At 42.2% G+C, this 288,358-nt stretch overlaps 6 protein-coding genes, 1 long non-coding RNA gene and 1 pseudogene across 14 annotated transcripts in view; 3 read left to right on the top strand and 5 right to left on the bottom strand.

Annotated features, from left to right (window-relative positions):
- Window positions 1–6,177, bottom strand: part of LOC117554618 — a 12,485-nt gene extending 6,308 nt beyond the window's left edge. Inside the window, exons 1-5 of the mRNA XM_034229065.1 lie at window positions 5,703–6,177; window positions 5,070–5,203; window positions 4,766–4,913; window positions 4,061–4,309; window positions 3,103–3,344 (exon numbers count right to left, since the gene is read on the bottom strand). Coding sequence (XP_034084956.1) covers window positions 3,103–3,344; window positions 4,061–4,309; window positions 4,766–4,913; window positions 5,070–5,203; window positions 5,703–6,061 — 1,132 coding nt within the window. The 5' untranslated portion in view covers window positions 6,062–6,177. The remainder of the gene's footprint in view (window positions 1–3,102; window positions 3,345–4,060; window positions 4,310–4,765; window positions 4,914–5,069; window positions 5,204–5,702) is intronic.
- A 1,628-nt stretch (window positions 6,178–7,805) lies between these two features.
- On the bottom strand, window positions 7,806–12,461 carry LOC117554629. 3 transcript variants are annotated; one of them, XM_034229080.1, is made up of 11 exons: window positions 12,184–12,461; window positions 11,979–12,059; window positions 11,552–11,755; window positions 11,153–11,391; window positions 10,932–11,044; window positions 9,852–9,958; window positions 9,314–9,564; window positions 8,839–8,967; window positions 8,495–8,635; window positions 8,090–8,201; window positions 7,806–7,901 (listed from the first exon to the last, which is right to left on the bottom strand). In XM_034229080.1, exons 4-11 carry the CDS (start codon window positions 11,351–11,353, stop codon window positions 7,852–7,854), a joined length of 1,104 nt encoding a protein of 367 aa, XP_034084971.1. In that variant the 5' UTR covers window positions 11,354–11,391; window positions 11,552–11,755; window positions 11,979–12,059; window positions 12,184–12,461; the 3' UTR covers window positions 7,806–7,851. The 3 variants fall into 3 exon arrangements, with proteins under 3 accessions (XP_034084971.1, XP_034084974.1, XP_034084972.1); XM_034229083.1 differs by having other exon boundaries at window positions 11,979–12,098; window positions 12,184–12,439; XM_034229081.1 differs by having other exon boundaries at window positions 11,979–12,439.
- A 15,952-nt stretch (window positions 12,462–28,413) lies between these two features.
- On the bottom strand, window positions 28,414–29,660 carry LOC117554617 (pleckstrin homology domain-containing family A member 5-like). Its single transcript, XM_034229064.1, has 3 exons — window positions 29,640–29,660; window positions 28,789–29,139; window positions 28,414–28,572 (listed from the first exon to the last, which is right to left on the bottom strand). Exons 1-3 carry the CDS (start codon window positions 29,658–29,660, stop codon window positions 28,414–28,416), a joined length of 531 nt encoding a protein of 176 aa, XP_034084955.1.
- A 25,037-nt stretch (window positions 29,661–54,697) lies between these two features.
- On the bottom strand, window positions 54,698–63,206 carry LOC117554616 (annotated as a pseudogene).
- A 1,534-nt stretch (window positions 63,207–64,740) lies between these two features.
- Window positions 64,741–68,101, top strand: LOC117554626. Its single transcript, XM_034229076.1, has 6 exons — window positions 64,741–64,935; window positions 65,030–65,210; window positions 65,682–65,936; window positions 66,073–66,244; window positions 67,382–67,530; window positions 67,683–68,101. The coding sequence occupies exons 1-6, from the start codon at window positions 64,891–64,893 to the stop codon at window positions 67,937–67,939; spliced, it is 1,059 nt and encodes a 352-aa protein (XP_034084967.1). The 5' UTR covers window positions 64,741–64,890; the 3' UTR covers window positions 67,940–68,101.
- A 73,221-nt stretch (window positions 68,102–141,322) lies between these two features.
- On the top strand, window positions 141,323–278,953 carry dok4 (docking protein 4). Of its 5 annotated transcripts, none has more exons than XM_034229091.1 (11): window positions 141,323–141,731; window positions 211,355–211,413; window positions 211,859–211,897; window positions 248,413–248,828; window positions 267,455–267,562; window positions 268,495–268,609; window positions 269,550–269,669; window positions 271,160–271,349; window positions 272,094–272,232; window positions 274,766–274,883; window positions 277,192–278,953. In XM_034229091.1, the coding sequence occupies exons 4-11, from the start codon at window positions 248,763–248,765 to the stop codon at window positions 277,335–277,337; spliced, it is 1,002 nt and encodes a 333-aa protein (XP_034084982.1). In that variant the 5' UTR covers window positions 141,323–141,731; window positions 211,355–211,413; window positions 211,859–211,897; window positions 248,413–248,762; the 3' UTR covers window positions 277,338–278,953. The 5 variants fall into 5 exon arrangements, with proteins under 5 accessions (XP_034084982.1, XP_034084979.1, XP_034084980.1 ...); XM_034229089.1 differs by lacking the exons at window positions 141,323–141,731; window positions 211,859–211,897 and adding exons at window positions 205,253–205,552; window positions 206,055–206,147; XM_034229088.1 differs by lacking the exon at window positions 211,859–211,897.
- Window positions 167,538–235,622, bottom strand: LOC117554635. Of its 2 annotated transcripts, XR_004570295.1 has the most exons (4): window positions 235,448–235,622; window positions 168,814–168,903; window positions 168,578–168,733; window positions 167,538–168,498 (listed from the first exon to the last, which is right to left on the bottom strand). It is a non-coding gene; the product is annotated as an uncharacterized LOC117554635 (long non-coding RNA). The 2 variants fall into 2 exon arrangements; XR_004570294.1 differs by having other exon boundaries at window positions 168,578–168,903.
- On the top strand, window positions 197,698–200,168 carry LOC117554633. The gene is made up of 3 exons (XM_034229087.1): window positions 197,698–198,344; window positions 198,955–199,090; window positions 199,299–200,168. Exons 1-3 carry the CDS (start codon window positions 197,752–197,754, stop codon window positions 200,049–200,051), a joined length of 1,482 nt encoding a protein of 493 aa, XP_034084978.1. The 5' UTR covers window positions 197,698–197,751; the 3' UTR covers window positions 200,052–200,168.
- Window positions 278,954–288,358: the final 9,405 nt, after the last annotated feature.

The following is a 288,358-nucleotide window of genomic DNA, read 5'->3' as shown; positions in this document are numbered from 1 at the left end:
CGGGACCAGGTTAGGTTGCAGGCTAAGAGCTCAACTCAGTGAAAGCACTGCCTGCTGACCAATCAGAGCTCAGTGTGCGGAGTTTAAAGCGATCAAGTCATATTACAGGAGAAAGGAAATACAGAAAAGCTGCCGTCGCAGGAAAGACGGCTGGCAAAAATCACCGACTGTGTGAACGTGAACATTAATAGAATATCACCTCCCATCTTCAGAGCAATCTGACTATTATAACATTAGCGTTAAGAAAGCTTACTTAAATATCTGCCACAACATAAGTAACCGGAGTAACATTAAGTACATCGTATCATATTTCTTTATCTGAGTCAGCTGAGCCGTATCTGGCTGTGCAACACTCACAGTGTCACATACTGTATTCAGAAGTATTATTTTAAGCAACACATTAAGTTGGCAAAACACTCGAGACAAATGTAATTAAAGTCAGATCGTGTTTTAGACGGGGCAGTGATATCAACCTGTTAATGTACGCATTCAAACACTTTTTCTTTTACCAGCTGTATTCACCTTGCAGGTACAGACAGCTATGTGGCTTTTATCCTGGATAAAGTGTTTAAGTCATGGATGTTTAAAGTTTTACTTCTTCATATGTCTAATATTAAAGTTGACTTTTCATTCAGGAAGTATGACGCTGCGCTGTCAGTACGCTTCTCCATGTTTGTGATTGGTCGAATGCTCCAAATACCATCCCTTTCATGTGAACGCGCACCTAACTAGATAGGACACGGCTGGCTTGAGCGATCCACTTGATAACCAGCGTCGTAGTACCGTTTAGCGAGAGCGCGTATGTTTTGGATTAGGCTAACCGGCTAACTCAAACATATCCAGGTTAGGTTGAACCAGCTTCGTAGTATAGGCCCCGGGTCGACCAGGCTAAGCTAACGTTGTATATAGGCCTACTCCGTTCACACTCACAACAACGGCCTACAGACATAAATAAACCAGCGACTGTATTCGCCATGACACAGACAGTCTGTGGTTTGTACTTGTTTAACTTTTGTCCAGTTTCTGAACAGATATGAGGAGATGTGAGCTCTGTGTGCTAACTGTTAACAGCTAACGGCTGATGTTTTCTGGTTGAACGTCAGTGGCAGGCTGAGATCCTCACCACTGCTGTGTGTGTGTGTGTGTGTGTGTGTGTGTGTGTGGGGCAGCGCTGTGTGCTTATTCTGATTAGGCTGGGCCTAATCAGAATAATTTCAAGTCCAGATGCAATGTTGTTTGCATAAGTAGGCTATATTTTTGGTTTTGTTTATTTAATAAGTTAATTTCAAGACAACTTTGGGAATTTTGTTTGTTTGTTGTTTAAATAGATTTTGAAAGTGGAGAGAGAGAGAGAGGGGAGAGAGAGAGAGAGAGAGAGAGAGCGAGAGAGAGAGAGAGAGAGAGAGAGAGAGAGAGAGAGAGAGAGAGAGAGAGAGAGAGAGAGAGAGAAGCAGCACTGTCTGCTTAGTTGCAATACTGTAGCTTATGCAATTTAGGCCTATACATTGTTTATGTGCCAGTGTGTCCATGGTTTTGAGTCTGTGTGTGTGTTGAGCGCAGCGACGTCTGCTTTTTGCAGTACAGTAACTAAAGTAGGACTAAGCATACCGGTAGTTTCTGTGGACCTGTCTGCCCGTTTTGTGAATGCACTGCGCGCTTGTGTGGCATTGTTTGGGATGACCTAATTAAAATAGCGTCCCCCCAGTAAAAAAATCCCCACTACACCACTGGTTCTGGATAGGATGGAATGTGCTTCCTAGACATGGCCTGGATGTGACCGTGGTGGAGAGCAACTTCCCCAGCTCTTCCACATGCTTTCACCAGCTGAAACTTCCAGGACATTACAAAGAGTACTGTATGTTTGAAAGGGACATTCTTGCTGCTATTTGGAGCACTGAAACTGGGTTCGGGATGGTCTGAAGAGACGGACACACCTTAGTACTAGATTTGTTGTCTTTTGTTTGGCCGGCCAAAAATGTATGTTTTCAGAGAGGAAAAAAAACTCAGTTAATGCCTATACTCCGGCCAGTTTGTGTAACACTGAAAATATATAAAGATAAACATGCTTTCCTTGTTATTGCACATAACAAAGAAAGCATGTTTATCTTTATATATTTTCAAAGTTTTAAATTGATATTCGTTACAAAATGTTCATTAACTGTAACAAATGTATATTTCTTGATGCATTACAGTAAGTGTTGATTCACAACAAGCATATGGTTCAGTGCAACACATGTTTCAAATGACTACTGAACGTAACTTCATTACCATCTAATTTTTATTGTATTAAAATCGAAATATACTGAATCTTGGTACCAGCGTCTTCATGTAACTCAGTCAAATATTGTCACCTAATCGTCCTAGTCGAAACTTTAAAAGACTACATTTCCCACAGCAACAGACTTTTGATACACACACACATTTGCTGTAGCATTTCAGTCAATAAGCCCACAGTTTGTACATAGACATTCCACACATTGGACAGAGGGCCATCAGGGTCTGGAAGTCTTTCCACTTCCTGGTCAGTCAGTGAACGTTGCAGCTGAACTTCAGAAACCATAACATGAGGCAGGCGATGAGCACATGGTCCAGTCCAGTCAACTCCAAACTCAATGTCAACCTGCAATTGCAAGAGCTAAAGTTAGAGTCAACCAAAATCAAAGTTTTAATATATTTGTCAGTTAATTCATTTTATATAACCTAACGTTTTGTATCATCTCCTGGAATTCCTGATTAATGTCTCATGAACAGCTGACATCAATCAAATCATTAGAGAGCAGAAAGCCCTGATGTATCATTATCTTCCTTAACCGCTTGTTCTGGTTGATCACAGCATTTTAGGAATACCTCATAGAAGTGTTTAAAGTGCCGATGATATGCAGAATAAAATAATTCCATCACATTCAGTTTCCTCGACAACAGGCCACTATTTGTTACATTGTGCAACTATACTCACTTGTATTATTTGTTTTAAACAGTTTGTGTAATGACAGAAAAAGTGGGTATTAGTGTTCACATGGTCGCATGCAGGAAAGTAAAGTCAAAGTCAAAATAAAACTATTGAATACAATCAAACCTGTATAGGTTCCTGCTGGGCCTCACGCTCATGGCGAGTCCACAGTTGCAGTGGGGACCGGTTTCCCTCAGTGCTTAGTCTGTGGCAGTTCCAGCCTTGCTGGAAAAACTGCAGGTGCTTCTGTATGTGGGGCACAAAGCACCAGTGCAGAGCATAGAGATGCACTTCACAGTCAGGATTGAGAAGGCCTTCTCTCTCTAGGTTGAAAAACATTGTGTAGAAGAGATCCAGCACTCCCATATAAACGTCTCTCCAGAGCCTTTCTATCCTTTTGAGGAAAAAGGAAGGAAAATATTTAGTCTGTTAAGTGAACAAAAAAAAATAACTTACAAATATCACCTTTCACCTACCATAAATGGTAAGTACATTTAGAATTGAATTACATTAATTAGAAGCTAAGTATTAACATTTTTGCCGATTTCAATAGGAAAATGTTCCTGATTAAGTGGCAAGTGCACAATAATGCCTCTGGAAAAAAGCTGGAAATTGGATTTAGCAAACAACATTTTGCTTGAGCAAAGTTCATCAAACTTGGGAGAGGTTTTTATACTGTAAGCTTTGTTGAAACTGGATCAGGAAATATATCAGCTGAACATACTATGGATGTATAAAAAAAGACGGACTAATGCCATATTTATGCCACATTAACTGTTGTTGTTCAATATTAATGTAAGGTTCTCTTGACTGGAAAATACATTCAAAATCCAAGTTCCAACAGTAATTTGCCCGGTCATGCAACGTGCTGGGACTTCCACTAAATAGATGTTTGAAAAATATTGTTATCCTTCTTGTCAAATTATACAGTTGGTGTCATAATTATAGTGTTTGTATTATAGAAATATAACTTTTTTTATTTCTATGGTTTTATCTCACAGAGGAAGACGAACACAAATAAAATTTATAATAGCTAAAGACATATAGTTGACATTGCAATCTTTACCAAAGACTTAATTTGATAAAAGTTTGACTTGAAGTTTAAGGTACCTTTGATTATGGACACTCCTGCCAGCAATGTGTGAATTCCTGTTCTCTCCTCGGTTTGCCACCATGTAGCGTGCAACGTCAACATTTTCTCCACCTTTATCTGACCTCACACGTGATGGCACACCGTAGACATTGGCGGCTTCCAAAAAGCTTCTTAAAACTGTTGCTGCCCGATTGTTGGTGGCAGCACTCAAGTACACGATGAGACGACTAAAGCCGTCAATACCACCATGCACAACAAAACGCCACCTAAAGGGATATGTATAGGCACACATTAAGGTCAATCCACTAATGTATGTACAGACATTTACACATTTAAAAAGGTGCCTTATCCTACTAAAAGTTATAATTACAAAACATAAATCATCTTAATTTTGATAGTAAAAGTAATTTGCATGCAGAGGAATTTGGTGCAATTAATCATTTGATACATTTCATTTATATTTCTTCTTGCAGTGTTTTAACTTGTTTTTATGTCTACAGAATATTGTATGTTGCATTGTTAGAGGAGACTGAGACTTCAGATTTTCATAACCAACCAATAAAAAAAGCTATCATGCATATGACAATAAAGCCTTTGAATCTTGAAGTCTGGTTTGCATTGAAGCTGATTGATTATAAGAACACTTTAGATGGGCCCATCTTTTGTAACTGTAGTGAAGTGGATGTTTGAGCAATGCTTGAGTGTTAATGATTATACTATACCTAATCAGTTTGTGATTTCCGTCGATGTGCCATAAACTGTTCGGTGCTGGTACAAAGTACTTCCTACGCCTTCTTGGGTTCAGCTGCAGAGTGCGAATCAAAACTCCACCTGGATCAACACGCCGCATGGATTCCTGGACACGCTGTCCTGTTATATTCGGGGAAATGCAGAGATATGGTGTACTGCAAGTAACATAATGAAAAGTAAAGCATTCCTAAATATGCCAGAATAATGTGATTCATTATCAAGTAGTAAAAAAAAAACACTGCATGGAGGATTATTATAATAATAACAATCCCTTACTTTGTATGCGTGTCCCTCGTGCATTCAGGTACCCCACCATCATTTTGTATCCAGAGTTGGGATGATGCTGTAGAATTTGGGTAACAGTTTCATCCAAACTGTTGCCATCTAACAGAGTTAATAGATCTTGGACCCTGATCATCAAAAATAACGAAACAATAGTAAGTCACAATAAACAATAGTCACCTTTTGCACTGTAGCCTACAATCAAAACACATCAGAATGAGTGTGTTGCTCTGTACTAACCTGCATTGAAAGATTTAGGTGTCATCTGAAACAAATGAGCTGGTCTCTTAAACCTCATTACTATTATTAGGCCTACATCATGTCTGAGGGAATGGTACCTTTGCTTTGTGTACAAAGCATGTGTGTATCTTTGCCCCGACACATGTCTATCTGATGTATTGGTTTCAACATATAAATTGCCTATTACCATTTTAATAAATATGTAAACAATCTATAAACAAGTAGGCTAATTTGGATGGAGAAAATGTAGGCTAATGAAACGTTATCATTACTAAACACAAGTTAATGCGTCTAACAAATGTGTACACTGATATAGCCTACTACGCCAAAACAATAAAAGTAAGGAAATCCAGACAAAAAACGTGAAAGAATGCGGATTAAACCTACCGTATCCCGTTCTGTGTCATCCTCCGACGAATTGTTCTTTCGCACACCCCGAACACCTGCGCGATGTCCCCAGCGGTGTGGCCCCAACGAAGATGTGCTTCAATAACGTTTAGGGGCAACATGTAAGATGGACGCCCAAGGGTCGCCTCCTCTGTTTCCGAGAGGATTTCAAGTTGGCGGGCAACCTCTTGAAGACTCTCAAACACAGCTGGGTTAACATCCACATCCATGTCGAGCTGAGCCAAGTCCTCTATACATCGTTCCACACGAAACTGGACATAGTCTTTTGGTTCTCCGTTCTCTAAATGGTCCGCTAATGATCGTAAATGATCTCCAATGGCTCTTAAATCAATATCCATAAATAAACCTTACAACTGTGGATAAACCATGGATGTATAAAGATAAGGGCTAAACAGTAAAGCTCCTGCATTCGAATCAGCGCGGTTATCCAGGCGTTAGTAGTAGAGCCCTCTGCCAGAAATGATCACACACTCCTGTAACCAATCCTGCTTCAGACTGAGGTTAGGACCGCCCACCTCATTAGCATACGGACACATAAATACATAAATAAATAAATGTATGTCGCGTAAATGTAGAAATAAATGAAAGATATATAATAACGTGTGTTCTGTTTTATTTTCGACTTTTATTTATTTATTTATACATTGATGTATTTATTTCCATATTTATTTATGCATTTATTCTTTTATTTATTTATTTGTGTATTCATTTCAACATTTATTTATTTCTGTATTTATTTCGTCAATTATTTATTCCTGTATTTATTTACGTATTTATTTATTTATTCCTGTATTTCTTCATACATTTATTTATTTATACTTAAGTCATGTTCCGTCCTCCATAGGCCACAGCCACGCCTTACAGAACCAATCAACGCAATCAATAGTATAACACTCATGACTTTTCCCCACACTCGAACACAACTCCTACCGTCTCGTACTCCCTCCACACACACCGGAAAACGCACACACACACACCTGGAAGGGGCGGTCTCTCCCTAACTCCCACCAACAAAATTGCCTAAATAACTTTACAAATGTACTAAAATTGTGCACATCTGATAACTGAAATAACTATACTTGGACACGCTACAATATTATCCTTAATATTTATATTAAAAACATTCCTTTGACACTTATAACATTACTTTGTAAGGTAAGCACAACCAAAATAAGTTTGTAAAAGCAGAATTTGAACACTGTTTCTGTGCTCCTACAATATTTTTACCATTACACCCTGAGGAGCGTACAAGTACACAATAGCGCTCGTTCACCGTTTCAACTGGCATGCTGTGGCATTTAACCTCATCATCATCACACACACACACACACACACACACACACACACACACACACACACACACACACACACACACACACACACACACACACACACACACACACACACACACACACACACACACACACACACACACACACACACACACACACACACACACACACACACACACACACACACACACACACCTTGCGTTTTGAAGACTGATACATCCGAAATGGATGAACACACTTTGCAGCCCAGTTTCCCAGCTTTGCAGTCTATCCACGGGTAGCCTCTTGTTTCCTCCGCCACATCTCCTCCGTCCATACCTCTGGGAAAGCTGAGCTTGAGCTAGTAGCAAGGGCAACGTTGCTAGCATAGCTAACGTTAACGTTAGTGCTAGCATTATCCACGTCTTTAGGCGGCTCTTCTGGTGATGTAGGAGGCTACTAGTAGCAGCTTCACTTGTAGCTTCGGTGCTGCTAGCCTCTTTCTTTTTGTGAATGATATTCTTTTTAGAAAATAAGTCAAGTATAGAATGTTTGCCTGCCATTGTAGAGCTTTCTCGTTGGCGTTCTTGAGGGAAAGAGCTGCCGCCAAATCACTGACACACCCCCAGCTCGCCGCGGGGTCACGACCGTGATGACGAATCATCATTTTTTAAGGAAATCGTTTTTGTTTTTTTATTATAATTACTGTGAAATGTATTATGTTTTTGTCATTATTACAACACATACACACTTGCAACTGATAACACTGGCAATGATTTTATATTTATTAGACTATTAAAAAAAAGATCATGTTCCAAATAAGTGGGGGTACGGCGTACCCCCGCGTCCAACGCCCACTACACCACTGTCCAGAACTGCACAAGTTTCCCAAGGATAACGGGAGATGCTTTATAAAACAGAGAATAAATTCATTTTATTATAATTGCTTTCAGTTAATAGTTAAATAACAATAATGTTACTTAAATTACGCCTTGGATTGTTACTGTAGCTTTAAAGATAAAAACAGAGGAAGCGCAGCTTTCGTTATAATAATTACAAACTTTCAGTAAACAAAGCTTGAAGACGTTGTTTTACCCATCTCAATAAATGTGCGCAGGAATCCTGTGAGCCTACAGGAATCCTCCAAAGAGACTTCACTGTCTTCATCCTCATCCTGTGTGGGCCAGTTTATCTTCTCCAACACCATCTGACAGATTTCGTTTTGAAAGGAGCCCAGTGAAAGCACAATAATAAACAGAACATACAAGAAACTGCAGGTTTTGCTGTGGAGCAGAGTAGTCTAAAGATACAGTTGTTCTATTGGTTTAGCTCCTTTTAAGCAGCAAGTAGCATCATTTCATTTCAAAATATGTTTGCGTAGGTGAATGTTTGTTTTAATAAACTTAAAGCAATGTAGGTCTGAGAGTAGTAAATAAACCCAATTTCTAACTCCTGTGAGTTAGGAGGAAGGATTTGACTGAGCAGCATGAGATCACTTACCCGTGGTGTGCACTGCAAATCAGATGCTCTTGGAAAGAGAAGGGGAATCGTGTCTTTCCTCTCCGTCAGCAGAGGCCAGATCAGTGTCTCTTTTAAACCCCTTCGTAACTGCTTGACTTGTCTGGAGGTTCTTCCAAGGACCTGCACAATATTTGCATCACAGTAGAAAAGCAAAGCAGCCTGATTGATCTAATAGCCCAATAAGCATGTTTTAATACACTATTAACATCCAAATATGTATTTAACAAAAAAGCTCAAATGTGATATGCCAAAATGAGGTCCTACTTCAAAACTTCAACTCTGATTAGTCAGTCTGATTCATATGACCTGTTAAGAATACTCACAGCATGGAGGATCAGTTTATCAAATAGCCATCTCCTGTTGTCACATGTGACTAGAGGCAAATCCCAGGACAGTGCCAACTCATTGATGAGCTTTTTTTCTTCTGATGATAACTCTGCTGTTCCCTCCAGCTAATAATGGCAAGTAGAATGAATTTGATAAGAATCGTTAATTTCTCAATACTTGTATAAACATTCAACTTTGATACAACATAAGAAGTTTAACTTATAATCAGCATGTTAGTAGTTGGTAACCTGTAAAAGCTATGTTTTGTCAAAAAACATCTTATAGGAGGACATCTGTAAGTGTTCTAATAATATTTAATATATCAGTGCATGGTGTTTTATAATGCTTCAGTAACCCCTGCTGGTGCAAAGTGTAGCCACTTGATGTTAACAGTATCTGAAAGTAGATCAGCTAAATAAATAATATCCAAAGGATGAATAATAAAATAGGTTAGAAAAAAATTGAACATACCAACTTGATTGTCTCACGGATATCAAGGTCAACACAGTCCCTAATATCTATTGTGGCTTCTTCCGGGGATCCACCAAAGAGCACATGCAGGACAGCTGGGCTCAGTCCACCTAGGCATGGCCCATCATGGAGGAATGAATGTCCAATCATTCGGCCAGCAACAACAAAGAAGTCACTCTCCAAAAGGAGATGAGAAGTGGAGGGAATCAGATGATCTTGTTCTCCTTCAAAAAGAAGAGTTCCTCCAGGCACTGCAAATATAGGAAAACAGTCAAAGTAAATTGATAGTAAAGTAAAGGACATAGATATTCAACTATCACAAAGCATTAGTAAAGGAATGATCAAACCGCCACTGGATACTGGTTGATCCTGTAGAAACCTACATGTTCACAGCAGCTACAATCACATCAGGTTTTAGGAATACATTTTGTTTTCTGGGGTTAAGGGACAGATCTGTTTTCAGCCTGGAACTGGTACAAAAACACACATAACTTAGTGGCTGAGACCCAGCGATCAGCCATAGTAAATATTTACTTACCAAACTTCATCTCAAAACCAGCCTGAAGTTTTGACATGATGGTTGCAAAGAAATGCCGAGTCACACCATCACCAATGGCTGGATCTCCTTCAAAATGTAAACACACACTACAGACATCAGTTTAACGAAAATATGGTTTGTTCATTTTTTTATCTTGGATTTTGTTTGTAACCGAATTACCCTTAAGTGTGCATGTCAAGGGGCAAGCCCACTCAACATTTGCCTTCTTATAAAAAGTAAGGACTGCTCTTTCCCTTTCCTCTGCACTGTCTCCAAGATCCATAGTAAGACACAAGGATTTTCCAGTTGCATGCTGGCTTAAAATGTCTTCTTTAAACATCTTTGCTGCCTCTGTGGGATCTGGCGCTATTCTCCAATCTAAAAATAGTTTAAAAGGTTTCCAAATTCATATTGGATCAAGTGAAATGTAGAGAGCAACAACTTATTGCAATACATGATGTACTTAATAAAGGATGTTACACACCAGAGAAGCCACTTTCCTCAGTGGGATCGATGTCAACTACCTCAGGAGAAGGCAACATTTCCTGAGGTGGCACCAAGTGTCTTGTGTTCCTGGCCCTTGTTGTCTCATTTCCCTGTGCTCCTGTGAACGTGCTTTCAAATCTAACTTGACTTCCGGAGGCCCTTTCAGTTGTCAACTCAATCTGTACCTCACCGCTGCTCTGTGATGGTCTAGTGTAAAAAGAGGTAATTTCTGTTACTTGGTCTAGTATACTTTACATTACATATCACACTCTAGAAAAAGATGGGCTTATAAATAGAATGACAAGTAAACCAAATGTAACTTTTCCTCAAAACCAACATCCAGAATGTATATCTTTCATATTTAAATGTATTATAGAGGACAGCAGAATATGGCGTAACAGAGGGATTGTTGGAACAAAAAGTACTAATATCTGGCCCCATAATTATAAAACCTCAGATGTGCTGATATGTCAAAAATATTTGACATCCATTTGCAGCATCCCACAGCCTTATGCTTATTGGTTATTGTGTGTCTACACATGCAGTTGCAGTGTGCCTGGCGAATGTGATGTTTAGTTCTGTAGAGAGTAATACCTCGTGCAGTTATTGCTGTGATCCTTGATTCTGGAAAAGGGGAACTCCTCTCCACAGATGACACATTTCTGATTTGGTCCAATTAACACTTTGTCGCCTTCTGATCGACATGCCTGTAAACAAAATAGTTTTAAACTACATCACAAGCGAACAATTATGTTACTGTAAGTCACAGATTCCACTTTAATATTGTGACACCACTATAGAAGTGAGGAACTTACAGGGTCCAAATTCAGGGTTCTTTGCATTGGTCTAATGAAAACCGTAGAATGGCCAATCTGGGTCTGAGGGTCCTTCAAATATCTGACATAGTAACCCTCATTGGGACAGGGGATCACAATCAAGTGGCGACTTCTCGTAGTGCCAGATATTTTTAGCAACTCGAAACCGCCACCGTTCCGCAGTTTTGGATAGGCATCCATCAAGAATTAGAGGAATTCATTTGAATCTGTATGGCTGCCTAGAAATAGATGATACACATAAGAGATCTAACATAAAGATAATGTTATGATTGTAAGGGTAACTCAATATATTTATATATCACAAATGTACATTTACCATAAAAAATAGACAGAAAAGGAAAGAGCGATTGATAATCGTCATTCTAATGACTGACAGACCTTTAAATGTGAGCCGTTTTTCCCCTAAGCCAGCAGCAGCGAGTCTTTCTTTGGCGTATCGGTTGGGGACTAAGGCTGCATTCTTGTCCTCAAGGCAACAGAATAAATGGGTATAAGAATGCAGGTGTGCAGGACCAGAAAGGGTTTGCCGCCCTGCCGTCCTCCTCCCTCCCATGTAGGGGCCAAACAGTCTTGAAACTTCGGCTAGGATCAAGTTAAGAAGATAAGCAATATTGAGTGCAAGGAAATAATGATTCAACGAGAATCCAGGGGGGAAATGTTGGTTAGCGTTAGCATCACACACTATAAATATAATGATCCCTTCAAGCTGGTGGACAGAAACTGAATCAAATAACTTGTCATTGGCGATATAAACTTAGTAAACTGATCGGATTTGCATTAAAAATAGTTTGATGCAAAGACCTACCGTCCACTGGGTGTCTGGGAGTCCCGTTATGTAACGGATGAGGAGGAGGAGACGAAACTGGCGCGTTAGCGGTCCTTGGTGCTGCACAAAACATAACATAGCGCCACATTGGGTACAAAACTGTACATTGGCATTTTAACACACAGATCAGTTTTTTTACATTGTCATATCAGTCTTACACTAGACCAAAACATGAGTCACTTACAGTTTTCAAGCTGGTTAGCCGCATCCCGCAGAAGGTCTGCCAGCGCCCTTCCAGCCGAAGCCATTATTAGCGAGTTGCCGACAATGTACACAGAATGTACAGATGTGACTTGCCACGAATCTATTGCTTCTGCCTGGCTCCAACAATTGGCGAATCCTGCTTCAGACTGAGGTTAGGACCGCCCACCTCATTAGCATACGGACACATAAATACATAAATAAATAAATGTATGTCGCGTAAATGTAGAAATAAATGAAAGATATATAATAACGTGTGTTCTGTTTTATTTTCGACTTTTATTTATTTATTTATACATTGATGTATTTATTTCCATATTTATTTATGCATTTATTTATGCATTTATTCTTTTATTTATTTATTTGTGTATTCATTTCAACATTTATTTATTTCTGTATTTATTTCGTCCTTTATTCCTGTATTTATTCCTGTATTTATTTATTTATTTACGTATTTATTTATTTATTCCTGTATTTCTTCATACATTTATTTATTTATACTTAAGTCATGTTCCGTCCTCCATAGTGGCCGTCAATACCAGAAAATAAAGAGAACGTTTTCGACATTGAAGGCTCGAGTGATGCTATGATCTTGAATAGCGGTGAACGCTACAATATGAACAGGCTTGTGCTTGGCCCACTGGTATTGTTTGTTTATTTATTTAGAAAATTAACTAGCAACGCCGTGCTGTCATATAGCAACTGCAAAGCTACTGCAGCAAAAAAATCCTGGCGCCGCCCATGCAGTGTGCAGATGTGTGTTTTGGCGGGAAAAGCATTGAATGTTAAGCTTGGACCAATGAGAACAGTACCTGTTTAAAGGAGGAACACACTACTTGCTGAAATGATGTGTGTGAGTGTGTGTAAGTGGGGTGTTAAGGGTCACGGAGGACAACAAGAACATATTTATTTACTAAGTGTTTAGCTCTCCCTGTCCCGTTTGCAATGTCAAAATAACTGTGGCCATTGACTGTCCTCTTTTAGTGGCACTGGTGACTTTTTAACCTGCGAGGTGTTGGGCTTATCTTATAAGGTTCGTACAGACAGATGCAGTTCCATTTAACACACAGTTGTGGTGAATGCTGACTGGCATTCATAAATGCACATTTCCCAATTTCAGTTGGTGTTGGTGAATCTTTCTCCAGGGGGGCTCTACCAAAATGTAAGCAAACGTATACACAGACCCAAAACATATGTCATATTACAGCCCAGGGCTAGCTCAAAGACACACAGCACTTGATACAGTCTATTATTTTAGTGCCTGTTTTTGTCAACCTCCTTATTATGCCTACAGATCCTATCCTGTAGCCGTCATTGGACAGCTGTGTTTACTTACCTAAACACGGCTAGTCGCATAGCATCATCCATGTGGACTCTAGTTTGTTCATGTTTTGTTCTGATATGTGCTTTAAGTCACTCGCATCTGTCTGGATCCATGCTGGGTCTGGTCCATAGACTGGTCTGATCCTGACATTTGAAAAAGGAGGCAGGGGAAGCCAAATATAGCACTGGTGTTGCTACAGGTAGTTAGCCTTCTTGCTAAACCAGCTCCTTTGAAAGCGTGTATAGAGGCTTTGCATATGACGTCACGTTACCCGTGAAGTCAGCGCAACGGCCATACTGGAGTACCAAAACAGACACCGTAATACGCCATACCTGTTCAATGTTTGTTTTTTACCGGACATACAATGGTTAACTTCTGTGCCATTGTTGGCTGCGGCAACAGAGGTGATCGAAACAGGGAGCCGAAGTCATTTTACAGGCTGCCGGCGGTTATTATAACACACACTGGGATTAGCACTCATTTATTGACGCTGAATAACGTTTATCAGGGAATGTTTAAATAACCACAGACACCAGAATATACGTAAGTGCTAGTTTTTTTGCGAGTCCAAGTACCGGTTCCCGACGTTCCGGTTTTAACCGGACTTGAACCGAAACTTTTTACAAGTCCAGTACCGGTTCGGCGTACCGGTACGCAGCACTACTTGCCTTACATCAGCATTGACTCTCCCAAAATGTATCATCATGTCATCCACATATAGGTGTCATGTCATGTCATATAGGTCATGGAAATGTAAAAAAAACAAATAAATACAAATAGATGGTCTGCCCTTCATAATAATAATTTTTTGTTCACAGCCAAACATAACAGTATCTTAGGATACTAAGAGAAACACACAAAACAAATACTTATTTCCCACTTGACGGTTAACGGAAAGAAACAAGACAACACCAAAACATCACATGTATAAGGAAAAGAAAAGTGCAACACCCTCATCTGAGTCCTACTGGAGAAGAAGGTGGAAAGCGACACATGATGATAATAACAATAACAACAATAACAATGGCAATGGGACCCGCAAATACAGAGGAGACATCACATCAAAGACATCAAAAACATGAAGGACCAGAGTACATAGACTTATTCACATTCTGCTTCATATAGTCCCATCTTTCTTAATGTATACAACTTCTTTAACTGAAAAATACATATACAATTCTTTAGATCCTTGTGTTGAGAATTCCACAATTGTACACCAACTACCGAAATACACATTTGTTTAAGAGTAGTCCTTGCATATGGATGCTTAAAATGTAATTTCCTTCTGTGGTCTTCCTTGTCTGATCCAAAAACAAACAACTGTTGTAAATATGCTGGTAACATTCTGCTTTGTGCATTACTGATAATGTCTGCAGCTCAGCTGTCTTTGAGTTTCAAGAGTCCTGACTTAAAAAACAGTCTGGTGTGTTCTCTTGAGTCAGCTTTATGAATTATTCTTACTGCCCTTTTCTGTAATATTGACAATGGCTTTATGTTGCTCATATACGTGTTGCCCCACACTTCTATACAATAAATGAAAAATGGCAAAATGAGTGAACAGTACAACATCCTCAATGCCTTGTAATCTAGCAAATACTTTGCCTTGTTTAGAACAGAAATATTCCTAGACACTTTGGTTTTAACATGTGCTATGTGTGATTTCCATGTCAGGTTTTCATCCAGCGTCACACCTAAGAATCGAAATTCAGAAACCCTTTCAATAAAAACTCCATCAATGGACAGTGAAATGTTTTCATCTTTTTTTCTATTAGCAAAAACCATAAACTTCGTTTTATTCAAATTTAGGGTTAACTTATTTTCATCAAACCATCTTTTAAGTTTGACCATTTCATGTCCAATACACTTTGCTAAAATGTTTAAGTCATCTCCTGAACAAAATAAATTTGTGTCGTCTGCAAACAACACAAATTGCAATAATGTTGACGTTTCCCATATGTCATTGATGTTCAAAATAAAAAGTTTAGGCCCTAAAACCGAGCCCTGCGGGACACCACATTCTATGTTCATACACTCCGATGTACTACCAGCAAATTCTACATATTGTTGTCTGTTATCTAAATAACTTTTTAACCAATCTAGAACTACTCCTCTCACTCCGTATCTATGTAAACACACAAGCTGGTTCTCTTTATCCTCTCCACCAGCAGAACAACACGGGGGGGATGCAGACAGGTAGGAGAAAGAGAGGTTACCTAGGAAACATTAACACTCACTGACCATTTGAGGTATGAAGTTTAATACATAACTGTTGCTGTGTATTCAGTGTTAGACCACTACATCCTAACATCTGCTTATGCTATGTGCATTATTAACTGTGCAGTGCTCATGTCACTTAGGATAATTACTGTTTCAAACAATAATCAGATGTTAGTCATACATATCATTATAAACACTACAACACCACTGCTAAACTGTAAAATACACATTCATGCATACAAATATTGTTGTTATTTTGTAGTACAATGTGCACATTTTTGTTAACATTATTTGGTTTATTTAAATATTTTTATCCATACATTATTTTTATTTGTGATTGTTTTTCGACTTTGATTAAAATTGTATTTTATCTTTAAATGTTCTTCTAAAAAGGAGCAATCGTCACAAAACTCAATATCCCCACCAGGATAACTGAAGTAGTCTGATTGTGAAATGTTCAAAGTAGCACTGGTTGACTCAAAATCAATTCTAAAGCGTTAATGTGTTTTACTGTGAACTATTATTGTGGGGAACATGTAATTACTTTATTGCACTTAATTATGACCTAAACCAAACCCTCCAATTTTTACAGCACCATGTAGTATTTGGTCATCCACTGGACTGAGTATAGACATGTCTGACAACACTGCATTAAGTCACCCTAATTAGAGTCTGTTACATCTACTCAAACCGGAATGACTAAGTGTGTGGCACCTTTTCAAGCGTGAAATTACTAGGTGGTGTAATACAGAAATTCAGTTTGAAAAAAGTGATGGACACAGAACATGGGCGAGGACTTACTGTTTTGCCTTGGAGAGACTGGGCAGTAATAGGCTGGACTGGGATCCCTGCAGGCATGGAGAGGTGAAGTCACGCCCATCTACTTCCAGACCATGGGACCCCGGAAGCGAAACATTTACATTGAATTCAATGGAGAGAGAACACGTATCTTTTGATGCCGTTTGAATTGTGCCACGAACTACACATATGATGTTTGTCAATCTTAAACAATCATTTCCATGTCAAAAAAGTCACATTTTGTCGTAAAACTGCTGAAATATAAGACTATGAAAAATACGCTACTACAAAGACTATAAATCCCAAATCCCATTCTGGGTCGCGTAAGTGATGTCACAGGCATGCTCGGTGATTTATAATAAGACTCGTAATTAAAGCGAAGAAGAAGAAGATCTCATAACTGATTTATTCCCTCCAATAAATTATAGATCGCTAAAAATAAATTCACTTTTACAAGATGCCTGTGTGCTTTGTACCAGGTTGTAGTCATAAAAGTGATCATACCACTTGCTCCTTCTATCGATTCCCGTCTGATGAAAGGACCAGGAGTCGCTGGATCAGACATATCAGGTAATATCATAGGTAATATACATGTTGTGCATGTTCATGTGCATAGTCAAGTTAGCTACCTAGCTAGTAGCGACAAGTAGCGAGCACGTTAGTTAGCATTACTTTACTTAGCCTTGTCATATAAACTATTTATATAACCATGTAATACAGTTATGTAGTAGTTCAGTAAAAGTAATTATTTATTTATATGTCTTAAATATCCTTTATTTTAGAGGGGCCTGAGACTTAACATGTTCATTGCCCAAAACTGCACTGTAGTTATTGTGCATGTGACAATAAGGCCTTAATATTAGGGCTGCACGATATCAGGAACACATAACACGATAACACTTGCTATATTTGAACAAAAATGTACACATGCAGCATTATTACTTTTCCAACAACATTGGATTTATTGTTTATTAGTTAAATATCATGTGTGTGTGTGTGTGTGTGTGTGTGTTTATATGTCCTCTCTACTGGCCAACACAGGGAGCATATGCTGAGTGTAGAAGTTTTCCAGGAGGAGGATATTTCCATGCCATGCAGGGTCTTTGGGGATGGGGATGATGATCGCCTCCTTCGTGGTCCACACAACAAAATAGCAGAGACTCCGGTCTGTGATGTGCAGCTGCCCTTGGACCTGGTGCCAGTATGGGTGATTCTCCTTGAGAACATAAGACCCACCCTCCTCACGGAGACAGAAGGATGGTAAGTCATGTGAAATCATCTTTACATACTAGAAAACTGTAGGAGCGGCAACTTGTTTTGAAATTGAATTTTTAATATCCGATAATAAAGTTGATCTGTTTTCTTTATTCTTCTCTCTTCCCAGCTCCATCCATCACCATTCTCTGTTCATCCGCGGAGAGAGGGCTTAGACCAGGGGTAGGCAAGTAAGTTTGGCCGTGGGCCAATTTTTTGCTGAGCCGCAAGATGGCGGGCCAGAACATAATCAAAGCCTAATTCAAGGAATTTATTTTGGTAAGAGGGCGCAGCGCCCCTGTTCCCCGGTTCAGAAAAAACTCTGATATCGCTGATAAGCCTCCCCATCAACACTCTGATGCACAGTCAGATCCGCTGATTGGTTCACTGATGATATAGGCGCCCAATCCAGAGCCTCTGGCTAGACCTGCCCAAAGGGAGGCTCGTCCTCTCTAGCCCCATTTCAGTCCCAAAGCCAGGGCTATTATCTGTATTTTAACAGACTTATCTTTTAAATTGAGGTGTATTTATTGTTCTCTTCAAAGTTTATTTTTCTCTGAAATTGTAGGGAGGATGGTCCTCCCTTTCCTCAATGGACGAGTCTCCACTGAGTAAAGTAACTAGCAGTGTTATTTAACATACTTTTATTCTGATAAGTATTGTCAAGTTCTCTGGGTTTTTGGCATTTATTTGAGTGTTTGCCCACATTTGAGAGGCTTGAGGGACAACTGGAATCCTTTTCCCTTTTCTTTATTTCAACTTTTCAAGGACACACTAGGATTCTTTCAGGTTGAAAACCTTTAAAAAATACCAAAGGACAAAACAAATCAATTACAGCAGTTTTGCTTTGCAATTTCATATATTATAGCCTACATTAATCAATAACCAAGTATTGTACTCAAACTCAATGTATTTAATAGTTAAATAAGTACTTTAATTGACCTGGTTCCCCCCAACCACACATTTGCCATATGTGACCCGCTCTATCGAAATCAGTCGGAAGTCGCAACGGCTCATTTCAAAATAAACGTGGATTTGCGTAAAAAAATAGTTTTTCGGGGTTCGGGTGTTTTGTTTGATTTTAAATAAACAAAGTCTTGGCTTTCAGAATATGACATTTTTATTTCCAAAATCACACGATAAATACATGTTTGAAGCTTGTAAAGGGAAGATGACAGCTCTCCCTCCACTCTGCTCTTCCACAGCGCCGCTTCCCCTCCCTCCGCTGACATTATGAATGTAAGCAGATATGTCGGGACAGAATTTATTTTACCGGACACATTTGAAACTTACCGGTCATGTTTCAATAATAATAATAAGAATTGTGTAGCAGAGTTTCCGTTAGCAGGTAATTACCGGACTAGGACCGGATATGCTGATGTTTAAAACTCAGTTAATGGGGCTCATTTTTATATTGCTTCAGTTTATAATCGTTACAGATCAAAAAGTTCAGATTCATTTTTCAATAAATGATTCCACAAACAACAAACAACATAATTATTACATTCAAACAAACTACTTGTAGTAGATGAAGTACATTATTCAAAAGTTTACAATAACTTTGAATAATAACACGGGAGAAACGGATCCTCTCTTTTCCCCTCTCCCTCTCTCTCCTGACAGCCCGTCAGTTTCTCATGCAGCTCGCTAAACAGTGGGCGGGGCTTCAGGTGATCATGCAGAGCTGCGTGTCTCCATCAGACTCAGCAGCTGATCTGATTTCTCTCTCGGGTCCGGTTACACTTCACTCGCGTTTATGTCCATATCGATCAGATCCAGCTCTCCTGATCGGCCTTTATAGAGAGCACCGATCAAACTATTAAGAGTGAATATCGGCCAATAATGACCGGCGGCCGATCGATCGGCGGCTAACGGAAACCCTGATGTGCGACTGTCGGTCCTATGTTGTAAAAAAAAAAAAAAAAAAAAAATTTTTATTTTTTTTATTTTTGATTCTCAAAATTACGGGCCAAATATTATTGCTGGCGGGCCAACAATGGCCCGCGGGCCGCCTGTTGCCGACCCATGGCTTAGACTGACCTGAGACCAGCACACCCAAACACAACAGCTCTTTTAAGAGCCACCTACATTTTCAAAGAGTTGCATTCCTACGTTATTATAATGATTAAACTGTTTCATGTATCACTTAGTTTACTGAACCGTGATGAATGAAAGAAATTAGTGAGGTAGTGGTTTACCGAAGTTACAAAGACATTAATATATGAGTAACAGGTCAGTGTAAACACAAGCTTCTGTCAATTATGGATCATTCAAACTATTTATATACAAATATGTAATAAAGTTCTAAAACAAGTATTCGGTATATTCCTTGATAGCTTTTGGAGAAGGTTGTTTTTAAGTTTACTAAAATCTATCGTTTCAACTGTTTCACTTTATAAAAAGGGAACAGGTGAGTAGAGCATCATTGAGTTTCTTATTCTGTCAGTAAATTATCCAAATGAATGTTTTTCATTATTTTAGTCAACCCTAAACAAATTGATTGTACCTTTTTAATAATGACCTTACATGGTCGGCAAAGTTAAATTAACTTCAGAAAATCAAATCTGTTCTGAGAAAAAACTAATAAATGTTTAAAGATAGGAAATTGCCATCCCACTGAAAAACAGTCCGTAGAGATTTAAAGGCGTAGTTGTAGTTCAGTCCAACGTTTCATTTGGATTCATTTCTCCAACAGTCAACTATTTTCATAAAGAATATATATATTTTTCAAATTCAACTTTATTGTCAATCTTACTCAGTTTGTGTTTATAGACAGAGAGATCAAAAATACGTTTAAATAAAATTATACAATTTACAGATATGTATACAAACATATATATATATATATATATCCTATATGCACCATCATGTATAATGATGGTGTATGATGTAGAAGGAAGTGTGGTAGATAACAAGTAAATATACATACAGATCCATGTTACAGCAAAAGATGGAATAACTAAGAAGCACACAGTATAATAATAATTACATGAAACAATTAAATAACTGCTCAGCATCTCCACCACAATCCCAATCTGCTGTGTCCTGTTTTCCTCCCCTCTGCATAACACCCCATCACACATATGGGCTCAGATGGCCGCTCTGCATCGCGCCATCGTCTCCCATGCAGATCTGTAAAAATAAAGTAAGTACCATTTGTTAGCATGCTATAATAGATTGAATGAGCAATACAAGGATGGTTAGGATGTGGGGGTAGGAGGGTTTATTTTTCCATATATTTGTCTGATTGTTGTTATTGTTTGATTTTTCTGTATTACCTATGAGGTTGTTGTGTTTAATATTCATGAGAATATTTGTCATTGTTCAAATGATAATAAACATTTGCATAAAGCATATTTGTCCACTCATATGTTGATAAGAGTACTAAAAATGTGACAAATATTCCTCTAAGGTACATTTAGAACAGATACAAAATGTGCGATTAATTTCCGATTAATCGAGATTAACTATGGACAATCATGCGATTAATCGCGATTACATATTTTAATCGACTGACAGCCCTAATTTTTTTAAATGTGTATGAATACATTTTGAAAAACATTTGATCAACAAAAAAAAAGGATTTGATCAGGATCTAGACTCAGTGTGTAGTTTATTGATTAATCAATGCTCTCTACATTAGGAACACACATACCAGTGTACCAGAGGGAGTCACACACAGCTGTGCCTAGATAACCAAACAAATTGACAAGATAACCAAAATCCTTGAATCTACACACAGCAAATAAACTCAAATGACACAAAGGAGATCACACATACAGTATAGTCGATATAAAACTGTCCGCTTCAATCTGAAGAGCAACTAAAACAAAACACGGGAGTGTACCTTGTTCTTGTGAACACTAATGTTATCCACAGCATACACAGAGACCACGAAGTTCTTAAGGAGAAAACTATTTGCTAAAACAAAACACGTTAGTGTACCTTGTTAGCTAATGTTAGCTAGCTGACATTAACGTTACACATTGCACTCATATTACTCACCGAAACCTTGTAAAGCCGGTCCCGCATGCTGGCTCTTACAGAACCGACTAACTCCCCTTTCATATAGGTACAGCTCTCAACGTGCCCAGACTTGTAGTGATTTTCACCTCGTAAAATACTTTTATTCTCATTCTGAAAGAATGTGGTGAAATGTGCTAACGTGACGGCCATCTTTATGTTGGTGACGCGTATTGTGCGAGACGAGAGACCTGTAGTTCACTGAGCGGTTTCACACGAAAAAATGTGTAACTTCACAGTTTTACGACACATTTTTATTTTTTTGACTTGCAAAATGTTCTTTTAAATTGACAAACATCATATGTGTCATTCGTGGCACAATTCAAACGGGATCAAAAGATAACCTTTCTCTCTCCATTGACTTCAATGTATAATTTTCCGCTTCCGGGGTCCCATGGAGGCTTTCGGAAGGGGAGGGACTTCGCCTCTCTATAGACCTCCTATCAGGGGCGTCGGCATACTGCAAGACATAGTACAACAAAACAGTCGTTGTACTGTGTGATACAAAGTACATGCTGTCAGGGCCGGCCCGCTGCACTGGCGTTATACATTTTCGCCTAGGGCGCTGAACTGTAGAGGGAGCGCAGGGGTGCAGTCCAGATTTTTTTTTTTTTTTTTTAATAGGCCTATGTATATTTTTTTATTTTTGTAGGCGCCCCCCAGATTTCTTTTTTTTAGGCGCCGCTCAGATCAGGATTCATTTGTTTTTTTGAGAATACGAAAAATAAAACGTAGGGGCGCCCCAACACTGCACCACCCCTCTCTATGTTTTCTTTGGTTCTGTCCATTTGTGTTTCGCGTGTCGCGCGCGCTCGCGTCTTGAACGAGAATTAGAACTTCACTGTCACAACATGAAGCCCAACAAAACCCCAACAAAAAGCCGTCTGGGGCGCATTGGAAAAGGCGAAGAAAGAGAGAGGAGGAAAAACTCCAGGAAAACAGAGGTATGTCTGATGACTGTTTGTGTTTATTGGCATTTTTCAAGCAACGGTATAAAGCTAGCTAGCTAACGTTAGCTTATGATAGCAGCTGATATATAGTATGATAGAAGCTAACAGATGAGCTGCTTTACCATCTAGCTTGATAGCTCTTTTTACACCAACTGCACTGTGTGGTTTTTCTTGTATTCATTATATATATTTATTATTATTAAAGCTATCTATTTTGTTCCATCTGTAGCTTACAAATGGTAATGGACACAAAATAAGTCTGCTAAATCATTAACTAGCTAGGTTATCACTTAAAACATATATTTTGCATATTTGGGCACAGGAAATTATGTCAGCTAGTCTGAACTGCTCAGTATTATTGCAGATAGATACCTACTACATTATTCTCTGTGTAATTTCCAGGTGCATTGTTAAAATATCTGGGTAATCCCACTCCCACCACTGCACAACCTGAGTCTACTGCATCACTGCCTGTAGCAGGTGAGTTCAGTCAAGTTTTTTGTGATATTGCCTGTTGAGTTTATTAGGGTTGTGGGTAGTTCATACCAGTGTTGTAGTCAAGTCACAAATTCACGAGTCCAAGTCACTCTCGAGTCCCCACTCTTCGAGTCCGAGTCCAAGTCCGAGTCACCTAGGGAGAGTCGTAGTCGAGTCCGAGTCCAAGTCCGAGTCACCCAAGGAGTGTCCGAGTCCGAGTCGAGTCCGAGTCACCATTACCTGTGTTCGAGTCCGAGTCCAAGTCCGAGTCACCCAAGAAGAGTCCAAGTCAAGTCAGAGTCACAAGTCTTCATGTATTAATCTTAGTGGATATATGTGTTGAAATGTAGCTGTAGCTCCTCTACATTGCTTTTAATAATATCACAATATCCAACAACCAATAAGTGAACGTTTAAATGATATCAATAAAGATTAAGCCCCAGAAAGCATATTGCTACTTAGCATGCACAATGATGACATTCTGTATGTTAAGTAGCCATGTGCTTTCATGTTATCGGCTGAATCTTTACTTATTGATTTGATCACATTACTCTGATGATAGTGTTCAATACAGCCTACCTATATATATATGAACTCCATCCTTAGAGTAATGTGTTATGGAGCCTCCGTGACGGAGATCATTTTCAGTCTCTAATTTTCACGTTCATTGTAGGCTAGGGCTAGGCTACTCATCATCTGCAGTATCACCAAGGACATGTATAGCTTTTTAACAGTATCTATCTAGACAATAAAACTGCACTTGGTCCCTAGGATGTGATATCAACCCCTACCTCCATCTAACCCGACATCTTAAAACCTTTGTGGAGTCAATTTAGTGGCTAACGTTAACGTGGGTTAGCAAGCTAACAATAGCATTTCTACTTACTTTTCTGGGTGCCGCCGTGAAAGGTGTCGATTGAAACTCGACGTTGTCCCAGTCTTCTCTTCTATCTTCTGTCCACATAATGTGCATTTTGTGCTGCTCTTTCCCAATATGGAAACTAAATCTTTAAAAGCATACAGCACGATGCGGGGTGTGTCTCTGGACATCTTTAGACTGGTATAGCAGCGGGGGCGCGCCCAGTACGTGAACTCGCCTCGCAGGTGCACACGCCAGGACACAGAGGACATCAGACTCCAGAGAAAACTTGCTCGAGTCCGAGTCCAAGTCCGAGTCATCCAAGGAGTGTCCGAGCCGAGTCCGAGTATGAGTCATCATTACCTGTGTTCGAGTCCGAGTCCAAGTCCAAGTCATCGTGCGTGAGAATTCACGAGTCCGAGTCCGAGTCGCATCAATCAGTGCGCGAGTCCGAGTCAAGTCACGAGTCCCGAAAATCGGCACTCGAGTCCGACTGGAGTCCGAGTCCAGGACTCGAGTACTCCATCTCTGGTTCATACACATGTTCACACCTGGAAGCTTCCCAGCACAGTACCACAGTTTTCTAGTTTATTATTGCACATTACAATAGCACCTATATTACTAATAATGTACATGTTAATGTAAAAAACACACACACACACACACACACACACACACACACACACACACACACACACACACACACACACACACACACACACACACACACACACACACACACACACACACACACACACACACACAGTGGGTGTCTGACTGTATCCATGCATGTTTGACTGTCTGCAGGTGAAAACGTATCACTACTACCTGTCCCAAGTGAACCTGCTGCTACAGAATCTGCAGGAGAGACATTGGTCCCGAGTACCACAACACAGTCTGCAGCATGTGACGCCACAAAGGCAGCAGCTGTTGACCCTGCCGACTGGCCATCCATGTCTGATAAGGTAAGAACAGAGTTTGTGAGCAGAGGACCCTGTCAGGCAAAACCACACTTCATTTTCCCCAAAAAGACAGGATGGGAGAAGCTGCCACCACCAATACTTTTATAGAAAACTGGTAAATGGGGAAAGAATCAAGAGAAGCTGGCTATTGTACTCACAGAAAAACGATAGCCTTTACTGTTTTTGCTGCAAGCTGTTCTCCCAGAAGGAATACAAATTAATCAGTGCAGGACTAAATGACTGGAAAAATTGCCACCAATTACTGAAAACACACGAGAACACTCCAGAACATACTAAACACATGGAATCATGGAAAGAGTTAGAGTTTCGATTACAAAAGGGGCAAACTATTGATAGGACTGAGATGGCGCTTACAGACATAGAAAGGAAGAGATGGCGTGAGGTGGTAACAAGGTTGGTCGCCATCATTCAATCATTAGCTGAGAGAAACATGGGCCTCAGGGGAACATGTGACACACTCAACAAACCCAACAATGGCAACTTCCTTAAAGAAGTGGAGCTGATGGCAATGTTTGACCCTGTAATGAAAGAACACGTTGCTAAAGGGGTGCAAGCCATACCACATATCTCGGAAAAAATATTCAAAATGAACTCATTGAATGTATCGGTGAGAGAATCAGTGCCCACATGATTGAAGAAATTAAGAAGGCTAAATATTATTCCATCATTCTGGACTGCACACCTGACATTAGCCACACAGAGCAGTTATCAGTCATCTTAAGGATTGTTACAATGGAGGAGATGCCACAAGTTAAGGAACAACTGGCGAGAGTTTGTCATCCCTCATCCTGGACAGGCTCCAAGAACTGAACATCCCCTTTGAGGACTGTAGGGGACAGTCTTATGACAATGGTGCCAATATGCGAGGGAAAAACAAAGGAGTTCAGGCCAGGTTACTTGAACTAAACCCGAGGGCACTATTCGTGCCATGTGGCGCACACACTCTCAATCTGGTGTTAGCTGATGCAGCGAAAAGCTCCCTAGATGCCACTGGATACTTTGGCTACCTCCAAAAGCTTTTTACATTGTTTTCAGCATCCACAAAGCGCTGGGACATTTTGAAGAGCCATGTCACCACTACCTTGAAATCATGGTCTGAAACCAGGTGGGAGAGCCGGGTCAACAGTGTGGAAGCTGTGCGATATCAGGCTCAACATGTTCGAGATGCACTTTTGGAGGTGAGGGACAAGGCCACTGACATGATGATCAAAATAGAGGCACAGTCTTTGGCTGAGGAAGTGGGGTCCTACCGCTTCTCCATTTGCACTGTGGTGTGGTACCACATCCTCAGTAAAGTCAAACAGGTCAGTAAGGTCATGCAGTCTGTGTCAATGCAACTTGACATTGCAGTTGACCTCCTGAGAAAGACAAAGGCCACCCTGGAAGACTACAGAGCCACTGGATTTGCCTCTGCTCAGATCAGTGCTAAAGACATGTGTGAGAACATGGATGTGGATGCTGTCCTCAAGGAGAAGAGGCTGAGGTCAACCAAGAGGCAGTTCTCTTATGAAGCACCTGATGAGCCAATGGCCAATGCCCTAAAAAAGATGGAAGTTACATTTTTCAACAGGGTGGTTGATGTTTGCATCACTTCCCTCAATGAGCGTTTTGAACACCTGGAAGAAGTTCAGGCAAAGTTTGGGGTGCTTGTCAACTTCCCCGAACTGCCCAGAAACGAGCTGTCAAACACTGAGCAACACCCTGAGCTCTGGCGGACAGTCAGACATAGATGGAAAAGAGTTGGCACTGGAGCTGATGCACTTTCCAACTTTCTGATGCACTTTCCAACTTTCCCCTCACCCACAATGACCACCCTGGAACTGTTGGTGTTCTTGGAAAGGAAGAACCTGAGGGAGGTTTATCCTAATATGTGGGTGGCCCTCAGGATCGCAGTCACTATGCGAGTGACAGTGGCTTCAGCAGAAAGAAGCTTCTCAAAGCTGAAGTGAATTAAAACCTACAATGGTCTACAATGGTCCAAGAATGCCTGCCATCATCAGCATTAACAGTGATGTTTCTCGTCAGCTGTCATATGAGGATGTTATCGATGACTTTGCAGCAAAGAAGTCAAGACGAGTGCAATTCTGAGTGTTTAAGTCAAACAAGTCAGTAAGATATTTATTTATTATTACAATATGTGTGTTCAAAAACAGAAATGTAATTGTTCTTTTTTTGTATAAATCGTTTTTATGTATTTGTTAATATTTTTTCATTTATTTTATTTTATTTATTTATTATTACAATACGTGTGTTCTTAAGTGTTCTTTAAAATAGTTCTATAACTCCTGTGGAAGCTACTTGTTTATTTAAAATATGTTTGTTGAATTATAACTAAAGCAAGTGTGGTTTTTGTATTTGTGTGTAGGGTGGGGGGGTTGGTGTTTTCAATGTATACTATAGGACAGTAAACCAAAAATATCGTTTAAAAACTGGAGAGATAAAAATATGAATACATAAATGAATGTTAACTAGGTCAAATAAGATATGAATGAACAACAAAAAATAGACTCCATGTTGGAGGTTGAGATAAAGTTGTTAATTGTAACTCAGATTTTTTTTCTTCAAATAGTTTGACTCAATGTCATGTTATAAAATAGAAAATCGGTAAACGTTTTTTATTTGCCTCTTTAAAACTTTGTATCTGCAAATCACCTCTGGTCTAGTCTTCAATAGGGACGCTTCACTCTAAACCCCCCCCAGGACCAATAAGACCTTTGCAGTGACAACAAAGCTCCTCTTCCACAGAGCCAGTGCAGCTGGCATCAAGAGAGCTTCCTGTTCAAACAGTGACAGTGACTACTGGGCTGTAAAACCCAGAGGCATTCAAACAGGCTTGTGACTTTATGGAAACTAAGGATCACTCAGGAGGACATGCATGTCATGTGACGACAAACAGAGACTGTTGAAACGGCGACAGGATGGGGTGAGAGTCAACATGCTTTTCAGAGGAACACTAACGGAGATCAGGACCAAGGACCTCGTTGTTGATTCATCCATGACAACTTTTAACATTCATGAATTGCTCAGAACAGAGGTGTTTCTAAATGGAGTGAGTGGAGTCCTCAGACCCATTCGTTTTTAAAGCCGAGTTGTTTAAAGTCAACGAAGCTTTGGAAAATTGGACTCAGCACATTTATAGTCATTTATAGAATGCACCAAGTTTAGCCAAGTTCCAATCCTAGTTGTCAAAGTAGGACAAGATTGGACTCTTGTGCAGTAACCTAAATCAACTTGTGCTGGCATATGTTCTCCTCTTACAGCACACATATCTGGAGAGGAAATAATGAGCATATGAATGTTTTATTTGACACTGCAAAAGACCACATCATCAAACCAACCTCCTGGTGTCGTCATCCTGGCTGCGTCCTCTCTGTGTGCGGACACACTGCTTGAGTTGCTGCATGGAGCTGGTTCTGTTCAGGGAGGAGCGGTCTGGCTCCTGGGGGGTAAACTCCTGAGGGGGGGTATACTGCTGAGAGGGGGTATACTGCTGAGGGGGGGTATACTGCTGAGGGGGGGTATACTGCTGAGAGGGGGTATACTGCTGAGAGGGGGTATACTGCTGAGAGGGGGTATACTGCTGAGGGGGGGTATACTGCTGAGAGGGGGTATACTGCTGAGAGGGGGTATACTGCTGAGGGGGGGTATACTGCTGAGAGGGGGTATACTGCTGAGAGGGGGTATACTGCTGAGAGGGGGTAAACTGCTGAGGGGGGGTATACTGCTGAGGGGGGGTTCCCGTCTTATCAGCTGGAGAGTGCTCAGCAGATCCGTTGACCTGGGGGCTGCGGTGCAACCCGTCTACTTCTGTGGGAGTCTGCGGCGCGGCAAGGTTAGCTTTGACGGCCGCTGCCTGGGCCGGCTGCAGCTTGATGCTGTTGACCTTTGTGAGGGGGCGCTCCCGCTCTGCCCCGTCCTTCTGGAAGCCGTAGCGCTCTGCGTCGCGCAACTTCCTGTCTTCCTCTGCTGAGGCGGATTGAACCGCTGCAGCCCGCTCACGGTCATCCAAGCGGTTCAGCTCATTGTTCTGGATCTCAGGCTGTGTGAGTGGCGGCTTGTGGTTGGCCACATTGTTGATTTATTGGGGTCCACACTGCTCCACATTTAGCTTGTCCAACCTGATAAGAACAAAGAGGAGGCGTTATAATTATAACGAGAAACATCTATTATTTTATTGGATTAAATAAGAAGATGGGATAGTCATCTGTGTCATTGATCGCCAGCAACATGAGTTTAAGGAGTATTGTTAAAATATACAGTAACTGTATTTGTGAATTGTTGAACTCTGCGAATTGGGGCAGCTCTGAATCTGAAGTGAAATGAAAATAGCCGGAGGTGAACAATGCTTCTTCCAGGTGCCAGAGGAGGCCAGGCATGTAATAAAGTGTGATACTGTGCATATAATACAATACACACTAGATACTGACTGAACTGGGTATCCTTCAGTCTATATAGATGTTACAATTCGGTTCAAATAGATTTCTAACGACATTTGACAGTGCTTTATCGTGGATTTTAGGCACTACTGCTCTGTGTAATTACAAAGCACTTTACCATAACGCTCTGCTCACCCATGTTAAAGGAGCACATTAGAAATGAGGGTTGCCAAATGACATTTAACAAAGGGTAAAAAAAGGGAAGAAAAAAACCCTATCCTGATGAGTCAGTGATCTTCATCAGCCAGCACAGCTTTGCACAGCATCTTCTGAACAACAACAGCAGCATAGATTCACAAGGAATGTGTGTGCTAATGCAAGTGGCATTCATGTGTATTAGGGCTGCACGGTATTGAAAAAAACGGACATCGCGATTTCCCCCCCCCTCTGCGGTATATATCGCGTTTTTTTTAACCTGTTAAACCCCAAAATCCCGGCGGGTACTTTACTTTTTTTTTCACGACAGTGTCTCAGGGGATCGTAATATTTAAGAACCTATTAATGTGTTATACCAGATTAACGGAAATAATCTCAGCTAATTGACGATACAAACCATTTTTACCAAAACAAAACACAAGTCTCATAAGAAGCATCTAAATTACCCCTGAGCGAAAAATGCTAACGCACTTTGGCACAGAACTCAAGATAAAAGTACCCTTATTACTTATCGTAGCTGCACTTACAAAATATCCGATTAAAGCTGAGGTTCCACAGATTATTTAGGTATATAGTATCATCACTGAGTGATCTGAACTCGGACAGGGGAAGCAAACACAGACATCACAACACGTACCTTTACGTAGCTTCTAGGGGAGATGTCTCACCGTAGCTGTCAATCTGATCAAAAGACGTGTTCAATGGCATTAAAACGAGAAAGAAAAAACGCGGCTGAATCGGTTAATCCATAGGTTTTTAAGGTCTCTGTATAAAAAAATGATTTAATTTATAATCCATAATTCCATTTTCTCCGGTATTGTCCTGGAGTGCCTCGCTATTTTTTTACCAGTGTTTTGATGGTCTGCAAACTAGCGGGGCGGGGCCTGCTGTGATCTGATCAAGAATGATTGTGATTGGTGGTTTGCTGTGCATGCAGGGGAAGTTCTACACACACCAACACGTGAACAAATAAGGAGTGAGAGTGACGCGTAGCCAAAACCGAAAGCTGCATACACTCTGGTGACTACCATTAGCAGCTAACTTTTGTGCTCCGATTTTTACATAAAAATGGAATTATGGATTATAAACAATTCAAAGCCACATATACATTATCAACCTATGGATCAACCGATTCAGCCGCGTTTTTTCTTTCTCGTTTTAATGCCATTGAACACGTCTTTTGATCAGATTGACAGCTACGGTGAGACGATCTCCCGTAAAAGCTCCGTAAAAGGTACGTGTTGTGATGTCTGTGTTTGCTTCCCCTGTTGCGAGATCGGATCGCTTAGATACTATACTTAAATAATCTGTGGAGTCTCAGCTTTAATCGGATATATTGTATGTGCAGTTTCGATAAGTAATAAGGGTATCTTTATTTTGAATTCTGTGCTAAAGTGCGTTAGCATTTTTTTAAAAAATGAATAAAACCGCACGTCCCTGCGGTGTGAATACCGCGCATGCGCATACCGCGGTTATCGCCATGACACGGTATATCGTTCAGCCCTAATGTGTATGCTGCTCTGTAATAAACCAACAAACCCTGACTCTGGAAATGTCAAAAATGGTGAGCTTTGTGTGGTGTCTAGACAGTTGTGTTAAGTTAATTTATTTAGTTCAGTCCTTTTGTCTTTTGCCTTGTCTTGTGATTTCCTGTTTTATTTTGTAGTAACCTTTCCCTCTCGTTTCAGAGCATTCCTGCCCTGGTGTGTTTTTCCCACCAGTGTGATTGTCAGCCCCTCCCTTAATTGTTGCCACCTGTGTCCCCTTACCTAGTGTGTATATATAGTCTGCGTCTCCCTTTGTCTTGTGTCAGTTCGTCTTGTCTCGTCAAGCCTGCCAGTCATCCCTTGATCGTGTGAAGTATATTTTTGATAGTCATGTAGATGTTTTTTGGTTTAGAGTTTTTGATCCTCCAAGTGAGCGTTTTGTATTTGACCTTAATTAAAAGACCTTGTTAATTCTAATCTGTTTCTGGTGTTGTGCATTTGGGTCCTGAGCCTCGTGACATTCTTAACAGTACGAACTGACCAAAGAATGGACCCAGCCGACCCAGACAGGTTCAGAGCAGCTCTGCGCTCACAAGGCACGCTTTTGTCTCAGCATGACGATCAGCTGAAATCAATTGACCAGGGAGTGAGAGAATTGAGTGGTCGTCAAGAAAGCTTCCAAACATCTGTGAACAGCCAAGTAAACCACCTGGCAGATCAGCTTGTTCGTGTCCTTGCCCACCTGGAAGCTGGATCTCAAACTGTTTCCGCGGCTGCACCCCTGCCTGAGGCTGTGATCCAAGGACCTACTTCTTCTTCATGCTCTTGTCTCGCATCTCCAGAGAAATTCTCCGGTGACTCAGGTGACTGTCGTCCTTTTTTAGTCCAATGCGACCTGCATTATCAACATCAGCCTTCTGCTTTTCCAACAGACCAGTCTAGAATAGCTTTCATGATAACACACTTGACTGGTAGAGCAGCAGCGTGGGCTACAGCAGAATGGGCTAGAGACTCTCCCCTTTGCAGATCACTCGGACTGTTTACTGATTCCCTTAAAAAGATTTTTGATCGTACAGCGCCAGGGAGAGAAGCGGCTAAAGCTCTAGTTCAACTCAAGCAAAGAAATCAAAGAGTGTCTGATTATGCCATAGAGTTTAGGACAATAGCAGCAGACAGTGGCTGGAATGATCTGGCCTTGCTGGACGCCTTTGTAAATGGACTTTCAGGCCTTGTCAAAGTCCCATTAGATCTTCCAGAAGATTTAGACTCTGTGATTGCTCTGGCTATACGAATAGATAATAGGCTCTGGGATAGACAAAAAGAAAGAGAACATCCTGCAGTTCGTTCACCAAGCTCCAGGGGGCCTCCTCGTGGCATCCGGATGAGGGAGGATTCGTTTCCAGGGGTCTGGATCAAGCCTCCTTTGACAACGCCATCCACCACATCAGAGGAACCCATGCAACTTGGCCGAGCAAGACTTTCACTGGAGGAGCGGGAACGGCGCCTCCGCCAGGGCCTGTGTTTCTACTGCGGGCATCGTGGACACCTGATGGCCGCTTGCTCACTAAAAGACGGGGCTCCCCAGGCAAGAGGAGGGCGCTGGTGAGCCGACTAACTTCTGACTACTCTCCTCGTACGCTGACTCCTATCCAAGTAAAATTAGGTAAGAAAACCTTAACACAGAATGTTCTCATTGATTCAGGAGCAGACGAAAGTTTTATGGACTGGAATTTTGCCAAAAGCTTGAACATTGTCACCATGCCCTTAGCTCAACCTTTAAATGCCAGTGCCCTTGATGGAAGATTATTGTTTCAAGTCACTCACCACACAGAACCCGTCCAGGTTATCATAAATCACAACCACACAGAATTCATGACATTCCATTTATTCGACTCCTCACAACACCCTATGATTTTAGGCTTCCCATGGTTGAAAAGACATAACCCTCACATTGACTGGCGTTCTGGTAGGGTGAAGGGTTGGGGAAGAGAATGTAATCATACATGTTTGGTTTCACCAGGAGAAGTTGAAGGGCTGTCTGTAGGAAGGGTTACTTCAGGTAGTGAGGTGGAGACGAAGGAAGTAACTCATGACCATGCCTCTGACTTACCAGAACTGCCCAATGTTCCCTCCTGTTACCACAACCTGAGGGAGGTTTTCAGTAAGACTCGGGCCTCTACGTTGCCTCCTCATCGACCTTATGACTGTGCAATTGACTTACTACCGGGTGCCCCCATTCCCAAGGGACGTCTATACTCAATTTCTGGTCCTGAAAGACAATCTATGACGGATTACATTGACTCATCTCTGAAGGCGGGCCTCATTCGTCCATCGTCATCTCCTGCTGGCGCCGGATTTTTCTTCGTGGGTAAAAAAGACGGATCCCTCCGACCCTGCATAGACTACTCTCCCCTGAATGATATAACGGTAAAAAACAGGTACCCTCTCCCCCTCATTTCCACTGCTTTTGAACTGTTAAAAGGAGCTAAGATCTTCACTAAACTTGACTTGAGGAATGCCTATCACTTGGTCAGGATAAGGGAGGGAGACGAATGGAAGACTGGATTCAATACCCCCAGTGGCCACTATGAATACTTAGTAATGCCATTTGGGCTAACTAATGCTCCTGCTGTATTTCAGGCTCTTGTGAATGACGTGCTCAGACAATATTTGAATCATTTTGTGTTTGTCTACCTGGATGATATATTGATATTCTCTCCTGATGAAGAGTCCCATGTTCAGCATGTCCGCCAGGTCCTCCAAGGCCTTCTGGAAAACCAACTATTCGTGAAGGCGGAGAAATGTGAATTTCACAAGACCACTGTCTCATTCCTGGGCTTCATCATTGCTCCGGACCAGGTCAAGATGGATCCAAGCAAGGTCAGTGCTGTCGCAAATTGGCCCACACCCACCAACAGGAAGAAGGTACAGCAATTTCTCGGTTTTGCTAACTTCTACAGACGTTTCATAAGACATTTTAGCTCCATAGCTGCACCTCTCCACTCACTCACCTCAACCCATGTTCAGTTTTTGTGGACTCTACAGGCCGACAAAGCTTTCCAGGAATTGAAAAGACGGTTTACCTCTGCTCCTGTTCTCATCACTCCTGATTCACTACGGCAGTTTGTGGTGGAGGTGGATGCTTCCAATGATGGAGTTGGGGCTGTGTTGTCACAACGTTCAGCCAAGGACAGCAAACTTCACCCATGTGCTTTTCTGTCACGTAAGTTAACACCTGCTGAACGCAACTATGATGTAGGCAACAGAGAACTTTTGGCAGTCAAAACAGCGCTTGAGGAATGGAGACACTTTCTGGAGGGGTCAGAGCAACCATTCATAGTCTGGACGGATCATAAAAATCTTGAGTACATCCGAAAAGCTAAGAGACTGAACTCACGTCAGGCAAGATGGGCTTTGTTCTTCACTCGTTTTAACTTTTCCTTGTCATTTAGACCCGGTTCACAAAATGTCAAGCCAGATGCACTCTCTCGTGTTTTTGATCCTGAACCCTCGGCAAAGGAACCAAAGCTCATCCTTCCACTAAACTGTGTGGTTGGAGCGGTAACTTGGCCAATAGAAACAGAGGTGAAACGAGCTAACGGTGAGAGCCCGACACCTAGGGGTTGCCCCCCAAATAGGTTGTTTGTTCCTCAAACTGTGCGTCCTAAGGTCATTCAATGGGCTCACACCTCGCTGCTCACCTGCCATCCTGGGGTAAAAAAAAACATGTACGTCATCAAGCAACGGTTCTGGTGGACATCTATGGAGAAGGATGTCAAGGAGTATGTGGCCGCCTGCACCATCTGCGCCAGGAATAAGACCTCTTCCAGGCCCCAGATGGGTCTGCTCAGGCCGCTGCCTATCCCCAGTCGGCCCTGGTCCGACATCTCAGTGGATTTTGTCACCGGACTGCCAGAATCCAAAGGTAACACCACCGTCCTCACGGTGGTGGATAGATTCTCTAAAATGACACATTTTATTGCTTTGCCTAAACTGCCATCGGCCAAAGAAACGGCTGAAGTGTTGTTGCACCATGTTTGTCGTCTCCACGGTTTTCCCAAGGACATCGTGTCAGACCGGGGTCCTCAGTTTGTCTCCCGTTTCTGGAGGGAGTTTTGCAGCCTCATCGGGGCCTCTGTCAGCCTCTCTTCCGGTTACCATCCCCAATCAAATGGACAAACGGAGAGACTGAATCAAGAACTGGAAACCTGCCTCCGGTGCCTGGTGTCCCAAAACCCAGCTTCTTGGAGTAAACACCTCACGTGGGTAGAATACGCCCACAACTCATTGCCTACCTCTGCCACCGGATTGACCCCGTTCCAGTGCGTCTACGGTTACCAACCTCCCATGTTCTCAGAGACAGAGAAAGAAGTCATGGTTCCCTCGGCACACGCACTGGTCAGGCGCTGTCATGGCATTTGGGCTTCAGCACGTCGGGTCCTCCTTAGGACTTCGGCCCGCATGAAAAAAGCGGCTGATCGGCATCGCCGTCCTGCACCTGTGTACAGACCGGGTCAGAAAGTGTGGCTATCCACCAGAGACTTGCCCCTGAACGTAGTCTCTAGGAAGCTGGCACCAAGATTTGTAGGCCCATTCACTGTGGAAAAGTGTATTAACCCTGTGTCTGTTCGTTTGCGCCTGCCTAGATCACTCAGAGTCCATCCAACATTCCACGTAAGCAAACTCAAGCCGGTCAAGGAAAGCAAAATGGTTCCCGCTTCCAAGCCCCCCCCTCCTCCCAGGCTCATTGATGGAGGTCTGGTCTACACTGTCAAGCGTCTGCTGAAGGTCAGAAAACGAGGAAGGGGTCAGCAGTTTTTAGTGGACTGGGAGGGTTATGGACCGGAAGAGAGGGAATGGATCCCGTCTAGCTTCATCGTGGACCAGAACCTGATAAAGGATTTTTACAAAAGCCATCCTGAACTCGCTGGGCCGTCCGGAGCCGTCCGTAAAGGAGGGGGTACTGTGGTGTCTAGACAGTTGTGTTAAGTTAATTTATTTAGTTCAGTCCTTTTGTCTTTTGCCTTGTCTTGTGATTTCCTGTTTTATTTTGTAGTAACCTTTCCCTCTCGTTTCAGAGCATTCCTGCCCTGGTGTGTTTTTCCCACCAGTGTGATTGTCAGCCCCTCCCTTAATTGTTGCCACCTGTGTCCCCTTACCTAGTGTGTATATATAGTCTGCGTCTCCCTTTGTCTTGTGTCAGTTCGTCTTGTCTCGTCAAGCCTGCCAGTCATCCCTTGATCGTGTGAAGTATATTTTTGATAGTCATGTAGATGTTTTTTGGTTTAGAGTTTTTGATCCTCCAAGTGAGCGTTTTGTATTTGACCTTAATTAAAAGACCTTGTTAATTCTAATCTGTTTCTGGTGTTGTGCATTTGGGTCCTGAGCCTCGTGACATTCTTAACACTTTGCTTAAGAACTTAACAGGCTTGGAAAATGGAATTGAAAGCCCTTTCTTACAGTGAACATGCTATAACAAAAGGAAAATCACCAAGAATATAACCAAGTAAATCATACTTGTTTAAAGAGCTGTCATCGGATGCCCAGGGCCGCCTTAATGCACGGGCTGACCTGGGCTGAAGCCCAGGGGCCTACGGAGATCGGGGGCCTATCATGAGCCAATTAAAAAAAAATATATATATATTCAAATATATGTATTTTTTATTTCGGGTGTTTTTAAAAAAAAAGTTAAATAAACAAAGTCTTGGCTTTCAGAATATGAAACTTGTATTTCCAAAATCACACGATAAATACATTTTTGAAGCTTGTAAAGGGAAGAAGACAGCTCTCCCTCGCCACTCTGCTGTTCCACAGCGCCGCTTCCCCTCCCTCCGCTGAAATTATTAATGTAAGGCGTATAGTAATCATAGATAACACAGCAGGGTCCGTTACAGTTTGTTTTCATCTGATTTCAAATAAACAAAGTCTTGGTTTTCAGAATATTGAACTTGTTTCGGCAAATTCAGATGATAAATACAACTTTGAAGCTTTTAACGGCATAATTACAAGCGGAGAACGGAGTAACTTGAAACAGCCGGTGTTTCTCGTGAGTGTTTTCCCCGGGAAACAAACACAATACAGACAAACGCAAAAATACACAAACACACACACGTATACACACACACACTCGTGAGCTTCCCCCAGACCAGTAATCCAAACGAAAATATCTTCCCTCCATACTATTTTGATCATTTGCTCCGCTAATCAATCAGATCGATGGATTCCAGAGATTTTTCTCAAAAATTATGACTCCGTAACAGTCAGTGGGCACCACTTAACAGCCAATCAGAATGAGAATATGCTTCACATGCGAGTGATTGAGTGACAGATGAAGTTTGAGAGTGGCGCTCGGAAAAGGAAATTGTTGAGGGAAAAGGAGTTTCGAGACAAGCAGCTATTACAAAACATGTCGAAGCTTAGGCTACAGGTTATTTTAAACCTGTAGGCCAGGATGAGGAGGAGGATGGACAGATTAGTTCTGTACCGAGCGGCAGCGGTGCCGGTACCATATGTGTTCGGGGTACCATATAGACCAGGGGTTCTCAAAGTTTTGATGAGTGAGGGCCAATTTAGGTACCCAATATTGGATTGAGGGCCGCCCAAGAAAAAACGGAACACAAAATAATTCCAAAAGAAATCCTTTCTTTATTGTACTAACCAATTACCGCAACTCGCGAGATGCCTAGTTGCCATGCAACCAGTAGTTTAGCAAACTTTCCACAAGCTGTCATTCATATTTTAGGAATGACAACCCAGGGGGCGCAGTTTTACCATTCTTAACCCTCTGGAGTCTAAGGGTATTTTCTCGATTTTTAGACGTTTTCTTAAATCACCTTTTAAATGTATTTCTTCTAACATGGCACCCCATGTGTTCAATATCAAAATGTTCAGGACAATCTCTGGTCTTGCTATATATGCATATTGCTCACCTTAGAGCACTGTTTGATGAGATAAGTAGCTCAAAAGCTTAAAATGTGAAATCCGATTTTTGGAAAATCTTCAAAACTCTTGCGAAAACACAAATGTACTCATGTGGTCGAATTGTTTTGGTGTTTTAGATTTGGTTACCAAAGTCTTAGGATCACAAAAGCAGTGAAATATTTGAATTACACTGTATATAAATGTGTTATTCATGTCTAAAATGAAAAGCATTAAATTCAAATTTTGAGTAAAATAGGTGTTTATCACTCTACTTTCACCACAGCAGGGACTGAGATACATCAGGACTGAATAATGACTTCTTATTACATACCAAGGTTCATGTGATGTGTACAAATACAAATTGAGCATTCAACCTTTTTTTTTTCAACCAACAATTTATTATAAATATGTTTTTTTCAACCAACTATTTATATAAATATAAGAAACTGGAAAATCTCACTATTTACAATATTGAACATCAGAACTTTCAACCAACTATTCATTATAAATGTCAAGACAGTGTCAAGGTCTTTGTCTGTCTTCCAAGACAGCTGCTGTGTAGGTGGGGGTGATGGTGCATGGGCTGCTGTGTAGGTGGGGTGTACAAGTGCTATACGAGACCTCCACGAGACCTCCTTGCTGGCTGGGTTGAAGGTGATGGCTGTGGTGGAGCCTTTGTGCTGAGATGTATCTTGACCTGGTGGCAGCCGCAGATGGAGGTGGAGGTGGAGGCAGCTGTAGTGATGTTGGTCTGCTGGTCCTTGGTGGAGATGGCTCTGGTGAAGGCCCTTGAGCCACGGTAGATCTTGACCTGGGGGCAGGCACAGATGGATGTTCTGGCTGCTGGATAAACGCCGCCACCTGTGGGCCACTAGGCCTCTCACACACACACACACACACACACACACACACACACACACACACACACACACACACACACAGGTATTTCCAGTTACTATACATTCAGTATAAAATCACAGACACACATATACATAGGCTACATCTGATTACAAAGTCTCATCTGTACAGGACGGTAAAATATTAACAGGCACACATATAAATAAATCTATGACAAAGTCTCATCTGTACAGAACAGTATGATAAAATAATCGATGGCAAAAACATGTCACTGTAAATGTCTCCGTTGTGGGACGAATAAATGATTAATTTAATCATCTACACATGTAATCTCACTTTTACACACCAAAATAACGTTAACACAGAGTAAACGTTTGCTAATGGAGAGTCTATTTTGTCCAATAAAAAGTTCATGACTATCGATAAAAAATATATATCAATAAACCTATTGTTCATTTTCGCGGTATTCCCCACACATTACCAGTACACTATTACTGTAATATTCACACTTACCCATGTCCAAATGGATCCTTGTTGTTGTCTTTGTATTCTTCTTCTTCAGAAGAGTCGAAGACTTCAGGTTCTGAGGCTCTATCTTCACTGCTGCTAGCGAAACAAATCTCTAGCGAAGTCGGCAACTGTAAAAAAAATTTTAGCCATTTTATCTGTCTCTCTCTCTCTCTCGTAAACTGATAGGAGACACGTGGTTTATGTTTTTTTTACTTGGTGGGTAGGCCCTTAGTGATTTCTCGATGTCCATTGGACATTTGGATTTCCTTGACGGACACACAAATCCACCAATCCCACACAGTGTAAAGTCAAGCTGCTTTGAGCAGCCATATTGGCCGCTGTGCCTGGTTACAGTCTCACAGGAGATACCGCTGGAAAGCTACTCATTCTAATTCTTACTAGATACAACCATGGAAGATTAAAATATAATGCATGCATTTCAGCGTGTCACATTAACTATCGCGGGCCGCCAGAAACATTTCCGAGGGCCGCCATTGGCCCACGGGCCGCACTTTAAGAACCCCTGATATAGACCATTTTTGTGTTTGTACACAATGATGACGTAGAACGTATGCGCGCGCATGGTGGCTGTAAAGGAATATTTTAGTCTTGTTAAAGTATATAGAGTTTAGTGACTTGTCCTCGGGAATCTGTTTCTGGTTAAAGTGTATTCCTGCCTGTAATGTGATCCATAGCTTCTCAGGAAGACACAGGTCAAGAGGTCATCTGATATCTTGTGGGGGGAGAAGCTTGGCTCATGTGGGTTTGCAATGCAATGAGTCTTTGTCTCGACATCTGGCATGCATTAAAGGAAAACCCGCGTGTTTTAGGGCCCTCCTCTTCTAAATGTATAGATGTGTTCCTGGCTCCTTGGTCTTCAGAGTTGGCTGGTATCTTACATGAGAACTGTAGTATACTGTGATCTCTCCGGCCGTACGAATTCTCAATAAATATCAGTGTATTGACTAAGGCGAATCCAGTTTCCCTCATTTCATGATTGGCTCAACATTGCTGCAAAGAAGTTTTTACTTCACAATTGGCGTCGCGAACAGTTACCAACAGCATCTTCAGAAACTGGTAAGTGCTATTTCAAATCTATTTGAACATGCCTTACCAGGGTCTGTGATTGACGGTATCAAAAATTACCTGTGGAACAGTCAGATGCAATTTTTTTGGTTTCCTCTGTGTGTGTGCACGGCAAATATTCGGAGAGACCTTAAAGAGGGCATCAGTAATGTGGAACTTCTGTTCAAAAGCAATGTAGATTTGTATTGAAACAAATCGCCGAATTCTGGAGACTTCAGCGGTCAAAACTGTTTTAATCAACTCCTGTCTGCTGCTCGGGGGAGAGTGTGTGTGTAGCTTCCCTAACCCCCCTGCGGAGACCAGCAGGAGAGGAGAAATTATAGGTTTATAAGCACAGTGTTATAACATTCTCTTCCTCGCACCATCGTCGTCTTGGAACTAAACAAATCGGCATACATGGGAAGAGCGGTACGCGAGAATGTGACATAGCGCTATATATTTTTATTTATTTTTTTCATCGTTGTAAGAAATTGATGGGTTGCTAAATTCGGCTGGATACAGACAGCCTTTGTTCTCAGGACGGAGGGGACAAACCACTAAATTAGCATAGTGGTTGTTGATTGAGAATAAAGTAGTTATTACTCTTCAGCAGATTCCGTTCTTAGCACTTGTACAAGTATATATGAGTAAGAAGGTACTCATATTAAATATATTTCCCAACCCCCGCTGAAGTCTTTTTATTCGGATTAAATTAAGCTGGATGAGTTTAGCTGTCACCTGATGTTTGTTGCGGGTTCATGTTTGTTTGTATAATTGTTTCGTGTTTGTTTGTCTACCCGCCGTCTTGTGCATGCTTTGTAACAACTAATAATGAATCAGTCCACAGCCAAGGTAAAATGAACTAAACTTTAGTTATCTCACCAAAAGTAAATGACTTGAGAAAAATGAATGATGTAGGGATGTAAAGCAAAATTATACATTATAATATACATTTCTGCAAAAGGAAAAAAAATAGCAAAAGAGTGTCTTTATGTCCTGCGTCTGTCTTACACCCGGGAACCTCAGAGGCATCACTGCGGGTCATAAATACCAAAAAGAGGAAATCAGGGTTAAAAAATAAATAAAAAAACTGTCTGCTCAAATAGGTCAATGTTGTATTATTTGTTTCATTTATTCTTAATCTATGTATCGTATGGTAATAAGAAAAAAAACAAAAAAAAAAACGTAATGTATTGAACACATTCCGAATCAAAGCAGATAAGACAGAACAAGAATCAGACATAATGGTGATTGAACCCTTTTGCACGGTTGCTGCAAAATGAAAACTTTTTCATTATCTGTTACAACTGGCCACTGGAATTGGATAATTGATATAAGTTGAAGTTCAATTACAGTTTTTAAATATAGTTCAACATTCTTTATTAAACTGTTTCAAATTATTTCTAGTCAAAATCTCCTCCTTTCTCTGCTCTGCTTGGTGCTGCAGAAAAAAAAAAACGCAAGACACGGGGTCAGAGACAGGCGTGACCTCTGGAAGGAAAAGATAATCTGAAGCAGACCACAGCACGGTGAGTTGGGGGTTTTATGGCCTGAGCACAAAGGAACATCTAATTGCAGCAGTCAGTTTTTTCGGCAGCACTATTGAGCATTTTGAAAATGTATTTTCATGCCTCTGCAAGGCTTAGTCTTTCTATCTGTATAGCCACTGGTGTTAAGTAACTAAGTTCATAAACTCAACAAGTACTATACTTGGGCACAATTTTGAGATACTGGTACTTTATTTGAGTATTTAAAATGTGTTGCTACTTTATTCTTCTACTCCACTACAGTTCAGTGGTACATGGTGTATTTCTACTCCACTACATGTATTTAATACCTTTTAGTTACTTTCAGATCTGGATGAATGATGTGAAATCTAATCAAGTGTTGAATCAGACTTTAGTTCCACCTGGAGTAAATCCACCAGCTACCCTGCAGTATACAAAGTCATTCAAACTAGCTGCACCTTTACCAGCTTTGAGAACACTGTCAAGGAGAGACTCTGAGGCATGAACTCATTTGCACGACACAGATAGTGTTCTAAAAAAATAAAGACTTTACTGGAATTTAGCACAGTAATCAAAAACAAGGAAAACAAATATACTCTTTCGAGGAAAACTAGCAAGTGATCAATGAGGTAGATCCGTGGGAAGTCAGTGAGGTAATCAGGAACGTGGGTCATAGTAAGACAACGAACTGACAATGAACAGGAGGAAGCTACCACAATATATACACAGGTAAAGGGGACACAGGTGGAAACAATCAGGGCGGGGAAAACAATCAAGGACGCAGGAGACAGAAGGGGGCGGGGAGCGTGGAGGCCTGAAATGAGAGGGATGATTAATTAAGGGAATAAACATAAAGCACAGGGCAAAGGGACATGACAAAACTAACATAAAGAATACACTTTCACTATTAGTTTCCTAGACATGACAAACACTTTCATGATCAATCATTATAAAACACATCATATATAGTATTCTGAAATCAACCAATCTGCACAGTGACTACTTTTACTGTCGCTATTTTCACTATATTTTGATGACAATACTTTCATACTTTTACTTGAGCAACATTTTGAATGCAGTACTTTTACTGTAACTTAGTATTCCTACACTCTGGTACTTCTACTTTTACTCAAGAACAAGATCTGAGTACCTAAGCTAACGTTAGCCAGAAACCTTCCATTTTGACACACAGAACAATGGGGTAATTCAAAGTAATTCACACAGCCTCTTCCCTATGTGAGGAGCAGCAGGTTCAGCTTCATTTAAATATGTCGTGTAGTAATATATGGATTTATTTTTTCCTCTCAAGAGAGAATGTGTATTTTATGTTAGTATTTCAAAAAATCTCCTGGGGGAGAATCCCCCCAGACCCCAAGCAGGGGTTGGGTTTTCAGCATGTCAACTCTTTCACTTGTGAGGAAATGGCAGGATTGCCTCCAGGTCGCCCTTTTTATTTACTACAAGACAAATGTGCCTTTTTATTTCATACAGTTCAATTTGGATTGAGACAGGGAAATAATCTAAACCTCACGCGTGGCGTTTCACTGTCAAGGGGGCAGTGTATGTAATTACATTTCTAATACTGATTTGAGCCCCACCACTGTATGGGTTAGCCCTACCATAGATTACCCAACGCAAATATCGCAAATACTCGGGAGCCGATAAGTCCATTAATTGCTTATCGCGACAGGCACACAATAAAACAGTGGAAACAAACATGTGTTTGACTTTCATTAGTGAATGAAACTGTGTGCCCTTTATAGTCTGTGTCCAATATTGTGTATTTGTATATATATTATATATATATATCCTAAATACATGCTAAGGTCCCGCTACTGACACGATAGCAGTCACTTCGTGCGCATGTGTGTAATTAAACCCATGATATCAACATCTCACTCCAGCCAGGTACCCAAAGTTAGCAACCCTGCCCATACCCCAATAATATTTTATTGCAGATCTACATGAATCACACAAACGACCTATTTTGGATTCAAAACGGCAAATTTCCCCAAAAGATGACAAGTTTGCATCCCTGCTTGTTATCGTTTTCATCACAGAGCTGGGAAAATGGTGTATTGATTACTGATCTGTGCATGTCCAATTTTTAACTGACTTTAGTTCTAATGTTAATGTTAATTTGATTTCAACCCATAAGTAATTATTTAAATTAACTCAACATTCCACATGATGGATTAGTGTTCCACATTTTTCCCACTAATTTGTTTATGATTAGGCCAATGGTAAAGAGAGACATTGATGACCCTGTGTCCTTTTTGTTAGCACGTGGTTCCATTTTGTCTAATGGCTTTGGACAGCTTCACTAAGAACCACCCAGCTCTACCCTGCTACAGTCCGGCTGAGTGCAGTCACAGAGATGCTATGGCTGCTCTACATGACATTAATGGTTTGGTCCGAGAATGGACACCATTTCCTGCTCCCAGAGAGAATGACGGGCCTCAAACTGGACTTTACAGCCGTTGATACTGTCTCACATGGGTCTGCTCCCCCCAACCGAGCCATGAACTGAAAGCTTGACGTCTGCTCTGAACACTTGGAACTGTCACACCAGCACCAACCCTTGGGTCAGTTAGATGAGACTAACGGCTTCACTTAGGGCATATGGGTCAGAAATATGACTCTCGTTACCACGGAGTGGGTTGTTTGTTTTTTAAGGCTATTCATACTGCTATGCAGAGTGAAGAGCCCCTACTATTTTAAAAAATAGGCCTAATGTCAGGGGCCTCTTACTGTCTACTTCTGCATGTATTCACATTATATGGACCATTTTTCCACCTGGTGAAACTAGAGGCTGCACGGAACTCAGGCTACAATACAACCATTTTGTTCTGCTCTAACGATTCAATTTATAGATTCTACATCAAAATAGTTCGTTTTTATTGTTTCCAATGATAACGTCACCTTAAGTGGAGGAATGCAAACCTGTTTTCAAATGTAAGGTTTTGAATTTCTTTGACATTTCTCAGTAATGACACCCTCAGACGCCCACTATCATTTATGCCAGTGGTTCCCAAACTTTTTTGTGCCCAAGGCACACCAAAGGACAAGTAAAAAAAAATAAAAATCTCAAGGCACACCTATTGTGAAAAAATAGCCCTTATAACACGTGTTATCACTCATATCACGTAAAATATCTGTAAATGTGCATAATTATTTCCTAATGCCAAATAAAATGTGACAAAGACAACTATATTACGAAATATTTCCGAAATTAATTTGAAACTTTATCAAATTAGGCTTCATCAAAGCAGCAACACACTCATTTAAACCAGACAGGTCACAAAATAAAAAATGAGGCAAAGGAAACTCAGCAGAAATTCAGCACAGACAACTGTCAATGCAAGGAAGCTGCATTGTCCATGGTCCTGAACTACAAATTATAAATTATAAATGTATTACTTTAAAAAAAGTAATATATTACACTACTTCGTTATTTTCTACATAAAGTAACTCGTTACTTTACTCGTTACTTTCCTCGCCGAGCACGTACAAACTGCGCATGCGTGAGTGGCAATAACTTTCCTTACCAGCAGGCGGCGGTAGTGTGTATTTGTCATTAAAAACAGGCAACAACCGGAAGACAGAGAAGAAGAACAGACTGCGTGATATAAACAAACAACTAGCGGCCCTTCTACACTACAGGCGTCGAAAAAGCTTGAAGCTGGGCGTGTCTGAGTGTCTGAGCGTGTCTGAGCAACGCGACCAACAACCAATCACATGAATCTCCCGCCCCCGACATACAAAGCAATAGCAATGTTAAAACGAAGTAAACTGGATATAAAATCCCCAAACAGGCGAAAACCTACCAGTTTCACCCACTGTCTCTGCCACCTCCCTCCATGCCTCGCTCCTCCAGTTTGTATCCCGGTAGATGAACAGAGACTGATCATACAGCACCGGGTGATTCACTACCGCTATAATGAATTTTCCCTCCATTTTTTTGAATATGAGGAAATGACCTGCGTAGTCTCTCCCAGCATACACGCGGTTTGATTGGCTAGCGCTTGTACTGGCAGATTTGCATAAACGGGATTTCATTGGCTGACGCCAGCTTCGAGCAAGCATCGAGCCTCAAAAGTTGAACATTGTTCAACTTTTGACGCCGATAGACGCTCGCGATGCTTGCAACGCCTTGCCATGCTACCCACAATGCAGTTCGGCGAAGTTTGAAAATATCCTACGTCACCCCATTCAAATGAATGGGCGAAGCGTTGAAAGCATTTTTTGACGCCTGTAGTGTAGACGGGCCGTAATAGCTGTGCGTTAGCTTCACCTTAGCATGTGTTCTTTGCAGGTGTTTGTTGAGGTTTGACGTGGTGTTTACAGCAGTGGATAACAGCTTCTGGCCTGGACACAGTTTGCACCTCACCGTCACATTCCTGTCTATTCTTTGGACGAACTCAAAATAATGGGCATACCTCCACCCCTCGAGAGTTATCACTGACTCAGCCATGTTTATGCAGCACTGCACGTGGAGATGTGGACGCGCAAGTCGCGCAGATTACGTACATATAAACCTACAAAGTACTGATATAGTAAATTAAAAAATAATTATTTTTGTGTAGTTGTATATTGCAATAATAACGTATGGTTGTCACAAAATCCCACGGCACACCAGTGTGCCGCGGCACACCGTTTGGTAACCACTGATTTATGCTATGCCTTCAGTGGTGACTCAGATGCTTACATGGACTTGTATGTTTTTACTTCATATCTAACAGAAGTAAGAGAGAAAGAGATGGGGAAGTGAGTAAAGAGGGAGATGAAGAAGAGAGAGGGATGAGAAAGAGAAAATAGAAAGAGATGGGGAAGTGAGTAAAGAGGGAGATGAGAGGGAGATGTGGAAGAGAGGGATAGGAAGGAGGAGAGATATTTGCGAGTTGCATACTGACTCTGAGTTTTCTCGATCAATAGCTTATATAGACAATACCATGCTTAAATAGACTCCTACGTTATTATTTCATATGTGACAATATGTAAGAAAAGGGAGGGAAGAGTCAATTATATTGAGCAATTGAGCAATTGATTTCATATTGGAACATTCATTTCTCAAACCTATGTTTTATGGAAGAGGAAATGTACTTCTGATAAACTAATCTTTTATCAAACGGTAAATGGTGAATTAATATAACATCTAGAATCATTGAGAAAGGGTTATTCCACAGGGACTAGCTCACATTTAACTTAAAATAACATGTCTCTGCTTTGGACTGATGAGTATATGATTCTTGCATGTTAAATGACTAACACAAACCTTACATTTATAATGTGCATGTGTTAGGAAGGCTCCCAAATCATTCTGAGGGGGCCAATCCTATTTTTGTAATTGAATGATAATGTGCTAATCCATTACCTTGAGTTGTCTGCACTCAGGAAAACATCCCTATCAAGTGTTAAACAGCTCTGAAGGCCAAGGGTCAGAGAGAGAATCACACTCTGCGGCTGCAGAGAGCAACCCATCCACGGGCAAGGAGGTCGTTCGAGATGAGAGGATTCTAATCTTCAACTTTCTGATGAGATGGGATGCTTCTTCATCTTTCTGCTCGGTGGGCTCAGGCAGACAACTCTACAGGACGAGCGATGGTTTCAGAGGCATCTGGATGTGCCATTTGGAATAGGCAGGTGCACTGCTCTCAAGCAGATAGCAGAAGGAATACAGGCAGATGAGCCTCTGTTTCACTGGGAGATCATAAAGCGCTCACTGAATTGAGCCACAAAAGCAGAGCAATTGGGGGGGATTGAGATATGGCGCTCTGATGAAGAAGAGTTTTGAGCCAATCAGCACCTCAGTGCTAATCTACAGATAATTGAGATATGGCGCTCTGATGAAGAAGAGTTTTGAGCCAATCAGCACCTCAGTGCTAATCTACAGTATCAGGATGCCTTTTACACACCAGACATTCTGTGTCATAAAGAGAGGAGGAAAACATGTTCTTCTAGCTCTGATACAAAGATAACATTTGAATTGAATGACCAGATGATTACAGATGTACAATTAATGATTGTTTTTGTATTCCCAATGAACAGATATGTGTTAAATAGTGGTGATAAATATATTTTGTCAGATCAGATTACACTTTCACACTAAACTAATACATTAATTGATATTTTCAGATTTATAAGGTATTGAACAATAAGATATTTCTAATATTATAACAGACAATGTTACTATCCTTAATCATTACCAGGTAAAATGTACAACGAGGAAACCAGATTACAGCGCTCCCAATTCAGCGATTGAAATTGATTACAGTTGATACTCTGAATAAACCATGACCGAAAGAACGAGATCGCGGATACAAGCGGCCGAGATGGGTTTTCTCCGCAGGGTGGCTGGTGTCTCCCTTAGGGATAAGGTGAGAAGTTCGGTCATCAGGGAGGGACTCGGAGTTGAGCCGCTCCTCTATCGCGTCGAAAGGAGCCAGTTGAGGTGGTTCGGGCACCTAGTTAGGATGCCACCTGGGCGCCTCCCTAGGGAGGTGTTCCAGGCACGTCCAGCTGGGAAGAGACCAAGGGGTAGACCTAGGACCAGGTGGAGGGATTATATCTCTTCGCTGGCCTGGGAGCGCCTTGGGATCCCCCAGTCAGAGCTGGTTGATGTCGCCAGGGAAAAGAAAGTTTGGGGCTCTCTGCTGGAACTGCTACCCCCGCGACCCGACCACGGATAAGCGGGAGAAGATGGATGGATGGATGGACTCTGAATAAAGAACAGATGTTTTGATATTGATTACAGTTGACACTCTGAATAAAGAACAGATGTTTTGATTTTGATTACAGTTGACACTCTGAATAAAGAACAGATGTTTTGATTTTTTCCTTTTCAGGTTGTTAAACATTTTGAGAATTGTTTAGTTTTCCCTTCAGATTTTGAAATGACATAATGATTGATAGTTGAAGTAATGTAATTAATTAAATATCATGCCTTACTCTTGAATAAAGCGTAATGAAGTAAACGTAAAGTAATGTTAAAGATTGAGGACACTGTAACTTTACAGATTACAGATTGATCGATTCATCACTGTGAATTGATACCTTAACTAGGAACCTTAGCTGGATCTCTCTGAATTTGAATTTGTGTTTGATGAATGAGATTAATTTAGTGATAAATGATAAAAGGTCTTATTTTTTAAACATATATTCTGCTATTATATTTCATGTGTGTTCATTATTGTGCTTTTGACAAAATGATGCCAAACACTGAAGAAAGATGATTTTTCTATTATAGTTGACTGTGTTCAATCATGGTGATTGAAGTGTTTTCAATCTTGTTCTACTTTTGATGTAATTAATGTGAGTGAGCCCACACAACTCTGAAGACGCTTATTGATTTAAGTATTGACTGAAATATTCTTTAGACTAATGTTAATTGATTATCATACATTGATAAAAGGCTGGATCTGTAAAGGAATATTTTAGTCTTGTTAAAGTATATAGAGTTTAGTGACTTGTCCTCGGGAATCTGTTTCTGGTTAAAGTGTATTCCTGTCTGTAATGTGATCCATAGCTTCTCAGGAAGACACAGGTCAAGAGGTCATCTGATATTCTGTGGGGGAGAAGCTTGGCTCATGTGGGTTTGCAATGCAACGAGTCTTTGTCTCGACATCTGGCATGCATTAAACGAAAACCCGCGTGTTTTAGGGCCCTCCTCTTCTAAATGTATAGATGTGTTCCTGGCTCCTTGGTCTTCAGAGTTGGCTGGTATCTTACATGAGAACTGTAGTATACTGTGATCTCTCCGGCCGTACGAATTCTCAATAAATATCAGTGTATTGACAGGCGAATCCAGTTTCCCTCATTTCATGATTGGCTCAACATTGCTGCAAAGAAGTTTTTACTTCACAGTGGCAACAGAAGGATGGCAGAGATAAACAGCTTGTCAAGCTACGCAAGGGGATTATCAACTAAAGATCGTGAATGTTACCTTAACAAGTTGACTTTGACAAATGGTGTCCGACTTCCAGATCCGTGTTCTATTGATGAGTGGGTTGAAGACGTTAGCAAGTGGCCGAATGTATAGTGGCCAGATATATATACCTATTTAATTGAGAAACCGAGCGTGTACACCAGAGAGAAATTACGAGCCTATAAGTCACTGGATGCTTACGAATACGTTGTCTGTGGTCATGTACAGAACGTCAAATACCATGACATAGACTCAGAGTTTTGTATTTTGAGATCAGAAATTCTCCCTAGTCAAAGACAAGGACACAAGACAACGATGTATGAGGCTTGGGTTATAATCAACCAATGAGAAAACTACGTCCTCACAGCGAATTGCACCTGTATGGTGGGGTAAGTAGCCTATTATTTGGTGTTGTGGGCTTGTAGGTAACAGTTCAGGGGTGTGTTACTGTCCTTTCAGCTGGCTATTACTCTCCTTTCCATATCAAAAATGGTATGCCTTGCCCTGTAACTTTCTCATCATAACCAGGGTTTGAAACTAACATTTTCATGAACAACAACACAGTGACAACAGGGTTCAAAATGTCAGCAGCCAATATCATTCAGTTACATTCAAAACCTGATTAAGCTTAGGATACTTACTCACATGTCCAGTAAGTTAGATGTTTACCTACTTCATAGCCAGAGCCGAGATTTGTCTGAGAGCAAATGTTACTTTCAAGCCCTGTATGTTTATTATGATTTTGTGAAATTAGAATAATTCAGTCATTATTCTTAAAATGTGAACATTATGCAGCACACTAATTGTGTCTTTTTGTTGCTCTATTATCAGTGTTGACAGATGATGACATCCGGGAACTGCGGGATGTGGACCCAGGTGCTGCAGTGCTGACGAGCCTGGAAAACAGTGACACGGACACTGCATCGTCTGACACTGATTCAGAGGAGCATCCAGACTTACCTGAGCCCTTGACTGCTTTATTTGATGCAACACTCCGGGAACTCTCACCACAGGAAATGAAGGTGAAATGTGAGGATACATTTCACAAACTAAAAACTACACTACAACCTCAACAATGTGAGAAACTGGAATTTGTGACACGGAAACAGTCAAGGTCAAATGAGTGGCACACCTATAGGGCTGGTCGGATCACAAGCACCACATTTCACCATGCAGCCACAACTGACAAGATCAGCAAAACATAGGCCTACCTAAATGATATAATGCAGTACAACAAAACAGAGTTAAATGTCCCATCTGTGCTCTGGGGTCAAAACATGGAGGAAACGGCAAGACAAGCCTACACTGCATTTATGTCCCAAAGCCATCCAGATTTCAGCATCAGCTCATGTGGCTTAGTAGTGCAACCTTCTGAGCCACACCTTGGATCATCGCCAGATGGGATAGCAAGATGTACCTGCTATGGCAAAGGGGTGGTAGAGATCAAATGTCCCTACAAATACAGGAATAGCCTTCAAGCATGTACAGAAGACAAGCAGTTTTGTCTGGACAAGTCATTCTCGTTGAAACATTCACACACATACTATCAAACTCAACTTCACATGTTTGTGTGTGGTGTTAGCTATGTGACTTTGTGTTGTGGACTAAGGAGAAGTTCATTGTGCAACGTATCCTAAGAAATGAAGAGTTTCTGCAGGAGGCTTTGCCAAAAGCACATGACTTCTTTAGCTTGAGTGTGTTGCCTGAATTACTGACAAGAAGACATGATCCTGTCTTGGTGTCACAGAGAGCCTGTGAATACTGTGAAAGACCAGATTTTGGAAAAAATTATAATCTGTGTCAAATGCAACAACCACATTCACTACAGTTGTGCACACATAAAAAGGAAGCCAGCAACATGGTTATGTAGGAAATGTCTGAGAGTTGAGGCTTGAATGCCTTCATGTAGGAGTGGGCAATATAATGTATTGTATTGTGATAGGAGACCAGATATGGTGTTAGATGTCAGTTATGGATTGTCTTTCCCTGGTTGTTAAAGTTGCATTACAGTTGAAACAATGAATTCATCATCAGCCTTTTCTTTACATTTGATGTTGTTATTGACAGCTGTGTCTAGATGCACTTCAGTGCAACAAGATATTTTAAGTTTTATTCTGTAATGCTATATATGTATCCATAGAGATAATTTGCGACCTAAAATTATTATTTACTGTTTACAACATACAGAACCAGTTTGATTATAATATATTGTACATACTCCTACTTTCCATGTTGTTAATGTTTAGTGGCACTTTAATGGCACCTGAATGGAATGAAACTCTGTTAGTAACAACATTACAAATAAATGTGATACTGCATTCTGAATTGTTGAGATAATCTGGGGGGGAAAGGACCATTAGACACACCAGTGGCAGCCAATGTGGGGAGGTTTATTAAAATGCATTAAGTTTTAAGTACAGTAGGCCTATATACATGTTTTACAAATGTAAAATCACTTTATAAGTCATACATGGTTATGTGTAACTCATTTGGGAACAACACTCTTACAGAGGTTTGTGAGGGCACCACATACAATAACAACATCATCGAGTATGTCAACCTGCGACAAAGGAATAACTGTTTGTAAAATCTTAAAGTTTTTCCACCGACCAATAACTCGCTCTACATGGATCCTCACACGAGAAAGTTGTCTAGATGTGTCCACTTCCTGTGCAGAAAGCTGCTTCTTTCCTTTTGTGAAATGAGGGATACGAAGGGTTGCACCATAGGCCGCAAGCTCGTCTCTGATGAGAAATCCTCTGCCTGCTGAAACCTCATCCCTAGGCTCCAAAAGTTTGAGGAAACCTGACTCCTTAGTGATCTGCTTGTCTGAAACCCGTCCACCCCACCCAGGAGACAGAAATGAAATTGCACCAGCTGGAATGATGCCGATCAAATATTTAATGGTGTTGTTGTGTTTATAGTTTGACCATGTCTGGGCCCTGGAAGTCAGATTACTGGGTCTAGCTATGAAAATGTCTGTGCAATCTATTATGCACCGGCATCTTCTAAAGTTGCGCTTGAATATTTTGGCATATTTTTAAATACTGCACCCAGTGGCGGCAGGTGGAAAATATTTTTGGTGGGGCTGTTGATATAGTGAGTAAACATTATTTTTTGGGAGAAATGACCCCTTAAATTAGGACTTCTGGTGATGTAATGGCGCGTTTCCACTGCAGCGCGGAGCTCGCTTTAAGCGTGCCGAGCGTTTCCACTTGGCCTAGTACCGGCTAGCGGGTCCTAATTCACAGTTTTTCTGGCCCCATAAAATCGTGGTTCTAGGGCCAGGAACAACCAGGCTGAGTCGGGCTGAGTATGCTAAGAGAGAGAATCGCTGGCAAGGGGGCTACAACTACAACAAGATGAACATATTTGACCGTGATTTAATTGTAATACACATTTCAAAATGATGCCGAAGTAACAACATACTGATACCGGATCGTAAAAAACCATGAATTAATGCTTTGACAAGTCTGCAGACAGACGGCAGGTGAAAAACCCTTTTAAAATGCGTGTTTTCTAAATGGAGCTTGGCTAAGCTAACGTATATGCTCCGACCGTCCACACTCACAACAACGGCCTATACAGACATAAATAAACCAGCGACTGTATTCACCATGACACAGGCAGTCTGTGGTTTGTACTTGTTTAACTTTTGTCTAGTTTCTGGAAACAACCATTTGACCTTGTTGACATGTTACTTTTGCAGTTGGCTCATTCTACCTCTGCTATACATGTTCCTCACTTCTGATAATCAAGCTTCCCTTGGCCCTGGCTCTCTCACACACGGGTTGTAATGTTGGCTTCGCTTAATTCGCCAAACTTAAAGAAAAACTGTTTGGAATCTATCATTTTTTATTTATATTTAAAAGAAAACCATAGAGCCAATAGTCTGTCAATGCAAATATTCTTTCCATATTCCCATTTTCTATAGAGGCGAAGTCCCGCCCATCTACTTCCGACCCATGGGACCTTATTTCGGAAAAAGTATGCATTGAAGTCAATGGGGAGAGAAAGATTATCCTTCGATCTCATTTGAATTGTGCCACGAATTACACACATGATGTTTGTCAATCTTAAAAAATCATTTCCATGTCAAAAAAGTCACAGTTTGTCGTAAAACTGTTGAAATATAAGACTATGAAAAATATGCAACTAGAAAGACTACAAATCCCAGAATCCCGGTCCCGCATGCTGGCTCTTACGGAACCGACTCACTCCCCTTGTGTGTTTACAGCTCTCAACACGCCCAGACTTGTGTGTTAACTAGTAAAGGCAAAAGGTTCACTAGTTAACGCCTCTTTTGACCTTACTAGTTAACTAGAGGGGCTCAAAATGTCTACACGCTAAATAGTGAACCCTTTGCCCTTTACTAGTTAACTAGTGAGATACATTGAAATGCAACTAGTGAACTAGCGAGGCTTAAAATAAGCTGCTTATACATGTGCTTTTTAGTAATAGAAAAGTTCCTTTGAATGAGACTTACACAGAGTCAGAGCTAAATAAAGCAGCTACTTCCAGTGAAAAACCAAGAGAGGCTTCTGTGGCTCCGCACATTCCTCTCTCCCACCAGGGAGCTGCAGTCTGTTCAGCTACTATTTCTAGACTGCAGCGGTATTTAACTGTCCACTGTATCTCAACACAGTGTTCCCACTAAATACAGAAATACTCGAGGGATTTGTAAAGTTTATTTACATACAGGTTGAAAGAAAGGTATATGACACTCTGAACATTGACTCAACGCAAAACAGATATTTCAAAAAGTGGGACACAGGAGATACTTTTAACTTGCTGCCAGACAAGAATCAACCAACAAGAATCTAACTGAACATGAACACTCCTTTAAACTGAAGAGCCGTTTGGGAGCCGAAAGAGCCGGCTCTTCTTGGTGAGCCGAGCCAAATGATCCGGCTCACCAAGAAGAGCCGGAATTCCCATCACTAGGGCTCAACTTGCTGGCTGACAGAGGGGGTTTGGAGACGGACGATTGGAACGTGGTTCCACTGAGGAAGCTGTTAGGAGGGGACATGGTGGAGGTGCCATTGAGCTAGAAGACAGAAGGAGAAAGGCCGGGTGAACCTTTGAATCTATTCAGTCACTGGGTTATAGTCAGTTGATGAAATACCTTACCTTTCTCACGTTAGCAGGCGTGAGAATCCCTCCCATCGGCCTTTTGGATGGTGTTTTCATTGTAGTTCCATATGACATGTCTTCCTGTATCTGTTTGATTTTCTTCATTTGCTAATTTAAACAAAAAGAAGAATATAGTTATTTGACGAAGACATTTAAGACTTGATTTAGCCTTTTAAATCAAAGTTAAAACACACCCTCTCCAGTTTCTCCCTCTCCTTTTCAGCGTGCTGGTGATCCCACTGCTGCTGCGCGTACTCAAGGAATTTCTGTCCATTTTCGTGCTCCTGCTCTCAAGCATCAATCTGGGCTTTGAGATTATTTTCCAGCTGAAACAAACAGGAAACAACCATTTGACCTTGTTGACATGTTACTTTTGCAGTTGGCTCATTCTACCTCTGCTATACATGTTCCTCACTTCTGATAATCAAGCTTCCCTTGGCCCTGGCTCTCTCACACGGGTTGTAATGTTGGCTTCGCTTAATTCGCCAAACTTAAAGAAAAACTGTTTGGAATCTATCATTTTTTATTTATATTTAAAAGAAAACCATAGAGCCAATAGTCTGTCAATGCAAATATTCTTTCCATATTCCCATTTTCTATAGAGGCGAAGTCCCGCCCATCTACTTCCGACCTATGGGACCTTATTTCGGAAAAAGTATGCATTGAAGTCAATGGGGAGAGAAAGATTATCATTCGATCTCGTTTGAATTGTGCCACGAATTACACACATGATGTTTGTCAATCTTAAAAAATCATTTCCATGTCAAAAAAGTCACAGTTTGTCGTAAAACTGTTAAAATATAAGACTGAAAAATATGCAACTAGAAAGACTACAAATCCCAGAATCCCGGTCCTGCATGCTGGCTCTTAGGAACCGACTCACTCCCCTTGTGTGTATGTACAGCTCTCAAAACGTCCAGACTTGTAGTGATTTTCACCTCTTTTAATACTTTCCGCCTCATTCTGAAAGAAAGAAGTGAAATGTGCCAACGTGACGGCCGTCTTGGTGTGTGGTGCGAGACGGGAGATGTAGTTCATTGAGCGGTTTCACACAAAACACATTTCTTTGACTTGCAAAATTATCTTTTTATTTGACAAACATCATATGTGTAATTCGGGGCACAATTCAAACGGGATCGAAAGATAATCTTTCTCTCTCCATTGACTTCAATGCATAACTTTTCCTAAATAAGGTCCCATGGGTCGGAAGTAGATGGGCGGGACTTCGCCTCTCTATCCAGTGGTTCCCAAACGGTGTGCCGCGGCACACTGGTGTGCCGTGAGTCAAGTCCGGGTGTGCCGTGGGATTTTGTGACAACCATACGTTATTATTGCAATATACAACTACACAAAAATAATTATTTTTTAATTTACTATATCAGTACTTTGTAGGTTTATATGTACGTAATCTGCGCGACTTGCACGTCCACATCTCCACGTGCAGTGCTGCATAAACATGGCTGACTCAGCGATAACTTTCGAGGGGTGGAGGTATGCCCATTATTTTGAGTTTGTCCGAAGAACAGACAGGAATGTGACGGTGAGGTGCAAACTGTGTGCAGGCCAGAAGCTGTTATCCACTACTGTAAACACCACTGCAAACCTCAACAAGCACCTGCAAAGAACACATGCTAAGGTGAAGCTATCGCATACGCTATTTGTTGTTTGTTTATATCACGTAGTCTGTTCTTCTTCTCTGTCTTCCGGTTGTTGCCTGTTTTGAATGACAAATACACACTACCGCCGCCTGCTGGTAAGGAAAGTTATTGCCACTCACGCATGCGCAGTTCGTACGTGCTCGGCGAGTAAAGTAACGAGTTACTTTATGTAGATAGTAACGAAGTAGTGTAATATATTACTTTTTTTTTTTTTAAAGTAATATGTAATATATTTTTAAAAATTGGTAACGACCCCATCTCTGGAGTTGGCGTTCTCTACTCTGATTTACATGAAGAACAACAGGAGGTCACGGCTCTCTGTTGAACAGGACTTGCGAGTGGCCGTCTCCTCAGTGCCACCAAGGATTACAAAATGCTGTGCGTCCCGACAGGCACATGTATCTCACTAATTTGTAAGTCGGCAACATATTTACAATAGCACATGTTTCAATGCTGATTGCTGAAATGTTACATTTATAATTTGTAGTTCAGGACCATGGACAATGCAGCTTCCTTGCATTGACAGTTCTCTGTGCTGAATTTCTGCTGAGTTTCCTTTGCCTCATTTTTAATGTTGTGACCTGTCTGGTTTAAATGAGTGTGTTGTACAGTACATGACCATTGCATGTATGATATGTGTAATGTGTATTTGTAAAGCGCTTTGAGCATCTGGAAAAGCGCTATAATAAATGTAAGGAATTATTATTATTATGAATTGCTGCTTTGATGAAGCCTAATTTGATAAAGTTTCAAATTAATTTCTGAAATATTTCGTTAATAAATATTTCATGAGTAATATAGTTGTCTTTGTCACATTTTATTTGGCATTAGTAAATAATTAAGCACATTTACAGATATTTTACATGATATGAGTGATAACACGTGTTATAAGGGCTATTTTGCACAATAGGTGTGCCTTGAGATTTGTACTTGTCCTTTGGTGTGCCTTGGGCACAAAAAGTTTGGGAACCACTGCTCTATACTACTAAATGACTTCCATACTGCTAGGAACCCTGATTGTTTCAGTACCCCCACCTGCTGGCGAGAATCAGTAATGCACCAACAACCCCTCAGCTGTTTTCACTCTAACATGTGGTAAGCTTGAGCTCATTTGTTTTATTGCTAGTTTATCCAATGTTGTTTTGAATCCCTACCAACAGCTAGTTTAAAACAGTTCATTACTAATCCTGCTCTATAATTACTGAGCAAAGTATACAATTCCTAACCTTAGGCAAGCTCTTCTGCAGGTCAGCCCTCTGCTTCTGTTCTTTCAAAAAGGTTCCCACCTCTGTTGTTGAATCTTGCAGGGTCGTCGTCCTTTTTCTGATATGGAGAGAAGCACATACATCCTTACATGTAGCCACCTAGAAAAGTCTGTTTTAAATGCTGCCACACTATATTCAAAGACAGTACTCACGTCAAGTTCCAAGTACAGGGTCCAGTTCTCCTGCCATTTCATGACTCCCTCAAAGAGTTGTTGGTGGTCCTCGTAATACTTCTTCAGCGTGCTGACCTCTACCTCGTGCAGGTGGAGAACGTCTTCTGAGAAGTCATCTGGGTGGAGAGAACGTGCACTTGGACCCACATTTCCTTTGTGATGATCATCAGCATATACATTAGGTGTACGGGCTTTGTTAGAAAACAGCAGATATTTACCATCATGATATGAAAAGAAGGCATTTCTCCCAGAGAAGGCGATCTACCCTCTGATGGCCACAATAATCAATCAATCAATGTTTATTTATATAGCCCAATATCACAAATGTTATATTTGTCTCAGTGGATTTTACAGTTTGTACAAAATATCAGTATGACAATACGACACCCTCTGTCCTTAGACCCTCACATCGTACAAGGAAAAACTTCCGAAGAAAACCCACAGTTTAAAGGGAAAAATGGGAGAAACCTCAGGGAGAGCAACAGAGGAGGGATCCCTCTCCCAGGACGGACAGACGTGCAATAGATGCCGTGTGTAAATTGAAAAGATAATACATTTGCAACATAGGTAGTCCAAATGTTTGGAAATGCATGTGTGTATAATAGGAAGATGAATCCACGAAGATATCCATCCAGGACCTATGATCCAGGACCACAGCCACGACTCAAGATCCAGGGCTCGCGATCCAGGACAGAGGAGCGCAGGATCATCCATGACTCCGGATCCCGGCGTATATAGACACCAAAAAGAAAGACATTTGAGGAAGCTGGGTTAATCGGAACATGAGAGTACACAGGTATAGACGACAGAGAGAAGGAAGAAGTAAGATGCCCCCCGACAAACTAAGCCTATATCAGCAAAACTAGGGGCTGAATCTAATCAGCCCTAACTATAAGCTTTATCAAAAAGGAAGGTCTTAAGCGCACTCTTAAAAACGGATAGGGTGTCTGCCGCCCGAACACAAACTGGAAGCTGATTCCACAAATGTGGAGCTTGATAAGAAAAGGCTCTGGCTCCCATTGTACTTTTAGAGACTCTAGGAACAACCAACAACCCTGCATTCTTGGAACGCAATGCCCTAGTAGGACAGTAGGGTATAATGAGTTCTTTAAGGTAAGATGGCGCCTGCCCATTAAGGGCTTTGTAGGCGAGAAGAAGAATTTTAAATTCTATCCTGTGTTCTATAGGGAGCCAGTGTAAGGTAGCCAGAAGAGTAATATGGTCCCTTTTCCTAACTCTGGTTAGTACACGAGCTGCAGCATTTTGAATCAGCTGAAGCGACTTGACTGACTTCTTGGTACACCCTGGTAATAAAGAGTTACAATAATCCAGCCTTGAAGTAACAAATGCATGGACTAGTTTCTCTGCATCGTTTTGAGGCAAGATATGCCTGATTTTTGCAATGTTACGTAGATGGAAGTAGGCGGTCCTTGAAATTGATTTTATGTGGGCGTTAAAGGATAAATCCTGATCAAATATAACACCAAGATTCCTTACAGTCTCACTGGAGGCCAAATTAATGCCATCCATAGTTAGTATATCCTTAGATAATTTGTTTCGTAGATTCTTCGGGCCAAGTACAATAACTTCAGTTTTGGTCGTGTTTAACATCAAAAAGTTTAAGGTCATCCGCGTTTTTAAGTCCTTAAGGCAGTCTTGAATTTTATTTAGATGATTAATTTCATCAGGCTTGATTGATAAATATAGTTGAGTATCATCCGCATAACAATGAAAATGTACAGAATGATTCCTTATAATATTGCCTAACGGAAGCATATATAATGTGAACAAAATAGGTCCGAGCACTGAGCCCTGTGGCACTCCATGGCTAACTTTGGTTTGCATGGAAGATTCATCATTGACACGTACAAACTGAGAGCGTTCAGATAGATAGGACCTAAACCAGCCTAAAGCAGTTCCCTGTATGCCAACTAAGTGCTCTAGTCTTTGCAATAAGATATCATGGTCGATAGTATCAAATGCAGCACTGAGATCGAGCAAAACAAGAATAGAGACACGTCCCTTGTCAGAAGCTATTAGAATGTCATTTGTGACTTTAACCAGAGCTGTCTCTGTGCTATGATGTGTTCTAAAGCCAGACTGAAAATCTTCAAATAAATCATTGTTTTTTAAGTAATCACACAACTGTTTTGCGACCGCTTTCTCAAGAATATTTGAGAGGAACGGAAGATTGGAAATAGGTCTATAATTGGCTAAAACCTCTGGATCGAGGTTGTGCTTTTTAAGAAGCGGTTTTATCACTGCTACTTTGAATGATTGTGGAACATAGCCTGATAATAAAGACATATTCATAATATTTAATAAATAAGTGCTAATTAATGGAAAAACTTCCTTCAACAGCTTAGTTGGAATTGGGTCTAACATACACGTTGATGGTTTAGAAGAGAGAATCATTGAATTTAATTGTTCAAGGTTTATGGCTGAAAAGCATTCTAGTTTACTATCTAGTGTAATATTAGAACTTACGTTTCCGGGAGCTGTTGATAACACTATACTGGTCAAAGGCAAGAGGTCATTAATTTTGTTTCTAAGAGTAACAATTTTATCGTTAAAAAAGCACATAAAATCATTACTACTGAGTGCTATGGGAATAGAAGGCTCAATCGAGCTGTGGCTTTCTGTCAGCCTGGCTACAGTGCTGAAAAGAAATCTTGCATTATTCTTATTCTCATCTATTAATGAAGAGTAGTAGGCTGCTCTCGCTTTACGCAGTGCTTTCTTATATTCATTGAGAGTAATATGCCAAATTAAACGAGATTCTTCAAGTTTAGTGGAACGCCATATCCTTTCAAGTTGTCTCGACTTTTGCTTTATTTTGCGGGTTTCGGCATTATGCCATGGAGCTAATCTATGTTGTTTTATTTTCTTCTTTTTCAAAGGAGCAACAGAGTCTAATTTTATTCGCAGCGCATCTGTAGCACTATCAACAACATGATCAATTTGGGGTGGTGTACATTTTGTATAAGTTTCCTCCCTTACATGCAGACATGCTATCGAGTTAAGTATTGGTGGAATCTCTTCCTTAAATTTGGCTATAGCACTAACAGATAGGTTTCTGCTGCAGGAGCTTTTGACTAATGCTTTGTAGTCTCGTAACAGTACTTCAAAAGTTACTAAGAAATGGTCGGATATAGCAGGATTATGCGGTTCGACTAATAGTTGCTCAATTTCAATACCATAAGTCAGAACAAGGTCGAGAGTGTGATTATAGCAGTGGGTTGGTTTATTTACACTCTGACAAAAACCAACAGAATCTAATATAGAGTTAAATGCAACAGTAAGGCTATTTTTATCATCGTCAACATGAATATTAAAGTCACCTACGATAATTACTTTATCTGTTTTAAGTACCAAAGTTGATAAAAACTCAGAGAATTCTGATAATAATTCTGAATAAGGACCTGGTGCACGATACACTGTAACAAATAAGATTGGCTGCAAAGTTTTCCAGGTCGGGTGCGTAAGACTAAAAACGAGACTTTCAAAGGAGGTATAATTTAATTTTGGTTTAGTATTGATAAGTAAACTTGAGTCAAAGATTGCTGCAACTCCACCTCCTCGGCCCGTGCCTCGGGCAATATGAGTATTGATATGGCTGGGTGGAGTGGCCTCATTTATGCTGACATATTCTTCATGTATCAACCAAGTTTCAGTGAGACAGCATATATCAATATTATAATCTGATATTAAATCATTTACCAATATTGCTTTAGATGCTAGAGATCTTATGTTTAAGAGACCACATTTAATATTCCTGTTTTGTTGCACTGTAGTAGTTGTTACATTTACTTTTATTAGGTTATTATGTATGACACCTCTATTAGGTTTTACCTTAACTTGTCCTCGGGCAGACACACACACCGCTAATATTGGGTATTTTATTGGGTTCGGGATTCCTATTCCACAATAAAAGATGTCATGCTCTGCATTTTCAGCACCTCTAGACGCTGGAGCTCAGCTTGGAGCTGGAAAGACACATTGTTAATGTGTGACTTTGTTGAAACAAAACACTAATGCATTGTCTGAAGTCATTCATGTAAAATAATGCAGATTTCTTACTGCCTCAACGTTGCTCTTCTTTGACAGGACCATATGCTCAGAGATGGGCTCCCTCTCCTCTTGGGGAATCTGAAGTATTTCCCACAGCTCCTTGATGGTGACGCGCAAAGATGAGCAGCGCAGCTCGTTCTCAGCCTTGGTTTCTTGTAACTGGAAGGAAGCAATCAATTATACTATGAAAAAACACATGATGTTTGTTTTAGACTTCTCTCAATCTGACCAGAGAATCAGATTAAAAAACATTAAGATAGAAATGTTTGAAATTCACCTGACTGAGGAGAACTTTAAGAGCACCAATGTTGTCATTTGAGAGACAAAATGCATCCTCGTCCTCAGACATCACATCCATCTCAAAACTGGTCTCTGGATATCTCCTTTTTGAGGCTCACAAATTCATCATGACGACATTCCTAAAAAGATAACCCAAGTTTACTTCCAACCGTTATAAGAAAAAGGCATTGAGTATTTCAAATGAGCAGAACATCAGTGACACCTTCTCTTTGGTCAGATCATCCAGGTAGGCGTGATATGCCTCAAGTTGCTTCAGTGATGGGATGGCGGCCTGGTCAATGCCAAATGGGGTACTGCACATAATGTCACACAGCTCACGGTCTTTGCCTAGGAGGCCCATTAGCTCTTCCATTCTTTGCTTCTTCTGCTCCTTCATCAACTCCAAACGTGCACGGCTATTCTTCTCAAACTGCAACATGGAGCAGCCCTCTTCCTCCTTGAGGAATCCAGAAAGTTAGTCCAAGAAACTTTTTTTCCAGACAGTAATATGAAAACACCTAGATATATTCCTGAACGAAACTGTACCTCAAAGGAAGGCAGCTGAAGTTCACGGCACAACATGTTTAACTCTTCAAGACATTCCTGAATGTTTTTCATTAATCTCTCCTTTCGCTGCTCTTCCTCAGTAATCATCAGGTGCAACAGCTCCTGTAGGACAAGAGTAACACAACAAATCATTTGTAAACTCCGTCCGTAAGTCCAGACTTTAAATCTTATTTAAACTGATGACTCACTGTAATGTGCTTGTGGACATCGTTGGTTCTCTGTATGCACTGTTCCTCTGTAAAAACCGATTTCATCCCAAATATCCTGCAGCCTAACCAGAACTCCGTTGAGATAAGCAACAGACTCTGCTGCGTGGACTTCACTGGAAAACAAAAGCAGCAGTGTAACGGGTACGTTTAAAAACACCTGTTACCTGTCAAACCAGTACAATATTAACGTTAGCGGTAGAGAATAATATCAAATCAAGTAACGTTAGCGGACTGTCAGTAGCAGAGGGCTAACGTTATATACCGCTGGGCTAAATTAACGTATAATAGCTCCCCGAAGCTGTCTTGTAGCATTAGCTTAGCTAGCTGTAAAGTTAAATATTACCAGCTGGAGCGTTAGAATAGCATTCAATAGTGATGTTACGTATTGCGCCGAGGCTTCGGAGCGTGTGTGTCGAGTAATCCCCGAAGCTTTTTGTGAAGCATGTATCGAGGCTTGTATCGTTTTGGGCCAGTGACGTCATCGATGACAAACGAAGCCTCGCTGCCTGTCGATACCACGTGACTGCTTCACGAAGCGATTCAGATCGGTTGAACCGTTGAACCACAACGCTCATACCCATGGATGTATAATAAGAACCATATTACCCCTCCTGTACCCGGGCCCGCTGGTGACACGATGGAATTAAAAGAGCTCAAAACCTCACCTATATAGAGGTCGGAACATGTCATAAGTATAAATAGATACAAGCATAAATAAATGTAGGAAAAAAAACATGAATGAATAAATACAGGAATAAATATGTTACAGTATTTTCAGGGAGATTCAGCGTGTGTGCTGTGGCTCAGCTGGAAAGCAGTTGACTCACGATCGCAGGGTTCCTGGTTCAACGACTCGTCAATATGTCTTTTTTGTTGATAAAAGCTACAGCTAAATGAGATAATGTAGTTAATAAATGTATTCTTTGATATGGTTTAGCCTTTCTCAGGCTACAACATGGTTACGTTTATGAATATTATTAAGGAATACAAATCCCTATTTGTAATGTTTACCAGCCTCCTTAGGCTTTTCAATCACAATCATTCAACTGGAATAAATACAATATTGTTAACATGAAAATATGATTTAATGTTCGTTGTTTAGAGTTATTCTAAGGCTTTACTCATTGGGAACTCGGTATGAGATAGAGCACACTGTTGAGATGTCCAATCTGCCTGTTTTACACACTTTGACCAACAGGGGGTTTGTGTTCAAATGAAGCCCATGATGAAGCCTCATGAGATGAACCCTTTTGTGAACCAATTGGCTGGAAAGCTTCATAAGGCTTCATCTCGCCATCACTAATGCTAAGAGTTACCTGGAGCCTGCTATTATCCACAAGTGGAACACTGATCAGCAGCAGAATTTCGATAATCTACAACAACAGGGGGGAAAGGTCGCAGTTGCAGGAGATATGAGAGCAGATTCTCCAGGTAAGCAGAAACAGACAAGACAGTCTAGTGCCAGAGTTACTGGTGTATATTACAATTCATCTACTTATCCATTGAAGTTCGGTTGAAAAGCCTTGAAACCTCCTGTATTATATTTTCTTCAGGACACTCGGCTAAGTTCGGGAGCTACACACTCATGAACCTGGGAAGCAACACCATTCTGGACTTCCAGCTTGTTCAGGTGTGATTCTCTTTCTGGGTGCTATCATTTTAGGCTTGCTGGCTGTTGATGCATGCTTCTGTGTATTTATGCCCTATTTGTTATTCCCCAACAGAGCAATGAAGTAGGTGGTAGTTACCACATGGAAAAGGAGGGACTCAAAAGATGCCTAGATCATCTGGAGTCAAAGGATTTGGCGGTTGAGTACATTGTGACTGACCGTCATCCGCAGATCCAGAAGTACCTGAGGGAACGCAACATCGAACAATTCTATGATGTGTGGCACTTTGAAAAAGGTATTTATCCCTATGTTGTAATGGAAGAATACCAAATTAGAGGCACTGTCCTTTGTTAAGATATTCCTTTGTTTTACTATGCAATTTATCCTGAGCTTCTAATCAGCAGCAGACATGACTTAATGTCTGAATACATTCATTATATCTCCTACAATTTGGCCTGCCAGACCACTTGATCACAGCACCTTTTCTCATTGTAAATTACATTTCACTCACTAATCCTAGGATAATGTGAGTACTCTTTAGAATGAGAATTTACAGTGATATGAATATGTATGGAGGTTTCCTGGCTATGAAATGTTTTCGGACAGAAGGGTGTCGCACTGACAGGCAATTATCATATGTATGTTATGGTTGATGATATATGAAGTGTGGAATTTCCACCACACCCTTGAATGTTGTCCATCACAGCACGTCATTTCCACACTATGGCTTGAATATTAACTTGTGCATGTGCTTTTTTTTAATCAGGTTTGTCCAAGAAACTTCTGAAACTTACACAGAACAAGGACTGTGACACGAAGTTGAAGAGGTGGCTGCGCAGCATAAAAAACCATGTATACTGGAGTGCGACGAGCACAACCTCGGGGCCGGAGAAGGTGGCAAGGTGGACGTCACTGGTCAACCACCTACAAAACGTTCACGTGCATGATGACCCCCTGTTCCCCAAGTGCACACATCTTGTAGGAGCCGCAAGTGATGCAAATAAACCTTACCTAAAAGGTGGTAAGTTCAATATTTCACTTCCTTCATAAGATCAACAATATAGAACGTAAATATAACATTGTTGTTATGGCAAATTATTGTTGTAATGTTCTAATGTGCTGGTGATTTACCTAATGTCTTTGTCATTTTACTCAAGGCTCAATAACACTCGCCAGAGTTGAAACGATACTCACCAACAAGAGAGTTCTCAAAGATGTGCTAAAGCTAAGCCATCACTACCAGACCTCATCCCTGGAGTCCTTCCACAACTTAATTCTGCGTTTTACCCCAAAAAATGTGGTTTTCCCCTTCATTGGAATGTTGTGCAGGTAATACACTGTATACTTTATTCTGTAGCATCTTATAACACAGTCACTGTTTAGTGGCATGAGGGTTTTATTCTGTCATAACCAGTGTTGGGAATAACGCGTTACAAGTAACGCGTTACTGTAACGCCGTTATTTTTGGCAGTAACTAGTACTCTAACGCATTACTTTTTATATTCAGTAACTCAGTTACCGTTACTACATGGTGCGTTACTCCGTTAGTTTTTTTTATATAGTCAACAGCCAGGCGAACAGAGATGAGAACTGTACTTAAGTACAGTACTTGAGTAAATGTACTTAGATACTTCCTGTGTCACATGCGGAGACGGGCTGTGGGCGTGTTTGTGTTGTTTACTAACAATACTATCATTGCGGCGGCGGAGCTCAAGTCTAGTTTCTCCACCTGGAGATATTCTCACTATTTCACTTTTGTCGAGCACAAAGAAAATAAAGTTTCTGTTAAATGTAAGTTGTGTCCTGGCGGGTCAAAGATCCTATCTACTGCCCAAACCAGTAATTCAAATCTCTTAAAACATCTGCAAAAACAACATGCTGGGACGAAGCTAGTAGCTAAGACCACAGAGACTCAGCCGACGCCACTCCACCTCCACCTAAGCAACAGCGGCTGGATTTTAACCAAGGGACTGCTGGCCAGGGAAAAGTCGATAAAGCCATTGCACGGTATGTAGAACACATGCAGGCTATTGCTACAGTGGAGTCACCCGCTTTCAGGGAGCTAGTTAGCATGATAGCATGTCCGGGCGGCACACGGCATATGGGACGGAAAACTTTTTCCAACTACCTGGAGAAAGAATATACAAAAATGGAAAGCCAGCTAATATCGATGCAATCCAGATTGCATATAATGCATGTCAAGTTGATCAACAGATTGTATTATTCTCCAATGCAATAACGGTACTGAAATGAAGGCTATAAGGGCATTAATGGGAGACATTTTTTCAAGGAACTAAAACGTTACTTTTCACAGTAACGCATTACTTTTGGGTTTAAGTAACTAGTAAAGTAACTGAGTTACTTTTGAAATGAAGTAACTAGTAATGGTAACTAGTTACTGGTTTTCAGTAACTAGCACAACACTGGTCATAACACAAAGTCTCATTTTATTTTGCTATTCTATAGGTCGTGTCTAGCAGCAATGCATCACAACGAGAATGCTGGGCGTGACCAAGCGACAACTGCTGCAGGAAAACTTGTCTTCAAATTGGCTTATCCAAAATCAAAGAGGGGAGAGTGTACGGTCAAGTCTGTTAAGAACGACCCTACATACAGTAAGTTGTGAAATATTTGTTTTTGTTTTTATTATTATTAACAGAACTTACATTTCAAATGATTAAAGATACAATGAACAATAAAAGTATTACATTAAATACAAAAAGTGAATAACAATAACAAATTATTTATACAATGCTTTCTTTTTCAGTCTATGTGGATGAGCTGACGAAGCTTGTGTTTCACAAAGTCTTTCTGGACCCTACACCCTTTGTGGACGAGCTGAAACGAATCCACGTCCCAGAGGACCTGTCAACTCAATTTGACAGGCCCCCCAAGGAGGAAATGATTGTCAGCCGTTTCTCCCGTTTCCCCCCAAAGGAGGTCGAAATCCTACATATTGTCCAGCCAGATCTGGAAACTCCTGGCGGATCCGGAGCACAACACACGACGGAATCACCACTCTGATGCCTCGCCCTAAATATCCCCAGCACCAGCTTACAAAGCTGCGATACGCAAGATATCGAAAACGCCTATCGGGAGAGGAATGGATGATGTACATTACATTCAAATATAAATATACATTCACACATTTTGTACATTTGTAAAAATAAAGTTTGATGGAAATACATAGTAGCCTTTCTTTCCTGAATGATTTGCTCCTATAACATATCATTCATATATAGCAAACCATGATTTGATTTTTCATCAAACGGTAGTAGTTTATTACAGGTAACAATAACTTACTCTTCTTCCGTTGTATTTGTCAAAGGTCCGAAACTGTATTTATAAATATTGTGGAGATTCTGCAGGGTGTATGGGTTCAAGCAGTTAGGCTCTAGTCCTGGGTGGCCAACCATGCAGTTAATGGGTTCTGGAACTTGCAGCATGCGTGTTACAACCTATGAAGGTAAGATGTGTTACAAAACACGTTTAGCAATTAAACCAACTATGGGAAATGTTTACAAAATAAACATTCAATTACTAAGGAAGTAATACAAGTGCATATAATAGTCTATTGACTTGAAAAACCAACACATCCTCACTCCCAGGTCGGCCTATGTTGACGTTATGTCAAGTCCCCTGTCGGCTTTTTCCAACGCAAGGGGGGGGGCCTTAGCGTCCATTTTCAACGCAAGGGGGGGGGGCCCTTAGCGTCCATTTTCAGCTTTCCGGGATGTCCATATTCTTCTATGGACGCTCATGGAAGCACGGCGTTCGTTTGTGTCGACTGCCCTTAAAGGCAATGTGAGCGTCCATTCTCATTGGATAACGGAGAATTGTACACCCGGAAGTAAGTATTCCCCTTACTGTCGATTGATTTTACAGTGATATCTGCACTACTCATCGACTAAAAAACACCAGATTATCCTTGTTAATTACACAACATTGATTGGTTTAAATTGTGTGCAATGCTTTTGTATTTTTCCCCTTCGATTCGGAGAAACAAATGTTTTTTCGGAGTAAAGGATGGCAGAAGACACTACACTACCCAGAATCCCCAGCTATCGTTTGGACTACACCATGTGCTCTGTTTGACAAACCCAGTGATAGTCCTCAAACTCTGTGATTGGAGAGTGTGCTCCGAGGGTTACGCCGAGCCTCGAACAGCACTTGAAATGGGATGGAATCACGGCAGACTGTCCAAAACTGGATTTGAACGGGTCCACCGCGTCCCCCCTCCCCCACCCTGTCCCCAGAACTACAAATGCTGGCTATTCTGTTTCGCAACATGTTCTGTATCTATGGCACGTCTCTACTGGGAGTTGTAGTTTTAAAAAACGTTTTCGTATTTCCCATAATAAGAAGTTGCCAGTATTAAACTGTGTACATCCCTGGAGGTTTAGGGGATAGGAAACACTCACATTTAAAACATATAATTAATAAATGGGTGAAAATTGCTTGTGCCCATAATGGGCAGCATTAATATATATATATACACACATGCCAGCTAAGGTCAGAAGAGCTTTATTTAACAGCTGGTCTTATGTTTGTGACCCCTGTTGTTAATTGATAACATTACATTACATTACATTAATTGAAAAGCCTGAAACATGCACTTGTTAAGGTTCAGAGGCACATTTTGCAAATATGGCAGTAGCCATCGATCAGCTTAAGATAAGATATACTTTATTGATCTCAAGTTGGAACATTTGCATTACATCAGCATGTGTAACAGTTGTATGCAGTGGTGTTTATTTGTAAATCATTTAGTATAATCACACAAATTCTGTGTTTTATATTCAACAATTCTGTGTTCTTTATTTATTGATTGTTCAATACCTGACAAGGTCGGAGATGAAATATCTACATACATCTTATAAGAGTATAATACATTATGTATAATATCAGTTAAAATAAGTGCTTCAACATAGTTAACATTGCTGGAGGTACGCACAAATATTGATAGATGTCTTGTAATGCACTATTGAGGAACCTGCGACCCAAGTTTTTCATTCAATGCATAACTACACCATAGTTGTGTAGGCCTATATGATATGTCAATAAACCTTAGAAAATCTTGAAATCTTGAAAGGGATGTGCAAAATAGTCATTATATACAGTCTTTAATTAACTATTAGTAGAGAATAACGAGTAATTAATATACTTTATAGGGATCCTATTAATATCTAATAATACAAATAATGAAATTCAATAACATGCTTTAACCACTAGGTGTCCCTTTATATCAGCTGTGCACCTTTATGGTGTAAATACAGCCTATCTACCAATTGGATCAAATATAAAAGTCAGCCGAATTAGTGTTGATACTGCAAGGAGACGTATTGTGTGAAAAGAAATGTAAGATGTTGTTTAACTGCTGATATATTTATGATCCACGTCACGTTTTCAGTTCCTCATGTTTGTCTAGAAGTCTTCTCATCAGTGCTCTATAAATACAGAACTACGGCAGATATGTAATATTTAATGCAGCCGAACCGTGTATTACCATGCCGTTATGTGATGACATCCAAAGAGAAAAGCAAGCACACTCGGAATAAAGTATTATTGTATTTTTTTAAAATGTTTTCGGTCTGTTTCCGTTATTTGTTAATGACGATGTGCTGTGAGATGTAAGACTGGAATTGCACAGGGGGAAATAACGTAGGCTATCTTTAGATGCGGATTTTGTTAAACTAATATGTTTGCGCTGTGGATCAACACTATACATTGACGGGGAAGGGGGGTAGCAATAAAGATAACACCATTAAACAGTTACACAACATAACAGAAATAATATCGATAGCAGCGTCCCTAGCAACCACCTTGGTAACAATGAAAACGTTATGGACGCAATTTCCTGAAGTAATCTTCGTAATAACTAGCAAACTAAAGATCATGTACATCCACTGCACACATAATCTGAAATAACAACTCATATTTCTCGCATCAAATGACATCAAAACGCATTTTAATGGCCAAACTAACTTTAAAATAGGCATTTTCCATCGAGAATAAAACGAAGTTCGGCCATGTTTTTTTTTTCTGCAGGGAGAAATTTGAAGATCACGTGACGTCAAACAGAGCACATGGTGTAGTCCAAATGATAGCTGGGGATTCTGGGTAGTGTAGTGTCTTCTGCCATCCTTTACTCCGAAAACATATTTGTTTCTCCGAATCGAAGGGGAAAAATACAAAAGCATTGCACACAATTTAAACCAATCAATGTTGTGTAATTAACAAGGATAATCTGGTGTTTTTTAGTCGATGAGTAGTGCAGATATCACTGTAAAATCAATCGACAGTAAGGGGAATACTTACTTCCGGGTGTTCAATTCTCCGTTATCCAATGAGAATGGACGCTCACATTGCCTTTAAGGGCAGCCGACACAAACGAATGCCGTGCTTCCATGAGCGTCCATAGAAGCATATGGACATCCCGGAAAGCTGAAAATGGACGCTAAGGCCCCCCCCCTTGCGTTGAAAATGGACGCTAAGGCCCCCCCCCTTGCGTTTGAAAAAGCCGACAGGGGACTTGACATAACGTCAACATAGGCCGACCAGGGAGTGAGGATGTGTTGGAAAAGCATGTATGCTGTATATCTTGGTATATGTGTGCTACTGTTGGTGTTTTCAGCTAGCTGCCGACATAATGTAACTAAGCTAGGCTACCTTTCTTATGCTATTGCAGCACACGTTTTCTCCGTCACTTGGCATCAAAGCGCAGTTTCCACAACGGCACCTAAATAACAACAGTTGTAGGTACATCTGATGACATCTGAAATGTAAGACATATACTAGATAAAAACGTACCACAATGACACTGTTTGGTCTGCTCTAGTGAACGGCGAGGCAAGACTCGCGATTTGGTCTATTCTAGGATCGAACGGAGATTCGAAATTGTATGCTCCATACGCCATTGTATGCTATATGTAAGCTATCTATATAACTCTCTATCTATCGATTCTCAAATCTAGTATTGCTATGTTGCTAAGTACCCGCTAAACCACTTTACGGCAGATGTCAACAGGGGCAGAGCCTCTCTGGTGGTTGACTAATCAGAACAGAGTGGCAGAGCTGACCAATCGGAGCACACTGGACGCACAGGAGGGTGGGGGCAGGAACTCCATCGAGCCGTTTAGCACAGGGAGTGAAAACTCGTACTTTACAGAGATAATGTATGAGAAACCAATCTGAGTTTGGAAAATTGCACAGTATTTTTCTATTGTAATATCCCTCAACAATGGTATTATGATCAGTAGAAAGGACCATGCAATGGGACCTTTAAGTTTCTCCATCGTTGTGTACAAGCTGGATAAAACGCGGGCTTCTTGTTGTTGTTCAGGAGTTGATCCCGCCCCTGCCCCGGCCTCGACGTAAGCGTGACATATGTGGTGCTTTTGCTCTGGCCGGACAATTTTTTGGTGCTTGAAACGAACCGGATTCCGGAGCTAAGAGGCTGCTCCGCTGCGGTGTGAAGAGGAAAACCCGGTGCTTTTCAAGCTCCAGCTCCGAACCGGCCCCGAAACACCGTTGGTGTGAATGAGGTATCTGTGCCTTCCTCACTGAGTTCTCAATCTCCCATGTTACAGCGCCCACCACTCTGGTAGCGGGGATTATGGTGTTATGTTGAGCTATGAGCTATGTTATGTGTACTGAAACGAGAGCCGGTATAATTCCACGCGCGAAAACAAAATAAAATTGGAATACGTTATTTTAGTGTCTTAAAAGTAGACTGAGGTATGAAGGGTTAACGTTACATCTTAGGATAATTTGTAGTCATGTTCTGTATACATACTAACATATAAGGGTATACTTAGTGTGGTTACTCCATGTTTACTAGCTATAACATTAACGTTACATCACTCTTTTTCACTTCTTACTCAGTCAGCCAAAGTGCAGATATCACCATTAGATTCACAAACCTGAAACATCATCCATTTCTTCACTGCTGGTGATGACATTGTTGTCAGCTGCTGATACTGCTGCTGCTGCTGCTGCTGCAGCTTGTGGCGCCGGCTGCTTCGATGAAAATAACTTTCTAATATCCATAACTTTATAGGCTATTAGCTTAAAACTCGTCAGGCACTAGGAAGGATCACTTCTTCTTCAGGGCAGAGAAGGCTACGCAGTACGCACGCTAATGTCCCGCAGCGGCTGCCTCTCTGGTGGACTCCAGTACTGCACATTACTCCCGAGACATTAAAAAAAAAAAAAAATCTTTTTTTAAAAATTAAAACAATAAAAACATCCGGGGCTTTTCAGAAAACATCCGAGGCTTGAGCCCAAGTAGCCACCCCCTAGCGCGGCCACTGTCACGGCATATAGGCAGGGGTAAAGTGCTATGTTTTACGAGTGGGGAGCGGACCTCACCTCCTCTAGGGGGGTCCGGGGGGATGTTCCCCCGGGAAGATTTTAAAAAAATATTTAAGTTAAAAGTATCAATCTGGTGCACTTTGAGAGCAACATTAAGAGATCTATGGATACATCTCTCAACACCCATATGAAACACAACTGTAATCAGATGTTCTTTTTCTTTATGGATATTTTACAAATCACTCCCCTTTCAAACTGTATTCTTGTTTTACTGCCATATAGTATTTCATAATTGTTTTTCCTTTATTCTCTTATTTGTTTTATAACGATAATGATCATATGAAGGTGTGCCGCGGAAATAATCGTTTGAATAATTTGTGACCAAACCGTTTGAGACCCACTGAGATAACTTAGACTAAAGTTAACTATCTAAACACTCGGAGTCCTTTAGCTCACCTGAGCCACTCAGTCTGAGAGGAGAGCTCTTCTCCAGCTTGTTGTGGAACAAACAGCCCCGTATGTCCGTTAGTGCAGCTAGCTAACCAGATGCTAACAACACAGTCTCTGCTGCTGGCACCGGTCCCTCTCTCTCTCTCTCTCTCTCTCTCTCTCTCCTCTCTCTCTCTCTCTCTCTCTCTCTCTCTCTCTCTCCTCGTCGATTGGGTTCTTCTCTCCAGCGATGTCGTCGGCGTCTCTCTTCCTCTCTCATGTCTCTTCATTCTTCTCGTCTCTCTCTGTTCTTCTGGTGTCGTCTCTCTCTGTACATCTCGGGGGGTAGCGTATGCATCATCTCTCTCTCTCTGCTCTCATCGTCTAGTTTCTCTCTACATCTCTCTCTACATCTCTCTCCGTCTCTCTCGTCTTCTCTCTCTCTCTCACTAAATGCGCTATTTCCACACACACACACACCACACACACACACACACACACACACACACACACACCACACACACGAGCCGAGCTTTGAATGACACAAGCACACTTTTATTTCCATGCAACTCTCTGATTGGTCTGGTGTCTTGCTTCTGTTGCATTCACTGAACACGGGAAATTACCCTCCTACCGTCCTCTCTAGTGTCATGATGAGGTTCACGTAAAACACGGTTAATGTATTATATTATGGAGGTAGAATTGTCCGGGGCTACAGAAAAAACATTCGGGGCAGGCCAAAATATAATTTTACTAACAATGTGGAATTTATTGGCTACATATTACACAGATTATGCACAGCGGGAGCAGCAATAACCGTCAAATAATAATTCAGACAGGGGAGCTCCGCACGCCTGCCGCTAGGGGGTGCTGCAGCGCCCTCAGCACCCCCCTTCCCGCGTCCATGCTTAGTGCCGTTTTATTTCATACAGTTCAATTTTGATTGAGACAGTGAAATAATCTAAACCTCACGCGTGGCGTTTCACTGTCAAGGGGGGCGATATAGCGTGTATGTAATTACATTGCAAATACTGACTTGAGCCCCACCACTGTATGGGTTAGCCCTACCATAGATTACCCAACAAAAATACTCTGGCGCTGCCACTGAGGCTAACTAATACAAAGTCAAACAGTATCAATTTCATTAAGAACTAATGGTAACATTGTGGTAAACTAATGGTAAAATTAACCTGGCCGGCTTAGGGAATTCTTTTTTGTTGCATTAGTTCTTCGTGAGATTGATCCTGTTGGACTCAGTATGCTACTGAAACTACCCCCACAAGTACTATGAAGTACTTACTGTGTACTTTTCCAGTAATCCTCTGTCAATGTCCCCTCCTGAGTACAAGAATGCATGTTTTTCTTTTAATAAGCGTTAAAAAGCCTTTCTTCCTGAGACTGATATTGTTGGACAGAGTATTTTAAGAGGATATGGTAGACATGATATCAGCAATACTTCCAGTCAGTACTCCGGCAGCAGCATTTTACACCTTGGAAAGTCTTTAGAATCTGGCCTGGATAGCTGGTCTATCCTTCAGCACACTGACACACTCTGTCACATGGTTGCCCTCTTATGATGCTGCTGTCTTTTAATATATAATTATTCCTCTGCCGCTAATTCGTTCCTTGCATATTCTTCAGTCTCATCAGCCTCATCCTTCCATCAGTCCCAGTCAACGCCTCCAGCACACTTCCAGTGTCTGACTCCATATGATATTGTCCTGATGCTGTAAGGGTGATGCCCCATGATCACAAAATGATCTCTCTAGAGTCTGAGCGCCAAGGACCTCATATTATGTCTGTCATTAATGTTACATCATCCATTATAACAATTGTCTTTCCTTTTTCTCTTCTCTTAACTGAATAGCCCTGTCTTTAAGTATAATACAATGTAAAGTCCTTTTCCTGCACCATTTTAAGGCTTCAAAACAGGCATTTTTACTGTATGTGTTTGGAGAAATGACACAATCAATGGCCCAGAATTGTACTTTATAAACTCTGAATCTTGTGGTGCTTGAACAAATACACACTGGCTAAGCCGGCCAGGTTATATATATGGCTTTTTTGGAGCCCTTTTTTGCAATATTTATTAAAATGTCACTAGTTATTTAAACAAACCACTATCTGAGGATAACAAGCAACCATAAAACACCCTTTGGAGAGCCATTGAAGCCCATGAAGAATGTATCCTTCCACAAATCTTTTCATCTGCTGTAATAATAATAAAGTTGACACGTGTTTTCAAATTCAAGTTAAGGCACTATCTGTGCAGAACATTACAAATATTCTTCATTTGCAGTATTTTATTTTAAAAGTGTTCAGAAAGACTGCATCAATGATATGCTATATCTATATATCTATATAATATCAATATTGTTCAACCAAAGTCAATTTAAATAGCGGGCAAGACTTTCCAAGGTGTAAAATGCTGCTGCCGGACTACTGACTGGAAGTATTGCTGATATCATGTCTAGCATATCCTCTTAAAATACTCTGTCCAACAATGTCTCATGAAGAAAGGTGTTTCAACGCTGATTCAAAATAGCAGAGAAACATGCATTCTTGTTCTCAGGAGGGAACATTGACAGAGGATCACTCAAAAAGTACTTCATAGTACTTGTGGGAGTAGTTTCACTACTAGCCTACTGAGTCCAACAGTGTCAATCTCACGAAGGACTAATGCCAGAACAAATAATAACAAACTCGAGAGACGGTGGAGTTGACCGCAGTGCAGAATCGCTGTATAGTTTAAATCTCCTAACAATGTTGTCCATTTTAGACATAGGCTTATTATATTTACAGCCCTTAGTAACATTCATTATCTGGGCTCAATATGTGTCTTGGCTGTTTTCATTGTGAAAACAAATGGACCGTAGATACATGGATTGACCGTCCTCATCTGCGCTCTTATTTTGTAAGGTAACTTCCGGTAGCAGAATATGAAAAAAACGTAGTTTTTTTGTTTCTGTTTTCTAGTGATTTTATTTTTTGTTTTGAGATGTAGAAAATGAAAATCATCCCGTTTTTTAAGTTTAGTAAATCCCTTTTTGACCATGATAAAGAAAAACGCCTTGTATTTCAATTTTGGTTTTTCAATTTTAAAACGAAAATCAAATATCCAGTCGTTTTTTATTTTTCAATATCCATTTGTGAAAAGAAAATCCAATGACCAAAACTTACAGGTTTATCATTGCTTTGAGAAAAAAGATCATTAATTTACCCCTTTTAGAAGTGAAAATATAGTCATTTGTTCTGGGAATGTCATTTTCGAGCCTGAGGCCTGAAAAACAGGCTCGGGGCTTAACTGGTTAAGAAACCTATTGATGTGTTTTACAGAGTTTAATGCGCACAACCGCCCCGGCACCATTTCCCTGGCAGGATTGAGCTGAGTTGGAAAATAACTGTGAAAGTATGCCTTGTTTTTAACTCTTTCATTTGATATTGAGTTGGTGAATGAGGCTGGCAACTAACATGTTATGTTTGTTTCCTTTTCAAAAGGACCAGGCCAGCCACTGTCCCATAGTGTTTTTTTGTATTTTCTTGTTCATTTTCTTCATGTGCAGTTTATGGCAATATAATCATTTTATTGTTTGTGTCTTAGGTTGCGCTCCTCTTCCTCTGCGGCGTAGGCCTGGGCCCATGTGGAAAGCTGACTGCCTTCAGTGTAGGGACTGCACGGTGTGACACTTCCTATTCTGTATGCTTAATATCTCACTGTTATTATTTTATAGAGATTGTGGTTTGAATATTGCATGCTTTTGCGGATACAAGCGGCCGAGATGGGTTTTCTCCGCAGGGTGGCTGGTGTCTCCCTTAGGGATAAGGTGAGAAGTTCGGTCATCAGGGAGGGACTCGGAGTTGAGCCGCTCCTCCTTCGTGTCGAAAGGAGCCAGTTGAGGTGGTTCGGGCACCTAGTTAGGATGCCACCTGGGCGCCTCCCTAGGGAGGTGTTCCAGGCACGTCCAGCTGGGAAGAGACCAAGGGGTAGACCTAGGACCAGGTGGAGGGATTATATCTCTTCGCTGGCCTGGGAGCGCCTTGGGATCCCCCAGTCAGAGCTGGTTGATGTCGCCAGGGAAAAGAAAGTTTGGGGCTCTCTGCTGGAACTGCTACCCCCGCGACCCGACCACGGATAAGCGGGAGAAGATGGATGGATGGATGGATGCTTTTGTTGTTTTGGTGTGTGGATTTTCTTGTTTTTGTCCCTCGTGATTAGCAGGCACTGCAACCCAGCGGACCAGGCCTGCCCAACTGAGGAGGGTAACTTATATACATGTTGAATTATATTTGCCATTTTAACACTTTACATGAATTGACATTTTAAACTGTTTCTTAACATTTAACAACCTATTAATGTGTCATACCCACTTAACGGGAAGAAACTCAGCTAACTGACGGTATTAACCATTTTTAGCTAAACGAAACACAAAGGTAATACCAAGCGTCTGAATTAGCACTAAGCGAAAAAATGCTAACGCACTTAGCACAGAACTCACGGTAGAAATATTGTATTACTTATCGGATCGGCACAAAGATATCAAATGAAAGCTGAGATTCCACAGATTCTAGAGGTATAAGTATCCTCACTGTGTGACCAGAACTCAGGGCAGCGAAGGCAAAACCAGACAACATACATCCATCCAGGAACATCACCCTCCGTAATTTATGCTCTGTTGATCCCCAGCACCTCTCCGACCTGCTGTCCTCTACTCTCCCCCTGGACTCGAACCTCAGCTCACCCGATGAATAACTCAACCACCTTAATTCCACCCTACTCGCCTCCCTCAACAGCCTGGCCCCCTTCAAAAGGAAAAATGTCACTTTTAAAACCTCCTCACCCTGGTTCACCCCTGCACTCCGTAAGCTGAAGCAAACCGGCCATCAGCTTGAACGCCTAACCATGAAATCATCCCTCACAGTTCACCATGAATCCTACAAACTCCATCTCACTACCTACAGAGATGCCCTCACTGCCGCAAAAACTGCTTACCTCTCCACCATCTTTACCGACCCCTCCCATAACCCCAGGACCCTCTTCCCCACCGTCAACAAGCTCCTCAAACCCCATGCTGACACCCTCCCTTCCTCCACTTCCACTTTATGCAGTTCATTCCTCCAGTTTTTCTCTGACAAAATCACTGCCATTAATCTCTCCCTATCCACTGCATCTGACACACAAACATCTCCCCCAACATCCACCGCCACAATTTCTCCCTCCATCTCCCTAGACCTCCCGAGCCCTCCTCCCCATGGCCGCCTCTCCCAGTTCACTCTGGTTACCCCCCCTGAAATCCTCCAACTGATCAGCTCCTCCAAACCCACAACCTGCTCCCTTGAGCCTCTACCCACCCCTCTACTGAAGTCCTGCCTCCCCGTCCTCTGCCCCTACCTTGTCAACCTTTTCAACTCCTCCCTGTCCCAAGGAACCGTTCCCTCTGCCTTCAAAACTGCTGCTGTCACTCCCATCCTCAAGAAACCCGGTCTGGATCCCTCCTCCCTCAGTAATTACCGTCCCATCTCCAATCTCCCCTTTCTCTCAAAAACAATAGAACGCATTATCTCCAAACAACTCCACCACCATCTCCAAACCAACCAGCTTTTTGAACCCCTTCAGTCTGGTTTTCGTCCCCACCACAGCACAAAAACGGCACTCATCAAAGTCCTCAATGACCTCCTCACCTCTGCTGACACCGGTTCCCTCAACATCCTCATCCTCCTCGACCTGAGTGCAGCCTTCGATACCGTGAGCCACACCATCCTGCTTACCCGATTCCAGGACATCGGTATCGAAGGTACTGCACTCAGGTGGCTCCAGTCCTACCTCTCCGACAGATCCCACTTCATCTCCCTCAACAACCACTCCTCTGCCACAGCTTCAGTCACCCAAGGTGTTCCCCAAGGCTCAGTACTTGGCCCCCTCCTCTTCATCATCTACATCCTCCCCCTTGGTCAGATTCTCCGCCAATACAACCTGGACTTTCACTGTTACACTGACGACACACAGATTTACCTCAGCACCAAATCCCCCCACAACCTCCCCCCCCCCCCCCTCACCCACATCGAATCCTGTCTAACTGCAATAAAATCCTGGATGCAACACAACTTCCTCAAACTAAACAGCAATAAAACTGAACTTCTCCTCATCGGCTCCAAATCCACCCTCAGCAAAACCCCCACCCTGACAGTCACCATTGATGGCACCCCTGTTTCCCCATCCACCCAGGCACGCAACCTTGGCGTTATATTTGACCCCACCCTCTCCCTCGAGCCCCACATCCACCAAGTTGTAAAAACCTCATTTTTCCACCTCCGCAATATTGCCAAACTCTGTCCCTCTCTCACCCGCCCTGCAGCTGAGCGACTCATTCACGCCTTCATCTCCTCCCGCCTTGACTATTGTAATTCACTCCTCTACGGCATCAGCACTACATCCCTCAATAGACTCCAGCGTGTTCAGAACGCAGCCGCCAGACTCCTCACCCACACCAAATCATGGCATCACATCACCCCGGTCCTCAAAGAACTCCACTGGCTCCCCGTTTCACACCGCATCCACTACAAACTCCTGGTCCTCACTTTCAAAGCCCTCCACCATCTGCCCCCCCCCCTACCTCACTGACCTCCTCATCCTCTACCAACCACCCCGGTCGCTCAGATCCACCTCAGCCGGCTTGCTTTCCATCCCCAAGGCCAAACTCCGGAGCTTCGGGGATAGAGCCTTCTCTGTGGCAGCCCCGAAGCTCTGGAACTCCCTCCACCAAGACCTCCGTGAGTCTGAGTCCCTCACCCTGTTCCAGTCCTGCCTCAAGACCATAGACTGTATATATAAATGGACGTAGTGTCCGTGACGTCACCCATAGGATTCTGCAGAGTTGCCGAGAAGCCCTTAGTAGGCGGAGTCGGCCACTAACGGCTCGACTGTGATGTCAGAGTCTAATCCCACCTGCTCCAAATAAGGGCAAAGAGGCGGAGCCGAGGCGGGACCTGCTGCCTCCGAACTGGAAGTAAACAGAGCTAGCTCAGGCTAAGAAGCTAAGCTAACATGAAATACATGCATACCAAGTTACTGCTAACAGTGTAGTTACATTACATTACATTACATTGCATTTAGCTGACGATTTTATCCAAAGCGACTTACAATAAGTGCGTTCGACCAACAAAATACAAACTTGAAGAAAACAGAATCATATAAGTACATCAGGTTTCATAGAGCAAAAACATTTCAAGTGCTACTCAACTGGCTTTAGGTAAGCCAGTCCTTTATTAGTATATAAGTGCTTTGTTAATAGTTCTATCGCTCGAAGTGGAGTCGAAAGAGATGAGTTTTCAGTCTGCGCCGGAAGGTGTGTAAGCTATCTGCTGTCCTGGTTTCAATGGGGAGCTCATTCCACCATTTTGGTGGAATGAGCATGGTACGCAAGTACCATTGTCTTGAAGTGGATTCTAGCAGTTACCGGAAGCCAGTGGAGGGAGCGGAGGAGCGGCGTGGTGTGGGAACATTTAGGAAGGTTGAAGACCAGACGAGCTGCTGCATTCTGGATGAGCTGCAGAGGTCGGATGGCACATGCAGGTAGACCAGCCAGGAGGGAGTTGCAGTAGTCTAGGCGTGAGATGACGAGAGCCTGGACCAGAACCTGCGTCGCTTTCTGGGTCAGCTGGGGACATATCTTCCTGATGTTGTAAAGCGTGTATCTGCAGCAGCGGGTTGTAGCAGCTATGTTTGCAGTGAAGGACAGGTTGTTATCTAGGATCACACCCAGATCAGCGACGTGCAGTCAGGGGAGGCAGAGCCTCACTTGTCATACTCCAATGTAACGGAAAAACAACTAAAGAAAAACTAAATAGTAATAATAATAAAATGTCTCCACTGATCTGTTTTGTAAATGTGATTTATGTATGATTCCAATCGCTTTTTATAGTGAAAATCAGTGGTCACCACGTGGTCACCACGGACGCATGTCTGACAGGTTGGGGAGGTATTTATGAAGGTCGCCCGGTGAGGGGTCTCTGAAGCAGAGACCTCCAGCGGGCGCACATAAATTACCTGGAGCTTTTAGCGGTGTTTCTCACCCTAAAACGCTTTCTGTCTTTCCTCAGGGGACATCACGTCCTCGTGAGGACAGACAATACGACCACAATATCGTATATTAACCGCCAAGGGGGTTTGCGTTCTCTCCAGTTACACACACTGGCGCGCAAACTGATCCTATGGAGCGGTAGACGTCTCCTCTCTCTGAGAGCGACGCACGTACCGGGAGTGATGAACCTCGGGGCAGATCTACTGTCCAGAGGTATACCACTTTATGCAGACTGGACTCTACATCCAAGGATTGTGAGCCAGCTGTGGGTGCGTTACGGCAGAGCCGCGGTGGATCTGTTCGCATCGAAAGACAATGCTCAGTGTCAGCTGTTCTTTTCGATGCGTGATCTAAATGCACCGTTAGGCGTGGATGCACTCGCACACGATTGGCCCCCGGGCCTTCTGTACGCGTTCCCACCCCTGGCTCTGATACCCCCAACTCTGGCTAGAGTGAGAGAGCAACGCCACACACTTCTCCTGATAGCTCCGCACTGGCCAGCTATGTACTGGCTAGCGGAGATATATCAGCTGCTGTGCGGGCAGCCATGGCAGCTCCCACTACGCAGGGACATACTGTCCCAAGCGGGGGGGGGGGCGATCTTTCACCCACACCCAGAGCGCTTGGCTCTATGGGCCTGGCCCGTGAGTGGTACAATCTGAATACAGTGTGACATGAAGCTGACCCTGGCAGCTGCCAAGCGAGCCAGTGGCACTCATGCACTATCTGTACAGTCTTCATGCACTCAGTTCGCCCCAGGGCAAACAGAGTGTGGTTGAAGCCCAACCCTGCCTTTATCTTAAGGCGGTTGGTTCAGGTACCACATTTGACATTGAGGCATCCTCCCCGCCACTGTATTCCTCCGGGGAACAGCGGCCGGATTTGCCGTGTCCAGCCCGTGCTTTACGCACGTACAGGGACAGATCAAGGGTGCTTCGTCATAATGACCAACCCCTTGTGTCCTGGGCTAACCCTTATAAGGGCAAGCCTGTTACTAAGCAACGGCTCTCCCACTGGTTTGTGGAAGCAATTGCTTTGGGGCTCATACGAATCAGAGTTCGCAGGCACCCTCGGGTCCGCAAACTCTTTCGACTCAGGGTCTGGCTGCATCCTGGTCTATGTCCAGGATGTCTCCCATCCAAGACATTGGTGCAGCGGCGAGCTGGTCCTCGCCGCTCACTTTTGTCCGCCTCTTAACAGGCTGGACGTTCTGCTCCCAGTGTGACTCAAGCAGTGCTGGGCACCTGGTTGAGTCAGAGCTCTACCTGTTAAGTTCTGGTTGGTTTGGTGATTTTCGAGATAAGCTCGTCTGACAATACGGGAGCTACAATTTCCCATAGTGAGACGTCGAACGGAGTGTTATGAATGAGAACTATAGGTTACTTACGTAACCCCAGTTCTCAGAGTAACATGAAGTAAGATGTCTCACCAGACGGCCCTCCTTGCTATGGTGAAGCGAGAAGAGGTGCTTATTTTGAATGACGCATGCGTCGTGGCGCAAGCTACTTATAGGGGGTGAATTCCCTGACGCTGACGTCAAGATCACCAGCCAATCAGGATTGGCGTAATGAGATTGATGCTTCTGTTTGCTCCGCGATGAGGCGCATCCCATAGTGAGACATCTCACTTCATGTTACTCTGAGAACTGGGGTTACGTAAGTAACCTATAGTTACTGTGTGGTGAGGTGAGGCACAGATGAGATCTGCCTCACCTCAGAATGCGCCCTAAGTGCATGCCTGCACCATCTCACTGTATGTCACCAATGTAATGTTTGTAGATCCCTTTATTACATTTATCCTCGCCATCCATAGTCTCTAAATAACTTATTTCACGCATATATGATATTTAGGCTCGCTGGTCTCATCATACAACGGCAATGAAAAAAGCACCAGGGGAGGCAGCCATAATCTCTGCCGCACTGAAGGGGGCGCAAGTGAGCCCAAAGGTTCTTGTTGCTACTGTTATTCTACGCAGAGACGAAACGCAAACAACAAACTAGACTTTTGAAATTAGAGGAAGATAAGGAGGACTTTTACAAAAAAGTAATAGAGATTGTTGTCCAGAAGGATAGCATGGACTTCATCTTCAAGTCAAGGTAAGACCACAATTGTAATGCAAATGAAATCTTACTAAGAAAGAACAATCCAATATTTAAATTGTGGGTAGGCCTATCCTTTTGTTGAACGGTCTGTTTAAAATGAATTGAAGCATCAGACTAAAAAAGCTTTTGAAAATAACCGAATATTTCGATTAAGGTCAAAATATAATATTTGTAAATCTGACTCTGAAAGAGTCAGTGCCTCACCATCCATGAACCTCACCGCACGTCACTGACCCAGATTCCTTGCAGTCTGAGTCGGGGAAACAATAGAGGTGCCGATGTTGATTGTTAGGTCAAGAGTGGGACAATCTTTTCCCGGAAGGAAAAGCAGTTCAGTCTTGTCAAGGTTGAGCTTGAGGTGATGAGCAGACATCCACTGAGAGATGTCAGCTAGACAAGCAGAGATGCGTGCGACGATCTGGGTCTCTGAGCGGGGAAAGGACAGAATTAATTGGGTGTCGTCAGCGTAGCAGTGGTATGAAAAACCATGCGGGCTAATGACAGATCCGAGCGAGTTTGTGTACAAGGAGAAGAGGAGGGGACCAAGAACAGAGCCCTGAGGGACCCCTGTAGTTAATTGACAAGGGTCGGACTCCGACCCTCTCCAAGTAACCCTGTAGGTGCAGTCTTTGAGGTATGAGGTGATGAGGGAAAGTGCAGAGCCTGAAACTCCAAGTTCTTGGAGAGTGCGAAGGAGGATCTGATGATTCACCGTGTCGAATGCAGCAGACAGGTCCAAAAGGATGATGACAGAGGAGAGGGAGGCTGCTTTAGCAGTGTGCAGTTCCTCAGTGACAGCAAGGAGGGCAGTTTCTGTGGAGTGACCTGCCTTGAAACCAGACTGGTGCGGATCCAGAAGGTTGTTCTGATGGAGATAACATGAGAGTTGTTTAAAGACAGCACGTTCAAGTGTTTTAGACAGGAACGGGAGGAGAGAGACAGGCCTGTAGTTTATAACATCAGACGGGTTGAGAGTGGGTTTCTTTAGGAGAGGGTTTACTCTTGCCTCCTTGAGACTGTTTGGAAAGTGACCAGAAGTTAGAGAAGTGTTGATGAGATGGGTGAGAAACGGTAGAATATCAGGAGCGATAGTCTGAAGGAGGTTTGAAGGGATAGGGTCCAGAGGACAGGTGGCAGAGGTAATGAGGGTAAGAACCTCACTTGGAGAGAGAGGGGAAAAGGAGGTCAGTGTGTGGGTGGAAGGAGGGTCTGGTGACCCAGCGGTGAGTAAAGGTGAGTCAGAAAAAGCAGAGCGAATATCATCAACCTTTTTTTCAAAGTGATTAACAAAGTCGCTTGACAGAAGGGAGGAGGGGGAAGGGGCTTTGGGGGGGGTCCAGGAGGGAGGAGAAGATGGAAAATAGTTTTTTGGGATTGGAATAGGAAGATTGGATCTTATCTTGAAAGAAAGTGCTTTTTGCCTGAGAGATCGAAGCAGAGAAAGAGAAGAGGAGAGCCTGATAGGTTAGGAGGTCGTCTTGGTGTTTGGATTTCCACCGTTTCCGCTCTGCTGCCCGAAGGACGGTTCTATTAGCACGCAGTGAGTCATTTAGCCAGGGAGCAGGAGGGGACTGACGAGCCTGCCGAGATGTGAGAGGACAGAGAGAGTCCAGAGAGGATGAGAGAGTAGAGAGGATAGTTTCTGCAGCAGAGTTTGGAGTTGGAACAAGTCAGAGGAAGGGAGGGCTCAGAGCACCGATGAGGCAAAGGTAGAGGGGGAGAGGGAACAAAGGTTACGGCGGACAGGTGCAGGATGAGAAGAGATTAGTTCATTATGTTTGGAAAGGGGTAGAGAGAATGAAATGAAGAAGTGATCAGATGTGTGGAGCGGGTTTACAGAGAGGTTAGAAGTAGTGTTGTTCCTTGAGAATATGAGATCAAGGACATTGCCAGCTTTATGAGTTGGTGGGGATGGAGACAGTGAGAAAGCAAAGGCGGTTAACAGAGATGTTAGTTCGTCTATCTTCCCTGTCTGGAGGTTAAAGTCTCCGAGAAGTACAGCGGGAGGGCCAGTTTCAGGGATGTGTGAGAGAAGATTATCTAATTCCTCCAAGAAGTCCCCCAAGGCGCCTGGTGGACGGTAGAGAACAACAATGGTTAATTGTATAGGATGGGTTACTGTGACGGCATGGAATTCAAAGGTGAAAGGAGTGAAGTTAGGTAGCTTGAAGAGGGAAAAGCTCCATTTGGGAGAGAGCAGGAGACCAGTGCCACCTCCTCTGCCAGTTGTTCTGGGTGTATGGGAAAAGGAATATGCTGTGGAGAGAGCTGCTGGGGTGGATGTGTTGGATGGAGTAATCCACGTCTCAGTGATAGCACGGAAATCTAGAGACTGCAGGGAAGCGTAGCCAGAGATTAAGTCAGCCTTAGGAACAGCTGACTGGCAGTTCCACAGGCCGCCTGAAACTAGATGTTGGATGTCAGTGGAGCATATGGGATAGACGAGAGCAGGCCGGTTATATCGATTACGAAATACACAGGGCCAGTGATAATTGCGAGAAGACACATGAACAGGAATGGAGAAAATACACATGATTATAGCATGAGGGGCTAAACAACCAAATAAAATAAAACACCAGCGATACTTAGTTCAATCAAAGTAGGATTTGCCTCCTCTTTGCCACCCTCGTGACTCCAGCAGGACTCTATTGTCTTTGTCAGTCTTAGAGACTCCAGCAGGACTCTAATGTCTTTGTCTGTCTGACGCTGAAGCTGACGCTCCAGGAAAGTGCTACCTAAAATGGACACCTGATTGCTGAGTTCTCACAGATGTGGGGCCACGCCCCTTTAATTAGTTAACTCTCTGCAGCTGGTGGCCCTCAAAAGGAAATCTAGACTGGCTCCCTTCTGAGTTGCTATTGTGTCTTTTCAGTGGCCCAATGGTTTTACAATTACATTAAACCCTAAGTTATAAAGTTATGAGTTTAACCCTTAATACAGTTACACCTACTCAATAAAGCTCTTAGTATTCTACAAATGTTTAAATCAAAGTTAACCCTAGCAGTCAGTTAGTTCAGTTTTAAGGTTTCAGTCAAATTACTTGTCCCAAGTTTCTGCCTGACAGATACTGTTGCGGTTTTGAGATTTAAAATCACAATTTCAGTCAGATCAACTACAGAGCATTTATACAGAGTACACACACTGAAACAGAGAAGTCTAAAAACAGAATGTTACTCACACAATTCTAGAAGTCACCAGTTGTTATCCTGTCAAAATCGAGTTGCACACTGGTTCTCCTATATAAACGTTACATTCATAATCAAATGAGACAATATGCAAGAGAATTAGCTATATTTTGTTATTCTTAATGCTTGTCATTCACACGTTGAGAAAAGACGGACTCCACCGCCCGGACCTAACGGAGCCGCAGTGGGCTAGCTCCGGGACACCGGCTGGAGCTAGCCCCCTGCGGCTCCGTTAGCTCCGGTGGCCACCACTGGGATAATTGGGTCCCCTATTAACATTTGCTCCCGTTTAGCATTAACATAAAGGGTCAAGTACAGTAACTACAACTAACTAACGTTGTAGCCTCTATGGTTGTAGCCTAGCAGAGTGGACAAGTTGCTGTTAGCTGACAGTGAGGCATGTACATGTCAATCAAAGTGACCACGCCCTAATTTATGCAAAAGCTTTAAGGCTTAATATTAATTAAACAGATGAGTTGAGAAAAAATTCACCCCCCACACAGTAGTCATGAAGGGGGAATCTAACTATACAGAGAATATGGTTTTTTGAACCACGATGTAAACATGTTTATTTCTGCTGTAAAGTTGGGCATTTTAACATGGGGGTCTATGGAAATTGTTCCCTTCTGCAGTCTGCTCCTACTGGCCACTAGATGAACTGCAGTGTGTGGCACTTCCGTATTGGCGTCCCGGCTCTTCCCCAGAGTTTGCCGCTTGCTCAAGACCCACCTCTTCAACTCTGTATCCATAAGCCCCCCCCCCCCCCCCTCTCAACCAACTTCCTCCTGACTGCTTTTCTGTTTTGTTTTGTTTCTTTGTTCCCTTTTGGCTTTGTTTTTGTTTTGTTTGTCTACCCTCCCTCCCAAATGTAAAGCGTCTCTGGGTTCAAGAAAAGCACTATAGAAATAAAATGTATTATTATTATACAACGTAGCTTTACGTAGCCAAAACGGCAAATACCTCTTACCTTTGCTGTTTTCTGATCAAAAGTTGTGTTCAATGGCATTACAATGCATAACACGCTGCTGAAGGTTAACAATGTCTCTGTGTCACTTTGAAATTATTACTGATAATCCATCATCATATTTATGTCAATAAGGCATAGTTTTCCGTTTTCAGAGCGTAACATAGCTTTCGGTGTGGGCAAGCTGCGTGCGCATTACTCTCACTCCTCAATGGTAACGTCTAGGTGGATTTAGGATCTCACGCTCGATTCTATTGGCTCTAATGGTTAAAAAGAGGTGTCAATCTCCAAAATTGACCAATGGATTCCAGAGAAACGACAAATACACCCAAATGACCCCAGAGGTGGTTTTATTTTCTTCTAAACCTCTAAAAAGGTCAAATTTAACTTGTTTTGCATCAATCTTGATACAGGGTACTTATTATATGTTATAGTTTGGATTCCTAAAGCTTTTAGTCTACCATCCCATCATTCAAGGGTGGTTTTCAATATAAGTAATGTTTTTTTTTTGGACGGACACTATAATTTAAATTTTTTTATTTTGTTCAATCTGAATTTACTTTAAAATAAAAAAATCTATATTGATTCAGACTTTTCTACATCCAACTCACAGGTTTATCATTGCTTTGAGAAAAAAGATGATTAATTTAACCCTTTTAGAAGTGAAGATATGGTCATTTGTTCTGGGAATGTCATTTTCGAGCCTGAGACCTGAAAAACAGGCTCAGGGCTTAACAGGTTAAGGGAAGCTTTAAAATCGGTCCACAACATACACTTACATTTAGGGTCCACGGGTACCTCCTGCCCCTTAGCAGGAGGTGGTGTTGTCTGTAGAGCTTTAACAAGGTAACCTCAGTCACGGTTACCACACTTCAAACACTTGGAAAGCTTGAGATGAGCTATGATTTGTACAATGTGTCTCATGACCATTTCTGAAAGCAAACATGGTCATTGCTGTAAAAAGCCTTCTTGCAGTTGACATTTTATAATAGATACATTTTAAAAGTAAAAACACATGATTCATTCAAAGAGCAGTTTGTGCAGAGATAACAGTGCCAGGTTCAGCTGGAGCTGGTCGTAAGCAGCACTAAAGGACTGCGGTCACACTGGGCCGCTTATCTAAATGTTTTTGTGTGAAACAAGCATAAAGCACAGCCAACTTTTCCAGAAATAATAAAATAGCATTGAAACGCACACAAAGCAGGGCTCAGGGGCCATTAGCTGCTGTTAGGGTGCCATTCTCTGGTCCATCTGTTCACTGTGGAGCGATGGGAGTCCTTGCTCTGCTACAGAGCGTTTAATGGCACCCTGAACGCCACTCTGTTATGCCTTCCGATGTTCCTGTGAATGTGTATGTGTGCACATGCCTTTTATTCTCTCCATTAAAGCCCCATGCATCTCAGCACTTAAAATCTGCAAGAGGCTTTATGAAAAGAGCTTCATGTTTGCATGAATTGCATTATGATACTAATTACCCCGTTCACTGGCTCTCCCTGAGCCAGTGAACTCACTGTGGAGCGAGCTGCACTAAAATAAATGCCCACGTTAACAAGGTCTCACATCCAACATTAACATTTTATCTAAAAGAAGTAAAACACCTTCAGAGGGAAGGTAACTCAACTATTTTACAACATTGTTCCAAAAGTTATTAGAAACAGTATTTGAAGAAGGGAGGATAATCCAAATCAGTGCTCAGTGCTGAAAGGCATGTCAGTATGAAGAGCAAATACAAAGGCATTCAGGGGATCATTAGCAGATCATTTTTAACCACATAAACATTACAAACAGCAGCTATAAGGCAATGAAAGAAATACATAATGGTACTGCCCAGGGGTGTTTCCTGGACCTGGAAACATTTGGGGCTTAGCCCACAGTTCATTAAGGTACATTAAGGTACCGGGCGCTACAGTGGACATTTCTAATGCAACACTCCCCACACGCACATACACAGTTCACCTGCGACTGTTACAATGAAGGCTCGATGATCAGCTCGATTCAAAGTAACGTCAACAACGTAGCTGTTCTTATGTCCATCTTCAAAAACTCTGAGTCCGACTGACAGTTTAAACATTGTCACAGGATAGGTACCTGTCAGCCAATAAGACACGTTTATTTCCATGCAACTCTCTGGTGATTGGTCTGGTGTCTTGCCTCTGTTGCATTCACTGCACGGGAAATTACAATCCTGCCGTCCTCTCTCGTGTCATGATGAGGTTCAGGTAAAGCACGGTTAATGTATTATATTATTGAGGGAGAATTGTCCTTTATTAATCCCTCACAGGGACATTTATTTCTCCCATCTGTTGTGTTCACACACATTACACACACAGGGAGGATATACATGCACACACACAACCACATACAGAGGAGAGGTGGCAGAGAGTCAGTTAGCCGGCAGCAGGGAGCAGTTTCAAGGTTAGGTGCCTTGCTCAAGGGCACCTCGGCAGTGAACTGGCCCCTCTTCAGCCACCAGCTCACTCCATATTTAGTTTTGGTACAATGGGGACGTGAACAGGCGGCCTTTCGGTTCCAAGACCAAGTCCCAACAGACTGAGCCAGTGCCAGTGCTGATCAGTGTTGGGTGTAACGCGTTACAAAAGTAACGGAGTTACAGTAATATATTACTTTTTGCTATATCGAAGTAATGTAACGCATTACTAATGAAATGTGGGTAATAAATTACCCGTTACAATGCTCAGTAACGCAGTTACAACACATTTCAACCCGAAATTAAATGGTGTTTTGATTTTTAAGAATGTACTAACGTAGAGAGACATTCCGACACCAGAGACAAATTGTGCGGGTAGATTAGTAAACCTGATGTGTTTACCCTTCAGGCTTCGCGTCGGGATCTTAGGGGCAGTTGAATGTTATGCACCCTTTATTCAAAAAAGAGAACGGAGCGAAAAATACAAACAAAAAATTGTGTCAGGTGCACGTGACCTGCTCCGCTGCGCGTGCATCATTTCCAAAGTGCTTCCACAGCAGTGACACACATCTGTGGATAATCATTTATACGAAAATGGTTAAAGCAACCGTCACTAAACGCCAGCAACACTGCATCTACTGCAGACAGTAGCAACGGGTCAGATGGGGACATCACGTTACCCTCCGTTGTGGACACTAGCTTACTCCCCCCTGACTCGCCCCCGGAGCAGCAGTCTTCGTCGCCCGAAACTACGCCGCCCTCTGCGGCCCGCAGGTGCCAGGATACCACCGCAACACAGAGCCTGCCCAGGTATATCTAAACAAGTACCCGCCTGTACAGTGGGGTAAGGCGGTCATTTTGCAGCTCGTGGTATAAAAATAGACTGGCTAGAATATTCATGTGGAAATAGTGCCATATTCTGCCATGCCTGTAGAAATGTTGGGTCATGATGATGTGATACCAGTTTTCAAGCACAGTAAATATTCTCTTCCCAGAATATATGATGGGACCAAAGTGATGATTTAGTACATGGTTTTAATAATACTTTTGCCTTTCAATGTTTGCCATTTCAAACCATGAGCTGGTTCAAATCATATTTGCCTTGATTTACAATATGTTCTCATTTGTTTTATCAGTACAGCTTTGAAGCTTTTGTGCTTTTCTTTGCCATAGTCCACTTTGGACTATATGACATATTTCAGGATTGCACTTTTAACTCACTTGAAATGTTCTCACTTGCTTGGTTTCAAAACATAACAAAGGCCATAATCTGTTCATTGGGGACCATCGATGCTATTTTTCATTGCTGTTGCCGGCCACTATTGCTCATGTAAACCTACTACTGCTGCGCCCCCTGTAATCTCAGAGGCACCCCGAGTCATTTTGTTCTGGAACCGGGCCTGTACACGGCCATATACTAAACACACTACAGAGCCCGTTCCGTGTCCTGTTAGTGTTTACTTCCTGTCTTCCTTCTTCTGGTGATTTATCTGACGTCCAGCGCTCCGTCTTTTAACCTCTTTTCCTTTCTCTTTCTTGATCCTCCTTAGCAACCTTCATTATAGTCCTTGACAGTGGTCTGTATTAACAACATGTCACATGTTAAGAATTTACAATCAGAATCGAGTATTCAACTAAGCCGTGTAATACAAGTTGTTAGTAGTGTTACGGTTGCTGTTTGTCTGCTCCTTAATCTGCTGGGATTGTTTGCAGCTGTGTGCGTGTGTGTGATTATGCAAATGAGCTGTGTGGTTGCCCCAACATCATTAGCTGCCCATCCTCTGGTCCGCCTCTGAAGATGGGGATTGGATTGACGTCGTCCAATCGCAGCGCACAGCCGGCGCACACCTGCTGGGGAGGAGTACAAAGGCTGCGGACTATCACCACTCTGGGGGCTCTGTATTGTGGGACAGACGCCTCTCGCTACTTACTCTCGTTCTGTGGTTAACTTGTGTGGTCTGTGTCAGATAGTGTGATATTGTGTGTTAGTAGTGCCTAGAGTAGCTTAGTTAGAGGTTAGAGTAGTTTATATAGTGTTTAGAGTAGCTTAGGGTTTTGTGACCGTTGCCTTTAGTTTAGCTGTGTGTTTTGTATAAATTCCCTGCGTTAGTCTGTACCACTTTTAAAGTGAGGTTTTGTTTAGTTCCTTATTTAGTGTGAGGGTTATTTCTTTGTATGTACACAGACTCCTTTTTAAGAGTCCTCCCTTTGTTTGGTTATTTGTCAACCTGTGCCCTTTTGGCCCTTTTGTTTGTTCAGGCTGCACGCCTTCCATTTTGTTTACCGCTGATACTTAAAATAAATCACTTATAATTATACCAATACCAATCTGGTTGTGTTTCTTCCCTTTTTGTTCCCCTAGCCTAATAGGGAATGTAACAGTAGCCTTAAGGGCCTACACAGTTGTTATGCTATACCACATTGCCCTTCACTGGATGTATAATGAGCTGCACTAAACTACATTTCAGCATTTAAAATACCTAGCCATTCTTTTTGCGGTTATTTTGGTAAAGTAACTAAAAAGTAGTGTAACTCATTACATTTCAGAGACAGTAATATTGTAATGTAACTTATTACTTTCAAAAGACAGTAATATGTAATATATTACATTTTGGAAGTAACTTGCCCAACACTGGTGCTGATACATTATGGGACACAATGGTCTGTTCACATGTGTGAAGCTCAATAAAGGGGAACATCACAGCAAGCTTTATGCATCATTTTCAGTTTAATAGTCATTAGACCTATTGCTAGTGAAGATTTGTAATATTGTCCCATTTTGCAAAACCCCAGATTAAGTGTAATGTTAACACCTATGAAGTTATATGGCACATCAACTGTGGTTTACAACAGCATGGTACCATGAAGGGTCCGTACTGACTGCCCTGTAGTAACTGTGGGCTTTGGTTTTCAGTCAGAACAGTTTCTCGACGTGACACATCGTATTGTCAACAAGTCCTCCAACTCATACGACCAAATAGGTTGATTGTTCAAGCCCTTATTACCAACACGTTCTCACTCCCAACCAGTCACATATTGACGGAGGGTCAGGGCCCCTCCCCGTCACTCTATTACGCACAGGGTACCCCTTGAGTCAGTTTTCAACGGGCAGGGCGTCCCATAGACCTTCATAAACCTCCCATAGCGTTGATAATAGACGCCATGAGAACGCTCCCCGGCAAATGCTCTACCCCGACGGTCGGTTGTTATTGTCAATATTAATATAATAATTATTTATTTTTTAATAGTCACACTCGATTTCGCCGATTTTCTTGTTGCCCCAGCTGGTTGACACCTCTTTTAGCAGAAACAAAGGCTACATTAATGTATTAAATCGATGTTGATCCATGTGTGTGGTTGTGGAATTAATGGACGTGCCGTTGTTCTTCAACTACAGTACAACCCTAATTATATTTAAAAACATTTTAGAAGGCCTCACGAAATACTTTAATGTAAATTAAAATGTAAATGTGAAGGGATGTGTGTAATGTGGTGATTGACATTATTCACCCACGGATCTATGGGTTGGGGTATTGTTCCGCACGGACATTTTAGTTAACCGGACTTCCTGTTGATGTGAAATCTGAAAACACTTTTTAAAAATAAAATAATACTTTATTCCGAGTTAGCTTGCTTTTCTCTTTGGAGGTCATCACATAACGGCATTGTAATACACGGTTCGGCTGCATAAAATATTACATATCTGCCGTAGTTTGCTATTTATAGAGTCCTGATCAGAGGACTTCTAGACAAACATGAAGAACTGCCGCCGAAACTGAATATGTGACATGGATCATAAATATATCAGCAATTAAACAAAATCTTCAATTTCTCTTCACAATATAAGTCTCCTTGCAGTATCAACATTAATTCGGCTGACTTTTATATTTCATCCAATCGGTATATTGGTATATTTACACCATAACGGTGCACAGCTGATAGAAAGGGACTTGTAGTTTTTAAAGATATTACAGATTTTCTTTGAATATAAGAATGTAAATACTGAGTTGAGAGAATAGTCAGGGGCTTTGGGTGATGGGAGACACATCTATGGATTCAGAATTTCAATAGCTTACCATTAAATGACGGATATACCTTTCTGTCTGTGATGTTTTACAAATCAGATATGAATGTATATACACATTCATATCTGATATATTATATTATATATATATCATATATAATATATATACATTATCAGCTATAATATTTCATAATTAGTTCTATAGAACTACAATATGTGAAATATTATAGCAATATTCTGTACAATTATGTGAAAACATGAATAAAACTACACATCTTCAGATGTTATACATACATAAGTGTCCTACACTAATAATTTAAAGTTATTATGGCATTGTATGCTGTGTGTTATTTGTAATCTGCCACTTCCTTACAGAGTCCCACCTCCAACACACACGAACGCGCACATGACCAATGAGGGCACAAGATAAGTTTGTGCACAGATGGAAGGCTGACAGGCAGGTAGGCCATCCAGTTACTTTAGCCGGGCCGGCTAAAATGATTGGTCGTGCTTTTTACAGTACTATGACTTCCACAGATGAAATTTTTTCATGGATTTTTTGTCAAAGCACTTCATATATTCATTGCTATCGGGATGTTAAGAGCATTCCATGCAGGATGGCTATGCGGGTGCATTATACATGCCTATGGACGGGCAGGGAGAGCCCTCCCCACTGGGGTCCGTGCACATTCTACACGGGCTGTGGCTGTGTCAACAGCCTTATTCAGCGGCGTGACTGTAGAAGATATATGAACGGCGGCGTCTTGGTCTACGCCAGGCCCCTTCATAAAATGTTATCTCCTGGACATGTCTGGCTCCTTCTCGTCGCCTGTGCTTGCCGGGGCAACGCATGACTGGTGAGAGTGGCTGTGGGTCAGTAGGTATCTGACCCCCCCCCTGGACATAATGCGCTTGTGTTTTTTTCCCGTGCTCCTTAGGGACTCGGGAGACATGGTGCGCAATCAGCCCCATACAGGGCTGGAGGCTGGGGGAGCCTCCCTCACGATTGTCCATGCCCACTCTACACGGAGCGTGTGTGAGTATGGGGGACGTGGTGCACTTGTGTTTTCCCATGCTCCTGAGGGACCTGGGGAACATGGTGTCAGGGTTTGAGTTTTGTTGTGTCTAGTTTTGGGGTTATTTTGCTATTCTGTTCTCCCTGTTATGTTTTCCTCCTTGTTTCTTGTCTGGTCCTTCTCCCTGTGTTTTCTTCCCTGTCGTTAGTTTCCCTGGTGTGTATAATTGTCTGATTGTGTTCACCTGTTGCTCTTGTGTTTCTCCTTCCCTGTCCGGCTGTTTCTCGTCTCGTGATTACCCCTCCCTGTATTTAGTCTTGTCTCTCCCTGTGTTCGGGGTCGGTTCATTGTTTGTTTTTTCCTGTCTCCCTCCATGTTGGTCACGACCGTGTTTTGGGTATTGTATTTTCCTCGTGTTACCTCTGTGCTATCCATGCCATGCTATTTTGCTGATCGGCTTTGAAATAAAGCTCGCTTTTGTTTGTAGACCTTGGCCTTTTTTTTGGTAATCTGATTTTGGATCCTACCTTTCCCAAACCGTAACACATGGTGCGCGGTAGGCTCCAGACGGAATCTCCGCACTATTCTTTTCCATGCACACTCAACACGAGGTAAGCGTGTGTGAGTGTGCCTTATCCAAGTTGCGGCCCCAACTTCTCCACGGTTACAACCGGATGGGAGGAAATGGGGATGCAGTGGATATTAGCCAAAAGCCGGTCAGGGACGCTGTGGTGGGTCGATGTTGTTGGACGACAGGGCGTTTATACATCGGGGCTCCGCCCACCGCCCACTGTACCCATAGAGTCCAGTAGAGCCCTGGGGGCCCTGTCTTTCCTAGGCCGCTCGCTGAAGAGGGTGTAGGATGGCGGGCGGAGGGCGTAGCTGCCTTATATACTGTGGGCAGGGACGTGCATAGACATTTTGGGGGGCAGGGGCTCAAGTGAGGAAAAGGGTACTTCCCATAATCATTTATAAAAAAAAATGTAAATAAAAAAAATAAAATATATATATATATATATAGTTGTATCTCTGACTTACCCTCACAACTCACGCAATTGTTTAATACTCAACAGAATTCTACAAAATAATCAGTTAACACAGAGACAATGGTCTTCTTTAGTAATCACTACGCACAAGAGCACACATCAACAAAGGAAACTATGCCACAATGTGCATGTTTTCTATGCTACTAGTTAATTGCTATAATAATTAGTTTATTTTAGCACAACATTAAGTCCTTTGAATTATTTTTGCGGTATTAAAATAAATAACGCTTCAAAATCAACAAATCTTCACACAAAACTGAAAAAGGCTCTACATAAATACGCAAACCAACCTACACTCCAAACTACAAGTAGGGCTAGGTTTAGTTGCAACAATTACACTTAGTGCATTCTCCTCTCCTCTCCTACTCATTTACTTCATTTAATTGGACAAAACACATCAAAAATGCTGAAAAAACTGTGCAAAAATACTGCAACTTTACTGAAATTATTTAACAAGGTCTTGAAATCTGAAAACAAATATTTTGTTATTAACTTCTTTTGTTACTAACTTTCTTTGCACTTGGAAGTTGTTAAATCTTTTTACGTGTCTTCACTTGCTGTCTCTCCTTCCTCCCTTACAGCAGCCACCTTCTGGGGGCCATGTCCCTGTAGATGTTTATTACTTCACTGTGGATAACAGGAATGTCCTTCTCAATAGCGAGGAGGAGGAGGAGATCAGAAAGCCTCTCTTCTGTGCATTGGCTTCTGAGTGTGTCTTCCACCAGCTTGAGCTTGGAGAAGGACCTCTCCACTGTTGCTGTTGACACTGGAATTGTTGCGTAGGTTCTTATCATTTCCACCAGTGTTGGAAAGATATTCTGTTCACTGTTGTCTCTTAGTGTTTTGAATATCCCCTTCATGGTGCATGTGTTTGGGAAAGAGGCATGAACAACCCTGAGCTCTGTTTTCAACTTCTGCTCCTCTCCTCCACAGAACTCACAAAGCATGTGAACGGCATCAAGGGAGTCAGGACCCATTGCATCTTTGCCTATCCAGTTGTTGGCCTTGGTCAAAGTGTGGAGTGCATTCAGTATTTTACTGGACTCTGTCTCGCCATCTCCCCTAAATCTTCTTTTTAGTTCCTGAGAAAGAACATCTACGAATGAGTAGTACACCTTCCCTCTATAGTAGTCTTCTACTGACTGGAAGGAATGGCTCTCTGTGGCTGCATTAGTACTTTGCCAATACTTTGCAGGCACCCTCCTATGCCTTTGCTGTCCTGGGGGGACTGTGGGGATGCTGATCCCAGCGGCTTCTGCCTTTTCAGTGGCACTCTTAAACAGTTTTCCAAACTGTTCTTCTGTCCTGAGGTTGGACAAGGTGTCCATCACTCCATCAACAACAGCATATGCTATGGACAGATCAATGTTGCAGTTCTGTAGAGCATCAGAGGCAAGTGCAGTGACCTCAAAGACTGGAGTGGCGATCTCAAGGCAAAGGAAAAACTCAAAGTCTATGGCTTTAAGGTACATCTTGGCATCTCCAGCAGCAGTATCTGGAGGCTCCTGCTCTGTCATGTCAGTGAGGACCTTGACCACAGTACTCCTCACTTTAAGGAGGGCCTGCAGGGCTTTTTCTCTGCATGCCCACCGTGTGTCAGAGAGATTCTGCAGTTGAATTACACGCTCTCCAGGGTGCAGGGCCTCTTGGCATTTCACAAATGCAGTGTGTCTTTTTGTAGAGCTGGTAAAAAACACATAGAGCTTCTCTACCAGGTTACAAAAGGTAATGAAGTGGAGGCTTGATTTTGCACTTTCAACTAAGACCAAATGTAAGCAGTGAGCTTGGCAATGCACATACAGAGCTTTGTTATTGTGTTTCAGTATTCTTCACTGCAGTCCTCTGTATTGACCACTCATATTGGCCGCGCCATCATAGCTGTATACCCCAGCGCGTGCACTACGCTCTGCATCAGCCAAACGACTCGCTGCACCCTCGCTGCGAGGGGGACCCAAGTTCCCATCAGCAAAAACATGTGGGTTTGCTATCCTGGCTCCAAGATGGTGGAATGAGCTCCCCATTGACATCAGTACAGCAGATAGCTTGCACATCTTCCGGCGCAGACTGAAAACTCATCTCTTTCGACTCCACCTTGAGCGATAGAATTACTATCAAAGAACTGCTAACAGAGCACTTATATACTAATAAAGGACTGGCTTATCAATAGCCAGTTGAGTAGCACTTGAAATGTTTGTCTCTATGAAACCTGATGTACTTGTATGATTCTGTTTTCTTCAAGGTTGTATCTTCCTGGTCGAATGTACTTATTGTAAGTCGCTTTGGATAAAAGCGTCAGCTAAATGTAATGTAATGTAATAGCCTTGACCGCGCATGTTTTGGATCTGTAGGTCATTGTTCTTTAGCAAGTCAATAACTGTTTTCTCCATCTCATAACCCTAACCCTAACCCAGCTTAGCCAAGCAATATAATACTGAATTGCCTGAATACATTAATGATCCAATACATTTTTATTATTATTATTACACTTAAAGCACACATAACGAAACATAACTGTTCAAGGACTTAATTTCAGTGTACCTATAAATTCCCTCCTTTCACATGAGGGTGGGTCGCTGTATCATGTAATGATTGAGATCTATCAGCAACAAACTAGTACAAATAATAGTTATTAAATGAGCAGCCATCAATCAAAATTATGAAGCTACTGTTTAAGGCAGGACATTGCAGGCAAAAGGATCGTTTTTTCATGTAGGCCTACTTGTAATATTGCATGAAAATTGCATTTTAATTAGGCCTAGTTAACGCCTAATTAGGATATCAATGTGGTGATTGTGATGACGTTATCAGATACACATTTTACTGTATTCACCTGTAGTGTCTCCCCTTAAGTACAGTACATTAGCCTGTATGCCCATGATAAATTGGGTTAGCTAAACCTTGGGCTAACAACTTATCCATTAGCTAGTAGTCTTCCTTAGTTAACTAAATATTTGTTTGTCTTTTGGCTAAGTAGCTGTAAACTCGAGGCACCAGCAGCTTAGTCATTTGTTCATCACCACTCCAGTAGCGTAGGCAGAAATGTACTTTAGGGTGGGCCTGTGAAAAATAGGGTGGGCCAGATTTCAGAACAACAATCCCCGCCGGTACCGGTGACAGAATACTTTTGGAATACTTTCTTTTCCCATAACAGATGGGTATGTTTTGGTGAACAGGAGACACGTATTTTACTGTTTTAATGGCTTATCAAGAGCACAAACACAACATCTTGGTGTCATTCTGAACAGCTCTCTCATCTGCACCACACATAAAAAACATCACCCGGACTGCATTCTTTGTACTGACTTAAAACCTTTCCTTAGAATATGTTATGAATTGTAAGGTGTCCTTGGGTGCTTTGAAAGGCGCCCCTAAATAGAATGAATTATCATTATTATTTATTATTATTATCTGAAACGATGTAATAACTTTTAAAACTTTTTCCAGTCACTTGCCCCATGCATTCAGCAGCAGCAGGCCATTCACTTTGATTTGATCCCGTTATAAATGTCATCATCTCGACAATAAAGAAATGCTACATAAACGTTATCTTGCACATTTTATCCAACCATCTCCGTTTCTAACTTTCAATATATTTTAAAAGAGATCTCTCTCTCTCTCATCTGCGTGCGGGGGCGGGGCCTCACAGATACGCTGCATCTCTCTCTCGCCTAGTGATGGGAATTCCGGCTCTTCTTGGTGAGCCAGATCATTTGGCTCGGCTCACCAAGAAGAGCCGGCTCTTTCGGCTCCCAAACGGCTCTTCAGTTTACCACATATTATAACTTTTATAATTAAATGTAGCCCTGTTTTGACTAATGATTTATATGTGTACACATATATCACTTAAATTATTCAATACATCCTTTGTACTGAAGTATTCAAAAGTAAAAATTACATGTTTAATATAAATGATTTGCTGTGGCCAAATGTTTTCATTGCATTTACAGACCCTTGTAACTCTCTGATACCACCCAATGAATGCACTGACTTGCTTGTCGAACCACGCTACACAAAGCAGATAGCAACACCTATAAAAACTATTTAAAAAAAGGGGCTACTGTATCGACATTTTAAAATTATATTTAAAGAAAAGGCCCTGACAAAACAGCAGGGCTCTATTTCAGTAACTATTAGCTATAGAAAAAAAGACAGCAACAGCTGACGTCATATCTTTGCTGAGCCTAAGGATAATCATAAATAAATAACAGTGAAAATAAATATATTGCAATGCTCAGTACAGCAGCATCCAACAGTCTCTAATCATTAAAAAACATAATGAAAATAAATGTATTGCAATGCTCAAAACAGCAGCATCCAACCGTCTCTAATCCATGGATATTACATGTCACTGCATGCATGCACGGAGCAGCTGTAGCGCGGAGATCATCATCATTCTGTCTTGTATTACTTAAAGTGGACCTATCATGCTATATTTCAACAATATATTGTAGGGCCATACCTATATAAAGTATATAAATATAGTTTTTTTTTCAAAATACCGAACAGATCCTGCATGCCTCATTTCGCTCTATTTGCTCTTTCCAGCCCTGTTTTTGCAGGGGGCTGATTCTGTGAGCTGCAGCTGACCACGCCCCCCTGCAGGAGAGGGGAGCGTGCTCTGAGATCAGCTGCTAGGCTGCAGCGGGGAGAAGAGGGGGACAAAAAGAGATCTCCGTCCTCCGTGTTTTATTCTTATAGAAGTAAGAAGAGAAGTAATGGGGCAGAAACCCTCCTTTTTACGCAGCGGTCCAGACATAGACATCAAACGGCGACACATATTCAGTTGCCAGATACTTTGGCATTAGGGCAGGGATACTTTCCAAGGTTTGACATAATGAATTGTGCTACTTTTAAAGCAAGCAACGATGTTTTCAAATCTGTAATCAAAAAGCTCCTCAAAAACACTATCGAAGCAGTTCCTGCTGTTGCTACGTTAGTTCAAACAGTAACAACGGACTATTTTTCTTAGCGGATGCATGTCAATTTAAATACATACAACTATTTTTTAAATCAATAAAATCATTTTCTAAATCCATAAAAGCATTTCACTTAATATTGGGAGTCATGTCGTTACTTTGTTGAGAATGTGGCCATGTAATAAGCGGGATAATGTGCACATTGCATAATGTGCCTTCATGCCGATCTAGATCCCTCCGCAAAAAAAACAAAAAAACGGCTCGTTCACGGGCGCGAGCCGGCTCCCGTCGTACACTTAAAAGAGCCAGCTCTTTGAGCCGGCTCGTTCGCGACCGACACATCACTATCGCTCACAGACATGCCGTGTGCACAGTTCTGCCGGTAATGAATATTACATTTTGTGAGGAAACTTTTCCACCAATAATTCCAATAAGTATTCCAAAATGTATTCACTTCAGGTTTACGAAAGTAACTGTAATCAGATTACTCGTTTTTCAAATGTAACGCCAGCTGAATACACTTGATTTTTGTATTCTGATTACGTAACGCCGTTACATGTACAACCCATCCCTGTGTATATCTCTCCGGACTGTCCACCAGCAGATGAAAAACACCCACCTCTCCGCCTCTTCCAAGGGACGAGGGAACCGTGCGGCAGAGTTTCCGTTAAACATTTGTTTTCTTCTGACAGCCCAGCAGCAGGAGAGGTGGGGAGAGGGAGGCAGGGCTATTTCATCGTTATCAGAAAATGATCGTATAGATCGCTGCTAGATGAGGGCAGTGGGGGCTCTTCTTGGAGTCTGGCTTTTTTTTTTTTTTTAAACAAAGTTCATTAGTGAACTTTGAGCCATCATTTATTTTGCAAGCAGCTCTCTGCCTCTCTCACGTTATTATGGCGCGCGCCGGAACCAACAATCAGTTTTTACCGTAAATGAGTTCGGTTCAGTGGATAAAGCACATACAACATTAATTAAACTCGATATTTGTTCACTTGAATTTCACTTTGAATTATTGGATATTCTCAATAGGTGAATACATTTTTTTATAATAATAATAAAATAATTGAAAAAAATATATATATATTTTTTTTTTAAATGACACCGAAGCTTTCTCAGGGGGGGCCAATGGGTAAACTGGGTGGGCCTGGGCCCATCCTGGCCCTATGGTGGCTACGCCACTGCCACTCACCTTCAAAATAGGCAAAGAAAAGCCGGCATACTGTGGGACTGCCAATTGGCTTGTTTGAGACAAGCGATACCTGCGCAGACCTGCGCAGTTGCGATCAACGTCTTGCTAGTGCGTTGCATGATGGTTAGTCATTTTGTCCGACTTGCTCTGGAGGCTGGCCTACATGAGACACGTTGAAATCTCGCGGGACAAAGACGCCCGCAGCCTTGAGAGCGAGGCGGCGCAGTTCCTCTCCACGGCTGCGGAAGCGAAATGCTTGATGGGAAACGACTCGCTGGTATCTCGAGCTGAGAACTCATTGGTGGTTTTTACCACGTGCTGGTGATGAAACTCTCCAATTGGCTCGGCAAAAGTTTGTTGTTGTTTTGTGTCAGTTTTACGTCGCCACATCCATTCCCATTTTTCATCATTGTTCCACAATGTTTATCATAATGAAATTAATATCCATATATTTTATACTATACTTGCACTGCTTACCGTTTTCATACTTTATATATCTTAGCATATTCATACACACTTTTCATACTGCTCACAGGCTGATATCTAGTGTATTCATACCCCTCACTGTTTATTCATCATTCAATTCATTCTGTATTTTATTCTGTCTATTGTGTACATTACTTTTCACTTTACTGCCTGTTGCACCTGGTTAGAAGCTAAACTGCATTTCGTTGTCTCAGTACCTGTAATATGTGCAATAACAATAAAGTTGAATCTAATCTTGAGCAGGAACAAATGTATTTACTTAGTACATATCTGACATTACGATTACACACATGTGTGCATTCTTTATAAATGCAAACCGAGTCAAGCCGACTCCGGAGGTGGCGGTATGCACCTTAAAGTTGTTTGCAATCCGCCAAAAAACCGAGAGAAGAAGAAGAAGAAGGCGAAGAAGAAGATGAAGAAGACGACTCCGAGCTGTCCGACTTCAGGCGAGCTTTTTGAGACCTCCCCCGGCTGCGATCGGCTACTCTCGTCTACTTTCGAGGCGAGCCGCAACGCGTCTCAAACAAGCCTAGTGTCTGCACCGCTGTGCGCGAGACGTGGAAGGGAGGGAGGGAGGGTAGAGAGAGCAGCGGGACTTCACAGTCTAATCTCCCGACCTTTTTTATTTTTTATTCAATCAATATATTTTTGGAAAGTGTGCGCAAACAGCAGTAGATACATATTAATTTATAATTTAAAAAAACACCCCATAAAAAGGGCACTTTCTCTGGAGGAAGAAAAAGGGCAGGGGCTCAAGCCCATTTGAGGTCTATGGGTCCTTCTCACTTCGGTTAAATGGATTCCTTGCGTCCCTCACTTGCGTCGTTTCCCTGCGTCTAGTCCCTCCCACCAGGGAAGCATGGAGAGAAACCACGAGAAGCAGGGAAATTAGTTTTAAGAGCAATAGGACGTCCTTTCCTCCGGAGCGTCACGTGAAGCGACGTCCGTTTGTGATGACGCCGCACAGCTGATCGTCTGACAGCAGCTCTGTCCCCGTTATTTTCACAAACACCCCCGCCTCACATTTACTGACACAAACATTTGCATCATCTGTTGTAGACCCCAATAAATAAAATAAAATAAGAACTCATTCTCAAAAAAGATAAACGCCATTCTTAAAATGTATAAACGAACAATAGTTGGATTAATATTGATTAGAGTGCACAATAGAAATAAAATAATTGAGAAAAGAAAAAGAGATATGTTATCCATCAAAACCCAGTTAGATTAACATTCATTGCATTGCACACTTTGTGTGGTTGTGTGGATATGTAGCACATTAACATTTTAATAGCACTTAATGACTGACTGAATGGAAATGACAATAAATGAAAATGTAAAACGAAAAAAGCGATCATGAAAATGTTTCCAAAATATGAATAAAATGATTTTTGACCACTTTGTTGTTCAGACTAGACATATCACATATTTGTAACTAAATGATACATGAATTGAAACAAAACACAGTTTAAACTGAGGAGTGACTCCCGTGAGGTTCATGTATTTTCTTCACTCCAGTGGGAAACTGCTCTCATGTCAAGAAGCATGAGATCAGTGCATGCGCTGCATCGTCCAATCAGTGAGCGATACACAGTAAGGGGGCGGGGCGAGTGTCTGAGCATTTCATCGAAGGATGGTCTGGTGGTTCCTCGATTATAGCTCCTCCATTATCGCTCCTCGGTCCTCCGGCAAAAATAAGGCCATTGGGACGCTACTCAAAATGGCGCAGACAAATCAACTTCCGGTGAGACCGAGACCAAGGAGCGAGGAAATGAAAAATAAGAGAAGTGAGAAAGGGCCTATGTGTGCATGTGCCTGACTGTGGGCCTGCGTGCGCATTCAGGTAGGCTCGCCCCGATTGGCTGGCTACGTTTACGTAACTCAGTAGGTGAAAGCACGCACAGCATGATAGAGAGTACCCATAGAGTCCAGGAGAGGGCTCCGCCTGTGCTTATATAACTAGGGTTACAATACGTAACCCCCCGTTCAGTCATCATGGAGGACAGCAGCTCAGAGCCCCAGAGATGGTCCCCTGCAGAGTGGATTATCTCAGCAGAGAGCAGCAGCACACTAAAGGTCCTCCGCTATCATTCCCCTCACATGTTACAACCATCTCCATATACAAAAAAGGACTTCACAAAGAGTTTATCAAATGTTCTTTGTTAAGAAAGTTGGTCTATTGTTAGGGTTAGTGGAATCTGGAGCCCAGCTTTGAATCTCCTCGCTGGAGCTTTGAGGATCTGTGGAATCTCAGCAGAGAAAAATAAAACTTAAAGTGCACCTATCATGCTATTTTTAGGCAATAGCATAGGTCTCAGATATATACAAATATAGAAAAAACATGTCTATGAAGTGTTTTGCTCAAAATACCAAACAGATCATTCTAGCCGTGCCTCATGTCCCTCTATTTCACTTCCTGTTTCAAAAGTGCTGATTTTGGGTATAAAGCTTTAAAAAAAAAAGGAGGGGTCTGAGCTCATGCGGGACCCGGCAGCTACTGTCTAAACTAAATACTGCCGTGATGAAACGCCATATCATGGATTATCAAGGATTGTTTCTGAAACAGTATGGAGCTCAAAGGCTTTCTCTCTTGCCGGTTATACCACAAGGTGAGTTCCTTTTTACTTCCTGCTTCTTCACACACATGCTCTCCAGTACAGGTTAGCTCTGAGTGTTAGCGATGCTAATGTAAACACCGACCATATTACGTCCAAAACAGTCGGGCATAGTTTCTGATAGCAACGTTTCTGATTGGGCCGTGGGTCCACATTTCAGATATTACGTCATATCGGACGCAAATCTGGATCAGCTCCGTTGTTCCCCCGTTTTTAGAGATTTGGGTACGGAGGAAAAGAGAGAGGGTTTTATTTTCTGACGCTGCGTGAGATCCCCGACACACCGGGGACACATGTTCAAGTCATCAAAAAGTGAATTTTGCATGATAGTTCCCCTTTAATGATTACACAGATAAACTAGACTATCAAACAAAGGATGAACAAACTAAAGTGTTTTTGGTGGAATGAGAATTCCTAATTCATTTCCTTTTGGTTGGGTGAATGCTTCCAGACATTCAGAGTCAATAACAGTTTTTACCCGAGAGCAATAAGAGGACTACATCTAAACTTGAACTACAATTCATACGGCTGCAGACACATTGCTGCCCTACACATTTTCATCAGCACATATTTATTCCTGCATTTATCTATTTAATTATTTATTAAGTGAGCAACTCTGACATGCAATTTTCACTGTCTGTTTTAAACACTGTGATTTGAACTGCATTTATTTATTGTACGTGTATATAATTGTTTTGTACACATTTATATATATATAATTTATAATTATTATTTTTTTATTGTTTTATTCATGTATTGCTTGTTATGCACTGACATGATTGCTTTTTTAATTTCCGTACCTGTACAATGACAATTAAATAATTCAATATAAGCATTGTTGATTACATTTAGATAAATACTCAACTGTCTCGAGTTAAGCAGCAGTTTTTACGACTTATTTAAATCCTCGATTGTGATTGGTTAGCTATCTGCTCTTTCTCACTACATATATAAATATATATATATATATATACATATTAGGGCTGTCAAACGATTACACATTTTAATCAGATTAATCACAGCTTAAACATTTATTAATCATGATTAATCACCATTCTAACTATGTCCAAAATATGCCATTTATTTATGTATATTGTTGTGGGAATGGAAAGATAAATGAAAGAAGGCGGATATATCCATTTAACATACAGTATGTATGTTTATTAGAACATTGTTCTGTGTGTCAAAATGAAAGATAGCCCACACACCCATCAATCATCAAACCGTGGGGTCTTAATTCATTACGTGTTGATTTCTATCAACGGGGGAGTACTTCAGGAAAGTCGACAGAGGGGGGGGGGGGGGGGGGGGGGCGGCGGCTAGTGGAGTACTTCGTGACCACAGAGTGTGAACGTTGTGATCAGCTGTTTTAGCGCAGTTCTCCAGTGAAGGGGGGGAGTCTCCCTCCGCAGCCGGTTGGCGTAGTTTTGGCACAATTCCGTTGTAGCCTACAGACCGACGTTAACAGCAGCCCTGTCTGTGCACACGGAGACCGACTCTGTCGTCCGGTGATCTAACCGCCTTCTGGAAAAGCTTCACAAGTACGTCGGTACGCAAATGCGCTTTGTGACACAAGTGACGGTACGCATTTCAGATTACGCACATAACCTGCGTACCAGTTATGTGCATCCCTGTACTCAGTGGTGTAGTAGGGATTTTTTTACTGGGGGGACGCTATTTTAATTAGGTCATCCCAAACAATGCCACACAAGTGCGCATGCGCGCAGTGCACTCACAAAACGGGCAGACAGGTCCACAGAAACTACCGGTATGCTTAGTCCTACTTTAGTTACTGTACTGCAAAAAGCAGACAGCGCTGCGCTCAACACACACACAGACTCAAAACAATGGACACACTGGCACATACGTTAAATAAACAATTTATAGGCCTAAATTGCATAAGCTACAGTATTGCAACTAAGCAGACAGTGCTGCTTCTCTCTCTATCTCTCTCTCCACTTTCAAAATCTATTTAAAACTCATAACAAACCAACAAAATGTCCAAAGTTGTCTTGAAATTAACTTATTAAATAAACAAAACGAAAAATATAGCCATACTTATGCAAACAACATTGAATCTGGACTTGACATTATTCTGATTAGGCCTAGCCTACATTGCAAATAAGCAGACAGCGCTGCTTTTCACACACACACACACACACACACACACACACACACACACACACACACACACACACACACACACACACACACACACACACACACACACACACACACACACACACACACACACACCTTGGGTTTTGAAGACTGATAAATCTGACATGGATGAACAAACTTTGCAGCCCAGTTTCCCAGCTTTGCAGTCTATCCACGGGTAGCCTCTTGTTTCCTCCGCCACATCTCCTCCGTCCATACCTCTGGGAAAGGTGAGCTTGAGATAGCCAGGGGAACGTTGCTAGCGCAGCTAACGTGCACGTTAGCTAGCATTATCCACGTCTTTAGGCGGCTCTTCTGATGATGTATTACTAGCAGCTTCACTTGTAGCTTCGGTGCTAGCCTCTTTCTTCTTGTGAATTATATTCTTTTTAGAAAATAAGTCAAGTAAAAAATGTTAGCCTGCCATTATAGAGCTTTTTCGTTAGAGTTCTTGAGGGAAAGAGCTGCCGCAAAATCGGCGGGCGCGGCGAGCTGGCTCGCCGTGGGTGTGTCAGTGACCGCGGGGTCACGAGCGTGATGATGAATCATACTTTTTTAAGGAAATCGTTTTTATTTTTTATTATAATTACTGTGAAATGTATTATGTTTTCGTCATTATTACAACAAATACACTCTTGCAACTGATAACACTGGCAATGATTTTATATTTATTAGACTTAAAAAAAAGATCATGCTCCAAATAAGTGGGGGTACGGCGTACCCCCACGTCCAACGCCCACTACACCACTGCCTGTACTACAGCAAAAGTATTCTCCGTCGGGACTTCCTGCAACAACACCACGCCGTTATCTTGATTCTGATTGGCCAGAAGACATTATCAAAGATGTTCTATTGAGAAGACGATCACTACGTGACAAAAGTTTTCAAAACCGTTTCTAGTCTTCGGTATTTCCAGACAAGTGGCTACTGAAATCAATCTTACTAACTGCTGTCTGTGCAATTTACTCTGCGCGAGTTGGCAGACTTTATTTTGCTTACTTTAACATCATTTTTCATGGTGGGGCTAAGCCATTTCTTGGAACGGGTGTAGCCTACCCCAGCCATACCCTGGCGCTGCCACTGGTGGGATGTATGGGGCGAGCTGTTGACAGAGTCACATGTATAGCAATAAACTGGTCATGAACAACAGTTTTCTTATATACATAGGTATCCATTCCTTCGAGCAGTTGTTCCAGATAAATACATTCCTGTATTGTCAAGGCTAGAGCCATATATTCGGCTTCACAAGTTGATAGTGCCACTGTGGGCTGTTTCTTTGTTTTCCATGAAACCAGTGAGCTGTCTGTACCCATACTCACACAATACCCTGTGGTACTTCTCCTGACTGTGGCGTCTGCCGCCCAATCTGCGTCACTATAGGCTTGAAGCCCTAAGCCCTCGCTGCTCTTCCTGAAACAAAGCTGTTTATCTGCTGTACCTTTAAGATAACGGAAAACATGTTTTGCTGTAATCCAGTGCTCTTCTGTGGGATCAGCTAAATGCTGTGATAAGTTACTCACGACAAAACATAGGTCAGGGCGAGTACATGTTGTCAAATAAATGAGGCTGCCTACAGCTTCTCTATACATTTTTACATCCGTCAATTTTTGTGCATCCTCATTGTAGTCTAGCTTTTGATCACATGGTGTTTCCCTAGTTCTACACTCCTGCATGTCAAAACGATTCAGGATATTTTCCACATATCTCTTCTGGGATATTTGTACACAACTGGCAGACTGTTCGAAGTCCATGCCTAGAAAATGTTTTAACCTGCCCAGGTCCTTCATCTTGAATCTGGTGGAGAGCATACCTTTCACCTGCTCTAGGTTTCTAGTGTTGTCTGCTGCGATGATCAAATCATCCACCCAAATCACAATTATCACTTTTCCTGACTCTTTTGACTCCTTTGTGTAAACACAGGGGTCTACTGGGTTCTGTATGAAGTGGTCTTCAATTAGACATGCATGAAGCATCTCGTTCCAATTTCGCCCAGACTGTTTCAGGCCGTAAATGGATTGTTCTAGCTTGCACACTAGCTTCTCTCCTTTCTTCTCGTAACCTTCAGGTTGTTCCATATATATGTCCCTATCAATGGGTGCGTGCAGGTAGGCTGTCTTCACATCCATCTGATGTAAAATCAAGTCTTCTTCGGCTGCCTTCTGCATAACTACCCGTACACTGGTCAGATTAGCTGTAGGGGAGAATGTCTCACCGTAGTCTATTCCTTCCCTCTGACTGTAGCCTTTAGCTACAAACCTGGCCTTGTACCTGTCGTGCCCTTCAATACCCTCCTTGATTGAGTACACCCACTTGCCTCCCACTGTCTGTCTACCCTCGGGTAACTTTGTTAGAGTAAAAGTATGATTGTCCTCCAGAGACCTCATCTCCTCATCCATCGCTCTCTCCCATTTTCCCGACTCAGGGGATATCATGGCCTCTTTAAAGGTCTGAGGTACACCACTCACTACTCTGTAGCAGTAATCTATGCTGGTAAGTGTACTGTCATCCTCGTCACTTTCTCTCTGGGCATAGTCTTTCAGATACTTTGGGGGTTTATGTTCCCGGGAGGGATATCTCCCACTGCATGAGGCACGTGACGTCACCCTAGGGTGCTTCTCGCCATCATCCTCCGGTGGCTGTTGACCGTCTGTCTGCATGTCTGTGCTCAGTACACTAGGCTGTGGCGTCTCTCTTTTCTCACACCCTATTCTGGAGTCCAGCTCTGGCTCCTGTGTCTGTGTCTCGTTCTCACATGTTGTCTTTGTGACAAACTTTACTAACCTGTGCTTTTGCACTTTCCCCTTACCGGGATAATAGACTAGAAAAGCGGGGCTGCCCTTGTCATGCCCTACAAAAAGTCCTTTCTCACACCTGGACTCGAGTTTTCCTCTGTCCTGTTGGTAAGCATAACACACTGACCCAAACTTGTGCATCCTGGCTAGATCACACCTTTTTCCTGTCAGTGCTGTATATGGGGTGGTGCCCGTGTGCTTGTTAAAACACCGATTTCTGGTGTAAGCTGCTTCTTGGACCGCATAATGCCATAGACTCTTAGGTAAGTTACCGTCTATTAGCTTACACCTAGCCATTTCGAAAAGAGTGCGCCCTTCCCTCTCAGCTATCCCGTTCTGGTGCGGGGAGTAAGGACAGGACGTCTCGTGTCTGATCTTGCTCCTTCTCGGCAGTGACTGAAACTCTCTATTTGTAAACTCTGTTCCGTTGTCGGACCTCAGGCATTTTACGCTGCCATACAGAGCTACATCTGCAAGGAATTTCTCTGTGGCCTGAAGTGCGTCACTCTTTGCTTTGAGAAAGTAAACAAACACTGCCCCTGTATACACATCTGTGAAAGACTGCATATATTTAAAGCCTCATTATTTACTGGACCGGCTAGATCTGTGTCAACTAGCTCAAGTGGTGTCTTTACTTTTTCTGTGGGACCTCTGTTCCTTGTTTGAGTGAACTTTCCCTTTATACACACATCACATTCTTTGTTAGGTCTATGCTTTTCACCGTTAATGTGCATGCCTACTGTTACCGCCTGCAGCTTCAGTATATCCTCGTAATTACAATGACCCATGATCTCATGCCATGTCTGAATATCATGACTGACATTACACACATCATTTTCATTACATTCTGTTTGTAGATAATACATTCTCTTGTACACCTCAATGTTAAATCTCGTACCGTCAGGCTCCACAAGAACATCGTTACCTTTATTGAAGAACACCTTGGCACCATTTGCAGTAGCAGATTTTACAGAAAATAGTTCTTGGGGGAACGAGGGTATGTAGAGGGCGTTCTTCAACGTCACTGTACACCGGCACCCCTCACTGTCTATGAGGCATACCTGTGCGTCTCCTCTCCCGTGCGCCAACCCGAAAGTGCGCTTCCCGTCTGCCAGCTCCATGCTGTGTCTCTCCGGCTCGAAGGTGCTGTCAAAGTTCTTGAATCGGTTCCTGTCGTTGATAATGTGGGACGACGCACCTGTGTCCACGATCAGTCCCTTCCTTTGGGCCTGCTGCTGCTGCGACCGGCTGGCGTATGCTGTCTGCGCCCCGAAGGTGAAGTCCTCTCTTCCCGCTGCTCTCCGGGCGTCGTCCTCACTTCCACCGCTGCCGCCATCTTGTCCACAGCCGCCATCTTGCACGCGCGCGTACCGAGCGCTCTGTTCGTGCTTCTTTCTACACACTATGTCTGCGTGTCCCGAAGTTTTACAGAAACTACACCAAACAGTTTTTGTGCATTTATCCTTTCGGTGACCCTTTTCTCCACATCGCCAACACGCCATCTCCGTCGGGGGTCCGGTCTTTTTCTTTGGTGCTGCCCGGGCCTTCATTACCCTTTCTCCCGCCTCCTCGGCGACCGGGTCTGAGTCTTCTGAGGCCTCGAAGTTCCGCAACTTGGCCTTGAACTCTCCCAGCGACATGTCCGATGAACCGTGCGTCACCAACAGTGTGAACGGTTTATACATCTCCGGTAGTCCCCTCATAACCATCGCCATCATTAGTCCATCGCTCGGTGCGTCTCCTGCACTTTTGAGCGCCGTGATGATCTGTTCCGCCCTGATGACGTATTCAGTCACAGTCTCTGTGTTAGCTTTCTTCAGCGCGGTCAATGTTATATACAGGGATACAATCCGGGGCCTACCTCTGCCGATGTAGTGTTCTCTTAACACTTTTAGACTCTCTCGGCCTTTGTCCTTTGTGTCCCGGAATATCAGCCCCAAGCTTGTGTTGTCTAGGAGTGGTGCTAGTTCGCAGTATGCGTCGGCGTTCAGCTTAGTATCCAGGACTCGCGCGGCCTCCGTTATTTCTCCCGTGAGGCCCGTCAAAATTGTCTTTTTCAGCCCCACTCCGTGCATACAGCACAACATCCGCTCTTCCCAGAGCTCGTATTCTTCTGCCCTTCCGTCAAACGTGGGCCACTTGCTTCTGCCTCTGGTCGCCATCTTTTGATTGTAGCTTAGCTTAGCTGCCCGTTAGCTTAGCTTTAGCGTCCCGCGGTTTTTCCGCCGCTAAACTAGCCTAAACTTTTCAGCTAACTAGCTATCGTTATTTCGCTCTTCCGTGATCTGGGCCCATAACCTGTTGACAGAGTCACATGTATAGCAATAAACTGGTCATGACGACGAGGTCTTCTTTAGCCTTAACTGGCGTGGTTTATTTTCATATGTGCATTGCACCACTTGACCTGCTCTCCATGAGAGCTAGAGAGAGAGAGATAGAAGGGGAGGGAACAATCCCTTATATCTGATACCTGACGTCAGCTACAATAGCTGCGCCTCCTTACGCCTATAGCCCCCTCTTACTGTGGAACAGTTATAGTGCAGTTACATGCAGACATATGAATACTTACACTTAACACGGGCCATTCTGCACATGCTTTAAATGCGTTAAATATTTTAACGCAATTAATTCAAAAAATGAATTACCGCCGTTAACGCGATAATTTTGACAGCACTAATATATATACATAATCTGATTACCGGCGCATGTTTCATTGTTGCTGTATTTGCTACTGCCTGAATATGCTTAATTAAAGGCAGGTTTTCCTATAAAGAAAATAATTTGGTTCATTCTCTTCTAAGGTAAAATAATTATATTGCCTTACATGATACACTATCTTTTTCTCTTGTATTTATTTGCATTGCATTTGATATTGAGGTGATCAGAAAAACGGAAACTAATCAGGTTACATTACTTTTATATTGTGATAGCTAGATTAGGTTACTATTTACATTTTTGTAAAAAGGGAACTAGTAATGGATTACATTTCTAAAGTAACCCTCCAAACCTGACTAGCTGGTCAAATTAACGTTAAACATCCTCAACTGTGTTTATTACCACTCTTTATTTTATAAACATGCTAACTCCGACTAAAAAGTGTGTGTGTGTGTGTGTGTGTGTGTGTGTGTGTGTGTGTGTGTGTGTGTGTGTGTGTGTGTGTGTGTGTGTGTGTGTGTGTGTGTGTGTCAGCAGGGTGGACCTCAGTCCCAGCCCATTACAGCAGCTATCAGCCACACAGTAACAGATGGCGCTGACTGCCCCACGCAGCCCATTTCTTTTTGGGAGACATAAAAAAAAATATATATATCACCACACAGTAGCCTGTGAGACCCAGACAGAGTGTAAAGGTGTTCAGAGATGTGTGTGATAATAGATCCTGGCGGAGCTTCCAAAGCTCTGAGCAGACCTCCAGCCTGATGATTACAGAGAGCAGAGCAGCAGTAATGGAGGAAGTCATATATGAGATTTATCTCCTTCTGTTTAAAGTGTTTTTGTTTTTTTTAACCCTTTGCTCATTTGTAATGTCAGCATGTAGCAAACATGGTGTCTCAGTGAGCGCTGATTTTATTCTCAACCCTCAACGGCCCTTTGGCTCAGTTTCAAAAACACCTTTCACATAACAGCTGTTGAATACATATTTTTGCAGTATAGTTTATAGTTTTCCAGCATGGCACATGGTCACACCACCACTTGGAGATTCCTATACTAAGTATCTTTAGATTTTCATTCAACATATAGAAACATAGGTTTATTAGCAGCTCTTTTTTCTTGCTGAAAGCCGCTGACGTGTCTCTGGCAGAGCCGGCTCCCAGCCCTTTGGTGTCACCATATCTAGACATGTGTCACCGCTTTTAAAAGAGTAACTTTGCCCACTTGCCTTTTATCTATTTGGGACACTTTAGTTTTTTTATATTGTTGACATTTGACATTGTTCTTTTCACTATGAACACCTAACAGTAGGGGTGTTGAAATGAATCGTTTCTAGGATGCATCGCGATGCGGACGTGAATGATTCTGCATCGATGCAGTGACAGAACATAATCGATTATAGCGTAGTAACGTTGCTTCTTGATTTTACGGCCGCGGCTTTTTCTGTCACTTTAATATCAAATCGGTCGGTGACGCAGAGATCAGGGAACAGACGTGACAGCGACACCAAACACGGAGCAGTCTGCTTTATCCACCAACACAAGAACACCAGTCCAGAACAAACAGCAGAAGAACCCGCTCTAACGTATGTAGTGGCGTAGAACATGTGTTGGTAAATATGTTACTTTGTTACATTTGTTTGTTATGACCAAAAATGTGTTCCGTGAAAGTAAAGCAAGTTCATAATTAGATAGACATCGTGAGGTATTTATTTTTGGTACAGTTTATGTTGAAACCGTTAGAGAGAGTGGCACACTTGTTAGCCTGTTCCATTCTTCTTCGTTTCCCGAAGCCGTGGCTTGGAAGCGTACTTGCTTCGTTTCTGAAGGAAGTGACTTGGAAGTACGCGACTACCAAGCCAGCATCCTCGCGATTGAGAAACGGCCCGTGATTTATGTTTTTAAAAAATACTCGCATTACAATCGTGTCAGGTTTTTGGTGGATTTAGTTAAGTCTTGAATTGCAGAGTATGAATGTCCTCTTGCTATTTTCAGACGATACGTGTGTAAAATTTGTGAAGGCAGGAGGAAAAAGCGTCCGCGATCACCGGCCGTTTCTCAATCTCGAGGATACTGGCTTCCAAGCCAATATTTCAAGGATACTATGCTACATCTGTAATGTTCTAACAATGTTATCAAAAACATTTTAAGAATGTTTTTAGAGAACGTTATCCTACCTTTCAGAAGAACGTTCTGGGAACCAAAAGAAAACTTCCCGCTGAAAACATTCCTAGAACAATGACTGTAACATTCTCAGAATGTTTTTAGAACCAAACATTTCTAGCTGGGCTACCGTGTACAATATGACGCTTGCTACCACCGAGTCATAAAACATCCGCAGCATGGTTCTGCAGACATTGACGTGCTTGATTGTTTTTTTCAAAAGGAAAATGTGGTGACATCAGATTTTTTAAAACATCCTTTTCAAACAAATGCAACAACTTGTGTTTTATGACAACTTCTGCTCAATTCTGTTTGTTGTAAAGCATTTTGGCACAAACCTGGTTTGTTTTTTAAAGCGCACTACAAATAAATCTGACGTTGACGATGACCATGTTAATATTTCGCATCACATGAACGTTTTATAAAAAAAGAATAACCTCCTGAAAACCTATAAAACACGTTCTGTCATCTCAGGCCTCAATAACCTCCTGAAAACATTTTCTGAATGTTGCTTTGAACATTTTCTTCTTTTTTTATCATGTAACATTGAGGGAATGTTTTATAAAAGAACATCTATAATATGTTACCCCAACAACGTCCAAAAAGCATCCTTACAATGTTGCAGGCAAAACGTTCCACCTTTGTTAACATATCACATTAAAGGAATGTTTTATAAAAAACGTTCTGTCATCTCAGGCCTCAATAACATCCTCTGAATGTTGCAGTTAAAACGTTATGCCTTAAAACTTATAGGAACATTATTTAAAATGATAAACATCCTCAAAAGGTTCTTTGAACATTAGATTAAAAACATTTTCTTTAAAACATTATTAGAACCTGTAGGTAACGTTAGCCAAAGTTGCGAGAACGTTCCCTGCTAGCTGGGGAGGACGGTCCCTGTTAGCTGATCTGCTCAAACTAATGATTTGATCTTTGGAATGACAGACATGGCCAAAAACAAGCTACTCCTTCACCTGCAGTGAGGTCACCAGCGCTGTTCTGAAAAGTTGAAATATTTTCAACTCAAAGTTCTCAGCAGCGCTTTTCCTTCAGGCAGCCGCATGCAACGACATACTGTATGCTCACTCCTCATTGAAACAATTATAAGAGACTGGTGCTCAGAAGAAATGCTATATGAACACAGGAACATGCTAACAGGGTTTTGCGTTCAAGAAATTCACTATATAAATACTAAACTATTTAGGCAGATGACACTCAATTGAAACAGGAAAAAGGGATTGTAAGGATAAATAAAGAAAACCAGCCGTCTTATATTTTTGAGAAGAGAAGCAGAGTGCAGGAAATCTGCGGAGAGGGTTAAACTAAGTTGTGGTGTTACATAAAGACGGGCTGTTTATTCTGGAGCAATGCGGACTCTGAAGGTTAATTACAGCTCCAACCTTTACACCTCCCTTATTCCTCCCTCTTCTTCCTCCCCCGCTCGCTGCATTTCAACTTGCTGACTATGAAGCAGCACAGGAACAGCAGGAGTCAACCTGACAGGCAGCTCTGAACATCTTCCTGCTTTCCTTCTTTCTCTGATATCCATCTTCTCTTCCTTCACCACCGTCTCCTTTTCCTCTTCTCCTTCCCTTTGAATTCCTTCTGTCATCTTGTCCTTCATTTATTACTTCACCTCCTTTTCTTTTCTCTCCTGGCCACACTGATTCAGTCTCCCAGAGAGCAATAACATGTGTGTGTGTGTGTGTGTGTGTGTGTGTGTGTGTGTGTGTGTGTGTGTGTACTTCCCACAAATTAGTCATAATGCCCTTTATTGCTCCATCTCAGTGCAGCTCTAAAGTGCTGCACTTAATGCGCTCTGCAATCCCAGCCTCACCTTCTTTGTAACATATAAAATATTAGCAACATCATCTCAAAAACATTTTCAACTCACTCATGGAAGACTGAATCATCCATTTAAAGAAAATAATAAAAGTGAGAACCTGAGTCAAAAATAATGTCAGTTGAAAAACTGACCTGGAGGACGTCAAAATAAGCAAACAAATAACACTTGACTTGTGTAATTTGTTATTAAGCACATCAAATCCTCTTTCCTGTAAATACATATACAGACTTGATCTCAAGAACATTTTATCTCTACATTTTGTCCCAGATAAAACAATTTTTTTACTCCTGCATGTATGCAGAAGATAATTTGATAAAAATATATAAATATGGAGCAACAGCATGATCTGGGATGCCATGCCAGACGGTCCGGTTTCCTGCAACCGGACCTCTTTCAGGTGCAGGCTGGTTAGTGGACAGTATAATCATTTCTAAAAGTACTGTACCTTAATCAACACCATAATTAATATTTTATAAAAACTATTTATCATGTCATGTAAACAACTAAATGACAATGGGAAAGATGTGTTTGGTACTTGGGACGCTACAAAGATAGATCTTCTGAATCTGCAGCTCCACTCAGCTTTAGGCGGAGAGGTAACAGTGGGTTTCTATGCAATGAGTGTCATCATACAACCCAGGGTTGCACAATGTGAGCTGTAGTCCCTCAATAGTTCTTGTGATTGACAGGTTGCTACTTGTGACTGTGAGTTGTTTTGTTCTTCAAAGGTCTGTTTAATTTATGAGGACACTTTGTACACCTATCACTGATGTCATGGCAACAATATGTCCACTCCCTGTTACTTAAGTGCTGATTCTGGCCCTTTAAATGTAACCGAGCTGCTGCTGGCCACGCCCCTTTGGAGCTGCTGCTGACCACGCCCCTTTGGAGCTGCTGCTGGCCACGCCCCTTTGGAGGGGCAGCGTTTAGCAGAGTTTCTGCTGGTAGGTGGGTGGGTGGTTATGCTAACTACGCTATCCACTATGCTGCTACCATTACACACAGAATATCCAATACAGTAGATTTATTGAGGGCCCTTGTGATTAAGGTTGCCAGTTTTTGACAACTAAGAAATGTATAGAATAAAATAAGAATTTCAACTGCTGATTGTGTTGTTACATTTCTAAGGAGTGTAATCTTTAAATGCATCTGAGTGGCACTCTCAAAAGAACGGTACACTGTGGGTGTTTCTCAATGTCGAGGACGCTTGCTTGGTAGCACGTCTTCCGAGTCACTTACTTCAGAAGCGAGGCAAGAATCCTTCCTAGCCTCGGAAAACGAAGAATTGTGGAACAGGCTAACAGGTGTTCAGGTGTTAAATGGAGCACAATTTCCGCCAAAGATTTGGAAATTGGTCCGTGCGCAAAGCATTGTGGGGATTTTAAGACCGCGGAGTCTACACATGTGCAGCCTCGAAATTTCTCGCTACGAAGTACGCCAGCCTCTGTAGAATTCCAAGTATGCTGGACATTGGAACAGTCCTTCGGCGGCACTCAATGACGTAGTATGCTTGAAATAGTGGTTCTGGAGCAGCCTTCCTCGACATTCAGAAACACCCTCCGATTTAAAGTTTCTGTAATCTGCTTCTCGCATTATGTTTTAATTTAGGTTTAGGCTTATAACTTCCAGTTTGGCTGCGGTACAGTGTAGTCTCTGTGACTTCCTCACTAAAGAACTGAAGAAGACTGTTGGGGCTAAGTATCAACTTATTTCATTCTTTCTCCATACTGAGACCAGTGTGTCCTTTCCATTCCTGTTCATGTTTCTACAATATTACAGGTCTTGCACAGTTTATCAAGACTTCCACTTCAACTCTCTTATCTTTCCAGCTCTCTCCACTCACACTCAACACCTTGTCACCGGTGGCCTGTGGAACTGCCAGTCTGCTACTCAAAAGACAGAGTTCATTTCATATCCACCCCAGCTGCTTTCCACTGCTTTCTCCTTCTGCCACACCCCCAGGCCCAGAGGTGGTGGCACTTGTTGTTGTCTTCCGCCCACCAGGTCCACTAGGGGAATTCATAGAGGAATTATATGTCCTCCTTTCGAACATCCCCGACACTGGCCCGCCGCTGCATCTTCTCGGTGACTTCAACATCCAGACAGAGAAGTCATCTGAGTTACTACTTGTAGATCATTTGGCATATGATTAATAGTTTGTCCTTTGTAGGCCACTGTAGCGAGTGCGCTACCCAGTGGCGTGTTTAGGTTATAGCCAGTTTAGCCATGCTCAGGTACTGCGGAGCGCATAAAGCTTAGCAGACTCTCCACGCTAACGAAGGATCACTTCTAGGCTACTGTCCCGCAGCTCCTGCCTCTCTGTTGGACTCTGTCGCAGCGGGGCTACTGCTGTGCAGCGGAGCGCATAAAGCAGACTCTTCACAACGGGAAGGGAAGGTTTCGCAGTACGCAGTCTACTGTCCCGTAGCTGCTGCCTCTCTGTTGGACTCCGGTACTGCACATTACTCACGAGACGTTGTAAAAAAAGAAAAAATGAGTGGGGGGCGAACGCACTAACCACTCCGCCAACGCCACAGTGACCCCCGTCGTGCGGGCCGGAAGAGAATGTCCTACATTAGTAATGACAACTTCTACATGGTGTCAGAAGATGGCACAGCCTCCCCTCTCATATGTGAGTAATTTTTCAGACGGACCGTGCTAACGCTGTTTAGCTGTCTAACGCTACCCCGAGGAGCAATGGCAGACGGATGTTGCCGTTCCGATCCTGTTGTGTTTGATGGGAACGTTGCAGAGAGCTGGCGGATCTTGAGAGGGAGTACGAACTCTCTACGCTGCAACATGCCCAACAAGCCTGCCAGGACTAATGGCCCGTCCTCACAGCGGCGTGCGTTGAAGCTTGCCGGTGGGCGTGTCTGAAACTCGACCAACAACCAATCACATAAATCTCCCACCCCGGACACACAAGCACGCGGTTTGATTGGCTAGAGCTTGTACTGGCATATGATTCGATTGGCTGACGCTTCCATCGAAGCTTCAAAAGTTGAACATTGCTCAACTTTTGCAGCGAGCAACGCGTAGCGACGCTCCCACAATGCAGTTTGGCGAAGCGTGACGTCACCCCATTCAAAGTGAATGGGCAGAAGCGTTAAAGCTTCAATGCACGCCTCCGTGTGGACGGGCCGTAAGGCTTATACCAGTGGCGGCTGATGCATTTTTATCCAGGGGGGACTCTACCAAATTGTAAGCAAACTTATACACAAACTCAAAACATATGTCATATTACAGCCCAGGGCTAGCTCAAAGACACACAGCACTTGATACAGTCTATTATTTTAGTGCCTATTTTTGTCAACCTCCTTATTATGCCTACAGATCCTATCCTGTAGCCTTCATTGGACAGCTGTGTTTACTTACCTAAACATGGCATAGCATCATCCATGTGTACTCTAGTTTGTTCTGATATGTGCTTTAAGTCACTCACATCTGTCTGGATCCATGCTGGGTCTGGTCCATAGACTGGTCTGATCCTGACGTTTGAAAAAGGAGGCAGGGGAAGCAAAATATAGCCCTGGTGTTGCTCCAGGTAGTTAGCCCAGCCTTCTTGCTAAACTAGCTCCTTGAAAAAGAGCGTGTGTACTGCCTTCCTCTGTCCTTAACTCCTGCCTATGTCAGGCTGATCAGATCCGAGCTCTTTTACTCTCAGCTTTCCCTCCAGTGTCCTCCTCTCAAAGGGTGTTTCTTTAAGTGATTAAACATGATTTTCCTTCTCCGTATTCACTATCTAGTTTGTTTATACACTCCGTCTCCGTCTAACTCTCTCTCATTCAAACACCAATCACTCACTCTGGCGCTCCTGCTGCCCCCTAGTTGTTGGCGGTGTCAACAGCTGCTTTGGGCGCAGTTTGATGCGCCCCCGAGCTGCTCCTATCACTTGTATTGAAGAGGTGCGGACTGCGCATGCACCACTTATAATGAGAGTCAATGGGCAAAGATTTCTGCGCCCCAAGCAGGAAACACGTGACTTATCAGTAACTTTAGACATCGTAAAAAAAGATTATCGATATTGTATCATAGATTATACATTTAACTGACACCAACTATATAATATGTACCTTGTTCATAAAAAGAAAAAAAAGAATTTAATTGAAAAATAAAAATATTTTTAAATCTAGACAATCTAGAATGTGGTAAGAGGTGGGGCGGTGCCCCAGCGCTCCTAGCGCCCCTATGGGCCAGCCATAAACCAGAAACAATTCAAGAAATCAGATGCAAGGTGAGAGCATTGAGTCATTCATCAGTGATCTGAAGATAAAAGCTCAAAGTTTCCATTTTGGAGACCTAATGTTAGGATTCCCGAGAAGTGACTGGAGATGAGAACCCGCTATGCAAGCACTTAAACTGAGACAGTGGTGAAGTGTCAAAAAAGGCTTTATTTTGTCCACGACACTGACAAGGAGTTGATGAAGAGAACGTAGAGGGAAGACGTGGAGCTAGGCTGACCAGGAGGGGAGGCTGGATGTGGCAGGCATAGCGGCTGGAGTATGTGGATCTGGAACAGGAAAAACAAGCAGGATTAGGAAATAATTTCCTTTCACAAGGAGCATCAAAAAGTCACTAGGAAAAACATTATTAGGCCTGGACGATAGTTTACCACTGAAGAATAAACGAAGAACTGGCGAAGTCTGAGAATGGGAACCAGGGTTTTAAGCAGGTGCAGGTTAGTGGTGGCAATCAGTGAGATGAGCAGCAGCTGAGGAGGTGAGTTGGCGGGAATCGGAATGTAGGTAGCCACGTCCAGCCAGGAAGACAGACACACAGATAAACAGACAAAACAAACACAGACAGGGGACAAAGAAGGAAGAAGTACTGCAGATCCTCACACCTAATCTGTGACAGTATAGCAGTGTTTCCCCTACCATTGTCTTGGAGGGGCGCTGCGCCCCGCCAACGGAGCCCCGCGCCCCCCCTGAAAATCAAGGTGTTTTATAATTATTTTTTTTTGATTTGGAACCAAATTGCAACTAATCTATATCTACTGTCACTTATATATATATATATATAAGTGTATATATATATATATATATATTATATTATATATACACTTATATATATATCTACTTTCATATCGAACATGTGCTCTTTTATTAAATAAACCAAACACTTCATTTTAAGTTGCGAGTTTAGTGTTTTTGACCCTAAGAAACACTGATGCACTAATCAATAACAATAATCCACAGCTCCTCTCTGCTCCAGAGGATTAAAAAAAATATATCCCAATGCCACCAGATTGAATGTTCAAATCAAGGCCTAAAACCTGGCATTCCATAAGAAAGTGACTAATATATAAATCAAATGTAATATTGGATCAAATACTACACCAAATGGACAGACACAGATTAAAAATACAAATAAAGTCCCCCTGCCATGAGAAAAATCAAATCAATGTTCCAAAATCCGTCACTAGATGTCGCTCATTGTACCAATACGGTTGATATAATACATAACATATTATTATTATAGTAAAAGGGCTCGCTTTGGCAAAAACCTGATCCATACAGGCAGCCCTAAATAATAACAAGTAACCATCATGTGTGGTGCTATCTGTAGTTGTCTGTCTTATTTTTTGTTGATGTCATATTGTTTTCACCAAGGCCGGCCCTTGGCATAGGCGAATGCATCAACTCATCGGGGGCGCCGAAAATTGGGGATAAAAATTACATCATGTATTTTTTAGCTGCCCGGATTATAACAGACAAAGACTCATTCTGAAAACTGCACTGGAACAACATAATATCAAGGACATGGATTTCAAGTCAATATACGAAAGTAAATCAAGAAATGAAGTAAACAAGCTGATCTTCAAGTTCCTCAAAAACACTGGTCTGAGGGCAAGGATTTAATATAAACATTTAATAAATCAACAGTAGGTGGCGATATACGCTCCAAGTGGAAGCGATTCGCCATTAAAGAAAAAAGAAGAAGAAGACGAAGTAGTAGAAGAAGAAATACCCTAACGCTACAAACAGGCACAACACTGTTACTCTGTTTTTACTGACATATAACATTTGATTTCATCGTGCTCTATTTTTTTTAACGCACGTTCAAAAACGGGAATATTTTCGGGAGTTTCAACCGGGTACCAGCCACCAAAAATGGGGATTCTACCCGGAAAACGGGGACGTTTTGGTCACCCTGTGTTTACATCTGCACACACGCTAACATTAAGACTACAAGCTCACTTGGGGTTGAGGCTTTTTTACACGTTGCTTGACTGCCCACATATCTGATCTAAACATAGTAACGTGTATTGGGGGAAATAATTATTTAAAGTTTTTTAATAATTGTGACATTTATTGTACTTTTTGATGGATGAATGATGCTCAAAGTGAGGGGGCAAAGAATACAACTGAGGGGGCAATGCCCCCTATTGCCCCCTCGTGGCGCCGGGCCCGACTTGCATGTTTGTTTGATGTGGGCCTCAAAGGTCAGATGAGGATCCATTTTAACACCCAGATTGGTAACAGTTGATGAGTGGAATGTTCTGACCGGAGAAGGTGATGTTGGTGATGGAGGATGAACGGACCTGGTGTGGAGTGCCAACTAGAATGGCTTCAGTCTTGGAGCTGTTTAACTGAAGTAAGTTGTGCTTCATCCACACCTTTATCTCCTCCAGGCATGTTGTTATTGTTGATGATGGCAGAGGTGCAGAGGGGGTTGGGTTGGCTCTGATGTAGAGCTGTGTGTCATCAGCATAGCAATGGAACGATATTCCATGCCGGCTGATGACACGACCATGTATATAGTGAAAAGGGTGGGGCCGAGGACTGATCCTTGAAGGACACCACAGGTCACAGAGTGTGTTTGTGATTTTGCCGCTCCCAAGGAGACGTGCTCAGTCCTCCCGGTGAGATAAGAGGTGAACTATCAATATCCAATATGATGCTAAATTGCGAAGAACATTTTTGATAGCTCAATCGTGGAGGTCGTAAGCTAACAGCGAATACACCATTTTTGGCTATTTACATGTTGCAAATTACTCCAAACTACTCGCATATAGTTTTTCCGATATTCACAAAACGCTGTATACACATTGCTATTATGATTGCGGACATATTTCAAATTAGCTTTTATTAGCCCCGCCCTCCAGAAAGTCGGCCATTTTGAAAAATGTGCGTTTTTCATGCATTTTAACGACATTTCTGCAAACTCCTCCTAGGGGAATGATCGGAAAAATTCCACTCCAGGATAAGTTCAGCCCATATCCAATGTGATGCTAAATTACGAAGGAATAGTTGATCGCTCAAACGATGAGCTCGTAAGCGAACGGAGAATTTTCCATTTTTTACGATTTACATATCACTAAGCCAGTGGTTCCCAACCTGGGGGGCGCACCCCCCTTGGGGGGCGCCAAAGATCGCAGGGGGGGGGGGGGGGGGGCAGGCCTCAGATGATTTGAGGCCAAATATGATATTTAGACTTTTTTTTTTTACATATAATTGTAAGGCAATACATGATTGCCACTAAAAGCCTTGTCTCTACATTACAATAAAATATAAAAAATAATTGACTAATTAATTTGAATAAAAATTCAAGTTAGTATTAAAGGCATAAAAAGACAGAAATGTATAATTCTTTCTTTAATATAAATGTTTCTTCTGCCCGTAAAGTGTCCAAACCAGGCTTGTCTGGATAAGCGCATTTTTAAAAACATAGTCATTGTCCATGCCGGTTTCAATTGGATTATTTGTCACAGTTGCTCCGATCAGATCGGTCTCCTCCATTTTGTAGATTATTTACGTCTTTTGAATCCACATAAACACATCGGCAAAATCCGGCTTACTTTGAGCATGTGTTTTAAACAGTTTAATCCCTTTGTGAATTGTGTCCACTTGCGCCGTCCTTTAATTTCTTCACACAGCGGGAATCCAAATGAATGAATCCTGAGTCCAATAACCATCAAAGTCACTCCAATAGTGCTCCTTAATTACGCTTTCATCCTCCTTTAACAAAAAACTTCACATTCATCCAGTTTGTGACAGTAGTTATAGCATTTTTGAAACTTTTAAACTTGAATTACCTTGTGTGTGTGTGTGGGGGGGGGGGGGGGGGGGGGGGGCGCAACTTCCAACAGGAGTCATTTGGGGGGCTCTTGGGAAAAAAGGTTGGGAACCACTGCACTAAGCTACTGAGACCCCGCCTGTCTGCCCGGCGCATCAACTCACACACACACACACACACACACACACACACACACACACACACACACACACACACACACACACACACACACACACACACACACACACACCACACACACACACACCACACACACACACGTTGTACAACAAACACAAACAGCTCCTAAAGCATATAATAAATATCAGGCTACAGCCCTTGTATATTTTATTATGTGTAGCACCATATGGTTTCATGACAAATATCTACTGTTTATTTGTAAATATCTCCTAAAGCCTACAAATAAAGTGTGAAATGTAGGCCTCTTACATATATTATTGAGCGATATATATTATACACACTGTTCTGCTTTCTGCACTGACCTCAGCAGCTGTTCTCACTGTAAACATCGCCTCACAATGAAAGCAGTTGTATTGAAAAAAAAATAGCCTAACATCCAGGGGACATGTGATTAGTGAGTAAACAAACGGTAAAGGGCAGAAAGTCTGATGCACATTTGATCATCTCAAATAACTTATAATCACAACGGGAACAGTTTGCAGAGCTGTGCTTCGTTGACAGAAGTCCAGCCATGCGTCACACCTCTTTTAAACATCACTGTTGGCTGAAATCGTCTCAGGAGAATACTTCAGTGTACCCTCGGTTATAGCTCCTCCAGAGACACTCCTCTCTCCTCTGCATCAGTATACCCTCGGTTATAGCTCCTCCAGAGACACTCCTCTCTCCTCTGCATCAGTATACCCTCGGTTATAGCTCCTCCAGAGAGACTCCTCTCTCCTCTACATCTTTGTACCCTCGGTTATAGCTCCTCCAGAGACACTCCTCTCTCCTCTAAACCAGTGTATCCTCGGTTACGGCTCCTCCAGACAGCCTCCTCGATAATCAATCCTCGACGACCCTTTAGAGACATTTGTTTTCCTTCGAGACGGCGCGCCGACCTCCGTTTCTGGGTCGCTGCCGGAGGACCTGGGAGTCTGGGACGCGAAAATTATAGAAATGAGAAACGGCTATTTTCCCAGGACTCGCGCGCGTCTGCTTGACGCCGGGACGACCGGCTGCCCTCCCCGACAGGCGCACGGACGCAAGGGCCCGCTCATCACTGCGCGCACATCTGCGACCGCAGTTTTAATTGTTATTGTCTTTGCACAGTAGGCCTACTGACACAATACTGAGACAATTAAATGCAGTGAGTATCTAACCAGGAGTGGAAATGAAGCAGTAAAGTGCAGAGTTATTTATAGTATTATTAATATATTTACGGAGGTATTCATTATCCTAAATAAAACGGTCTCTGAATACTATATCAAGTTTCAAGGTTTCAAGTTTCAAGGCTTTTATTGTCATGTGACCATAGCTACGGTGTAGATATGACAACGGAAATCTTAGGTTCCCCTCAAGGCTGCGCTCTTTCCCCTCTGCTCTTCTCCCTGTATTGATTGATTGATTGAAAAGTTTATTAACAGCTTGTATATTGGGTACAGTACAGTACAGCTCAAAACATACAATTGTTAAGGGGATGCAGACCAGAGAAAGACTTTCGTCTTGTTTACATCAGGGTCCCCCATTTCCAATTCATCATATCATTTAAGACATATAAGACATATTTGACATACAGATGGCTTATTTACAATTTACATACAGGTGTTTTTTTACATACAGATTGCTTATTTACAATTTTCATTTTAGATTTCGTTCTAATACATCCTAACCGGACATTTAAGACATACCAAGTCTACAGATATACAGTTAGTAACAGAGTCTAAAATGCGAGTATATACATAGATGGGGGGGGGGGGAAGCTGTCCATTGAACGACAGGTTGAGATTTGTACCATTACCGGGGCCAGTTTTGCAATGCTCTCCCCCGAAGGTGCTCTTTAAGAGAGGTTTTGAAGGTAAGTATCGTTTTACTTTCCTTTACAGTTGTGGGAAGAGCGTTCCACCTTGATGTGGCATAATTGCGAAACGTGTATTCCCCCTTTTTTGTGCCAAATCTGGGTTTCACATGATGTGTGGAGCTCCCTCTGGTGTTATGATCATGGTATTCCTTGACCTTTGGGAAGAATTTTGACATGTACATGGGTACCATAGAGGTGTAGTGGATCTTGTAGACCAGGCCCATTGCAAGTAGCTGTACTCTGTCGTCTACTCTAAGCCATGCTAGGTTGTCAAAGTGGGCAGAGGTGAGGTGGGTTCTAGATGAAAGGTCAAGCAGTAGTCTGACCAGTTTATTTGCGATGTTTGAAGTTTTATTTTAGCGCCTTGAGGTGCTATGGTACCATGACGTGCAAGCATAGTCATAGTACCCTTGAATGAGTGCTCCTGCCAGAGTTTTCAGGGTGTTTTTGTTTACCATAGAGGAGATCCGGTATAGGAATCTAGTTCTTTGATTGACTTTTTTTATTACATTGGATGCCATTTTGTCACAGGAGAGGTTTGCCTCAAGAATAGATCCTAGGTATGTAATTTCCTTCTATTTGTGACAATAATGTCGCCCACTGCAACTGAGATAAGTCGTCGGATTTGCTGAGATTATGTTTCGAACCGAAGAGAATGGACTCTGTTTTACCCAGGTGTAATGATAATTTATTATCGGCGAGCCAGGTGCAGATTCTGCCGAGCTCGGAGCTGAGGGTTTTTTCAACCTGCAATCTGCTCCTGTCAGAGACCAGCAGGGCTGAGTCGTCCGCGAACAGGAACAAGTTGCAGTCACATGCTGATGACATGTCGTTTGCATAAATTAGGAACAGTAACGGACCTAATATGCTTCCTTGTGGAACACCACAGCTCACTGGGAGGGGGGGGGGACAGAGTACCGTTTACCTCCACCATCTGTTCTCTCCCCTCCAGGTAGGATTGCATCCAGCTCACCGATAGTTTATCAAAACCAATTGCTTTTAGCTTGTCAATCAGAATGGGGTGATTGACAGTGTCGAAAGCCTTTTGTAGGTCCAGCATCACCATGCCGCAGTACTTGCCCTCGTCCACCTCTTGTTTGATGTGGTCGCTCAAATAAAGAAGGCATGTGTCAGTGGAGTGGGATGTTCTAAAGCCAGATTGAAATTCATAGATTAGTTTCATTTCCGCGAGGTACTTTTCGACCTGTTCATATACTATTTTTTCCATGACTTTCGAGATGGAGGGTAAGTATAGAAACAGGGCGGTAGTTGCCTGGGTCCAATTTGCTGCCCTTTTTGTGCAGGGGGGTTACTCTTGCAATTTTGAAGTCTTTCCCTGTTTTATGGAGAGGTTAATTATGTGAGCTATGACTGGTGAGATGGCGGTTGCTGTGTCTCTGAGGAATTTGGAGGGGATATTGTCGTGGCCAGTGGCCTTGTTAGGTTGGAGGGCGCTCAGTTTAATGAGTACCTCTGCTGTTGTTACCCTTGCTAGACTGAAATCATCTTTGCATACCCCTAGGTTTTTGTAGTAGGTCATGATGTGATCTACTCCAAAAAGCCCTGAGTGGGAGGGTAATTTATTTACAAGAGTTGTGGCTATGTTTGTGAACAACATTTTCAAGTACTTGGCCACATCCAGTTTGTCTGTGATGAGCCTGTTATCTGTCTTTATGTTTAAGTTCGAAAATCTCGTTTTGAGTTTTTTACTGCAGCCAAGCTGGTTATTGAGTAATTTCCAAAGTTCACGGGGTTTATTTTGGTTTTCCTCAGTTTTGACATTGATGAAATTCTTTTTGGCAGTTTGATCATGGAGCTTACGTCATTTCTTAGTCTGTTTCTTTCAATTTTGAGTTCAGTCACGTGGGCCTGGAGTTCACTGCTCGTGCTTTTGGAAAGCATTGACTGACTTTTATGAAACTCAGAGCATTTTTTGTCTCTGGTTTTCATGGCGGTCAGTATGCCGGAGTGCATCCACGGCTCAGCGCGATTTTTTACCCTGGTTGTTCTTAGGGGAGCCAAATCATTGAGTATTGCAGAGAATTTGTTTTTGAAACCAAGCCATGTTTCTTCAACTTGTGTACCACTGAGCTCATCTGACCAGTCCAGGCTCTCCAGTTCTAGGTTAAAGGCCTCGCTAGAGTAGTTTTTGAGGTCTCTAGATATGACTGTTTTGTGACAGCCGGCCCTTTGTTTTAGCTTTTTGCGGGTACAGAATATAATGTAATGATCACTTAAACTGCATGCTATAACCCCTTTACTGGAGATCCTGGACTTGTCAGAGGTCAGAATGAGATCAATGGTAGTTTGTGTTGTTTCACATACCCGGGTGGGTTGGGTGATTAGCTGGCTGAAGCCGTGCAGATCACAAATCCTACTGAAGGACTTGAAGACGGACGTGTCTTTACGTTGCATATCCGTGTTCCAGTCTCCAATAATAATTGTCTCTACATCCCCCACATCAGCCAAACATCCATCTAATGTATCATAAAAGTCACTCTGTTCCGGTGGTCTATAGATTGTCCCGACTATTACAGATTTAGCATTGTCAAAAAGAATTTCAACCCACACAGATTCAATATTTTCATGATGCAGGTCAGTACGGTTTTTGAAATTGGTGTCTTTATGTATGTACATGCAGACACCACCTCCATTCACGTTCCTGTCCCTTCTCACTACAAGATAATCTTCAATTTCAATCTCTGAATCTGTAATGTAATTGTCCAATTTGGTCTCAGAAAAGCATAATATGATTGCCTTACCATTCATGAATAGCTGCCTGAGTTCAGCCAGTTTGTGTCTCAGGCTGTTGGTGTTCATTTTTGTTGCTTAAATGCACTATGTCGTCAGCTTGCAGATATTTGTCTTTGTCCGTTACAGCAACCGGCTTGCGGCCTGCCGTGGTGTTTGGAGCGGTGGGGTGGTGGGGGGAGGGAGGCTCCGTTGTAGCTTTAGCCGTTGATATGCTAGCAGGGTGGCTAACAACATGGCGGATATTTGTTCCCTCGGATCTCGGTTCTCTTCCTCTCGTCACTGCCTCATGCGTGTCTGTCTGCCGAGGCGTCCCCGGGGGAATGTCGAAGTCTCCGTTGATTCCTCGGTCTCCGCTGTCCCCACGGTCTCTGTTGTCGTCGCGTAGTTGTTGCTGCAGCGGAAGAGATGCTAGTTGTGATGCTAGTTGTGATGCTAGCTCCTCAAGCCTGCAGGACTGGCTTCTTGTCTGCACCGGGCCCGGATTCAGATGGATGTCTCCCGCTAACAATAAGACCAAGACGATCATACTTCTTCGGTCTAGTTTGCCTGACGGGGGTAAGTACTTTCGCGTCGGGTTTGCAGTTAATAATGCATGAATGCTTGCACTTCCAAAAGCGAGGTGTTTCCTTTCCCAGCCGTTGAGAAGGTAAAAGTCATTGTGGTTCATTTTACCCCGCTTTCATTACTCTCCTTCTCTAAGTGATGTTGCCTCATTGATGAGTTGAGGTAGGAGTCCATAATCCATATTGTCAGGAGGATGAAATATGTAAAAAATGGTGAGGAATAACCTCCAAAGCGGGAGCTCTCGAAAATGCGACCACTCATAGCGAAACCGGATGCAGCCGTTCCGAAACCGGATGCAGCCGACAGCTGCACCTCCAGTCACCAGTCTGTCAAGCTCCTGAAGTTCAGACAACACTACCATCATCAGACTCATCTCTGGTGGGGGGAGGGCAGAGGTGTGGACTCGAGTCACATGACTTGGACTCGAGTCAGACTTGATTCACCAATTTGATGACTTTGGACTCGACTTGACAAAATCACAAAACACTTGCGACTCGACTTGGACTTGAACACCAATGACTCGGGACTTGACTTGGACTTGAGCCTTCTGACTTGAGGTGACTTGATCATTTAATTCAGAGGTCTCCAACACGCCGATCGCGAGATGCCGCTAGAAGAGAAGAATCCCGTCGGGGAGAGCAGACTCTTCAGCCGCTCCTACTCTTGCTGTGAATCCTTGCAGGCAGGGGCGGGACTTTATTTTGCTGAGCCACCATACGGCCAATCATATGCGAGGACACACTAGGATCATACCATTATGTGAAAGAAGGGTGGGGGGCAGACGCTCCAAAGACAGCAGGTACAGGCCAGCTACAGAGCGACAGGGAGACGGGGAGCCGGATTTAAATGCAAGCGCGTCGGAAAAAGTCAAGAAATTAGCGAAAACCGAAAAAGAAGCAGCATCTGGCTGCATTTCAATGATATTGGAGAAAGCAAAGCTGAGTGCAGGATTTGTAAAATGAAAATAACCTTCAGAGCAGGGTTTTTTTTTTGGGTAACCACTCAGGATTTATTGTCAGAGGTGGGAGAAGTTCAGATCTTGTACTTGAGTAGAAGTACCAGAGTGTAGGAATACTCGGTTACAATAAAAAGTCCTGCATTCAAAATGTTACAAGTAAAAGTACAAAAGTATTATCATCAAAATATAGTTAAAGTACCACCTGCAGAGGGATCTAGATGCAGGTGTTCTCTTCCCCATAGAGACCGCCTCGCTGCACATTATCCCTTGCATACAGATAGATTGTGGGTCCCTTATAACATGTTGTACACAGTGGAAATAAACATTCTGGTTACCTCAACATCAGGGATCTTATACATTAAACTCCTTCTGAATCAAACCGTCACGGTAGCCTTACCTTATTGTTCCCTCTTAAAATAGAAGAAAACACGTTACCTTACCAGCAGAGAGAAAATGGATTATTAAATTATTAATGTGACTAATAAAGAGCGGTTTGATTATTAAGTATTATTCTGTTGATGGATGTCATTACATTTGGTGAAAAGCACATAAGGACTTGTTTATGACTCGTTTTGTCAACGTTTAGGACTTGGACTTGACTTGAACTTGCCCATCCTGACTTGAGACTTGACTCGGACTTGCAAAACAATGACTTGGTCCCACCTCTGGGGGAGGGTCTGCCTACAGGTCGGAGATGGACCCTCTGGTGACCTGGTGCAGGGACAACCACCTGGAGCTTAATGGTCTTAAGACAGTGGAGTCCTCCGTCACTCTGTGTGACTCCCCAGTCACTGCTGTGGAGTCTTTCCGCTTCCTGGGCACCATCATCGACCAGGACCTCAAATGGGAGCAGAACATCTGCTCCCTCACCAAAGAAGCCCAGCAGAGGATGTTCTTCCGGAGGCAGCTGAAGAAATTCAACCTGCTGATGATGATGGTGAACTTCTACACCTCCATCATGGAGTCCATCCTCACCTCCTCCATCACCATCTGGTATGCCGCAGCTACAGCCAAGGATAAGGTGCTCCCACCCAGGACACAAACTGTTCACCCCCCTCCCCTCTGGCAGGACCAAAACCTTTCTCCACCTGAATAGTTTCTTCCCCTCTGCTACTGGCCTCATCAACTAGGCCCGCTCCCCTCCACTGACACTTTACCTCAGCCACAACACAGACTCTTTGCATTACATTAATGCACACAATGTTCAACACTATCTGTTTTCCTTTTTTAAATGACTGCCGAATTGTATTCCATATTTTATTCCAATTTATTCCATTCTATTTCTATGTTAATACTGCTATATTTTACTATATTTTTTATTATTTTAAATATTTTCTAGTTCTCTATCTGTGTTTTTAAATGTTGTTTTACTTTTATGTATGCACCATGATATCAAGTCAAATTCCTCGTACGTGTCAACCTACCTGGTAATAAACCTGATTCTGATTCTGACTATAATTATTTCCTATCCTTGCTCTTTCCCTATTAAATATGTTGCCTTTATTCTCTCCTTGTTTCCTCCGCACATCAGAGATCATTTAGCTTTTTTTCAAATCCTTTCCGTTTGACGACACTGAACACTGAACACCATCTGACAGGGGTGATATTTCTCTCCAACTTCACCATATGGAGCCCATTACACCCATTTATGAATGTTATACATCAGCCACACACACACACACACACACACACACACACACACACACACGCACAACCAGAGTTGCTGGATAGCACCACAGCGACGGCATAAAAGGAATAAGTGTCAAATAATAAATAAAAGAGCGTCAACATTTAACCCTGCAGTCTGCTCACAGTGTGTGTGAGTTAATGAGTTTGAGCATGTCTTTGTGTGTGTGTATTGTGTGTCCTAAAGGCCTGTCAGATGGAGTCTGCATATCTGTGTTTTGTCCCATGCGCCTCCTTGTGTCAGTGCTATAGCACCCTTATCAGCTCACTGGCACCAAGCTTCTCTGTATTTTCACACACACACACACACACACACACACACACACACACACACACAAACCTGTTTATACTGTGGAGATGAGGGTTTGTTATTAACCCAACCGTAACTCTTGTAATACAGCACCCCTTTATTTGATGGAAATCAGGTCTGTTCAAAACATTCATATGGCTTTAATTATTTTTTTAATTATTTATTTATTTGGGGTCACATTATAGTAAAAGTACAGTTTTTCAAATCATATATTTTTAGAGACCCTTATGGCTTTAATTCTAACATACAATTCAAGCTGAATTTACTCAGCCTTTTGACTTGAAATTAAGTGATAATAATCCCAAATTCCCAAAGATCAAGATCATTTAGTCGTGATGTCCCCGATTATTTTGAGTACCATCAGAAGGTCAGGGGCAGTGTTGTGCTAGTTACTGAAAACCAGTAACTAGTTACCATTACTAGTTACTTCATTTCAAAAGTAACTCAGTTACTTTACTAGTTACTTAAACCCAAAAGTAATGCGTTACTGTGAAAAGTAACGTTTTAGTTAGGCTACTTAAAAAAATGGCTCCCATTAATGCCCTTATAGACTTCATTACAGTACTGTTATTGCATTGGAGAATAATACAATCTGTTGATCAACTTGACATGCATTATATGCAATCTGGATTGCATCGATATTAGCTGGCTTTCCATTTTTGTATATTCTTTCTCCAGGTAGTTGGAAAAAGTTTTCCGTCCCATATGCCGTGTGCCGCCCGGACATGCTATCATGCTAACTAGCTCCCTGAAAGCGGGTGACTCCACTGTAGCAATAGCCTGCATGTGTTCTACAACATACCGTGCAATGGCTTTATCGACTTTTTCCTGGCCAGCAGTCCCTTGGTTAAAATCCAGCCGCTGTTGCTTAGGTGGAGGTGGAGTGGCGTCGGCTGAGTCTCTGTGGTCTTAGCTACTAGCTTCGTCCCAGCATGTTGTTTTTGCAGATGTTTTAAGAGATTTGAATTACTGGTTTGGGCAGTAGATAGGATCTTTGACCCGCCAAGACACAACTTACATTTAACAGAAACTTTCTTTTCTTTGTGCTCGACAAAAGTGAAATAGTGAGAATATCTCCAGGTGGAGAAACTAGACTTGAGCTCCGCCGCCGCCATGATAGTCTTGTTAGAAAACACAAACATGCCCACAGCCCGTCTCCGCATGTGACACAGGAAGTATCTAAGTATCTAAGTATCCAAGTACTGTACTTAAGTACAGTTCTCATCTCTGTTCGCCTGGCTGTTGACTATATAAAAAAAACTAACGGAGTAACGCACCATGTAGTAACGGTAACTGAGTTACTGAATTTAAAAGGTAATGCGTTAGAGTACTAGTTACTGCCCAAAATAACGGCGTTACACTAATGCGTTACTTTGTAACCCGTTAGTCCCAACACTGGTCAGGGGTGACATGCAGAGCCAAGTGAATGTGGAGGTATAATGGCCCTTCAGTTGATGGAAGGTGGGCGGTTTGATCCCTGGTGCCTGCAGTCTACATGTCAAATTTTCCTTGAGAAGGATAAGCCCTAAATTGTTCTTGTTTTAGGTATGTTTATCATCCTGACACATAGTATGGCAGCCTTTGCAGCCACTGTGGCAGAGGCCATAGATGTGTTTGGCTTGCTTGCGATGTGATGCTAAATGACCAGTTAGAGCTAGCTAGTTTGGGTATGAGTAATTACCTAGTTAACATTTATTTATTCATGCATTTCTTTTTTTAAATATCTCCAGTTTTAAACGATATTTTTGGTTTACTGTCCTATAGTATACATTGGAATGATTTCAAACTTGTTTTTATTTATCCTAATAATTATAAAGGTGTGCCTTGGAAATAAATGGTGACCAAACCGTTTGAGACCCACTGAGATAACTTAGACTACAGTGAACTATCTAAACACTCAGAGTCCTTTACCTCACTGAGCTGTAGTTATCAGCCTCAATCCAACAACAATCCGCAGTACCGATGCGCGCCCTCTCTTGCTCGCTCGGAGGCTCGCTCGCACTTTGGCTGTGAGCTGCGGGCGCCTGATAAGCCAACATCCCCCACTTTCATCACTTACAGCGCCCATCGTACAGGGCAAATTAAAAGTGTAACCGGGGTGAAAAGGGTGTTACATTTACTTAATTATGAATGTTGTTACATCAAGGCCGAAAATTAGGATGAGCCAAACAGTCAAAACTGTTTTTTTCCCTCCCAGAGCTACCAGCGCAGCGCCCCCCCAGATCTGGCGCCCTAAGCGACCGCCTATGTGTAAGACCGACAAAGACCGGCCCTGAGTGTAGCTATAATACAAACCTGACCTTCATTTCTGGTTATTTTACGTTTCATTTCTTTAAAGGAACCTACCCAGAAGACAGTTAAAAAAGAGATTACAGCAGTTAGGGATATATTGGTTTTTCAATATTGTGTGGGGAGTTTTGTCCTCTCAGATCAAAACACATTCTTGCAAATGATTTAGTTTTTTAATATCAAAGCATGTTTTATCTAAGGTCAGAAAAGCTATATTATCATTATTTCAGCGGTCAAACTTTTGTGATAGAAGAAGTTGAAAGCTGAGACTAAGAAGTTGCACATTAATGTGGAATGATACAAATATATCAGATCAGACTCCGTCTATATGTTCAGTACTTTTTTTCACGGTTAAATTTGCATGGCCAATATTTTTTACATATTTATCAAATTCGAGATGTGAATTTAACACAATATAGATGTTTTCTACTTGTTATACCTATTTAGTATAAATAGATTAACCTTTAAGCTTGATCTAATTAATCACATGTTTGCAGGTCCTTTATGAAAGCATATAGACACTGTAACATTTGATGTATAAAGCTGTATAGGATGCAGTTGCTAAGATAAGATACGGTAAGATACAGGAGGATGGGAAAGTAATGTCCACACCTGCAGGAGGACTCTAACTCTAACTTTATCACAGTGGCATCCTGTTCGGTCAAATGGCAGTTAGCAGCATTTGTCAGCTCCGTCTGGAATAATAAATTGATGTATGAGTTTTTAAAGAGACAACTACTACAAACTCTGCAGAGTCTAAAGCATCTATAGCTGAACTTTGGGAGCATATATCAACAAAACTATAAAACTGTCAGGGTAAACAGTCTGAAAACTCAAGTCCCTCTTCAGGACCAACTCAGTTAAAATATTGCCTAATTGGTCTGTTGTAAAGGATGAAGCTTCACAATGAGAGAGCTGAGTGTTCAGTGCACAGCAGGAGAACACTTTCAGCGCCACCGAGCATCATGCCAACAACCCACATTTTTCACTCGTACTCTTCCCTGATTGGCTGGTTGATTGATCGGCTGTCAGGGTGACTGATGGTCTTGGTGCTCATATCCAACACATCCAAGGTAACGCAATGATGCGACGCCCGAAAGCTCCCCAATCAGCATTTCTCAGTGAGCAGAGCGAGAAGGAGAGTTCATCTATCGTTCTGATAGTAACTGGTACAGCACAGTTGACCCCATTCAAAACCGTCTATTAGTGAAACTGAACTGTGCCCACACACAACTGATGTGGAGTTCCTCGGACCTTCTCATGTAGGCTAATATAACTCTATAATAACCTGGATAACATGTGATTGGTTCACAAAGGTTGAAATGACATGGATCATAACTATCACTACCTCTATTGTTACAGCAGCTATGTTTTATGCATTTTCGTTGGAGAAATAACACTTTTAAGTAGACATATTCTGAAATATAAAACTAGGCTGTAATTAGAAGCCTCAATGCGGCCATATGGAGATTGCTGTGTATACTCAGATTTAGTCGAGTTTCCTAAAGATGACTCCTCCTGAGTGAGTTTCTAATGTTCACTGATCTGTTCATCAATCTTATAATCTAAGTCCTAGTAAAACAGCAAATGCAAGCATATTTCTCATAGTAGCCATTATTATTTTTAGCCAATTTGAGGCATCAATGAACTTCAGGACCCAGAGTTCAATCCTTTAACCTGAGCCAGCTCACAGCAGGAGAAGCTACGGTGAATTTGGAGAGAATCAGGAGGTGCTGGAAGCCTGACAGCGTGACTATGGATGGTTTATTTCAGTGGTTCTCAACTGGTGGGTCGCGACCCAAAAGTGGGTCGCAGACCTGTTTCCAGTGGGTCGCAGATGTGTGAGTGAAGAAATGTTTTGGGAAAAAAAGTGAAACTTTTATTTTGAAGGCCCGATTTTCTAACGCTGTGCGTGCAGTAGGCGTTGGACTGGATGTATCGGAGACCATAAACGGTTTTGAAAACTTCTGTCACGTAGTGATCATATTCTCATATCTTTGCTGATGTTTTTTCGAGTCTTCTGGCCAATCAGAATCAAGATTGTTGCCGGAAGTCCCCACGGAGAATAACTAAACACCCATGAAAAAGATCGGTTTACATTTTATTATTCAAATAAGTATGTGAACATAACCAATAACCTACCATAGTCAATAACAAATAAATGTAACTTATTTTATTTTTGTGGTTCATTTATATCTTATTTTACCGAGTTAACATTCATTTATTTATGCATATTTTTTAATATCTCCAGTTTTAAACGATATCTTTGGTTTACTGTCCTATAGTATACATTGGAATGATTTCAAACCTGTTTTTATTTATCCTAATAATTATAAAGGAGTGCCTTTAGGAAATATTTGTTTACATAAATGGTGACCAAAGCGTTTGAGACCCACTGAGATAACTTAGACTAAAGTGAACTATCTAAACCCTCAGAGTCCTTTACCTCACTGAGCTGTAGTTATCAGCCTCAATTCAACAACAATCCGCGGTACCGATGCACGCCCTCTCTCTCTCTCTCTTGCTCGCTCGCACTTTGGCTGTGAGCTGCGGGCGCCAGATAAGTCAACATCCCCCACTTTCATCACTTACAGCGCCCATCGTACAGGGCAAATTAAAAGTGTAACCGGGGTGAAAAGGGTGTTACCTTGACTTAATTATGAATGTTGTTGCATCAAGGCCGAACATTAGGATGAGCCAAACAGTCAAAACAATTGTTTCCCCTCCCAGAACTACCAGCGCAGCACCCCCCCCAGATCTGGTGCCCTAGGACAGGGGTTCCCAAACTGTGCCATGCCAAGGACACCCATATAGCATTATCCTCTGGCGGGGACCCCCCTGTTGCAATTTTTTTTTAAATGATGTATACAAGTGCCTCCCGATGGAACATGCAGTGCGTTGCCACTACATTTGGGGCCTTCTGTCTGATCAAAGCTGTCACTCCGCTTTCTTTGCCTGTCATAGCCCCACTGCCCCATCTGAACACACACCCACACAACGAGACCAGTCAAGTCCGTTTGAGATAATGTACTCATCTAAAACTTGGAAAATGTCTCTTCATGTGGTCCTACCTTCCAGTACTTTGCAAAATAATATTTCCACAACAAAGTTGTCTTCTGAAATAAATCTGATGTGTGCAATTCTGCGACATTTGCTCTCATCCAGCTGCAGAGCGAAACATTCACTAGCTCTCACTTGCTCCAAAAGCTGAGCAGATTTTCACTCGCAGTAGCGGCAGCTCGATTCTGATTGGCTTGAAGGCCGGTCGTGTGATTCAAAAACAAAAAATATGAAAAGATTGGCATCAAAGGACACATAGATTGATAGATATACAGTTATTAATAACATTAAAAAAAAAAATCTAACTTAAAAAAAAAAAGACCTGTTTCCCTCAAACTTTGAGTGACCCCCCTGGCGCCCCCCCGGGGGGTCGGTGCCCCCACTTTGAAAAACACTGCCCTAGGAGACCGCCTATGCCAAAAACCGGCCCTGGACCAGCATACAAGTGACCAAAACACAACATATGCTGGTTTTGCTAGTCAACTATGCTGGTCTATGCTGGTCAACACCATGCTGGTCTATGCTGTTTTTTTCATCAGGGTATCTATCTATCACCAGCTTATGTTAGTATTGTAGTGATCACTGATTGACACATAATTCACTCATGGACCTACAGGTTGGCGGTATTGTTCCGCAGGGACACATTTGTTGACGGTACCTCCTGTGTACTTACTGGCCGTTTCTCAATCGCATAGTACACATGCTGCAGAGCAACCATTTCAAATATATTACTACGTCATAGAGTGGTGCAGAATGCTGGGCATTTAACACGCATTTAAACAGTCCTTCTGCGCCACTCGATGACGTAGTATACTTGAAATAGTTGCTCTGCAGCAGTTTTACTCGCGATTGAGAAACGGCCACTGTGTGCCCTCCTTTCTTCTGTCTCTTGTCTTCCCGGGCTCCGACTCAACAACATGTGCATTTCTGCTGCTCAATAAAGCCAGCTTTGTACCTTCATTGCACCACCTCCGACTCTCTTGTATTCTGGTAACTACCAAAAATAAAGACATTGCAGGGTTCATAACAGTATTTTTATTTCATAAATTATACATTAAAGGTGGGGTAGGTAATTTTGGAGAAACCAGCTCGAGTGCGCTAGAATTTGAAAATACACAGCCGGAAAAAATCTGCCACTTCCTTACAGAGCCCCTCCTCCAACACACACGAACGCGCACATGACCAATGAGGGCACGAGATAAGTTTGTGCACAGATGGAAGGCTGACAGGCAGGTAGGCCATCCAGTTACTTTAGCCGGGCCGGCTCAGATGATTGGTCGTGCTTTTTACAGCGCCACGGCTTCCACAGATGAAATTGTTGTATGGATTTGTTGTCAACGCACTTCAGATATTCATTGCTATCGGGATGTTAAGAGCATTCCATGGAATATAACAAAAAGTGTATCTCGAGCCGGTTTCTCAAATGTACCTACCCCACCTTTAACAATACAATAATATTACAAAAAAAACCTACATCTAAATAAATATATAATCTAAAATAGATGCATTTGATTCAAAAATAAAAATATAATTCAAAATTTAAATAGCAACAAAGAAATTATTTAAAAAAAAAATGTAAAGTATTTGTTTTCTTTTTCTTGTTAATATTATCTTCTCTGTTATGTATCTTCCGGTCTTTGCCAATCTGGTCCTCCACGTCTTTCTCGTACAGCTACTGCTTGAAGCAAACTGAAAAATAAATGAAAAGATCAGAGTATCAAATATCGTCTAAAAATGTACGGTACTACTACTTTTATCGATACCGCTTATCGATCCGGTCCTTTAACGGTACTCTTATCGGTTCTTTTAAAAAAAAAAAAAAGGTAAATGAACTAATTGTAAACAAAATTAACATTGCTTTTTATTTAAATTAAAACAATTATATTTCACATCAAAAGAAACAACAATGTTTTAACAAATCGTATTAAATTATGTGATGACAGTACTCGAGTACTTTTACTTTTGGTACTTGAATATATTTCGATGCCAATAGGCCTACTTTTTACTCTTCATTGAGTACACATTGAACTACTTGTACATGTGTCACTGAGTATTTTTGCACTGTAGTGTATGTTAAAATGTCTAAAGTAAATAATAAGTACTTCTTCCATGGCTGGATATATATCTTTCTACTTGAAGAAAAACAAATATCATATGCAATACCTTGTGGACATGCTGCTGTAAAAAAGGATTCCCAAATGTGGTTCCATAGAGTAAATCTAACCTTATCTCATCTTTACGCCGAGGCTTTTTACTGAGCATTACGGTAGTGGGCGGGGCGTGTTGGAGCGTGGTTGTCCGGGGGCGTGGTCTGTTTTGTGTATGTTCTGTCGGCTCCGCGCCGCTCGGCCCAGCGTCGCAGACTCGTCCGGCGGCAGAGAGAGGGGCGGTGAGCCGCATCAGCGCTGCCGCTGCGTACGAAGCAATCCCTCCCCCCCACCTTGTTATAACACACACTGCCGGCGGTCCGGCTGGATTTACTGGGGCGTCTGCTGCAGCTGGAGGAGGCGGACTACAGCTGCGGCAAGGCTCAGAGACTCGTCCGAGCCCCGGGACCCGCCCGCCCTGCCGCAGCCTCCCACAGCTGGAGCTCAGCGACAGACAGCTGGCATCCAGGTTAGGAGGGGGACTAAAGCGTTTCAGTAGCTGAGGGGGAACAGCGGGGTCTAATCTGCGGTGCTCAGTGCGGCTCCATCATGCTGAGCAGATGCGGATGGATGTTCTTCATTCACTGAACGGTTAGTTTCCTGTCATGCTACTGTCACACCAGTCAGCTGTGAGCTTAGTTATTATGAATTGACTGCTTTATTATAGTCTTTTTTTTATTGTAAAATAATATATTTCTTTAAAAACCCAGAGTAGAATTTTGCAGTGGTAACGAATTCCTAACATATTTAGATTTAGGGTAATGCCAGACTAAAAAATAAAACTAGGTCGATATAGAAAATAAATCAGCAAAAAAAAGTTGTAATAGCAGAAATGCTACTGGCTAAACTTCTTGTCTTTAGGTTTTTAAAACCAACACATTAACTCTTTAGACCAAACAATTGATTGACAAACGGAGAATTTATTTTTCTTATTTGATTTGCATTAAATACTTTTAAGTCTTCTGGTTCAAATAAATACCAGACTGACCTCCGTCAGTGCATTGTAAAGCACACACACACACACACACACACACACACACACACACACACACACACACACACACACACACACACACACACACACACACACACACACACACACACACACACACACACACACACACACACACACACACACACACACACACACAAACTTGACTTTTCCTGTGAGGCAGCTGGAAAGGCAAAATTGTAGCAGAAACAGCTTCAGTGGTAAAGGTTTTAAGAGTTCCTGCATATGTATAGGTACTGTTGCAGAGTATTGCAGCACAGATAGAGAGGAGAGAGAGAAGAAGAAGAGAGAGAGAGAGAGAGAACGAGTAGAGATGATAGAGAGAGAGAGAGATAGACGCAGATCTATATATAGATCAGGACGATCATAGAGATATAGATATAGCTAGCAGGAAGAGATCTCTCTCTCTCATATCTCTCTCTCTCATTATCTCTCGTCTCTATCTTCGTACCTCTCTCTGCTCTCTATCTCTCGAGAAGAAGATAAGAGAGAGAAGTCTCATCTCTCCCGTGTTATTATCCAAAGTTAAATGGAAGATCCCCATAGTCCCCACCCACTCGATCGGATCGGCCGATATTGGCGATCGGAGCATCCCTATTGTTTCTGAACTGCAGCTCTGTGTTATCTCAGCAGACATAAAGGAACCTGCTTAGATCCTGTTACGTGAGTTAGATGCCGCGGTCAGAAGCGTTAGTAATCCACATGTCATTAACCTTTGAGGAAGATGAGGACAATGCATGCATAAAAGGTGTGTGTCTGCTGTATAGACCTTATCCTTAAAGATCTATAACTGTCAACTCTGTTGCCTTTGCTATGTCATTTGAGGACACACACACAAACACTCACACATACTGTACACACACGATACTACTGAGCAATCCTCCTCTGCTAATGGATGAGTTGTCACAGTTAGCATGTGTGTGTAATCAGTTCTACAGGGCTAATGATGCACACACAACATTCACCAGTGTGTTGTGATGTTCCCGCATGCTCTAACAATATTTGTATTCAGATTCAGGTGGGTTCAGTCTCAGTCCCTGGAAGAATGAGGAGAGAGGGGATCCGTAGGGGGAGAGAGAAGGCGGAAAGAAAATGATGAAGTGTGGGGGGGGGGGAAGGGGGGGCTTCTCTCCAGTGTTTTTCCTGCTCTAATTAGCTTTGACAGCTGCTCCATTGGCTCAGGCTGTGAACGCTGTGTTGGAGGGAGAGAGAGACTAAGTATCTCTGCTCTCTCTCTAACATGGTTTAATTGGGGAGGCTACAGTAACAGTCAGTGCTGTAGTGTCGCTGCACACTCTCAGTAGTTCAGGCTTCCTGCTACTTATCCAATAAACATATTTACTGTGAGGATAATAAGGGCAGCGAGGGCACAGTATATACATTCAGAGTTGCTTTTAACCAAAGGAAATGTAAGAGTTATGATTGGAGCATAAATCTGATTAGATATCTCTAAATTCTTTAAATCTATACACTGCAGAAATGTGCAGCAGATGTATGTTTAATATCTTTTGAAACACATTTGGGTTAAAATCTCCCAAACTCCTGTCGTTTTTTTTAATATATATTTTTTAAATACAAAACAACAGAGCTTATAAACAACATACATGGCCATCCACTGTCCAACATTTCATGGAGCTTAACTTACAATACATGACTAATATGATATCCTCAATGATTCTTATTGTCAACAAATCTATCTCACGGGCACACAATGTCACACAGAGTGTGTGTGAGTGTGGAGAAGAAGAAGAATACAACATACTTTATTAATCCCTCACAGGGGAATTTCTTTCTCCCCTCTGTTGTGTTCACACACATTACACACACAGGGAGGATATACACTGAACAAAAATATAAATGCAACACTTTTGTTTTTGCTCCCATTTTTCATGAGATGAACTCAAAGATCTAAAACATTTTCTATATACACAAAATAACCATTTCTCTCAAATATTGTTCATAAATCTGCTGCTGCAACAATCGGTTTGCATAACCAAATAATTTCTGCACAAACTGTCAGAAACCGTCTCAGGGAAGCTCATCTGCACGCTCGTCGTCCTCATCGGGGTCTCGACCTGACTCCGGTTCGTCGTCGTAACCGACTTGAGTGGGCAAATGCTCACATTTGATGGCGTCTGGCACGTTGGAGAGGTGTTCTCTTCACGGATGAATCCCGGTTTTCACTGTTCAGGGCAGATGGCAGACAGCGTGTGTGGCGTCGTGTGGGTGAGCGGTTTTCTGATGTCAATGTTGTGAATCGAGTGGCCCATGGTGGTGGTGGGGTTATGGTATGGGCAGGCGTATGTTATGGACGACGAACACAGGTGCATTTTATTGATGGCATTGTGAATGCACAGAGATACCGTGACGAGATCCTGAGGCCCATTGTTGTGCCATTCATCCACGACCATCACCTCATGTTGCAGCATGATAATGCACGGCCCCATGTTGCAAGGATCTGTACACAATTCCTGGAGGCTGAAAACATCCCAGTTCTTGCATGGCCAGCATACTCACCGGACATGCCACCCATTGAGCATGTTTGGGATGCTCTGGATCGACGTATACGACAGCGTGTTCTAGTTCCTGCCAATATCCAGCAACTTGGCACAGCCATTGAAGAGGAGTGGACCAACATTCCACAGGCCACAATCAACAACCTGATCAACTCTATGCGAAGGAGATGTGTTGCACTGCGTGAGGCAAATGGTGGTCACACCAGATACTGACTGGTTTTCGGACCCCCCCAGACCCCCCCAATAAAGCAAAACTGTAACAAATAAGATTGGCTGCAAAGTTTTCCAGGTCGGATGCGTAAGACTAAAAACGAGACTTTCAAAGGAGGTATCATTTAATTTTGGTTTAGTATTGATAAGTAAACTTGAGTCAAAGATTGCTGCAACTCCACCTCCTCGGCCCGTGCCTCGGGCAATATGAGTATTGATATGGCTGGGTGGAGTGGCCTCATTTATGCTGACATATTCTTCATGTCTCAACCAAGTTTCAGTGAGACAGCATATATCAATATTATAATCTGATATTAAATCATTTACCAATATTGCTTTAGATGCTAGAGATCTTATGTTTAAGAGACCACATTTAATATTCCTGTTTTGTTGCACTGTAGTAGTTGTTACATTTACTTTTATTAGGTTATTATGTATGACACCTCTATTAGGTTTTACCTTAACTTGTCCTTGGGCAGACACACACACCGCTAATATTGGGTATTTTATTGGGTTCGGGATTCCTATGGATGACTGCCTAGGAGAGAGTGCAGAGAAGCGTGTAAGACTGCGACTCCGCCTCCTGGTCTCAACTCCAGTTTGTCATGGATTAAGTCCACAAAGCCCTGAAATGTTTGCCGACATGAGATCTGCACCTTCCAAAGTAGGATGAATGCCGTCTCTCTTAATCAGACCAGGTTTTCTCCCAGAAGGCTGTCCAATTATTTACGAAGCCCACATTGTTTGCTGGGCACCACCAAGACAACCAGCGCTGAAATGATGACATGCGGCTATACATGTCATCATTGATCTGATTGGGGAGGGGACCAGAGAAGATTACGGTGTCCGACATTGTTTTAGCATAACTACACACCGACTCCACATTAAGTTTGGTGCATTCTGATTGGCGTAAACGAACATCATTACCACCGACGTGAATAACAATCCTACAGTATTTACGTTTATTCTTAGCCAGCAGTTTAAGATGCGCCTCAACGTCGCCCGCTCTGGCCCCCGGAATGCATGTGACTGTGGAGGCTTCGGTCTCTAATTTCACGTGTCTCATAATAGAGCTACCAATAACCAGAGTTGGCTTCTCAGCGGGTGTCTCGCTGAGTGGGGAATATCTGTTAGATACGTGAACGGGTTGGTGGGGACCTGCGGGTTTCGCGTTATGCCCCTTCTGAACAGTCACCCAGTCTCCCTGCTGCTCGGGAGTTGCCGGGGGACGGCTAAGAGCGGAGGTACCTTTTGCCGGTCCGCACCGGCTAACATGGGCTTTACTGTAGCTGAGTTACTTTCTAAGATGCGGAGCCGGGCTTCTATGGCTATGATTCCCGCCTCCAACCTAACAACTATACTACATTTAACACATGTATCGGTACCAATAAAGGAGGTAGGGAAGTAACCAAACATGAGACAGGTAGAGCAGGAAATAGCACCCGAGGGTGGGGAAAGAGCCATGGCTAGCTATCAAGCTAAAGTAGCTACCGTTAGCAAACCCGAAAAGAGTGTAGGCAACTGTGGAGTTACAGTCGCTAAGAGAAGGAGAGTTGTGAGTGCTTAAGCTGTAGTAACGTGTGATTACAACGTCAGGCAGTTGCCGTGATCAAGAGTTTTAAAACGATCGATTCATTTAAGATAATAAGCTATCAGCAACAGAACAGGCACACGGGATACCCGGAGGTGACAACAACAACCGGAAGTTACAACATGCTTACCGCAATAGTGGTCCGTGTAGAAAAGTGACTTCTACTCAGCTACTCAGCCAATCAAATCGGTGCAGTCAGTGAGTCAGCACGATAGATTCAAACTCAGAGACGAGACAAGAAGAGAGAAACAGTCGGACGAGAAAGGTAGACAGCGAAAACAGAGCATTTAATGACATTTTCTCTTACTGGACCTCTTTGAAATGCAATTGAATACCCCTCTATTATAGCAACAACAACAATACTAATAATAATAATAGCAATAATAATTGGGAGGGGGGACGCGGCTGTTCTTATGTTCTCTCAGGGGAGGCTCACCTTCCCACACTTTGAAAACCCCTGACCTATAGAAAAGCAAAACGGCGTCAGTTTAGACGTAATTCTGTCCTCCTGCTTACCGCGTCATTTATGAGAATACATGTCATACACAACATATTCAAGGTGGTTTTCAATAACATTTCCGTATTTATTTATTTCTACAAGTTATGTTTTTGTGTGCACTGAGGAGTCTCAAACAGGCATTTGTTTAATCATTTTAAGATTGGCTTTATTCAATTTCTGCAAATGAATTCTTCATATATGATAAATGAGGTAACATTTTATTTATGGTATTATTTTCACATGTTTTTCTCCATTCTTCTTTCTGCCAACGGTGTCGCAGTTTCTCATCTCTCCCGTTTTCGTGCGTACGCATGGGTCAGAGTGTCCGTGGAGGACCGCACATTTTCCCGTCAAGTTTGTTTTTTATAAATCGCAAAGATTGCTTAAAAATTGGCGTACGCCATCTTTTGAGCGTACGCCACGTTTATAAATGAGGCCCCAAGTCCATACAGACTGATCCACTGCCGCCTTAAAAATGAAAGCCTGATACATCTTTCTGTGTGTCGCAGCCCTCCATTATTTCATAAATGAGCCTCACTGTTGTAATGGCTGAGATGTTACTTTATTATCATGAACATGCATATTGTTTCATAGTTTATGTTGACTAAAGTTACATACATCATCTGGCAAGAAATGTTGATTAATCCGCACCTGAAAAGAGGCCCATACACTATAGCGTTTTGGGAAATCATCAGTTTTGGGAAGTAGCACACGATACATCTATATAAACCCTTTAAGAATTCTGCTATTTTCACAAATAATGTTATTAATAGTGATCCCGCTGCTAATATTATGGTAGGTAAAATGCAGAGTCAATATTTATTTTTTTGCCATTTAAAGTTACTTTGATTCCAATTATCTGATTCTAGATTTTATTCACTTAGTAGCGTGCTTGCAAGACCAAATGCTAGATTGCATAACTTTATTGCTTTCAGGTGGCATGTATTTTGCTTAAAGTGGACCTATCATGCTATGTTTGAAACATATATTGTAGGGCCATACCTATATGAAACATGTCTGTTTTTTTTTTTTTTCAAAATACCAAACAGATCCTGCATTTTAGCCATGCCTCATTTCGCTCTATTTGCTTCTTTTCCAGCCCTGTTTTTGCAGGGGGCTGATTCTGCTTTTGTGGCAGACTACAGCGCCACTTACAGGCCTGGCATATGTACTACAGCGTCTCCAGCGCTTTCCAGCGATCTCTCATTCCCCTGATAGGTGGAGAGTTGCCCATATAGGCGGAGCACCCCTTTTCTGACGTCAGAAAAATTCAAATAATAATCAGCTCCGTTGCAGCCCCGTTTTTAGAGATTTGGGTATGGAGGAAAAGAGAGAGGGTTGTGTTTTCTGACACTTGGTGAGTTCCCTGACACACCGGGGACACATATTCATGTATAAAAGACGTACAAAGGTGCATTTTGCATGATAGGTCCACTTCAACATTTTTCAAGAAGCAGCTTGTAGCTTCGCCAGCAAGCTTCTCTTAACACTGGAAATTGCTCAACTTTCTTAAATAATTGAAGTTTTTAAAATCCTTATCTTAAAGACTAGCGTCTTTTGAGAGAACCAACGGGCTTAGTGCTGAGAGCCACAGACAGTGACAGGATGTTTCAAAGTATTGAGAGATTTTACCACGTTGTTCAATATTGTCTTTCCATTTGGGATTTTTTAACTAAAGGCATTTTTGATAACATCAGAATTGCCCTTTAAAACATGTAGAATGGAAATAAAAACCTCAGTGACCCTCCCTCCCTGTGTTATGCAACAGTGTGACGGTGTGTGGTGTTGAGTCATCTTTTAACTCATGCATGATCTGACCATTGACACCCAAATAACCCCTGTGTCCAAATTCAAAGAATGTACCTGAGCTCAGTGAATGTACCTGAGCCTGTGAGGAAACATTACAAGTGTGTGTGTTTGTGTGTGTGTTTTTTCTCATCCTGCACACTGTTATTTGAGCTTATTACAACTCAAAGCCTGTTTTTACATGCACACAAAGGGACAATTAGACTTAAGACAGAGCTCTGTTTTTTATGTTTGCCAGACTTGTGTTAACATGCACACACATTTGTTCACACACACACGTCTGTCAGAGCCTTTAGCCTAACTGAAGCTGTATATGTGACCATTTCTTTACTCTACATCACCTTCTGCTTAGCTCATTACAAATTCTTAAGTGGCAAAGAAATGATATGAGTACACAGCGATCCACAACATATTCAGTGAAATCCCAGTGAGGTTGTGTGTGTGTGGTGTGGGTGTGTGTGTGGTGGTGTGTGTGTGGCTTGTGTGTGTGTGTGTGTGTGTGTGTGTGTGTGTGTGTGTGTGTGTGTGTGTGTGTGTGTGTGTGTGTGTGATGTGATGTGTGTGATGTGTGTGTGTGTGTGTGTGTGTGTGTGTGTGTGTGTTGTGTGTGTGTGTGTGTGTGTGTGTGTGTGTGTGTGTGTGGTGGTGTGTGTGTGTGTGTGTTGTGTGTGTGTGTGTGTGTGTGTGTGTGTGTGTGTGTGTGGTGTGTGTGTGTGTGTGGTGTGTGTGTGTGTGTGTGTGTGTGTGTGTGTGTGTGTGTGTGTGTGTGTGTGTGTGTGTGTGTGTGTGTGTGTGTGTGTGTGTGTGTGTGTGTGTTTGGAGATGGACGATGACAGGACATAGTGATGGATGGCTCAGGGACAGAGGATAGTGTGTCATCATGTAGTAACCTACTGTATGGGCGTCATAGTCAGCTGTCCACCCATCCAGCTGCTAATCTTCTCCTCATCCACACCGGACAGTTCCTCTGAGCTTTGAGAACCCCAACCTAAAGTCCTACTGCCTCGTATATAGTACATAGCAAAACAAAAGCAACATGACACGAACATGAGTCTAGATTAACATGAATTGGCAGGATAAATTAAATAAAGATAAATGTTATAATTATTATGTGTTTATTAAACAATGCCCAATAAAATCATTGATCTCAAAAAGAGAAGAGTTGATTTATACCAGGATAAGATCTTAGATAATTTAATCTACAGTTCCTAGGCAGGTACTCATCAACACTTAAAAAAAATCACCTAGTCTCTATAACGCTAACAATATTAAACCACATCAAATGGATTTGATTTGCAAGCTCCTTATAGCGGAGAAGATAAGTACCATGTGGACTGTATCTTTAATACCAATCAAACCTTTCAAAACTGAAGTCTTGTAAACTCGGGCTGTGTAGTTTACCTTCTGTGGCCTTTCTACCCCCATTTCTAGTTTCCCTTCTGTTCTAAGGCAGTAGAGTAAGACCACTGACTCTGGGCGGGCTGTGGGCTTATTGGTTGGTTTAATGATGGATATGTGTCACTGGATGCTGTTGTAGTTTATTTATGTGTGATATAGTGTCAGTGTGCTGATTGGGAATTGTGCCATGAGTAAGCTTGGATTGGGAAGAGGTTTATTACCTAGTTGGTTTGATACATTCACTTCACTACAACACTCTGCAATTGGATGCTAATTATTACCAATTACATTTGATCATATGGCCCTTGACTTTAAGTTCTCATCCTCTTAGCTATTGCCTCTCACTCCTCTGTCTCCTGCAGGCCGATAGCTTTAGCATTCTCTCCCCTCAGCTGTGTGTTGGTATGTCCCTGATAGTTGATGAGGCTTGCCTTTCATTCATAAAACAATCTGTTCTTCAGATAATCACAGGACAAAGCAGACGCACAGTGTCAGAGCAGTAAGGACATCCGGAGCTGCTTTGACTTATCAAATGCATTATTCTCTTAGGAATAGTTAAATATTGAAGAGACAGCAAGAGAAACTCAGAGTTGTTGGGCAGAGGCTGTGTTATTAGGTTTCTCAGCAGATGTGTGTGTCAATTCTCCGGCCGTTACAGAGAAGTGTCTGACTGACATCAGTACAAGCTCTCCTGTGTGTTCCTAGTAATAAACTCATCGATAAATATGTAAAAATAGGAGTTGCATTTTGGAAAAGTGACTCATGATTCACAAATCATATAAATTAGAATTGAAAGGAAGTAAAACCCTCAAACTTGTCATTCAAAACACACATTTCAGTATAAGTGTACACAGTGTTCACAATGTGGGATGGTTACCAACACATAGAGTATGTGTAGCAGTTTGTATTACTTTGCAGTGTGTGTCAGATCGTCTGTCTTCTTGTGTTTCTTTTGATTTTGCTGTAAAACTTAAAATCTCAGTAACTACATTGTACAATATACATATAACCAATAGGATGGATGGCCAACACCCCAAAAATACAAAAAACAGTGTCATGCCCTCACCCTGGTCTTGATCAGGCCTTCTCTCAGCCCTGAGCACTTTGTTGTCACCATGTTGGCAATATGTGGCAGTTGATTTCCACGTGTACAGTTTTCTAAAAGTGACGCATTCAGTGTAGTGATGTGGTGTTCTTCTTCTACTCTTTACATGTAGCGTTAGTTTGTGGGAAGCTCTGCTTTTTTACATTTTATTTCCTCATCAAATGAACAAGCTCTGCAACCTCATTGCTCAGTGCTTGTTTTCTGTCTCTGGGGGCTGGACCTCGGAGCAAAGGATCGTGGGTGCAGTCTGGCTCTGGTTGAATGGCCCTGACAGAGCGAGGGAGGGAGAGAGAGAGAGAGAGGGAGAGATGGTCTGCAGTTAGAGCGACAGCCACATTCCTCATCTGTCAGAGGGCACGCTGGAATCTCCGTCTGTTTGCTCAGACCAGTTGTTTCCACATCACGGCTTTCCGTCCTCAGAGGATGAAGGCGGGCCATCGTCCTCCTCCTCTTCTGCCTCCATAGCCGCTCATCCCCTCTCTCCCGTCATCTTATCCAGAACATAATAACTCCAGCAGATCACTGTATTAGTGTCTTGATGCTACAAAATGATTGAAGCTTGTACATTTTATATGCTTTGACACAATTACTTGATATATCAGGCTGTGCACCAGTTATTCAACATGAGATTTTTTAATGTCAATGGGGAGGTCAAACTTGCCTGGGTGTGGGCTGTGATCATTTGTACAAAACAATACATTTCCCCATATTCAGCGCATCCTCTCATCCAGGTTGATGACACTGTGTTCAGACCAACCCAGTCTCACAAAAAAACGTGTAATAACTACGTTGGTCCACAACGTAGGATGTAGTATTTCTACAAAAACGCCTCTGAAATTGTAAGGTCCCTATGTTTTTTTTCACCAATCATTCCAATGGCTGGCGTCTATGTCACGTGATCTTCAAATTTCTCCCTGCAGAAAAAAAAAAACATGGCCGAACTTCGTTTTATTCTCGGTGGAAAATGCCTATTTTAAAGTTAGTTTGGCCATTAAAATGCGTTTTGATGTCATTTGATGCGAAAAATATGAGTTGTTATTTCAGATTATGTGTGCAGTGGATGTCCATGATCTTTAGTTTGCTAGTTATTACGAAGATTACTTCAGGAAATTGTGTCAATACAACGTTTTCATTGTTACCAAGGTGGTTGCTAGGGACGCTGCTATCGATATTATTTCTGTTTGTTTCTGCCAACCCAGTCTCACATCTCACATCACATCGTCATAAACAAATACCGGAAACATTTAAAAAAAAATAAAATAATACTTTATTCCGAGTGTGCTTGCTTTTCTCTTTGAAAGTCATCACATAACGGCATTGTAATACACGGTTCGGCTGCATTAAATATTACATATCTGCCGAAGTTCTCTATTTATAGAGCCCTGATGAGAAGACTTCTAGACAAACATGAGGAACTGCCGCCAACACTGAAAACGTGACGTGGATCATAAATATATCAGCAATTAAACAACATCTTACATTTATTTTCACACAATACGTCTCCTTGCAGTATCAACACTAATTCGGCTGACTTTTATATTTGATCCAATTGTTAGATAGGCTGTATTTACACCATAAAGGTGCACAGCTAATAGAAAGGGACACCTAGTGGTTAAAGCATGTTATTGAATTTCATTATTTTTATTATTAGATAGTAATAGGATCCCTATAAAGTATATTCATTACTCGTTATTCTCTACTAATAGTTAATTAAAGACTGTATATAATGACTATTTTGCACATCCCTTTCAAGATTTCAAGATTTTCTAAGGTTTATTGACATATCATATAGGCCTACACAACTATGGTGTAGTTCTGCATTGAATGAAAAACTTTGGTCGCAGGTTCCTCAACAGTGCATTACAAGACATCTATCAATATTTGTGTATACCTCCAGCAATGTTAACTACTGTATGTTTAAGCACTTATTTTAACTGATATTATACATATGTATTATACTCTTATATAAGATGTATGTAGATAGTATAAGAAATGTGCAGAATATGACAGTTTAATGGTGGAGGTATACACACATATTGATAGATGTCTTGTAATGCACTGTTGAGGAACCTGCGACCCAAGTTTTTCATCTCCGACCTTGTCAGGTATTGAACAATCAATAAATAAAGAACACAGAATTATGAAATATAAAACACAGAATTTGTGTGATTATACTAAATGATTTACAAATAAACACCACTGCATATTTACAACTGTTACACATGCTGATGTAACGTGAATGTTTCCAACTTGGGATCAATAAAGTATATCTTATCTTAAGATGATCGATGGCTACTGCCATATTTGCAAAATGTGCCTCTGAACCTTGACGAGTGCATGTTTCAGGCTTATCAATGAACAACAGGAGGGGTCACAGACATAAGACCAGCTGTTAAATAAAGCTCTTCTGACCTTAGCTGGCATGTGGGTATATATATTAATGCTGCCCATTATGGGCACAAGCAATTTTCACCCATTTATTAATTATATGTTTTAAATTTGAGTGTTTCCTATTCCCTAAACCTCCAGGGATGTACACAGTTTAATACTGGCAACTTGTTATTATGGGAAATACGAAAACGTCTTTTAAAACTACAACTCCCAGTAGAGACGTGCCATAGATAGAGAACATGTTGCGAAACACACAATAGCCAGCATGTGTAGTTCTGGGGACGGGGTGGGGGGGGGGGGGGGACGGGGTGGACCTGTTCAAATCCAGTTTTGGACAGTCTGCCGTGGTTCCATCCCATTTCAAGTGCTGTTCGACGCTCGGCGTAACCCTCGGAGCACACTCAAACATCCAATCACAGAGCTTGAGGACTATCACGGGGTTTGTCAAGCGAAGCGGAGAGAATACTTACTTCCGGATGTAATATTCTCTAAAGCAAATGAGCTGCTCCGACCCTCGATCCTGACGGACTCCAACTTGTGTTTATTAATCAAACAAATAAATAAACACAAGGATAATTATGTGTTATTGTTGAGTAAATGGAGAATTGCACAGGGGAAAATAACGTATCTATGCCACAATTCTAGATGCGGATTTTGTTAAACTAACACGCTTGCGCTGTGGACCAACACTATACATTGACGGGGAAGGGGGTAGCAATAAAGATAAGACCATTAAACAGTTACACAACATAACAGAAATAATATCGATAGCAGCGTCCCTAGCAACCACCTTGGTAACAATGAAAACGTTGAATGGACACAATTTCCTGAAGTAATCTTCGTAATAACTAGCAAACTAAAGATCATGTACATCCACTGCACACATAATCTGAAATAACAACTCATATTTCTCGCATCAAATGACATCAAAACGCATTTTAATGACCAAACTAACCTTAAAATAGGCATTTTCCACCGAGAATAAAAAGTTCGGACATGTTTTTTTTTTCTGCAGGGAGAAATTTGAAGATCACATGACATAGACGCCAGCCATTGGAATGAATGGTGAAAAAAAACGTAGGGACCTTACAATTTCAGAGGCGTTTTTGTAGAAATACTACGTCCCAAGTTGTGGACCAACCTAGTTATTACACGTTTTTTTTGTGAGACTGGGTTGGTATGTCACTGTGATCAGACCCATTGAGCATCAAAACAAATAATAAAAAAGTTATTTAAAAACAGATATAGTATATGAGTTTCTATTCCGATCATTCCTTTAGCTCCATGATAAAGTTCTGTAAAAACGTATTAATGCTCATATGAGTAGGAAGACCTTTGATGTAACATTGGATAATGCTTACAGGTTACAGGAAACAGGGAATAGACCTTTGTTCCCATGTTTAGGGTTAACCTTTCATGGCCTCTGTATGCAGAGCTTTCTCTCTCTAATCATTGGGAACATTTGAAAGATCTTTTTTTCACATAGTAAATAGTTTCTCTCTAAATTCACATGAACCACTCTTTAAATTATCATAACTTATTTAACAATAATAAATGTGCCTCTGAAAGCTGGTTTGCACTCCCATTATTCCCTTCCTACTCAAACAGTGTTGAAGTACACCAGGGGCGAAAGACAGGAGTTGAGTTTATTATTAAAACCATATTATGGCTGAATCAAAACAAATGATCAAAGTGACTGACAGTGTTCATTCTACCTGAACCCTGCAGGGCCACCTTACATCTCTCAGTATACGGAGGCCTCCTGTGTGTTCGGTACCATCCACTGCTCTGTGTCAAAGGCATGACATTCTGTTATATTTCACACAGGCTCCGCTCTCTACTGGACTCTATGGGTACTACTCTCTATCATGCTGTGCGTGCTTTCACCTACTGAGTTACGTAAACGTAGCCGGCTAATCGGGGCGAGCCTACCTGAATGCGCGTGCAGGCCCACACAGTGGCGTTTTTATATGTACAAAAGTGGTGGGGCACAAACAACTTGGATGTCTATAGCTTCTGCAGTGAGGTTCATGGCTGGTGAGGCACTGGCACTGACTCTTCAGGTTTACAAATATTATATTTTGACCTAAATCAAAATATAATATTATTTTCAAAAGCTTTTTTTGTCTGATGCTTCAATTCATTTTAAACAGACAGTTCAACAAAAGGATACCCAACATTTTTAATTGTATCATTTAAATATTGAATTGTTCTCTCTTAGTAAGATCCCATTTTCAATAAAATTGCAGTCTTACATGAAGATGAAGTCCATTTGCCTATCCTTCTGGACAAAAATCTCTATTACTTTTTTGTAAAAGTCCTCCTTATGTTCTTGTAGTTTCAAAAGTCTATCATAAATCTAATCTAATGAATAGATTTATGATTCGAAAATTATAAAAGTAGGGTAGACATGTGGATATTATCCGGCTGAACAAAACGTGCATTTATCTAACAGCTAAGTTTCCCACAGATCTTATTTGGAGCTATTTTCTAAAATCCTATGGAGAAATCTCATTGCTTTTTTGTGGAGGGAAGCCATGCGCAGCTTACTTCCTGGTTTTAGGATGCCTCACTGCAGCTCTCTCGTCTCCTCTTCACACACCACACTTTTCGCGGCATACGTACTTACAGCCAATCAGCTCTGAATTATGTGAGATGACGTATGGTGGGGATGGCAGCACTATGCCCCTATGGTCATTATTTTTTTGCCACACACATTAAATAGGACAATACTCTGAGCATGCGCAGTGTAGTTTTTATAGTCACCGTTCACTTAGACAGTGAGAGGGAAGGGCAGGATCGGGTTTTGTCCAACATGGCTCTAAACAGCTCAATAGGCACACACTGTAGACACTAATTAGAAGAACACAGAATAAAACAGCAATGTACAGACGAATCAGATGATTAAACATGATCTTAAAATATATTTTATATATATTTTAATTTATTTTTTGCATTTTTTTGTAATCATTATTTGTAATACTTTCTGCTGACAGTAGGTGGGGCTGTGTTCCAAAAGGACCGTGTTGATCTCCCGGGCCGGGAGCCCCCATGTTTACGGAAGGGCTCTTTGGATTGATCTCCTTGGTCACGTGGGTGAGGAGGAGTAGTCGCAGCGTGGCTGCTTCTGGCTCATCTCCAGAGGAAATAACACTGTCCCACACTCCCCGCCCCCTCCGTGCAGGCACGTGCACACATAGACCTCAACGTTTTTTTGAGGTCTCATCCATTTTTTTTTAATTATAAATGAATATGTATCTACTAGACCCTCCAGAAAAACGCGGGCTAAAATCCTTGATTATGCGATCAAACATGCAGGGTTTTTATGTGATTTTATGCGGTGAAGTTGCGAAATATGCTAAACATTTTTTTTTAAATATCGGGCTGTCTTATTTATTCTCTCTCACACACAACCTGCCACTAACGTTAAACCCCTTTACTATTCAATTAAACACATTCAATGTTTATTTATTGTAAAAGCAATTGGGCTATTTTAATCACACTCTCTCTCTCTCACACACACTTCTCCGCCTGATTCCGTTTTCATTTACTTGTTCGTTATCTGACCAGCTTCAATCTTGTAGGCTTCTCACCTCGTTTCTTGTAGCCCTCGAAAGGGTTTTGGAGGTTGATGCCTCGGTGAACGTGAGTTGTTTGGCTTTCTTGTCTGAAGCAGCAGAAAGCATTTTCGAATGTTTGAATGAATCAAAGTGGGTCGTCACCGTAGATTTTCTCTTATGCTCCAACACACAGTTGCACGGGGTGCAGAATAGTTTCCCCCCACTTTCATGCAAGACATCGGGGTAATGCTTTGCCCGGTCTTTAGCAGAAATGTTCATTGGTAAATGAGATGGAATAGATTTTTTCATCTTGGTGTTTTCTCTCTCGTGTGAGCTCCACACGTTCACTCTACGGTGTTGTTTACCTTCTGTGATGCACGAGCTGATGACGTCGCATCATCATCATCACTTCACGTCAAGACGAGTTAACTTTTTTTTCTAACTTTGTGTGGAAAAATGCGGGGATTATGCGGCCTTTTGATAAATATGCGCCCTTTTAAAAATCTGCGCCATTTTGCTGATTATGCGGTAAATTATGCGATCGCAGAATCGCGTTTTTCTGGAGGGTCTAATCTACTGCTGTTTGCGCACACTTTCTAAAAATATAAGGTAGGGAGATTAGACTGTGAAGTTCCGCTGCTCTCTCTACCCTCCCTCCCTCCCTTCCACATCTCGCGCACAGCCGTGCGGACTAGTGATGTGTCGGTTCAAAGAGCCGGCTCTTTTAAGTGAACGACGGGAGCCGGCTCTCGCCCGCGAACGAGCCAGGTTTTTTTTTTTTTTTGCGGAGGGATCTAGATCGGCTTGAAGGCACATTATGCAATATGCAATGTGCACATTATCCCGCTTATTACACATGGCCACATTCTCAACAAAGTAACGACATGACTCTCGTAATCGATATAACCGGCCTGCTCTCGTCTATCCCACATGCTCCACTGAGATCCAACATCTAGTTTCAGGCGGCCTGTGGAACTGCCAGTCAGCTGTTCCTAAGGCTGACTTCATCTCTGGCTACGCTTCCCTGCAGTCTCTGGATTTCCTTGCTCTCACTGAGACGTGGATTACTCCATCCAACACATCCACCCCAGCAGCTCTCTCCACAGCATATTCCTTCTCCCATACACCTAGACCCACTGGCAGAGGAGGTGGCACTGGTCTCCTGCTCTCTCCCAAATGGAGCTTTTCCCTCTTCAAGCTACCTAACTTCACTCCTTCCACCTTTGAATTCCATGCCGTCACAGTAACCCATCCTATACAATTAACCATTGTTGTTCTCTACCGTCCACCAGGCGCCTTGGGGGACTTCTTGGAGGAATTAGATCATCTCCTCTCACACATCCCTGAAACTGGCCCTCCCGCTGTACTTCTCGGAGACTTCAACCTCCAGACAGGGAAGATAGACGAACTAACATCTCTGTTAAACGCCTTTGCATTCTCACTGTCTCCGTCCCCACCAACTCATAAAGCTGGCAATGTCCTTGATCTCATATTCTCAAGGAACTGTACTACTTCTAACCTCTCTGTAAACCCGCTCCACACATCCGATCACTTCTTCATTTCATTCTCTCTACCCCTTTCCAAACATAACGAACTAATCTCTTCCCATCCTGCACCTGTCCACCGTAACCTTCGTTCCCTCTCCCCAGGGGTAGACGTTAAGGGTAAAATGCCACTGGCCCTCCGGGCCGGTGGAATTGTATTATCACTGGCCCCACCATTGTAACCACTGGCCCGGAGCATTCGTTAAAAAAAAAAAAAATTGACTAATAATGAAGAAAATTAACACATTTGTTGCAATAGTAGCCTAATTTATGCACTAACTACATTACTACTTGTACTACAACATTTCAATCATCAGTTCTTCCTCATTTTCCTCAATTGTTCATATTTGGTTTATTAAAATAATGATATTGTGGTCATTGTTAAAAAATGTCTGCTATTATTATGAGTATTATTATTTGTATAATGCACTTTCTGCCTTCCTGTCATCAGGAGTTAGACATATGGCTATGTAATTGATTTGATTAGAACCTTCATTATCCTAAACTGCTGGGACATTTTGCCAATACCTTTATATTGTCTACTCTTCACTTACTTGTCAGCATAGGTCGGCATTGATGTACAGCAGTGACGTGCGGTGAGGTTCATGGCTGGTGAGGCACTGACTCTTTCAGAGTCAGATTTACAATTATTATATTTTGACCTTAATCGAAATATTCGGTTATTTTCAAAAGCTTTTTTAGTCTGATGCTTCAATTCATTTTAAACAGACCGTTCAACAAAAGGATAGGCCTACCCACAATTTAAATATTGGATTGTTCTTTCTTAGTAAGATTCCATTTGCATTACAATTGTGGTCTTACCTTGACTTGAAGATGAAGTCCATGCTATCCTTCTGGACAACAATCTCTATTACTTTTTTGTAAAAGTCCTCCTTATCTTCCTGTAGTTTCAAAAGTCTAGTTTGTTGTTCGCATCTACCGTCCCTGCGTAGAATAACAGTACCAACAAGAACCTGTGGGCTCACTTGCGCCCCCTTCAGTGCGGCAGAGGTTATGGCTGCCTCCCCTGGCGCTAAATTAGTGCCCGCGCTCCAGCCAGTTACGAGAGGCAGAGCTCGTCCCTGCCTCACTTCTCATCGCTACCCGTAGTTGTAGCGGAGCTCGGCAAATTTGCTGATTTTGACTATAAAAAGCGATTGGAATCATACATAAATCACATCACATTTACAAAACAGATCAGTGGAGACATTTTATTATTATTACTATTTAGTTTTTCTTTAGTTGTTTTTCCGTTACATTGGAGGAGTATGACAGGTGAGGCTCTGCCTCCCCTGCCTCCCCTGACTGCACGTCGCTGATGTACAGAGCCGACAGAAGACCTTGTTTATATTGCCATCATATTGAGAGGTGCAGTAACTCGTCCTAAAACCAGTAAGTAAGCTGCTGGTTTCCTCGACAAAAAGCAATGGGATTTCTCCACAGGGTTTTGGAAAATAGCTGGAAATAAGGTCTGTGGAAAACAAACCTGTTTGATAAATGCACGTTTTGTTCAGCCGGATAATCTCCACATGTCTACCCTACTTTTATAATTTTCGAATCATAAATCTAATCGATAGATTATAAAAGGGTTTTAGGACGCGGCACTGCACCACTAGAACCATCGATCAAGCTGACTTTCTCTCCCTCTTCTTCTCATACTCCCTGTCACTCTCCTTTAACTCCTCGTGACTTTCTTTTATTTGAAGATTGTTTTTTGCCCGGCTACCGCTGGTATTAAAAATATGTTGGCGAATGGTTAGGTGGCGCGATAGTCTGTAGTGAAGGAGCGCGCTCCCGCTCACGGGAGCCTGCTCGCGCTGTGCTCCGCAGCAAACAGCTGTTTGCTTTTCCCCCAACAACGACAACCGACTCACGGAACGCTATGTTGTAGCGTTGATAAACGAAACAATTTAACTAAATTGCTAGTCAAAATACCAATACCACAGGAAACATTTTTTTTTAAAGAAATATTTTTAGTGGCCCGAGCGGGCAAGTGCAAAGTACGTTATGCTGGCCCGGGGTGTCTAAATAGTACTTCCGGGCCAGCGGGCCATTTATAATGTCGAGCCCTGCCTCTCCCCCTCAACCTTTGTCTCATCGGTGCTCTCAGCCCTCCCTTCCTCTGACTCGTTCCAACTCCTACCTCCAAACTCTGCTGCAGAAACTCTCCTCTCTACTCTCTCATCCTCTCTGGACTCTCTCTGTCCTCTCACATCTCGGCAGGCTCGTCAGTCCCCTCCTGCTCCCTGGTTAAATGATGCACTGCGTGCTAATAGAACCGTCCTTAGGGCAGCAGAGCGGAAATGGTGGAAATCCAAACACCGTGACGACCTCCTAACCTATCAGGCTCTCCTCTCCTCTTTCTCTGCTTCGATCTCTCAGGCAAAAAGCACTTTCTTTCAAGATAAGATCCAATCTTCCTATTCCAATCCCAAAAAACTATTTTCCATCTTCTCCTCCCTCCTGGACCCCCCCCAAAGCCCCTTCCCCCTCCTCCCTTCTGTCAAGCGACTTTGTTATCCACTTTGAAAAAAAGGTTGATGATATTCACTCTTCTTTTTCTGACTCACCTCTACTCACCGCTGGGTCACCAGACCCTCCTTTCACCCACACACTGACCTCCTTTTCCCCTCTCTCTCCAAGTGAGGTTCTTACCCTCATTACCTCTGCCCGCCCTACCACCTGTCCTCTGGACCCTATCCCTTCAAACCTCCTTCAGACTATCGCTCCTGATATTCTACCATTTCTCTCCCATTTCATCAACACTTCTCTAACTTCTGGTCACTTTCCAAACAGTCTCAAGGAGGCAAGAGTAAACCCTCTCCTAAAGAAACCCACTCTCAACCCGTCAGATGTTATAAACTACAGGCCTGTCTCTCTCCTCCCGTTCCTGTCTAAAACACTTGAACGCGCTGTCTTTAGACAACTCTCCTGCTATCTCCATCAGAACAACCTTCTGGATCCGCACCAGTCTGGTTTCAAGGCAGGTCACTCCACAGAAACTGCCCTCCTTGCTGTCACTGAGGAACTGCACACTGCTAAAGCAGCCTCCCTCTCCTCTGTCATCATCCTTTTGGACCTGTCTGCTGCATTCGACACGGTGAATCATCAGATCCTCCTTCGCACTCTCCAAGCACTTGGAGTTTCAGGCTCTGCACTTTCCCTCCTCACCTCATACCTCAAAGACCGCACCTACTTGGAGAGGGTCCGAGTCCGACCCTTGTCAATGAACTACAGGGGTCCCTCAGGGCTCTGTTCTTGGTCCCCTCCTCTTCTCCTTGTGCACAAACTCGCTCGGATCAGTCATTAGCCCGCATGGTTTTTCATACCACTGCTACGCTGACGACACCCAATTAATTCTGTCCTTTCCCCGCTCAGAGACACAGGTCGTTGCACGCATCTCTGCTTCTCTAGCTGACTTCTCTCAGTGGATGTCTGATCATCACCTCAAGCTCAACCTTGACAAGACTGAACTGCTCTTCCTTCCGGGAAAAGATTGTCCCACTCTTGACCTAACAATCAACATTAGCACCTCTGTTGTTTCCCCGACTCAGACTGCAAGGAATCTGGGTGTGACCCTAGATAACAACCTGTCCTTCACTGCAAACATCGCTGCTACAACCCGCTGCTGCAGATACACGCTTTACAACATCAGGAAGATACGTCCCCAGCTGACCCAGAAAGCGACGCAGGTTCTGGTCCAGGCTCTCGTCATCTCACGCCTAGACTACTGTAACTCCCTCCTGGCTGGTCTACCTGCATGTGCCATCCGACCTCTGCAGCTCATCCAGAATGCAGCTGCTCGCCTGGTCTTCAACCTTCCTAAATTCTCCCACACCACGCTGCTCCTCCGCTCCCTTCACTGGCTTCCGGTAACTGCTAGAATCCACTTCAAGACAATGGTACTTGCTTACCATGCTGCGAATGGATCTGGCCATTCCTACATCCAGGACATGGTTAAACCGTACACCTCAGCACGTGCACTCTGCTCTGCATCAACCAAACGGCTCGCTGCACCCTCGCTGCGAAGGGGACCCAAGTTCCCATCAGCAAAAACACGTGGGTTTGCTATCCTGGCTCCAAAATGGTGGAATGAGCTCCCCATTGACATCAGGACAGCAGATAGCTTACACACCTTCCGGCGCAGACTGAAAACTCATCTCTTTCGACTCCACTTCGAGCGATATAACTATTAACAAAGCACTTATATACTAATAAAGGGCTGGCTTATCTAAAGCCAGTTGAGTAGCACTTGAAATGTTTTTGCTCTATGAAACCTGATGTACTTATATGATTCTGTTTTCTTCAAGTTTGTATTTTGTTGGTCGAACGCACTTATTGTAAGTCGCTTTGGATAAAAGCGTCAGCTAAATGCAATGTAATGTAATGTAACTCCCAATATTAATTGAAATGCTTTTATGGATTTAGAAAATGATTTAAAAAATAGTTTTATGTATTGATTTAAATTGACATGCATCCGCTAAGAAAAGTAGTCCGTTGTTACTGTTTGAACTAACGTAGCAACGGCAGGAACTGCTTCGATAGCGTTTTTGAGGAGCTTTTTGATTACAGATTTGAAAACATCGTTGCTTGCTTTAAAAGTAGCACAATTCATTATGTCAAACCTTGGAAAGTATCTAGATATCCCTGCCCTAATGCCAAAGTAACTGGCAACTGAATATGTGTCGCCGTTTGATGTCTATGTCTGGACCGCTGCGTAAAAAGGAGGGTTTCTGCCCCATTACTTCTCTTCTTACTTCTATAAGAATAAAACACGGAGGACGGAGATCTCTTTTTCTCCCCCTCTTCTGACAGCCCAGCAGCTGATCTCAGAGCACGCTCCCCTCTCCTGCAGGGGGACGTGGTCAGCTGCAGCTCACAGAATCAGCCCCCTGCAAAAACAGCGCTGGAAAGAGCAAATAGAGCGAAATGAGGCATGGCTAAAATGCAGGATCTTTTTGGTATTTTGAAAAAAAAACTATATTTATATACTTTATATAGGTCAATACAGTAGCCCCTTTTTATTAGTTTTTAAATAGTTGTTATAGGTGTTGCTATCTTTTTTGTGTAGCGTGGTTCTACAAGCCAGTCAGTGCATTCATTGGGTGATATCAGAGAGTTACACGGGTCTGTAAATGCAATGAAAACAATTTGCCACAGCAAATCATTTATATTAAACATGTAATTTTTACTTTTGAATACTTCAGTACAAAGGTTGTATTGAATAATTTAAGTGATATATGTGTATAATTAGTCAAAACAGGGCTACATTTGATTGAATTAAAAGGTATAATATGTGGTAAACTGAAGAGCCGTTTGGGAGCCGAAAGAGCCGGCTCTTCTTGGTGAGCCGAGCCAAATGATCCGGCTCACCAAGAAGAGCCGGAATTCCCATCACTAGTGCGGACATCAGCAGTCCCTTCAGACAGACAGACGCAGCATCTCCCACTTTACTGTCCCACATTATGCCGGCTTTTCTTTGCCTATTGTGAAGGTGAGTGGTGATGAACAAATAACTAAGCTGCTGGTGCCTCGAGTTTACAGCTACTTAGCCAAAAGACAAACAAATATTGTTAACTAAGGAAGGCTACTAGCTAATGGATAAGTTGTTAGCTCAAGGTTTAGCTAAGGCGTTTTATCATGGGCATACAGGCTAATGTACTGTACTTAAGGGGAGACACTACAGGTGAATGCAGTAAAATGTGTATCATCACAATCACCACATTGATATGCAAATTAGGCGTTAACTAGGCCTAATAAAATGCGCTAATTTTCATGCAATATTACAAGTAGGCCTACATGAAAAAACGATCCTTTTGCCTGCAATGTCCTGCCTTAAACAGTAGCTTCATCATTTCGATTGATGGCTGCTCATTTTTTTTTTTTTTTTTTGTATGATTTATTTACGAGATTTTGAGCACAACAGACATACAATACACCTCCTGCATGGAGTGAGATTGATACACAGTTGAATACTGTGGAACAAGGTATCAACAAAGAGACAGTTTACCCCCAACTCCCACCCCCAGCCCCCTCCCTCCCTCCCTCCCTTACAGACAAGCATCAATGAAATAGGATGCAATGAATTTTGAAACAGGTAATAATGGTAATGAAAGACCAATATTGGCCATACATGCCATAACACACACATTTACATATGCATTCAAATCATACATGCTTATATACATGTATACATGTTACAAAGACACAAACAGAATAATAACAAAACACTAACAGCACACAGAAAGAGAAAAAAAAAATGCTGCTCATTTAATAAACTATTATTTGTACTAGTTTGTTGCTGATAGATCTTAATCATTACATGATACAGCGACCCACCCTCATGTGAAAGGAGGGAATTTATAGGTACACTGAAATTAAGTCCTTGAACAGTTATGTTTCGTTATGTGTGCGTTAAGTGTAATAATAATAATACAAATGTATTGGATCATTGATGTATTCAGGCAATTCAGTATTATATTGCTTGGCTATAGAAGCTGAAGGTTAACTTACTTGTGAAACAAAAGTTAATTGAACAAATTATTGTAATCACTTCTGCAGCACAATGCCAAAAAAAGAAAGAATTCAGAAAAAGGAGAAGGAGCGCCAGAAAACAGCCAAGAGTATCACATCTCTAAATGCATGGTTAAAACCAAGTACCAGCAGCAACACACAAGAGAGAACAGATAACTCAAATGTTGAAAGTGTTACACCTGAGAAAGCAGTAGAGATCTCACAAGCAACATTGGAGAGACAAGGGGAGGCTTTAGAGGCAACACCTGACACAGAGCCGAAAGATGATCAGGAAATCCCTGTCAGTGTGGAAGAGGAAGAGGCCACAGGAGGGGAAACGGTGGATAATGTTGAGTTTGAGGAAGCCATAGAAGAGGGTGATGTTGAGGAAACTGTCAGTAGTGTAGAAGAGGTCATATCAAAAATTGCATCCTGAAAGTATCCAACAGATCCCGCCCACAACCAAGCTTTTGATCTCAAATGTAATGTCAGCTATGTGAAAATGTGTGTTGTAAGAGGACCATGCCAACCTCTCCTTAGATTTCCCAAAAACGCTGAAGGCCGATCATTTCAAAAGATGTGGTATGAAAATAAGCCATGGTTGGAGTATTCACCCGAAAAGGACAGTATGTACACTGTAAAAATCAACCTATAAGATCTACTCAATAAAATGGGGGTAACAATTTGCACACACTTATTTTGAGTAGATTTTACCCAATGTTTTTGGGTAAAGGTTACTAATATTTAATATATAAGACTTACTTTAAGAAATTAAGTAAAATCTAACTGAATTACTTAATAAAACGTATTACTTATAAATGAGTAATATTTACTCCTAATCGTAGGCAGCTATTTACTTAATTGATCCACATTACACATTAATATTACTTTATTAGTAAGGTTACCAGTAAACAATATATTGCCACACACAAGATTTTATTGACCAAATTATGAAAAATGTATAAGTGCAATATGGTCATACATTGAGATTATTTAAACAGTTAAGTGCATTTCAATTGTTAACACTGAGCAGAATCTTCAAAATAGTCATACAATCACATTGTTTTAACAGTAAAGTGCATGGGAATTGTAAACATTAACATCATCTTCCAAGTGCAATTTACTCAACTATATGAAAACCTTTACGTGCCAGTAAACAGTCCACTTTTAACAGAAAAAGGTTTCTCCACATCACATTATTTTGTGTTTGTGTCACTCTGCACTAAAACAAGTCCACTTCCATTTCAGAACAAATTGTTTATTTGAGGCTCTGGACCTGTTTGAGCAGCTTGGCTCCATCAAGCTCCAAAAACAGTTTTTAGAATACCTCAAATGTGTATTTGAGCTTGTTGGGGTATTCCAGGTTGAGGGCGTAGATCAGGGGTGGGGAACCTCCGGCCCCCGGGCCGTATACGGCCCGCGAGACCATTTGGTTTGGCACTCGAGGTAATTTATAAACACACGCAAAAAAATTAAAGAAATCTAGACCGCAAAATAATTAAACAAGTGAGTGCCTGTTTTTCCTGGCAACGGTCATGGTCCTTGAACACAACACGAGCCTAACGTGTCATCACGTAGTATATGTCTCGTCTGACAGGGGTGCAGTGCTGACGGAGAGCATCAGAATGTCGCTCCGGGACTTCAAAAAATTGCAGTACCCATAAGTCCGTAGGTAGGCTACACATACTGCAGTTTTTGCGTGGCTGTGTCTTAGTTGTAAGCCCAGTGGCGATCTGTTCATCTGTCATTCTGATCATACAGTCAATAACTTTGTTATTAGCATCTGGTTAGCTAGCTATGCTAACGAATATAAGAAGCTTTTTCTACAACCAGTGAGGTAAAGGCACATCTTTATATGATCATTATAGTTATCATAAAACAAGATAATAAAGTAAACAGGTATAAAATACTATATGACAGTAAAAAAAAGTTGTTATTAATAAACAAGAATACAGTTTGAAAGGAGAGTGATTTGTAAAATATCCATAAAGAAAAAGTAAATCTGCTTACAGTTCTGTTTCATATGGGTGTTGAGAGATGTTTCCATAGATCTCTTCATTTTGCTCTCAAAGTGCACCAGATTGATGCTTTTAACTTCAATATTTAAAAATAAATCTTCCCGGGGGAGCAAGCCCCCGGACCCCCCTAGAGGAGGTTAGGTCCCCCCCTCTTAAATCATGTCCATGGACATTGTGTTTGGTGGTCATGCCACAACCGTGCACGTGCATGCATGCGTGAGTCATGGTGAGATATCTGGATTAAGAGGTTGCTTTTTCTTTGCACAGCATGAAAGAAAGGCCAAATGAATGTGCTGTGATTTTTAAGCAGAGGTCAATAATTTGTACGGCCCTCGGAGGATGTTGAAAAAATTGAAATGGCCCTTGAGAGGAAAAAGGTTCCCCACCCCTGGCGTAGATGAATCCCATCAACAATGTGCATGCCTTTGTTTGGTCTCCGCACAAAACTCTGTCTCCCTCTATGACAATAGACACATCTGCTGGTCCCCTGTCCCTGGCATCATGGATCACAAGCACCTTCACAGTTTGGTCCACGACGTTGTCATGCTCGTCCTCCATGTTGAAAAGAAAGAAAGAAAAGCATATTCACTTTAAATTAGGCATATTAACAAGAAGCTATTATACAATATAGGCTTTGTGGTCTAGCATTAAGCCTAATCAATAAAACCAGGGATTGACTTTTTTTAAATGATTTGAAAAAATGTGTGGCAGCGATTAAAAACAAAAAAAGATTTCTAACTTATATAAAAAATGTCAGGCCCAGTCAAATTGCCCATCGATCTAATCAATGACATTAAATTGATTCTTTCCCATAAACATAACTTTTCAGTGAATGATTTTATTTATCTTATTTCACTTTAACACCAAAAGAAGGTTTCATATGTTAAGTAGCAAGCACATCAGTACATTATCCCTAAATCATTTTCCTGTGAATGCTAAACCATTTATAAAAACAATAAGATGTTTACAGATTTACAGCAATAAATTGCATATTTATTTGTTAGGTGTAAGAGTGGTTAATCACAGAAATTAAACAACGGTATCAGAGCAACCTCCGAAATAACTCCGTTAAAATCTTGAAGTGATCAGTCTTTAACGACATATCTGGCTGTCTTGAAAAAGGTCTTCTTGGCGATCCCCAAGGTCTTCAATCAGGCACCTGGCCACTGCATCCCTTTTTTCCAACACTCTGGGGCTGTGAGGAAATGCATTTTAGTGAGAAGACTTATTTCTGCATTTTCATATTCTTGAATGAAACATTTAAATAAATGTACCTCATCAATTGCGCTCAGAAGAGGGCGCATCCTGGAGCCAGCATCTCCTCCTTTGGCACGCATCAGCTGGAGCGAGTGGTGTTAGTGTACCCATCCAGTTTCAGCATCAAAGTCTTCCAGTGAAAGAGTTGTTATGTGTCGGAACTCCTCCTTGATCTAATAAAGAGCATAGGGGACAACACTCATTACTCACAACAGTGAGTTGAAATGGAAACAAATAAACGTAACGTTCTCACCTGAGCCTCATTGAATAAACCAGGCCATCTCTCCTTGAAGACACTGACACGTGGGCTGAGGGTCACCACCTCCACTCCACTACAAATTGTCTGCAGGATTTAAAATGTATAGGACTTAGGTGCCGTCTCTGAGGATGTTACACTTATATTCACATTTCTTACACTGAACATTACCAACAAAATAACACAATTAAACATGTATATGTAGAAAAATCCTAAAATATATAACAATGAGCTTTGGCTCTGCTCCGTGGTAATCTATCCAGTCCTCGCGATAATATACAGTAAGCTTAATGTAAACATAAGTCTATAGGCTATTGCTGCAGCTATACCTCAAAAAAGACAAATTAATCATAAATCATTATTACTGTGGCTTGGCTGAATATACGATGGTTATTTTTCACTAAGAGATAGTCGCAAGATAGTTGTCTCAGTATTTATCGTTTCATGCACGCTCATATGAATGCTCCTTTGTCACGCGCGCCGGGGCTGGAGTTTAACAACACCGTGTCCCATTCATCAAACGGGACAAACTGTATTTCACTCTCACCATTGTTAAGCACAGAGCGACCGAACACAACAATATATATATAGTATATATTACCCGGACAGACCCACGAGGAAACTGACGGCCGACGTTGGATAGACTCACGGCCCATCCACACCTACCAAAACATGCGCGGTCAAGGCTATGATGGCGCGGCCAATATGAGTGGTCAATACAGAGGACTGCAGTGAAGAATACTGAAACACAATAACAAAGCTCTGTATGTGCATTGCCAAGCTCACTGCTTACATTTGGTCTTAGTTGAAAGTGCAAAATCAAGCCTCCACTTCATTACCTTTTGTAACCTGGTAGATAAGCTCTATGTGTTTTTTACCAGCTCTACAAAAAGACACACTGCATTTGTGAAATGCCAAGAGGCCCTGCACCCTGGAGAGCGTGTAATTCAACTGCAGAATCTCTCTGACACACGGTGGGCATGCAGAGAAAAAGCCCTGCAGGCCCTCCTTAAAGTGAGGAGTACTGTGGTCAAGGTCCTCACTGACATGACAGAGCAGGAGCCTCCAGATACTGCTGCTGGAGATGCCAAGATGTACCTTAAAGCCATAGACTTTGAGTTTTTCCTTTGCCTTGAGATCGCCACTCCAGTCTTTGAGGTCACTGCACTTGCCTCTGATGCTCTACAGAACTGCAACATTGATCTGTCCACAGCATATGCTGTTGTTGATGGAGTGATGGACACCTTGTCCAACCTCAGGACAGAAGAACAGTTTGGAAAACTGTTTAAGAGTGCCACTGAAAAGGCAGAAGCCGCTGGGATCAGCATCCCCACAGTCCCCTCAGGACAGCAAAGGCAGAGGAGGGTGCCTGCAAAGTATTGGCAAAGTACTAATGCAGCCACAGAGAGCCATTCCTTCCAGTCAGTAGAAGACTACTATAGAGGGAAGGTGTACTACTCATTCGTAGATGTTCTTTCTCAGGAACTAAAAAGAAGATTTAGGGGAGATGGCGAGACAGAGTCCAGTAAAATACTGAATGCACTCCACACTTTGACCAAGGCCAACAACTGGATAGGCAAAGATGCAATGGGTCCTGACTCCCTTGATGCCGTTCACATGCTTTGTGAGTTCTGTGGAGGAGAGGAGCAGAAGTTGAAAACAGAGCTCAGGGTTGTTCATGCCTCTTTCCCAAACACATGCACCATGAAGGGGATATTCAAAACACTAAGAGACAACAGTGAACAGAATATCTTTCCAACACTGGTGGAAATGATAAGAACCTACGCAACAATTCCAGTGTCAACAGCAACAGTGGAGAGGTCCTTCTCCAAGCTCAAGCTGGTGGAAGACACACTCAGAAGCCAATGCACAGAAGAGAGGCTTTCTGATCTCCTCCTCCTCCTCGCTATTGAGAAGGACATTCCTGTTATCCACAGTGAAGTAATAAACATCTACAGGGACATGGCCCCCAGAAGGTGGCTGCTGTAAGGGAGGAAGGAGAGACAGCAAGTGAAGACACGTAAAAAGATTTAACAACTTCCAAGTGCAAAGAAAGTTAGTAACAAAAGAAGTTAATAACAAAATATTTGTTTTCAGATTTCAAGACCTTGTTAAATAATTTCAGTAAAGTTGCAGTATTTTTGCACAGTTTTTTTCAGCATTTTTGATGTGTTTTGTCCAATTAAATGAAGTAAATGAGTAGGAGAGGAGAGGAGAATGCACTAAGTGTAATTGTTGCAACTAAACCTAGCCCTACTTGTAGTTTGGAGTGTAGGTTGGTTTGCGTATTTATGTAGAGCCTTTTTCAGTTTTGTGTGAAGATTTGTTGATTTTGAAGCGTTATTTATTTTAATACCGCAAAAATAATTCAAAGGACTTAACTTATCTCGTGCCCTCATTGGTCATGTGCACGTTCGTGTGTGTTGGAGGAGGGGCTCTGTAAGGAAGTGGCAGATTTTTTCCGGCTGTGTATTTTCAAATTCTAGCGCACTCGAGCTGGTTTCTCCAAAATGACCTACCCCACCTTTAATTGTATTTAAAATAACATTTCCAAAGAAATAAATCCTTCGAATCTGCCTATTCAGTTTCTGTTGGAATGTGAAGGATTAAATGAAAGAAGCTCCTTTGGCCATCTGCGAGCTACGGCCCGTCCACACGGCGGCGTGCGTTGAAGCTTCAACGCTTCTGCCCATTCACTTTGAATGGGGTGACATCACACTTTGCCGAACTGCATTGTGGTTCCATCGCTTCGCTTTGCTCGTGTTGCTCGCTTCAAAAGTTGAGCAATGTTCAACTTTTGAAGCTTCGACGGAAGCGTCAGCCAATCAAATCATATGCCAGTACAAGCTCTAGCCAATCAAACCGCGTGCTTGTGTGTCCAGATTCATGGGATTGGTTGTTGGTCGAGCTTCAGACACGCCCACCGGCAAGCTTCAACGCACGCCGCCATGTGGACGCTGCATTACTGTGAAGACAGGAGATGATTGGTGGTCCAGCTATGAATTCACAGAGGGCCAGCTATAGTAACTCAATGAGAGAGTAATGTCAAATGACAGCACAATTGACCAATCATATCTTCCCTCTAAATGGGTGGGCTTTATTATCGAGGACTTTATGACAAGTTCCGCCCGCTGTGAAGTTTATGCATGTTTTATAACAATGGGTCAAGCTAGGCGGAAGTAGCAAATTAGCATAAGTTTGTTCATGATGGCTCACGTCAGTGATAGTGATGACATCATTGCGAAATTATTAACCGAGTCATTTTCATGATTGAGAGGGCCTGGGTACAAAAGTCAAAGCTCGCCACTGACACAGGGTCCCATGATTTAATAATGTAAGACTAAAGCATTCTTTTGTGCACCAGTCAATCCTCAAATCAAATACAGAGTTAAATCCCAGATCTAATGTACATTAGAGGGAGCATGTTTCTCTCAGTGGTTGTGATGTTACGTTAAATGTCTGTTTCCTTGTATCTTGTCCTAATATCTGTCCTTGTTGATGTTGCAAATGGAGCTGCTGTGGTGCAGGAACCATTTCAGACTTTTTCTGACAATAAAGTATAATCATATCGTAAATAAAGACAGCTGTGTGTGTGTTGTGTGTGTGTGTGTGTGTGTGTGTGTGTGTGTGTGTGTGTGTGTGTGTGTGTGTGTGTGTGTGTGTGTGCGTGTGTGTGTGTGTGTGTGTGTGTGTGTTTCTGATGATTTACTGTACAGTTTTCCTCCCGGGTGCCCCCCCCTCAGTGATGGATAGCAGGGCTCCTGTCCTCTGTACTCTCAATAGAGAAAACATGGTCGATATCAATTTTCACAAACTCATGTTGTCAAAGGCACAGAAATGGAAAATAAAGATACTAAATATCTTGGGCTGAATTCTCACAAGATAACATTTCATTTCCATGCATACATGATATATAACCAAAGGTCGGTGGTTCAATCCCCAGCCCCTGCAGTCAACATGTTGAGTGTATATGTGTGTTAGTCTCTGAGCAGGTGCGCCTGGCAGCCTCTGCCTCTATATGAATGTGTGAATGTGTGTATGGTGACTTGTATATGTAAAGCGTTTGAGGGATCACAAAGACAGGAAAAGCGCTTCCTACATACAGACCACTATCCATTTACTGATGTCATCTTTGGTTTGAATATTTTCAGTATGCACATTATTAGGAGTTCTGGGATATTACTCTGTGCCTGTGGACAGCACAGTAACTATCCCATATGTGATCAGGCTTGAGGACAGCACTTTTTCGTCTGGTTTTGACCTGGTTGTCTCCGTCTATGACATATGATGTCCAGCTGCTAACCAGCTAGTTCTTGTGCTCAGTGTGATAGCAGAGATGCTAATACACAGGTTCAGTGAAGTGCTGTGTGATCTTGTTTTCTAACACAGGTCCCTGTAGTGCTGATCATACAGGATGGCATCATTAAACCCGTCCAGTGTTTGTGAGTATCATGAGCCCATGAACCAGAACACAGCTGGAAGGCAACACAGGATATTTTGTATTTAGTCTTAACCCACTCAACCAAGTTACAAGTGTCACTATTAGCCTCCATACAGTTTACAAGTCTGATAGTGTTTTAAACAATGTATACATTTTACAAGTAGTGACTACACTAAAAGTCTGTAATAAATACACAAATAACCTAAAAAAAGATTAGAATTTAGAGGGTTTAATTAGATGTTTGAAAAAACCCTTTTATTAGATATTTGCACATCCAACTGTCTCAGATGCCAGTGCAAGGACAACAGAAAAGGAAGTCTTTAGATCAGAAGATCCCGCACACTTCGCATGCTCAGCATCACAATTTATTGATTATATTTTTCCGTCCCTCTGGACCTTTGTCAAGAATATTGGGAATGTTGAGCATATGATCAATGTGTGTGTGTGTGTGTGTGTGTGTGTGTGTGTGTGTGTGTGTGTGTGTGTGTGTGTGTGTGTGTGTGTGTGTGTGGGATGCCAGAGACCTGAACACCAGTGGCAGCTTTACATTGATGGAACAGCTTATGGTGTACTAAAATATTTATAGCAGGTTTTGGACCAGTGTTTGCCTCTTCAGCTGCTGCCAACTGAAACCCAGCAGATATTTTATATAATAGAGGAAACTGCTGAACTCTGTGCTTTGTTGTTTTAAAAGTGGCATCGATCTGAATTATTAGCAGGGTACTAGCATGTGGTTTCTATGAAATGCACTGCAAGCAGGCACAGTCAAGGGAAGATACTTAATTTCACTGTTGATGAGATATTAGATCCAGAGGTGCTGCAAAAATGACTGCTGAAACAGTTCCAAATAAATGATATCATAATTATAATATCTATATATCTTTTTAACTAGGTACAGTACATCAGACAGGTTGTTTTTTTGTAACAGACTGTGTGTGTGTCTTACGTCCCTTCAATTCCTACCGCACCCATCCTTCTACTCCGCCTTTATTTTGAAACGTTTTTCTTAACATTTAACAACCTATTAATGTGTCATACCCATTTAACGGGAAGAAACTCAGCTATCAGACAATATTAACAATTTGTACCTAAACGAAACACAAGTCTAACACCAAAGATAACACACAACTTCACTTTACAGGGCCAAAACGGCAAATACATCTTACCTTTGCTGTTTTCTGATCAGAAGTTGTGTTCAGGGCATTAAAACGCATATAAAAGCTGCTGAAGGTTAATCTAATGTCTCTGTGTCACTTTGAATTGATTGCTGATAATCCATCATAGCATTTAGAGCAATAAACGCATTTTTCATATAGAGTGTAACGGAGCTTCCGGTTTTGGGCAAGCTACGTGCGCATCATTCTAACTTACCAATGGTAATGTTTAGATGGATTTAGGAACTTCCCCTCGATTCTATTGGCTCTAACGGTTACAAAAAGGTGTCAATCACCCAAATCGACCAATGTGTTCCAGAGATACGGCAAATGTACCCAGAGGTGAGTCCGCCTGGACCTACTTTTTCTAAACCTCTCTAAAAAGGTCAAATTTCACTTGTTTTGCATCAATCTTGATACAGGGTACTTATTATATGTTATAGTTTGGATTATAGCTCAGGGCTTAATCAATCAATCAATCAATCAATGTTTATTTATATAGCCTAATATCACAAATGTTACATTTGTCTCAGTGGTCTTCACAGTTTGTACAAAATATCAGTATGACAATACGACACCCTCTGTCCTTAGACCCTCACATCGTACAAGGAAAAACTTCCGAAGAAAACCCACAGTTTAAAGGGAAAAATGGGAGAAACCTCAGGGAGAGCAACAGAGGAGGGATCCCTCTCCCAGGACGGACAGACGTGCAATAGATGCCGTGTGTAAATTGAAAAGATAATACATTTGCAACATAGGTAGTCCAAATGTTTGGAAATGCATGTGTGTATAATAGGAAGATGAATCCACGAGGATATCCATCCAGGACCTATGATCCAGGACCACAGCCACGACTCAAGATCCAGGGCTCGCGATCCAGGACAGAGGACCGCAGGATCATCCATGACTCCGGATCCCGGCGTATATAGACACCAAAAAGAAAGACATTTGGGGAAGCTGGGTTAATCGGAACATGAGAGTACACAGGTATAGACAGAGAGAAGGAAGAAGTAAGATGTCCCCCGACAAACTAAGCCTATATCAGCAAAACTAGGGGCTGAATCTAATCAGCCCTAACTATAAGCAAAAAGGAAGGTCTTAAGCGCACTCTTAAAAACGGATAGGGTGTCTGCCGCCCGAACACAAACTGGAAGCTGATTCCACAAATGTGGAGCTTGATAAGAAAAGGCTCTGGCTCCCATTGTACTTTTAGAGACTCTAGGAACAACCAACAACCCTGCATTCTTGGAACGCAATGCCCTAGTAGGACAGTAGGGTATAATGAGTTCTTTAAGGTAAGATGGCGCCTGCCCATTAAGGGCTTTGTAGGCGAGAAGAAGAATTTTAAATTCTATCCTGTGTTCTATAGGGAGCCAGAACAGGAGTAATGTGGTCCCTTTTCCTAACTCTGGTTAGTACACGAGCTGCAGCATTTTGAATCAGCTGAAGCGACTTGACTGACTTCTTGGTACACCCTGATAATAAAGAGTTACAATAATCCAGCCTTGAAGTAACAAATGCATGGACTAGTTTCTCTGCATCGTTTTGAGGCAAGATATGCCTGATTTTTGCAATGTTACGTAGATGGAAGTAGGCGGTCCTTGAAATTGATTTTATGTGGCCGTTAAAGGATAAATCCTGATCAAATATAACACCAAGATTCCTTACAGTCTCACTGGAGGCCAAATTAATGCCATCCATAGTTAGTATATCCTTAGATAATTTGTTTCGTAGATTCTTCGGGCCAAGTACAATAACTTCAGTTTTGGTCGTGTTTAACATCAAAAAGTTTAAGGTCATCCACGTTTTTAAGTCCTTAAGGCAGTCTTGAATTTTATTTAGATGATTAATTTCATCAGGCTTGATTGATAAATATAGTTGAGTATCATCCGCATAACAATGAAAGTTTACAGAATGATTCCTTATAATATTGCCTAACGGAAGCATATATAATGTGAACAAAATAGGTCCGAGCACTGAGCCCTGTGGCACTCCATGGCTAACTTTGGTTTGCGTGGAAGATTCATCATTGACACGTACAAACTGAGAGCGTTCAGATAGATAGGACCTAAACCAGTCTAAAGCAGTTCCCTGTATGCCAACTAAGTGCTCTAGTCTTTGCAATAAGATATCATGGTCGATAGTATCAAATGCAGCACTGAGATCGAGCAAAACAAGAATAGAGACACGTCCCTTGTCAGAGGCTATTAGAATGTCATTTGTGACTTTAACCAGAGCTGTCTCTGTGCTATGATGTGTTCTAAAGCCAGACTGAAAAGCTTCAAATAAATCATTGTTTTTTAAGTAATCACACAACTGTTTTGCGACCGCTTTCTCAATAATTTTTGAGAGGAACGGAAGATTGGAAATAGGTCTATAATTGGCTAAAACCTCTGGATCGAGGTTGTGCTTTTTAAGAAGCGGTTTTCTCACTGCTACTTTGAATGATTGTGGAACATAGCCTGATAATAAAGACATATTCATAATATTGAATAAATAAGTGCTAATTAATGGAAAAACTTCCTTCAACAGCTTAGTTGGAATTGGGTCTAACATGCACGTTGATGGTTTAGAAGAGATAATCATTGAATTTAATTGTTCAAGGTTTATGGCTGAAAAGCATTCTAGTTTACTATCTAGTGTAATATTAGAACTTATGTTTCCGGGAGCTGTTGATAACACTATACTGGTCAAAGGCAAGAGGTCATTAATTTTGTTTCTAAGAGTAACAATTTTATCGTTAAAAAAGCACATAAAATCATTACTACTGAGTGCTATGGGAATAGAAGGCTCAATCGAGCTATGGCTCTCTGTCAGCCTGGCTATAGTGCTGAAAAGAAATCTTGCATTATTCTTATTCTCATCTATTAATGAAGAGTAGTAGGCTGCTCTCGCTTTACGCAGTGCTTTCTTATATTCATTGAGAGTAATATGCCAAATTAAACGAGATTCTTCAAGTTTAGTGGAACGCCATATCCTTTCAAGTTGTCTCGACTTTTGCTTTATTTTGCGGGTTTCAGCATTATGCCATGGAGCTAATCTATGTTGTTTTATTTTCTTCTTTTTCAAAGGAGCAACAGAGTCTAATTTTATTCGCAGCGCATCTGTAGCACTATCAACAACATGATCAATTTGGGGTGGTGTACATTTTGTATAAGTTTCCTCCCTTACATGCAGACATGCTATCGAGTTAAGTATTGGTGGAATCTCTTCCTTAAATTTGGCTATAGCACTAACAGATAGGTTTCTGCTGCAGGAGCTTTTGACTAATGCTTTGTAGTCTCGTAACAGTACTTCAAAAGTTACTAAGAAATGGTCGGATAAAGCAGGATTATGCGGTTCGACTAATAGTTGCTCAATTTCAATACCATAAGTCAGAACAAGGTCGAGAGTGTGATTATAGCAGTGGGTTGGTTTATTTACACTCTGACAAAAACCAACGGAATCTAATATAGAGTTAAATGCAACAGTAAGGCTATTTTTATCATCGTCAACATGAATATTAAAGTCACCTACGATAATTACTTTATCTGTTTTAAGAACCAAAGTTGATAAAAACTCAGAGAATTCAGATAAGAATTCTGAATAAGGACCTGGTGCACGGTACACTGTAACAAATAAGATTGGCTGCAAAGTTTTCCAGGTCGGGTGCGTAAGACTAAAAAAGAGACTTTCAAAGGAGGTATAATTTAATTTTGGTTTAGTATTGATAAGTAAACTTGAGTCAAAGATTGCTGCAACTCCACCTCCTCGGCCCGTGCCTCGGGCAATATGAGTATTGATATGGCTGGGTGGAGTGGCCTCATTTATGCTGAAATATTCTTCATGTCTCAACCAAGTTTCAGTGAGACAGCATATATCAATATTATAATCTGATATTAAATCATTTACCAATATTGCTTTAGATGCTAGAGATCTTATGTTTAAGAGACCACATTTAATCTTCCTGTTTTGTTGCACTGTAGTAGTTGTTACATTTACTTTTATTAGGTTATTATGTATGACACCTCTATTATGTTTTACCTTAACTTGTCCTTGGGCAGACACACACACCGCTAATATTGGGTATTTTATTGGGTTCGGGATTCCTATGGATGACTGCCTAGGAGAGAGTGCAGAGAAGCGTGTAAGACTGCGACTCCGCCTCCTGGTCTCAACTGCAGTTTGTCATGGATTAAGTCCACAAAGCCCTGAAATGTTTGCCGACATGAGATCTGCACCTTCCAAAGTAGGATGAATGCCGTCTCTCTTAATCAGACCAGGTTTTCCCCAGAAGGCTGTCCAATTATTTATGAAGCCCACATTGTTTGCTGGGCACCACCAAGACAACCAGCGCTATACATGTCATCATTGATCAGATTGGGGAGGGGACCAGAGAAGATTACGGTGTCCGACATTGTTTTAGCATAACTACACACCGACTCCACATTAAGTTTGGTGCATTCTGATCGGCGTATACGAACATCATTACCACCGACGTGAATAACAATCCTACTGTATTTACGTTTATTTTTAGCCAGCAGTTTAAGATGCGCCTCAACGTCGCCCGCTCTGGCCCCCGGAATGCATGTGACTGTGGAGGCTTCGGTCTCTAAATTCACGTGTCTCATAATAGAGCTACCAATAACCAGAGTTGGCTTCTCAGCGGGTGTCTCGCTGAGTGGGGAATATCTGTTAGATACGTGAACGGGTTGGTGGGGACCTGCGGGTTTCGCGTTATGCCCCTTCTGAACAGTCACCCAGTCTCCCTGCTGCTCGGGAGTTGCCGGGGGACGGCTAATAGGAGCTACCTTTTGCCGGTCCGCACCGGCTAACATGGGCTTTACTGTAGCTGAGTTTCTTTCTAAGATGCGGAGCCGGGCTTCTATGGCTATGATTCCCGCCTCCAACCTAACAACTATACTACATTTAACACATGTATCGGTACCAGTAAAGGAGGTAGGGAAGTAACCAAACATGAGACAGTTAGAGCAGGAAATAGCACCCGAGGGTGGGGAAAGAGCCATGGCTAGCTATCAAGCTAAAGTAGCTACCGTTAGCAAACCCGAAAAGAGTGTAGGCAACTGTGGAGTTACAGTCGCTAAGAGAAGGAGAGTTGTGAGTGCTTAAGTTATAGTAACGTGTGATTACAACGTCAGGCAGTTGCCGTGATCAAGAGTTTTAAAACGATCGATTAAGTTAAGATAATAAGCTATCAGCAACAGAACAGGCACACGGGATACCCGGAGATGACAACAACCGGAAGTTACAACATGCTTACCGCAATAGTGGTCCGTGTTAAGCCAGTGTCTTCACTGCCAGAAGCTCCCTGTTACCATGCCCGGCACCGTGGGAGGGCCAGGCCCTCCCATTTGACATTCCTGCCCTCCCCCAATAAACACGTTTTTTATTATTTATAAAAATTAAAAAAGATATATATTTTATTTTTTTAATTATAAACTGTGAACTTTTATGCTACATTGTATGTGATGTCAGATAGTAACTTAAAAAAAAAATCGCAGGCTACGTCAAATAAATGCATGTGTCTGTTGTGATTTGTGATTCGTCCACATTTAGACCAATCACAGCGTCACACTCTGCCGCCTATTCTGGATTTGTTTATTGTTTATTGTGAATTCTGTAGACTCCCATTTCTGTTTGAATTACGAAATGGACATCAGAAATTAACTAACCCTATCCCCTGGCTTAAAAGGTCTAAGGATTTATTAAAACAAAATAACCTGCATTGCCACACCCTGTACCACACCCGCCAGCATCCTCCTCCTCCGTGCCGGAGAGTAATAATGCCTGTAAACTAGAGTAATAATTTCTGTAAGGTAGAGAACCTTATAATGTTTTTTTTGTTTAAAGACCGCAAATGTGATATCAAGTGGGGGTGTTAACATTCAGGTAAATGTGTTACCAATTTGTGTTTGTGATTTGTTGTGCATGGCTGGAAGCCAATAGCAAACCAGAGGCCTGTACTACGAAGCTGGTTCAACCCAGGGGCGGATCTAGACAAATATTCATGGGGTGGCAAGAGGGTGGCAGGAGATTTTGAGGGGTGGCATCCCCTGACAGAAGTATATGCTGATTTAAATCGCAATCATATCAATCAATTAGGGGTGTAACGGTACACGTACCCGTACTGAAATTATTCGGTACGGGCCCTTCGGTTCGGTACACGTGTGTACCGAACGAATATAGCGTTAAACGTAAAAAATTGAGAACATGAACAACTTTCTGGAAGTAATCTATATCATAGAGCGACCAAGTCATTTTATTGGACGAGAGGCATACTATGAGAGCTGGTCACAGGGATGCGTTCAAATGTAGTCAGTAATTTGAGGAACTGGCGAAATGGCGAACGCAGATAAAGTTGAGCTCGAAAATCCTCCGGCATCATTGAGGTCTCCGGTTTGGGAACATTTTGGTTTCGCAGTTACGTACAAGGATGACGGACAAAGACAGGTGGACCGAACCAAAGCTGTTTGTCGGCATTGTTCAACTAACATTGGTTACGCGGCTGGCAATACATCACACTCATTTGAAAAGGCATCACCCGAATGTGAATATTACCGGTACCAAAAGAAAAAAGACTGAAGTGCAAACCCAACTCCCACTAGCATGTAAGCCTCCACCACTCGCAAAGAGTTCAGACCGAGCCAAAGCTATTACAAACGCCAAATATCCTTATGTTGCCATGTTAGCAAAGCGCTACCTGGCTGTATCTGCTGCCACTGTCCCTAGAGAGGGTGTTCTCCACAGCAGGAGACATTGTTAGTGCCAGCAGATCTGCCCTTTCAGCAAGCAATATGGACAAGTTCATCTTTCTTTAAACAACATGAAAATACAATGACAAGCAAGTCCTAATGTCAAGCTGGCTGCTTAGGTACTAGTACAGTTCAAATACAGATTATTTCAGTTCATCGAAATGCTGCACCTTAATGTTTATTTTACTATATTTTGTATTTATTTGAATACATTAGTCACAGTTTAATAATAATTAAAAATATATATTTAATGTTTTGTGATAATTTTTTCTGCTGTACCGAAAACGTACCGAACCGAACCGTGACCTAAAAACCGAGGTACGTACCGAACCGAAATGTTTGTGAACCGTTACACTCCTACAATCAATGTTAACTTGGAAAGCCACAATATTAATATTTTAATATTGATATTAATAGTGATATTATTGTGGCACATCAGTAAAGCCTTACAAGGTGGCAGACGTAATTTAATGAATTTGAACTGAACAATAACTGAATGAGTTTGTTTCACTCTTAGACCAGCAGGGGTACCAATCTATGCAAACTGCTGCAATAAGTACATTAATTAACTGTCTCATCGATGTTTGTCTGAATGAATCTATTAACAATCATATTATTCCTATCAGCTGTCAATCACTGTTAATACATAATAATAATAATATATTTAATTTGTTAGCGTTTTTACAGGTGCTCAAAGACGCTTTACAGATATAGTGAAGAACTGTTATGATTCACATATTCATTTATTATTGAATAAACTATATTTTTTGGAGGAGTTAACGATGAATGTTCATCAAGATGCTTGCTCACCCTCCTTCAAATTTTAAAAACAAGTAATTATATCATTATTGATATACAGTTACAACCTTGACTTTACATCAGAAAGAACAAACATTAAAGAAGTGACTAACTGCATCAGTTAGGGTTAAAAAACGTGTATTCAGCTAAAACATAAACATCGCTGCAGTTATTATCCAGTGGAAGGTCCTTACCTACTGGCCTAGTTAAATCAAAGTGGTTACTTTCTGTTGGCTGGGCAGTGTAGTTTTACACACCGTCTTATTTTACTTTCTCAGGACTTAAAACTGTTTTTTGGGGGCAGACCTCCTCAAAGAAAAATATATATACACGCATACAAGGTCATCATCTTAACAGTTTGTTATTCTCATCGAGTCATCCGTGAGCAGAGCATCAAGTTGGCATGTCTATTGTCTATTGTCTAATGCGGCGATTACTATTTTGTTCAGCAAAACGCCTCACAAACTTATTAAGATCAACAGCTGTAGTGCGTTTTGATTCAATGCTGAGTGCAGCCAAACTGACAGTCTCTTCTCTCTCATTGTAGACCGCAACTACCTCATTCCTTCAGTACTTGGGTCCGAAAGGCTTCTCGTTTTGCGCCGTTCCCACGTTCAAGTGAATTCGCCACCAATCATATTTCCACTCTCGCGCCAGGACCGGGGGAGGGGTTACATGACGTGCATCTTGTGCTGCATTCACTTGCACTGGGACATTAGAGACTTTCTCTCATAAATGTCCGATGACCCACAACTTTTCTTTCAAAACAAAGATGCCAACTGGGGTGGCAGCTGGGGTGGCAAGGCTATTGTTTAGGGTGGCAGTTGCCACCCCATGCCACCCCGGTAGATCCGCCCCTGGTTCAACCTAACCTGGATATGTTTGAGTTAGCCGGTTGGCCTAATCCAAAACATACGCGCTCTCGCTAAACGGTCCTACGATGCGGGTTATCAAGTGGATCGCTCAAGCCAGCCGTGTCCTATCTAGTTAGGTGCGGGTTCACATGAAAGGGGTGGTATTTGGAGCATTCGACCAATCACAAACATGGACAAGCGTACTGACAGCGCAGCGTCATACTTACTGAATGAAAAGTCTATATAATTAGACAAATATGAAGACCTTAAACTTTAAACATCCATGACTTAAACACTTTATCCAGGATCAAAGCCACATAGTCTGCACCTGCAAGGTGAATACAGCTGGTAACAGAACAAGTGTTTGAATGCGTACATTAACAGGTTTATGATATCACCCCGTCTAACACACGATCTGACTTTAATTACATTTGTCTCGAGTGTTTCCTCAACTGAATGTGTTGCTTAAAATAATACTTCTGCATACAGTATGTGACACTGAGTGTTGCACGGCCAGATACGGCTCAGCTGTCTCAGATAAGGAGATATATGATACATTATGATGTGATATGCCGCGGACTGTAAGCCTACTTAATGTTACTCTGATCCGGTTACTTATGTTGTGGCAGATATTTAAGTAAGCTTTCTTAACGCTAATGTTATAATAGTCAGATTGCTCTGAAGATGGGAGGTGATATTCTATTAATGTTCACGTTCACACAGTCGGTGATTTTTGCCAGCCGTCTTTCCTGAAACGGCAGCTTTTCTGTATTTCCTTTCACCTGTAATATGACTTGATCGCTTTAAACTCCGCACACTGAGCTCTGATTGGTCAGCAGGCAGTGCTTTCACTGAGTTGAGCTCTTAGCCTGCAACCTAACCTGGGGGGTATACTACATTACATTACATTACATTGCATTTAGCTGACGCTTTTATCCAAAGCGACTTACAATAAGTACATTCGACCAGGAAGACACAACCTTGAAGAAAACAGAATCATATAAGTACATCAGGTTTCATAGAGCCAAACATTTCAAGTGCTACTCAACTGGCTTTAGATAAGCCAGTCCTTTATTAGTATATAAGTGCTTTGTTAATAAATCTATCACTCGAAGTGGAGTCGAAAGAGATGAGTTTTCAGTTTGCGCCGGAAGATGTGCAAGCTATCTGCTGTCCTGATGTCAATGGGGAGCTCATTCCACCATCTTGGAGCCAGGATAGCAAACCCACGTGTTTTTGCTGATGGGAACTTGGGTCCCCCTCGCAACGAGGGTGCAGCGAGTCGTTTGGCTGATGCAGAGCGTAGTGCACGCGCTGGGGTGTACGGTTTAACCATGTCCTGGATGTACGAAGGGCCAGATCCATTCGCAGCATGGTAAGCAAGTACCAGTGTCTTGAAGTGGATTCTAGCAATTACCGGAAGCCAGTGAAGGGAGCGGAGGAGCGGAGTGGTGTGGGAACATTTAGGAAGGTTGAAGACCAGACGAGCCGCTACATTCTGGGTGAGCTGCAGAGGTCGGATGGCACATGCAGGTAGACCAGCCAGGAGGGAGTTGCAGTAGTCTAGGCGTGAGATGACGAGAGCCTGGACCAGAACCTGCGTCGCTTTCTGTGTCAGCTGGGGGACGTATCTTCCTGATGTTGTAAAGCGTGTATCTGCAGCAGCGGGTTGTAGCAGCGATGTTTGCAGTGAAGGACAGGTTGTTATCTAGGGTCACACCCAGATGCCTTGCAGTCTGAGTCGGGGAAACAACTGAGGTGCCGATGTTGATTGTTAGGTCAAGAGTGGGACAATCTTTTCCCGGAAGGAAGAGCAGCTCAGTCTTGTCAAGGTTGAGCTTGAGGTGATGGGCAGACATCCACTGAGAGATGTCAGCTAGACAAGCAGAGATGCGTGCAACGACCTGGGTCTCTGAGCGGGGAAAGGACAGAATTAATTGGGTGTCGTCAGCGTAGCAGTGGTATGAAAAACCATGTGGGCTAATGACTGATCCGAGCGAGTTTGTGTACAGGGAGAAGAGGAGGGGACCAAGAACAGAGCCCTGAGGGACCCCTGTAGTTAATTGACAAGGGTCGGACTCAGACCCTCTCCAAGTCACCCTGTAGGTACGGTCTTTGAGGTATGAGGTGAGGAGGGAAAGTGCAGAGCCTGAAACTCCAAGTTTTTGGAGTTTACTACGAAGCAGGATTTTCGCTTAGCCGGCTAAATTCAGGGAAAACTCCGGCTTTCCGGTCCTACGAAGCTGGTTCTCTTTTTAGCAGGCTAGATCTCCATGGTAACTTATGCTTAGTGGCTAACCTGCTCCGGAGCAGGTTAGGTTGCAGGCTAAGAGCTCAACTCAGTGAAAGCACTGCCTGCTGACCAATCAGAGCTCAGTGTGCGGAGTTTAAAGCGATCAAGTCATATTACAGGAGAAAGGAAATACAGAAAAGCTGCCGTTGCAGGAAAGACGGCCGGCAAAAATCACCGACTGTGTGAACGTGAACATTAATAGAATATCACCTCCCATCTTCAGAGCAATCTGACTATTATAACATTAGCGTTAAGAAAGCTTACTTAAATATCTGCCACAACATAAGTAACCGGATCAGAGTAACATTAAGTACAGTCCGCGGCATATCACTTCATAATGTATCATATATTTCCTTATCTGAGTCAGCGGAGCCGTATCTGGCCGTGCAACACTCACAGTGTCACATACTGTATGCAGAAGTATTATTTGAAGCAACACATTAAGTTGACGAAACACTCGAGACAAATGTAATTAAAGTCAGATCCACTCATGTTTTAGACGGGGCAGTGATATCATAAACCTGTTAATGTACGCATTCAAACACTTGTTCTGTTACCAGCTGTATTCACCTTGCAGGTACAGCTATGTGGTTTTTATCCTGGATCAAGTGTTTAAGTCATGGATGTTTAAAGTTTTACTTCTTCATATGTCTAATATTATAGTTGACTTTTCATTCAGGAAGTATGACGCTGCGCTGTCAGTACGCTTCTCCATGTTTGTGATTGGTCGAATGCTCCAAATACCACCCCTTTCATGTGAACGCGCACCTAACTAAGAACACGGCTGGCTTGAGCGATCCACTTGATAACCCGCGTCGTAGTACCGTTTAGCGAGAGCGCGTATGTTTTGGATTACGCCAACCGGATAACTCCCAGGTTAGGTTGAACCAGCTTCGTAGTATAGGCCTCTGGTCCGGAGCAGGTTAGCCGCACAGCATAAGTTACCATGGAGATCTAGCCTGCTAAAAAGATAACCAGCTTCGTAGGACCGGAAACCCCGAGTTTTCCCTGAAGTTAGCTGGCTAAGTGAAAATCCTGCTTCGTAGTACAGGCCTCTGGTTAAAGTTGAATGACCAAAGTCACGCCTCCAATGGGAGTGTCCGTTGAATGAAATGCCACTGTCTCTGATGCTTCGTTATTCCTCCGCTTATTTGGATGCTAAACAGCAATGTAAGCGCCATAATGCTACTTATCCCAAGTTCATTATTTGTATTATTATTAGTTTACGTAACTTTTATTTGTTTGTTGAGCACTTCCGGTGATTGTCACATGGGTGTGGTTTGTCTATTTAAGTCACATGTTTCATGTCGAGTGCGGATGACAGAGGGTGAAGCTTGTGCTGTCTTTTTTTCTGTTGACCGTTTTGTCCATAGTTACTGTGTGTGTGTGTGTGTGTGTGTGTGTGTGTGTGTGTGTGTGTGTGTGTGTGTGTGTGTGTGTGTGTGTGTGTGTGTGTGTGTGCAACCCTGTCTCCTAAAAATTACGGTCCCACAGAACTAAACTGCATTCTCAATTACGTTTAGCGAGAAACGTATTTTCTCCCACGTTACGTTTGTTATGAACGTATCTCAAATACGTTTATTTTCTACATATCTTCTAGAAACATATCTTCTCCCACGTTACGTTCGTTATGAACGTATCTTAAATACGTTTATTTTCTACATATCTTCTAGAAACGTATTTTCTCCCACGTTACGTTCGTTATGAACGTATCTTAAATACGTTTATTTTCTACATATCTTTGCCATTTATTGCCTTGCTTATAATAATGATAATAGTCATTTATAAATATCATTTTAGAGCACACATTTGAAATCGAGAATCGGGCTCGATATATGGTTAAATTAAAATCAGTAGGCGAGGCTGTAATTTCGGCAGCTGTTACTCTCATGAGCGAGGCAGAAAATAATAGTTTTAACATGACAAAAAGCTGCTGTGTCGTTTATTGCACCTCAAAGATTAAAACAAATCCAGAGTTACTTGTTTCTGTACTTCCTCTAAGAAGAAAGGACAGTAAAAGAAGAGCTCTGTGGCTTCAGGCTTGATCGCCGTTCAAATGACAGCGTTGGTTTCCCCAAAAGTGGGCGGGGCTGTAAAGTGACGTTTTACTATCATCTATTATTCAAAACCATTCTATTTATTCTAACGTAAATTACATGCCAGTGTTTTATCTTTTTATTTATTTGTTTTTATTTTAAATCGTATAATGTCGGACTTTTTTCCCGTCTGTGAGGAAAATAAATGGGGTTTAGAGCCTCAAAATACTGAAATCTGTATTTTTTAAAATCTTTTCCTTCTAATTTGTTATTCTTTTCTAAATAACACACTGTTATTTACTCAACCATAACACACAATTATCCTTGTTTTTATTTATTCGTTTAATTCTATAATCTTGGGCTTTTTAGCCGTAAATAAAGTCACCGGAAACAGACGGGACATTTCGAGCGATACACACCACAAACCCACCGAACTGATTACCCAAGATCCTCAGCTTGAAGCTCGTTGATTGGATGTTTTAGCCACAATAAACGCTGGGATATGGTGTTAATAAGTTGTGATATCCGAAAACGAAAAATAAAATAATACCTAATTCAGAGTGTTCTTGCTTTTCTCTTTGGAAGTCATCACATAACGGCATTGTAATACACGGTTCGGCTGCATTAAATATTATACATCTGCCGTAGTTCTTTATTTATAGAGCCCTGATGAGAAGACTTCTAGACAAACATGAGGAACTGCCGCCAAAACTGAATACTTGATGTGGATCATAAATATATCAACAATTAAACAACATCTTCAATTTATTTTCACAAAATACGTCTCCTTGCAGTATCAATAGTAATTCGGCTGACTTTTATATTTGATCCAATTGGTAGATAATAGGTTATATTTACACCATAACGGTGCACAGCTGATAGAAAAGGACTTGTAGTTTTTAAAGATATTACTGATTTTCTTTGAATATAAGAATGTAAATACTGAGTTGAGAGAATAGTCAGGGGATTTGGGTGATGGGAGACATATCTATGGATTCAGAATTTCAATGGCGTACCATTAAATGACGGATATACCTTTCTGTCTGTGATGTTTTACAAATCAGATATTAATGTGTAGAAGTAAAACATGTGAAATAATATAGCAATATCCTGTAAAATGATGTAAAAACATGAATAAAACTACACATCTTCAGATGTTATACATACATAAGTGTTCTACACTAATAATACAAAGTTATTATTAGTATGCTGTGTGTACCTTGTGTGCACCGCCTAGTGGTTAAAGCACGTTATTGAATTATTTTTGTTGAATAATGTTATTTGATGAAAACAATATTAAGAGTACATACTTTCATAGGGGGAAAGTAGAAGGTCAATGATAGAAATATAGAATATAAAAAGTCAAGAAGATACTATAAGTGATCTCTACAATAAAACAGTTTAGTGCCGGATGTACAAAGATATTAATAGGAGGATGTGCAAAACAGAAAAACGAATTAACCTTTATTAACACATTAAAGAATACTTTAGGTTAAGGTCTTATTTTAAACAAGAAAAAAGCTTTGGGGGTATCTATCTACCGATGAATATTAAGCCTGACAAAGTACTTAACGTCTAATATATTGCTTTCCTGCAATGTTAACTATGTTGAAGCACTTCTTTTAACTGATATTATACACATTAATTATACTCTTATGTATGTAGATAGAATAAGAAATGTGCAGAATATGACAGTTTAATGGTGGAGGTACACACATATTGATAGATGTCTTGTAATGCGCTGTTGAGGAACCTGCGACCCAAGTTGTGTATATGATCAATAAACCTTAGAAAATCTTGAAATCTTGAAAGGGATGTGCAAAATAGCCATTATACAGTTTTTAATTAACTATTAGTAGAGAATAACGAGTAATGAATATACTTTATAGAGATCTGCAGATAAATGTTTCGTCTTCTCAAGCACCACCTATCAAATATCTCTCCTGATTGTTGGCACTTGACAATCACCTTCCCTGAATTTTACTCAGGTGTAACTAAAGTCTGCTTTAAGGGTTGTTTATATTTCACATCATTAATCAGAATCTGCAAAGTAACTAAACTAAATGTAGTGGAGTAAAAATACCAGGTTAACCTCTGAATTGTAGTGGAGTAGAATTACAAAGTAAGCTGTCGTGTGGGTATATATTAATGCTGCCCATTATGGATATAAGCGATTTTTACCCATTTAGTAATTACATGTTTTAAATGTGTACACACCAATGTGTTTCCTATCGCCTAAACCTCCAGGGCTGTACACAGTTTAATACTGGCAACTTCTAATTTTGGGAAAAAACGTCTTTTAAAACTACAATTCCCAGTAGATACGTGCCATAGAGAACATGTTGCGAAACACAATAGCCAGCATGTGTATTTCTCGGGGGGCGTTCGAGTCCAGTTTTGAATAGTCTGCCGTGGTTTCGTTCCATTTCAAAGAGCTTGACGCTCGGCGTAACCTTGGCGCACTACCACTCCAACATCACGGGGTTTGTCAACGGGACTGTAGTCCCAAACGATAGCTGGGGATTATGGGTAATGTAGTGTCTTCGGCCATCCTAAATCTCGAAATATCCCGTCTGTTTCTGGTGACTTTATTTACGGCTAAAAAGCCCAAGATTATAGAATTAAACAAATAAATAAAAACAAGGATAATTGTGTGTTATTGTTGAGTAAATAACAGTGTGTTATTTAGAAAAGAATAACAAATTAGAAGGAAAAGATTTTAAAAAATACAGATTTCAGTATTTTGAGGCTCTAAACCCCATTTATTTTCCTCACAGACGTTTATACGATTTAAAATAAAAACAAATAAATAAAAAGATAAAACACTGGCATGTAATTTACGTTAGAATACATAGAATGGTTTTGAATAATAGATGATAGTAAAATCTACGTCACTTTACAGCTCCGCCCACTTTTGGGGAAACCAACGCTGTCATTTGAACGGCGATCAAGCCTGAAGCCACAGAGCTCTTCTTTTACTGTCTTTTCTTCTTAGAGGAAGTACAGAAACACGTAACTCTGGATTTGTTTTAATGTTTGAGGTAAACGACACAGCAGCTTTTTGTCATGTTAAAACTATTATTTTCTGCCTCGCTCATGAGAGTAACAGCTGGCGAAATTACAGCCTCGCCTACTGATTTTAATTTAACCATATATCGAGCCTGATTCTCGATTTCAAAGGTGTGCTCTAAAATGATATTTATAAATGACTATTATCATTATTATAAGCAAGACAATAAATGGCAAAGATATGTAGAAAATAAACGTATTTAAGATACGTTCATAAGGAACGTAACGTGGGAGAAAATATGTTTCTAGAAGATATGTAGAAAATAAACGTATTTTAGATACGTTCATAACGAACGTAACGTGGGAGTAAATACGTTTCAAGCTAAACGTAATTCAGAATGCAGTTTAGTTCTGTGGGAACGTAATTTTTAGGAGACAGGGTGTGTGTGTGTGTGTGTGTGTGTGTGTGTGTGTGTGTGTGTGTGTGTGTGTGTGTGTGTGTGGATATCTGCTCACTGAGTTGTAAAGCAGTTGTTGGTTGTTGCATTGCGCTGATGAAGAATCACATGATGAGGAGTTATATCATAATAGGCCTGTTATATTCCTATAACCATGCTGTTGATGAGTGGTGTGATAGAGCAGCTGCTGCCTGTGTGTCTGAGTGCTGTTGCAGCATGACCACAGATAAGCAGTGGAATTTAAAGGAGCATTCAGACATTTGGGGAAATATGCATGTTTGTCTTTTTGTCCCAGGGTCAGATGACACGATTAGTTTTGTTTCAACAACACTTTTAATTGAGCTTAGCCTAGCTCAGAGGCTGGATTGTGGCAGAAGTGGGAGTAAGTCCTACATGTGCAAGTCATGAGCAAGTCTCAAGTCTTGACCTACAAGTATCAAGCAAGTCCCAAGTCACTGTGGTGAGAGTCAAGTCAAGCAAGTCAAGTCATACAACATTCTGATGAATAAGCCCAGTTTCCGCATTTAAATCAGTTAAAAGACAGTGGTTATGAAAATGGATTCAACCCACACTATGATCTTCATTACATACACAGTTAATCATTTGAAATCTAATTTAGACCGATGACAATCATATTCGATTCATATTAACCCTAGAACTGCAGACAATATAGCTAGGACTCAAAATGCCTGTTCAAAAAGGCAGAATTCCAGGTAAGAAAATAATATATGGCATTTGCCATTAGACATATTTAATTTAAATTTCTGTTAACACTAGAACCGCCAACAGCGTCAGCACCTTCATAGATATCATTTTCACATCATTTAATTTGTTCCTCTTCATCATTTCCTTATAAACTAAGTAGGACGATTTAAAACTCACTTAATTGGGTTAATTTAGAAATTGCTTCAGTTTATCATCATAACAGGTCAAAAAGTTCAGATTCATTTTACAATAAATCAAGGAATGATGCACTTCTACAAACAAAAACAACATAATTAAAACATTTAAACAAACTACTAAAAGTAGATGAACTACATTATTCAACAGTTTACAGTAACTTCTGATAATAACACGGGGGAAATTCTCTCTCTCTCGAGGAGCAGACGAGAGAGAGAGAGAATTGAGAGAGAGAGAGAGAAACAGAGAGAGCGAGAGAGAGAGAGAGAGAGAGATAGAGAGAGAGTGAGAGAGAGAGAAGAAGAGAAGGAGAAGAGAGAGAGAAGCAGAGAGAGAGAGAAGGAGAGAGAGAGAGAGAGAGAGAGAGAGAAGAGAGAGAGGGAGAGGGAGAGACAGAGAGAGAGAAGACAGTCTGAGACGAGAGATGGAGAGAGCCTGAGAAGATCGAGACGAAGATGAGGGAGAGATCGTCTCTCTCTCTCTCTCTCTCTCTCTCTCTCTCTCTCTCTCTCTCTCTCTCTCTAGCTTTTGCTTGATGCATTCATGAATGTACTCAAGCTGCTTTTAATATGTGGTATCATAACTGTCCCTGTCTCATTTCAGAAAGTATCCAATGATTTGAATATGAACAAAGTGAAATAAATGTCAGATCTGGTGTGGACTGGGAACACAGTCCTGCAGGGCAGAGGACAACTGGAGCATTCTGCTCCACTTCCTGCCTGCGAGCTTACATTCTGTCAGTGGATCAGGTGCTTGTCTCATGTCAATAAAGCATGGAATGAGCTGAGATGAAACTGAAAGAGAGGGAGACTGTGTGTGTGTGTGTGTTTGTATGTATGGTTGCGCATTTTTTTCCTTCCTTCCTTCCTTCTTCCTTCCTTACTTCCTTCCTGCCTACCTGCCAACCTACCTTCCTTTCTACCTACACTGAAAAAAGGTTTTCGAGCTGTACTCCATCCAATTTATAATTATCCTTCCATTCAATTTAACATTATTTGTTTTATTTTTTCAAGTAATAATTTGTCTTTCAATACATTTTTTTTAATGTAAATATTTTTCATTAAGAGCTCAACTAAGAAATATCCCTTTTCACGAATATACCATTTTAACAACAAGTCCTCAAACTCATACGACCAAATATGCCGATTGTTCAGGCCCAATTATTACGACCAAATATGTCGTTTGTTCCAGCGCTTAATACGTCCTGCTCCCGTTCAATGCAAACGTTACAGATGGTCGTTTATTCACAAATAACCCTCTCTGTAAAATCCTAAATTGTAGGATAGTTTGGCCATTAAAATGCTTTTTGATTAGATTTCTAGCGAGAAGTGTATATTGTACTTTTAGAATCCACTTCCAGTCGATATGTTGGATCTATAGTTTGATAGATATTATGAAGATGATTTGAGGTATGCGGCAGCCTCCATGTAAAGTTACGGGTTGAAAACAGTATTTCCGGTCTCGACGTTTTCATAATGAAATACATTTAATTTAATTTAATATTCATTACTAAAGGTACAGCCAAATCATCATTATTACCTATTACCGCCGCAGATGGACCAAAAAAGGGAGCGTTTAAAAAAAAAAAGGGGCGGGTCCGCTCAGTGAAACGATAACAACGAAACATGGAGGAACAGAAGTCTGCGTTTAAATCGTGTGTGTGTGTGCGTGTAGGTTTTTTTTATTTATTTTTTTTAGTCAGTTTATTGAACATGTTAGAAACAAAAACATACAACAATAATATATATATTCTCTTTTTTCCTTTTTTTTTTTTCTCACTCAAATTAATAATTATAACAAAGTACAACAAAAAAAAAATTAAAAAAAAAAACAAAATTCTCAGATAGTCTCTGTCATGTTCAACAGGGGTAAGAAGAAGCTTAAAAAAACTTTTCTGGTCCTACCCCCTCTAACATATATTTTTCTTATAAATAAAACATTAGGTCATCGTCATCAGCGACATGTTTGTCTTGTTAATTGTTTTTTTTACAAAAACAATCAGAAATAAATTACTTTTACAATTACAAGAAATAACAACAAATGGGATTTTACAGGTCCTGTTCATAACCATTAATGATTTGGCTCCTAAATAATACTTTCAGTTTAGATAGACTTGTACAATATGTCAGTGCATCATTACAGTTATTCCACAGACTAACACCTTTTGATGAGATGCAATGAAGTTTGGCATTTGTTCGTACGGGTGTTTTTTTGAAAATGCAGTTTCCTCTCAACATGTGCATGCTTTCTCTCTGTGTGAAAAGTCCCTGGATATTATGAGGTAATTGTTGATTTGCGGCTTTGAACATAATTTGAATAGTTTTATAGTCAACCAGGTCTTGTAGTTTTAGTGTTTTTAGTTTGATGAACAATTTATTTGTAGGTTCTCTGTAGGTAGTTTTATGTATAACTCGTATGGCTCTTTTTTGCAGGATGAAGATAGGATGTGTATTTGTTTTATATGTGTTCCCCCAAACTTCCACACAATACATCATGTATGGAAGTATGAAGGAGCAGTACAGCATAAACAAAGAAGCTTGATTAATTAGGTATTTGGCTTTATTCAGAATTGCTATTGATTTGGACATTTTGGCTTTGATATAGCTTATATGTGGTTTCCAACTTAATTTATTGTCTATGATTACTCCAAGGAATTTTATTTCCGATACTCTTTCTAATTGGACGCCATTAATAGTGAGTTTCTGGTCGATCGATTCCCAAATATTATGAGTTTGGTTTTGCTTGCGTTCAATGTTAATTTATTTTGGTCAAACCAGATCTTCATCCTGCTCAGTTCCTTCTCCATTGTGACCAATAGCTGTTCTAAATCGTCCCCACAGCAGAGTAGACTTGTGTCGTCTGCAAAAAGAATGGTTTTAATAGTTTTTGATACTTCACATATATTGTTAATATACAGAATAAATAGTAATGGCCCCAAGACGGAGCCCTGAGGCACCCCATATGTAACCTGCAGTAGTTGTGATTTATGGCTTTGTAGTTCAACGTACGTTATGTTATGTTATGTAGGTAGCTGGATAGCCATGATAATGCAACACCTCTAATGCCATATCTCTGTAGTTTTGTAATTAATAATTCATGGTCAACCGTGTCAAATGCTTTTTTAAGGTCCAGAAATATCCCTACTGTATATTCTTTCTTTTCTATTGCCTTAGTAATGTGTTCCATACATTCTATAACTGCAAATGATGTAGTTCTGTTTGCTCTGAAACCATATTGTTGTTCATAGAGTATGTTATGTTTGGTGATGAAGTCATTTAGTCTTGTATAGTAGATTTTTTCCAGTATTTTAGAAAACTGTGAGAGCAATGAAATTGGTCTATAGTTTGACAGTACATGTTTATCTCCAGATGTATGTATTGCTATACATTCAATAATGTTTTTAACTGTATACATGTCAATATCATGACAGTCTGTAGACCTTTTACTCTTAAGTTTTTTAACTGTGTCAATAATTTCATTTTCACCAGTCCCTCTTAAGAATATAGTTTCCTTCACATATATATCTTTACTTTCAACACCATCACTACAACCAGTATTTGGAATTTCCCCAGCTAGACAAGGACCAACATTGACAAAGTACTTATTGAAATCTTCGGCAACTGAGGTCATGTCATAAATTACTGTATCGTTTTTTGACAGAAAACTATTTGGGTATTGTGCCTTTTCATTTCCTTTTTTAATAATGGTATTTAATACATTCCATGTATTTTTAATGTTATTTTTGTTATCCTCCAATAATTTGTTGTAATGATCCATTTTGCTACATCGTATTATCTTTGTTAGTTTGTTTTTGTATGTCTTGTATTTTTGTTCAGCCTCTACTGATCCATTCTTTAAGAAGTCTTTATATAAATATATATAGGTGTGTGTGGTTAAAACACATCAGCCTGCGGTCGCTCTTAGCCTTTCTAATGATTCTGAAGGTAAACACAGTGAAGGCACTGCACGCTCCTCTTCTCAGAGGCTGAGTTAACCCTCCAGAGATTTCATGAAGTGAAGGAGGTTTTGCTTCTATAAAACAGCTGTGGGCAGCAGATACTGTGAGAGTCACAGACATGAATTCATAGATCAAGGCAGACTGGTGCACACACTCTCCTGTTTTGCCAATCCGGTGCTTAAACAAATATAGCTTTACACCCCTGGCCGACATGTCCTTAAAATGAAGTCCGAGTTCGACATTTTAATTAATTCATTCATTCATTACCTTTCCAACTCCTCATGCAGTTGACTGTTACAGGTCTATACAGGTTCATGGTACAATGCATAAGCTTCACATCGAGAGACTGAAACTGTATTTTCCTTTACCGTTCTGTTTTCATTTCACAATAAAGTTAATAGTCATTATGTTTGATATTATTATGTTTCATTAACTACACCACTGGTTTTTTAACCCGCACCGCCTAGTGGTTAAAGCACATTATTGAATTTTGTTGTTGAATACGTTTTACATGATGAAAACATTTAAATATTAACAGTAGCCTACCTACAAAATAGAAAAGATCAAGAAGATACTGTAGTGATCTCTAAAACAGTTTAGTGCAGGACGTCCAAAGATATTAACAGGAGGATATGCAAAACAGACCAACTAATAAGGCTTTATTTAAACATTAAAGAATACTTTAAGTTAAGGTCTTCTTTTGAATAAGAAAAAAACGTTGGGGTTATCCACAGATAAATATTAAGTCTGACAAAGTACTTAACGTCCAATATATTGCATAGTTTATTTTGGCACTTGACAATCACCTTCCCTGAATTTGACTCGGGTGTAACTAAAGTCTGATTTAAGAGTTGTTTATATTTCACATCATTAATCAGAATCTGCAAAGTAACTAAAATAAATGTAGTGGAGTAAAAAGACCAGGTTAACCTCTGAATTGTAGTGGAGTAGAAGTAGTATGCTGCTGTAACAAAAACATTTCCCAACTTGAGATCAATAAAGTATATCTTATCTTAAGATGATCGATGGCTACTGCCATATTTGCAAAATGTGCCTCTGAACCTTGACAAGTACATGTTTCAGGCTTATCAATGAACAGCAGGAGGAGTCACAGACATAAGACCAGCTGTTAAATAAAGCTCGTCTGACCTTAGGTGTCATGTGGGTATATTAATTCACCCATTTATTAATTATATGTTTTAAATTTGATAACACCACTGTGTTTCGTATCCCCTAAACCTCCAGGGTGTATACAGTTTAATACTGACAACTTCTAATTGTGGGAAATACTAAAACGTCTTATAAAGAGACGTGCCATATAATGTTACGAAACACACAATAGCCAGCATGTGTAGTTCTGGGGGGGGGGGACCTGTCCAATTCCAGTTTTTCCAGTCTGCCGTGGTTCCATTCCATTTCAAAGAGCTGTTGACGCTCAGCGTAACCTTGTCGCACTGCCACTCCAACATCCAATCACAGGGCTTGATGACTAATCACGGGGTTTATAAAGCAAGGCGGATGTTGTAGTGCCAAACGATAGCTGGGGATTCTGGGTAGTGTAGTGTCTTTGGAAACTGTAGTGTCTAAACTCCTAAAAAACTATTTGTTTCTCTGAATCGAAGGTTAAAAACACAAAAGCATTGTACACAATTTAAACCAATCAATATTGTGTAATTAACAAGGATAAACTGATGTTTTTTAGTGGATGAGTAATGCAGATATCACTGTGTAATCATTTGACAGTGAGGGGAATATATCCGGTTTTATTATGAAAACTTCGAGACCGAAAAAACTGTTTTCACCCACGTTAACTTTACATGGAAGCTGCCGCATATCCACGTTATCCTGGCGAGACCTCAAATCATCTTCGTAATATCTATCAAACTATAGATCCTACACATCCACTGGACGTGGATTATAAAAGTACAATATACACTTCTCGCTAGAAATCTAATCAAAAACCATTTTAATGGCCAAACTATTCTACAATTTAGGATTTTCCAGAGAGGGTTATTTGTGAATAAACGGGAGCATGTTGTTTCTTACACGACCACTAGAGGGGCTACACTTTAAAACGTGGCTATGGGTCGTAATGGTCGTAATCTAATGGCGCATTTCCACTACACGGCCTCGCTCGGTATGGTTAGGATAGGCTACATGCACTAGGGTCTGAGACGTACTTCCGCCTTAGCCGTTATACTGCTCGGACGCTTCCGGGTTGCTTCAGGTCTGCGTAGCTGAGCGTCCACAAATGTTTTACTGTTTAAATCTGTGGTTTAAATATGAGTCGACGGAAGATTTTCAAAACGGAGCATTTGCAAAGACAAGTAAAGAACTACTCCGAGCACTGCTGTGTCCCACTTTGTACGGCGTCAGCTAAATTCAACGGCGTCCTAAGTTTCCATGGCTTTCCGACCGAACTCGAGCTGCGAAGACAGTGGCTGGTTAAAATACGACGCGATAACTTTACAATCTCCTCTCACTCCAAGGTCTGCAGTCGTCACTTCGCTACGGATCAACTAATAGAGCCAAAAACCCTTGATGGCCGTAGGAGGCTTGTGAAAGGTGCTGTCCCAACTCTGTTTGAGTGGAATCACTTCACTGCTCAAACACCGCGGGCTAGTGTTTGGGAGAGAAGGGAGCGGCCCACTGAACCAGTCTCTCGGGAGGAGCAGGAAGAGCACATCGATGTCCGTGACCATGATTACTGCTCAACCCCTGAACCAGCTTCACTGGACATGTCCTCTCAAGCTACAGAAGACAACTCCAAAACATTGGAGGATCTGCAGAAGCAACTGCAGGAGTTAAGAGTCCAGCGAGAGTTTTGCTTACAGCGGTTTGCTGGCTCCGACGACAACATCCGATTCTATACCAGGTAATGTTTTGGCTAAATTCTATCCAAGTTTTTGAGATGGGTTAGCTTATAAAGAATCCTGTTTACCTGCCGTTTGACTGCTGACTATTTGCATGCAGTGTTGGAATAAGTAGGCTACTCAACTTAACTGAAGTATAAGTACAAATACTATGGTTTGAAAATACTCCTGAACTGAACATGTAGAATCATAAATCATGTGTTTTCATAAGTAACTAGAAACTATGAAGGTTAACTAAATGTGGTGGAGTAAAACATACTAATACTAACAACATACTGATAATACTTTACTACAAGTGGAAATCTTCAAAACCTTACCAAAGTAAAAGTACATGTCAATATCCACTGCGTTTCTCCCAGTTGCACACTTAAGAATGAAGAGTAAAAGTAGTCATTCTGTGTAAAATGTTCCCTGTATGTTTTAGATTATTATTACTGCTGCTTTAATGTAGTTGTTACATGTTACTGCTGTATATTACTATATCTGCACCAAGTGCCTTCTTAATCAGTCTATTTGAATTGTAATGTATTATAGCAAACAAGAGGAAAGCATTAGCCCATGTGTTACAGTTAACGAGTCAATTAATGACTGACATGTGTCTTTTGTGTACAGATTCCCGAGCTATAACCACCTGATGGCCTTCTGGTTTTTGATTGAGCCTTCCATTTATAAAATGGTTCGTGTTACAAGAGCGATATCAGCTGCCAAGAGGAATGAAGAAGTGGTTACACACGCACGTCCATCAACGGTAGGCTACGTTTCTTTTAACACACAATCTAAACACAAACTGAAGGGAAAATGTTTCTCCAACATTTCATTGCTTTCGTGTAGGCTAAAAGGCTATAGTACTCAATCCTTTTTGAATACATCAGAGAACTAAAACAACTTAATGTTTTTCCCATGGTGTGCTACACTCATGACATTAATATAGTACCCTTTCTTTGTTTATCTTCCAGAGACAGCTGCTTCAGCCAATTGACGAGTTCTTCCTTTTTCTCTGCTTCCTGTCGGTGGGTTTGAAAGAGAGGGACCTTGCAAACCGCTTCAACGTACACCAGTCCACTGTGAGCCGCATCATTGCAACATGGACGAGTTTTCTTACAACTTTATTGGGGTCACAGTGCATCTGGCTTACACCTGCAGAAGTTCAAGCCCACCTCCCAGAGGCATTCAAAGATTTCCCAGACACACAGGTGATCCTGGATTGCACAGAGCTGAGGTGTCAAACACCATCCTCACTCCTCCTCCAAAGTGAAATGTATTCTACATACAAATCTCACTGCACCATGAAAGCCCTGGTTGGCATAGCCCCACATGGCGCAGTGACATTTGTTTCCAGTCTGTATGGTGGTTCTGTCAGCGACAAGGAGATTTTCAAACAATCTGGAATAGCTGCGTTGTTGACTGAAAACATGGCAGTGATGGTAGATAAGGGCTTCCTGATCAGCGATTGCTGCAAATGCAAGGTGTACTGCCCACCTTTTCTGTCAAAGCAGAAGCAAATGCCAGCCTATCAGGTGAGGGAGACACAGGCCATTGCCAGACTGAGGGTTCATGTGGAGCGTGTCATTAGGAGGATAAAAGAGAACAAACTTTTTGATGGTGTCATCCTCCTGTCCCATGCCTACAACATCAACCAACTGTTTGCAGTAGCATGTATGCTGTCAAACTATCAGAACAAAGCACTGGTCAAGAAATGGGTGAAATAAGACAAGATGATGACACCTGTGCAGGTAGCTGTGATTAAGCTGGGTGAGCACACCGTAATCCCGTGTTGCCTGACACACGCTAGTGTTTTGTTTGAATAAATGGTAAATAGCAAATTACAATGCGTTGATGATTTCTTACAAATGTACTGATTTACTATTCATTACACAAATCACTTCACTTTATTGTCTTTTTAAATACAATTGTATATTTATTTACATATATGAAATGTGACAAACAATATATAGCAGCTAACTGCTTACAGAGTTAACAATGGCTACAGTGCCCACTACTTTTTTAATGACAGGTACTTCGGCATGTATGTGTAAAAAAAAAAAAGTCTACTTTTTCTCTGATTGTTCTTGCACTTCTGGATCTGTGTATATTCTTTGCACCAGGTAGTCCTCTTGTGCCCACACTACAAAATCACACCACTGCATCCCAGATACAAGAAGTTGACCCTGTACTTGCCAGTAATAGGCATGGCTTTTCTTGAGCTTAGGGGAGCCACATTCCATCTGCACATATTTGCAGTCGACATCATTTGGGACATTGGGACATTTGAATTCAACAAGGCCAAATTGGGGATATTCTGTTGGGTCAAAAACAACTCCATCAGGGGAGGCACCAAGCCAGGGCGTAGAGGGGTGAATGACAAGGCCACAAGGGGAGTAGTTCACGTTTGCCAGTCTACTGTATTCAGCTGCTACTGTGGGCTCCATCTCGGCACCTCTCCTCATTTCTGCAGTCTGCCTTGTACCTTTGAGTATTCGCTCTGCAAGAGAGTTAGCAGAGCTCTCACCTCTGACGTGACAAATCTCTCTAAACCTAGAGGCAGTAACCCTGGGTTTGCGGAGCAGATGCCACTCTGAGCTAGAGCTTTGCTCACGGGTAGCCTCCTCAATTTTGTGAGACATTTCCAAATCAACAGATAAGCTGTTCATATGTAGTTGCTCCTCTTCTGAGCACACCAGCGGTAAATCACATGGCAAGATCACATACCCCTCTATGGGCAAGTGGGGTGTTGGTGGTGTGTCAGTGTTTAGTGTGGTGTACCGAGACGTCAAAGCAGGCATCTGATAGGACAGAACACTGCCCTCCTGCACAATCCCAAAGGCACTTTCCACAAGGGGCTTGTCAGGTCTCATGTTCATTGTGGTCTCATGTTCATTGTGGTCACAAGCGGCCTGTCTTCAATGCTGAATGCTGAGTATGCCTCCGTAACTCTGAACAGGCAGGGATCTGGTAATGGCCCCACCATGCCTCTGTAGAATCCACTCCTACAAAGAATGGCAAAGACAATATAGCACATTAATGTGACAATAAAGGTTAGGAATACAGCATCAGAATTATGAATTTTAAAAACACAGGAAACACAATTTTCCAGCTAAAATTACCTTACTCCAGTCTGCACCATCCTATTTGGTACAGGCTTGGTGAAGACCATGGAGTTGATGGGCCCTGGCTTCACACCCTTAAGGAAAAGACAATTACTGTTCGTTGAGTCACTTTAAGACAAAAACTCTGTGAAAGATTACAAGTATTTGAACCTCATTGAAATTACCATTGTTCGCGGCTTGTGCCATTGTTGTTCCGATTCAGTACAGCTATGCACAGGTGGCACAACTGGCATGTTCAGTTCAGTGTAGTGTGCTGTTTGGAACAGCAATGCTACTGTGTGATTGCACAAAACAGTTCCTGCAACACAGGAGCACTGGTTGTGCGTGAGCACCACTGGTGATGAATCACGAAGCGTTATCTAAAAAAGAGAGAAGAAATACTAGTGATTAGTAACCTCACTTGTTACTATGAGCCAGGAGGTTATGAGTAGAATTATTGGTTATTTTTACTGACCCATTATCCTAGAAGAAGCATGTATTCCTGAATGCTTAGTGTTACCCTCTTACCCTACAATACCACAATGAACTTTCTTTGGAAACTAAGATGCCTTGAAAATTGTATTAAAGCAGTTTTTACTATATATTTGAACCCCCAAACTTACACATCCATAATCAATGTAATAATATCTGACCAATCAGCTGTGATAAAGCAGGGAGAAGTAGGACACTGTTGAGATTCCCTTAAGGTAAACTAATGTTTAACTGAACTGAAACTCAATAAACAGGGGGGAACAGTGTCAATGCTGCCTGCCTACACTCAAACTGTGTGCTGTCTCGCTCTTCCGCATTGACCTGTAGCACAAGGCTCTCACGCTGACCTGCCCTGTCAGCCTGTCTTTATTGGACACTGAATGAAGAAAAACAGAGCAACAGCGTTAGATCTATACTCACGTCAACACATCTATGGCAACATTGCTTTACAAAAGCTGATACCATTATGCAGTGTGGCTAACAACAAGATAACCTTGGCTAGGCTATAAGGCTATTAAACGATAGTATTTGTTAGCAAAATGGCTAATGTTTTAAAGAATTAACACCAGAAACAGTACATAGCGTTACCCAGAGCCCTATAGTAGTCTACTATAGTAGTAGTATAATAATAATAATAATAATAATAGTAGTTATACTATAGGGCTCTGGCGTTACCTAGCTTTTGACAGCTAATGTTAGCGTAACCCGGATCATAAGCTAGCTGGTTAGTACCGGTTACCTTCTTACCTTCATAGTTGTGTATATATGACGCAGCATATAATTTGAAGCCTTTATCGAGTTTGCTGGCTGGGGCTTTAGTCGTCCGGCAAATCCGATGAACATCTGACATTTTTAATTTCAGAAGCTCTTGTAGGCAGCGGGTGTAGAAGGTCGTCATTTTCAAACAGGAAATGAATCGGCCGCTATGAGTAGAATGCGGAAGTGACTGTGCATGTAGCCTATTGGCTCACTTTATGGCGCATTTCCATTACAGTTTAGTAGCTGGGGTAGTATCTATAGTAACGCAGTGTATGCGGAGCCGTGACGTCATCTTCAATGAGAGCCCCAGAAAAACAACAGAGCCGTTAGCTGTTAGCACTCAGAGCTCACAGCTCCTTATATCTGTTCAGAAACTAGACAAAAGTTAAACAAGTACAAACCACAGACTGTCTGTGTCATGGCGAATACAGTCGCTGATTTATTTATGTCTGTAGGCCTATAGGCCGTTGTTGTGAGTGTGGACGGTCGGAGCATTTACAACGTTAGCTTAGCCAATCTCCATTTAGAAAACACGCATTTTAAAAGGTTTTTCACCTGCTGTCTGTCTGCAGACTTGTCAAAGCATTAATTCATGGTTTTTACTAACCGGTATCAGTATGTTGTTACTTCGGCATCATTTTGAAATGTGTATTACAATTAAATCACGGTCAAATATGTTCATCTTGTTGTAGTTGTAGCCCCCTTGCCAGCGATTCTCTCTAGTTTAGCATATTCAGCCCGACTCAGCCTGGTTGTTCCTGGCCTTAGAACCACGATTTTATGGGGCCAGAAAAACTGTGAATTAGGACCCGCTAGCCGGTACTAGGCCAGGTGGAAACGCAACCAAAAACGGGCCCCGCACGGCTCGGCACGCTTAAAGCGAGCTCCGCGCTGCAGTGGAAACGCGCCATAAAGTGCTTAAACAATCGACCTATTTGGTAGTTTTTTGTAGGAGGACAGGCTACATTTTAAGGTTACGCATAGGCCCACACATGCGCATTAAACAGAAAGCTCGACAAGACAGGACCCTCTTCAGCCGTTTTCAAACAACCCAGGCCGCCCAGGAAGAGTGCCATTTTTCCACACGACAGTTAGCCTGGTCTTTTCCTGCACCGGAGAGACAGAGAGCAACCACTTGCATCACTGATTACATTCTGGTAAGTGAAAACAACAATTTAATTATGCTGCTGTATTTCGTAGCATAGCCTACTGTTATTTCCATGCTAGATATTTTGCCATTTCTCTGCAAACACACTTTCTAACATTACGTGATGTCGATGTTGGTAAATGTCACATACGTTAACTCATTTTATCCGTGACTTATTTTACAGCGGTAACGTTAATTAGCTAGTTATTATCTAGCTAGCAGCTAGCATACCTGGGCATTAGACGGTCCGCGGGCCAGGCCCGGCCCACATGATGGATCTGCCTGGCCCGGGAGGTCTCAGACAAACCACACAACTGTACATATGAGGCTAAAAAACGATGAAATTAACGAAATTAGCTTTTATTTTGAAGGCGTGTTTGTCGTGAATGTGCTTCTTCCTGTCACACTTTACATTGAGGTGAGTGATGTTAGCGTCACCTGCTGAGGTTGTTGCTAGTGGAGATATTAATTCTGTTCGTGGAAACGCAGTAGATGGAGGTTCAATTTGAGTCCCCTGCTACGAATGAGTGCTAAAAAGCATAGGTTGACGGCGACTGTAGAGTGTTTAATAAGTCATGGACTGCTTAGTATTTTTTCACGGAGGTTGGAAGTAAAGCTGTTTGCTTATGCTGCGTTCCAGACAACTTCAAGTTTTATTTTTTTACCTAGCTTATTGGACCTGCAGTGCATGTTTTTATCTTTTGGCATGCTGGGAGATTTTTTGTTTTGTTATTGGAAACATTTTTACAGTCGGTTCAAAGACTCCTGCATATAATGTAATTATCTTAATAAGATGCTGTGTGGTGTGATTTCCAATATAATACATGCTGAAAAATAAGTGCACAGTATGTTAAGCAATATATTCAAGTTTAAGGTTTGCCTAAAGTAATATCTGTTTGGGGTGGGTCAGAATCGAAGTGGATGTGATGAATTATGCAGGTTCATTGTGTTTTCACTGTAATTAACATGAATGATCATATCATTTAAATTCAAAAAAGCTAATGTTGCACGTAAAACTATTTTTTCATAGCACACACTCATTAGTCAACCGTGAAAATGCACATCTCTAATATCTCTTTCTCTCTCCAAACCCCACCCTTCTCTCTTTCCCTCCCACTCAGGATCTCCAAACATGGCCGGCGTCACGCGGCTCCTGGTGATTTTAGAAGAGGACAAGCTGGAGCTTCGGTTGACGAAGTCATCCAAGAAATAAAGAATTTCTGTGGTCTAACTAATGAAATACGGCTTCAGTATAAATACGCTGATTTCGGCACTTGGGTTAACTTAACTGCAACTTCAGAACTCAAGGATCTTGCCTTACTTTGAAAGTTCTTCATGTTGTACCCAGTGTGACTTTATTCTTTGAGCCAGTGGACTACTTTATTCATAATATGGATCAATATATGTGTGTGTATATACATATATATGTATATACAGTGTATATACATATATATGTATATACAGTGTATATATTTGTATAATCAAATGTATGTAAAGCTAAATCACACGCTTTTGCACGAGGCACATATAATTTGTCTGTCTTTGATATATACATACTACCTATATTCCCTAGGTGAATGAAGACTTCCTCAGAGTAACCACAATACCTCTTGAAGCAAGGTTCATGCAGAAACTTGACGAGAAGTGCAGTGAACTGATTCAAGTCGTCATAAAGAAGGGTGGAGCTATCCGGGAGACGACAAAGCTCCTGCCAATTGTGGAAACGGTATGTACAGATGTTTTTTTACTTTACTGCTCACTTACATATATGCCTCAATAACAATAGATATATTTTTCAATACATAATCAATATACATTATTTATAGCATCGGTCACTGACTCGACACAGCAACCTTTTAGCCGGAGGTTTCATAGACTTGGCACATTCATTTTTCATGTTTATCTACATTCTTGGCCGTTTTTTCATGGCCTTAATATGGTTGACACACTAATTGACTGATATTGTAATCATTATTTGATCGACTGATATAAAAAAGTGTCCAGCCCTGCCTTCACGCCAAACTATGCTCTTTTTTCATGTCTTTACTGTCTAATGCATCCTTACTCATTTACCACCCAAAGCTCATTTGCATATATGACCATTCCCATGCATTAATTCCTACATACACTAGCTCTCAATCCCACATTAACAAACCGTGGCACACTCACACTGATTGAATGGACGAACTGAACAATTAACATTAACTATTGTGACTGTCTTTATGCAGGATACTGACACCACTACGAAGAGGGAGATTGCTCTCAAATGTCTCATCCTCAACATGGGAGAATCGGTGGAGGACCTGATCAAAGAATTCCTGGTAAGGCTCGATTACTGTAGAGGTGTTAAAATGCTAGCTAAGGCTGTCCACTTTATATGATGTGTGTCACATTTTACATAACATTTGAGTTATTCAGCAGGTGCTCTTATCCAGATGGAAGTGCAATAATAATAATAATACATTTTATTTAGGTTAGCAGACCAGCAGAGGAGGAGCAGAGGGAGCGAGAGGGGGTGTACTCCTGAAGAAGGTCAGCCAGATGGGGGGAGGCCAGGTTATGTAGGGCTTTGTAAGTGAGCAGTAGGTTTTTGAAGTTGATACGGGATTGAACAGGGAGCCAGTGGAGTTGGATGAGGGTGGGGGTGATGTGTTCTGAGGCCTTGGTGCCGGTGATGATCCGGGCTGCAGAGTTTTGTATGATGTTAAGTTTATTGATGAGCTTGGTGGGAATGCCTGAGAGGATGGCGTTACAGTAGTCGATGCGTGACGTGACAAATGCATTGACCAGGACTTCAGTGTTTGATTGAGAAAGGGATGGGCGGAGTACAAGTCAAATTAAAATATCACCAACACAGCGAGTAACCAATAGGCAGTCCTAGTAGCGTTTAAAGACGTGCTCAGACAATAGCTACAGACAAGAGCCAAAGCAATGCATCACGATACAATGCCTTCTTCCAGTGCCGCCTACAGCTAATTATGGCCTTCCAGGACGTCCACGATATGTCTAACAATTAGGCTATTCATCTGGGGGGAAACCCAAGCTATATCAATTTCAGATTTTTTTTTTTCCTAAATTCTTTTCCAGGTGTCGGAGAAGGAAGAGGCTGGACAAATTCTTCAGCAGGAAACTATTTCAATCTTTGTCATCAGAGATGCACAAGCTGCACCCAAAGACATTGGCATCATACTTAAGGGACAAGAGGTTGTGAATAAATTGGCGTCCGTCGCAAATGCTGTCGCCTAGGCTTCCTTTATGCTCTCAATCTGGACAATAAGACATTGAAATTGATATTTGACTATATCCAGAATGTCTTCATGGAGCTGGAGCCGGAATACATGCCCACCAAGGTCAAGAAGCTCTATGACCAGCTCTACAATAGAGCTTTGTTCAGGTTTCCCACACGTCCAAGTTTTCCAGTCATTGAAAATGATAAAAACTATAAAGAGTCACAGAAAACGTATGTGACTGTCCTGGAGAATGAAGCGGTCGTATGCCTCCGCCAACCAGTTGCTGTTTACATCCAAGTCTGATTTTTCGCTATTATTGCTATTGACCTTTGAACCACCAAAATCTTATCAGTGCATCCGTTTATTCTAATTGTATCTAATTTTGTCATAATTAATCGCATATGAACTTCTGAGTTATGGCCAAAAAACATGTTGAGGTGGTGTTTCTATGTTTTATTTTATTATTTTAAATTGTTACATTTTATTTGATCAATGCAGATACCCTGTAAATATGGTTGTTTTACAAGTAATAAACCCGTTATTAAATATCACAATGTATAATGAGAATTATTGATGTAATCTATATTTTTTGGATTAGATTAAACATTCAGTTTATGTTCCTTAAAGGTGGGGTAGGTAAGTTTGAGAAACCGGCTCGAGATACACTTTTTGTTATATTCCATGGAATGCTCTTAACGTCCCGATAGCAATGAATATCTTAAGTGCTTTGACAAAAAATCCATTAATAAATGTCATCTATGGAAGCCGTAGCGCTGTAAAAAGCACGACCAATCATCTGAGCCGGCCCGGCTAAAATAACTGGATGGCCTACCTGCCTGTCAGCCTTCCATCTGTGCACAAACTTATCTCGTGCCCTCATTGGTCATGTGCGCGTTCGTGTGTGTTGGAGGAGGGGCTCTGTAAGGAAGTGGCAGATTTTTTCCGGCTGTGTATTTTCAAATTCTAGCGCACTCGAGCCAAAATTACCTACCCCACCTTTAAATGAGAAAAATATAGTTTAACAAAACTATATTTTTGATTGGATAAAACAAATAATTGTTTGTGAATTGTATTTCTTATACGAGAAACAATTTATTGATCAAATCTATATTTTTTTGTTTAGATTAAATATAGAATTTAAATTAATTGACTTCCTTCAACAAGAAAAATATACTTTATGCCAAGGCTTATATAATAGTTTCCATGGACATAAGAAATATTGTTTGAGGCAAGTTATTTATTTTTTCATTGGCTCAAGCTATAGAGTATAGATGTGAACTATTACCCTATGTCCCTGTCTCCTGAGACACAACCTTCCCCTGGCAGGCCTCGGTTCCCCTGTCTGGGTTGATACCAACAAAGCACCTAAAAAAAAACAGAAATAGCATACAAGATATTGATGTGGTGGGTACAAATGATTTACACTTAATACAGAGCTGAATACTTATCAAAAGCTCTTGTGCATTCAGGGAAACCACACTTAAATGATGCATCGGGAAGACAAATGCTGCGAGATATCATGTTTACACTGCAGCCTACTGTATATGGATAAAGCAACATAATCCCACAGTTTAACACATACAATATTTAAACTAATCTCTCACCGGACAATGGTATTGTTATCAAAACAGAGACAGCCAGATAACTGACAGTTAACAAATGCTTACTGAAGAGCACCTTTCAATCAACGTTGCACATTCTAAAATAAATTGTAGTTAAAGTAGCCACACAACAAATAGCAAAAAATAGTCAATTTCGTCATATACAGTAGGTTTTGCAACAAATCAATTGACAGACAAGGCTATAAGTTTGATTACTTAAGAATTCAATGCTGTGGCTCTGAGAAGAAAATGTTAAAACATGTAACTAACTAGGTAGCAAGTTAAAGTTAATTTACAACATTTGCAAGCAGTAGACAATCATTTTGGCAAAAATCTTTCAAAACTATGTAATTTCAGATTAAAACTGGGCTAAATTAACTTTGACAAAATTGGTATTACCTTGGTAAGAGCAGGATGGATCCTGATGAATGAAGAAATGTAGCATGTGGTAAAATGACGACTTCAATGTGCTGCCAAGGTTGTTTCCAAGCTGAGAATCTTCCTCTTCTTCCTTCTACCTTGACACAAATCTGCAATCTTCTATATTGTATGCCTTTGGAGGAATTACTTTGTGTTTAATGTAAGCTAAATAAGATGGTGTATCTTGATGCTCTAGGATTATTTCCAAATGAATTAACCTGTTGCCCGATAGCCCCCGAACTTCTTAACATTTAAGAATGGAGCAACTCTAGCAAACTCAACTGAAACACAAGAAATACTGTATTATACTGTAATATTGCACAGTAACTTACTGTTTATACGTCTTTCCTCAAAATCATGAACATTAACAGTATTAATCTGTATTTACTAAAAACGATAGATTACTGTAGAAGATCTGTATTTTTACAGCTATTTGATACAGTGCAGGTTCAAGCTTAACGTTCTATACCCGCACACAGCAGCACCAGTTTGTATCTTCTTTTCTCTCTTTCTCTGGTTTCAGAACAGGCAGTCCTGACCAGCTGTGAAATGAACATGATTGGCTCTTTGCTGCATGAACATCGCCCTCCCTCCCCCACATGCATTGACCACATCACATCTTGTCTGGTGTTGTTTTCGATCCCTTTATTTTGTCTTTTTATTTCAAAATCTATGTTTCACAAATCCAACCCCTGTCCCCTCTGAGGTCGTGCACAGATGTTTAGCAGCTTCTCGTGAAGATAACAGTGAGTGGAGGCTGTCGGTGTGTGTTTGAAGTGAATGCATGCAATCATCTGATATGAGGCTGGAGACTGAGTGTCTTGTCTGTCTGTGGACCAGCTGTCCAGGGACGTGTTTGTGGGTGAGCAAGGATGTTTGTGTGTGTGTGTGTGTGCGTGTGTGTGTGTGTGTGTGTGTGTTTATCCCTACTGTTATCTGTGACCGATAGTTATGAGCAGACAGACTGACGCTTTCCCAAGTGTTAGCCTTGGGGCAGGCTGGGGAGAGGTGTGTGTGGTGTGGTGTGGTGTGTGTGTGTGTGTGTGTGTGTGTGTGTGGATGTGTGTGAGAGAGAGTAAGAAAGGAGGAAACGAGCTGTTTGTGTTTTCTTCCTTTTCTTGCAGTTTTTCTCATGATCTGACTTTCAGCAGAAATCATAATTTTCAGACATTCTCTCTCACTATACGGTATTCCATTTTTGTTCTTCTTTCAAGGAAAAACTGCCTACATTACTTTAGAAATGTTATTATTGTGGAGTAGAGTTATGCCAAAATCAAATATGAAGCTACCTCTCCCCAGTTTTTCTCAGCTTTACATATAAACTACAACATCAAGGAAATAACTAGCCCTCTGTCACGAGGTAGCAAAATTGACTGTAGTCTTTTATTTAAAAGACAGAAATTGGACTTACATTGGTCACATGCCAAGAGACATAGTATCTGCTGGATAATTTATAAAGTTATAATATACCAGTGTTGTGCTTTATAACTTGTTTGAACACGCCTAGGCAAGGCCGGATTAGTACCTCCAGGGGCCCCTGGGCACTGAGAGCTCAGGGCCCCTCAACCCACGTACCAACACGCCTACCCAACATGACCAATATTTTAATTTTTCATTCAATCTGGCATGTCAATCGCACACCTATTTGTCAAAAGCAGGGACGCAGCTACACAGTTCAACCAAAGTAGGACTAGCCTTTTGCCCTTTCAGTCAAAAATCACAAGACAAAGATACAATGGATAAGATCTCAAGACAGTGTATGGCTCAGGAAGACCTAGAGAATATCACTCAAAACCTGAGAGCAGCACCCCACTTGAGAGAGAGAGAGAGAGTGTGAGTTTTTTCTTCTCTCTTGTCACTGAGGGCCCTCTCTTGCTCAAGGGTCCCTGGCATGTGCCCATATGGTTAATCCGGCCTTGCGCCTAGGAAGTGATACGGGCAGCGAGTGTGTGGGAGCCTATCAGCAGAGCAGCCAAGTCCAGTCAAGTTGAGTGGAGGGCAGCACTTTCAGTAAGCCCAGAGAGGAAGATGTGTCAGTCACAAACCAACTGGTTAAAACAAGACAAAACACAGTATGTCTAACTACACAGCGTGTTTGTGCTGCTTAAGGATGTGATGCTTTCATGTAAATCACTGCTCATATATTGTGTTTACAATTGTGCAGTTTAGACTGTTTCCAGGTAGCAGTACATATACCTGCAGACATGCTTCATAACGAACATAACAAATACCCAAAGAAAAGGATTTGCTCTGATGGAAGCTTATTTGATTCTCTAGGCACCGGTCCTGTCTGCAGCCTCTCTGGTTCCTCCTCTCAACACCTCCCTGGATCTTAGGTGAGTGCCTTCAGTTCAACCCAATCACACATTCAAATGCTTTTACTGTATTTAGAACATTTCATTTGTTTACATTTTTGGATTTTTTTATGGAAGCTTGTAGTATTTGATTTTTTACCTTAATGCAATTGTGAATTATATATAATATATATAATTGAGAGTTAGACAGTTTGTTGGAAGGGGTTACCGGGTAAATCTGGGTAAGAAAAGCTCAATTCCTCACACAGTGAAGCCTGCTTTAAACGGACACACTTCTGTAAAGAAATAAAGGATTGGATGTGGCCACAGTTTCATAATTGTTGGAACAAGGAAATGCAATCAGCCAATCAGAGAGTCATCTGAGTTGCTTTGATTTATCACCAGCTCTCTTCCTCTCCCTTTGTTAATGCTTTCTGTCCCCAGCTGACTTTCTTTTCTCTGTTGTCTCTCCTTTCTTGCTCCAAAGCTAAAATGGGAAAACCTCAATCTGGGGTTTAAAAGTAAGGTAAATACTGAAGCTACTTCTTGGCAAACAACATGGGGAGTGTTATGGTTCCCCTAGTATACACATGTCTGGACGTAATTGCCCATTTTAATTGACTCCTTGTTTCAGTGATTTATTGGATGATGAATTCAGCACATTTTTGTGCAGAGGATGTATGGAAGCTGTGTCACAAGCAGGCCAAAAACATCTGCTTCTTTACTCAAGATAAATCACTTTGATGAATTGTTGTAGGAATATTCATAGTGTACAGATTTGAATGAAAATGTCTAGGCCACATCCAAACCTTTACCCAGGCATCAGGTCCACACTGGTGCAGTGAGCTAAAGGCGGCCAAAGTCCCGTGACTACTTTGAGCAGTCTCTTTTACGACACAGTAGCTTCCTACTAGGGCTGCCCTCGACTAAACATTTTTCTAGTCAATTAAGGTGATTAGTCGACTAATCGTTGCACGTTTATATATTATGATTATAAATATATATATATTTGTTTTAATTCTTATTTTCTTCTCCCAAAATGGTTTCAGTTTCAAAGGCTGATAAAGAACATTATTAAAACAGCATGGTACGTTGTGCTTCACATACAATATAAAATAAAACTGTAATAATGAACCTTTGAAATATAAATTAAATGTAGAGAGCGCATGAGAGTCACAGCGCACGGATGCAGCGGTAAGGATTCTTATTGTGTGTGTGAACAAGCAGCGAGGACACACACATAGTTTCTATTATTCATATCTGAATATAACAACCCAATAAATACTACAGAGGAAACAGAAACACTGAAAATATGAGCATCGACAAAAATCCCTCCGCATTACGCCCTGATCAAGAAATTAAAGCTTTATCGTTTTCTGAGGTCAGAATGTTTATATCTTATAGGTCTAAATATGTTGATACAAAGCTAGGCCACTGCCTGGGTCACTGCTGCTGTTTTCCTCAGTCTGAGAAAGTAACACACGTTGTCGTCGGGATAATTAAGCTCTGTGTTTTGTTATGAAGCCGGCATTCAGGAAGCTGCGCTGTGATGGTGTCGATATGGAGGAGACTTTTTGCCGTCGTAGTCTGCATGTCACCTTGTCCTTTACTCGCTCAGAAAGATCCACACTCTGGATTTCCTGCCTGATGTTGCGTTTCTATAATTTGAGGTAGGAGTAGCTGAAAATAATCCAGGAAGCTTCTCGTCAAGTTAATGATACGATAAGTCTGCAAAAGTACTCGGTCGAGGTCTTCTCCTATTTCTCTGATCCACAGTCAACATAAAATGCAGTTATCTGTCTCTCAGATTCACAGGAAGAAGTCCCATTCTCTTGTGTACATCACATTTTATTCTCTCTGTAGATTGAATAGAGTCTTCTAACATTGGTTGGCGGGGAGGGGCCAGGTTCTATTGGCCCCTTTGTCTGCGCATAGGTGTGACCCAAGTCCCCAGGAAGTGCGCCGGACTCTGAGGAAAATATTAGTTGTGGCCAAACGGCGGTACTACAATTTCCGTATCAGTCCGTGACGCCACTGGGCCCTGAAAGACTTTTCCCATTGACTAACATGGGGAAAGAGACGTCTGTAAATCAGCGGATAATCTTTTTTAAACTAAATAAACTACCCAGTATGAACACTTTTATAGCCCTTATTAGATTTGTAGTGGCATCCAAGGTTTCCTTTTGCCACTATAGAGTGGGGTTGACAACACGCAATCCAAAGCAATAAGCAGCCGAAGGTTTTCAGTCCAAAAAAAAGAAAATTAATTAACAAAATATTATTGACTTAAATAGACTCAAAATAAAAAATCTAAATCAATATTTCAGCGATATACTTTCTTATATTATTATACTTTGTAGTCCAATTTGCAACACTAATTTTCAATGACAATTTGCAGTCGAAAACTGTTCCGCTCCTCGTCTCATCAGGTCTCATCAGGCTGTCCTCAGTTGCCTCACTCAAATAAACACCCCTTGGGGTTGCACCGGAAGGTACAAGAAAACAGATAATATTTACGATTTAAAATAAACAATAATTTCATCAAAAGATATTCACCATGTCAATATAAATAATTGTCCTCCTTTAATTTAACGTTATACGTCAAACGCGTTATATTACGTCACATGGGGGAGCAACTTTCTCGGACTCCTTTTCTGCCCAATCCGCGGTAGTAGTGGTTTGAGCGGTTGTGATTTAGTGAGCTGGTATTTTTTCGGTAATTTTACATTGCATTTCACCATTTGTAATCATGGTGAGCTTGTGTTTGTACAAGTTGCACAAACTCAAGCCTGTGAGTGTCAGGACTTCGAGTCCACAGTTTCCCTAACAGGAAAAGGACCGGAGCTAGCGTTCGTTCCTGGGTGCGTTGTGCGAGGTGCATCCACCTCATAGCACATACAGTACTCTCCACAGCTGAAGCCTATCAAACAAAACGTTTATCAGGAAACCGTATTACATCTCTCTCCCTCCCTTCGCTGCTCTCTCTCTCTCTCTCTCTCCCCCCTTCGCTGCTCTCTCTCTCTCCCCCATTTGTTCCTCTCTCTCTCCCCCCCTTCGCTCCTCTCTCTCTCCCCTCCGGTACACAGCACCGTAAGACGTAGTGTGGAGTTGCATTAGATAACGCGAGATACGGCTGATACTTAGTTTATGTTATGGATCAGGATCAACAGTCCTGCCAGTAATGTTACTATATTATCAATACTACTTTAGTTATAGCCTGATATATGATAGCTAACTTTACAATGTTGTGATGTGACCGACGTTAGCTAGCATTAACTGTAGCTAACGCCGGTCACTCACCAAGACAGCTGCCCTGTTCTCCACTGGTTCTCCTCACACCACAGCTCCATTTCTCTCCGATGGCCGTTATTTCTTCTAATCCTTGGCTGCTCCTGGTCTCTTGGCCGCCTAGCAGGCTCATAATTATAAGTTTGTGGTCCGTCATATGCATACGAATATACATTTTCAACCTCTTCTGTGTCAAAACTAGCATTGTGAACCATGTTTATTAATACGATAGACCGGCCGCTCTCCCTCATGTGACGTCACACGCGGGTGGTCTTTTTTTATGCGTAAGTAAACATGTCTTACAAAAACGACGCCAGTTGTCACCAGTGTTGTGCTCGTTACTGAAACCCAGTAACTAGTTACCATTACTAGTTACTTCATTTCAAAAGCAACTCAGTTACTTTACTGATTACTTACAAAAAAAAGTAATGCGTTACTGTGAAAAGTAACGTTTTAGTTACTTAAAAAAAGGGCTCCCATTAATGCCCTTATAGCCTTCATTTCAGTAATGTTATTGCATTGGAGAATAATACAATCTGTTGATCAACTTGACATGCATTATATGCAATCTGGATTGCATCGATATTAGCTGGCTTTCCATTTTTGTATATTCTTTCTCCAGGTAGTTGGAAAAAGTTTTCGTCCCATATGCCGTGTGCCGCCCGGACATGGTATCATGCTAACTAGCTCCCTGAAAGCGGGTGACTCCACTGTAGCAATAGCCTGCATGTGTTCTACAACATACCGTGCAATGGCTTAATCGACTTTTCCCTGGCTAGCAGTCCCTTGGTTAAAATCCAGCCGCTGTTGCTTAGGTGGAGGTGGAGTGGCGTCGGCTGAGTCTCTGTGGTCTTAGCGACTAGCTTCGTCCCAGCATGTTGTTTTTGCAGATGTTTTAAGAGATTTGAATGACTGGTTTGGGCAGTAGATAGGATCTTTGACCCGCCAAGACACAACTTACATTTAACTAAAACGTTCTTTTCTTTGTGCTCGACAAAAGTGAAATAGTGAGAATATCTCCAGGTGGAGAAACTAGACTTGAGCTCCGCCGCCGCCATGATAGTCTTGTTAGTAAACAACACAAACACGCCCACAGCCCGTCTCCGCATGTGACACAGGAAGTATCTAAGTACATTTACTCAAGTACTGTACTTAAGTACAGTTCTCATCTCTGTTCGCCTGACTGTTGACCAGTGACGTGCGGTGAGGTTCATGGCTGGTGAGGCATTGACTCTTTCAGAGTCAGATTTACAAATATTATATTTTGACCTTAATCGAAATATTCGGTTATTTTCCAAAGCTTTTTTAGTCTGATGCTTCAATTCATTTTAAACAGACTGTTCAATAAAAGGATAGGCCTACCCACAATTTAAATATTGGATTGTTCTTTCTTAGTAAGATAACATTTGCATTACAATTGTGGTCTTACCTTGACTTGAAGATGAAGTCCATGCTATCCTTCTGGACAACAATCTCTATTACTTTTTTGTAAAAGTCCTCCTTATCTTCCTGTAGTTTCAAAAGTCTAGTTTGTTGTTCGCGTCTACCGCATGGATGTATAATAAGAACGGAGAATAACAGTCGCAACAAGAACCTCTGGGCTCACTTGCGCCCCCTTCAGTGCGGCAGAGGTTATGGCTGCCTCTCCTGGTGCTTTTTCATTGCCGTTGTATGATGAGACCAGCGAGCCTAAATATCATACGTGAAATAAGTTATTTATGCCCCGGCCACACGAGGACAAAAACAGCCGTTTGCGTTACTGTTTAGTGTCATATAGACCATTCGGCCACACGAGGACGACCGCATACGGCACTAAACGACTGAGGAAACGATAACGGGTCCCAAGGTGGATAGAACGGCATACGCAACGCTCTGGGGGGTCAAACAGCTCCGTGTGTGCGCCCTATACGATCATTTTCTGATAATGATTGCGCAATAGCCCCGCCTCTTCCCACCTCTACTGCTCACCTCCGCGTACCCCGCGCCATTGCTGATGTGTTTCGCCACCAACAACAACAACAATGGCGGATCGCAGAGTTGCTATCGTGCTCCGGACGCTACTGACCATGCTACAGTTCTTTGTGCAACATCTACAGCAGACTTACACATCCGGGGGGGATCTTACTCGCTGCTTTTGTGGATATGTACTGCAGCTTCAGCGATCATTTTCTGATAATGATTGCGCAATAGCCCCGCCTCTCCCCACCTCTGCTGCTCACCCCCGCGTCAAAGTAAACTGCACACTGAATTCAGATTATTTATCTTTCTCTCGATATGGACATAAACGCGAGTGAAGTCTAATCTGACAGGACGGAGACACCTCTCAAACTACCTAAACTAGTTATAAATATGTTTATTTTTACTGTCGGCCGGGTCACTCATTACTGGATCAGCTGCTGCATGAGACAGACACTGGCGCTGTCCAAAGAGAGGGTGGTAAAAGAGAGGCTCCGTGTATTTTTATTATTATATTATATAGAGTCATTTTTCATTTGTTTTAAAGCTCAATAAATAACAAAGAAGACCTTTGACTGGCACTTTTATAATTTTGTCGGAAGATTTAAACTTTAATACACGTTGACTGGCGAAAAACTCTGCCCGGTTCCCTCGGCCCCCACCGCGGAGAATAAACAGAAGGGCAACCATGACAACCATGCTTCTTCGCTGCTTTTGTGGAGGAAGTTACAGCGCCACGTACAGGCTCCTGCATATGTACTGCAGCTTCTCCAGCGGTTGGAGCTAAACGGAGCGGTCTCGTGTGGACAGACACTATCCGGATAACTATTGCGTGTGGACGGAAGCTTGTTTGCGATTGCGTTTGCGTTAATCCTATGCGTTTAGCCGTTTTGGTCCTCGTGTGGCCGGGGTCTTAGAGAATATGGATGGCGAGGATAAATGTAATAAAGGGATCTACAAACATTACATTGGTGACATACAGTGAGATGGTGCAGGCATGTGCTTAGGGCCCGCTTTCCAGACAGTTTCTGTGGTGACGCATTCTGAGGTGAGGCAGAGCTCATCTGTGCCTCACCTCACCCCACAGTAACTGGCTTGAGCGCGCTCACAAAATAAGTGCTCGCGCTAAATTAGTGCCCGCGCTCCAGCCAGTTACTGTGGGCTTACGTGAGGCAGAGCTCGTCCCTGCCTCACTTCTCATCGCTACCCGTAGTTGTAGCGGAGCTCGGCAAATTTGCTGATTTTGACTATAAAAAGCGATTGGAATCATACAGAAATCACATTTACAAAACAGATCAGTGACCAGACACTTTTGATCAGACATTTTCTTATTATTACTATTTAGTAAGGCTCTGCCTCCCCTGCCTCCCCTGACTGCACGTCGCTGCTGTTGACTATATAAAAAAAACTAACGCAGTAACGGAGTAACGCACCATGTAGTAACAGTAACTGAGTTACTGAATTTAAAAAGTAATGCGTTAGAGTACTAGTTACTGGCAAAAATAACGGCGTTACAGTAACGCGTTAGTCCCAACACTGGTTGTTACTGTAGTGTATATTTATGTATATTTTTTTGAAGATCTAGTATATACACATCATTTACCTACACATTTATTCACTGGGGTCTCTAACCTGCAAGTTGCTCTTTAAGGGGCGCATGCTCTATGATCGCACATACGGGTACTTCTGCTCTAACAGCCAGGCATGACGGGTAATCTGTGACGTATTGCTCTCGAGAATATCAGGCCATTTTATCCTCATGCGCCAATGAGCAGCTCTCATAGGGAAGAACGAGACTCCGCCTCCGACGCTGTATCCAGTTCTTATTATAAATCCATAGTGTGACCACGCCTCTTAGCGCTTGCTGCTGCATTCAGATCTTCTGTCGCCCTCTAGTGGCAAAGCCAAATAACATTCTTTCATAACATTTTATATGGCCAGCTAAATTACCAAGTAAAACACATAACAGTAGATATATTGGTTATTCTCACACTACCCAGCTAGACATTTTTGGTTCTAAAAACATTCTGAGAATGTTACAGTCATTGTTCTAGGAATGTTTTCAGCGGGAAGTTTTCTTTTGGTTCCCAGAACGTTCTTCTGAAAGGGAGGATAACGTTCTCTAAAAACATTCTTAAAATGTTTTTGATAACATTGTTAGAACATTATTCCCTACTGTTCTTAAAATGTTTTCAGCTGCAAGTTAGATTTGTTTATGTTGCCAGAATGTTATTATTTTGGAGAAGGATAACATGCTTAATGTTTAAAACATTATACAAATGTTCTGTGGTAACAATTTACTAAAATATGTTTACATTATTAGAACATAAAGACATAATATTCCTGTAATTGTTCAACTCAAAATTCCTGGGTAAGTGGACTGACCACTGTGGTCATTAGGATGATTTTGATAGTTTACTTAACTATTGGAATTTGACTATTAACACATGTAAAAGGATGACTCGGAATCAGCTGGTGAGCGTAACATTTGTTTATTAGAAAAGGGGAGCTGGGAGTGGAGGTAAAAAGCTAGAGCGGCACGCAACAAACCGTTCACGGCAACAATCCGGCAGGGAATGAGTGCAGGCTGCAGGCTTTCATAGTGTGGCTGATGAGCAGGTTGCAGGTGTGGTTGATTGGAGATTGCTCCCAACCGTGTCGAGCAGACCAGCAGGCAGAGAGAGAGAGAGACACACACAGTAGAAACAAACACATACAAACACTAACAGGGCTTTCAGGGACGGGCAGTGACAGTCGGTCCGTTCCTCTATATGTCTGTCCGTCTCAAATCTAAAGAGTGCAATAACGATTTTATCCAATATGCATAAACAGCGGACACTGTTTATACGCAGCCCTCACAAACCACACACGGCCAGATAGTTTATCTAACAGTTAGAACCTACACACAAGACACAACCTTTATAGTCAGAAAAAAGTATGATTATTGTCGGATATTTTACACATATGATATTATGAATACTGTGGGCCTACCTTAGTACTTAGTACTTAGTACTTAATACCTTAGTGTGATTATAACACATTCTCACTCCCAACCCGTCACATGTTGACGGACAGACAGGGCCCCTCCCCGTCACTCTATTACGGACAGGGTACCCCTTGGAAGTTAGTTTTCAACGGGCAGGGCGTCCCATAGACCTTCATAGACCTCCCATAGCGTTGATAATAGACTCCATGAGAACGCTTCCCACCGGTCGGTTGTTATTGTCAATATTAATATAATAATTATTTATTTTTAAATAGTCACACTCGATTTCGCCGATTTTCTTGTTGCCCCAGCTGGTCGTCACCTCTTTTAGCAGAAACAAAGGCTACATTAATGTATTAAATCAATGTTAATCCATGTGTGTGGTTGTGGAATTAATGGACGTGCCGTTGTCCGTTACAAACTCTTCAACTACAACCCTAATTATATTTAAAAACATTTTAGAAGGCCTCACAAAATACTTTAATGTAAATTTAAATGTAAATGTGAAGGGATGTGTGTAATGTGGTGATTGACATTATTCACCCACGGATCTATGGGTTGGGGTATTGTGCCGCACGGACATTTTAGTTAACCGGACTACCTGTTGATGTGAAATCCGAAATTTAAATAAATACTTTATTCCGAGTTTGCTTGCTTTTCTCTTTGGAGGTCATCACATAACGGCATTGTAACACACGGTTCGGCTGCATTAAATATTACATAATATGACAGTTTAATGGTGGAGGTATACACACATATTGATAGATGTCTTGTAATGCACTGTTGAGGAACCTGCGACCCAAGTTTTTCATCTCCGACACAGAATTATTAAATATAAAACACAGAATTTGTGTGATTATACTAAATGATTTACAAATAAACACCACTGCATATTTACAACTGTTACACATGCTGATGTAACGCAAATGTTTCCAACTTAGGATCAATAAAGTATATCTTATCTTAAGATGATCGATGGCAACTGCCATATTTACCTCTGAACCTTGACAAGTGCATATTTCAGGCTTATCAATTAACAACAGGAGGGGTCACAGACATAAGACCAGCTGTTAAATAAAGCTCTTCTGATCTTAGCTGGCATGTGTGCATATATATTAATGCTGCCCATTATGGGCACAAGCAATTTTCACCCATTTATTAATTATATGTTTTAAATTTGAGTGTTTCCTATCCCCTAAACCTCCAGGGATGTACACAGTTTAATACTGGCAACTTCTTATTATGGGAAATACGAAAACGTCTTTTAAAACTACAATTCCCAGTAGAGACGTGCCATAGAGCATGTTGCAAAACCAGTCTATGTGCAAAACACACAATAGCCAGCATGTGTAGTTCTGGGGACGGAGTGGGGGAGGGGGGGACGGAGTGGACCCGTTCTTTTGACTAATTGACTAATGAAACATTTGTCGACAAATACTTTTTTCGACGACTAACGTTTTGTCGACTAATTGGGGGCAGCCCTTCTTCCTTCATTCACCAGTGGGGTATTTACTGATGCATTTTATGTCGTTGAATAAAACGTTAAAAAAACAAGAAGTGGTCAAACGTAAACTAATGTCCTGTTTTCACTCATTCCTGCAGCCCTCTTTTTCCACTACAACATAATAAGTAACACAATATAGGTGAGATTGCCATGAAATGTAAAGTCTACAGAAATCCTTTGTTGTAGAACGAGATTATCCATGAGTCTAGTAGACTGCTTTATAACTCAATTCCTCATTAGCTCACCTGCGATGGCCTCTGTCCCCCAGTGAGCCGCTACAGTATGTGCCAGTAATTTGCTTAGTGACTGATTCACATGTCCTAAACCGGGAACGCTATCCAATCCAAATTGAGTTGCATTATTGAATTGCAGGTCAATTTCTTTGGTGTTTATGTGTTTTCTTTGTGTGTGTGTTTGTCCATGCATAGGATGGGAAGCTTGATGTATGTGTGGGCTGCACTATTTAAAAAATGGACCAGCGGATCAATGCAGATTGGAGTTTTTAATTAGTTCAGCTCAATAAGTTGAAGTCTGTATGTGGGTGTGTTTTCTGGGTTTGAGTGTCAATACTCTTATACACTTTGTGTGTATGTTAACAGGAAATGGGATGGTCAGGGCTTGGTGGCTTAATTACTGAAAATACAACAGAATATGATCTGCATACAATGAAATATCTTGTTAGACATAGGAATTATTGGAGACCTGTGAATGTATGCAGTTATGCAAATAAAAATGCAGTAACTGCTCAATAGTGTTCATTTCGTTGACTAAAACTATGACGAAATATGTTCGTCAACGACCTTTTTTTCCATGATGAAAACGAGACGATGACGAGACGGCACCGACAACAGTAAACAATAACTGAAATCATCATGCAATATCGTTGACGAAAAGTGACGAGATGAAAATGTAGTTTACTAAATAAAAACTATGCCAAAATCTCTCTTTTACTTTCGTTGACGAAAAATGAGGAGACGAAATATTATCAAAGATAACGTTACATTTCTGATAGTCAGTTTTTCTCCCAGCAGTTCCATTTCCGGTGCAGCGGCAGGGCAGCAGCTGTGTGTCTGTGCTGCGCGCGGCGGTACATTTGAATTACACCGGGCAGCGGCACACTGTGAACTGTCAGGAAGACTCGGGTCTAACTCATGGTCTAACTAACCTTATTTAACAGAAAATAAAATGGCAACAACAGGGCTTGGGAGCAGTGGTCGCACTCGCGTTAACCGAATACCCCCCCGTCAGCGCGAGTGAGTGATAAATTGTGCACTCGACGGGTAATAATGGATTATGACGGAAATGTTACAATCCTGTCCGTCAAAATGACTGACAACGAAAAAGTCTAAAGCCACCACTGCTTGGGATAAAGAAACAATGTGATATTTGGGCTCATTTTCGCTACAATGAGGCGGAGAAAAAAAGCGAATGCATTGTTTCATCAGAAGGGAAGCAATGTGGCCATAACACAGCTGGTAAAAACACCACAAACCTGACCAGATACTCTCTGCAAAGCTGCATTCTTAATCATTCAACCTGTGTTTTTCATCAAATAAGGACAAGATATAATCTTATTTACTTATATATACTAAAATGACAAATTATTGGTTTTGGCTAGACTAGTTTGACTGAAATGTTCTATATAATCTGATGACTAAAAAAGACTCAACAGTTTTCATTGACAAAAAGTAGACTAAACTAATTCGTTTTCTTTGACTAAAATAAGACTAAAATGCTCAGACTTTTAGTCGACTAAAACTTGACTAAATAAAAACAGGATGAAGGTGACTAAATATGACTAAAACTAAAAAGGAAATGTAACACAGGACTAAGACTAAAACTAAATAAAAAAATAGCTGACGAAATTAACACTACTGCTCAACAGCTGCTAGCATAAAGAACATGCTCGTGTCAGTAATTTATTATCCATGTTAAAGTTACCACTGGTATTAAATGGCAAATTTATTTCCAAAAAACTGGTATGTGAAACGATAGTTACGTCTGTAACTACGGTTCTATGAGTCCCGGATGACCGTGGTGGTGCTTTAGCACTGGATATGTCCATCGCGCGCATGCGCTGCTCGAGTACCAATAACAGCAAAGTCACCTGTGATCCACGTGACACCGGCTATATATGCCGGTGTCGTCAGAGGATCTGTTCCCAGAATCTTCTCGCGAGCACATAAGAATTCTGAGTGACAGGATACTCAGCCCAGGATGTTGAGATGCTCCTCGTAGGGTGGCATCTCACCCCTGATGGCGGTGGGCGGCCATTGGACCCATAGGCATGCGAGATGGCATCGACAACTCAGTGGGACAGCCGCTGTTTAGAGAGAGCACGACCCTTCCTAGTGCCGCCATGGCAAACGAAGAGCTGCTCTGACCGCCGTATACAGGCCGTAGCATCAATATACGCCCTTAGGGCACGCACAGGGCACAGCAACTCAAGCGTGCCGCTCTCTGGCATTCAGGATAGTTTCCCTGACAGATGCCGTGAAAACGCTCAACAGCGGGTTGGGCCCTGCAGAGGTCAAGCCCAAAGCGGAAGGCGGTGAGGGTCGGGATGCCAGATCTGACCCCTGAGCCGTGATAGAAGGTCCTTCCTGTCGGGGAGACGCCATGGTGGGCTGCAGCAGAGACTGCACAGCAGTGGGAACCAAACTCTCCCCGGCTAGCGGGAGCCTGTGCCCCTGAGTAAGGACCCTCTGAAACGTCTGTAGTATCAAGAGGCAGTGGCGGGAAGACATACAGGAGACTGTCTGGCCAGTCATGCGCCAGAGCCTCCTGACCCATCGGGCTGGTCACCTCTGCCCAGGAGAACCAGAGGGGGCAGTGCCTTGACTCTTCCGAGGCAAAGAGATCCACCTCGGCCCTGCCGAAAAGGCACCAAATTGTCTCCACCACCTCTGGATGAAGCTTCCACTCCGCCGGTGGAGGCTTGGGCCGAGAGAGGAAATCTGCGACCTGATTCTGGTCTCCTGATCGAAAGACTGCCCGCAGACTGGCCAGGCGGGGGAACGCCCAAGACAAGAGGCTCTGTGAAACCCGGAGCAGCTGTGCAGACCTTGTGCCCCCCTGGTGGTTGATTTGGGCCATAGCGGACATCCCAGCTAGAAATGTTTGGTTCTAAAAACATTCTGAGAATGTTACAGTTCTATTTCGTATATGGCTTCGCCCTCTAAGGCTATCGCTATTGGGTAATCCCCCTGCGCCCCCGCGCAGCACTGAAAACTTGTAGTCCACGCCCACCCGCAAGGTGGGCCCCACCCTCGGGCCTCCTTCCGGTATAAATAGGAAGGAGGCCCGGCAATCTGCTCCCTCTTTTCTTCAGCAAACCAGCACAGTTACTGAAGCACAGCAATTGAGAATCATCATGAGCAGCAACTGCGTCCGTGATTGTCCCTCATGTGGCTCTGGGGCAGGGGCGGCACCAGGGGGTATCTTATAGCAACTCCAACAATTGGCCTAGCAACGGCTTAGCAACCCCATTGTTTTGATATGAAAATGTATCATATTTATACACATTCTCGCAGCCCTCGAGAATGTGTATAAATATGATACATTTTCGCGGGATCTATCAGGGGCGGGTCGTTGTAATTTACTGCGTGAACTGTTACTTGGCTAATTCTCAGTAGATCGAAAATGGAAACATTTCTCACAGTCACAAGTCAGCGTAAACGACCGCGATCACCAACGGAGCCGGTCCAGCCGGACAACCCTGCTATCCACAAGGATCCCGATGTTCACTATGAAAACCGGGAGGATTGGGACCACGAAGAACAGGTGCCCCCGCCAACTGACCCGCTGCACCCGCAGCAGCAGGACCAGCTAGCTGCTACCACGAGCTGCAGTGAAACTAGTGGAACTAGCGCTGCTCCTCTCCCCACCGTAATTGACATCAGCCAGTCAGCCTGTGATGGACCAAGACATCCTATGCTGAGAAAATACCCGTCAAAGAAGTACGGACTGCAAATGCGGTCATTCAATCGCCGATGGTACGAGCAATATACTTGGCTAGAGTACTCAATGACTATGGACAGTGTATTATGTTTTGCCTGCAGGCATTTTGCTCATGAAGGACGCCGGTTCCATAAAGAAACCGCCTTTACCCATGACGTATTTAGCACCTGGGTGAAAGCTACGCAGTCATTCATTACTCATGATGTGAGCAGTGGACATAAATGTGCCATGGCTCAAAAATCAGCAACGCACTCAGCGAGGGACATTCAAAAACTGTATGTGAAAACAGGGAATATATGCGGGCAGCTGTGGAAGCTTTGCGTTACACTGCGTGTCAAACCATTGCACAACGAGGGCATAGGGAGAGTGAAGCATCTTCAAACAACAGGGGAAACTTCATCGAACTTTTAGACCTGATTGGCAAGTTTGACAAAACTGTGGCAAAAAAAATATCCGATAATCCGAGAAATGCAAAGTACACACACCACGACATACAAGATGAGCTAATTGAGCTGATGTCAAATATGGTCAGGGACATGGGCGGCGCCAGGATTTTTTTGCTGCAGTAGCTTAGCAGTTGCTATATGACAGTGTGTAGCAGGGAGTTAGGGAGAGACCGCCCCTTCCAGGTGTGTGTATGTGTGTGCGTTTTCCGGTGTGTGTCATGTGAAAGTCATGAGTGTTACACTATTGATTAGTTCTGTAAATAAAGAGAACGTTTTCGACATTGAAGGCTTGAATGATCTTGAATAGCCGTGAACGCTACAATATGAACAGGCTCGTGCTTGGCCCACTGGTATTGTTTGTTTATTTTGAAAATTAACTAGCAACGCCGTGCTGTCATATAGCAACTGCTAAGCTACTGCAGCAAAAAAATCCTGGCGCCGCCCATGCTCTGGGGTCATAATGAGTTATGACCAGCAGAGATAAAAGCAGTATGCGAATCCTGCCTGGGGTCAGAGCATGCGTACGCGGCTCTAAACCAGCAGGTAGCATGCACACACTGCGCCCGTCTCCCCTCGGGCGACAGGAAGCGGAGAGCGGACGCTCTTGCTGCTGCGGCCGAGGAGGACGATTGGCCCGTCCAGGCTTACGAGCTGTGGACGGGGCCTCGTGTCCCTGGGGCCGAGTGCCGGGCAGCATTCCGAAGAAAAGCAACTCCTGCCCCGCCTCCCTCCACGGTTCACCGTGCGGTTCTCCCCTCCCTCCTCTCCCCCGGACGGGGGAGTCAGAGTCGGAGCAGGGTGCCAGCTTGGCGGCCGAACATGCTTTCCCCCTCTCCGTCACCACAGCGCGGCGGCGAATAACATCGCGCTGCTCTCCAACTCGGTGGTGACACTGGCACCACCGAGGCAGAGGAAATCAGCAAGGTGGCCAGCACGGCGCTCATTCTGTGCGCGTCCGTTGCTGTCTCCCAGGCGAGGATTTCCTCGTGGGTGACACAGATCCAGCGCCATCTCTGGCGGAAGCAGGCTTCTGTTACGGAGACGGCCAGAAAAGTGCTACTGGACGCTCCAATCAGCCCGGATGGGCTGTTCGGACCCCAGTTCCACGCCATGGTGGAGTCCATGAAGACGGCCGCGGAACAGTCGGACAGCATTCGCCAGCATGTACAGCTGGCTCCAACGCCCGCAGCAGCTGCGGCATCCATGCCGGCCACAGGAGGCCGCAAGCGGAGAGACACCCACAGCAACCGCCTCGGCATCAGACTCGCCCTTCGGCGGCTGCAGGGGCTCCGTCCCACGTCTCCGCTCCCCCACCACCCCAGAGACAGGGTCTCCCGGCGGCGAGTCAAAGGGGAGTGAGGCTCCCCCGGTCCTGGTCTGCTCCGCGAGAGCCTCCGAGGAAGCAGAGCCGGTAATTAAGCCAGCTGCCACTAATCTGTTGATTAAGTAGACAGCAGGGCTCCCTGCAGAAGCCTGCCGGTTAATAACCTGCAGAGCTCGCGGCATTCCTCTGTCCGAGATACGCCTCCTACACACGGTCATAATAACCCATGAGCGCCGTTATAACGCCTCATGTGGACAGCACTGCGCACACCTCCACTCATCCCATGAGCGTGTACACTCCTCATGATGACAGCCGGAGTGAAACGCAGCGTGTGGAGGCTTCCTCGCAGCCCTTTCGGTCCAAGCACACCTTGGGTTGCCTCACGGGCAGCGCAGGAATGCATACTTCCACGTACCCATCATCCCGAAACACAGGAAATAGCGTTTGGATATTTCCTGGCTCCTCGCATTTTTTGTGTACAGAGGAGCCAACCTGATCTCACCAGATTGCGTGACTCCACCACGACTCCTTAACACCACATTGCGTGGTGGAGTCACTAACTTTGTTACATTTACGTGTCGGCACCACGCAAACAACCCCAATGTAAAGTGAATGAGGCTCCTTGGTCGTGGTGCACACACGCATTTCTACAACGTCCTGCAGTGAGCTTTGTATTCTATAAAACGTTTTTAAAATCTACTTTATAGCTTGTAGTAACTCACGGGAGGCTTCTTTTATTTGTATTCATAATCATTTGTATTTTTCGTCAGAATGTAGGCCTATTATGGTGCATTAGTTACCAATTTTTGTTCTCAAAAAACAGTGCATTGTGTGTCACGCATTCTGGTGAGATCAGGTTGGACAAAGGAGCCTCATTCACTTTACATTGGGGTTGTTTGCGTGGTGCCGACACGTAAATGTAACAAAGTTAGTGACTCCACCACGCAATGTGGTGTTAAGGAGTCGTGGTGGAGTCACGCATTCTGGTGAGATCAGGTTGAGAGGAGCGATGAGAGTGTGTTTTCCTCTGGACGACCTGCTATTTGCTGGCTTGCTCCAGGGAGGAAGTCGCTTTACAGACGTTACATTCGTATCGCATCTGTCAAAGCCTGGGTTTTCATAATGAATTGGAAGAAAAGCTGTCCTCTTCCCTCTCAGACAATCGTGTATCTGATAGTGGAATTAAACTCAGCCAGCAGCAGAGCGCGGCTCTCGCGGCAGTGAGTGGAGAAACGGACAGCTCTCCTCTGGCGTGTCACAAACCCGCACAGCCCTCTCCGTGACACAGCTGCTCGGCGTTGGCGTCAGCTGGTCATGTGGGGATTCCCCTGGGTTTCCCCCACAGGTGGAGTCTCCAGAGGTGATTCATTCGCTGCAGAAGCCTGTTGTTTTAACCTATTGGTTTATAAACTGCAAAGCTCGCGGCATTCCTCTGTCCCAGATATGCCTCCTACACACGGTCATAATAAATCCACGAGCACCGTTATAACGCCTCGTGTGGACAGCATTGCACACACCACTATTCATCCCCTGGGCGGGTACACGCCTCATGATGAGAGCCAGAGTGAAATGCAGCGTGTGGAGATTCCCTCGCAGCCCTTTCGCCTCAAGAAGCGCGAGCGCATGGCTCGTCACCATGACGACCAATACAGCATATCTCAGAGAAGCCTCTCCACCCGCAGTTCCATGGGATACAAGAAACACTCCTGTCATCCCAGGAGCAGTGTCTTGCGCTCCATTCAGCGCTGCTGGAACTCCTATTGAAAGAGGATATTTCCAGGGTTCCTCAAAGGGAGGAAAATCAGGGGTTTTCACTCCCGTTATTTTTCTAATCCCGAAAAAGACTGGGGCAATGAGACATCCTCGATCTGTCAGTATTCCACACGATGACGATCAAACAGGTGCTGGAATGTGTTCACCAGGACGACTGGTTCACTTCCACCTGAAGGATGCATACTTCCACGTACCCCTCATCCCGAAACACAGGAAATTCCTGCGTTTTCTCATTTCAGGGAATATCAGACCAGACAATCATCTGCCGTTTGGATATTTCCTGGCTCCTCCCATTTTTGTGTAGAGAAGGCTGGAGCCACTACACAGAGGAGGGATGAGAGTGTGGTTTCCTCTGGACGACCTGCTATTTGCTGGCTCGCTCCAGGGAGGAAGTCGCTTTACAGACGGTACATCTCGTATCGCATCTGTCAAAGCCTGGGTTTCATAATAAATTGGAAGAAGAGCTGTCCTCTTCCCTCTCAGACAAACGTTTATCTGGAGGGGAATTAAACTCAGCCAGCAGAGCGCGCCTCTCGCAGCAGCGAGTGGAGGAACTGACAGCTCTCCTCCGGCATGTCACAACCCACACAGCCCTCTCCGTGACGCAGCTGCTCGGCGTTGGCGTCAGCTGGTCACGTGGTGATCCCCTTGGGTCTCTTCCAAAAGGGGGACTCTCCAGAGGTGGTTCATTCGCTGCAGAAGCCTGCTGTTTTAACCTATTGGTTTATAAACTGCAGAGCTCGCGGCATTCCTCTGTCCCAGATATGCCTCCTACACACGGTCATAATAAATCCACGAGCACCGTTATAACGCCTCGTGTGGACAGCATACACACACCTCTCATCCTCTGGGCGTGTATGCGCCTCATGATGAGAGACGGAGTGAAATGCAGCGTGTGGAAACTCCCTCGCAGCCCTTTTGCCTCACGGGCAGCGGCGGCGATGGCGTGGCTCGTCACCATGATGACCATTACGGCACATCACAGAGAAGCAATGTTCGAACAATGTTATCACCAAACATTTTAAGAATGTTTTTAGAGAACGTTATCCTACCTTTCAGAAGTACATTCTAGGAACCAAAATAAAACTTCTCGATGAAACCATTCCTAGAACAATGAATGGTAACATTCTCAGAATGTTTTTAGAACCAACAATGTCTAGCTGGGAACTCAGACATGCCTACGCAAACATGCAATATCATGAATTACGTGCTTGTTTTTTTCTAAAAACGAAAATGTGGTGATAGATTTCTTATAAACATCCTTTTCAAACAAATGCAGCAAGTTTGTTTTTTAAAGCGCACTACAAATAAATCTGACGTTGACCATGACCCTGTTAATATTTCGCATCACAGGAACGTTTTATAAAAAAAGAATAACCTCCTGAAAACATTCAGCAATGTTGCTTTCAAAATGTTCTTCATTTGTTATCATGTTAACATTGAGGGACCGTTTTATAAAGAACATCTTTAATGTGTTACCCAACAACGTCCAAAACACATCCTTAGAATGTTGGAGGCAAAACGTTCCACCTTTGTTAACATATAACATTAAAGGAACATTTTATAAATAAACTTTCTGTCATCTCAGGCCTCAATAACATCCTCAAAACATCCTCTGAATGTTGCAGTTAAAACATTATGTCTTAGTTAACCTTAAACCTTATAGGAACATTATTTGAAAAAATAAACATCCTAAAAAGGTTCTTTGAACATTAGATTAAAACGTTTCTTTAAAACCTTATTAGAACCAATAGGTAACGTTAGCCAAATTTGTGAGAACATTCCCCGCTAGCTGGGATGTTGTCTGAACGAACGAGCACATGCTTGCCAGTTGGGGTAAAAAGTGCATGAGTGCAAGCAGCACAGCCCGAAGCTCTAGCACGTTGATATTGCGTGCACCTTCCTGGGCAGACCACTGACCCTGAGCAGTCCTGCCCTGCCACACCGCACCCCACCCTGAGAGACATGCATCCACAGTGACAGTCTCCCGGTGGGATGGGCGGCACCCATCGGCACGCCCATCGAAAGATAGGCCCTGTCCCTCCAGTGGGACAGAGAGTGGAGGCACCGCTGAGACACCGTGACTCTCCTGTGCCACTTGGTGTCCAAATGAAGGCTGTTCAGCCACCTCTGCATGGGGCGCAGAGACAGCAGGCCTAAGGGCAGTCAGCCGTCAGTCTGCCCAAGAGTCAGAGGAACTGAATGTAAGGCACCTTCTTGCCCAGACTGAAGATGGGAAGAAGGTGGGAAATGTCGTCCGCACGACGAGGTGTCAGGTAGGCCCTCATGGCGACTGAATCTAGGACCATCCCCAGTAAGTGACCTGTTGGGAGGGGTCCAGGCAACTCTTCCTGGTGTTTACTGTTAGGCCCAACCGGGCTACGTGAAATAAGAGGCGCGCCGTATCCTGGAACACTTGTGGCCGGGACGGCGCGCAGACCAGCCAGTCGTCTAGATACGGCAGGACCTTCACGCCCTGCGCCTGCAGGGGTGCGAGAGCTGCCACCACGACCCTGGTGAACACCCTTAGAGAGAGGGAGAGACCAAAGGGAAGCACCCGGAACTGAGAAGGAAGTAGACGTCCCTCAAGTCCACGGTTGCAAACCACTCCCCCTCTGCGACAACACAAAGGGTGTCTGCTGTGGTTAGCATATGGAAGGGCAGCACCTTCAGGAATCTGTTGATTCTTCTGAGGTCCAAGACTGGACGGAATCCGCCGACTTTCTTGCTCACAAGAAAGTACGCCGAGTAGAACCCCCCCGGACTGAAGCAGAGGGTCTACTGGCTCGATTGCACCCTTGGCCAAGAGGACGGACAACTCTTGGGCAAGGGCTAAGGCCTTCGTTCCCTTCTTACTTATCCTAGCTGCACATCCAACACATCGTTTATGATCGTAAAGACACAGAATCTAACGGTGCCCACCTCAACACTGAAAGATACAAACTTGCGACGTTATCAACAAAAACGTACATCAAAACATGTGGCGCTCGGTAGCCTAAAACGCTAACATGGCTTACCTCGGTTTTGTCTGGTCAAAACTGGTCTTCAATGGCATTAAAACGATAAAAATGATGCTGTAGTTAATCCATAGGTTAATATCCAATGTGACTGTGCCCCCTTTGAAATGTTCTGATAATCTATAAGCAATAAAACTGCAATTCCGTTTTCAAATATCAGAGCAGATCCTACGCTCTGTAGCAAGATTGCATGCGCATGTTTTTTTTTTTAACATGAGTGTGTGCGGGAGGATTTCCCTTTGATTCTATTGGCTCTAACGGTCAGAAAGAGATGTCACATGTCAACATCGAGCAAGAGGGGCCAGAGATATGGAAAATCCACCCAAATGGCCCCAGAAGGTTTTTGCTAAATCTGTCTAAAAAGGTCAAATATCACTTGTTTTGCATCAATCTTGATACAGGGTACTTATTATATGTTGTACTTTTGATTCCTAAAGCTTTTAGTCTACTAACCCATCATCCAAGGTTAGTTTTCACTATAAGTACAAAATATCTTTTGGACAGACACTATAATTTACAGTTTTTTACCATGTTCAATCTGAATTTTCTTTAAAATAAAAAACATCTATATTGATTCTGACTTTTCTACATCCAACTCACAGGTTTATCATTACTTTGAGAAAAAAGATTATTAATTTAACCCTTTTAGAAGGGAAGATATGGTGATTTGTTCTGGGAATGTCATTTTCGAGCCTGAGACCTGAAAACAGGCTTGGGGCTTAAGAGAGGGTGCATTCACACCAGCCTTTTATAGTCCGGTTGAATCGAACCCTGGTGCGTTTAGCCGCTTGGTGCGGTTCATTTGGGTCGGTGTGAACATAGTCCGAGACCTCTTAAGTGAACTAAACAACCGGACTCTGGTCCGCTAAAATAGGTGGTCTCGGAGCGCTTGCTTGCGAACTCTGGAGCGGTTCATTGCTGGTGTGTCAACGCAGTCCGCACCAACACATAGGAAGCGTAGTATTTACGTGTCACAAGAACGCGGATGTCTTCAAAAATCTTTAGCGAAAGAGTCTTTCAAGACATCCGCGGTTGTTTAGTTAAAGAGTAGCAGAATGAAGTGTTGAACAGTGTATTGTAAAGTAAAAACAACTATCAAACTAAAAACTATACATAAAAGTCAGAGCCACCTGTCGTCTGTGAAACGCCCCTCCTTACTGCAGAACGTCTCTCATTATATGTGTTACAATGTTTTTAACGGACGTTAATAACCTGCCGAAAGTGCCGATGCTCCATGGCAGAGGCTCCGGTAGAAATTGCCGGGATTTGCGTTTTTACCCCCTTAATGTCTGACCAATGGTTGAACAGCATTTCCGTGCACATGACTTGTGTTTAAAGTTTATAGTCCGTTTGAGTTTTGCCCGTGTGAACGCAAACCGAACCTTCTGAGAAATGAAACAATGTAACAAACTGTGGTCTGGTGCGCACCAGAGAAGCGGACTATTAGGTGTGAATGCACCCTTGCATTCTTATACCATTGTGTACAATAATTATAATGAATAAGTTCAAACTAAAACTTACAGCTGATTAATAACGGTATCTGACTTGAGTTTTTATTATATCAAAAACCTGTTGAAATGCTACTGTTATTTTTACTGTCCCCCAAAAGCGCATCGGCAGCCTCCAGGAATGCTTCTTTCACAACTTCGCCGTCTTTGAAAGACTTCATGTGTTTCTCAAGAACGTGACTGACACGATAAGATGCTCTGGTAGCAGCCTTGCTCTTGTTGTTGGGCCTGGTGAAAATGGACTGCTGTGCATTTAGCTGTCCTTTCAGGCCCCTCCCCTTTTGGAGCGTAGGGCAGAATTAGGAGGGAATTCCGTCTCGTAGCGTTTGTGCACTGTTTTGAAATGCCGCTCCTAAATTACCCTTCTTCAGGGGCGGCGCCAGGGGGTAGCTTGGAGTTGCTATAGCAACTCCAACAATTGGCCTAGCAACGGCTTAGCAACCCCATTGTTTTGTTATGAAAATGTATCTATATTTATACACATTCTCGTGAGATCTATCAGGGATCGTTGTTCGCTCTCATCACTCTAAAAACGCTCAAGTTTCACCCATGGTTTCACCGCGGCTGCCAGCTGTGTTTACTCGCATCATTCAAACAAGACGCGCTGGCTCGGTAGCTACAACTTCAACAAAATGAACATATTTTACCATGATTAAATTGTAATACACGTTTCTAAATGATGCCGAAGTAACAACATACTGATACCGGTTAGTAAAAACCATGAATTAATGCTTTGACAAATCTGCAGACCAGACGGCAGGCGAAAAACCTTTTAGAATGCTTGTTTTCTGAATGAAGATCTGGGGGGTATACTACGAAGCAGGATTTTCGCTTAGCCGGCTAAATTCAGGGAAAACTCCGGCTTTCCGGTCCTACGAAGCTGGTTCTCTTTTTAGCCGGCTAGATCTCCATGGTAACTTATGCTTAGCGGCTAACCTGGGGGGTATACTACGAAGCAGGATTTTCGTTTAGCAAGATAACTTCTGAGATTTCCGGTACTACGAAGCTGGTTCACTTTTTAGCGGGCTAGATCTCCATGGTGACTTATCCTGGAACCTAGTCTGTGCTCCGGAGCAGGATAGGTTCCAGGATAAGAGATCAACTCAGCGAAAGCACCACGCCTGCTGACCAATCAGAGCTCAGTGTGCGGAGGAAATACAGTTTAAACTGCCGTTGCATGAAAGACGGCCGGCCAAAATCACCGACTGTGTGAACGTGAAAATGAATAGAACATCACCTCCCATCTTCAGAGCAATCTGACTATTATAACTATTAGGCTATGTTAAGAAAGCTTAATTAAATATCTGCCACAACATAAGTAACCGGATCAAAGTAACATTACCTAGTCTACAGTCCGCAGCACTGTGAGTGCAGACGTCGATGTGTCCCATTATCATTCATATCACACGTAAGTAGCTCTAGCTGTCCTTTCAGGCCCCCAGGGCAGAATAAGGAGGGAATTCCATCTCGTAGCGTTTGTGTACTGTTTTGAAATGCTGCTCCTAAATGACCCTTCTTCGATAAAGCCACGCTCGCATTGCAGATGAGATTGAATTGGAATAGATACAAAAATAATCATCCTCCCACTCGGAGTGAAAATTATATATTTTGGGCTTTTTTGCTTCTACCATAATTGCGGTCTTGTGTGTGTGCGGACTGTCACTCCTGTTGACACGGACAACGTCAGCGAACTAGTGCCCACTGCCCACCAGCCACGCCCCGACACATGGGGTCACGCCGGCCAATCACAAAGCTTTGATGCGTTCAAGTGCATTATTCTGGCACAGGAAGATTATGTTATAGGACATTAACGATAAAACAGAATATTGTTGTTCTATTTTTAGACACATCTCGCGATCGACTGGTTGGGCACCCCTGACCTAGCTGGATTAAATAAAGAAGTTTAACAGGACAGCTTAGCCAGGCGCCTGCTGCTAGAATCAAGCAACACGTATACCAGGAGCGGGGGCGAGAACACTGCTTTCACTGGTTGAGTTAATAACGAAAACACAAAGCTAAGACCAGAAAAATGGCTTCTCAAGAAAAAAACAGCACGGGTAACTCCGATGCTTATCCCAAGCGTCAGCCAAAGTGGCTGCACAGGCAGGACATAGTTAGGCTGAGCCTACTACTACTACTACTACTACTGCTAACTAGCTAAACAAGAAAAAGTACAAAAGAGCATAACAAGGGCAACTCCTGGGAGAGGGAGCGGAAACGCTGCCATCACCAAAAAGTTTAAGCCAAACAGCAACAAGACAGTAATCAGGACAACTTAGCTGGGAGAGGGAGCGGAAACACTGCAATCACCGACCAAGCTGACACCAACGTGTCCGTCGAAGTTTCTGCGCAGCGGCCACAGCTCCTGGAGAACGAGTAAGCCCGCGGCTCCGACTGGATCAGTCGCAAAGCTGCATACAGCCAGCTGTTTGCAGAGAAACCCTTAGATCAAACGTTCCAACCGAACGCTGCAGGCTACAAGAATGTAGCCACGGTACTCTCGTGCAGCGAGAAGATGAAAGGAACAGATCCTCTGACGACACCGGTATATAATAGCCGGTGTCACGTGGGTCACAGGTGACTTTGTTGTTATTGGTACTCGAGCTGCGCATGTGCGCGATGACATATCCAGTGCTCAAGCACCACCTCTGGCGGTCAGTAGAGACGAAATAGAACTACAAGTGTCGGTGTCATTGTGAATGTTGCCTTTAAAGAATGGGCTCATTTTCAGACTTCCTCAAAAATACGTGAGAACAAAAGGAGGAGCGTGAAGGCTTTAGTGACATAAGTGGAATAGAAGAAGAAGAGGCAGGCAGGGAGAGGGGCTGACTGCCTGACTGATTTCATGACTCACTTCTCTTCAGGCGAGAGGCTGGAGAGACAGGTGGTTGTGTGTGAATGTGTGTCCTCATGTCACTGTGATGTGTGTTTGGAGGTAATTGTGTGTGTGTGTGTGTGTGTGTGTGTGTGTGTGTGTGTGTGTGTGTGTGTGTGTGTGTGACATATTTGACGTTCAACAATGTGAACCTGAACAACACACAGAAACACATTCACGATCATCTGCTGCACATTTGTATGGACATCATTAATCAAAAGGACACATCATCGCTGGTTTGTCTGCAGGACGATCACTTGTCTGCTCACCACACACACACACACACACACACACACACACACACACACACACACACACACACACACACACACACACACACACACACACACACACACACACACACACACACAGCTGGAGGCATCAGGGTCGGCTCTTTGTATCCTTGGTGCAGAACGTTCCCTGTGAACACACAGAGCCACGCTGCCTGTGTTTAGAAGCCATCAGCTGACAGATGAGTGACTGATATTGATGTTCAGCACCTGCTAACACTGGCTGCTATCTTACTGTTTTTACTCAGAGCCACTCAAATATCACTGACTGCAGTTGTAAGAATCTATCACTGATAATGTGTGTTGTGAAAGAGACACTGTCCACTGTGTTCAGTGTCCACAAACACTGTACCTATGCATGTCAGTTCATCTGACACTCATACACACACTTTTATCTTTGTGAGAAGAGTTGGAGCTGTTGCTGGATGTGTGTGTGAGGGCTGCTGGCTTTTCAGTCACATTGAACACTCCATTGATACAGTTTCATCACAAACACAAACACACACACACACACACACACACACACACACACACACACACACACACACACAGGATAAGCGATCACAGGATCAATGAGGGTGCACCATTGAATCCATGTTGTGACTGGGTGTGGTTGTGTTTTTCAAAATACTAACACATGTAATAGTAATGAGACACCTATATTTGTCATAGTCTTTGATGCAATATTATTTAAACACCTTCTTGTATATGAAGAGGAGAGATGTGAATACGTTTTGAAGGGTACTTCTGTTTTTTTACAGACTCCCTATTCTGTTTAGCGTATTAGCATAGTTTGGTTTCTGCTGTGAGGGTCATAGTAGTTTGTGCGGAAGTCCCCAGATGCCAATATTACAATTTAATAATGAAATCAAACTGAAATGTAATCTGTATTTGCATTAATTATGGGAACATTTTAAAATAACGTTTTAAATATAATAAGATTCAAAGTTTTTACTTGTCACAGGCTTTTTCAAAATGGTCAGTAAAGTACAGGATGGAACTGTGCCAAGACATTTATGGAACAATATAGGCTATTAATTATGAGCGACCTTGATAGCCCTAGGCTTGCACTTTTTTCTGAAGTTCATGTGATCAAATACTGTACAGCCAGTCACATCTGTGTATATGCAAAGGAAGTAAAGGTACGTTTCAGGAGAAGGCCACCAAGTGAATTGCATTTGCTCCTCGTGATGGTGCTTATCCAGCCTGCATCATTATGTCTCTTTAATGTCAATACTGAAGCTCATTGGTTCTATCCCAGTAAACTTAACAGCATATCATCAAACCTGAGTTATGATAGCAGAGTCAGAGGAGCATTGACTTCTATATGAGACAGGTGACCTGAAACAGGAATACTTAAAAAAGTGATATGAAATGCACTGGTCTGGTTTCATGAGCTCATAAGCAGAGAAATCAAATCAAGTTTTATTTATATAGCACATTTATAAACGATTTTTGGTGGAGCCAAAGTGCTGTACATATAATAAAAATAGCCTACAGTAGAGACACTCTATAGCAAATACAATAGCACAGATTGTTCAGAATATCAGTATGAGAAAAACGACACCCTCTATCCTTAGAAATCAAAATGGTACAAATCCAAGCACCCATTTGAGCTGTACCGTTTCTTCAAAGTTTCATTTCTGCTTTGGGTGAGAGAAGCTCACATTTTTTGCACCAAAGCATTCCGCAATTGTATTGTAAAATGAATCTGATTGACTGAGAGCTGGGACACTGTTTAACCCTCCTGTTGTCTTCGGGTCAAATCTGACCGATTTACTACTTTCATCAATCATAACTTTTTTAGTTTTACATTCGATTGCATTAAGGCTTTATGATATCCTTCACGGTAGACATTTGAACATATACAATTACTGATGACCACTTTCAGCTTTTAGTCTCAGATCTCATCATTCAAGGTGGTTTTCACTATAAATAATGTTTTTTCTTTGGACGGACACTATAATTTACATTTTTTTACTATGTTCAATCTGAATTTACTTTAAAATAAATTGATTCTGACTTATCTACATCCAACTCACAGGTTTATCATTGCTTTGAGAAGAAAGATTATTAATTTTCCCCTTTTAGAAGTGAAGATATAGTCATTTGTTCTGGGAATGTCATTTTCGATCCTGAGACCTGAAAAACAGGCTCAGGGCTTAACAGGTTAATGCGTGCGTGCGTTATTTATTTACTTAATCGTTTATTTGGCGGGGACAATGCACAGTAATGAACACTTAAAACATTAACATGTGTCAAGCGTAACAGTGCCAGATTTACCTTTGAGCTCATTTCCCTCCGCAGTCCCTCACATAAAAACATTTAAGAAAATTACATTTTAAAAACATAGTGTAGCAGTGGCCGCAGAATAAATATATTAATTAACAGTTTGGTTAAACCACTAAGTCCGACAACGCCAGTTTGTAGCAGTGGCCGCAGAATAAATATATTAATTTAACAGTTTGGTTAAACCACTAAGTCCGACAACGCCACCCCGGGAATTTCACCCAGGGAAATGTGACAAGTTTTAAGTCACTAGGACACACAGGTTCGGTTACTCATGGAACAAGAGACGTGGTTCAATTATCAAAAATAGAACAATTTATTTGTATACAATAGTAAAAATACAATTTATAAAAACAGTCACACAGGGCTATATCCAAAAGAGAGAACGAACAAGGGGGCTGAGGCTTACCAGTGGGGGAGAGGGTCAACGAATGAGTAGAGGGATCCCACAAAAACAAACTTAAGTCACCCCGGTCACACGTGTTCCACACTCACACAATCACACGGAGAAAAGATCCAAAAACCCGGGGGAAGCACAGCACACGGAAAGGGGGAAGCCACCACCTCGGACACCAATACCACCACCTTCAGCTCTCAGTAACTAAAACAGGAAAACAAGGGAAAACACAATAAGTGGGGGACAAAAACACAGAATGACTCAAAATGAAATAAACCAAAATAAGCCGCAATCATGCGGCATAAACAAAACTATGCAAAAAGCAAAGAAAGAAAACCTAAACCAAAACCATTATCATATAAACAAATAATGATTTGACCAAAGATATATCGACACTAATTAATTATAAAATAAGCCAAAAGAAAATAAAGAAAATAACAAAAGAAAATAGGAATAAACAAAAAATAAACTATTAATGAAAAGGAACAAAGTAAACAAAATAGTTGAAATTGGTGAAGGAAAGAATAACTAAACAGAAGGAGTTAGCCCAGCAGTCCAGTCACTAAAATACCACTAGGGGAGCGGACCTCTAGTACAGAGTAAGCCACGCTAAACCGGCCCAACCACAGTAGCCAAAAGCGAACAATCTAAGTAGTGTCCAGCAGCACAGGATCGGTAGGGCAGGTGATGATACTGCCGTAGGCAATGCCAAAACCGGACCAGACACGATAGCCAGACGCAGACAATCAACTAGCACTTAGCAGCACACAGGATCAGCAGTACGGGTGATGACCCTGCGCCAGAAACCCGTCTCTTTTCGGTGCAGCAAAACAGCAGCGGTTCTTTAAAGCCTTAGCTTGGCCCTAGATTAACAATAAACACACAAGTATAATATTAATGTTCAGGAAAGGTGTGGTGAATGGACTGAACAAATCGCCGTACCCACCGATCAGGCAGAGAGGAGAGAGTTTCATGCTCTCTATGTTACGGCTACTTGACGGGCATCGCCAGGAAGACTCTCCGCTATACAAAACAAAACGTGACTACACGTAAGTATGATAAATTGCGAAACTTTACCTGAAGCCAACTATTCTCCTACAACATACCTACGCCGGTGGCGGAAGCAAAACACGGCAAGAACGGAAGTGGGTTGGTCTGGGCACCAGCGAACAAGAGGCCGCCAGCTAGAAGCCTCTGCTCCTTTATAGGGTGCCCCCTGGCGGTGATAGGCTAAAAATAATATGCCTTACAACACTATTTACTGCTCATCCTGCCACAATCTATCCCCCCATTTTCATCGTCGCCCCGACGATGTACAAATCAAGCCCAGGTTAGCTAACCTAGGCCCAAGGTCTAAAGATGACAGACACCGAGTTAGACACCGGACCAGGAGAGTTTTCAGCCACAGGCGCCAATTCTCCCAACGCTCTCGGGAGATGATGGACATTAGGATGCTGCCCAGCGGTTAACCGTGGTGTCCGTCACGAGGTCACTGCGCTAGATTCGGGGCAAGTGGATGGAGGGATAGCCAAGCGAGGGGAAGGCAATTTTGGCATGGCAGCGAGAGCTACCGAAGGACCGGTCTCAATGGAGGCTTCGTCAGATGGTGGAGGCAGCCACCAAGGGGTTTCTGGGGTCACCACAGCTGATCTGGTAGGAGGATTCGGAGCTTCATTTCTTGAAACCCACAGGTCACCATCAAAGGAAAGCTCATCATCTGACTGTGGTGAGTCAGGAGGAATTGAGAGAGGGACAGGGACATCATCTGGAGACCATCTGGAGTGTGTGCCAATCACAGCTTTCAACAAAGTGCGGTGGACCCGTTTGGTTTTGGTCAGGTCGTTTGCAGGTGCAATCGTGTACACCGAACCGCCGTTTGGTGCTTTCACCACTATATACCTGACAGAACTCCAAATATCCCTGATCTTATGCCGTCCTCTTGCACCACAATCTCGCAACCAGAGTAACTGGCCCTCGTTCAATGGGACATCTTTGACATACTGGTCATGGCACCTCTTTCTGCGCTCTGCAGCAGTTTTTAACCTCTCTTGAGCTCCTTCAAAGGCAATTTGCAATTTTGCCTGATGCTCCTGAATCCACTCATGGACAGGACCACCGACTGGATCAGGGACTCTACCCAACAGAAAATCAACTGGGAGCCTTGGCTCTTGTCCAAACATCAACAAGAATGAAGATTCACCAGTTGACTGATGGGGAGTAGTGTTGTACGAATACAGTAGTTGTGGCAAGCAAGAGTTCCAATCCCGTTTCCGAGACACAGGCGGAGTACGCAGCAAGTTGTGAAGGGTTCGGTTGAACCGTTCACATTGACCATTGCCTGCCGGATGGTAGGGAGTAGTGCGAGATTTTTCGATGTTATAGAGGCTGCAAAGTTGTTGGATAAGAATGCTCTCAAAGTTTCGGCCTTGGTCTGAATGTATATGGGCTGGGACACCAAACTTTGAAAACCATTCTGTGACCAGAACCTGTTGGTCGCGGGTGGCAAAGGCCAAAGTGTACTTGCTAAAAATGTCTGTAATTACAAGGACATTTTCCAACCTACTATAGGTGGGCTACAAGACAGTGAAGTCAATGGCTAGAATTTCATTGGGTCTAGAAGCCAGCAAGTGTCCCATGGGAGCACGAGCCGCTGGTCGAGTGTCCTTGGCAATTTGACACCTCTCACAACTGCTGCACCAATGTACCACCTCAGAGGACATACCTGGCCAGTAACACCGCTGCCTAAGTAGCTCCAAGGTTCTTTCAATACCTTGGTGGCCATGCCTCTAGTGGACTTCGGTGAGCACCTGCTCTCTCAAAGCAGCTGGCAAAAGCAGCTGCAGAACTGCTTCACCCCCATCAGAGCGAAAGATCTGGCGATAGAGGACCCCACTCCTCTCAACTAACCGGTCCCATTGGCGGAGCAGTGCCAATGCTTGCCGGGACAACTGCTTCCTCTCATCATTGCTTGGACGCTGCCTCCTTCTCCAGAACACCAAGAGTTCCTGAAGGACGGGGTCGGCTTGCTGAAGTGCCTCCATATCAGACTGTGTATGATGAGGCAAGGCTATGACAGCTGCTTGGGTTGCCTGTGCTACTGGCAAGGCTTGCCGTAAAGGCAAGGGGAGCGAGGTGCTAGGGAGCATAGCTTCAAGATCTTGCACCCCTGGTGGGTGCTGACGGGACAGGGCATCAGCATTTCCATTACTTCTACCAGAGCGGTACTTAATCTCAAAGTCGAAAGACGCAAGTTGGGCTGCCCAACGTTGTTCAGTGGCTCCAAGCTTTGCCGTGGACAGGTGGCTAAGGGGATTGTTGTCAGTGAAGACAACACATTTATGACCAAGCAGATATTCCCTACATTTCTCAGTCATGGCCCACTTGAGCCCCAAGAACTCCAGCCTCATAGAGCTGTAGTTGGCAGAATTGCGTTCCGTGGGCCTCAGACCTCTGCTGGCATAAGCTATGGGCCTGACCTTACCACCTTGCTCCTGTGATAGCACAGCTCCGAGGCCACCAAAGCTTGCGTCGACCTCCAGAATGAATGGGAGGGAGAAGTCGGTATAGGCAAGCACAGGTGCCGTGGTGAGCTTTGTCTTGAGAGCCTCAAAGCTCCTATGACACTCCTCAGTCCAGTTCCCAGCAATTTCACGCTCTGATCTCCTTTTGGACTTGGTGCCAACTCAGCCACCAACGTATGTAGAGGGGCCGCCAATTTGGCAAAGCCCTCCACAAACCTACGGTAGTAACTGGCAAAACCAAGGAACGACCGCAGTCCAGAGATGGTAGTGGGGGGCTGCCAACTGGCTACCACCTCCTGTTTGCTGGGATCAGTAGAGACACCCTGGTCAGAAATCACATGGCCCAGGTAACGCACCTCTCGCTGGAAGAAAGCACACTTTGATAGCTTAGCCTTTAAGCCCTCATGCTTTAGCCTTCTCAGCACGACCTCCAACCTCTGAAGATGTTGATCCACGGTGGAAGAGAATACCACGATGTCATCAAGGTATAAAAGCAAAGATTGGCATTGTTGGTCCCCGAAGATCCGCTGCATCAATCTTTGGAAGGTGCCAGGAGCATTGCAGAGTCCAAAGGGCATCCGATTCCACTCAAAGAGGCCAAACGGGGTGCAAAACGCAGTTTTTGGCCGATCTGCTTCTGCAACTGGTACCTGGTTATACCCACTGGCTAAATCCATAGTGGAAAACCAGCTGGCACCGGTCAGCGCATCAAGGGACTCTTTGATTCGAGGGAGAGGAAAAGCATCTTTCCTGGTTTTGCTGTTCAGCTGCCTGTAGTCTACGCACATGCGCAGGCTGCCATCTTTCTTTTTCACTAGCACGATGGGGGATGCGTAGGGGCTGCAACTCTCTCTTATGATCTGTGACTGCTGTTAAGCTGCTCTTGCTGGAGTTTTAGCATCTCTCTCATCTCACTCAGTTCAGACACCTGGGAGCCAGTCACCACCTGAGGACCACCCTGAACTCCATACTGTAGACCAAGAACTAAAGGGACAGAGTGACTTCGGCCCCTATTAGCACCAGGCAAACCCTCCCGCTCCCACCTGATTGCTTCTGCCCTGGCATCAAGTAATGCTGCAGTAGGTTGCCGACGTACAAACTGTTTTAACTCACGTCACAATGCACCGTCAATGACATGCTCTACAAATTGGTCGCGCAGCAAAACCTCTGCATTAGGCATATTGTCAGGCGCCCGCTGCTTTATAGACGACATAAGACTAAGCAACGCAAGGGAGAATTCCTGGAAAGTCTCCCCTTCTTGCTGTCGTCAGGAGAAGAAAGCCTCTTGTAAAGCTACGTAAGAATCAGAACAACCATACAGCTCTTGCAACACAGCAAGGACTTTAACAGGGTCTTCCCGCTCAGCACTTGAACGGTATTTTATCTCATCACGGGCCTCTCCTTCGAGATGGTCAAACAGGAAAAATGCCTGATCGGATATAGCCAAACGGTGCGCTCTCATACAAGCCTGTATTTCCTCAATCCATTCACTCAAACCTATTCCTGATCTTCCCCTAAACATGGGACATTTCCTGTCTCAGGGCACAAAAACCAGTCTCTCCGCTGAAGGGGCACTAGCATGGGAAAGAACAGAAGTTGGCGGAGCAGCAAGGAGAGGTGCAGCATTAGGACCAGTCACCGCCGCAGCCTGTTCCTGCCACAGCCTCTCATTGTCTGCTTTTAACTGGGCAACTAAATCCCTCAATTCTTGTAACTCTTCCTCCATAGCTACCCCGTTCAAAATTTAAATAGGGAGATAGGGCGACAAAATGGACAGGAAATACACAATAATAAACACTGTGACTTACCACAGGTCCACAAGAAACCAGCTGCTGTTTTGCTTCGGAACACAATATAAAACAATTATTTAAAGGCGTGAAACAATTGTTTCTTACAACCACAAAAATAAAGAACAATCGAAACACACGTCTCTGTTAAGCAAAGAGTAGATCCTGCCGACAACGCAGTTTGTAGCAGTGGCCGCAGAATAAATATATTAATTTAACAGTTTGGTTAAACCACTAAGTCCGACAACGCCAGTTTGTAGCAGTGGCCGCAGAATACATATATTAATTTAACAGTTTGGTTAAACCACTAAGTCCGACAACGCCACCCCGGGAATTTCACCCAGGGAAATGTGACAAGTTTTAAGTCACTAGGACACACAGGTTCGGTTACTCATGGAACAAGAGACGTGGTTCAATTATCAAAAATAGAACAGTTTATTTGTATACAATAGTAAAAATACAATTTATAAAAACAGTCACACAGGGCTATATCCAAAAGGGAGAACGAACAAGGGGGCTGAGGCTTACCAGTGGGGGAGAGGGTCAACGAATGATTAGAGGGATCCCACAAAAACAAACTTAAGTCACCCCGGTCACACGTGTTCCACACTCACACAATCACACGGAGAAAAGATCCAAAAACCCGGGGGAAGCACAGCACACGGAAAGGGGGAAGCCACCACCTCGGACACCAATACCACCACCTTCAGCTCTCAGTAACTAAAACAGGAAAACAAGGGAAAACACAATAAGTGGGGGACAAAAACACAGAATGACTCAAAATGAAATAAACCAAAATAAGCCGCAATCATGCGGCATAAACAAAACTATGCAAAAAGCAAAGAAAGAAAACCTAAACCAAAACCATTATCATATAAACAAACAATGATTTGACCAAAGCTATATCGACACTAATTAATTATAAAATAAGCCAAAAGAAAATAAAGAAAATAACAAAAGAAAATAGGAATAAACAAAAATAAACTATTAATGAAAAGGAACAAAGTAAACAAAATAGTTGAAATTGGTGAAGGAAAGAATAACTAAACAGAAGGAGTTAGCCCAGCAGTCCAGTCACTAAAATACCACTAGGGGAGCGGACCTCTAGTATAGAGTAAGCCACGCTAAACCGGCCCAACCACAGTAGCCAAAAGCGAACAATCTAAGTAGTGTCCAGCAGCACAGGATCGGTAGGGCAGGTGATGATACTGCCGTAGGCAATGCCAAACCGGACCAGACACGATAGCCAGACGCAGACAATCAACTAGCACTTAGCAGCACACAGGATCAGCAGTACGGGTGATGACCCTGCGCCAGAAACCCGTCTCTTTTCGGTGCAGCAAAACAGCAGCAGTTGTTAATCTAGGGTCAAGCTAAGGCTTTAAAGAAAGCCTTAGCTTGGCCCTAGATTAACAATAAACACACAAGTATAATATTAATGTTCAGGAAAGGTGTGGTGAATGGACTGAACAAATCGCCGTACATACCGATCAGGCAGAGAGGAGAGAGTTTCATGCTCTCTATGTTACGGCTACTTGACGGGCATCGCCAGGAAGACTCTCCGCTATACAAAACAAAACGTGACTACACGTAAGTATGATAAATTGCGAAACTTTACTTGAAGCCAACTATTCTCCTACAACATACCTACGCCGGTGGCGGAAGCAAAACACGGCAAGAACGGAAGTGGGTTGGTCTGGGCACCAGCGAACAAGAGGCCGCCAGCTATAAGCCTCTGCTCCTTTATAGGGTGCACCCTGGCGGTGATAGGCTAAAAATAATATGCCTTACAACACTATTTACTGCTCATCCTGCCACAATAGCAAAAACTAAATACATGATATGCAAAAAGAGCAAGAGCAGCATACACAAGTATTTATGACATGGCAGTACAATATAGCAGCAACGACATATAAAGTGCAAGAGAAGATACAAGAGCTACATAAAGTGCAAGAGGAGATACCCCTGTGTTAAAGTGCATTTAGCGGTGATTGCACGTATGTTTGTTTCTCAACCATTCTTTGAGTTGACCTTTGAAGCTATTGAGAGTGGGACAATCCCGTATCTCAGTTGGGAGGCTATTCCACAAAGAGCTGCCTTTAATGGGGAGGACATTTTGTCCAAAAGTGGTCCGTCTGCGGCGGACTTCACAGTCTCCTATGGTTTCGGGCCTAGTGCAGCGTCCAATAGGCGCGTACACACCAGAGTACTTTTACCCCTACTTTTCCCGTTGAGTTCCGTTAGTGCCTGGAATTTTGCGTTCACACCAAAAAGAGTACTTAGTTTCGAGAATTGTCACGTGTGGGGACTGGCTTCCCTTATGGGGACAAATTGGAGGTCCCCATGAGGGGGATCATTCATTTTAGGGTGAAGACTTGGTTAGGTTTAGGATTAGGGTAAGGGTAAGGTTAAGGGTAAGGGTTAGGGTTAGGCATGTGTTGGTTATGGTTAAGGTTAGGATAAGTCTCCAGGAAATGCATGTAAGTCAATGTAATGTCCCCTGAAGTGATGTATACATGGTGTTTGTGTGTGTGTGCGCGTGTGTGTGTGTGTGTGTGTGTTGTGTGTGTGTGTGTGGTGTGTGTGTGTGTGTGTGTGTGTGTGTGTGTGTGTGTGTGTGTGTGTGTGTGTGTGTGTGTGTGTGTGTGGTGTGTGTGTGTGTGTGTGTGTGTGTGTGTGTGTGTGTGTGTGTGTGTGTGTGTGTGTGTTCTGAGTGTTTGTTTCCCTATAAAACAGCTGCGGGCAGCAGGTACTCTGAGAGTCACGGACATTAATTCATAGATCAAAGCAGACTGGTTTACAGACTTTCCTGTTTTGCCAATCCGGTGCTTAAACAAATAGCTCTACACCCCTGGCCGAAATGTCCATAAAATTAAGTCTGAGTTCTAAATATATCTAAAATAATGTATGCACTGTCATTTCCCCACGTAAACACAACAGTCTGCAATGAAATGGTTGTCCCCTGTGTGTTCCACTTCCTCCTTGGTGCATTGCTAACTTTCTCAAAAAATAATAATAAAGTCAGGACTTTATTTTTTTTCTCATATTTTTGTTTTATGTCCCTTTAGGGGCTCCGTACTAATCACATATTTACACACAAATTATTTTTATGTTCACACAAATAATTACGAGACATATCTAAGCCCATACTAATGCTTTTAACCCTTATAAATGTTGTTATAACAACATTTAAATTTCAGTTTGAAAAAAATATCCAAACTTCTCCAGGGCCTCCAAATCTGAGGAAGCACATGTGGGATGTGTTACCCTGGTTAGCTTTGCATTTGGTATTACAAATAATGCAGCGTACATGAGTAAAGTTTGCTTGCTCTTAAACAAGCTGACAAAGCTCATAATTGTACATCCAGTGGCACTCTCAGGTAGGAAGAATCAACCCCAATTGTTTTTTTAAGAATTTGATTTTTGCAGTAAAATTACCAACACTACAGAGTGATTTAGGGATTTTCAGATGTTCAGTTATTTGCTTTGGTGTTGGGGCCTGCAGCTTACATTGCACAGTGGGTTTATCTGGGCTCAAATAGGCTGAATATAGCTACCTGGAGCTTAGAGTCATGGCTGACACCTCACACACTTATTGTATACAGCGTAAACAAATGAGGACAACTGAGGGTGAAGGATCCATGTTTGCATGTAACAGTAACCTTGTAACTACATCGGCTTTGCGAACCATTATATGTTAAAGGTAAAAGATGAAGGGATCAGCGTGTATGAAATGGAAATTAAACTAGATGGAAGCAAGGAATAAACAGTGTGGCATTATGGGTAAGCAGGCTGTGATTAGAGAACAGATCAAACTTTATAGAGTTTTATTTCCAGGATACAGCACCTCCATATACATGCTGCCTGCTTTGTAGAGAATTGCAGTTAATGCCACAGTTCACACACAAACAGAAGCTTACACATGCTCATTGAGCTTAATTCAAACACACACAGTGAATCAAACTGAGAAAATAAGCAGACACACAGCAAACAGCACATTACAGCACAACATGTCACAAGCTGCAATCCCCAATACTTGCCCTAAATAATGGTGTGTGCCACCGGCATGAATAATGGACGATATATATCCATTTCTGCCTCTCCGTCTTTGTCTGTACAGTTCTTAGAGATGCTGAGGAGGCCGTGGAGGGACGAGCCACATGCTGATGAGTGAATGAAAAAAGGACGGAACGAAGGAAAAACAAACAAAGAAGGAGATAAATCCAGCGGAGGACAAAAGGAAACATAAGGGAGTTGAAGTTGTGAAGCTCCATGAAAGAGGAGAAACGAGTCCAATCAGGGAGTGTAACACACAAAGTCCTGAGAGACACAGAGAGGATTGGAAGTGAAGGAGAGGAAGACGAGCAGGACAGAGACGCTTGAAGCTGGGGAGAGGGACGGGCTGAGGTAGGAAAGAAACTTCTGGATGGTCTCCACAGCAACACCCAGCTGGTTACCCCCCCTCCGAAAATGGCCTCCAACTTCAACGACATCGTCAAGCAGGGCTACGTTCGCATGCGCAGCCGCAAGCTGGGGGTGAGTGTTTGTAGAACATTGTCCATTAATCAGCATATCATTGCATTTGATGACACATCATAATGATGCACTTTATGTTTAGCAGTATTTTCAAAAGTGTATCTTTACACTGGTTTCCGTAATCCTGCCACACAGGTTATTTTGTTTCTATTCGTCAGGTTTGGACAAATACAACGTCTCTCATAATGACAAGTAGGATAATGATAGTCTATAAGAATCACCAGATCATATTTACATTAATTATATTTTAGCAATTTAACAATATTTACAGAACATTCAGAACAATTCACAAAAGATAGTAATTCTAAATAAATAAAACATCTAACATGTTAAGCATTATTAAACTTGTTGTGTTATATACCACAGATATGAACATGATTTCTAATGCAAATGTATCCAGGTCTGAAAATATGTATCATACATGTTGGTTATTTAGCAAGGTGTAAAACTGTGTGGATAATTTAGCTAACAATTAGCATGAAGGACTAAGCTAGACAGTTTCTTTCCAAAAAATTTGCTTAGGGTGAGCCAGTGGTTCAACTTAACCCCCCAGAGGCACTGAAGTGAAGTCTCTGCAGTATAAAATGCTCAATTTACCCCTCGACTCGGATCAACTTCCCCCTGAGATGGGGCAAGTTCAGCCACAAGACCCCTTGTGTTTTAGAAGTCATATTTCCATGGCCCTTTGTGATAGATGCATTATTTGAATTGTGATTGACCGAACACATCCTGAAGTAAAGGTTGTTATTGTCATTTCACTTCTATCTAAATGGTCCTTGCCCAGAGGACAAATTAAGTAAAAATAGGCTGATCTTACCCCACTCTCCCCTATATTAAGCGTGACCCCCTGAACAGAGTGAACCTACATTTCTGCCTGTGGCTTGAGCTGCATGGGGAATGCTAATTTGAGTGAGTATGAGTCATATTCAGATAGACAGGCGGTGGAATTCAACTTTGCATGACTCATAGTATGGAAACCTAATGAATTGGAGCTCGGCTCTGTTCAGCAGCTCACTTCAAATACTGCTGTGCTGTTTTGAAGTCAATCCAGTGTTTGATGGGGAGCCAGTGGAGGTCCTGGAGGATAGGGGTCGGAGCGTCGGGTGGAGGTGAGCATACGGGCAGTGGAGTTTTGAAAATATTGCAGTTTATTGAGGATACTGTATATGCAGGTGAACCATAGAGGAAGCTGTTGCAGTAATCCAGTCGGGATGTAATGAAGGCATGGATCAGAGTTTCAGCAGCGGTGGATGAGAGGGGGGGTCTGATGAGAGGGAGGGTCTGATGAGAGGGAGGGTCTGATGCGGGCGATGTTCTTTAAGTGGAAGAAGGCGGTTTTAGTGATCTGGTTGATGTGAGGGAGGAAAGTGAGAGCGGGGTCAAGGATGATACCAAGGTTACGGACGTGAGTTGAGGGGTTGACGATGGAGCCGTCGATGTTTAGAGGGAAGTCCTGGGTGGAGCGGGTTAGTGAGTTTGAGCCAATAATGATTATTTCAGATTTGTCACAGTTTAGTTTCAGAAAGTTATTTTGCATCCATGTTTTGATGTCAGTGAGGCAGTTGGTGAGTGAGTGGTTGCAGAAATAGTTTTTGTAGAGCGGTAGAGTTGGGTGTCGTCGGCGTAACAGTGGAACCGGAGTTGCTTTGATCTGTCCAAGTGGGAGGATGTAAGTGATGAAAAGCAGGGGACCAAGTACACAGCCCTGGGGGACGCCGTGAGTGACTGAAACAGTGGGGGATTTGCAGTTGTTGATGGAAATGAATTGTTTTCTGCCAGAGAGATATGATTTGAGGTGGTGCTGGTTATGCCAATTAAGGACTGAAGGCGGGTGGTGAGGATGGAGTGGTTAATGGTGTTGAAGGCAGCGGTAAGGTCAAGGTGAGATTGTAGTTGGGAGGCTACAATTCGCTCCAAAATCTTCAACAGGAATGGGAAGTTGGAGATGGGCCGGTAATCATTGAGGGTGTCAGGGTTTATTCCGGGTTTTTTTCTGTACAGGGGTGTGTGTGTGTGTGTGTGTGTGTGTGTGTGTGTGGTGTGTGTGTGTGTGTGTGTGTGTGTGTGTGTGTGTGTGTGTGTGTGTGTGCATGTGTGTGTGTGTGTGTAGTTCTGTACCGATATTATTTAAAATCCTAATGACTTTGGAAAGTCAGTGTGATCAGCTGACTTTTTCTTCCATTGCAACAATGAGGCTCACGTTCATGTTTTAAAAAAATGGCTTGTAAAATGTCACAACCCCTAACTACTACTGACTGATTCACTTTACACTTTTTAGGAAATAAAACAGTTTTTTCATACAGTTAGCACTGTGTGTCTGTTAGAGAGTCTCTCTGCTTTTTTACATTTCATCTGACTAGCACTGACTACTTTTAGATGACCTTCAAGAGGACTGAAATCAATCCGATTGACCCATGAAATGTGCAATACACAGTGAAAAATATGACTGTGGAGTGGTAATGATTGGCCGAGTCAGTGTTGTTTTTAATGTTGAATTAAGTTATACATTTTTTCTCTTTCTCTGTCTTGACTGCCCTTGTTTTTTCATCAGAGGGCGTCTCCACTGGTTGCAGAAAGTAGTCTGATCGCATAGAAGCCTATGAGGAAATGACCCTGCTTCTCACTTGATTCATACCCCAGGAAATATTTTACAGTTTTCAAAAAGCTTCAGTTTATGCCCTCAATTGCTAATTTCATATCTCACAGAAAATATTATAAATGATTTATTATATACAGTCCGTTTGAGCCGGATGTCAAATCAACTTGGCTTTTACATTTCCTCTCTTTAGGAGTCTTTTTGTGTTCACTTTGAACACTAACTGATCTTGTTGTCTGCGTTATTATACCCTCTTTTAATTGCTCTGGGTCTGCTTTCCCTCTCTCTACTGTGCCCATAGCGCTGATTCCTCACATCTCTTTCTTCCTTTACTGCCTCATTATCTGTATCAGTATCTGTATATCTACATTGTTAGCAGGACAGTTGGGCATCAGCTAAAAGCATCTGGTGTTCTTTGAATATGTAAAGCTTTTAACTGGTTTTACAGCAAAACATTTATTTAGTTATTATATATTATTTGTTACCTGCTAGTGTAAACATTTGTAACATGACAAAGGCATCTTAATTCCATTACTTCAAGGCTAGTAATGGGGCAAAAAATCTTTAACTTATCTGCTCTGAAGCGAGGAATAGTAGGTTTTCCCATTTTTCCCATTCTGCCATCATCATCAATGCAGATTACAGTATGTGTAATTTCAAATGTACTTTTATAAGCATTGTTGAAGCTGCATTATTTAATTTTGTTTAACAATCTGCAAACATAACACATGCATTAGTGCCTAATAAAGTTATTTCAACGTTTAAGCAACCCATTGACTATTTACACTTCCAGCTGACACACAGGCACACCCATTCATTCAGAAAATAGAAGTCACACCTTCTCTTCAACATCCAGCAGGTCCCATCTAAACTGGCTTCATATATACGTCTGATTGTATAGAAGTTTATGAGAAAATGACCGTACTTTTCAAATGATTTATTACTGAAGTTAACATCTATCTTACAAGTTTTAGGTCTCAGTCACTTCTTGCTTTTAAGTCTGCAATATGGCCTGATGTTGTTGTTGTTGTTGTTGTATATATGATTTGATTTTGTTTAGGGTGGATGGCCACTCCCTAGGTGTTGTTGAGTCCGGCGGTTGTTTGTGTTTACGTTTTGCGACTTTTACTCTTTCACAATGTGTTTTCTCTTCTTATATACAGTACATTTGATGCTTTCTGGACCAGCCTTCCCTCTCTCTCTAGCTTTGGTTTAGTTGTTACCAACTCCCAGGGGAAATATCTGGTTGGTTCAGCTGCTAAATGCTTACTAAAAGTCAATCAGTCACTAACTAAATGTGTCTGTCTGCTGTTTGATACAGGAACATCAAACAGTATCTGATAAGCTTATCAAAGGTCTCAACCATACCATTAATGGGAGTGATGGGAGTGATGGGAGTGAACCAAAACAGTAAAGTTGTGAGTTGTGAAACCAAATCAATAAGCTCAAAGATGCTAAAAAGTGAAGCGGAAATGTAGCTTTGCTGGGATAATTTTGTATTTCATTATTCATATTACAAAAAATCAGTGGCGAACCGTGTCTATCACAACTGGACCTTCTGTAGACACACACACCCAACGCCGCCCCAGATCAACAACACAGATACGATTCTCATTTATTCATTTTATATACATTTTATTACATTTTATTTATATAATTAAATCGATTTTTTGTTTGTTTTATCTAAGTGTTCCAGGATATTCTCTGAACACCTTGAAGGCCCTGACGGTTCGCCACTGCAAAAAATGTCATTTTATCAATTGTTAATATAACAATGCTTATAATTGCAGCTTTGTGCTTGTGTTTTTGAATGGTGATAGCATTAACAAAGTCTTAATGAGCCTCAGCTTTGTCTGGACTCAGTCTGCAGGGTAACGCAGCGCGGTGGAACAGGCAGGCTAGAGACAGCACGGTGGAGAGGAGCACAAAGAGTGGTTTGAGAGTTATCTGCATCCTCGGGCGGAGAGGGCATGCACAGCTGAGCTCCTCCTCAAGGCTCGGTACATATAATACTATAAGTCATGCTTAAATTAAATCTACAGGAACAACAAAGCCAAAAGAAAAACCTGAGACATGCGAAATCCCAGCGTACCCTGACTGAAACTAACCCCGGTTTTTTCCACGCAGTGTCTGTTTCTTCTTTCCTGCTTTAGCAGTGCAACACTCCTCTGAGCCTATTGAACTGTATTGAAATTCTACTGATGCGATTGATATTGATCAGCCTATGGGCATGGAGCAAGAGTTTAACCCCACACTCTCCTCAAGCAACATCCCACCTAATTCGTATCCTGTCAATGCCCGACACCACAATGGTTAATGACGTCTGAAGTCTGCAAATATATGTGTTCATAAGAGGTTTATTCCATCTGTCCAAATGGGAGTGGGTATAAGGAAACAAATTCAGTAGTAGTAAAACACATGTCCCATCCTTCAAATGCATACAGTACACACACTAAAGAGTTGGATGTATTCCAAACTATGAGATTACAGTAGGATAAACACTCCTTGGTGGGTATTGGAATAAAGAAAGAGCTCTACTAATGCATGACACCAGCATCGAGGAGTTCTTGGACATCATTTCCAGTAATGGCCCATTCTGGAGAGATGAGAGCATCCTGAATAATTCATGCAATCACCAACCAAGCAAAAATGGTCAGCTATAATTTATGTTTCCAAAATGTTTCTTTAATAACTTTTTATAGCTTGCCTCTAGGCAGATATATAGTATGTTGTGTTCAGAAAAACAAATAGTAAATTATACATATAGATTAATAGAGGAAGAATACCTCAGTGTGCCCAAGAGTTTAAACAAGCTTTAAACATGGTTCACAACATGCAAGCCGACCGTACCAACTCTGTTATACAATATAGCAGAGAGGAACTTCTTTACATCCGAAACTCCGTGGAAAATAACCCACCGACAGACAATGGGGATTCGCTACCTGTTGTCGTACCTGAGAGACACAAAAACAGGACCAAGCGAGCAGTAGGGCCGAGAGGGAACTTTTTGGTAAAAACTCAACTAGACGTGTTTGGAGGAGAAAGAATGCTGAGCTACCGTAAACCTTCTCTTACTCTGGCATTTTGTGGCAACTCCCGTTCAGCAAAGGCAGATGCCTCGGCAAGTTGTGGCATCTGTGGCATATGCCGGAAGTACTTGCCACATATACCACAGAGTAGCGGCCTCTGTGGCAGTTGCCGGAAGTACTTGCCACAAAATGCAGATGCCACGAAATGCGCTTGCTGTCTCTTCAAGCGAGGGTGCCGGGCCGGGCTGGTGGTTCAGACTGAGGAAATGAGAAAACCGACCCCCTCTTCCGAGTATTCTTCTGGCTAATGTTCAATCCATTGAAAATAAACTAGATGAACTCAGAAGTCGGATTGCTTTTCAACGGGACATTAAGGACTGTAACGTGTTCATTCTCACTGAGACCTGGCTCAACCCCGCGATCCCGGACTCCGCCATTGTTCCAGTCGGCTTCACTATCTTTAGCCAAGACCGGACTGCTAACTCGGGGGAAAGTAAGAGAGGCGGTGTGTGTGTCATGATGAACAATAACTGGTGCACAGATGTGAGGATTATTTCTTCGAACTGTTCTGTTCATTTAGAGCACATCATGATCACATTCCGAGATTTTCACGTGCCGAGAGAATTCTCATCTGTGGCGATAACAGCTGTGTATATTCCGCCACTCGCCGACAACAACACGGCACTAGGAGAGTTGTTTGGATTTATAGACAGCATGTAGACTTCACGGCCAGAAGTAGCATTCATTGCAGCAGGGGATTTTAACACCGCTAACATGAAGAAGGTCCTACCGAAGTACTACCAGCACATCAGCTGTCCGACACGCGGGGAAAATATACTGGACCATTTTTTTTCCCTTTCAAACATGGTTATAAGGCTCTCCCCCGCCCTCCTTTCGGCAAATCAGACCACATCTCTCTGCTACTGCTTACAGGCAGAAACTTAAACGGCATAGACCGGAAACAAGGATTGTACAGCGATGGAGTGAGGAGTCAGACTCAGCTCTGCAGCACTGCTTCGAACCTACCGAGTGGAGTGTGTTTGAGGACAATAACATCAACACACACACATACACGGTCATCTGCTACATTGGGAAATGCATCGATGACGTGGTACCGAAGGTTTCTGTGCGAACATTCCCAAATCAAAAGCCCTGGATAAACGGCGAGGTTCGTACCAAGCTGAAAGCGCGCACTATCGCACACAGAGCTGGAGATTTGGAGGAGTACAGGAAATCTAAATATGATCTCCGGAGAGCAATCAGCAGTGCAAAGAGACAATACAAAGAGAAGGTGGAGTCTGACTTCAAAGGCTGTAACACCCGGAACATGTGGGCGGGACTAAGAACAATGACAGACTACAAAGGAGCAGCGGGGGGTGCTGCGGGAGTGTCTGCGTGCACATCTCTCTCCCAGATGAGCTGAACAATTTGTTTGCACGTTTTGAGAGCAGCCAGGGTGTGGAGGCACAGAAGGATCAGGAGCCCTGCCATTTTGTTTTAAACAGGGCAGATGTGTGCAAATCCTTTAAAAGGGTTAACCCACACAAGGCTCCTGGACCTGATGGCATCCCTGGCCGTGTTCTCAGGGTGTGTGCAGTTCAGCTGGCAGAGGTGTTCACAGACATCTTCAACAGGTCCCTGCTGCAGTCTGTAATCCCCACATGCTTCAAACACTCCACCATCGTTCCTGTCCCCAAAAAGACAAAAATCACCAGCCTCAACGACTACTGCCCAGTAGCACTCACCTCCATCATTATGAAGTGCTTTGAGCGGTTAGTCAAAACCTTCATCACCTCCTCCCTCCCTGACTCTCTGGACCCCCTGCAGTTTGCCTACAGAGCAAACAGGTCCAGACCATCCCCACTGCCCTCTCACACCTGGACCAGAGGAACACATGTGTGAGAATGCTGTTCATTGATTACAGTTCAGCCTTCAACACCATTGTGCCCTCCAAGCTGGACATCAAGCTCAGAGACCTCGGGCTCAACAGCGCCCTCTGTGACTGGATCCTGAACTTCCTGACGGGCAGACCCCAGGCAGGGTGGGTGGGAAACATCACATCCTCCACCCTGATCCTCAACACCGGAGCCCCTCAAGGCTGCATGCTCAGCCCTCTCCTCTACTCCCTGTTCACTCAAGTGGCCACACACAGCTCCAACACCATCGTGAAGTTTGCTGACGACACGACCGCCATCGGCCTGATCACCGACGGAGACGAGACGGCGTACAGAGAGGAGGTCGAGACCCTGACATCTTGGTGCCAGGATAACAACCTCCATCTCAACGTCAGTAAAACCAAGGAGCTGATTGTGGATTACAGGAAGCAGCAGAGAGAGGGACACGCCCCCATCGCCATCAATGGGACTACGGTGGAGAGAGTCAGCAGCTTCAGGTTCCTCTGTGTCCACATCACTGAGGACCTGACATGGACTCATCACTGAGGACCTGACATGGACTCATCACTGAGGACCTGACATGGACTCTTCACTGAGGACCTGACATGGACTCTTCACTGAGGACCTGACATGGACTCATCACTGAGGACCTGACATGGACTCTTCACTGAGGACCTGACATGGACTCTTCACACCACCACCATCACCAAGAAAGCTCGAAAGGTGCACCATAGAGAGGATCCTGACCTTCTACAGGTGCACCATAGAGAGGATCCTGACCTTCTACAGGTGCACCATAGAGAGGATCCTGACAGGCTGCATCACGGCCTGGTACGGCAGCTGCACCGCCCTTAATCGTAGGGCTTTACAGAGGGTGGTTAAAACGGCAGAGAACATCACCAGGACGGAGCTGGCATCCATGGAGGACATCTATTCCCAACGGCTCAGGATGAAATCCTTCAGGATTATAAAAGACCCCCATCACCACAGCCACAAACTGTTCAGTCTGCTGCCGTCTGGCAGGCGTTACCGCAGCATCCGGACAAAAACAACCAGATTCAGAGACAGCTTCATCCCGCAGGCAATAAGACTGTTAAACACCTGAACTGCTGAAACAATTTCATAACATTCATCTGCTACTTATGGCGCGTTTCCACTGCAGCGGGTAGCTCGCTTTAAGCGTGCCGTGCCGTGCGGGGCCCGTTTTTGGGTGCGTTTCCACTTGGCCTAGTACCGGCTAGCGGTTCCTAATTCACAGTTTTTCTGGCCCCATAAAATCGTGGTTCTAGGGCCAGGAACAACCAGGCTGAGTCGGGCTGAGTATGCTAAGAGAGAGAATCGCTGGCAAGGGGGCTACAACTACAACAAGATGAACATATTTGACCGTGATATAATTGTAATACACGTTTCAAAAGGATGCCGAAGTAACAACATACTGATACCGGTTAGTAAAAACCATGAATTAATGCTTTGACAAGTCTGCAGACAGACAGCAGGCGAAAAACCCTTTTAAAATGCGTGTTTTCTAAATGGAGCTTGGCTAAGCTAACGTTATACAGTATATGCTCCGACCGTCTACACTCACAACAACGGCCTATACAGACATAAATAAACCAGCGACTGTATTTGCCATGACACAGACAGTCTGTGGTTTGTACTTGTTTAACTTTAGTCTAGTTTCTGAACAGATATGAAGAGCTGTGAGCTCTGAGGGCTAAGAGCTAACGGCTGTGTTGTTTTTCTGGGGCGCTCATTGAAGATGACGTCACAGCTCCGCCTACACTGCGTTACTATAATAACTACCCCAGTTCCTAAACTGTAATGGAAGCGCAGCATTAAAGTGAGCCGGGCCTCATAAGGCCTAACCAAACCGAGCGAGGCCGAACGAGGCCTGCAGTGGAAACGCGCCATTAGTAAGTATTTATCTATTATCTAATATATCATTCCAACAACTTGTATATAGACTCGTATTGCACTATTCCACTTTTTTTGTCTCACTTCTTTTAAAACTATTTTTCTTTTTGTATATAGTATATTTTAATATTGTTTTAATATTGTCTGCTTATCTGTATTATTGTGTTGCATTGTTGGAGAAGCCTGTGACCTAAGATTTTCTACGACATAATTACTCTGTAGCTATGTTAGTTTGACAATAAAGAACCTTGAACCTTGAACCTTGAGTGTCAAATGTGGAATTAAATGTGACATTCCCTGAGGCACATGCTAACATGCAGGATGTATGAGTGCAGACAGCTCCTTTGATACCGGAATATCCAGCAAGGACATCGCTAAGACAATAACACGTGTTTCATAGTCAGTTTTTCCATTCAAATCCCTTGAGCCGTCTGCAGATGCACAGTAAAATAGATTCAGAGGACAGCTCTCATTCCTTCAGATTTTTAAAGATACATTTGAATGAAATAATTTAAATAGCATTTGTATCAGTGTGGGCACTGAACACAAATAAAAAATGACATGTTGATGATATATTACAGTCCAGAGCAATCTCTCACACAGCCTTCCACATCTAGCTTTCTCTCATCAGTCCAGAGAATCTGCAGAGGTGTTTTGTAGGCCCTGAAGGCATCATTATGTAAGCAGCCCTCTGAGGCTAATAGGTTAGCCTGCTCTATTTGGTGTGAGCTCCCTGATCTGCCTTCAGCTGCAGGCTCCGACCCCCCCCCCCCCCCTGCTCCTCCACACTATATGCTGTTCCTCCTCAGCTGGTCTTTATTTTCTCCGTCTTCACAGATTGCTGTGGTTATCAAGAGCAAACTCCTGCACTCAGTCTGACAGATATAGCTTTAGACATGGTATTGCACTGCATGAATACATTAATTAAATTAATTATAAAATATACATAAAGCCAGATTTCTCTCTCCAATGAAAGCTTGTTTTAACCCGTGCATCTCTCTGAAATTGAGGTACACAAAGGCCACTATTTGAGGATAAGATCAGACCAACATGTTTATTTGGCTGGTTTGCATTTAGATTTGCAAAGTGCAGCGAGATCAAACACACTACATGATGTTCTCATCAGACTCAATAACAGTTTTCTTTTAGCTGGTCATTATCTCACAAACAGTTCAAATGCATAAAGGATGAAAATGTGATTTCCATGTCTTTCTTTTGGAACCTTCTGAGGCACATTATGTTGCGAAGAATTCCTAAAGAATGCAGAACATCTGTATTTGACTTCATTGTGCTGGTAGTATTGTTCTTCAGTAAGTTTATGTGGATATTAAGATCACCAACTTGAGCTGAAATCTCTCAAAACTCTGCAAAACTCTCTGCATGGTGAAAGATTGTGAAATGGGTTTACTGGTTTCTGTTCATAACTTGGGTGAACTGCCCATCGCTAGATTTAAATAAACAAAATGTGTTTTGTGATTTTGAGACTATTCAGCCAGTCGAAATAAAAATACCTATTAGACAAAAAGTGGTTGCCAACATGTGAATTTTCACTAAAGCTGGTGTGAAATTTCCTAAAACAGTTTCTGTCAGAATTATTTTAACATCAACATCTCTGTTTGCATCCCATGATGCATTGCATTCCTCATTTCCCTGTGCAGACTGATGAAGCTGCTGTCTTAAATGCATGAGCAGTAACTTAGTGATGTGCAGCACCCAGATATGATGGCATAGTTATGGCAGCTGTTAAGATGAATCTATCGTTTCTCACAAGACAGTCAGATTCATTATCTCGGTAGCTGTTAGCACTGACCTCGCTTTCTAAGAGGAGCAGGCCAAAGTAATTGCCAAACATACCATCTTGACTATTACATAGCCACTGGTGCTGAAAGTCATATGCTGCCTTTAGTCTGCAGGTGTTAAAGGGGGGGGGGGGGGGCTGCAGTTTACTGAAGCAGGTAGGATGAGATCAGATTAACCTTCGATGATGCCGGTGACATCGGGTAGAGATCACAGCATTCAGAGGCATGAAAACAGCAGATCCATCCGCCGGGCCCAAAGCTGATTGTCCTGCAAAGATCTGTCTCATCAGATAGGAGTGCTCCCACTTGTTTGTGCAGCTTGCAACCATTTTTTGAAATAAAAATCTGAAATATATTGATACGCAATTTAAAAAGCTGTTTAAATTGTTTTAAAACTAAATAAACAACCCAGTATGAACACTTGTATAGCCCTTATTAAAAACATTCGGTCCTCAAGTTGTAAAATGTGCTAATAACGTTATTCTGAGTTATTTTCCTCGGCATTATGAACGCAGATCTAACCCACGGGGCCGCGCCACCCGGCACGTTCATGTGACGTGTTCTGTACTACATGAGTTGTACCTTTACCCATGGATGCACAATAAGAACGGATTATATGATTATATGAATACATTCGTGACGTTTGCCATTTTGTCTTCCTGCGCCAATGAGCAACTCTCATTGGAATGAACGAGGCCCCACCTCCCACGCTGTATCCAGTTATCCAGACAGGATAAGCAATCGAGCCTGAATGCAATCGAACCGACTTCTGGCCTATCAGAGCACGGCTTTGTCAGTCATGTGATCAAAGCAACGAGAAAGATGACAGAGAACAGCGGGGCTCCGGTAAGTAGTCAGTGGCTGTTTCTCAATCTCGAGTAAAGCTGCTCCAGAGCCACTATTTCAAGCATACTACGTCATCGAGTGCCGCCGAAGTACTGTTCCAATGTCCAGCATACTTGGAATTCTACCGAGCCCGGCGTACTTCGTTTGGAGAAATTTCGAGGCTGCACATGTGTAGACTCCGTGGTCTTAAAATCCCCACAATGCTTTGCGCACGGACCAATTTCCCAAAATCTGTGGCGGAAAATGTAAGGCGGGGCCTATAATATGACCAGTGTTGGGAAAGTTCACTTTCTACATGAACTAGTTCAGTTCACAGTTCACAAATTTTAAAATGAACTAGTTCAGTTCACAGTTCACAAATTTTAAAATGAACTAGTTCAGTTCACAAATTTTAAAATGAACTAGTTCAGTTCATAGTTCATAATTCAAAATGTTGAACTAAAGTTCATGGTTTCAAAAATGAACTGATTTATAGTTTATAGTTATTTTTTCAATACGTTGCTGCGAGCTATTATTTGTCAAAATGATTGCCACAACCCATATAGAACCACAGACAGCAATCAGAATACTGGCATTTCCATAACGCTTTGCTGCCGCCCATTCAGTCCACACTAGTAGCAGCTGCAGCTTTCATCTCTACAGTATATTTTCAAAAACATGAGGAAAAACGTGCTGCTTGAATGGTCTTTATTAAGTATAAGAATCTAAATATACTTAAAGTACCAAAAGTGAAAGTAGTCATTGTGCAAACATATAACATATAAACATGTGCCGACATAACTCTGTACTAACACAACACGAGCTAGGAACCAGGCTGAGGTATGAAACTAAGGTTACAGGCAAACGTTAGATTTTTTCCGTCTGAGTCAGTACTGACTTTAACGTAAAACTCTTTTAAATGCTCATACGCCGACGCCGTAGAGTCTGACTCTGAGCGAGTGCTGCTGCAGCTGCTCTCGGCTTTGTCCATACTAATTCATTCATTCATTCAATGCTCGCCGGTTCAGTGGTTCCACATTGTTTGTTGTGAGGAGTCTGATGACGTATATTTTAGTGCGACAGCCAGGGGTGACAGGCGCGCATGCGTCACAGGCAGTTTGCTGTTGCCAGATTGGGTGGTTTTTCGCATTATTTTGAAGCCTGTTTACGGTGTGTTTTAACTGGGTTTTCGGCTGAAAGGCATATGAAATCTGGCACACTTTTGAACGCCGTTATAATACAGTGCTGAGAATGAACGCACTTTTGAACGCCGTTATACAGCGCTGAGAATGAACGCGTTCTCAATTACGTTCATCTAGCGGAAATACAGTACGTTCAGTTCACGTTCGCCCAAAATATGAACACGTTCATGAACGATCGTTCATTGAACGCGTTCAGGTACATCACTGCATATGACGCACACCTGCACACTTGCTCGCCTGTTCCACTCTTCGTTTTCTGGATGCTAGGAAGTATTCTTGCCTTGCTTCTGAAGCAAGACGCTCGGAAGACATGTGCTACCAAGCAAGCGTGCTCGAGATTGAGAAACACCCAGGCCGTTTCTCAATCTGGACGATTTTGGCTTCCAAGCCAATATTTCAAGGATGCTACGTCATCGAGTGCCGCCGAAGGACTGTTCCAATATCCAGCATACTTGGAATTCCCCCGAGGTTTTGGGGGAAATTTCGAGGCTGCACATGGGTAGACTTCGCGTCCTTAAAATCCCCACAATGCTTTGCGCACAGACCAATTTCAAAAACCCTTGCGGAGAATTGCTGAACCGACGCAGCACACATTTAAATGTAATTATAGTGGCGTAGAACATGTGTTGGTAAATATGTTACTTTGTTACATTTGTTTGTTATCATCAAAAATGTGTTCCGTGAAAGTAAAGCAAGTTCATAATTAGATAGACATCGTTAGGTATTTATTTTCGATACAGTTTATGTTGAAACCGTTAGAGAGAGTGGCACACTTGTTAGCCAGTTCCATTCTTCTTCGTTTTCCGAAGCCGTGGCTTGGAAGCATACTTGCTTCGTTTCTGAAGGAAGTGACTTGGAAGTACGCGACTACCAAGCCAGCATCCTCGCGATTGAGAAACACCCACAGTTTGTGCTGTTTATTTTACAAGCAGTGAGGGCTCAAGAGGAGAGGGGAGAGGGGGGGGGGGGTGAACGATCCTGCCTGACGGTTTTCAAAGTAACGTTATGATACATCATGTCTCACAGGAGTGAATAACTTTAGGAAATCGATTAGATAAGTCACATTAGCCGCGTTCACACCGCAGTACTTTTCCCACTTTAGTTCCGATATAGTTCCGAAATGTCGGGTTCACACCAAAAAGAGCCGGAACTAAAATGAGTTAATCAGAACCTTTTTTACCCCCTTTTCCGTCCCTGCTATACCTCATTCACACCAACGGTGTTTCAGGGCCGGTTCGGAGCTGGAGCTTGAAAAGCACCGGGTTTTCCTCTTCACACCGCAGCGGAGCAGCCTCGTAGCTCCGGAATCCGGTTCGTTTCAAGCACCAAAAAATTGTCCGGCCAGAGCAAAAGCACCACATACGTCACGCTTACGTCGAGGCCGGGGCAGAGACAGATCAACTCCTGAACAACAACAAAAAGCCCGCGTTTTATCCAGTTTGTACAACGATGGAGACACTTAACAAGAGTTTCAGTGTTTCTGCCATAGACTGTATATATAAAGGTTTCTGCTCATGGTGAAGCAACGTGTCTACGTGTTAAGGTGGAACCTGAGCATTCACGTTGATCACCTCTCATTATAATTCATTATAAATCTTTAAAACTATAAATATTAAACTTTACTTCACGTGTTCATTTGAGAACAGCTGTTACATAGCTGGGTGAAGGTTACAGTTCATTTAAATGAAAGATACAACGTTACTCCACACTCATGGTTCAGTCCACCTTAAGAAATAAGACCGACCTCGGAAGCAGTTGTGTTTTAAAAAAACCTTTATTGACACGAGTACACTTTTTTATAAGAATATAACTCAACCACAGAAATGACTCCGGAAAAGCTGCAGATAGAGCCATAAGAAATGAATGCAACTGATTTAATCCGCGCGGTTTGGCTTTATGAAGCAGGCACGCAAACGGTTACGTCATGACGCAAACGATGACGCAAACGATGACGCAACGACGCATTACCAGTCGGACTCTGGGCGGTGTGAAAAGAGCCAGAGCTAAACCGAAGAACTGGTTCTGAACCTAAAAAGCTCTAGCACGGAGCTTGAACCGGAGTTGCGTTGGTGTGAATGAGGTACTAGAGAGCAGGGACTTTCGTGGGAGAAAATGGTTCCTATGTCTGATTGGCTGGGCGGAATGCAAACCACGCCCCGTAAAACTCCAAGAAAGTTTTGTGAAGCCGCCATTTTATTATCCTCGCATTAGCATTATTAGCATTAGCCCAGCGCAGAAACGCAGAGAGACTAACTTATGGCAACACAAAATAAAACATGGGAGCGGTGGAGATGAGGAGGTGTCGGCGTTCTGGTGATTTACTCGGAAGGCTTCAGTAGAAGCTGCTGGGAGTCCCAGCAACTTCTACTGAAGCCAGTCCCCAACTCCGGGGACTTCCGGCCGGGGACTCCGGGTGGCAGTATACGCCGTGAAGTGGTTTGCGGCCTGCCAGTAAACCCAAAGCAGAAGAAGAAGAAGTGACGTCAGCGGCTTCATTTGCCTAATGCTCCCTCAGGGAACTTATTCCGGTGTGAACGCGATCTGTACTTAGTTCATGAGAACTAAAGAGTTCTCATGAACCTCTGTGGGAAAAGTACTGCGGTGTGAATGCGCCTAAAGAATGAGATAAAGGTTGGGGATGTAAAAACATGCATAAGTTGTTAGAAGTAATCATGGTGAATGTAGTTTTCAGATAATTTACTTCAGTAAAAGTACTAGTGCTACACTATACAAACACTACAAAAGCCCTGCATTTAAACCTGTTATTGTTACTTTAGTAAAAGTATGCTAGTATAATCAGGAAAGTGAAAGTTATACTATTATATTATATCATTTATTTTTGTATTATTATTATTATTACCCATGCATTAAAGGTGAGGTATGTAATTTATTTCAGAAAACACTTTTTGTTATATTCCATGGAATGCTCTTAACATCCCGATAGCAATGAATATATTAAAGGCTTTGACAATAAATACATGGCTGTGGAAGCCGTAGCGCTGTAAAAAGCACGACCAATCATTTTAGCAGGCGGCCATGTGCTTGCTTGGAGTCCTTATCGCAGCAGACCGGGGGTCTGATTCCGACCCATGGACCTTTGCTCTGTCATTCCCTCTCTCTCCTCTTTCCAGTCTGTCTCTCTGAAATAAAAGGAAAGACTCAACAACAAAACAAATCTAAATTTGACCACCGTTGTGTTGCTGCACTTCTGTGTGTGTGTGTGTGTGTGTGTGTGTGTGTGTGTGTGTGTGTGTGTGTGTGTGTGTGTGTGTGTGTGTGTGTGTGTGTGTGTGTGTGTGTGTGTGTGTGTGTGTGTGTGTGTGTGTGTGTGTGTCACTTTTCATAAGATTAATATTTAAATATGTGTCATATTGTATTTATTAATGTGTGGTGGAAGTCATAGTTTTACTCGGTGAACATGCCTTCTGCTTTCATGTCTACTATCTCTCTTTAGCACATCCTCCATCTCCCTCCTCTCCTTCATCTCCTCTCCTTCATCCCTCCTCTCCTTCATCCCTCCTCTCCTTCCTGTTTGAAGTAGGCGGGTCTCAGCAGACAGACTGAGGAGCGCTCAGTGAAGTTAAGAGAGAGGGGGGGGGAGTTCCTCTCGCTCCAGAGGGCTTTGCTCACATTAGAGTGAGAGGAGGCGATGTTTTCACATGGGCATGGCGTTTAATGGATACAGGGCCATTCCAAACACAAGTCAGCTGATTTTCCTCTGTATCATCCACTTGCCCTTTAGTTCAACTAAATTGATTTATTATTATTTCTTAGAACTCCTTATGTATGTGTTCTGAGTCATTTTAAGGAAAAAATGTGTCTTAAAAAACAGGATTATTTCAGACATTACAATAGAATGTATAGATTACAATGGATTTTAAAATGTGAAATTGTAATACTGAGCAGCATCTTTCAGATCTCTCGTTGTTTCACACACTGTAGGAAGAGTCACTGTCCAGCAGTGTGAACAGCCACACATAATTCTTTACGAAGAAATGTCACATATATTAACTGCTCTAAAAAAGTACACATCAGTCATCTCCCTTGCTAAAAATAAATGTAGCATATGTATGCCAATCATAACACATGTGTTAGATCAGCATCTTGTCCTGCTCTGTATATATCCCTTCACTTAAATAAGAAAGTGAGGGATAAAGAAATGAGTTTATTTACTTTAGATTTGAAATAAAGGTTGTCTTTTGTTGGTGTGCCTCTCAGCTCAGTTTGTTGTTTTGTAGTGTTTTCTGGACTCACTAGAGGACATGTCATGTTGTCAGGAAGAGCTGCAGGCCACTTCTTATTCACTGGACAGGTCCCACTGTGGTGCTATCTCTATCTTCCCATAAACCCACACCACACTCAAACACAATTATTATTGAGAATATTTATATAAAATGATGTAAAAACAATAAAGACGCATTGCATCTTGCCAGAAGGTCCACATGTGAAATAATAAGAAACTACTGTTAGTAGTGGCATTGACCTCCAATAATCCCTATGTGCATGTTTGTATTTATGTACTTATTTGTGTTGGTTCCCAACCTTTTTTCCCAAGAGGGGGGGGGAGCAACAGCGATAATTAAAGTTTAAAAGTCTCAAAAGCTACAACTACTGTCACAAACTGGATGAATGTGAAGTATTTTGTTAAAGGAGGATGAAAGCGTAATCAAGGAGCACTATTGGAGTGACTTTGATGGTTATTGGACTCAGGATTCATTTATTTGGATTCCTGCTGTATGAAGAAATTAAAGGATGCCGCAAGTGGAAACAATTCACAAAGGGATTCAACTGTTTAAAACACATGCTCAAAGTAAGCTGGATTTTGCCGATGTGTTTATGTGGATTCAAAAGTCGTAAATAATCTACAAAATGGAGGAGACCGATCTGATCGGAGCAACTGACAAATAATCCAATTGAAACCGGCATGGACAATGACTATGTTTTAAAAATGCGCTTATCCAGAAAAGCCTGGTTTGGACACTTTACGGGCAGAAGAAACATTTATATTAAAGAAAGAATTATACATTTCTGTCTTTTTATCCCTTTAATACTAACTTGAATTTTTATTCAAATTAATTAGTCAATTATTTTTTATATTTTATTGTAATGTAGAGAAGAGGCTTTTAGTGACAATCATGTATTGCCTTACAATTATATGTAAAAAAAAAAAAGTCTAAATATGATATTTGGCCTCAAATCATCTGAGGCCTGGCGCCCCCCCTGCGATCTTTGGCTCCCCCCCAAGGGGGGCACGCCCCCCAGGTTGGGAACCACTGCTATAGGGTTTGGAGTATTTCTATTTATACATCTTAATAGAAAAGTAGTCGTAATACATTTTATCCTAAATGTGTGTGTGCGTGTTATAGATCTATCGACGCTGCTGGCTGGTGTTCAAGAAGTCATCGAGCAAAGGACCTCGTCGTCTGGAGAAATACCCTGATGAGAAGTCTGCCTACATCAGAGCCTTCCCCAAGGTGTGTGTGTGTGTGCGCGTGCGTGTGTGTGTGTGTACGTGCCTGTGTGTTGACAGAGTTGACAGGCACAGTGAAATGAAGGAAAGCCGAGTTGTAGAGTGGCGTTGCTCTATCTTATTATTTGAATCTGTAGGCAGTTTGACAGAAGGTTTCTCTTTCTTACACATTAAAGTGTTATTCCATAAAAAACAATCAAGTGGCTAATCCTTGGAAGTGCTCCGACTGAAAGTCACCTCACATCATCAATGAATAGAGTTCTATTCGAGGAATCAAAACATATTTTGATCATTACCGTTCTCTATATCCAGACAGTAGTGCACAGACAGATCATCTGAATAAAAATACTACCTCTGCCCCCCCAGTACTCCTATTCCACTTTATGGAAAACAACCAATCACAGCAGAGGACTGTAGTGCAGTGTACACTGCTCAAGAACTCCGATCAAACTATCAAACTAAGCAGCGCTGATCATAAATAAAGACACCTCTGTCCCTGCCTGCCTGTTTGCTCTGGCAGAGGGAGAGTGCTTGGTCGGCACCCAGACACACTGATCAGCTTTCCTTCGGCTGCATGGAATCTTCCAGATGCTTATAGATTTCTCATTCACAAGTGTCAGGATATAGTAATATATCAACAATGATCAACTGTTTAAAAAATAAATTGAATTACCAACTCTTGCTTTATTTAAACTCTATTCCTCACCATTTTACACATCAAGCCATGTTAATAAATGTGGTGTAATGATACATGTACAATTATCTTTAGGTGTCAGTGACTCCTCTCCACCCCTGTACTGTATGAGTCACCATTTCATCCTAAACATAGATATCCAATTTTAAGGCTATTTAACTGAGGTGTCTTCACATTAATTAAACAATAACAATAAGTCTTGATAACCACTTTAACGACTTTGCTTTCCACCTGTTACCTAGGTGACAGAGATAAGCAATGTCAAGAATATCACAAGGTTGCCTCGAGATACCAAGAGACAGGCAGTGGCCATTGTGTTCACAGACGACACCTCTCGCACCTTTACCTGTGAATCAGGTAATACACACACACACACACACACACACACACACACACACACACACACACACACACACACACACACACACACACACACACACACACACACACACACACACACACACACACACACACACACACACACACACACACAGCTCTGTGCTGTCAGGGATGGACCCCAAACTCACCCTCAACATTCACCTCACAAAACATTATTAGTCTTTTAGTCCCTTTTGGTGTTTGTATCTGTACCATTTCACACATCATGTGTGTGACACGGATACAAACACAGTGTATTCTTACTGTCGATGCACTCATTGCTGTCATTAGAATTAGTTTTATTCGACTTATATTAAACTTTAAATGCAGATGTACTGTGACTCAGTCTCTGCTGCGATGGACACAGTTTGATTCCGACCAGGACCATTTACGCATCTTATCCCCTGTGTATGTGAAGCTGTCTCTATTACAAGAGACTGGTGGCTCAAAAATCCTTAGCCTGTTATTCAGTAGTTACTATGTACTTCACTGTAACTATTCACAGTGCTTTAGCATGCTCAGTCCACCTGATTGTTGTTCACCAAGAAATTCCAACATCAAGGATACACTTTCATAATCCTAATGACAATTCTATCCAAAAGGCAGTAGGTTGTTGATATTATTATTATGTAGATATGTGTTCCTCCTTAGCCCAGTGTTGTGCTGTGAGCTGCACCTGACGTGTGCAGCAGTAACTGTTTCACATAGTCCAAACACCCGGCCAGACAGAGGTAGAAGAGGCCTTCATTTCACCATCTGACCCTGTCTCAAATTCAACTCGCTTTATTCCATTAATAATAATGACACATAGTTTTTCCAAATCATTGAACCATTAATGACATGTTCAGCTTAGAACTATATACATCTCTCCCTCCCTCTCTCTCTGTCTCCCCCTCCCTACCCCTCTCTCCCCCTGCAGAGCTGGAAGCAGAGGACTGGTTTAAGACCCTGTCTATAGAGTGTCTGGGCACCCGTCTGAATGACATCAGTCTGGGGGAGCCTGACCTCCTGGCAGCTGGAGTGCAGTGTGAACACACAGGTGAAGGCAGAGTAACATCTGTCTGTGCTGTTGAACCTTCTGCTAGCTGTACTGCATACAGTGGTTCAGACTTCACCTCCTCGTTCCATGGGTGGCAGGCCAAATGAAGCATGGTGTCTAGAGGAGAGATCTGTTGAGTGGCATTAGCAGAGAAAGGACAGCAGTGTACCTGGTCCTTCATTTCTGTATTTGAACATATCATTTTACTCTAAAAATGTATCAGTTTTTAACAAATGAATATCTGATTTGTTAAATATCAGACAGAAAGGTTCTTCCGCCCCTTAAGGTGCTAATCAATACGTTATGTTTGCTACAAGTAAATGGTACATGGATCTCTAAACAGAGATGCAAACATAACATGAATACACAGTCATAACAATGATCATAAACTTTAATTTTAAACTTTAATATCGGACCTTGGTAACAAAGTGTTTCAGAGTAGACATCTAATAACATCTGAATACAATTAAATGATAATTGTCCGACTAGAATGACAAATAACGTTAGTTAAGCTATTCTGTCAGCCAAGAAATCGCTTAATCATAAATTTTTCATTTTCAGGGGGGCCACAGGGGGGTCCAAAGTCAGTGTTAGGGGGGCACTGGCCCCATTGGGCCCCCCCCCCCTAGAACCGCCCCTGGTGCGCGCAGAGCACACTCTATAGTTTATATACGTAGTATATACACATTCTCCTGGTGAGACCTCAAATAATCTTCGTAATATCTATCAAAATATAGATCCTACACATCCACTGGACGTAGGTTCTGAAAGTAAAATATACACTTCTTGCTAGAAATGTAATACAAAGTGTTTTAATGGCCATACGATCGTGTCCACGATCACGTGACATGGGCACTGGCCATTAGAAATGTATAGGAAAACATTAATTAGCCATGTCACAATTTGAGAGGGATTTTTGATGACATACTATGTGTTGCCCTGTGGACCAACGTAGCTATCACACATTCTTTTGTGAGACTTGGTTGCCATAACACATCACCTTTTACATATTGACATATGATCACTATATACATTTGTTGAACATGTTAGCAGTCATTTGCCTACTTCCAGCAAACAGAACAACAGTCATCCACCTGAGTGTGTGTGTGTGCCTGATGAATGTTCACTCTCTGGTCTCTGGCTCTTCAGCTGCTAAAGGTTCCACCATGTTCATCATCATACATATGTTGTGCTTGTCAGGTTGTGTATAATGGATTTGTAAGTAAGCCTATAAAGTAATATGAAATGTAAAGTACAATAACCTACAATACAATTTGACAGTACTTTAGTAAATGTTACGACTACTTTCCAACACTGACCATATTGTGTCCCGTGTTTAAATCACCTTAGCGCTTTGCTTGGTTCCGTGTCCTCTTCTCTTTTTCAGAATGTATAGTCCTCTATAATTAAGGCTATATAATCTTTAAGAGCTGGAGTAATGCCAGCGGACCTCAGTCCCTGACGGTCCTATCATTCTCTGGTCTCCTCAGAGCGCTTCAACGTGTTCCTCCTCCCCTGCCCCAACCTGGACATCTATGGGGAGTGCATGATGCAGATCACCCACGAGAACATCTACCTGTGGGACATCCACAACCCCCGCACCAAGCTGGTCACCTGGCCGCTGTGCTCGCTGCGGCGCTATGGCCGCGACGCCACGCGCTTCACCTTTGAGGCTGGAAGGTAAGACTGGGATGAGATGGCGGGGGGGTCAGATCAATCTCCTTCCCCAGATCAATGCAGAATACATACATCATGGCCCCCCACACTTTCAGAGTCAGGGACAACACCTCCTTTGTTATAACATGTGTATACGTATACAGTGTGTGTTTATGCTGCTTTATCGGACCTCACAACTAAAGTATGTGCATGTGCAGCTGTCAGTCAGCTGACGGTCAATCAAAGGATACCTCTCTCTTTCTCTTTCTCTCTCTCTCTCTCTGATTGATTGTCTAGATGAGACAATTAATCAGTGCGGGTCAGACCTCCTTATCTTCTCCGCTCTGATAAAACCTGATGAGCTATGATTGGGGTGAGTGAGTGAGTGAGTGTGTGTGTGTGTGTGTGTGTGTGTGTGTGTGTGTGTGTGCGAGCATGCGCGTGTGTGTGCATGTCGTCTAAAACAAACCAGAGCAGCAGTAGAGCCCTCTGTCTGTGTGTGTGTGTGTGTGTGTGTGTGTGTGTGTGTGTGTGTGTGTATGTGTGTGGTGTGTGTGTGTGTGTGTGTGTGTGTGTGTGTGTGTGTGTGTGTGTGTGTGTGTGTGTGTGTGTGTGTGTGTGTGTGTGTTACTGCTTCACTCCCAAATAGTGTGTCTCTTAAATGTAGCTCTGCTTTACAGGCTTTTTACTTTTTATTAAGCTATCATTTATTGTTATTATATATATTTACTGACTTTTGAAAACAAACTGAGTTGCTGTCATGTGCAGGATGTGTGACAGCGGGGAAGGCCTCTACACCTTCCAGACCAGAGAGGGGGAGCAGATCTACCAGAGGGTCCACTCCTCTACACTGACTATAGCTGAGCAGCACAAGAAGGTCCTGCTGGAAATAGAGAAAAACAGCAGGGTGAGACACACACACACACACCACACACACACACACACACACACACACACAACACCCACACACACACACACACCACACACACAACACACACACACACACACACACACATTCACACACAACACACACACACACACACACACACACACACACACACACACACACACACACACCACACCCACACACACACACCACACACACACACACAACACCACCACACCACACATTCACACACACACACACACACAACACACACATTCACAACCACACACACACCACACACACAACCACAGTCACACACATTCACACACACACCCACACACACCCACACACACACACCACACACACCCACACCACCACACACACACACACACAGCACACACACACTCAGCACACACACACACACATTCCAACACACACACACACACACACACACACAACACACCATGCACACACACAGACACACACACACACACACACACACACACACACACACACACCACCACACACACACACATCACACCACACCCACACACACACACACACACACCCACAACCACAAATCAGAGTTAATGTTAAATATGTTTATGTTGCATTGTTGAAGGAGCCTGTGACTTGAGTTTGTCATTGCATATCTACACTCTAGCTGTGCATAACATAATAAAGCCATTTAAACAGAGGTGGAACAAGTACTTAGATCTTGTACTTAATTCAAAGTAGATGTACCAGAGTGTATGTCATGTCTCGAAAGATTATTGTTAAGTTGTATTCTTTAAATTAGCTTTGTCATGTCCCTTTGTCTTGTGCCTCCCTGTTTGTATTTTTGAAAAGTCATTCTCCCTCTCGTTTCAGGTCACTGTGCTCCCCGCCCCTTTGTGTCTCCTGCGTTTGTGATTGTTTACCCCGCCCTGATTGTTTCCACCTGTGCCCCTTACCTCATGTGTATATATTGTCTTAGTCTCCACCTGTCCTGTGCCAGTTTGTCTCTTCTCATGACTCGAATTACCAGCGTACCCTCAAGCCTGTGCCATGTTTGTTATCTGCGTTCCAAAGCTCCATATGGAAGTATTTTAGTTGTTCCTCGAAAGAGTGATTTTTTTGTACTCTGTTTTGTTACTGTGAAATTACCCAGTAAAGTACTTTATTTTTGCAACCCTCTGAGTCTGAGTTGTGCATTTGGGTTCATGCCCCTGAGTTCACCCCTTGACAGTGGAGGAATACTCTGTTACAGTAAAAGTCCTGCAAAGTAAAGTGAAGTAAAAGTAGTCATTGTTTGATTGGTCCATTTCAGAATAATATATATGATATGTTTTATAATGATTGATCATGAAAGTGTTCTCAAAGCTGGTAAAGGTGCAGCTAGTTTGAATGGCTTTGTATACTGCAGGGTAGCTGGTGGATTTACTCCAGGTGGAACTAAAGTCTGATTTAACACTTGATTATATTTCACATCATTCATCCACATCTGTGAAGTAACTAAAGGTATTAAATACATGTAGTGGAGTAGAAGTACACCATGTACCTCTGAACTGTAGAGGAGTAGAAGTACAAAGTAGCATCAAATGAAGATAGTCCAGCTGAGTACAAGTCCCTTAACGATTGTACTAAAGTAAAGTCCCTGAGTAAGGCACGTCAAGTTCAAGGCAATTCAAAGTGCTTTACAAAAATGAAAGACATTAAAAGCATTAAGAAATAGTGCAGCGGAAACACATTATAAAAGGGCATTTTTAAAAACTGTCATTAAAAAGCAAAGATAATAAATTAAACATAATAACACAGGTATAAAAGACATGGATAAAAGTTACAGTGCAGTCTAAGATATGAATAGTTCAATTAAAAGCAAAGAAAGAAAAGTCTTCAGCCTGGATTTAAAAGTAGTCAGAGTTGCAGCGGACCTGCAGGTTTCTGGGAGTTTGTTCCAGATATTTGGAGCATAATAACTGAACACCGAGTAAATCTACTTAGTTACTTTGCCCCACTTTCTTTAAATATATAACTCTAAATAAATGCTAATGTTGCTCTGTATCTTAGGTATTAAAAAACAACAACTGTTTGCTAATAACATTTCTTCTTTAATAGGAGATGCTATTAAGTGTTAGTTTGCTTGCTGCCCCCAAGTGGCAAAAAAGAAGAAGCTCCGAAGGTCCATAACAGGTTACAGCAGCTTTAGTCAGAAGGATTACATTACAAATAGTGAGTACATGTTTTAAACTAATTGTTCATGAGCATATTAAGTTCCTCAGTAGTGCAGAGTCAAAGGTAAAACACATTTCCCAGTATAATAACACAGTGCCATGTTGCTGATGTGTTCATCTTGGTCATGACATGACATTTCCATGCCGTTCCACCTGGAGTTCAGCCCCATCCATCCAGCTTTCTTATACTAGCAAAACACATTATGAAGCTTACTGTGAATATCCTTCAGTAGCGCAGTGAAACAAAATTCATACTAATATTTTGTCGATATTCTGCTACTTGAATAGAAATAACTAATCTACAGTCCAGTTTCTTCAATGTGTGTGTTTATGCCTCTCAGTTGCTGTCTGTGGGTTCAGAGCCGGGCTCCTACCCCTGCACCCCCACAGCCATCCTGCCCCGCTCCGTCTACTGGCACCACATCACTGGAAACCAGGCAGGCATGGATCCTTGCAGCGGTACGCCACACACAGGCCTTCACTAATGTTTTTTATTGATTCTTTTCTTAAATAGACATTTGATTGTATACTTTGCATACTTCTTGTAAGTGCAAAAGCATGACAGCTTTTCTATTTGTTGTACCTTTACCTAATGTCGTGCCTTCCAACACACCCGCTGGCCCCATTAGGCTGGAGTAGAGGGGTTTCTTACTAAAACATAGTTGTATAAAGTAGTAAAGATATTTTGCAAATGAATGCGCATGTTTAAAATTAGCATGACGTAATCTGGGAACCTTTAGAAACTTCTGGAGCTAAGGCCACTTTCATTGGAACTAGTTGGCAACACGAAATGTTGTTTTCCACGGTTTTGTGGCGTAATCAAGCCTTCATTTTCTCAGGAGAAGGTGACACAGATTCAGACAAAACTGCACAGTGAAATCAGGTTTCATAGGAATCAATCTAAAAGCTACATCAACATTTATATGGAGGTTATTCCCTATCTTTATTCAAGAGCGTGTTCTTTCAATTTGAGAGAATCATTTATTGATTTCAGGTTCAGATTTTGTATTTCTTTCAGTCAAACCCTGTCCTTGCGCTTAGATTTGTCTCTGCTTCTGCTCAAACTGTACGCTTGCACTCAGATATATTGCTGCTTGCACACATTTTCTGTGCAAAAACCAAAATCCCTCAACCAATAGGAGGCCAGGTGAAGTGTCGTCTCCTTGCTGGCGTGTTCGCTTTATATATTAGAACATCCCGTAAGGGTGGTTACTCTTTAACCAGGTTTATAAAACGGACAAGTCAAATCAAGCAATCTGATTGGTTCTTAGCTTGATATAATGAGCGTATACCACGGGTATAATTGTAGTTACTTTTCACAACAAGTCAGTATCCCTCCGCCTCTGAGAAAAGCTACAACCGTTACAACTGTTACAGTACGTCCATTACGAAACGAACTAACTAACAAAGCTTAAGATGGAAACATGTAAGGGATAATAGCCGCATTCACACCAAGTACTTTGCCGTACTTAGTTCCCAGCTCTTAGTTCCCCTATGGAACTAAGGGCCGATCGCGTTCACACCGGAGTACTTTTTCCTTAGGGAAGATTACGCAAATGAGCCGCTGACATCACTTCTTCTTCTTCTGCTTTGGGTTTACTGGCAGGCCGCAAACAACTTCACGGCGTATACTGCCACCCGAAGTCCCCGGAGTTGGGGACTGGCCAGCAGCTTCTACTGAAGCCTTCCGAGTAAATCGCCAGAACGCCGACACCTCCTCATCTCCACCGCTCCCATGTTTTCTTTTGTGTTGCCATAAGTTAGTCTCTTTGCGTTTGTGCGCTGGACGAATGCTAATAATGCTAATAATGCTAATGCGAGGATAATAAAATGGCGGCTCTACAAAACATTTCAGAGTTTTACGGGGCGTGGTTTGCAATTCGCCAAGCCAATCAGAACTGGGGCACTTTTTTCCCCCAGGAGAGTACCACCTCTCAGCAGGCACTAAAAATGGGGGTTAAAGTTCCCGGCACTAAGTACTCTTTTTGGTGTGAACGCGACATAAGGGGTACTAACGGAACTAAACGGGAAAAGTACGGGGGAAAATACCCTGGTGTGAACGCGCCTAATGTGCGGCAAAGACTTATTGACCGTTGTTAAGGACGCTCACATCTGCAGAAAGAAGTCCGGTTGATTTAACTGTAGACAGTTGGGCTGAAAAGCAAACTGCATGCAGAAAACTGATAAGAAAACTGGGACAAGAAAACAGAGGAGAAGTAACGGGGCAGAAACCCTCCTTTTTACGCAACGGTCCAGACATAGACATCAGACGGCAAAACATATTCAGTTGCCAGTTACTTTGGCATTAGGGCAGGGATAGATACTTTCCAAGGTTAATATATCTGAGTGCAAGCGTACAGTTTGAGCAGAAGCAGAGCAAATCTAAGCGCAAGAACAGGGTTTGACTGAAAGAAATACAAAATCTGAACCTGAAATCAATAAATGATGCTCTCAAATTGAAAGAACACGCTGTTGAATAAAGATAGGGAATAACCTCTATACATTTACTGCATATTGATAAATTAAAGCAAAAAGCTCATCTCATATTCAGTGTTAAATAACACTTCTACAGTTTTTGATGGAGTTTCTTCCTAAAGTTGGGAATGTCAAGTGAGAAGTAAAGAACTGGAGTCCGGACATGTTTGGCTTAGCAAACACACTGTAGGCAGGGAGAACAGGCTGATTCTGTCCAAAGTGAGAACACACACGTACACCTGTGTGTGTGCCTGGAGCTGCAGTCACAGCTGTGTTTCCGCTCTGTCTCCAGGAGATGCTTCAGAGGACGACCTGCTGTCCTCCTGCCTGCCCCCCGACCGCCATGCCACGCTGCCGCTGGCCAACACACATGCACAGTCACAGCCACACATACACACACACTCCCCGGCACACTACCCCACCTACCCTGGACAGTGACACACACAGGAAGATGTGGACATTCCAAATGATGCAGACACGATACATATACCTACATGCATGCAGGCGCACACTGTTCCTCCTTGTATTAGTTTTATAGTCGGTCTCACCTCACAGGAGAGGTTTCTGTGGGACTAACACTAGCTAACAGACAATGCTGAAAGCAGCGAGTACTTGAGAATACTGAGCTTCCTGACATGACCGCAGTTCCCACAATTCCACAGTACACCAGGGATGTTTTTTCCACCTCCAGGATGAGAAACTCTAAATGAAGGACTGAGGGCCCTAAGTATGATTTAAACAACTTAGGTTTTATTATATATTGCCTAACCAGGTTTAATTGTTTCCAAAGTCACCCATAAATGCGGGGGAAAGTCTTGAAGAGCAATTAGCAGGATCTGTTACTGAATTTATACTACATGTTTTTGCTCAAATTATTTCTCTCTCTCTCGCAAAAACTGGTCCCTCACCAAGACACCTGCCACCTGTAGTGTATAAAAAGAAATGGGAATTTTTGTAAAGGAAATGCTCAATTTAAATCAAAGTAATCATCACATATTTATAACTTATTAATATTGGATCACTAACACACTAAAGTTTGGAGAATTTGCGTCAGTTACTATGAGTGAAGCCTAGTGCAACACAAAGAACGACTTTGAGGAAAACTCTAAAGTGTGCATCAACTCTATAGTTTGTATAATCGACAGCGTCGAGACTTCAGGGAGGGGGTTTTCACCCCGCCCCCGCGTGTGGCCATGTGGAACAGATATGTATACTTATTTGATGACACATCACAGATCATTTTAGGCATATTAAAGCTTTTACAAACAAAGCCACAGTAACTTGTTACCAAGCTATATGGATAGATTTTAGAGAGGAACCTGAAATTCCAACGTTTTTGATATGGTGCGTATACAGTAAAGTAGACATACTGTTATCTGATGTTGTAGCATGAGTTTCTCATCCCAGGAGTGACACATTTACCAAATGGCTGCCATGGGGTTAACGTCAATAGGGCCTGGTTGTGTTACATTGAATACTACGTGGGACGGGATTGCATGGTGCCTTAATAGCACCACATGGACTGTGCTATCCTTGGAAATACATTGACATTCCCTTATGGAAAGTTCCCAGTGTGCCAGCTGACATGTGGTCTGAAGAACTCTTGATTATTTCACTGTCCACGTCTGGATCAATACCTCTGAATTTGCTGATAACTGATGTTACTTTACAGTTCCTGGATATGTTTTGCTTTGCTGAGGTTCTGAACCTTGGAATGAAACTGTGATTGATTGGCGCCTGTTCTCAACTGGATATTCAATTTTAGAGCTTCAGATTTTCACTGGGGTGTGTCCCAGTACTTGCTTCTATTGAGCTATATTTGCACAACCCTTTTTTTATTATGTTATTCAAGGGTTAAGAGTGCAAGAGGAACTAACATTGTCGAGGTCAACGGATTGGGATTTTGGAAAGCCCATACTGATGATACATTTGGATTGGACCTGCCAATAACTGATATTCAGTAACTTATGATCCCGTGAATGACAGATCAGAAATGTTTGTATGTATTTATTACTAGAGCTACAAAACACTAAACACTGAAATGGAAAACTGAACCGTGTTCAAACATTTGCGTTCACAGAATCTCTGAAGGGCAAGTGCGGAAATGATACAGGTGCAACACCAGAGCACAACTTGAAAAGAGTTTGCCTAAATGATATGTGACACAGTGTCAAAATAGAAGCATTGAATTGGGCTACAAACACATCATGGTTAGATTACATTTTATTTTTCTTTCTCCCAAAAGTCACACCAGAGAAGCTCGCGAGCATTTGACAGAAATATCTGAACCACCCTGAAGGGTACATGGACCATTCAAGCACCCTATGATGTGACAACAGGGAGACAATGGAAGCTGATTTGCTAGTCTAGGAGACTGATGGTCTTATGGGATGATTCTACTCTCTAAGACCTTGGATCTCATTTACATTTTTGCAAACCCTTTATATCATAAACATTTTCTGACCAAGTTGATATTAAGAGAACTACGAACACAACCACATTGCTCTTAAGAATGTTAAACAAGAAACTCGAGATGACAGATGGTCAGGAGGGCCAAACAACCCCCCAGGTTAAAAAATGAAGAAGCACAGTAAAGGTTTTACCTAAAGTGATCTTGACTTAACAAACCTGACTGAAATTGATCTGAACCTATTTGACTGTTTCAGTGGTGATCTTTCATGAGTGTCGTATTTTAACACCCATTGCAGAGTGAACATCCAATCATAAGTGGAGAGAACTGGTACAGGTGTTAATGCACCCATGATGCATTGAGATCATAGCTTCAGGTCCTGGGTTGGGATGGATCTCATGTTTGATAAGCAGTATGGAACCAGGTCTCAGCTTTAGGCCCCAGCCCTACTACAGTTGTGTGCACACAGTTTTTGTCTTTAATAAGGAATTAAACGCAACAATCAGGTGGCCGTATTTTCGGTTCCAAACCATGTGGTTGGGATAAGTGTTGTCTTGTAAAAACACAAGTGTAAACACACAAGTGTAAACACCTGGGTGATCCTATAAATCAGTGGTTCTCAAACATTTTCTGTCAGGCCCCCCTTTTGGAAAAAAAAATCACTTTGCTAGAACAGTGATAATAAAACAATGCTCCATAAGTTTGTGTGCTCAAAAAAACAAAACATAATACAATTGTGCAATCCCTTTGCAAGAACAATAAGTTATAATACTTTGCCACTTTGCAATCTGTGCAAACAAATGAAAAGAAAGAAAATGCTGATATTTGGTAAAAAAGTGTGTCTTCTTATCACAGCATTAGTGGCTGCAATGAGCCTGTTTGGCACTGCACATTTCTTCAAAAACAGGGTTGCAGGCTCAGTGGCGGCGCCAGAGGTTTCTTTTGGGGGTGCTGTGGGGTAGCTTGACGTTTCATAAAGGGTGCTCAAACATTTAGGGTTTCCCATTAATGTACCGGTCGTTACAGTGGAATTTTCTACTGCAACACTCCCCACGCATATACACAACGTACCCGCGACTGTTACAATGAAGGCTCGATAATCAGCTCACGGCATAGGTGTAAGCAGGGGTAGAGTGCTATTTTTACAAGTGGATGGTGGACCTAACCTCCTCTAGGGGGGTCCGGGGGCATGCTCCCCCGGGAAGATTTTTTTTAAATATTGAAGTTAAACGCATCAATCTGGTGCACTTTGAGAGCAACATGAAGAGATCTATGGATACCTCTCTCAACACCCATATGAAACAGAACTGTGAACAGATTTACTTTTTCATTATGGATATTTTACAAATCACTCCCCTTTCAAACTGTATTCTTGTTTTACTGTCATATAGTATTTCATACCTGTTTTTCATTTATTCTCTTGTTTTTTTATAACTATAATGATCATACAGTATGAAGGTGTGCCTCGGAAATAATTGTTTTCATTAATGGTGACCAAACCGTTTGAGAACCACTGAGGTAACTTAGACTAAAGTTAACTATCTAAACACTGAGAGTCCTTTAGCTCACTGAGCCTCTCAGTCTGACAGGAGAGGACTCTCCTCCACTTTGTTGTTGAAAAAACTCCTTATACCCATTAGCGTAGCTTGCTAGCACCAGAAGCTAACAACAACGTCTCCGGTACCGGTGCGCTCTCTCTCTCGCTCACGCACGCACACACACACACAACATGGCTCGTTCCACACACACACAGCCGAGCTTGAATGAAACAGAGACCCAGACGTACTTGTACTGTACTGTAGCATATTATTTTTGAATAAATAATAATAATATTTTTTTTTTTTTTTTGTCATAACAATTTTTACTCCTGGTCTCTTGCTGTCATGCCTCTGCACCCCCCACTTTGAGAAACACTGCTCTAAATTGAAGGTGTTGCCAGGTTCCCACGTCTCATGAATGATTTTAGTCAAGTCAAATTTGAAAACTTACATTTTAAACATTCCCAAAAGTATGAAATTAAGAGCCAAATGTTAATAAACCTGCATTTTTCTTCAATAATGTCATCGTTCACAAGGGGGCATCGTATTATTAGAAGTATTTCCATAGCTGTAGTAATGATGATTAAATCTGCTTTTCAAGTTCATAATTTTTGAGGCAGGAGACTGAACCCTGGTAGGGGTGTAATACATTTGCCTACATTTTTTGTAGCGTTCCAACATCAATTATTCTTAGTGTCATTTTTTTCTGGTGTCACCGTCGTTACCTTAACGTTCCCTCCTGCCTACCGTAAAGCTGTCTGTGTGACGGTCTGAAGGAGACTGTCACTGGCTGCTTGACTTTATACTGCCTTTCTATAACAATAGTTATTTAATATGACTTAGCCCTTCCTTTTGTTTCACTTTAGAGGTGAGGTATGTTGGGAGGAAGATGACTGACGGGCTGCCTGCAAAATAAAGGTTGGATCATGTTTTTCTTAACTGCTGGCTCATAGGAGTTATCCTTTGACTGCTGCCTTTTGATTCTGTCACAAGGGTTTAAGATTGTAATATGACGGTGGAGATTATACCACAGCAATGTGACGTCTGGGAACACACAGCATACACCCCTGTGAAATGCCTCTATCTGGATTCTGTTAATGCTGGAATCCTTCAGTTTTTGGTTTAGCATTATTTTATATCATGACAGGGCTAAGCATTGTGTTGGTTGTTTACGTGATGTTAGTTGCGTATTGTGTGTAGATGTGTTTTGTGTGGGTTTTTTATATATTGCTATTTATTTCATATGGGATATGTGTGATTGTGTGTGTGTGTGTGTGTGTGTGTGTGTGTGTGTGTGTGTGTGTGTGTGTGTGTGTGTGTGTGTGTGTGTGTGTGTGTGTGTGTGTGTGTGTGTGTGTGTGTGTGTGTGTGTGTGTGTGTGTGTGTGTGTGTGTGTGTGTGTGTGTGTGTGACAGAGAGAGAGAGAGAAAGGGGTGACAAGAGGGATTATGGGAACGTGTTCAAAGTACAGACAGAAATAAACTATAGCATCCAACAGAGAGGTGTTTCATTATGAGAGGAGCACAATGTGAGCAAGTATAGCTAAACGAAGTGATTAGGCTGTTTCATGAAGCTAATTCAGATTGAATAAGGTCAGGTTGCTCACTCATGATTTAGAAACACAGACCTGAAACATAAAGCATCAAGTCCTTAAAGAAAACACACATTGTTATTCAAAGCAACAGATAAACACATTTTAAACATAATTTATTTTAACAAAATTAAAAGTAAGAAAAGTTCATTTGAATTATTTTCTAGTGCCTGGTTTGTACAAGTGACCTACATTCTTTATACAGTATGGTGGAAGTAAAATGTTTAAACTTTCACACTGGTTGTCTGTCTCTGGTACTTTTGGTAGCAGTGTGCCTGGGTATCTGTTTAACGAGAACATGGTGAAGAAGCTACTGTCATCAAGGCCACAGACCTGAGTCAAACATTTTACCTTTCATTTAGTTCAATGACTCAAATAGCTCAAAGCAAACAAAGGCTAGAGTCAAGGACTAAGAGCACATCGGTGAGCGTATTGATAATATCAGTATGCTATGAAAAGCCTACAATAACAATGTTAACCTGTATTCATGTCAATTTTTACCATCTAAGTTTAGCATGCTTTAATCTGCTTATAATGTCTTGACTGAAAGGTCAGCTGGGAATGCCATTCATTAGCAGATATCTGGCAATAAACAATAGTATTGACATGACGATGGTGCTGGAAAAACAGAATGTGACCTTCTTTATAACAGTATGAACATGAATGCCTATATTATATTTCATTGCACCCCCTCCAATAGTTGACTATTCACTTTGATCACTAATGTTAACATGTTGGTGACACTAGAGAAGACCACCATAGTTCGTTAGTATGAAACGTGAACTGACCACTTTGAATGTCCAAACCAAGTGTTGTGTCATTTAGCAGACTTTGAGCTTTTTTACTGAATAAGTGCAAATGTGGCCTGCCCGAGAAGTCAGAGGATAACAAGGTTATTAGGAAAACATTGGTACGAAATGTCATGGCAATCTAAGAAACACAATTGGAGAAACAACCTGGAGTTGAGCCTGATGGACTTGATGGTGATGTTGCTTTTTAAACCATCAGCTTGTTATTGAAGTGATACGCAAAATGCCAAGTTGAAGAGCTTTTTAATGGAAATGGTTGGAGAAGGATGGAACCTTCCAATGATCCTTATGTCAGCTCTAATCTATGGCTCTGACCTCCTTTTAGATTTGTAACGGATTTGTTCCCTTTCTACACCAAGTGCATGTTTTGTAGAAAAATAAAGTCCATTACTAAACGCTTTAGCATTGTGATCTTAGTCCTTTCAATGTGTCTTTGTTAATGCTTTGTCTTTCTTTTTTTAAATCTACTGTCACTTGAAAAGTATTAAACCAGTTGAATTACAAACTCATGTTCATTATGGTGTTTCTACTGATTTGATTTACAATAAATGTATGGAAGATGTTGAGATTCTACTCAGTTTTAGCACAAAAAGGCTGCTTTCATATGAAAAAGGCTCCGAAAAACCTACTGTACTTCTTCACCTGTTCAGCACTCACAACAGCAACGAGACCAGCTGGTGAACAAAGTGGAGTATTGATCAACTGAAGAGACAGATGTTGTTCTCAGGAGTCAGTGGAGACCTAGTCGGTGGAGACCATGTTTTGAGATTAAAAACAGAGCTAAACATTCAACTTCATTTCTTCACTTCTTCATTTCTTGCAGGGGGGGGCGGTGAGAACACGGAAACCGTTTAATCAATGAAGACAGAAGACTTCCCTCAGGGTCCTGCAGCTGTTTCAATTTGCCATTGATGACATTCATTTAAAAAAGAACATTTGTGAAATGGTGTTTTTATTAGAGTTATAGAAAGTATCAACTAAAAAAGTGACAAGCTTGTCAATGGTTGAAAGTAAGTAAGAACATTTACACCATTTTAATAACTGTGTCATTTACTTGTGTGTTTCTTCTGCTTCTGCTAATTTCACAGGAAAAAAATACCACTTTACTTCAATTTAGTTGGCAGCTTTAGTTACTTTTAATTTGAAATGCAGTGTTTATTAAATAATCCATGAATCAGTTACCACACTGACTGAAGTCAATTAGTGGCAAAATTAAACTTTTCAACAAATGTAATTGAAAAAGTGTTAATTTCTGTGCTCACAAAACCCAAAGTGTAAAACAGGCAGGTATGACCTCCCAATAATGATCTTTGATTCATTGAATTTCCGGATGAGTAAAGGCTTGTGAATTATATACATTACATACATAATATACATTATATACAAATATAATGTCAAATTTCTAGTTCATAGTATTGTAGTGCCTAAAGCAGGGATGGGCAAATGGCGGCCCCCCCCCTCCTCTTTTTGCGGCCCTCAGATTAATTTATAAACAACGTAATTAATTTAAAATATATAGGCTATATATATTATTATTTTAATTGTAGTACTGATACCGTCCACTAGACTCATAGTTACGTCGCGAGCTGCGTACATGATTTCGTTCGGCAGCCAAATACCGCGAAATAATCTGTGACGCGTTTGTGTGTATTGTGTTTGTTTCCCGGGGAAACCCTCACAAGAAACACCGGCTGTTGTTATGCCTGCTGTGACGTTAAGTTGCCTCTTGTAATTATGCCTTTACAAGCTTAAAGGTTGTATTTATCATCTGAATTTGGCAAAACAAGTTTAATATTCTAAAAACCAAGACTTTGTTTATTTGAAATCAGATGAAAACAAACTGTCACAGACCCTTCCGTGTTATCTATGATTACTATACGCTTTTCATTCATAATTTCAGTGGGAGGGAGGGGGGGCGGCGCTGAGGAACAGCAGAGTGCGGGTTGACAGGTGTCTGTGTTGACATTCCCCTCATTGTGCGTGAGCAGAGACAGGCTACAAGTGTCTTAGGTTCAAGTTAGACAGCTAATGTCTGGGTTAGTGTTCATGACTTCATGTTTATGTCATCTAATGGTTAATCTTAATGCACACACATGTTCCGTGCTTTCCAATAGTTTAAAATAGTTTTATTCCACTTGTAGTGCTGAGAGAAGGGAGTCGGTGCATCGAAGGTGCAAAGGTGGCTTTATTGAGCAGCTGAAAACCACATGTTGCCGGCTTGAAGCCCGGGAAGCAAAGAGGAAGAAGTAAGGAGGGCACACAATAAGTACAGTCAACAACATGTCCGTGCGGAAACAATACCCCCAACCTAGTTCCATGAGTGAATTATGTTAACTCAGTGATCCCCAAACTAAGGCCCGCCTCCACATTTGGCCCGGCCCCCTGAACAATACCAGAGACGCATTATGATTTTTTTTTAGTCTGGCCACGCGAATCCTAGACTAGCCCCTGTCAAATAAAACGGAATAATGGCGAAAAGGTTAGGTAAGAGAAAAATGTATTCAGAATGCAGGGTATTTAACCTGCAGTGGTCAAACGATTATTTTGTTGTTCAATGCAAAGAAAAGGCTGTTTGTCTCATCCGTCAAGAGGCGGTGGCGGTATTCAAAGAATACAATCTGCGCCGACACTATGAATCCCGTCACAAAGACAAGTATGATAACTTGCAAGGCCAAATGCGAGCAGACAAACTCTCAAAGCTAAAAAGTGGACTGTTAGATCAGCAGAATACATTTGTACGCCAAGCTCAGCTGAACCAGTCATCCGTTCGGGCCAGCTTTCGGGTTGCTCAACTGATAGCAAGCAGCGGTAAACCTTTCACTGATGGAGAGTTTGTCAAGAAATGTTTGAATGCTGTTGCGGAAGAGGTGTGTCCCGAGAAGAAAGATGTCTTTAATACCGTGAGTCTGTCGGCAAGTACAATCACCAGACGCATTGAAGAAATCGGGAGTAATGTATATGCCCAGCTGCAGCAGAAGACGCAAGAATTTGACTTTTTTTCATTAGCACTGGATGAGAGCACGGATGTGCAAGACACAGCGCAGCTGCTCATTTTTATTCGTGGAGTTAGCGCAAACTTTGAGATGTGCGAAGAGCTGGCAGCCCTCCAAAGTCTCAAAGGGACTACAACGTATTTTCTGCAAAGTTTGCCAAACCATGGAAGAATTGGACCTAGACTGGTCAAAGCTTGCCAGCATCACGACTGACGGGGCTCCTAGTATGGTGGGCGCGTCTCGGGGTCTAATAGGACGCATGAACCGGGAGATGGAAGAACGGGGTGACAGAAATGCTGAACAGCCTTAACTTGCAGCTACAAGGCCAGGGGAAACTCATTTGCGACATGTATTCTCACATAAAAGGATTTGAGGTGATACTTGCGCTGCTTTTGGAACAAGTGAAAAAGCACAACTTCATCCATCTCCCTGCTACCCAAAACCTCTCTGCAGAGAACCCAGCGGTCCCGTTCCCAGCTGAAAAGTGTGTGGAAGCACTGGAAATGCTGAAGGCGGAGTTCGGTGTGCGATTCCGGATACTACATGTTAATGCAAAATAAATCCGTCTTTTCCAGAACCCCTTTCTTGCCGACATCGATGAAGCCCAGCCTTCTTATCAGTTTGAGTTGGCCGAGTTACAGAACTGTGATGTTCTGAAAGACGCATTCAAGCCCAACAGTCTCATTGACGTCTATGCCGCCCTCCCAAACGACACGTACCCTAACATAAAAAAACACGCAATGAAGATGTTTACACTTTTTGGCAGCACGTATACAGTATCTGCGAGCAAACCTTTTCACACATGAAACACCTGAAATCTCCGATGAGATCAAGATTGACAGATGAACATCTGCATCAGTGTTTGAGACTGGCTGTGACTAGAATGGAACCTGACATTCAACTTGTCACCAGCCAGATGCAGGCCCACGGTTCACACTGATGAACATACATAGGTAAGCTCGCTTTTCTGACTTGAATGAGTCATTCTAATTTAATCATAATAAAATCTACTGCGATAAAATCCATCTCCACAACCATACTGGTAGTGAAATGTATTGTGCTGTGTAGGTGCTGTATCACTTAGTTCGGTTTCTCAGCCTGCTTGCTTTGTGGTTTTCACAGGGAAGTTGATGAGAGAGAGAGCTGCAAACAGCGGTGTCTACAAGCCCACTGGAACCTACAAAACGATTATAAGGAAGGAACACAATAACTTTGAGAGACTGCTCATATGAGTCATTTGAGTAAGAGATTCTTCTCTGACAACTAAGCTAAACTTTGACCCGTTAAGATTGTGCACGGCACAACAGAAAGTTAATGTTCAATGGACTTTTTTCTGTGAAGAACCCAGAGAGGGTTATTTGGTTATTATTTATTTCCTGACTTTTTCTGTGAAGAACCCAGAGAGGGTTATTTGGTTATTATTTATTTCATAAATAGTGTTATTTATTTCATTAATAGTGTTATTATTTATTTCCTGACTTTTTTTTCTGTGAAGATCCCGGAAAGGGTTATTAATATTTGGTTATGTGTGGCTTTCTAGAAAACAATAAATGTTTACGTTTAGGCACCCATGCGATCGTCACACCTTTTCTGTTACAAACTGACCCCGGCCCCCATCAGAGAAGGGAAAAGTGATGTGGCCCTCACAGGAAAAAGTTTGGGGACCCCTTAATTAGTGATCACACTGTTAAATAACTTGTTCAATACAAACATGCCACTTGTACAAATTAAATAACATTTCTGTGAACTGATATTTGTTTAGTGAGCTTATTAGAGGATGTTCCCTGAAAGATTGTAAAATGTCAATGAAGATGTCAGACTTAATATATTTGTTAATAATTACATACAATACATGGAATTTGTGTGTGTGTGTTCCAAGTGAATCTGTGGCGAGTACATCAATTATGTGGCCCCCACCACCATCCAAGTTGCCCATCCCTGACCTAAAGGACAATATTTTTAGGAAGGATTGTTTGAATAAATACATAAATATTAATAAATGTAACCATGAAAAAAACTCAGAAAGGGTAAATACAGTGGTGTAAAGTAACTAAGTAGATTTACTCAAGTCTGCTCTTAAGTACAATTTTGAAAGCATTTATGCTACTTAGTACTTCT

Source organism: Gymnodraco acuticeps, unplaced genomic scaffold (genome assembly GCF_902827175.1).
Source record: "Gymnodraco acuticeps unplaced genomic scaffold, fGymAcu1.1, whole genome shotgun sequence".
NCBI classification, from domain to species: Eukaryota; Metazoa; Chordata; class Actinopteri; order Perciformes; family Bathydraconidae; genus Gymnodraco; species Gymnodraco acuticeps.
Note: the sequence above shows the minus strand (reverse complement) of the source record. Positions and strands in the feature narration are given on the sequence as shown.

Bases quoted from the DNA above. Each gene is read 5' to 3' on its own strand.
- LOC117554629 (XM_034229080.1), bottom strand. From the start codon at position 11,353: ATGGATGCCTATCCAAAACTGCGGAACGGTGGCGGTTTCGAGTTGCTA. The intron at 11,045-11,152 runs GTAAGTTCCTCA...TTTTGTTTACAG, and splicing joins GAACCCTGAATTTGGACCCT to GCATGTCGATCAGAAGGCGA. The intron at 8,636-8,838 runs GTGAGTATTCTT...AATATTGTGCAG, and splicing joins ATAAACTGATCCTCCATGCT to GTCCTTGGAAGAACCTCCAG.
- LOC117554617 (XM_034229064.1), bottom strand. From the start codon at position 29,660: ATGGGTGAGCAGAGCGTTATG. The intron at 29,140-29,639 runs GTAAAGTGCTTT...GCCAACCACAAG, and splicing joins TGGGTGAGCAGAGCGTTATG to CCGCCACTCACACAGCCTGA. The intron at 28,573-28,788 runs TTTACCCCCTCT...CCCCCTCAGCAG, and splicing joins AGTATACCCCCCCTCAGCAG to TATACCCCCTCTCAGCAGTA.
- LOC117554626 (XM_034229076.1), top strand. From the start codon at position 64,891: ATGAACCTGGGAAGCAACACCATTCTGGACTTCCAGCTTGTTCAG. The intron at 65,937-66,072 runs GTAAGTTCAATA...ATTTTACTCAAG, and splicing joins TAAACCTTACCTAAAAGGTG to GCTCAATAACACTCGCCAGA. The intron at 66,245-67,381 runs GTAATACACTGT...GCTATTCTATAG, and splicing joins TTCATTGGAATGTTGTGCAG to GTCGTGTCTAGCAGCAATGC.
- LOC117554633 (XM_034229087.1), top strand. From the start codon at position 197,752: ATGAGTCGACGGAAGATTTTCAAAACGGAGCATTTGCAAAGACAAGTA. The intron at 198,345-198,954 runs GTAATGTTTTGG...TTTTGTGTACAG, and splicing joins AACATCCGATTCTATACCAG to ATTCCCGAGCTATAACCACC. The intron at 199,091-199,298 runs GTAGGCTACGTT...TTTATCTTCCAG, and splicing joins CACACGCACGTCCATCAACG to AGACAGCTGCTTCAGCCAAT.
- dok4 (XM_034229088.1), top strand. From the start codon at position 248,763: ATGGCCTCCAACTTCAACGACATCGTCAAGCAGGGCTACGTTCGCATG. The intron at 267,563-268,494 runs GTGTGTGTGTGT...CCTGTTACCTAG, and splicing joins ACATCAGAGCCTTCCCCAAG to GTGACAGAGATAAGCAATGT. The intron at 268,610-269,549 runs GTAATACACACA...CTCCCCCTGCAG, and splicing joins CACCTTTACCTGTGAATCAG to AGCTGGAAGCAGAGGACTGG.